This window comes from Schistocerca gregaria, chromosome 2, assembly GCF_023897955.1.
Source record: "Schistocerca gregaria isolate iqSchGreg1 chromosome 2, iqSchGreg1.2, whole genome shotgun sequence".
NCBI classification, from domain to species: domain Eukaryota; kingdom Metazoa; phylum Arthropoda; class Insecta; order Orthoptera; family Acrididae; genus Schistocerca; species Schistocerca gregaria.
Window position 1 is genome coordinate 459,396,939 of NC_064921.1, and position 288,358 is coordinate 459,685,296.

Sequence of the window (288,358 nt, forward strand, 5' to 3'; positions counted from 1 at the left end):
GTACCTAGCAGTAGGTGGTAGCACAATGCAGCTAATATGAAAAACGTGTGTTTTTAGGGGTGTCCAGATATTTTTGATCACATAGTGTACTTATACATTACAGTTGATCACCAGCATCCCTGAACGTTTGATGCCTTACCTGATGGTGAAGTCACCTTCCAGCAGGATATATGTCCATGTCACAAGGCCAGGAATATACTACACTGGTTTGAGTTAGTATGATAGCAATGTATACACAGTTCGTAGCTGTCATGTTCCTTTGGATTTCTACCACAGGTGAATGTCTCCCTTAGTGTAATACAGATTGCATTGGCCTGTGCCTGTAGCATGGTGCATGTTTTGAGCAGTTGTTCACCTGGTTGGTGGCATATTCGTCCACGACCATGGTTCTGGTGTAATGACTAACATGATTCACCTAACCAAGCAACATATTTCCATTGATCCACTGTCCAATCTTGATGATGCCATGCCCATTGCAACCATAATTGATGATGTCCATGGATAAATATGGAAACACACTTATCGTCTACTGCAGAGCTTCATATTCAACAATATGCACTGAACGGTGTGCTCCAAACACTTCCCCCTGCACCAGTACACTACTCTGTCATCAGATCTGCCAAAGATCACTACCTACAGAATGGGACACCTCCAATTTCCACAATCTTTGATAAGGCAGGGATGTTAAGTACCTTGTCACCTACTCACGAATGGTTTCACCATCCTTCAACTACTGTCCCAAGATGTTTACAACAGTATCACATGAGCAATCAATCAAATTCACAATTTCTAAGAGGTTCATTCCCTAGCGCAGGATGACTTTTTAAAGTCAGTGAGTGGATTTTCCCATTTGCAGTCCATATTGCCACTTTTCTCCATTTGCAGCTACTTTGTTTTCCTTGCATCATGTGTCTGCAACACCACCAAACAGCATTCAGTATTGTGGTGGGCATTTATCATAAACTTTTGGCTCATCAGCTTATGTGGTTGCTTTTGAATTATTTTGTCTAGAAAACAAAAGAAATGATTTTAAAACTAATGGCATTTACAGATTTAGTACACCATGCTGGAATACAGGATAAGGGAGAAATGACACAACATGACAAGAAGGAAATCAATTTAACAATGTTTATTTACACTGTAAAAAGTCTTATTATGTCTTTGTTAATCTGGGCTTTGACTTACTTTTTAACTTAATAATTGAGAAGATGTTTCCTCCCACACTTTATTTACTTTTGTTACATAACTCATTCTCTGGTTAACTAACATTTTCCTCACCTTTTCTTTATATCTGGCGCCAGTTAAATGGAAAGGCTCTTCTGCCTTCATTTTAAAATAGTTTCATTTTGGGGTGATTTTTTGTTTGTAAGCACCATAAAGTTTGTTTTGTTGTATACTATACTTTGCAAATATGTTTTACTGAAGCAAAGTGATTGGTACAAATATCTTAGGTATCTTCTGCTGGATTACAAATTAGCACTTTCTTTTTGTTCTTAATGATTTTAACACAATTAACAGCATTTTTGATAGTGTATACCTTACAAGTGTTACTGTTTTCTAGATGCATAACACGATTAGGTGGTGCCTTTCATTAGTCACCAACATTAGAAACTTACTTCTTTCAAAAACAAGCAATAAGCTCTTTAACTTACTTCTCACAACTACCATACAGGAAAAAACAGATATTTCATTGGGTTGGATCCAGATAACATCAGAAACTTCTGTTTTTTCCAATGAAGGACAATAAAACATGCCACAAAAATAATTTTGAAAGTAGTTTGTTCACCATTCACTTATCAATAATATCATTCTGCACACTAAAATTACATTTTATTTTGCTTTCTGATGTACTTATAACTTCAATCTTTTAATGTCATCACCTCGAAAATCAGACCTGCAAGAGGGAGGGAAAAAAAAAGTTAATGATCTGTAACTGGAAAATTAACTGATGTTTGCATTGGTTTGCAGAGATTTGCACATGGGAAAGCAATGGCATATTAATTGAAAGTATTGAATATAAATGTTCACATTCCATCACATGGAGTGCACAATACCTTAATGAATAATGGAAGAATGTCTCTAGATTTTCAGGGTTGCTGATGAGTTCATATCATTTTCTACTACACTCTGATAGCTTTCTTAACTGTTCCTTTCAGACGCTTTGAGCAAAGATCTCAGTTACTCACTGCATGCACTCCAACCAAAGTGTGATTGGTGTTAGATAGTAACTGAGATCAGACCTTAGATAGTAACTGAGATCAGTGCTTAACCCATCTCAAAAGACATCTCAGAAAGCTGTACTAATATGATGGAAGCACAAAATTATCACAACTGCAACTTACAATGTCTACAGATTATTGGCTTTGGCAAGAAAGCCTGAGATGATTCATTAGTATACCGAAATTGACTGGGTTCTTAACATGATGACATTTTAGAAGCATTACCAGGTATCTGGCAAGCCCATAATTGTGTGAATTGATGGTACCTAGTACTGGCCACACAGGCACCTTTCCTAGTGGATTTTTAGCAGTCCATAAAGGCTTGGTGTCATTGATAAAGCTGCTTCTTCAATGCTTATGGTAGATCCGAGTTATTCAACAGAGCCACTGTTTGCCTGCTTATTGTTGGGGTTGGAGCCACCTTGAGCTTACTGTAGGCTGTGTCCTGTAGCAACGAGACAATTATATGATGGTAATCATCAGTGCACATCAGCAAAATTGCATTCTCTTTGTTGCTGGAAGAACTGTAGTGTCAGTATCATCTCTCAGTGATCAGATAGCCTGCTGCAGTCATGTTCGTTTTCAGAAGTTACGACTTACTGATGACCCTGCAGATTTCCTGATAGATCTCCTGTGCTCATTACTTCGGTATGCCTCAGGTGGTTTCCTCCATGCTGCTAATAATGTACGATTTCTATGTGGCCCTTGCAACAGGTGCAAAGTTCAGCTTCTTTTCAAGGGCTGAAACTGTAGTTGAATCCAAAACTGTATCTGTCAAATTTACAATAGCTCTGGTATTATTGATCTCATTGTTTGTTGTTCAAGCTCCTGACAGTTGGTCAAATTTGACGAGCATTTCATTTCTTTGCCCCACTGTCAGTGTAAGAGCTGCAGTCTGCCCACTCCCAGGTGTGTGATGATAGTGCTTTTGCCATATGTCGGTGGTATGCGAATAGGGATGTGCAATCCTGTCCAGATCTTTTAGAACAAAGTGAATGCGCTTCCTTCAGTATGGCCATGCCTGCTTGTAAAATCCAGTCAGTTTTCTTTGATTTCTCTGGGTGTTGTAGTTCCACACAATGTGGTAGGATGTTCTCATCTTAACATAGTTGATGGGAAGCTAATGTGTTGAGCAATTTTGCTTTCCTGGGCCATTATTTCTGAAGTTGTTTGAAGCTGCAGAGCAACTCCTTCCCTTAGAGGTGACACATGCTCTCCTGGCATATATTGTGGGAAAAAAGCTCTCAGGTTTATTTGTCATCTTCTACCGATGTGTCAAGAAATGTGGATGCTGAAGTATTTTTACTGTTCAACACAGATGAAGGATACCAACAAAGTGTTGCATGGAATCCCACATTAGCAGCAATACAACAAGAGTTTGACCAATGCCGTCCAATGCAAGGTGCAGCCAGAATGCCAACACAGAAATGCAAACAGCAAACCTGCAACCCCCCACCATTGCAGCTTGACCCTGTCCCCACCTGCTATCCAGACAGTACCCAGCCAGCCTTTAGGCTGAAGGAAGGGGGCACACTGCTCATAAAAGTACTTTTCACCAACAGAAGTTAATTCTTTCACCGTATGAATATTCCAGTACCTCAATAAATATTTGCACTTCCTATGTAGCTATAACAGGCTAAGAAGACTTAGGACACCTCTTTTATAACCTTAATCTGCATCATATAACTTTTTGTTACTCAAACAAGTGAAGACAAAACCAAATTCTACAGCTGTAGTGCAGTAATTATGCATATATGCATTCTATGAGAGAAGCTGGGTTGATGTATTATTCTGAACAATCAAGGGAAGCACCAAATGTAGTGGAAATTATTTTGATAAAATAAACCAAATGTAATTGTCTTGCATAACTTTTCTAGTATATATTGCACATATAAGATAAAGTTTATAGTGAAAGTAATTATAGATAATGTTTTTACACTTCCATCTGAATGCAAACAAAAGTAATTAATGATATCTCACAACTGTATTTATGAATCAGACCCTCTTCTATTACAATTACCTCTAAAACTACTTCTTAGATCTCTGATACTGCTGATGGGGTAGGGATGGAAACAGGAGGTGTAGCATCCTCAGGGCACTGAGAACTTTTTGAGCATCAGATTTACTATGCAACTTTTGAGTATCACTGGAACAGAACTTGTTTCTCAAGCAATGTCTCAGTCATGGGACTGGAAAATTATCACAGGAATGATTGAGCTGCTTTTAAGCTTTCTCACTTTATTAAAAAAGATCTGCAGTTGCCTTTGCCTTGTTGTTTCCATCTGTTACAATGCATAAATAAAACAGTGGAAAGTCCTAGTTCGAATATCAACAGTATTATGAAAAGGATAGATTGCTATTCACCATAAAGATGGCAAGCTGAGTTGCAGACAGGCACAATGAAAAGACTGTTGTGTCTCGTGTGTGTGTGTGTGTGTGTGTGTGTGTGTGTGTGTGTGTATTTTCTTTTCTGAAGAACGGTTTCACCAACAGCTCGGTGTGTAACAGTCTTTTCATCGTGCCTGTCTGAAACTCAACGAGTCATCTTTATGTTGAGTAGCAGTCTATCCTTTTCAGAGTATTGTGCATAAATAAAAATATTTGGGTGGACTTAAATTCAGGAATTCCAACTGAAATATTGAGTATACAGAAACAAAAATGATCAGTTTGGTAATATTTCATGGAGGTGACGTTTATTGCAACATTTGCACTAGATGCTCCAAAATCTTGCTAAAACAAAACAGGGATAACAATAATAGAATGTACTGAGTATCAAAATGCTGATATGTGTACATACAGGTGCAAATTTGTCTAACAATGCAGCTCAAGCAAACTATCCAAATGAGTACCTTAAGATGAATTTTTATTTAAGGTATGTTTCTATTCTAAGAAGGAAACAAACAGCAGTAAGACAGGACACAACAGTACTGTCCATGGTAAAGATCTTAGATGAATCCTTGTCCAGTATTTAATAATTCAGAAGCTACAATTGTGAATATTTCACTATACATATGCAATTCTCACAGATATATTTGAAGGGTAAAAGCATAGCACACTCAATACCTGTTTAGTCTCAACTCAGTTTGCAATTCACATTAAGTTACAAAAGTAGTTTGATTTACATACTTAAAGCCAATTCTTAAAAGCTGTATTTAAGGAACCATAGTTCAACTAATGATACAGATACAAATACATAATTCAATGGCTGTTGTAGAAGGATGTTGGAAATTAGTTGGACTGGTAAGAAATGAGAGTGTTGTTCATGGAATTAGTCAAGAGGAGAATATGTGGAAAACACTAACTAAAAGAAGGGCCGGATGGTAGGACATGTATTAAGACATCAGGGAATAGCTGTCATGGTAGGGAGCAAGGGAAGACAGAAACTGAAATATGTACAACAAATAATTGTGGACATGTGTGTAAGTAGTCCTCTCAGATGGAGATATTGGGTACAGGAGTGGAAATTGTGGCAGGTGGAATGAAACTACACAAAGGGCTGATGGTCCAAACAAGTCAACATGCTGGATGATGCTTCATCTTGTAGTTATTTCACATGGCTGCTCTGAGAGTGCACTACAGTAGTTGTTTCCTCAAGAGCTTTCACGCACTCTGAACAAATAAAAATTCTATCTTTATCATGAGAAGAGATACAAATGATATTAAGACTGTCACTAGCTGTGATATTTTTGTGATAGCAATTATCTTGTCTCCACTGTTGTTCATATTATTTATGGATCATATGTTGAAAACAAAGACTGGCGGGATGAGATTAAGGTATGTGAACACAAAATAAGCAGTCTTGCATATGCGGATGACTTAGTTGTGATGGCACATTTGATTGAAAGTTTGCAAAGTAATATTTCAGAGCTAGATCAGAAATGTAAGGACTATGGTATGAAGATTAGCATCTCCAAAACGAAATAATGTCAGTGGGACAGAAATGTAAACGGATTGAGTGCCAAATAGGAGGAAGAAAGTTAGAACAGGTGGACAGTTTCAAGTACTTAGGATGCATATTCTCACAGGATGGCAACATAGTGAAAGAACTGGAAGCGAGGTGTAGCAAAGCTAATGCAGTGAACGCTCAGCTAAGATCTACTCTCTTCTGCAAGAAGGAAGTCAGTATCAAGACTAAGTTATCTGTGCACCATTCAATCTTTCGACCAACTTTGTTGTATGGGAGCGAAAGCTGGGTGGATTCAGGTTACCTTATCAACAAGGTTGAGGTTACGGATATGAAAGTAGCTAGGATGATTGCAGGTACTAGTAGATGGGAACAATGGCAGGAGGGTGTCCACAGTGAGGAAATCAAAGAAAAACTGGGAATGAACTCTATAGATGTAGCAGTCAGGGCGAACAGGCTTAGATGGTGGGGTCACGTTACAAGCATGGGAGAAGCATGGTTACCCAAGAGACTCATGGGTTCAGCAGTAGAAGGTAGGAGGAGTCGGGGCAGACCAAGGAGAAGGTACCTGGATTCGGTTAAGAATGATTTGGAAGTAACAGGTTTAACATCAGAAGAGGCACCAATGTTAGCACTGAATAGGGGATCATGGAGGAATTTTATAAGGGGGCTATGCTCCAGACTGAACACTGAAAGGCATAATCAGTCTTAAATGATGATCATGATCATGATCAGTCATCTTTAATTCTCCTATGCTGCAAGTCACTAATAAACCAATCTGGAAGAGAACTCTGATAACGAATGTTAAAGCTCCATTACATTTCCTTATTCAAGCAGAAAGTATTGCAATTTGTTATGAATCTGTATAAATATGAGCAAATTTGTCATATGTGAGGAGCATTTTTTCCAAAACAGAAAAGTTAACGTCATAAAAAAGTGAGGCTAATGTTGCAAAATAACATTAACTAAAACTCAACATCATCTCTATATTGTGAGTAGCAATCTATGCCTTTCATTATACTGTCATTAGTCTGTCCTGGATTTTCCATTGTTTCATCCAGTGAGACTGAATATCTGGCTTAGATACTGGCGACTGCCTAAATGGATGGCAATTTTGGTGGTGATATCCCTTCCTACCTTATTCTTTGTAAATTGCTCTCAAAATTTCACACAGTGCACCAAAAAGATCAGTAAACAAATATTGTTGCAGTTCGTATATGAAGTAACATTTTATTAACAATGACTGCCTCTGAAATGGCCCCAACATAATTTTATTTCATCCTTTCTTCCCAATATGAGTAAAATTGTAAATTCCATTACTCTCAGTCTTTGGGGAGGGGGATATTGCAACAAAACTGATGTAGGATGCCACAGTAGCTAAACAAATGTTCATAATATGATTATCTTGGAACCTAAGACAAGCAAATTAACGGTTTAAAATATTTGGACCTACCTGAGACTTAGTATCTGCCGAACTTCTGTAGGAGTCAATCTCCAGGTCAGGGGACCTGAGTTACTCCCCCAATAATCCAAGATTTCTGAAACTCGCTCAAGATTTAACACTGTGGCTATTTGGGTAAGACGTGCAAACCTGTCTCGGATAGACCAAGATGTAGTACTTGTAAGGTAGCTAACAAGGGTGCGAACTTCTTTGTCAAACACCAGACCTCCCAACTAAAAAAGAACAAAGAGAGTAAAAGTTAACAGCTTTCTTACAGTGACAATTTTTCTCTTCATTTTTCTATGGTAAAACAACAATTAGTAGATTCTCCACAGTTGCAATGTTTATAGATTTTGAGACTATGATAATAAGGAGACAGAGCTGTTTTAGCAAAAAAAAATTGAGTACTAGGTGAAACGTCAGAAAAATGAACTCTTGACCTCATTGATAGCATCTGTTATCCGTAACAGCAAACACACAATACCTTAAAACTCTTACCAGTATTTATCCTGAGAGATGAGAGTGCTATGAAGGCTTTTACAATGCTTCATTCTGTTATTTTAAATTCAGTCATGTTATCAATTCATGATTTATATGAGTGAAACAACAGAATAATATTTATTCTTTTAAAAATTCATGTAACGCATGTCTCAGTAGAAATATTGATAAGAGTTTTAATACACCTTGTGATTAAGGTTCATTTTAACAGATGCTACCACGAAGTAAACAGTTCATTTTTCCTATGTCTCACATAAAAATTAATTTAATTAATTTAGGGGTAAAGGAGACCCCTCACCAAATAGCAAAAGCATTCATTTGTAAAAAGCTTTAGGAATAAATTCTTTCTTGAGCTAGACCATGCAACCATGTAGGCAAAGCACGTCTAGCCGTTACTATGTAGGGGCACAGGTGTGTGTGTGTGTGTGTGTGTGTGTGTGTGTGTGTGTGTGTGTGTTGAACATACCTACAATATAGTATGGCAAAAGTTTTCAGTGTCTACTACAATCATTCTGCTGTGTAAGCCAAAATACAGTCTTAGAAACCTTTGGTGGGTCTTCTGTGTCTACAGGCAAATAGTAAACTACTCTTATGGTATCTATGCAGCAGGGGAAGATGTGTTCTTTTGGGAATTGGGGATGGCTGTCTGGCAGGTATACTGCTGCCACTACTACTTTCTACTCGTCGTTGGAATGGTCTTTTTGTGCAGCCTGATGAAAGGCTGTAAGAGCAAGTGACAGAGGAAAGATTGGGGACACTATATAAGTAATGTCATCAATAGATTTGCATCCATCACAATTGCTAGACCATGAAAAAACAGCCACCATGCCAAGCAAGCCATATGAATTGCTGTGAATGATCTGATAAGTACTGCTTGCTAAAGTAACAGTGTTTCTAGTTGCATTCAGCAATGTTAAACTTACTATTAGGTACATCACAGACAATCACTTTTAGTAGTGCATAAGAATTCTGTAAAGAATAATAACCCTGAATCTCAAATTCCACAAATGCCCTAGTGCCTCCCTTCTCCCTTGTGGACTCATATGATGGAGCTTAAGAAATGAATTGTACTAGAAGCAACCTAACAGGTGTCAAGAAATGAATTCAATAAAATTAGACAGAAAAAGTTAGTGCTATAGTGCACAATAGATGCCAATGTGATAGCATCAGATCATTTTGCTTACAATGTGATGTCACAGGAGACTTTGCACTACAAAAATACTTTAACTAATCCTGACATGGATTGTCTCCATTCCTGACAGGTAACATCACAGGAAATATAATTTTCACCCACTCAAACACTAGCCTATAATGAATTATCTAAAACTGTCTACTTAATTACTGACAGATTAATTCATTTATAGATTAGTGTGGTGATGAATACTTGTAGAGCAGCTGTTATTATGACTGGATAGCAGAGCAAGAATACTGAACAACTGAAATGAATCAATAAGGAAAAGTTGCTTCTGTCAGAAACTAGTACAGTTAAAGTGAAAAGTTACGTTACAAGTGTACTCCTGTCCAAAAAGCAGCGGAGTGTGCGCTGATATGAAACTTCCTGGCAGATTAAAACTGTGTGCCCGACCGAGACTCGAACTCGGGACCTTTGCCTTTCGCGGGCAAGTGCTCTACCAACTGAGCTACCGAAGCACGACTCACGTCCGGTACTCACAGCTCGGTCGGGCACACAGTTTTAATCTGCCAGGAAGTTTCATATCAGCGCACACTCCGCTGCAGAGTGAAAATCTCATTCTGGAAACATCCCCCAGGCTGTGGCTAAGCCATGTCTCCGCAGTATCCTTTCTTTCAGGAGTGCTAGTTCTGCAAGGTTCGCAGAAGAGCTTCTGTAAAGTTTGGAAGGTAGGAGACGGATACTGGCAGAAGTAAAGCTGTGAGTACCAGACGTGAGTCGTGCTTCGGTAGCTCAGTTGGTAGAGCACTTGCCCGCGAAAGGCAAAGGTCCCGAGTTCGAGTCTCGGTCGGGCACACAGTTTTAATCTGCCAGGAAGTTTCATATCAGCGCACACTCCGCTGCAGAGTGAAAATCTCATTCTGGAAACATCCCCCAGGCTGTGGCTAAGCCATGTCTCCGCAGTATCCTTTCTTTCAGGAGTGCTAGTTCTGCAAGGTTCGCAGAAGAGCTTCTGTAAAGTTTGGAAGGTAGGAGACGGATACTGGCAGAAGTAAAGCTGTGAGTACCGGACGTGAGTCGTGCTTCGGTAGCTCAGTTGGTAGAGCACTTGCCCGCGAAAGGCAAAGGTCCCGAGTTGGAGTCTCGGTCGGGCACACAGTTTTAATCTGCCAGGAAGTTTCATATCAGCGCACACTCCGCTGCAGAGTGAAAATCTCATTCTGGAAACATCCCCCAGGCTGTGGCTAAGCCATGTCTCCGCAGTATCCTTTCTTTCAGGAGTGCTAGTTCTGCAAGGTTCGCAGAAGAGCTTCTGTAAAGTTTGGAAGGTAGGAGACGGATACTGGCAGAAGTAAAGCTGTGAGTACCGGACGTGAGTCGTGCTTCGGTAGCTCAGTTGGTAGAGCACTTGCCCGCGAAAGGCAAAGGTCCCGAGTTCGAGTCTCGGTCGGGCACACAGTTTTAATCTGCCAGGAAGTTTCATATCAGCGCACACTCCACTGCAGAGTGAAAATCTCATTCTGGAAACATCCCCCAGGCTGTGGCTAAGCCATGTCTCCGCAGTATCCTTTCTTTCAGGAGTGCTTGTTCTGCAAGGTTCGCAGAAGAGCTTCTGTAAAGATTGGAAGGTAGGAGACGGATACTGGCAGAAGTAAAGCTGTGAGTACTGGACGTGAGTCGTGCTTTGGTAGTTCAGTTGGTAGAGCACTTGCCCGCGAAAGGCAAAGGTCCCGAGTTCGAGTCTCGGTCGGGCACACAGTTTTAGTCTGCCAGTAAGTTTCATATCAGCGCACACTCCGCTGCAGAGTGAAAATCTCGTTCTGACTATAGTACGATATTTTCGACATATCCACCATGCGTAGCAATAATATGGCGTACTCTCTGAATGAAATTACCCGAAACCTTTGACAACGTGTTTGGCGGAATGGCTTCACATGCAGATGAGATGTACTGCTTCAGCTGTTCAATTGTTTCTGGATTCTGGCGGTACACCTGGTCTTTCAAGTGTCCCCACAGAAAGAAGTCACAGGGGTTCATGTCTGGCAAATAGGGAGGCCAATCCACGCCGCCTCCTGTATGTTTCGGATAGCCCAAAGCAATCACACGATCATCGACATATTCATTCAGGAAATTAAAGACGTCTGCTGTGCGATGTGGCCGGGCACCATCTTGCATAAACCACGAGGTGTTCGCAGTGTCGTCTAAGGCAGTTTGTACCGCCACAAATTCACGAAGAATGTCCAGATAGCGTGATGCAGTGTTTCGGATCTGAAAAATGGGCCAATGATTCCTTTGGAAGAAATGGCGGCCCAGACCAGTACTTTTTGAGGATGCAGGGACGATGGGACTGCAACATGGGGCTTTTCGGTTTCCCATATGCGCCAGTTCTGTTTACTGACGAAGCCGTCCAGGTAAAAATAAGCTTCGTCAGTAAACCAAATACTACCCACATGCATATCGCCATCATCAATCCTGTGCACTATATCATTAGTGAATGTCTCTCGTGCAGCAATGGTAGCGGCGCTGAGGGGTTGCCGCGTTTGAATTTTGTATGGATAGAGGTGTAAACTCTGGCGCATGAGACGATACGTGGATGTTGGCGTCATTTGGACCGCAGCTGCAACACGGCGAACGGAAACCCGAGGCCACTGTTGGATCACCTGCTGCACCAGCTGCACGTTGCCCTCTGTGGTTGCCGTACGCGGTCGCCCTACCTTTCCAGCACGTTCATCCGTCACGTTCCCAGTCTGTTGAAATTTTTCAAACAGATCCTTTATTGTATCGCTTTTTGGTCCTTTGGTTACATTAAACCTCCGTTGAAAACTTCGTCTTCTTGCAACAACACTGTGTTCTAGGCGGTAGAATTCTAACACTAGAAAAATCCTCTGTTCTAAGCAATAAACCATGTTGTCCACAGCACACTTGTACGTTGTGAACAGCACACGCTTACAGCAGAAAGACGACGTACAGAATGGCGCACCCACAGACTGCGTTGTCTTCTATATCTTTCACATCACTTGCAGCGCCATCTGTTGTTGAAAATTGGAACCACTGTAATTTTGAAAGTTTGTCCGCCTGAAAATGTACTGTTGTCCCAAGCATATTGCAACAAACAGTGTATTTCTATCGCTGCTCGTTTAGTTTTTATTGCCGTTTCAAATATACCGGTCATTTTTGAAACACCCTGTAAGTGGTAGTCAAGGAAGAAATTGTGGGAAATTACTGCAGGCAATCGGCTCATTCTACAAAGTTTTATGAAACCTGGTGCACCAATGAAGGAAGCTGTTAAATATGTGAAAAAATTAACTGGGAACTTCTTACTGAATGATTCATTAATCTGTTTTGTTGCCTCAAATGACATTCAAGAACCTCTGGCTGAATTTCAGAGGAACATTACGGATTCTCTGTAATACACACTGAAACTAACACACAAAATGAATGTAACTTAAATCCAGGACCTCTTAGACAAAATGACACCCAAAGCCTGAACGGAAAAATCAACTCTGTAAATCACTTTGTGGTAGCAAAAAATCAATACTGATACATATGTGTGGAGGAAGAGACGTCTGTGAATTTTAAAATTGAATGACTGGAAAGAAATGAATATACAGCTCATGGTGTACCCTTCAACAGATGAGGAGAGACTAACATTTACCCATAGGAATGCCTCTTTCATAAATACAATGAAAACAGAAAAACCACTGACAGTAATAAAGCATACAGAAACAGACCAACAGGTAAAAAAGACTGTCCTGAAGTGAAATAACAGGTAAAAAATGTATAAGTGTTTATCATGAAATGAAAGTACCAAACAAGAACATAGAGACAAATATGTACCCAGTATGTGTCCTGAAACAAGCAAAAAGGAAGAAACAGTAGCAGACCTCCACTGAGCTGACTTAAAACCAAGAAATACAGGAACAAGGCAGTCATTACTGGACAGAGGGGTAAAAATTGACTGTAATAGAATGGAAATTGGAGACATCTCAACAGAGGAAAGGCGGAATCCTAACAGCTGGTGAACTAATGCACCAAAATTCCAACACAAAGAATCCTTCCCCTGGAAATAATGATTTTTTTCCAATGAAGGAATTAGTGCTAAATGTGGGGTAAGTGGTCAAGCAAGAAATAGTACATTATTCTGTTTACCTAATTTTAAGTAGCTCCGTAAGAATGTTCAATCACTGCTCAATAAAATTAATGACATAGAAGTAATGTTAAATGATCTGAGTGATATTTCTGTCTTATATTTTACCGAAAAATGGCTTAATCAAGATACATTAGAGATGACACACCTCCTTAGCTAAAACTTTCAACCTTCTTGTAGGAAAATGTAGTCACAGGGTTAGCTGTGTGCATGTTAGACAAAATACTAAATTCAGCATTATAGCCAAATATAATAATTTGTACAATGAAAAAAATACATAACTTTTGACAGGTGAATTACCAAGGTAAAATACAATTATTATTTGCAGATGGAGAAAGAAAATGTTTTGTTACCACATGGAGGAACTTCTGGAAGAAATTAATTCTCACAAGGAAAATAGAAACATATGTTGGAATTTCAATACTGATTTCTCAAAAGCCAATAAATTTAAGAGATGAAATCATAAATTTACTGCAGTCATTTATTGTAAGCCCATCTGTAACTAATCATATTGGAAAACAGCAACTTCCGCATCTATCACTGAGCAGAGTGTGATAACTAAATGAAGATATGCCAATAACGCACAAACGGCACACAGATATTATTGATCACTGTGCTTAAATTCTTACAACGAATACTGCAGAAGACTCAAATTTCCATAGAATAAGATGCACTTAAGGAATTTTAATTCTGAAAATGTGGAATATTTCTGTTTTCTCCTAAAGGTGGAAAACTGGAATGATAAAAAGGATACATTTATGGCACATTCAACCATTTTTTTTTCAAACAGTTTCCACAAAACAACTATACTTAACTCTGTTCAAAAAATAAACAAACAGTACCCCAGCAAAGAACGGGAAGTTATTTGCATTTATTGATGTGCCCATTCACAAAACGCTATCTGGTTATGGAAATCAGTACCATGATGTTTTTGATGGAGTGACACATGGTATGGATGAGACTTATGACAATGCAGTATTATGACAATACGGACATAATGGAATCGCAGTGTAATTGCCAGGTGCTTATCTCTGGGTTGTGGTGTACTGTTGCCTGTGTAGCTATTTCCATTAGCTTCTCCAGTAACATGTTTGCTTCATTTCTTTTTGCCGGGCTGTACACTGCCATCAGACATAAAGGTGTTCATAACTGTGTAAAATAACAAATCACAACGAGCTTCCTCTGGAAAACGCTCAGCATACAAGGCAACAGCAGCCTCAACATCTATCCTACATTCTCCGTAAATCAGGATCAAGTAATATTGTGTGAAATAATTGCAGAAATCTATGTAGGATGTATGATGAATGTATCCATTAGGACAGTGCAGCAACATTTGGTGTTAATGGCCTATGGTGGCATATGACCAATGTGAGAGCCTTTGCTAACAGCACATCACCTTCAGTGCTTCTCCTGGGCTCATGACCGTATCGGCTGGACCCTAGAGGACTGGAAAGCCATGACCTACTAGGATGAGTCCTGATCTCAATTGGTAAGAGTAGATGGTAATGTTTGAATGTGGTACAGACCTTACAAAGCCAAGGACCCAAGTTGACAACAAGGCACTGTGCAAACTGGTGGCAGCTCCATAATGGTGAGGGCAGTGTTTGCACAAAATGGAATGGATCCTCTGGTCAAACCGAACTGATCATTGACTGAAAATGGTTGTGTTTGGCTACTTGGAGACCATATACAGCCATTCATGGATTTCATGTTTCTAAACAATGATGGGATTTTTATGGCTGACAATGCACCATGTCATTGTGTCACAATTGTTTGTGATTGGTTTGAAGAACATTCTGGACAATTTTAGCAAGTGATTTGGCAACCAACATCGCCCGCCTTGAATCCCGTGGAACATTTATGGGACATAATCGAGAGGTCAGTCTGTGCACAAAATCCTGCTCCGGCAAGATTTTCGCAATTATGGACAGCCAAAGAGACATCATGGATCAATATTTCTACAGGGGATTTTCAATGACTTGTTGTTGAGTCCAGGCAATGTCAAGTTCCTGTACTACACCAGGGAAATGGAGGTCCAACACAATATTAGAAAAATCCCCTGACTTTTGTCACCTTGGTGATCTGTGAAAATTACATTAAGTGCAATGCATGATGCAATTGCAAATTATGATTTTTAAACTCATTTGGGTAAATATTTCTCAAGTGCTTGTATTTGGCTGAAATCAGTGTAACCAGTTTTCCTGCAATCAATCTTGTCTACTTGTCCAATATTAAAATCACTTGTAAAAGGTTGAAAATTTTTAGGGAAAGAAATATCAAAAACAGTGTTGCCACAGGTTCTCAAAATCAGGGAATTTCAAACACGTCAGGGAAATTGGGGAAATACCACGGAAAATTGAAAAAAAATTGAAAAAACTTCATTTTTGTCTTAGTAGATGAAACGGTTTGTTTACTGAGGTGTGATGCATTGTCACTGGCTGGGTGCATTTGAGAACATGGGCTGCTTCCATACTCCATGATTCCTACTGCTTCCCCCTTTCCTACCCCTCCCCTCAGCTTGCAGTCAGTGGTGTCACAACTTCTTGTGACTAGTCTGGCAGCTGCTGGTGACAGGCAAGGAGGCATGCGGAGTGGTTTGTCTGGATCTGATTCTCAGAAACTGTAGATGCAGCAGCTGAAAATTTAGTTGTGAGTGTGAGTGTCTCTTCTACATGCCTGTCTGCAGCTCAGCAACCATCTTTATGGTGAGTTGCTACCTATCCTCATTATTATTGATTCTCAGAGTATTTGAACATATTATCTATTGCATGGACTGATCACTATGGCTTCATTTCATCAACATACTGTCTGTGGCTCTTGAGTAGCTGGCCACATGAGTATTTCCACAATGGGCCAAAACTGGGGGCCATTTCTGGAAGTATCTATAATGGATTGGGCCTGCTGATCTGAAGCCATTTGGTTCCCACTAATGTGCACACCTTGCTTGTTGGATCTAGTCTCACCCATCTGCTCGCAGGTCGGGTCTGCTTATGTGTGGCATAATGCAACGGATTTTCATGGTTTATCCATGGACCCAGGGCTGCAGTGCTCTTCAGCAGGCCAGAGACCATGGAAAATGGATTTCAGGAATTGAGACTGTCTCACCACAAGCATGTTGTACAATGTGTTGTTTTATAGACAATTTATCTGTTCTAGTACATTCTGACACTTCAAACGTAGTTTATGTGTTAGAAAGCATGGATTATAAGAAAAAGAAAATTGTCAATCACTGACAGTTTGTATGCTATGTATTCACATATTTCTCGAAAGAAAAATCACACATACCTTTAAAATAATAGGTATAACACAGTGGGTAATAACCGGCAATAATGAACATAGTAGAATCAATATTTTTTGGCAGTCCCCTACAGTGTTGGTTTACACACTTCTTCCCCACTTTATACACTTCTTTCAAGAGGTGTACTTTTTTCTGAGCTTATTTCTGAAATTGGCAAAGGAGATTTAAATCGGTCTTGCGACTCCAAGGAAATGCGTATTTCTGCCACCAAATGTGTTTCATTTTACTGAAATAAAATAATATCAGTGGTCTTAATGAACACACATACCATTTGGCTTACTTTCTCCATCTAACAACAGTTTATTACAAAAGATGTTGATGTTAGTACTTATGATTTTTGCTCACACCAGAAAACGCCATCTGCTTGCAAGATTTTTCCTTGGATATTTCCTTGTTTGTGCTATTGTCTCTTGTACCATAGCTGCAAAGACAGATTGTCAAAATTCGTCTTAACTTACCTTTGATATCTCAGAATTTGTCAGGGAAAGATGCTAAAACTTGTCTGGAAATAAGGGAAATATCAGGGGATTTCACTTTGGGAAACTTGTGGCATCTCTGGCAATGCAACTCGTAAAAATTGAGATATATGATTTTGCTTTTTCTGTCTTAACATTTAGGGTGTGGTCAACATAATATTACAGTGACTGCAGGAAACAAGGATATGCAGCGGACTTAATATTATGTCACGTCAGTTATGATGATCTTGCACAGTGTTGAACATACATTTATGACTCCTGTATATGTCGGTGAGGCTTGCAGACTTTATAGTTTCTATTGTGACCACTGAATGGCTGTGACAGCATCACTTGAAAAATTTGTCATTTTGAAACCTTTTTTAATGTCTTTTGCTCGATTTCAGAGCTCTCTATGTTTTGTGTGTTTCATGTTGATTTTGTGTTCACAAAGTGCAGTGAATAGAAGAAATGTTTCGAACAATTAATTTACAAAGTCCTTGCAGATTCTATAGATGATAAAATCATAGTATTTGATGATTATTCAGATTACAAGTCATCTAGAAATAATAGTAATTCTAGATTTTTTTGAAGATGGTTGCTGTATAAGTTTCTTGAATTATTTTCAGAGATCTACATCTACATTTATACTCCACAAGCCACCCAACGGTGTGTGGCGGAGGGCACTTTACGTGCCACTGTCATTACCTCCTTTTCCTGTTCCAGTTGAATATGGTTCGCAGGAAGAATAACTGCCAAAAAGCCTCCATGCGCGCTTGAATCTCTCTAATTTTACATTTGTGATCTCCTCAGGAGGTACAAGTAAGGGGGGGGGGGGCAATATATTCGATACCTCACCCAGAAACACACCCTCTCGAAACCGGGACAGCAAGCTACACCGTGATGCACAGCACCTCTCTTGCAGAGTCTGCCACTTGAGTTTAAACATCTCTGTAATGCTATCATGCTTACCAAATAACCCTGTGATGAAACGCGCTGCTCTTCTTTGGATCTTCTCCATCTCCTCTGTCAACCAGACCTGGTACGAATCCCACACTGATGGGCAATACTCAAGTATAGGTCGAACGAGTGTTTTGTAAGCCACCTCCTTTGTTGATGGACTACATTTTCTAAGGACTCTCCCAATGAATCTCAACCTGGCGCCCGACGTACCAACAATTAATTTTATATGATCATTCCACTTCAAATCATTCCATATGCAAACTCCCAGACATTTTACAGAAGTAATTGCTACCAGTGTTTGTTCTGCTATCATATAATCATACAATAAAAGACTCTTCTTTCTATGTATTCGCAATACATTACATTTGTCTATGTTAAGGGTAAGTTGCTACTCCCTGCACCAAGTGCCTATCTGCTGCAGATCTTCGTGCATTCCGCCACAATTTTCTAATGCTGCAACTTCTCTGTATACTACAACATCATCCGTGAAAAGCTGCATGGAACTTCCAGCACTATCTACTAGGTCATTTATATATACTGTGAAAAGCAATGGTCCCATACCACTCCCCTGTGGCACGCCAGAGGTTACTTTAATGTCTGTAGACATCTCTCCATTGAGAAGAACATGCTGTGTTCTGTTTGCTAAAAACTCTTCAATCCAGCCACACAGCTGGTCTGATATTCTGTAGGCTCTTACTTTGTTTATCAGGTGACAGTGCAGAACTGTATCGAACGCCTTCCGGAAGTCAAGGAAAATGGCATTTACCTGGGAGCCCTGTATCTAATATTTTCTGGGTGTCATGAACAAATAAAGCGAGTTGGGTCTCACACAATCGCCGTTTCCTACAGAGTAGATTCTGGGTTTCCAGTAATGACATGATACGAGTGCAAAAAAACATGTTCTAAAATTCTACAACAGATCGATGTCAGAGATACAGGTCTATAGTTTTGCACATCTGCTCGATGACCCTTCTTGAAAACTGGAACTACCTGTGGTCTTTCCCAATCATTTGGAACCATCCGTTCCTCTAGAGACTTGCAGTACACGGATGTTAGAAGAGGGCAAGCTCTTTCGCGTACTCTATGTAGAATTGAATTGCTATCCTGTCAGGTCCAGTGGACTTTCCTCTGTTGAGTGATTTCAGTTGCTTTTCTATGCCTTGCACACTTATTTCGATATCAGCCATTTTTTCGTTCGTGCGAGGATTTAGGGAAGAAACTGCAGTGTGGTCTTCCTCTATGAAACAGCTTTGGAAAAAGGTGTTTAGTATTTCAGCTTTATACGTATCATCCTATGTTTCAATGCCATTACCATCCCATAGTGTCTGGATATGCTGTTTCGATCCACTTACTGATTTAACGTAAGGCCAGAACTTCCTAGGATTTTCTGTCAACTCGGTACATAGAATTTGATTTTCGAATTAACTGAACACTTCATGCATAGCCCTCCTTACGCTAACTTTGACATCATTTAGCTTCTGTTTGTCTGAGAGGTTTTGGCTGCGTTTAAATTTGCAGTGAAGCTCTCTTTGCTTTCGCACTAGTTTCCTAACCTTATTGTTGAACCAGGGTGGGTTTTTCCCATCCCTCACAGTTTTACTTGGCATGTACCGGTCTAAAACGCATTTCAGGATTGCCTTGAACTTTCTCCATAAACACTCAACATTGTCAGTGTCAGAACAGAAATTTTCGTTTTTATCTGTTAGGTAGTCTGAAATTTGCCTCCTATTACTCTTGCTAAACAGATAAACCCTCTTCCCTTTTTTTATGTTCCTATTTACTTCCATAGTCAGGGATGCTGCAACAGCCTTATAATCACTGATTCCCTGTTCTGCACTTACAGAATGGAAAAGTTCAAGTCTGTTTGTTATCCATAGGTCCAAGACGTTATCTCCACGAGTCGGTTCTCTGTTTAATTGCTCGAGGTAATTTTCGGATAGTGCACTCAGTATAATGTCACTCGATGGTCTGTCCCTACCACCCGTCCTAAACATCTGAGTGTCCCAGGCTATATCTGGTAAATTGAAATCTCCACCTAAGACTATAACATGCTGAGGAAATTTATGTGAAATGTATTCCAGATTTTTCTCAGTTGTTCTGCCACTAATGCTGCACAGTCGGGAGGTCGGTAAAAGGAGCCAATTATTAACCTAGCTTGGGTGTTGAGTATAACCTCCACCCATAATAATTCACAGGAACTATCCACTTCTATTTCACTACAGGATAAACTACTACTAACAGCAACAAACACGCCACCACTGTTTGCACGCAATCTATCCTTTCTAAACACCATCTGTGCCTTTGTAAAAATTTCGGCAGAATTATCTCTAGCTTCAGCCAACTTTCTGTACCTATAACGATTTCAGCTTGAAGTTTCGGTACTTTACCAATGCAGCTTCAACAGTTGACAATTACAATACCGATTGCAGCTTGGTCCCCGCATGTCTGACTTTGCCCCGCACCCTTTGAGGCTGTTGCCCTTTCTGTACTTGCGCGAGACCATCTAACATAAAAAAGCCACCCAGTCCACGCCACACAACCCCTGCTACCTGTGTAGCTGCCTGCTGTGTGTAGTGGACTCCTGACCTATCCAGCGGAACCCAAAACCCCACCACCCTATGGTGCAAGTCGAGGAATCTGCAGCCCACATGGCCGCAGAATCGTCTCAGCCTCTGATTCAGACCCTCCACTCGGCTCTGTACAAAAGGTCCGTGCAGTCAGTCCTGTTGACGATGCTGCAGATGGTGAGTTCTGCTTTCATCCCACTAGCGAGACTGGCAGTCTTCACCAAATCAGATAGCCAGAGAGGATTTCCTCCGATCCATAGCGATACACATCATTGGTGCCAACATGAGCGACCACCTGCATTCGGGAGCACCCTATACCCTTCATGGCATCTTGAAGGACCCTTTCCACATCTGGAATGACTCCCCCCGGTACGCACAGGAGTGCACATTGGTTTTCTTCCCCTCCCTTGCAACCATATCCCTAAGGGGCCCCATTACGCACCTGATGTTGGTGCTCCCTACCACCAGTAAGCTCACTCTCTGCGACCGTCCAGATCTTGCAGGCTGAGGGGCAACCTCTGGAACAGGACAAGCAGCTATGTCCGGCCGAAGATCAGTATCAGCCGGAGAGCCTGAAACTGGTTCATCAGAAAAACTGGAGAGGCCTTCCGTTCAGCCCTCTGGAATGTCTTTTTCCCCCTGCCACACCTCGAGACGACCTCCCACTCTGCCATGGGTGAGGAGTCAGCCTCAATGTGGGGAGTATCTCGGGCTGCCACAGCTGTAGTCCGACTGGGGGATGCATGGGACGAGCTGGCTGTCCCCGACAAATCCCCGTCCGGACCCCCCCACCGTGTTGCCCATTGGCAACATCCTCAAGCTGTGTAACCGAAGCCAACATTGTCTGAAGCTGGGAGCAAAAGGATGTCAACTCAGCCTGCATCCGAACACCGCAGTCGCAGATCACGTTGTTATGAATGACTCGTGCAGGTACATCAGGAAATGAATTTATGCATGTGAATCCTGTGAATGTAAAGTTGAACTGTGTGTCTCTCCATGTTTCACGGTGTATCACACTGTATTCCACTATGAACGCTAAATTTTGTATTATCTTGTTATTCATGTGTTTCTTTGCGATGTAAAAAGCTGTAAAAGAAATTTAAACCGAATGATCACATGTTTGCTTACGTATTTGAATACAAGAATTCCTTTACAATTTTTTTCTGCAATAAACACTATTTAATCACAGTTTCGTTTGTGTATTCAGATTTAATACCAGCAATACATAGATAAGTGTACTGAAAGCAGAAAGTTCAATAAACCTAAAACATTTTGAAAGTCAAACTACATATTTGTACATACAAGTTCTTTCAGAAGAACCAGGCTGAAACATCGAAGAGATTCCTTTCTTTGGTGAACATGGTGGCCCCCCTCCCCTCCCCCTGTCCTTTATACATTGCACCATTGTTTTTTTTATGTATTTCCAGTTTATTTGTTCATCTCTCATATACTTCTGCCAACCCCCAAAAGACTAGTTAATATAGTTTGTTGCATGTCTCAATCCACGTACATTATCACAGCTTCCATGAAAGTAAAATTTAATAGAGAATAGTTTGTAAGTCCAATATACATACCCTGTTGAATGTTGATTTCAGCACAACTTTTTCTAGGTGAGAAGTCACTTCAGTTGTTAGAATGCTTACGAGAACATCATAATTATTTTGGGTAAGACTGGATTTAAAAGACTTTAAGAAGCCATCTAAATTCATTATTAAATTTTGGATGAAAGGCTCATTAGCATCATAGGTAGAAAATTCTTCCTGAAATTTCAGATACAATGAATGTGAATAATTTCAGAATGGAACAAATGCTTGGTCATAAATATCTTCATACAGCTGAACAGATATATTAAGTTAAATTACTAAAAATATGATCTATCCAATTATTTCCACAGTAAAAAATTATAACTTTATCTGTTGGAGGGACAGAAAAGAAATCTTACAAATGTAATGACACTATTATCAGTTTTAATCAAGCGAATAAAATATTTCAGCAAACGTTGCATTACTCAGTAATCTTTCAAATTTTGCATGGAGGCGGAGGGGGGGGGATAGGGAGGGAGGGGGGGGGGAGGAAAAGGAGAGAGAGAGAGAGGGAGAGAGAGAGAGAGAGAGAGAGAGAGAGAGAGAGAGAGAGAGAGAGAGAGATCAAAATTAAACAGTATGCATTAAAAGCCCTCCAAGAATGTACACTTATGCAAAATGAAATCTGAGCATTGAGATGTATGACTGTCAGTACATAGCCATATATCTATGGACAGACTGTCTGAGACTACAGCTCTCCTACACACAGCTCTAAGTATTTACAACATCGTCCTGCTATCGTGCAGAAAGACACTCATACAGATACAGAACCCCATCTTCACCTCTTCGGTCCCAATGGTAGGAAAATATGTTTATCCATCGAATATTTCTATTACGTGTAATTGATGACACAGAGTACTGAAACTTGTTGCAGTAGGTAATGATACTGTGTGGAGGGTTAGCAAAGTATTGGTGCATGTATCTTTGCTGTTATCTGTGTTCTGTATGCAGGGAAAAATTACCAGTCCCAAGTGTGTTACATGACATACAGGAAGTGAAAAGGTTCAGAGTTAGTACTCTATGTAACTTCTGCATATTGCCACAACTGGTCAAGGGGTATTGTTGGTAATGCAGATCAGGTGAGATGCAATATACCATGGCACACATGTTCACTACAGGAGATGAGTCATGAAATAATTCTGGTTAGGGAATTCCTGAACATTTGGCGCTCCTCAGGTAACTCGAGGGGTGTGTGTCAGCATTGCTATATTGGAAGACTACATCTACTTGACACTGTATGACAGACAGCAGAATGCCACACCACGATGGCTGTATATGCTGCTTGATACAGTCTGGTAACTGCTGCTATCTTAGTTAGCATTAAGGACCATCACTGATGGCACATTAAGGACCATCACTGATGGCATGACGCACTCTGCAATGATCACTATGCACAACTTTACACAATTCATTCATCTAGTTGAGCTGTTTGCTACACAAGTGGTGGGAGGCTGCTTTGCTAGCACCAATCATGCTTGTTCCACAAATTTTCAGCATTCGCTAGCTGACATATTGAAAGCAACATTAGTCCTAATCTGGGCTGCAGCAGCAGATGATTGTATCATGAAATGGAGCAATCATAAAAATTTATATCACTGTCATTGAAAAATAAGGGTGCCAAGAATGTGGAGATTCCTAAGACCATGAGGATTAACACTGAAACATTGTTGACACATTGCACCCAACTCATTGAAAAACTCCTAAACAGATTTCTTCAGCTTTCTACATCCCCCGTTACTGAAATTCACTTAACTGCAAGAACTGCACTTATCTACATCATCTGGCATCTTTAAAATATTTAATAATCTGGTATCATACATAACTTTTCCATTGAGTCAAATACTGTTGCCTTTACTGTCCTCTGCCTGTGCAAATGTGTTTGTGTAACATCTATAAAAATATTCATTTTCCCTTTTCTCCCAATAATCTACTTTCCACCAATAAATGCACTGCTATAGGTGGATCAATTCTGCTATGAACAACATCACATCTGCACTTAATTTCTTGAAATATCTTTACTGACATAGAGAGCAAGAGCCTAACAAGTATTCTCATAGAATATATTTCTTCCATTTTCAATTTCAATTTTTTTCACTATGTTTCATGTACCACCCAGATTGGAAAAAAGGGGGGAGGATGGGGGGGGGGGGGGGAGGTGCAGAGGCTAGTAGGTCTTTGAGGGTTAATGGCTATCACCACCGAATGAGTCCATTACATTTAAGCCAGGAACTCAATATTTGTCATTTAAGAACTTTTGAACAGATCTTGTTGTGAAGGGTAAAATACCAATGAGGCGTCTGATGGGTTGAAGATTCAATGTCTGGTGGAATACAAACTGCTCCAATACATTAAATATACACTACAGCAGCAACTAGTTTTCAAAAAGGGAATGGGCAAATGTCTATTCACTAGCCCACATTAGACATATTGTTTTGTGCTATCCTAAATATTTTAAGACTAGGTATGTACAGTCTTAGACATAAAAACTGACCGCCGGCCGGCCTCCACAGAGACTAAGTCCGAGTCGTTCACTTAAGGTGGCCAATAAAACTGACCGCTCCTAACAACTCTAAGTCCGGGCATCTGCACAATCTGGCAACACTGGAAGATGGGGAAGTGTTGTCTACTTCCGAGTTGATATGTATGGAGTGAGCCCGTGGTCTTGCGGTAACCATCGTGCATTCTAAACTTACAGTCGCCTGGTCACGTCCAACAGTTTTCTTTTCTTTTATCACATTTCAGTCTAAAGTTATGAGTCTGATTGAACATCCAAGACAATTCGCTTATTTAACATTCTACCCACCCGCAATAACAAGTATTCCAGAAACAATTCCGCAGGACAGATCATGGCTGTGTCGCAATCATAACAGCTTATGCTCGAGCGTTTCCTCGTGCTGCAACGGCTACCGGCCACCGGCCAGTCGTCACTCGCCGCCTGAAATCCGGTGCCGCCTATGTGAAGGCGGCGCCACGCTGTCAGTGTATGTATCAATGCCATTTTTGTATTTGAAGTTTTAGTTATTATCTTGCAGTTAAGCATTGGATTTTGCATACTTGAAAATCATGAACTACAGTTAAGCATTGTAAAATTGAGTCGCAAGTGGAAAAAGGTGTAACATCTGCAACAATACATTTACTTTGGTATAACAGAGGCGTGAATGTACAGGAGGCAGATGGAAAGATTTGAACTGTGTGTGGAGTGAGTGCTTTTGGGGAAAATATACCAGAAAAAGGTATTCTTGTTTCAACAAACATCATTCTGGGACAAATGATTTTCCACATTAAGAAAGTCTCAACTACTGATGTATGTGACAGATTATCATTTTATCATCATGTGACATTTGCATTCAGCAGGCAAAGTTCAGAAATCTGGTGTAGGAGCACTGCATGCTCTAATTCGAAACAAAAAAAATCAACGGAGTGACTACTATTGAACGTCATCAGGTCGCTCATTGAGCATTCCTATGCAGTACTGTTACTGGTGACATGTTATGATGCCTTTATCGTTAACTTCCTAAGAAGAAATGAAAGGCTGAGCCCCACCAAAAGCGTAGACTAGAGTAAAGTGTAGTGTGAACATAATATTTTACATTTGATACCTCCAGATGCGTGTTTTGGACTACGAATTCTGCCCCAAGGGGTGTGTGCAACACAGCTGGAATTTGTTCTCAACAACTGAGACACTTTTCGTTCGCAGTGTAAGAAAGTCGAGCAACAAAACTACATTACCTGTGCTACTGCATGATAACTCACTCTGTTGATTTGAGAAACAAAACTATCCAGGAGATTGATAGGAAAGTAGTCTCTCAGGCACTTGTATTAATAGGGAAGTCCTCTCTTAAGCACTTGTCCCTCTCGTCATATATTCGTAAAATACTACCTTTCCCACTCTTGATCGATCAACCATCAAGGCAATGCATTTCTAGACGAAAACACTCTTAAAACTACTATGGTTAAATGACATTGTTAAAACAAGTAGGTTTCTACGGGCGTATAATTTTTAAACAACTGCTGCATTGTCAGATTGTTGTAGATATGGTGAAAGAAAATTCAGCTGCTGATTAATTTCTCTTTGAGGATTACTGTTGCGTTTAGTAAACTAATGGAAAATGCAAATAAAATATTCACTTTACTAATACGAATTAAATTCAGTTTACTACAGAAACATCATGATGGCAGTCTATCTTAATAAAGCATTAAGTTCAAAAATGGTTCAAAGGTCTCTGAGGTCATCAGTCCCCTAGAACTTAGAACTAGTTAAATCTAACCAACCTAAAGACATCGCACACATCCATGCCTGAGGCAGGATTCGAACCTGCATCCGTAGTGGTCGTGCGGTTCCAGACTGTAGCGAAGCATGAAGTGTCTGTAAGACAATTGATCCCATTTCAACACGAATTATTAGGCTATTACCGACTTTCAACTTCGAAAATATCTGTATTTACTTCATTTCCTGTATCATTTGCAAGTATTCCGAAAATGTGGCATTTCATAGATAAAATTATGTATTTTACAACAGCAAAAAATATGTCGGCAGAAAACAAAATTGGCCATTATGAAATTGGCAGTACCGTAAGGTTTTCGCTCTGACAGTAAGGGTTACTGAAAGTACCAAGACGAATTTTGCTCGAGCGCTGTCTTATGATTCCCTTATTGAGTTTGTATCTGCCTGTTTGTGGCCAAGATTGGTACGCCTTTCGCTACTTTTTGTTGCATTTTGCTCTTGAAAATGCAATGGTTTCCGTAATGCAAGGTTTCATTGTTAGTTAGTCGTGGTTCTTGAAGAGCAATGATGAGAATTTTTTGTCGGTCGATTTATTATGTTAGATTATTTAGTTTTCGTTATTTGGATCAATGTATCGATATTTTGTTATAAGGAAAAGGTCTTATGTGTGTGAAATCTTATGGGACTTAACTGCTAAGGTCATCTGTCCCTAAGCTTACACACTACTTAACCTAAATTATCCTAAGGACAAACACACACACACACCCATGCCCGAGGGAGGACTTGAACCTCCACCGGGACCAGCCGAACAGTCCATGACTGCTGCAACCTTGACTGCGCAGCGTGTAGTTTTCAAATGCATGTTTTCTGCTTGTAGGGAAAATTTACAAGAGATCTTCAATATTCTCTGCCGTGCTAACCTGGCCTCCCCAGAATCCGAAATTCCAACTACCGCCTGTCGACAGTTTGCACAGCTCATGCTTGCTTGTGTTTCATTGGTTTGGCGTGGGTGATTCCAGGACTGGACAGGACCAGAGGGTGTTGAAACCTGTGGAAGCAAATATTTTCAGCCGAGCTCATTGAGCTAACAGACGGTGACCAGAGTAGCGGTGGTTTTCACTCAGATGTGCGTGGATTTTGAGTTCAACGGATTGAGTAGTCGTTGAGGATTGTGTTAGTATTTGGTTCACCCCAAGTGTTTGATTTCCTCGGTACCACCCATATGGGGGAGGGTTTCCCCTATCGTCCCCATGGGATTATTATTATTATTATTATTATTATTATTATTGTCATTATGTCAACAGCAAATCCGATATGTTGCATCTTCCCACCACTGAAATAGATGTGCATTGTTCGACTCAGTATTTCCATCACATAAATATGGGTTATAATTACGTTACATTGCTGCTGGTAGACATATTTCTCATTTTTTCTTGGGCAGTTGCTACCTGTTACTCCATCATAGGAATTTATGTGCGCAGCATTGTTGCAATACAGACGTTCAAATTATCCGATTTCTGTAATTTCATTTCGATACCAGATTGTTCTAATCGGATTAAGCCAGTCAGGCTTAAAGTGGATATCCGAATACGACTCTCATCATTTGATAGACTGGGTAAACCACATTCTTAATCTGACGGTAGAATCTAGATCACTTATTTATGACAGGGCCTGAATTCTTAAACACTGTGAAAAATAATAATACAATGTGCTTATTACTAATATTTTATTTAAATATGAATATATGAACGAACGAGATAACAGCTTATTTACAGGAGCAGAGCCCCATCCACTATAGCAGAGCAGTGCGATATTGGTTTCAGGGCCAAGAGAGGATAAAGCTGTTGCTGTTTGTTCCACGATCACCGAACATCAACCAGATAGAGGATATGTGGGCAGAGGTAACAAGGTCATTGCCATGTGAACCTACAAATGCAAGCGACCTTTGGACGTATATAGAAAACGTATGGTGGGAAGTAAACCATCACGCTACACTGTCGACGACGCCTTCGAGAAATCTTACGTAATAATTGTGGGTGGGTTGGTTACTAAAAGTATACTCGTCCACAAAACCCATGTGGATAATTATCTGATAGTTGGTCAAGCTTTGGTTTGTCGCAGCTCTTTAGATACAAGACTATTTACTTTCAGTCTCCTTACAATTCTTGCAATGCAAGGTAATTGAAAAATCTCATCCACTCGACGCCAACTGAGGAATTGATTGGTGCATGTGTGGTTCGACACACAGTAGTTGTCACCCTCACTGGAATCAATGACTGTGTGTGTGTGTGTGTGTGTGTGTGTGTGTGTGTGTGTGTTTTCGTGTTCACACACAATCTGAATCAATACTATTAACATTAAAGAGACGACCAACAATAAATATTGCATAAAATATGACTCTAAAGTATTTTAATGCGATGGGAAGTTACAAACTGAATTTTTACCCAACCCACGACCTGCATATTACGTTACATTACGTAAGATGTATTAACTCCATAGTATCATTAGCAGAGACAGTGCGCTCTTGTTGTCGAGGATCACGACAAGTGCAGCGATTAGCAGTGCCCAATGCCGCCGCGATTTGTTTATGTTGGCTGAGCGTGGACACTGCAGCAGACACTTCACCATAAACAGAAAGAAATCACCTTGGCTCTGACTGCAGTGAGCGGATATCACTGCCTGCGTGTTCTTATAGAACCAACGTGAGACTCTACTCACAGGTGCCATAGAGCAATTGCAACGGGTATCATGTCATTAGTCATCAGAATATTAACCAGTGATGAAATGTCCACTCTATTTGAATCCCAAGAAAATAAGAACCTTCTCACAAAGGAATGTGAGGTGATATCAAAATTTATCCAACATACAAAAATTAACTGCAGGGCTTTCATGTATGCAGTAGTAGCACACATGGAAATATTATGTCTTGGAAGTGTATATTTCATTTCCTCTTCTCATATTAATGCCCTTGTTTCAGTATGAAGTGACAAAAAAAAACATGAAAAACTAAAGTTCCTGAGAAGCATATCAGTCATTTCCTCTTCTCATATCATAACTTTTATTTTAGTATGAAGTAAAAAAACAAACAGTTTAAGTTTGTGAAGCATAATATGACACAAGATTCTTATCGTAGGCGCTATCGGAAACGCAAAAAGCAGGGAGCTGTCCATTCTTTTGTCCAACAGTCTGTCTCCTTTCATGCATTTCTCCTGCTGGGAGATTCTTATTTAAGGACTTGTGGGAATCACGTTCTTCAGCAGAACAAGCCTTATGTTATTGTGCTAATTACGGTATGGAAAAAAATGCAACAAAGACGATTTCCCCTAAAGCAGTGGGGATATTTGCAAATGTCTGTATTCAGCAATGACTGCCAGCTGCCATAACACTTCACAGAATCCATGTGGCAGGCAATACAACTGTGCGAGCACTTCAGACTTCATTCAGTAATACGTCAGGAGATGGATGGAAACGTCAAATTAAGGTCGCTTTTCAAGTCATATTCAATCCAGAATGACATGTTATTAAGGTAGTTAAGCGTTCTAGCAATTACACTTTTATAATTCTCCTATGAGTATTCCGATAGCCAAAAGAACCCATTAGTGTGAAACTATCAGGAACTGCATTAATATCAAACTGCAAGAACTTGAGACAATACGTGGACTCTTCTCTTCGCTGGGTGACCTATTACTGTTATTTACGATTCTCTCCATCCTAGGTGTAATGCAAATGGAACTCCAGAGGCGCTTTCCGCTATTCTTGACAAACATCAGCAACTTGTAATCACTGCGAATTACAACTGTGTGATGATATGGCTCAGGTTGTCAGTAGTTATGGTGGTGTTATGCTGTCAAACTGCTTACAGTAACGTTAATGGTGGCACACATAATTTAGCGCTGACTACCTACTGAAGTAAACATAGTGTTGTGGCGTCGTCGCTTCTCTTTATTTGGCCTCAGCTTGAGTAATCCGATTTAACGAACATAGTACTCCATTCACGGGCTGCTAATGATACAGTATGACTAAAGAGATCATCGTGTGGGTATTACATTAATTCTGCAATGAAATGCTTAACAAATATTACCCTCAGCTATGCAGCTGGAATGACTCATTACATAGGTACTTTGGTTAAGGGATCAGTTCGCTGCAATCCTGCTTCTACTGTTCGTAAATACTTGTATACTTCGTAAATGGTTCAAATGGCTCTGAGCACTATGGGACTTAATTTCTGAGGTCATCAGTCCACTAGAACTTAGAACTAATTAAACCTAACTAAACTAATGACATTAGACACATCCATGCCTGAGACAGGATTCGAACCTGCGACTGTAGTGGTCGCGCGGTTCTAGACTGTAGCGCCTAGAACAGCTCGGCCACCCCGGCCGGCATACTTATTACTCACCATTCGTTATTTGACTAAATATGAACTACAATCTGATTCGCACATATATGACATGGGTTTGCGCCGGCACAAAGCAATGACTAAGGGTTGGATGCCGTTGAAGTCCCGTTACACTGATGACAAGACAAATGTTCCTGCTTACTAGACAGACACGCTGATCACTGCACTATTATTTTTTTAAAAAAGTTTGAGAAGACTTTCAGCACCAGGTAGGTGGAGGCAAAGAGGGCAGGGGTCGAAGACCCGAGGCCAGGCCTCAATGCCTCCCCCATACTTGTCACTGAGTAGCTGCATTATTCCCATGTACTCCGTGTTTGCACCTATATATAACTTTAAATTGTGGAAAAAAATTGAAGTAGTAATTAAGGTAAAATAAATTACAGATTTCTGCCTCCAATGGCATGCGTTCCTCATAGAACATAACTTATAACAGTGAAAAGGGTGACGGAAAAATACATAACAAACATTCATTCAGAAATATATTCACAATTTAAGTTACTATGCTCTTAACCACAATCCGAGTTGGAGTCTCTCTTCAGTTACAGCTAACCAGTGCGCACTTATTGCACTATCGTAAGAACCGAGATGCAGTATTTTGGATTTAAAAATGTGTAAATTCATTGTAAGAACTTATGAGACCAAACTGCTTAGGTCATCGCCCCCTAAGCTTACACACTACTTAATCTAACTTACGCTATGGACAACACACACACCCATGCCGGAGGGAGGACTCGATCCTCCGACGGTGGGCACTGTTGGGACACAGCAGCCAACCTCTCTGCAACACCTGTCTACACACGCTCCTCGTCAGACGCGAATTCCCATCTTTGCCACATACCACATGCGCGGCTCTTTCGGGAATGTCCGAAAGGAAAGACACTACGAATCCGGGTTCGAACCTGGTCAGGCACAAATTTTCATCTGACAGCATTGTACTGGATATACATCCCTGTAAAAAGACCAGTTATAATTTATTGGCCTATAATATGAACAAAGTCGAACAGAAGGTGGCTGCTAGGGAGTCCGGCAAAGTGCAGAGACAGGCCTGCTTTCACAAACAGATGGAATTAGCAGGATATCCACTCTTGCAATGGATAGTATGCTAGACATGCCCGTCTTACACCTGTGGCTTAAAATGGAGGCAGCGGCAGTGACATAAAGGCTAAAAATTGGAAATATCTGGATATAGTTAGAATATACAGAATCCCAAATCAGTAAGGCGATGGCTGGGGAAATGCCGACTAACTACACAACTTCTAGCTGTTTCAATAAACTTTGCCATGTAACAGTTGGAAGCAGGGAGCAGTGGAAAAACGAACCACAACACCATGTAGGAGACATAATATAGTGGTTTACTGACAGGTCGAAAACAGATGAAAGTACCAGGTCTGGTGTACTGCCTAGAATGTCTTTAAGAAAGATGGCCACAGTAATTTTTTTTTTTTTTTTTTTTTTTCCTGTCGGCATGGGCACGGAGGAAAATTAGAGTAGACCCTACAAAAATTGTAGCATCTCCTTTTATTCAGACAGCCAAGCATCTCAGAAATCTGTATCAGCCCCTGCAGCTAGATCGAAGGTCATTGCAGAATGCCATGAAGCATTTTCTTTTGGACATGTCCGAAAGAACAGACACCACACATATATATCCATATACAGGGTGTTTCAGGAGGAATAGTACATATTTTAGCAGGTGGTAGTACGGACGAAAAAAATTCCATAGCTGTTAGTACGTAACGCTAACAAACTCAAAGTAAAGGCAAATGAGGACATTCAAAGTTGATTCTCAAAAATTCACCAACCAACTTCAATGCACATTTGACTTCTCTTGATAACACCATGTGTAGCCTTACTGAGGTAGTCTTTGCGTTCTTTTATGAGGGCTGCACTATTCATAAACCCACTGGTTCTAATGATGTCATTAAACCAATGTAGTCTTAAGAGTATTTTCATCTAGAAATGAATTGCCTTCACGGTTGATCGATCAAGAGCGGGAAAGGTAAAATTTTACGAATACATGACGAGAGGGACAAGTGCTTGAGAGAGGACTTCCCTATCAATACAAGTGCCTGAGAGACGACTTTCCTATCAATCTCCTGGATAGTTTTGTTTCTCAAATCAACAGAGTGAGTTATCATTCAGTAGCACTGGTGATGAAGTTTTGTTGCTCGACTTTCTTACACTGTGACCGAAAGGTGTCTCAGTTGTTGACAACAAATTACAGCTGCATGGCACACACCCCTTGGGGCAGAATTTGTAGCCCAAAACACACTTTTGGAGCTACAAGATGTAAAATATTATGTTCACACTACACTTTACTCTAGTCTACATCTTTTGGTGGGGCTCAGTCTTTCATTTCTTCTTAGGAAGTTAATGATAAAGGCATCATAACACGTCACCAGTAACAGTACTGCATAGGAATGCTCAATGAGCGATCTGATGATGTTCAGTAATAGTCACTTCGTTGATTTTTGTTGTTTCGAATTAGAGCATGCAGTACTCCTACACCAGACTTCTGAATTTGCCTGCTGAATGCAAATGTCGCATGATGGTAAAATGATAATCTGTCACATATATCAGCAGTCGAGACTTTCTTAATGTGGAAAATCATTCATGCCAGAATGATGTTTGTTGAAACAAGAATATCTTTTTCTGGTATATTTTTCCCAAAAGCACTTACTCCACACACAGTTCAAATGTTTCTATCTGCCTCCTGTACATTCACCCCTCTGTTATACCAAAGTAAATGTTGTGTTGCAGATGTTACACCTTTTTCCACTTGCGACTCAATTTTACAATTCTTAACTGTAGTTCACGATTTTCAAGTATACAAAATCCAATGCTTAACTGCAAGATGATAACTAGAACTTCAAATTCGAAAATGGCATTGATACATACACTGTCAGTGTGGCGCCGCCTTCATATAGGCGGCACCTGATTTCAGGCGGTGAGTGGTGTCTGGCCCGTGGCCGCTGCAGCACGAGGAAACGCTCGAGCGTAAGCTGTTATGATCGCGACGCAGCCATGATCTGTCCTGCAGAATTGTTTCTGGAATATTTGTTATTGCGGGTGGGTAGAATGTTAAGCGAATTGTCTTCGATGTTCAACCAGACTCATAACTTTAGATCGAAATGTGGTGAAAAAAAAAAGAAAAGAAAACGGTTGGATGCGACCATGCGACTGTAAATTTAGAATGCACGAGGGTTACCGCAAGGTCACAGGCTCACTCCATACATATCAACTCGGAAGTAGACAACACTTCTTCCTAACACTTCCCCATCTTACAGTGTTGCCAGATGGTGCAGATGGCCTTAGAGTTGTCAGGGGCGGTCAGTTTTATTGGCCACCTTCAGTGAACGACTCGGACTTAGTCTCTGTGGCGCCAGCCGGTGGTCAGTTTTTATGTCTAAGACTGTACATTGGATAGATACTAAGGGTCTTCTGCAGAAAACAAAATGTTTCCACAGAAGTCTGAAATTTTATGAGTATGATGCAGCATACCAACAGTGGGGTTTCCTCCCAACAGTATCTTCTTCTTCTTTCGCCTTTATTCCAAATCTACACAGAGTCGGCGTGTAGACCAACTGCAACTGAGATGGGTTGTGGGTACTGGCCCAGTATTCACCTAGTCAGATATGGGAAACTGCGTAAAATACTCATCCAGGCTGGCTGGCACACTGGCCCTTCACTGTTAATCCATCACACAGGTTCAGTCCTGGGTGGGGCACTTTTCTGCCTGAAAGTGGTGTGCTAACATGCATGGTTGTCCAAGAAGTGTCTTATTAAGACTCTCAGGGGCCTTCAACTAATCCTCAGAGGAAGCACTGCATGATGTAAATGGAGTTTTCCCGATAGACCTCATGGTAAGACAAAGAGCGGCGATGTTCTTGCTTAAGATGGGGAGACCAGACCAGGTTCGAGAGAGCAATAGAGTACCCATACAAATGAGACATCAGCTAAAAACTTGGCATTTGGATACCTGCCAAAGTGAATGGGACTACAGCTATAAAGGTTAGAGACTGTGGACCTTGTTACCTGACCTCACTGAAAGACTAATCTAAAACATATCGATCCCAGCAGTGGTAAGGTACAATTCCTCACTACACCAGTGTGTCTGCAACAGACATCCAGATGAACATGTGGGGAAGAAGGTTCTCCAGAACCATAGTCATCTTCTGCAGACAGCTCACAAACACAACACACACTACACATTGACCCAAACAACACAGAACAATCTATAAACACACTGATAAGATATACACGGCAATGGTCAGAACTTAACTTACAAACAAACAATGTATCAAATTCTACCTATGCAGAATACTGAAGTACAAGACAGTACAGAAGGCTAGCCAAAATGCAGCGACAACAAGGAGTACACAGAGTAGAGATCAATGTAAAGTATTCAACGTAATGTTTAACACAATTCAGACAAATGCCAATGTAAATAGTTAATAATCTGCACCAGGTATTAAAAGACAGAACATAGCAATTAAAAATTGTGAATGGCGGTCAGTGTCTTTAAGTCAAATTCCAAAACTCTAACCACCACTTGCAACTCTGAAGGGACTCTCTCTCTCTCTCTCTCTCTCTCTCTCTCTCTCTCTCTCTCTCTCTCTCTCTCCTCCCCCTTTTTTTGTTTTTCTTTACCATACATTCTAACTTTTCCTTTTTCCAAATCATTAACCCCATTTAAGTACATTTATATTTTAATCTTATCTATTTAACTGTGAAAGTTTTCCAAACATGCTGCAGAATTAACAGAAAAGAACAAGACAAAACAGATAATAAAATGGCCCACCTCCACACGGCGGGGCACAGGCAACGATGTGGGTGGAGATGGGGGCTAGGGTGATGCATCACGTCACCTCAGGTCCTGCACCCTGTCGCAGCAGCCAAGAGGCCAAATACAGACCCATCATAAGAAATTAGATATTCAGGAAGGTCTTCCTGTCAAGAGGATCTAGTTCTTAAATGTCTTCAGTCATATACACCTAAAGGTGGTGTCTTATGTGCTGTGTGATGTAATGTTGTTTGTGATAGATTAAACTGACTTGGTGTTCCGCATATGTCCGTACGAGAACTTATGATACATTCTTGCCATGTTTCTTCTGGAACATCCTTTTTTAAATAGACTTCAGTAGCAGGAAACTTTACTGAACCACACTTTGACACCAAGTTTGTCAACTCCACCAGCTGATAATTTATTTTCACTGAAATGGTAAATCTTGATTCCACACAACAGCTTACATACTTTGCTGGGGAGCAGGTACTTTACTTCAAAGGACGGCAGCACTGTGTGATAAATAATAGCACAATTTTTTCTATGTGAATAAAACTTCTTCAAAAAGCACATTTATTATGGATCAACAATGGGCAGTCATTTATCATCTTTACACTCTACAATTTTTATTAGAAAATAGGAAGTTTGAATGCAATAAGTGTAGTATTTGAAGTCCAGTTACATTTTTTATACATAATTACTAAATGTCTTCTTCCAAAGCTGTTTCACAGAGGAAGACTGCACTGTGCTTCCTTCTCTAGATTGTCGCACAGTTGACAAAATGGTAGATATCGAAGTAGACGACAGAGGGATAGAGAAACAATTAAAATCGCTCAAAAGAGGAAAGGCCGCTGGTCCTGATGGGATACCAGTTCGATTTTACACAGAGTACGCGAAGGAACTTGCCCCCCTTCTTGCAGCGGTGTACCGTAGGTCTCTAGAAGAGCGAAGCGTTCCAAAGGATTGGAAAAGGGCACAGGTCATCCCCGTTCTCAAGAAGGGACGTCGAACAGATGTGCAGAACTATAGACCTATATCTCTAACGTCGATCAGTTGTAGAATTTTGGAACACGTATTATGTTCGAGTATAATGTCTTTTCTGGAGACTAGAAATCTACTCTGTAGGAATCAGCATGGGTTTCGAAAAAGACGATCGTGTGAAACCCAGCTCGCGCTATTCGTCCACGAGACTCAGAGGGCCTTAGACACGGGTTCACAGGTAGATGCCGTGTTTCTTGACTTCCGCAAGGCGTTTGACACAGTTCCCCACAGTCGTTTAATGAACAAAGTAAGAGCATACGGACTATCAGATCAATTGTGTGATTGGATTGAGGAGTTCCTAGATAACAGAACGCAGCACGTCATTCTCAATGGAGAGAAGTCTTCCGAAGTAAGAGTGATTTCAGGTGTGCCGCAGGGGAGTGTCATAGGACCGTTGCTATTCACAATATACATAAATGACCTGGTGGATGACATCGGAAGTTCACTGAGGCTTTTTGCAGATGATGCTGTGGTGTATCGAAAGGTTGCAACAATGGAAAATTGTACTGAAATGCAGGAGGATCTGCAGCGAATTGACGCATGGTGCACGGAATGGCAATTGAATCTCAATGTAGCGAAGTGTAATGTGATGCGAATACATAGAAAGATAGGTCCCTTATCATTTAGCTACAAAATAGCAGGTCAGCAACTGGAAGCAGTTAATTCCATAAATTATCTGGGAGTACGCATTAGGAGTGATTTAAAATGGAATGATCATATGAAGTTGATCGTCGGTAAAGCAGATGCCAGACTGAGATTCATTGGAAGAATCCTAAGGAAATGCAATCCGACAACAAAGGAAGTAGGTTACAGTACGCTTGTTCGCCCAATGCTTGAATACTGCTCAGCAGTGTGGGATCCGCACCAGGTAGGGTTGATAGAAGAGATAGAGAAGATCCAACGGAGAGCAGCGCGCTTCATTACAGGATCATTTAGTAATTGCGAAAGCGTTACGGAGATGATAGATAAACTCCAGTGGAAGACTCTGCAGGAGAGACGCTCAGTAGCTCGGTACGGGCTTTTGTTAAAGTTTCGAGAACATACCTTCACCGAAGAGTCAAGCAGTATATTGCTCCCTCCTACGTATATCTCGCGAAGAGACCATGAGGATAAAATCAGAGAGATTAGAGCCCACACAGAAGCATACCGACAATCCTTCTTTCCACGTACAATACGAGACTGGAATAGAAGGGAGAACCGATAGAGGTACTCAGGGTACCCTCCGCCACACACCGTCAGGTGGCTTGCGGAGTACGGATGTAGATGTAGATGTAGATGTAATTTAATTTGAATTCTTTTCAGATTTATCTACATAAATAACAGCACGGGCTTCTGTTGCTGGCGTTCCTTATGGTGAATCACATACCATCTAATGATTGGTACAAACATAGCTAGGAGAACTTGCATCTGATTCTGTCTAAAGAGTTGACGAATTCCAAGTGACCAGATACTGGAGCATCATGGAAAAACTTTAGTAGGACAGCTGGCTGGAGATGGGCTTGGATGATGAGCAACCACTTCTGCCTCAGCGAATCATAGTTACACATAAAACGTCCTGTTTACTAGTTTGAATTTCCCTTTCACTGGTTCTCCATTTCTCAAGACTTCTGTAATTTTCATCAATGCTGTATTTTCCTTCATTTAGCAGCAAGGTCATTTAATGCCGTGATGTTTCCTTGAAAGACATTTGGCACCTTTGTGTTTGCATCTATTTTTGTATACCTTTGTGATGTCATACTTCTGAAGCCTCAATGTCTGTCTTGCCTGTTGATCCAATGGATCCTTCAGGCTACTCATGCAACTTAGAGAATGGTGGTCCATTACAACGATGAATCATTCACCAAATAAATATGGTTGGAACATGCTGATGGTTGAAAAAAATACAAGACACTAATTCTCGTATGTAGAATAGTTTTTTTTATTATACTTGACGAGTAGTCTAGAAACATAAGCTACCACGTTTTCAGCAACTTCCTGAATTTGTACTAGAATTGCACCTACCCATGTCTACAAGTATCATGTGAACTTTTGCCTCAGCATTCTTGTCACACTGTGTTAGGACTGGAGAAGATATGAGAGTCTCCTTAAGGAAAAGACAGAGCTGTATTGCACAATTTCCCAGGAAATTTTAGTATCTCCATGCAATAGCTCTTGCAAGGAATTTGCTTTGGTACAGAAGTCCTTTATGGACTGCCAGTACTATGAGCACATTCTGAGAAAACTACTCACATTGCAGAAGTTACATGGAGTCAGAAAAACCTGTGACTGCTTTTATTTATCTGGATTGGGATGGACTCCATCGTCATTCAGATTTTTACTTTTTGGGCAGTGAAGACATGCATTTTCAGATTCAGTTGGAGGCCTACAGTGTGGACACAATTCAACATGGTTATCAAGCAGTTCAGATATCCTTAAAAGACACATCATCAACTGAAAATGTCAAAGCAAGCTGCCCATCACATGTCACTGGAGTGTTAGTCCACATAACATAACCCTGAAATCAAAAAGACTGTCGGCCTCGGACAGGCTGTCACCCTTGTCATTCTCGATTTTCCATTAGCCTGTTCGCATGTCAAGAACTGAGAAACAATTTTCTTCTAACAAGTAGTGTAGCAAGTCATCAATGTAAAGCAATGGGTAGAAATATTTTGCGTGATTTTGTTCATTTGTAGACAGTCGATAGAGAGACCATAGGCTATCCTCCTCCTTCACACGGATCACAGGAGAGGAACAAGGTCTCTGAGGGTTAAATGATGTCATCATACAGCATATTTTCTGCTTTCTCCCAGATTATCCATCATTCAGCCAGTGACATCCTATACAAGTGCTGGCTAATTGATGGGTGATCTCCACCGTTGGTATGGTTTTTACCATGGCCCGCTTAGTCTATTGTTTTCCTTTCCAGATTTGAAAACATCCAAAAATTGCTGCAAAACAGCTAACACTTGCTGGCATTATCCCTCAGTCATGCCAGATCCCACTGGCAGCTTCCTCCCCTCCTTTTTCTGTAGTGGTAACGGAGCATGAATCTTCACCGATGTCAATAAGCTGTCCTTTCTGGACAGGTTCAGTTGTCCTTACACACATAACTTAGGAATGAATTGTTACTGCTTGTGACAATTAGTGAATCAAAGTTGCCCCGACCACCTACAATCTTATGATCCTTGCTGGCAGTTTCCTTCTCTGAGCCTGAGTAGCTTTTTACACTAACAAATGCTTTACAGTTCAATTGAGCATCTCGACTAAATACTTGAACTTGTCTTGTTGATGATGGTGAGAAAACATCTACAATGACAAACAATCACCGAGGGCAAATTGTGTTATGTGCACTCATTGGAATTCATCAATCTGGAGTCTATAAGTGCTTGTGACGCCTGCAGAAGTATCATCTGAGAATAACATTATGATTACTTTCTGGTAAAGTTAGAAAATTTCGAATCCAAAACATCAATAAGTCACCTTTGAGTCAGGAATTCATAGTATTTTCCACAGATGTTCATTTGCACCTGATGAAAAGGCTAAAAGAATTTGACCAATTTGCCATATATGAGGCAAGTCCGAAAAGTAAGTACCATTTCATTCTACCGCCACTGCAGCACTAGTGTCACACTTCTGCACATCCTCACTCATCTCTCTGGTTCATTGTCTTTCAACTGACACCATTACAGCTGGACTGCATTATGTTTACATTTGTCATTGATTGTTCAAAATGTTAAAGACAATCTCTGAGCTTGCCAACTGTGAAGGGCATTCTGTAATGATGTTTTTGAATGCAAAGAATGTTAAACCAGCTGAAATTCATCATCAATTTGCAGAGATTTCTGGTTAAAATGTAAAGACTTATGGCACTGTGAGAAAGTGTGCGAGACAATTCAACGATGGACAGACCAATGTTCAAGATGAAGCTGGAGTGTGCGACCTTCTGTTGTCGATGACTTGGTTGAGAAAGTAAATGAGAAAACTTGTGAAAACAGACAGTTCACAATATGAAAACTTTTGGGTTAGTTTCCCGCAAATTTCAAAATTTGTTTTGCATGAGATTGTCACAAATCACTCTAATTTCTACAAATTGTTTTCCCACTGGATTCTGAAAATGCTTGCAGAAGTACACAAAATTAAGTGACTTGTCAGTACTTTGACATTTCTTTCCTGATACAAAGATGAGGGAGATGAAGCCTTAAACAGAATTGTGACTAATTATGAAAATGGCTTTGTCATGGAACTCCAGATTAAAAGAAACACTCGATGGAGAGGAGGTACTCATGATCTCCCAAAAAGCAAAAATTCGAAACAACATTCTCAGCACAAAAAATCATGTGCATTGTGTTCTGGGACAGAAAGGGCATTCTGTTTATCGAGTTCCTTCCCATATGTGAAACCATCAATGCAGTACAATACTGCGAAACACTGAAAAAACTTTGGAGCGCAATTCAAAACTAAATCCACGGAATGCTCAGCCAAGGCACTGTGTTGCTTCACGGCAACACACATCCCCATTATGCTGATGTCACTCGAAACCTTATTCAACAGAGTTCGATCTCCTGCCATACAGCCCCAATCTCGCACATTGTGACTACAACTTATCCTTGAACTTGACATGTGATTTTAGTGGACAGTAATTTTGACAATGACAATGGCACAAAAAATGGTGTTCAGCAGTGGCTGTTTTCAGTGGTGGCATCTTTTTAAGAAGAGGGCTTAGAAACATTGGTTTCCTGGTATGACAAATATATTAACAATGGTGGCATCTTTAGAGAAAAATAGATTAAGAAGTGCTCTTCTTTGTAACAATTTGGTAACATTTTGGTTTGAAAAATGTTTTAATAAGTTTTTTGCTAAAAAGGTAATTACTTTCTGGACATGCCTCATACAATAGGTAGGATGACATGATGTGTGTGGTAAATGTGTACTTTTATGTGGACAGCACAGTCCTGGAGTGGTTTGAAAACCACTAAGAGAAGCTTGATAGCAGGGACAGGAATGTTTTGATCCTACGCAACATTGTAAAGCCAAGAATAACACAAGCCAACAAAAACTGATACTTCTGGTAAAGGATGCCACAACAACCAAGAACTTCATTGAGTAGTGGCAATGCATTGAGAAAATGCAACAGAAAACAGACGGATGAGCTACTCCTGAATGTGGTACTATGGCAGTTGTTAAGATCACCACAACCTCACCTCTCTCATACACTAGGTAGTAAGAGAAGAGATACAGCATTTTATGACATCCAGAACTGTCAGAATGAGTAAGCAAGAAAGAGTAGCTGTGAATATTGACCACATACATCAGGGGGCAATAGCGAATTCTGAAGAAAAGGGGTACCAGTCTTTAGCACCAGTCACTGCCACCAATCAAACATGCCATTGAGAACTGACTTGGCCAACTCAAACTTGTGCCACATCCACCAAATAACAAGCCAGCATCTGACCAAAGCAGGTAGAGCCAACTGTTCTGCCAAGTATAACACCCCACAGAAGAACAGACTTCTGAAGACAGAGAACAAAAAACCTGTATGTTTCCACAGTGGATTCCATAAACACATTGTACAATGCTGCAAAGGTAGAAGACAAGTTTTAGATACTACTATGCTGCCAAACATCAATCATCACAATAGTTTCATTTACACCAGTCAACAATAGGTGATTACAATCGACCTGTGGGATGAAGCCTATTGTCGTACCCTAAATGATGTCACTCCACAACACACCGGAGCCATTTGCTGTTGCCATACAGAGGTACCAGCTACTCAGTTAGCAGCCCAATTCAAGGAAACTTATGAGACAACAATCTATGGAGGTGAGGTTGCCACAGATAAAAATCCTTCAAGGGCAACAGTCACCAATATGTCATGAAATCCCACATTGATGGTCAACCTGCCGGGGTACTAGTCAAGTCAGAGGCTTTATTTTCCATAGTGTCAAATGCTTAGCATCACCAGCTAAGGAAGACTATGTTTCATGATCTGAAACCAATAATACTGAAAGTCGCAAATGGGAAATATGTACAGCTGACAGGAAGAGATATTGCAAGAATAACTGACAGAACATAGGCCTTGGGAACATGGGTATTACATTTCAAGTCAGCATTTATGAACTGTATTTTGTGTAGAAGAATATTGCACTTTAAGAGAAGTGGCAAAGAAAGCAAATAATGTGATACTACTTCTTCAATATGGACATTGCCAAAAATTTACACACACAAAAATTCACTGAAAAGGAAAGATTTTCCTAATAAACACAGATATTAATGAAGACGAACGTAATGAAAGAAAGAAGGGAACAAATTGAATAGAAACTCAAATGACTCACTACCTCCAATGGCCAAAACTGATTTCTTCATGGCTGAAAAATGTGAAGCATTCTGAAAGAAATGTGTTCTGTTATCTAACTTCAGTGAGGAATTGTTTCAACAAGTTTCGCACTTAGTAAAATATCCAACAATGGAAACTCCAGGTAGGAATATCAACAGTGTACGAAAACATATAGCTTTCGGCCCGACCACAACCTTTGTCAGTAAAACACACACACACACACACACACACACACACACACACACACACACACAAAAGCAAGCATACCTCATGCCCACATGACCACCAACTCCAGCATCTTGGGCTGGAATGTAACATCATGTGGGATGCAAGCAGCAATCTAGAAAGGGAAGGGGAAAGGGGAAGGGTTAGTAGTGTACGAGTAAGGAGAGAGACAAACACTGTCTGTTGAAGTGTGCAGGGACTAGGGGTCTAGATTGCCAACAGGCGCAACTTCAGGAGGTTGTGAGGCACGGACATGGGGAAGGGGGGGGGGGGGCGAATGGGGGCAGAAGGGGGGACGATGACAGTGTGGGAGATGAGATGATAGGAGGGAGGGAGGGGGGACAGTATATCACTGTAGATTGAGGCTGTCATAAGTATGGAAGCACAGAATGTGTTGCAAGAATAACTACTCCAATCTGTGCAGTTCAGAAAAGCTGGTGGTGGAGGGGATGACCCAGATGGCTTGGGTAGGGAAGCAGACATTGAAATCAAGTGTGTTATGTTCAGCTACGTGCTGTGCCACAGGCTGGTCTACTTTGCTCTTGGTCGTAGTTTGGTGGTGGCTGTTCATGCTGGTGGACAACTGTTTGGTAGTCGTACCAATATTAAAAACTGTGCAATGATTGCAGCAGAGCTGGTAAATAACATGTCTGCTTCACCCTGATTGGGTAGGATAAATCTGTAATAGGATTGGAATAGGAAGTGCTGGATGGGTGGATTGGGCAGGTTTTGTACCTGGGTCTTCCACAGTAATATAAATAATCATCAGTGTACACTTACAGATAATTGAAGGCAATATACCTCACCTGGCCAAAACGTTTTAAGACTTGATTAACAAAAAATAGAGAAGAGTTAAGAGGATGGTTTTAATGCTTCATATTTCTAAATAATCTACCCCCTACTTGAGGACAATACACTGAATGTTCATACAATTGTGTTGTCAGAAAAGTCCTTTATTGGGGGGTTGCCTCATTGTCTTGAATGTCTGTTATGTCATTAAAACTTTGACTCTTTATGTCAGTTTTTGCACTTTGTCATTTTGTGGTACATTCATATTGATAACATTATGTCTCATTACCTATACTGATTTTTTCCCAGAAATAAGTGTCTGCATTTCTCATTAATCAAGTCATGGCAGTTGTTCAGGTGCAGCTTTTTTTTTTTTCCTTCATTGGGGGGTCACTATGTGAGGGACTAACTTTTCTCTTCTTCAAAACATACTGACGAATGTCCTGAAACTTGATTTGGACATGTTGCTCCATTGTGATTTATGACACAACAAAATCGACACACTGCAGTCATACATCCACTTCTTAACACTGATTGCTCACAACTGATTAGTCAAATGCATATTTTCTATCACATCATTACTGCACTGATTCTTGTACACTAGGAATAAAATCAGTTTTGAACCTTTATAGACAAATGGCGTACATAATACACTATGCTGCTAAAAAGCAGACTAACATGGATAAAAATAAATACTACTTTATTGTTGTTTTCTAATGTAAAGCAAACTTATTTTCATACTGCAAAGTGCACGAGATTGTTGAGTATTGTCTTCCAGAGTTATTGAATGTGATAATAAAGCTAATAACCATTCTAAAAGGAAGAAAGTCACACAAAAATTACATGACGGATTTAAATAAATACAAAATAGTGGTATTTTAGTAACAATGTACGAAAAGACAGATTGCTACTGACCATAAAGAAGACAGTTCAAGTTCAGACAGCACAATTAAAAGACACTCACATAAAGCTTTCAACCACAGCCTTTGTCAGTAAAGGGCACACACACACAAGCAAGCACACTTCATGAGCACACTTCATGCACACACAACCGCCAACTCCAGCATCTTGAACTGGAATGCAACATCACGTGGGACGCATGCAGCAAGCTGGAAGGGAAAAGGGAAGGGATAGTAGTGTGCAGGTGGGGAGAGAGACGAACGCTGTCTGATGGAGTGTGCAAGAAGAAGACTACCAACAGATGCAGCATGGGGGGGGGGGGGGGGGCGAAGAGAGGAGCACGGACAGACAAGCAGATGCATTGGCACAGGGCTCAGGATAAACGGCATTGGAGATATGATGATAGGACAGAGGGGGTGGAAACTTTTGGGACAGTATATTACCGTAGGTTGAGGCCGGGACAATCATGGGAGCAGAGAATGTGTTGTAAGGATAACTACTCTCATCTGTACAGTTCAAAAAAGCTGATGGTGGAGGGAAGGATCCAGATGGCTTGAGTAGTGAAACAGCCATTGAAATCAAACGTGTCATGATCAGATACATGCTGTGCCACAGGGTGGTCTACTTTGCTCTTGGCCACAGTTTGGCAGTGGCTGTTCATCCTGGTTGACAGCTGTGTGGGAGTCATACCAATATAAAAAACTGTGCAATGATTGCAGCAGAGCTGGTAAATGACATGGCTGCTTTCACAGGTGGCTCGGCCCCTGATGGCATACGATAAACCTATGATAGGACTGGAATAGGAAGGGCTGGGTGGGTGGACTGGGCAGGTTTTGCACCTGGGTCTTCCATAGTAATATCACCTGTGTGGCAAGGGGTCAATATTGGGAGTGGCATAGCGATGGACTAGGATGTTGTGGAGGTTGGGTGGCTGACAGAACATGACTTTAGAAGGGGGTGGGAAGTAGCTCAGGAAGGATGTCCCTCATTTCAGGCCACGATGATAGGTAATCAAAGCCCTGGTGAAGGATGTGGTTCAGTTGTTCCAGACTGGGATGGTATTGGGTGATGAAGGGTACACTCCTTTGTGGTGGGTTATTAGGGGCGGTGTGAGGGAAATGTCATGATGATCTGTTTGCAGACCAGGTCTTGGGGATAGTGCCTGTTTGTTAAGGAAATGGCACGAACATCCATATACTGTGCAGGAGAGTTGTTGTCACTGCAGATACATCGTGCCTGGGTGGCCAGGCTATATTGGAGGGATATTTTAGTGTGAAAGGGATGAAAGCTGTCAAAATGGGGAGGGATTTTTTTAGTCTGAAAGGGACGAAAGCTGTCAAAATGCAGGTGCTGCTAGTAGTTGGTGGGTTTAATATAGACAGAAGTGTGGATGAATCCATCAGAGAGGAGGAAGTAACATGTAGGAAGGTGGCATGCTGGCTTGAGGAGGACCATGTACATCGAATCGAAGTTGTTGATGTTGTGAAGGAATGAAGATAGGGTGTCTTGGCCCTGAGTTCAGATAATGAAGATATCTTCAATGAACCTTAACCAGAAAAGAGATTTGGTGTTTTGGGAGGTTAGCAAAGTCTCCTCTAGGTGGCTGATAAAAAGGTTGGCATAGGAGGGTGCCACGTGTGTGCCACAAAGGGGGTGTCAACAGTGATAAAGTAGGAATCCGGGAGGCAAAAAGAGGTGGGGATGCTGGAGAGTAGACTATATAGAAACCTGAAGCATTACAATCATCATCTTAACTCTTCTCAATTTTTTGTTAGTGAAGTTTTAAAATGTTTTGGATTGATGGGGTATATTGCCTGCAATTATCTGTGTGTACACTGATGATTATTCATGAATATATCAACACTGGGTCCAATCAACACATTAAAGGTTCTTGGCTTGAATTTTTCTAATTACTGAGTAATTTTATCTTTGAATATCCAGTAGATAGAGACATAAACAATAAGGATCATTGCTTGTGTAAAGTTCTACATTTCTGCTCTTCTAAATTTTAGATAAATATATGTCCCTTCCCATCCAGGAATTTAGTACTGTACTGATTGGAATATTTACTGTTACCACGTAATCATTTTACTATTGCTCTCTTATTAGCATCTTTATATCAAATTTACCACAAAATAGTGAAAAGAAGTTGTCACTGGCTGTTATTACATCTTTCTATCTTCATCAGATATGTTATTATTTGGGACAAATGAAGGGTGAATCTGAGTAATTCTTTGAGCTATCAGTCAAACCTATCTGTGACAAAATTACAGATCCTTCACAAAACAGTTATCCAATTATTTACAGAAATTTTCTTCACAGCTGATTGAGAAAATTAAGAATATATTTACTGGTGGTGGCTTCTATATTATCAGAATTAGTTTTGTGCTTCCACCTCCAACCCACTGACGCAGTATGAAACTAGAAGCTTAATGGAATATTCATTAAAGCCTCTGGCGGACATTCAAGAACATTGCCTTAACTAGTCCCAATAAATATGCAACAGTTTTTCTTTGCTATTCAAGTACTGCTTTGATATGCATAACACATCTGGAAATGGACATTCCTGCAAGCAGCACTATAACATGATTCCAAAATCTTACCTTTCACAGGCAATGAACACAACTGAATGAAAACTTGCCATGGAGAACATGTTGGTTGTAGCCCACGCAGATACTTCAGAATGGAACCCGCATTCTGGAGCAGAGGACATGTTATGTATTTCTATATCAGATTAAAGCTACCTACAGTTTCACTCTAAATTGGGTACACAATTGTCTGTTGGCAGCATTTGTTTCATATCACACACCACTTATAGAAGTGCATTCATTCTTAATATGCTTTTGGTTTTCTAGCCAAGTTAATGATTCTCTTTTGAACAGAACACTTCACCGAGTGACCTATGCATCTTATTTAGATATTCTGGTCAAATACATTGCCTATCAGAAAAATTCAAGCACCTACAAGTGAAGGAGGAAACGAAATGAATCTTCAAGACTTGAGACGGTATGTGATGTTTCGATGATTACACAATTGAGTTAAATGTACAAAGACATCTTACCACCTCTGACCTTGATGTATTCTCTAAATTGGTTGGGAAGGGTGTCATAAAGCCATTGTATCCTGCTCAGGGGAAAGCAGTCCCACAACTGTTTAACTAGGCTCCCGATATCCTCGATTCTGGTGCAGCGACAGAGATGACTCATAAGCTGCTTCTACACATGTTCTGCCAAGCACAGATCTGGGGATCTCACTGCCAATTGGTGTACCTCAATATCATGCAGCATGTCTTGTTGAAACATGGCACCATGATACTGTTGCATGAGATGTAACACATGAGGATGCAGAGTGTGTGTGATGTACCATTTTCCAATCAAGAATTCCTTGTGACATTACCAGCCATAACCCGACGCTATAACCTCAGCTCCCCACATCATCATGCCAAGAGTAACAGTATTGTGCCTCTCCAAAACAATGATGGAATACTTGGGCCTCTTCTCAAGCTGACCCCCCCCCCCCCCCCTACTTGACCATGATGGTAATCCATTATAGGGCAGAAGTGCAGTTCATAGCTGAACACTAAGCAATGCCATACATCAGGAGCCCACACTTCCTCATCGCAGCACCACTCCAAATGCAGCTGTTCATGTTGTGGTATGGGCAGCTCACTGCTAGCCTCTGAATAATGGTATGGATGACACAGAGTGCTGCAGGTAGTCCATTATTTGTTCTTGGATAGCAGGCACAGATATGAAGGGGTAACTGATGCACAATGCAGTGATCCTCCCTTGTGGTGGTCAGATGTGGTTGACCAGAATCTTGACAATTAATGTGCCTGCCCTCACATTGCCGTGCAGTCCAACACTGAACCACTTCCACGCCTGAATGCCACACAAATCTGGCTATTGCATAACTCGACGAGCCAGCCTAATGGAGACCACGGTGAGGCCCCTTGCCAACTCTGTCAGGTATTGAGAAAGGTGTCGCATAGAAGTATGCGGCATCTCTATGTCACTTACAGTGCTCACTCAACATCCGTTGCTTTTCAAACCCCTTATACACCATACCAATCCTGACAAAAACAGTACACACAAGCAATATAATGCATTCTGCTGGCCATTCCACTTATGACAGAGAATTGCAACAATGGTATGTATGTGTGTAAAGTCACACCAGCATCCAACTATGTGTTCTGGGTGCTTTACTTTTATTTCAGGCAGCGTGTATGCTCACTGCCTGGACTCCAACCAGACTTTGTGGCACTACTGGTGTCACACCTTCATTTATAGCCAAGACCAACTTCCAGTAAGCTTGCTGACCACGTCAATATTCCAAGAAACACTCAAATTGTCAGACATGAAGCTGAATGGAAAGATCTTAAACAACTGAGTAGTGAATCCTATTCCTCCCTTGGCCCTCCACTGTTTATAAGGTTTTCAACATCTGTGTTTCAACATTATGGTGTCTCTTTAAAAGCAGTCATTCATTGACGACAGTTTTACAGTCTGAACACAGGGATTGTATTACATGTATTATTTTAGGTACGTGTGCAGCTGTAACTTAGAAATGCAAAATATAATGTAAACTTCTGCATTTCCCTTAAAAAAGAGAAAAAGTTTCCTTTTGTAAACCTTGACATGTCTCCTGTAAATCAAAACAAATTATTTGAATATAGACCTAATGAGATGAATAAATCACATATCTAGCATTCATTTCACATAATTAAGGAAACAGAAAATATACATCTGGATGGTCTAGTGGAGATATGTGACCTAACCATCTCAATTAGTGGTGATTACAGATTGTATGTCAAATAGGACAAAGAAGAGTCAAGTTCTGCAATAAAAACGCATATGAGTGAAATGAGAGAGGGGGAATTTTGTCGAGTCATACACACATAAAACAACACTTAAAACACTTATAATATGAATCTATTCACATACCTCAGACAGCTGGTGACTGACGGAGAGAAATGAATCAATCCAAGGATTTATGCGAGGTTTTATAGCACTCGCCTTTAGTTGTTGCATTCCATATTCTATTACTGATCTCAGACTTCCATTGACTGAAGACAGTCCAGAAAGACAGCTGTCAAGTTTCGCAAATTCATTTTCAGTCATATTTAACATTCCCGGTATCTCTTCAGTCAAACTCTGACGCAAGGTATCGATGTACTCTGTACTGACATCTGCATTATTCAGGTAAGCCTACATAAAGACAACATGTTGTCAGTAATGAAATTCACGAACAAGATGAAAATGAGAGCCTTCTGATTATAACATTATAACAACATGAGGCTTGCCTTTTAAGTTTTTGCTAAACAATGAAAGAAAAAAAAGATACAAATCATTTTACTGTTATTGAAAATATTTTCCAGTAAAATTTATATGCTTATGTATGTGTCTGAACTAATACTGAAAACATTTTTCCACTTGGATGCTGGTATCTCAAGAATTAGGTTCTGAAAGGGTGCTACAGTTTCTTGAGGTCACAAAAATCACACAAATATTTTGTTTCAAATAAGGCAACAAAAAAATTTGTTAGCAATGAGATATGAGTTTGCTGTTTTCTTCTGTCATATAATCAATCATTTGATGTACAGTGTAGCTAACATTGTTATTACGAAGAATTATGTGACATTTTTGATTGGTTTTCCAGATGACATCACTAACTTACGGGTAACTAAATCTTCAGTCTTCTACACCAGGGTCAGCCACAACATGCAAAACTTTATATGCGTACAACGTGTGCAGTCACAGTATGCAAAACTTCAGTGCAGTCTGGAAGTCAAACTGTCTCAGCAAGACTTGGTATGTCTTGGCTTTCCTTGATCCTTCTCGGAACTATACAGTACAGTGTGCCATTCCATTTTCCATTTAGCAGTGCAATGCTACACTATTTCTTCTGCCATTTGGTGTTGGATTTCCCCCTTAGCATGGCTTTCACCAGTTCAGCAGAATGATAGTGCCAGTGCTGCTTATCCTATGCTATTTGCTCATGGTATAAAGAAGTTCAATGGTCCAGTGGCTGTTTGCACAAAAAGAGGCAGTCTAGCTACCTTTTGTTATAAGCCTTTAGAAATGAATGAGAATCGTGGTTACTTTTCAAAGAAAGAATAAAAAATCTCAACGTTTATTCTGCAGCCAAATAAATGATGTGTACTGCAAATGTACGATAATGGAATTAGAACATTATGCACAAAGAATTCAAAGATTAAGTTGCTGATGAACAAGCAGAAATTTACAATGAACAACAGATGACTTGTATGAGATTCAGTGTTTGTACATCAAGTAGCACTGTTTGCCAAATTTTCAGGCGAGGAGCACATAATGAAACTGGTGGGACAAACAGGAAATTTTCTGAGGTCTCATGCAGTATTACACTGTGTGTTTCAACAGTTTTTGGCAGAACTGAAATAAGAGTGTGGAGACATTATACAGGATGGTCAGAAAGGGTGTTGCCGGGCAGGTTGCTCTGAGAAATAACTGTTACAAAAAAAAAAAAAAAAAAAAAATTTCATACATTGTGCAGTTTCCAAGTTATTTACCATTGAAGTTACACAATAAGGTCACTGCACACACGAATTCAAGCACACGCATGTGCTAAGCTGTGGGAATGCACAGACATCTGTGGGTCTATGAGTTACCATTTGTTCAAATGCTCACTACCAGTTAAATGTGCCTTTTTCGGAAGTGTTAACTTTCAGCTAGCTGAGAAAAAGCTAGGTTTGTTCGCCAGAGTAAACCTGACAAAGAACACTATCCCTGGCTTGAATTTGTCTGCATGACAGCCTAAATGGGTAACTTCAATGCTAAATAACTCGGAAATGGTGCAAAACATCAAAGTTCTTCTTAACGATTATTTCTCAGCACAACCTCCCTTGCAATACCCTTACAAGCATTTCAGACTGTTTCTGACTACCCTGTATATTCCTGTGAAGTATGATAGTTAAGCTGAGGGTCATGCCTGGAACGATTTATCATTTTAGAATTTCTGAAAGATAACAGAAAGCAGATATGAAAATTATAAGATCCAGAATGGATGCAGACCTCATGTTTTTAGTGGACTTGAGTGGACAAGACTGCAGTAAGACACTTAAAAAGGAAATCGCATTGTCAAAGGGATAACGTCTGACAGCGAACACTGCCCATTTCTGTGGTGTTAAAGAAAACATGAATTTCATACAATTCATTGTGGCACTGAAAGAATTACATGATCAATTTTCTAAATGTTTTGAGGAGACTGTTAATTTCACACCTGTTTTTGAGACTGTTTGCCATTTCAGATGAAAGCATGCATGTTCTTGGGCATGTGGAATTGAATATAATTCCCATTTAAAAGACAATCTCTTATGTTAAAACTGTCCAGGAGTCTACAAAGTTTTCATTGGGAAGAGTTTCCATGTCTTCCTAATGAGGCTGCATATGTGAGATCGATGTTTTGATCAATATACAGCATGTGTGCAAAGGCTTTTTTCAATTATGAAAATAATAAGACACAATTATGTGTCAGCCTGAGAGATGAAACAGTCTGCAGCTGTTCATATGCTGACACTTTGTACCCAGACATAAATTTTATTATGTCTTCAGCAAGCCAAAAAACAGTTAAATAATAGTGAACCAACTGCTATGACCCTGAATCTGAGTTTTGGTCAAACTGTGCAGAACCCACCGCATGCACATCTCTCTGACAACTGCTTGTCAATGCAGGATCGAATCTGACACTCTCTTTCAACAATTCTAGGGATGCCTCTGTCTCACAGTAAGTCAAGTCCTGATCCTCTTCAATCATGTTGTGCACAGTATTGATGTTTTATGGAGCAACAACCAAGCTCCACAAAATGCATGATTGAAAAGAGCAACTGCAATGAAACTATGCAAACTAATATAATGAAGCGCCAAAGAAACAGGCAGATGCATGTGTATTCAAATACAGAGACTATCAGACCAATTGTGTGATTGGATTGAGGAGTTCCTAGATAACAGAACGCAGCATGTCATTCTCAATGGAGAAAAATCTTCCGAAGTAAGAGTGATTTCAGGTGTGCCGCAGGGGAGTGTCATAGGACCGTTGCTATTCACAATATACGTAAATGACCTGGTGGATGACATCGGAAGTTCACTGAGGCTTTTTGCAGATGATGCTGTGGTGTATCGAGAGGTTGCAACAATGGAAAATTGTACTGAAATGCACGAGGATCTGCAGCGAATTGACGCATGGTGCATGGAATGGCAACTGAATCTCAATGTAGACAAGTGTAATGTGCTGTGAATACATAGAAAGATAGATCCCTTATCATTTAGCTACAAAATAGCAGGTCAGCAACTGGAAGCAGTTAATTCCATAAATTATCTGGGAGTACGCATTAGGAGTGATTTAAAATGGAATGATCATATAAAGTTGATCATCAGTAAAGCAGATGCCAGACTGAGATTCATTGAAGAATCCTAAGGAAATGCAATCTGAAAACAAAGAAAGTAGGTTACAGTATGCTTGTTCGCCCACTGTTTGAATACTGCTCAGCAGTGTGGGATCCGCACCAGATAGGGTTGATAGAAGAGGAAGAGATAGAGAAGATCCAACGGAGAGCAGCGCGCTTCGTTACAAGATCATTTAGTAATCACGGAAGCGTTACGGAGATGATAGATAAACTCCAGTGGAAGACTCAGCAGGAGAGACGCTCACTAGCTCGGTACGGGCTTTTGTTGAAGTTTCGAGAACATACCTTCACCGAAGAGTCAAGCAGTATATTGCTCCCTCCTACGTATATCTCGTGAAGAGACCATGAGGATAAAACCAGAGAGATTAGAGCCCACACAGAAGCATACCGACAATCCTTCTTTCCACGAACAATACGAGACTGGAATAGAAGGGAGAACTGATAGAGGTACTCAGGGAACCCTCCGCCACACACTGTCAGGTGGCTTGCGGAGTATGGATGTAGATGTAGATGTAGACACATAAATAGGCAGAGCACGGTGCTGCGGTTGGCAATGCCTATATAAGACAACAAGTGTCTGGCGCAGTTGTTAGATCAGTTACTGCTGCTATAATGGCAGGTTATCAAGGTTCAAGTGAGTTTGAACGTGGTGTTAAAGTAAGCATATGGGCAATGGGACACCGCATCTCTGAGGTAGTGATGAAGTACAGATTTTCCCATATGACCATTCCACGAGTGTACCTTGAATATCAGGAATCTGGTAAAACATCAAATCTATGACATATTTGTGGCTGGAAAAACATCCTGCAAGAATAGGACCAATGATGACTGAAGAGAATTGTTCAATGCGACGGAAGTGAAACCCTTCTGTAAATTTTTTAAGATTTCAATGCTGGTCCATCAACAAGAGTCAGCATGCAAACCATTCAATGAAACGTCATCAATATGGACTTTCAAAGCCAAAGGCCCACTCGTGTACCCTTGATGACTGCACGACACAAAGCTTTACACCTCACCTGAACTCATCAACACCGACATTGGACTGTTGATGACTGGAAACATGATGCCTGGTCAGACAAGTCATGTTTCGAATTGTATCGAGTGGATGGGCATGTACAAATATGTAGGCAACCTCATGAATGCATGGACCCTGAATGTCAGCAGGGGACTGTTAAAGCTGGGGGAGGCTCTGTAATGGTGTGGGACATGTGCAGGTGGAGTGATATGGGACCCCTGATATGTCTAGATATGGTGACAGGTGACATGTAAGTAACCATCCTGTCTGATCACCTGCATCCATTCATGCCCATTGTGCATTCCAATGGACTTGGGCAATTATAGCAGGACAATGCGACACTCACACGTCCAGAATTGTTACAGGCATGACTCATAGTGTCAATTCCCTCCAGCACTACTTCAGACATTTGTTGAGTCCACACCATGCCGTGCTGTGGCACTTCTGCATGCTTGTGGGGGCCCTACACGATATCACACAGGTGTACCTGTTTCTTTGGCTCTTCAGTGTAGTAAACAGACTATTCTGAAAGTGATTGATTAGTAAAAATTGAATGAAGTGATTTGAGGCACTACTGTCAAGTAATGTACTTACAGAAATCACAAAAAAAAGTTCAAGTGAAATTTCCAATTTTCACAATGCTCTCTGCTGCCATTGTCTTAATAATAAAAACTTGATAAATTTTGGAACATCAGTAATGTCACATCTCAATAGTGCCATTTCATGGATACTCATAAAAAATTTAAAGGGTAACCCTCATACTAAGCATAAGTCTGAACTTCAGTAATTGTAGTAAATGTCCAAAAAAATTCCAACATAGATTTAAATTTGAACCATTAGTATGTGATCTGTTCATCTATCAACACACAGAAGTGTACAGACTGAATGATGCACTACAGTTAAAACCTAGAAAAATTAATTAATTATATTACCTATGGCTTTTATTTGGTAAATTACGTAGTAAAAAAGATAAAATTATGCAGGAAACCTAAGATGTACATTAGAATAAGAGAAAAAGACACATACACAGATGAGTAAATGGTAGAGGGATCAGGTAATAAAGACTGGACACTGACGTAAGGGAAAGAATGTAGATGATAAAAAATATGAAGAAGAAACATGGTTATTTATAACTGAAGACTTAATAACATAAAGAAGAGTCCAGGACGCCTTTGTTCAACAGCGGATATCAAGTCGCTGATGATGATAACAGGCTAGTAACTATTCATAACGTCTCTGGGGGACACCACCTTGTCAAAGTACGTACTGTGGGGGTGGAGAAGCTTGTGTGTTCACATGAAGCTGAAAGCTATAGTAGTGTAGCTACTGGCAGGGTCTTCCATTCTGGACAGGTCTCCAGGGTATCCCACAATGCCCCATCCCTCCATAGTTTTTCCCCAATTCCCAAGATGCCCAACCCAAGGTGTGATGCAGTTCGTGCTGAAGGGTGCTTGGTACATGGGAATATATGTCATTGATGGGGCATCAGGGATACCGAGTGATCTTGAGTAATTAGCCTTGAACTATATGGGGTTCTATGAAGTTGACCGAATTAATCCCCAATTCTCGTGAGACCAGAATGGAGGAAAAAGAGAACAAAACAAAAACTGAGGGACTTGATGAGACCTCAAATCCCTAAACATTGCGGTTGGATCTGCAGGAAGCAGTTTCCACAACTGACTCAGCTGAAAGATTAGTCCATGAAGTGGAAACAGTTACTGAGAATTTGGACCAGATGAAGATCAAATCCTTATCTGGAGCTCAGAGAAGGAAACTTTTCTAAGAACAAAAAGAAATGGACAATGTAGAATGGCTTCTTAAAAATAAATGGAGGGAACTAAACAGTCTTCTTCCCCAGATCTCCAAAAAAAGTGGAAAGAGTAATCAGATCCCTTCTACTTCCTAAGTCAGGGAAAGAGATAACAAGAGAGGAGTTTAGTACTTTCATTCCAGGGTAAACAGATCCAGAAAAAGTCAAAGCAGGGAATAGAAAAACAGGCTTATAATACTGCAGCCTTGGTTTTCGATGGCAGTTATCTAACAGGGAGCAGTTATCTAAAAGGCACATCTACTGATCAACATCACCTTGCAGCAGATGGAGCTTGTCCAGATGGCTCTCTTTGAGAAGATTGGTTGGGGGGGGGGGAGGGGGGAGGAGGGGAGGGGAGGTGGAGTGAGGAGGGGGTGGAACTGACACACACACACACACACACACACACACACACACACACACACACACACACACAGAGAGAGAGAGAGAGAGAGAGAGAGAGAGGACCCAAATTTAGGAGAATGTATCTGGAGGAAGGTGTGGTCTGATCTTTGTCTGTGAGAGGATGGGAGCAGTGGAGTAGTTTAAGGAGATGGTGCCTAAGGTATCGCTGTGGCATGAGGCACAGCTGCTAGTCAAAACAGTGGCTGAGCTTCTCAAGACTGACAAGGTATCAATTTGGATAGCAAAACTTCTTAAGGGTATACCTCCAAAGATTCTGTTCAAGAAAATAATGGCACAGAACCCGAAGGTCTCAACAGAGGGTTGGAGACCAATCAACCAAAAAGTTGTTCCAGGCAGCTAAACCCTTGTGAAGGAAATCGGCAAAAAATCCCTGACAGCAATGTGAGAACAGGACGTGAAACTGTATTTGGGATTCTCGCAGGCTGCACTTGGGACAATCAAAGCCATTAGAAGTGACCATGGTGGCAAGATAAACCTGCAACACGGTAAAGGGGCAACTGCTGACCTCAGTTGTCTTCTGGGAAGACAGGAGGTGGAGGACACACTGATCCAGGAATCCTATATCGACATAAAGGGGCCATATCAGATCTCAGAGGAACTGGAGTTAAATTTATTTATGCTAGAAATCTAGAGAACTCCAGAACATACAATTATGTTAAGAATGGAATTTCATTCATGATGATGGAAAACTTTTGTTTCAGGTACCTAGTGATTATCAGAGTGAAACAACCTGAAGGAGGAGATATTGCACTGACATCAGCTTACCATCCTTATGAGGACAGTATGCCTTCTTCCCAGGAAGTGAGGAGACAGAATGAACAACTGATGGTTGGTTGTCATGACAATGTCAACAACCTGGTATGGGGAAGCAGTGACATCAACAGCAGGGGTGAGCACATATTCGAATTTCTATGAGAAAATGATCTGTAAATTTGAATAGGGATATGAAACCTATCTTCAAGAATAGAAGTAGTAGTAGTAGTTGTTGTTGTTGTTGTCTTTGTCTTCAGTCCTGAAACTGGTTTGATGCAGCTCTCCCTGCTACTCTATCCTGTGCAAGCTTCATCATCTCCCAGTACTTACAGCAACCTACATCCTTCTGAATCTGCTTAGTGTATTCATCTCTTGGTCTCCCTCTATGATTTTTACCCTCCACACTGCCCTCCAATGCTAAATTTGTGATCCCTTGATGCCTCAGAACGTGTGCTACCAACCAGTCCCTTCTTCTAGGCAAGTTGTGCCACAAACTTCTCTTCTCCCTAATACTATTCAATACTTCCTCATTAGTTATGTGATCTACCCATCTAATCTTCAGCATTCTTCTGTAGCACCACATTTCAAAAGCTTCTATTCTCTTCTTGTCTAAACTATTTATTGTCAATGTTTCACTTCCATACATGGCTACAATCCATACAAATACTTTCAGAAGTGACTTCCTTACTCTTAAATCTATACTCGATGTTAACAAATTTCTCTCCTTCAGAAACGCTTTCCTTGCCATTGCCAGTCTACATTTTACTCCTCTCTGCTTTGACCATCATAAGTTATTTTGCTGCCCAAATAGCAAAGCTCCTTTACTACTTTAAGTGTCTCATTTCCTAATCTAATTCCCTCAGCATCACCCAACTTAATTTGACTACATTCCATTATCCTCGTTTTGCTTTTGTTGATGTTCATCTTATATCTTCCTTTCAAAACACTGTCCATTCCGTTCAACTGCTCTTCCAAGTCCTTTGCTGTCTCTGACAGAACTACAATGTCATCGGCAAACCTCAAATTTTTTATTTCTTCTCCATGCATTTTAATACCTACTCCGAATTTTTCTTTTGTTTCTTTTACTGCTTGCTCAATATACAGATTGAATAACATTGGGGAGAGGCTACAACCCTGTCTCATTCCCTTCCCAACCACTGCTTCCCTTTCACGCCCCTCGTCTCTTATAATTGCCATCTGGTTTCTGTACAAATTGTAAATAGCTCCCTGCATTTTACCCCTACCACCTTCAGAATTTGAGAGAGTATTCCAGTCAACATTGTCAAAAGCTTTCTCTAAGTCTACAAATGCTAGAAACGTAGGTTTGCCTTTCCTTAATCTTTCTTCTAAGATAAGGTGTAAGGTCAGTATTGCCTCACGTGTTCCAACATTTCTACGGAATCCAAACTGATCTTCCCCGAGGTCAACTTCTACCAGTTTTTCCATTCGTCTGTAATGAATTCGTGTTAGTATTTTGCGGCTGTGACTTATTAAACTGATAGTTCGGTAATTTTCACATCTGTCAACACCTGCTTTCTTTGAGATTGGAATTATTATATTCTTCTTTAAGTCTGAGGGTATTTTGCCTGTCTCATACATCTTGCTCACCAGGTGGTAGAATTTTGTCATGACTGGCTCTCCTAAGGCCATCAGTAGTCTAATGAAATGTTGTCTACTCCCAGTGCCTTGTTTTGACTCAGGTCTTTCAGTGCTCTGTCAAACTCTTCACGTAGTATCATATCTCCCATTTCATCTTCATCTACATCCTCTTCCATTTCCATAATATTGTCCTCAAGTACATCGCCCTAGTATAGACCCTCTATATGGAACAGAAGGGAAGAAGTGATTGACATAGCTTTTGCGTCCATTCTAGTAAATAGTTATGTCAAACAATAGCATGTGCCAATAGAGCCACCCTTATCTGATCACTTGCACAAGGTTGAGGCTGAAATAGGTGTTAAACAGACCGTGGCCTATACGAATCACTGGAAAACAGGATCTGCAGCAGATTGGCACTTGGTGCAGGGAGTGGCAACTGACCCTTAACATAGACAAAGGTAATGTATTGCAAATACACAGAAAGAAGGATCCTTTATTGTATGATTATATTATAGCAGAACAAACACTGGTAGCAGTTACTTCTGTAAAATATCTGGGAGTATGCATACAGAACAACTTGAAGTGGAATGATCATATAAAATTAATTGTTGGTGAGGGGGGTGCCAGGTTGAGATTCATTGGGAGAGTCCTTAGAAAATGTAGTCCATCAACAAAGGAGGTGGCTTACAAAACACTCGTTCGACCTATACTTGAGTATTGCTCATCAGTGTGGGATCCGTACCAGGTGGGGTTGACAGAGGAGATAGAGAAGATCCAAAGAAGAGCGGCGCGTTTCGCCACAGGGTTATTTGGTAAGCGTGACAGCGTTATTGAGATGTTTAGCAAACTCAAGTGGCAGACTCTGCAAGAGAGGTGCTGAGCATCGCGGTGTAGTTTGCTGTCCAGGTTTTGAGAGGGAGCGTGACTGGATGAGGTATCGAATATATTGCTTTCCTCTACTTATACCTCCCGAGGAGATCACGAATGTAAAATCAGAGAGATTCGAGCGCATACGGAGGCTTTCCGGCAGTCATTCTTCCCGCGAACCATACGCGACTGGAACAGGAAAGGGAGGTAATGGCAGTGGCACGTAAAGTGCCCTCCGCCACACACCGTTGGGTGGCTTGCAGAGATAAATGTAGATGTAAAACAAAGTGTGATCCTAGAACACTCTGACAGTGGACAATAGTGTGCACTCTTTCCCACAGTGTTAAATCAGGATGTTTTACAAGTGCTTCACCAAGGACATTGGGGAATTGTTCACATTAAACAGTTAGCATGTCAGCACTGTACTTGGCAGGGCATGGACACCCACATTGAACAGATGATGTCAGTGCTGCACATGCACAGATAACCCATCGGACATTTTCAGGTTGGCCTAATACTCAATCCCCATGGCACCAAGTGCACATTGACCTTGCAGGACCATTTTGGAATACTCTTTGGCTAATAGTGGTAGACTCTTTTAAAAAGTTCCCATTTGTGGTGCATATAAACTATACTATGTCATGTAGCATCATTCAAGTGTTGTATCTTTTTTTTTTTTTTGCATTGAAGGATTGCCTGAAGTCATTGTAACAGACAATGGACCTCAGTTCACATCACATGACTTTGAACAGTTTTCTGGACGAAATGGTATTTGTCATCTAACCACTGCTCTGTTTCACCTTCAGCCCAATGGAGAAGCAGAATGCTTTGTACGCACTTTTAAACAACAGATGGCCAAGCTTCACACCTCCCACACATGGGAACAGGTACTGCAACTTTTCTCGCCTCCAATCGCTCCCACCCACACGACGGACTGTCACTGGTGGAACTTCTGCATGGCTCCTGCCATCAGATGCTGCTTCACTTGCTCCACCCACCACAGCATACGGCACTGCCGATAGTCCACAAGTATCGATTTGCACTGTGTGATCTTGTACTTCATAAAGTTTTTGTCCAATGTCAGTGCTGGAAGCAAGAAGATCCAGAAACACATTGGAACATATATGTATCTAATTACAGGTCCCGATGGTTTGCAGTGCCATCACCAGAACCAAATTCACATTTGTTGTTTGTCCCATGATTCTGCTGCTTTTCTTCCCCCAGATTCACAGCCTCATGGGACCATGCAGCCTTGGCAGCCACCCGCTCCTATTGTCATGGCATCCCAGGACAAGCCAATGGACATCACACCTTTGCCTCTGCCGTCGCAGCTCACTGACCCAATGGACCTGGACCCGCCATCACCGTCATTGCCCCAGGGGACACCCTAAGGAATGGATATGTATCCTAAACAGTGTTCTCAGGAGGACGATCCTCTGCTCTTGCAAGCCAGATGGTGGGGTACACCTGGGAAGATGCCGTCCCCCACACCTACAGCCCCTGGTTCATCTCTATGTCCAGCTTCCTGCCTCCCCCTCCCCTGCGCCCCTCATTGTTGTTCACATCTCCAGTGCACGACAACGGTGCGCCAGCACACCAGTTGGCACTAGGAAACATTGTGTAGCAGGTGCTGAACTAAGTGTGCCTATGCCAAGAGAAGACCAAGCCATGTCCCCAGGCTATGCGCCAATAACGTACCCTGGGCAGCATGCACATAGGCCACCAGCTCTGACCAAGCTGTCTCAAACTCTGTATGTCACATTGTGACTCAGTTCGCATTGCAGCTCAATATGTGACACTGTGCTCTAGTGATAGTCGCCCACACCTTAGCTGGCTGTGAGGAAATGTTAGTCATTGCATATCGTTGTGATACGGACACGGACAAGATTCAAGAATTAGCACCTGTTATTTGATTGCTGTGAACCACAGAACTTCAGACTGGACATCACTGGCCAGGACAGGCGCGACGACTCCATTTACTGGACCGGAACCTGCCCTAACCATCACAAAGATGACCGAAAAATCAAAACTACATAGCTGGATCATGAGACAACTCAATTGGTTCCTGTAATAAATTGTATTTTAACCAGGTGTGCATTTTTTGTTGTAGTAAGAGGAAACCGGCCACCCACCTATCATACTATCCTCTCCTCATCCAGCCAGGAACCACAAAACTTTACAAGAGGGCACAGCCCCAACAGGAATAGAGGTAGAATGAACCATGACACTGTTCAGGAGACAAAGTTTGCTTTACTGACAATGCAAAAACAGGTGAAGGTGCTGGGGCTGGGGTATATGGTCATAACTTAGACTAGAGACAGCAGTCTCCCTAGAGAAGATGACCGTTCTATTCCAGATGAAAATTTCCGCTATCAGAGTGTGTGTGGAGGAGAATTTGTGTCAGTGCTACAAGGATTGTAGTGTCTATATTTATTCAGACAGCCAAGTAGCTTGCAAACCTCTATCAGCCCCTGACATGAGATCAAAGATCACTGCAGAATGCTATGAGTCCCTTGGGAGACTAGGGGAAAGCAAAAGTATAAACACGCTGTGGGTCCTCAATCACTCAGGAATTAGCCAAAATGAAAAAGCTGACACACTGCCCAGGACAGGTGTGATGACTCCATTTTCTGGTCTGGAACCTGTCCTAACCATCACAAAGATGACCACAAAATCAAAACTACATAGCTGGATTATGAGACAACATGTATAATATTGGACTGTGGTCCAACATCATAGCGTGTAGGCTTTCACGGCCGGCGTCTTCAGTAATTAAAACTTCCGGGCTAAGAGGCTGTGGTCCAATAGTAGAAATACTTCTCCCTGACGTTTCATTGCCAGCTGTGGGCAACATCAACTGAGGTGAGTCTACGGCTGGCTGCTACGAGAACGGATCCATCAAACACGTCGAGGACTGGCGGTAACATGCAGTCAACTATTAAATCTCCATCTATTTATTAGCAATACAATGCAGGTTTGCGATTGGAATAAGGTGGATGGGCTAACATTTAGATCCATGGAACATAGTGCAGAAGTGTCTTCTAATAGACAGAAGAAGAAGTTTGATAATCTACAGATGAGTAGACAGGAAACACCGGTTATAGACAATTCTCGAACGGTTATAAATTTGTCCGGAAAAGAATTATCCAGGGAAGAAACTTCCGTTCTCTCGAAAGGAGGAAATTTTGCAATTACTCCACTGAAGATTCCAACGGAGGATATTGTAGCTAATACAGAGGCGGGGATTCGGCTGTTACCATCACACACTGCTGATGAAGTTAGGATGGAAACAGCCAGGATACTGCGTAAAGCTAAGCCACCAAGAAGTAATCTGTCTCAAGGAGAAAAGAAAGCATTACGGGAGATCAATGCAGACAACAGTATTATTGTACTTTCTGCTGACAAGGGAAATGCTACTGTGGTGATGAAAAGTGAAGACTACCACAAGAAGATCATTGACCTTTCGGATCTTACCACTTATAAAAAGTTGAAAAAGGATCCTACAACGAAAGTGTTGACAGTTACCAATCAATTAATAAAAAAGTCTTCTATTCCTTCAGAGGATAAAAAAGATCTTTGCAAAACGGAAGCTTACCCTCCTAGATTATATGGGCTACCTAAGGTGCATAAACCTAATATCCCACTGAGACCGATAGTAAGTGCTATTGGATCCCCTATTCAAGAGCTGGCTAGACATCTTGCCACCTTGCTACAACCGTTTATTGGAAAAACTGATCGTCATATTAAAAACTCTATGCACTTCATTGAAAAATTGAAGGAGATTACCGTCAGCCCCAGTGATATTCTTGTCAGCTTTGATGTGGTGTCTCTGTTCACCATGGTTCCTGTCAACGAAGCTCTTGCTTGCATATATTTCCTACTGATATAGTAGCTTTGTTTAGACATTGCCTTTCCACGACTTAATTTCAGTACAATAATGAGTTCCATGAACAAATTAATGGAGTGGCAATGGGTAGCCCTCTAAGTTCAGCCGTTGCTAATATTTTTATGGAATTTTTTGAACAGCAAGCACTGCAGTCAGCCATAAAAAGGCCTTTGAAGTGGTATCGGTATGTGGACGACACTTTTGTCATATGGAATCACGGTGAAGAAGAACTGAACCGCTTTTTGAAGCGTTTGAATAGCATCAATTCAAAAATACAATTCACTATGGAGACAGAAAGTAATCGACAGATTAATTTTTTGGACGTCTCAGTAATTAAACGAGCAGATGGGACTCTGGGTCACAAAGTCTACAGAAAAGATACGCATACTGATCGTTATCTTCATAACGATTCAAACCATCATCCCAGGCAGAAGAGAGGTATTATCAAGACATTGGTGGACAGGACTAATAAAATCTGTGAGCCAGCTTATTTGCAAGAGGAACTACACCACTTGCGAACCGCTTTCCAGAAAAATGGGTACGCTGGCAAGGAGATAGATAGAGCACTCCATCCCAGAAGAAAAATGTCCGAAAATGTGCAACAACAACAACCATCGATGGGGAAAGTTTTTCTTCCAATCATCCACAATATTACGGACCGTATCGGGAAAATGCTGGCCAAGTTCAGAATTGCATCAATCTTCAGACCCACCAAGAAGATTAGTGAATGCTTAAGATCGGCGAAAGATGCACGACACCCTTTAGCTACTCCTGGTGTGTATAAGATTCCGTGTAGTTGTGGGAAGGTTTACATTGGAACCACAAAAAGAAGTATCAATACTTGCCTAACTGAACATAAAAGGAACTGTCGACTGGGACACACGGACAAATCGGCTGTAGCGGAACATGTTTTTGAAACGGGTGACCATGCAATAAAATTTAGTGAGACAAGCGTGCTAGCTAAGACATCACATTATTATGCACGTATGTATAAAGAGGCTGTAGAGATTTTTAAACACCACAATAATTTTAACAGGAAAGAAGAAGCCTTGAAATTAGATAAGATATGGCAATCGACTTTGTACCAAAGATGTGACAATCGATTGCCTTCGATCGAGAGTAATGACGCCAGCCAGAGATAGTTTTACTGTTGACAGCACGTGACGAGTGATGGCGCCCTCTACACGCTCTATATAAACAGGACCTCCACGGCCTAGCAGTCAGTCGTAGACTCACCTCAGATGATGTTCCCCGCAGCTGGCTACAAAACGTCAGGGAGAAGTATTTCTACTATTGGACCATGGCCTCTTAGCTCGGAAGTTTTAATTACTATGGTCCAATATGTCAAGCTAATGGTGCCAAAGCCGTGTTTCAAGAGAAGTTCTGTAAGCCTGACTTTGACCAGGAAACAGATTAAACTCATGGTAAGCCTCATGACTGGCCTTGAGGACTTTAAGGAACATGTACACATGATAGGTATAGAGGAAGAAGCTCCTAAGTGTAGACTATGTAGTGAGGAGGATGAAACTCCACCACATCCTCTCTTCCAATGTAAAGCTCGTGAGGAATATTAGGGTCAGAAGGGCCTGAAGAAATTATGTCTAATACAGAACTAGTAAAGGGCATGCTACTGCTTATTACGGATACTGGTTGGGTTTACTATAATCACAGGGAACAAAACTGCAAAATAAACTGTTTTGGTGTGGGCAACAGTGGGCTAAGAGCAATGTTGCTATTGTCTCCACACATTAGTGAAATCAAACCATTCATAAGTCTACAGCATGTTGGATGCACAGTAATCCACGTACCATGGATAAATGCATGGAAATAAATATTTCAGCTCTCTCTCTTTCATTTCATTTCATTTTTCTCTTTAATTTCCATCTGAAAAATCTGCCAATAAGATGTGTAGCACAAAATGTGATAAGTATATTGTCTTAAAAATGAAAGTCAAAAGATGAATGCACTTATGATCCAGTGATTAATATTGGGAGTACAAATTCTGGTATTTACTATTTCTGTATTTTGGTTTAGTCAGAGTAATTTTTCACCTAGATGCAACGTGATTTCTTAATTTATATCTCTTTTAGTTATAAATAATTCCCTAGTTTGATTCTCCTGATAAATGCATTGGAGCAACATTTCATGTCATTATAGAACTTGTGCACATATTCTTCCTTTTCCCCGCTTTGCACTTTTATCCTGATACTGGGACTTTAAAAACTCTTTGAAAGCTAAAGAACCAAAATTATTCTTTAAGTCAAGTGTCTGTTAGCCTGTAAAACACCATTATCTAGCATGCAGAGATGAGTATTTTGAGGACTTACTCTCCAATTTGTATTTTGATTGGGACAGTGATTTTCCATTCAAGTCTAGCCCAGTGGCTTCCAGGCTACAAGAGCTTATATCTGCAGCCAGAAGCAAATGGACTGGTTTTGTTAGTGGCTTCCAGGCTACTAGAGCTTATATCTGCAGCCAGAAGCAAATGTACTGGTTTTGTTTAACTTGTGGACAGTGGTATGCCAGAGAGATTCTCAATGAGTGCAGAATGTTTGCAGACTTCATTAACAAGGAAATAATAATAATATGAAAATTCCTGCCAGAATACACCAGTTACTAGAGAAGCACTATTTGTGGGAGGAAAAGGATGGTAAATGAGAATAGCAAAACAGTTAAGTCATTAAGAGTGATTGATAAAATTATTTTTCAGCACAGAAAGTTTACAAGAATTCACCAATGCTTCTCTAGTGTGTGTGTGTGTCTGTGTGTGTGTGTCACTTTGATCAGTTATGCAGAATTCTTATATGCATGTGCTGTGGCCTAGTGCATGATTAGTCAGTGGAGACCTTTTATCAGTTTATGGGGCCATTAGCTACCTAGAGGTTATATTTATTGGAGAGATAGTCTGGGCAAGGTTTAAGTAGTGTTAATAAATTGTATTTCTTTCTGTGGAAACTAGAAATGTTTTGATCTGGCATGATTCTCGGATTACTCTGCTGTAAACCGATATTCTCATTTAGTCTTTTTGAATATTTCTGTTTTAAGTGGTACCAGTACATTAATTGGTAAAGGTGAACATTTCTCAGTCCAATGGTCTGAAAGTGGAATCTTTTTGGGTGCACTCACTTAAGATTACTGGAGAGCCTTTATCGTTGGTATTGGACTATTTTAACTCTGTCCCATCAGCCCAAAGCTAGGAAGGTCACAGTTATTAATACAGTAGCAGTGCAGAGAACTGATCTGAACCCACTGATAAGAGTTTATTTGCTAATCAGTGGTGTAATACATACCATACTTTGTCTCATGTGCTATACTCTGCTAGGACTGCCTGTATCTTGGCCGCAGGTATGTGTGGAAAGAAGGAAGAAAGGAAGGAAGATGAGGATTCAAGGATCCACCAACAACGAGGGCATTAGAGATGGAGCACAACCTCAAATTGAGGAAGGAAAACTATTGTGCCATTTCACAGGATTCTTTCCAGCATTCAGCTTGAGTGGCTACAGGAAATCATGAAGAAGCTAATATCTGGATGGCCAGGTGGGAATTTGAGCTGCCATCCTCCCCAATACAAGGCCAGTGTCTTACCATTGTGTCACTTCACTTGTTGGAAGTGCTGAGACTTAGTAAACTCATGACATCACAGATGAATGAAACTGAAGTTATTATTTTTCTTGATATTTAGAGGATGAATACAATTTTGCAAATTAAGCACAAATTTTACTTAAACAAACTAATCTTGTTTAATAAGCCAAGTAGACTTCAAAGGGAGAAAAAAAATTGCAAAGGATAGTCACTGCTAGTAAGCATAATACTTGTACTGCTTTTGTGAAATTTTCCAAACATCTGCACCTTGCAGTTGTTCATTGCTACTATATGAAGTGTTTCACTTTATGTGTGAGATTATGTAGGGATTAATTTTTTTCTCACATCCGTTTTAGATATGAACTACACAGTCTCTTCAATGTGTTAAAACTCGAATACCACTAAAGGCACAAATTTCAAGCAATTTTAAAATGTAAGCAAGACATATCATGGAATTAGCAAATGAGGTAAAAAAAAAAGTAATTTGTATTTTTTTCATATTGCTTTCCATTTAGATGACATTGGTGAGAAGTTGGTCTGATAAAGACTAACAAGAAGACAAATGAATTGAAAATATCTTCAAATTAGGTGTTGGTGGGACAGTTGAACACATACATATATGTAATTATACTCAGGGATTATGCATCTTAACTATCATGACGACTCAGCTGTCATGTCTGAGTGAATAACAAGGGGCTTTGACTTCAAAATGAAGAGGACTACAGATTTTTTATAAAATATATAGCAGGGAAAACTTTACCAGGAACAGAACTCTTGCTTGTTCTGAGTCAGAAGCTTGAAGTCGGCCATGCTGTATGCTTGTGTGCAAAACATTATAGGCCTGTGTAAGATCTAGGTAACCTGAAGGGTAGCCTTGACGTAGCTGCTGTCTTAGTACAGAACAGTAGTCCATTTCCAGCAGTCCACATGCATTATTTATAACTGCACATACACCATCTATGCTCGAACTGGAGCTGGCTCGCCTTGAAAAATAAAGTGAACAACTTTTCAGTGTATTTTAAGGCAATTGGAAAGAGCTATTACAACTAGTGCTGAATATTAAAATTTTCTGATGACAAGAATTATTTATCATCATGTGTCGCATGATCCATAAGGCAGTAATTAATAAAACATATAAATCAGTTTGGTAACAGCATGTAGCTATTTTTAATATATGATCTTAATAGTGTATTTTATGAACAATGATAACTGCTGAAAGTGAAGGCCGTACTGCATAACCACACCTGAGCAAAAATTAAGTCACCCAATGGAGACAATTATGCAACTGCCACATAAAGCCACATCCACCTATGATAATGGCCTCAATTTGGTGTGGAAGAAAGTACAAAAGTTTCATTTACAAATATATTTCATATGGCACCATACATTGCACCATTGGGCATTCCCCTTTCTGTTCCACTGGTAAATAGACTGAAGGAAGACGTCTGTCTATATGCCTCTGTACAATCCCCGATTTCTCTTATTTTGGCTATATGGTCCTTACGGGTCATTTGCAAATGTCGGTTCTCTAAACTTTATCAACAGTGTTTCACAAAAAGAATGTTGTCTTTCCTGCAAGAATTCCCATTTGAGTTCATGGAACGTTTCTGTCATACTTGTATGTTGACTGAACATACCAGTAACAAACTTAGCAGCATGCCTCTGAATTGCTTCGATGTCTTCCTTTAATTCAACCCGGTGGGGATCTCAAACATTCAACCAATATTTAAGTGTTCTACATGTAATTTCCTTCTCAGGTGAGCTACACTTTCCTAGAATTCTCCCAATAAACCAAATCTGGCCGCTCATAGATGAGCTCCACTTTCCTAAAATTCTCTCAATAAACCTAAGTTGACCATTCACATTCCCTATCACTGTCCTTATTGCCTTAATAGGCCTAGATATTTAATTGAAGTATGCATATCAAGCAGCACACCGCTAATACTGTTTTCAAACATTACACCATTGTTTCTGCAACTCATCTGCATTAACTTACATTTTGCTACATTTAGAGCAGGTGTCATTCATCACACCACATATATGCTCTAGACAGTGGAAGTAGTTGTATGTTTCGAGCATCAATCTTATTATAGATGCAAAAGTTTCTTTTAACTTTTGCCTGTTGACATTACTGAGGTCTTTCTTTTCTTTTCTTTTTTTTAAAAAGGTCCACGAAGGTCTCCGATTCCTCAGCATTCTCTGACTTTTGTAATTAAAACTCACTGGGTGGCCTTTCCGTCCTTAATCTACTTACTTCGTACAGACATCTTCAGAGAGCAATTTACTATCGGCTTAAGCTTTACCCATAATTCCTCTACATTCATCACATTGGAAATAAGTGAGCTCCATTCATTGTCATCCTTCTGACATGCCATATGTATTTTAGGCTAACCATTGATGTGAAGATGCTGCACAGCTGCCAAATTATGCTGATGTTGATTGCTACACTTTACCCACAGTGCCAAATAGTCCCACATCTGGAATTAAGATAGAGTGATTTAGTAGGCCAGTAAAGGTGAAATAGAGTGCCTGAGTATTTGTCAAACTAGTAATGTATGCTTGCTGCCCGGTGAATCCACCTATCGTCATTTTGGTAGACAGGAACATTCACAGCACACTCATTTGGTCACTGAGAATACTGAAATAAATATTCTGGTTCATGTTCATGGCAACCTGGGTCAGTGGGTCCAAGTCAGGTACATAAAAGACCCCCAAAATATTGCAGAATCACCTAAAACCTTTAACTACATCCTCCACACACTGCAGATTGTATGCTTCATTGGGTCAATAAGCAAAAGGCCTAATTGTCAGACAAAACTAATGCCCCCCAATCAGTTACTATCCAGATTCTGTGGTGTTCAACCCGCTGAAGACACACAGCTTTGTGCACGTCTGTGAGGCACTCAACTCCAAATGTCTGATATATGCAGTTTCCTTCACAATTTTCACTAAAAAACTGGCTGAGATGCACCTGCAGCCACAGAGCCCACAAATTCCTCTTGGGTTTGAAACCAGTTGTCACTGACAATTTTTCAATCTTTTCTCTGGCCCATTTGGGTTAGAATCTTTTTACAAACTCTGTTCTAATGACATGTTATATGGCTTTGAGAGCAGCAACCCATTCCTTGTGAAGCAGTCTGTGTTGATATATTGATGAACCAGGTGATTTAACTCATGGTGTGGTCATGGGCATCACTATGATCTATTAAGGAGGTGACATTTTTGTCCAGTGTGCTTACACATAAGGGTACAATAAATTTTGTACCATCGCAGCTCTTTCCTCTCCAATCATGTACATTTCATTAAAAATAACATTCTAGAACAATGTTAATTTTCATAATAGGTACTAGTTGTATGCAGTCACACATTACTAATGTCTTTTTTAAGCCTTCTATTTATTTATTTTTTTTATTTTATTGTGTCACTGGCATAATAACCCTGAATATTTTGTAATACTGAAATAACAATGAAACATGGAAAACAACACTGATAACAACAGCAACAGTTCTTATTATTTTTACTTATGACAAAATAAATGACAGTTGGAACAGAAGAAAAAGACTAAATCCTCTTAGCATGAAGAGTTTTTCCACTTTGCCAGTAGAACACCAACAATCAAGTGTGCCTGGAGCACCATTATCTGAATAGTATTTTATACTATTTCTTCCATTTTAATGAACTACACGACCATAACACAAGTAGATGACGATGATGTTTGGTTTGTGGGGCACTCAATTGCGCAGTTACCAGCGCTCATACAAACTCCCCATCTTTGCTCAGCCCAATCTCACCATAGTACAAGTAGATCTATGGTATTCTTGCACTAAACAGAAATAATTTGCCAGTGAAGAAGTCTGTAACTTGGGCTTGAAACCTGCAGTTGTTTTAGTATTCACCTTTAGCCCCCATAGAGGCCTAAAGAAAATGTACATTGCCAGACAACAGTGTGCTCAGGAACAGTCATATGTTAACTGAATGAATGCTGATGTTCCTTTCAACAAAGTTGACATTGTTGACCACAATTTTGTAAGTGAGTATGTGTATTTTAATACGAGTGCCTGAACTCCCAGCTTGTTGAGTGAGGACCTACATAAGCTTTGTGAAACAACACCTCATGCAATCCAGATGTCTTACTTTCAGGAAAAATACTCTTTCTGTCTGAGGTGAACTGTCCTAAAATATTACCCTGTACATATCAAGGAATGAAGGAATGTGCATCATTTGATCTGACTATGGAAAATGTTTTAATCATAACGATAGCTGCATTCAGTGTCTACAGGAGGCCATGAATAGAGCTTCATGCCTTTCCTCTAGTTACTTTCATGAATGAAAGTGAGTGGTTTACATTTGTTGTTCATCTGATGTAGCTTGTGTTTAGGATTCTGATATTATTTTTAACCAAATTTAGGAACTCATCAAAATAAGGCACAAAAAACAGGACAAATGAGTAAAAATGAGGATATGATAAAATTACCACAAACCTATGCTTAATAAGAGTTTATTTTTACTTAATCTGCCATACTACTGATGAGAAGTTGACAGAAGCATTGCATGTACAATTTAGATGTAGATATAAACACAAATTTCACACATTTTGCATTGAAGATGATGATACAGACTCATTGGTACTTGGTATACTTTTTAGTGGTGTGTTTCTCCTCTAGAAGTTCACTTTCATTAAATGTCAAACTGTAGAAGCTAATAGAAGAGAGGCTAATAAATTTTGTCAGAGCTTTTAGTGTTTCTAACCTGGGTCTGCTTTTTTCAATATGTCCATAAAACTTTAACTACTGAAAACACTCTTCTGATAGTGTGTTCATGAGGTGCTGACATGTACTTAATCACAGAGCACAGAAGTTTGTAGAGTTACTCTCTGATTTGCATTCTATGGTTAATGCTAGCACCACCTAATAGCCTTTTATTTTCCTCTTTGATAGTTTAATTGCCACACTCAGTTTGGTATTCGGTCTATTTGAATAGACAACGGCACTGTCAAATATGCCTACACGAGATGAGATTTGTATTGTATTCACATTCAGTCTGTGTGTTCAGTTTCATGAGCTTTGTACTAAAGTTTGATTTTCTAATTGAAATTTCTATATATTGGTATACTTAGAAGCATACTTATATATATTTTCTATCATTAATTTTCCTGTATACTTCATTCCACAGCTTCAGTCTGAAGATGACATTTTGAAAAGCATAATTCTTAAGAAAGAAGTGTGCGATCATGACCTTCCTTTATTACAAAGTTCTGCCAAATGTGAATTGTCGCCTTCCTCTGCCATGGAAGTATTTCTTCATAGAGTAATGGTAATTGAGGATGTTTGCTAACCACAGATATTCTAGAACTGGAAACTTTATCGTGAAGAATTTGAGGGTGGTGTTCATTGTTGTTCATGTTTGCTTGCTGCAGATGTCCTTGTTTCATTGCTTTTTAGGATATGCTGAATTCTTTAACAACTCCCATAAGTTAACTTCTGAAAATAAAGAGACTCAATACTAATATGATAATATTTGCTCCAACAAACTCACCATCATACTGCCATTAACAACTTACTGCTTTGGGATGATACCACCCCTTATATAGAAAAATAGCAATTCATTATGAGTACATTACAGGTATTAGTACTTTTGTAAAATTATAAAGGAAAATTACATATTCACAAAACTTAAGAGTAACACTATGTTTTACAATAACGAGGAAAATGTTTGACACAGTTTGTTTTGTTAAATAAGTACACAAAACTTTGTAAGATATGAACTGTAAAAAGTCACTTCTGCGCTATGTAAATTTGTTTTAAATTACTTCATTATTTTCAAAACTAACATTGACATATGTTCCTAGTTGAAAGTTTTATGTTTTTTTGTACTTTATATTATACATTGCCAAACAAATTTTTTTCACATTAACTTTCTGAACAATAATTTCATATGGACAATACCTGTCTTACACAACTGAGTTGGTAGTCTTTTAAGTTTGACAGTTTTGCTGTAACCACATCTAAAACCACAAAAAGGTAAAACCAAACAATGGAAACTCCAGCTTGGAATATTAACAATATTAGGAAAACGCTACTTGCTGTAAAGATGACCCATTGAATTGCAGGCACAACCAAAAGACTACAACTCAATATATCATTTTTATGATGAGTAGCAATCTATCCTTTTCCTAATATTGTTAAACTCATAGATACTTTATTTGTTATGGAGATTAATAATTTTGTAAATGATATTGTGTGTTTAGCATCAATACACATAATATCATTAAATGGTCAAAATAGTATTAAATAATGAGTAACAAATAATGTCACAAGCAGAATACGGAGACAGCGAGACAGGCAAAGAGAGAAAAGAGAGAGAGAGAGAGAGAGAGAGAGAGAGAGAGAGAGAGAGAGAGAGAGAGAGAGAGCACTGCCTGGAACAACAAATTAATTAATTAAAATGAAACAAAACTTCACAGATTGAGAGGGCACGTGATGCTAGTTCACTGATTTACGAAAACAAGTATAACTTACGAAGAACTTGGCAGTATAAGGCCACTTATCCATATGATGTTGCAGCCCTACTTGCCTGGATTCATTAACTGATTGGACTGGGAAGGATGCCATACAGCCATTATATCCTCTCCTCATGCATGCTGTCTCACAACTATCGTAACTGGACCCCAGTTGAGAGGCAACACATTATAACAGTACAGCCTCACCCAGGAGTCATATGAAATGTCCAATACCACCTTTTTTTTATATGCATCTGGATAGTTATCGGACAATTCAGTGCTTCCTAATGCACTGTATGTGTGCCTTTATATGAAACATTCTGTCTTATTTGATAAAAAAATTGATATTCATTGTGAAGGCATTTGGAATGTTGTAGAAGGATGTGCATTGTCATAATGACTGGTGGATTGTTGTCATTGATACAACTATGTACATATTCTAAATTAAGTAACTAATCAAGAAATTGAAGTCCTTAGCAATAAATAATTAGACACTGCAGAGATGTTAGTAACAGAAGACCTCACTATCTTGAGAAACAGCTTAAAAGCAATATATTTTCATTTGTTATTTATCTCCCCCCCCCCCCCCCCCCCTCCAGCGACCCATGAACCATGGACCTTGCCGTTGGTGGGGAGGCTTGTGTGCCTCAACGATACCGATAGCCGTACAGTAGGTGCAACCACAACAGAGGAGTATCTGTTGAGAGGCCAGGCAAACGTGTGGTTCCTGAAGAGGGGCAGCAACCTTTTCAGTACTTGCAGGGGCAACAGTCTGGATGATTGACTGATCTGACTTTGTAACACTAACCAAAACAGCCTTGTTGTGCTGGTACTGCAAACAGCTGAAGGCAAGGGGAAACTACAGCCGTGATTTTTCCCGAGGGCATGCGGCTTTACCGTATGGTTAAATGATGATGGTGTCCTCTTGGGTAAAATATTCCGGAGGCAAAATAGTCCCCCATTTGGATCTTCAAATGGGGACTACTCCGGAGGATGTTGTTATCAGGAGAAAGACAACTGGCATTCTATAGATCAGAGCGTGTAATGTCAGATCCCTTAATCGGGCAAGTAGGCTAGAAAATTTAAAAAGGGAAATGGATAGGTTAAAGTTAGATATAGTGGGAATTAGTGAAGTTCGGTGGCAGGAGGAACAAGACTTCTGGTCAGGTGAATATAGGGTTATAAATACAAAATCAAATAGGGGTAATGCAGGAGTAGGTTTAATAATGAATAAAAAAAATAGGAATGCGGTTAAGCTACCACAAGCAGCATAGTGAACCCATTATTGTGGCCAAGATAGATACGAAGCCCACACCTACCACAGTAGTACAAGTTTATATGCCAACTAGCTCTGCAGATGATGAAGAAATTGATGAAATGTATGATGAGATAAAAGAAATTATTCAGATAGTGAAGGGAGACGAAAATTTAATAGTAGGTGACTGGAATTCGATAGTAGGAAAAGGAAGAGAAGGAAACATAGTAGGTGAATATGGAATGGGGGGTAAGGAATGAAAGAGGAAGCTGCCTGGTAGAATTTTGCACGGAGCATAACTTAATCATATCTAACACTTGGTTCAAGAATCATAAAAGATGGTTGTATAAATGGAAGAAGACTGGAAACACTGACAGGTTTCAGATAGATTATATAATGGTAAGACCAAGATTTAGGAACCAGGTTTTAAATTGTAAGACATTTCCAGATGCAGATGTGGACTCTGACCACAATCTATTGGTTATGAACTGTAGATTAAAACTGAAGAAACTGCAAAAAGGTGGGAATTTAAGGAGATGGGACCTGGATAAACTGAAAGAACCAGAGGTTATAGATAGTTTCAGGGAGACCATAAGAGAACAATTCACGGGAATGGGGGAAAGAAATACAGTAGAAGAAGAATGGGTAGCTTTGAGGGATGAAATAGTGAAGGCAGCAGAGGATCAAGTAGGTAAAAAGGCGAGGGCTAGTAGAAATCCTTGGGTAACAGAAGAGATACTGAATTTAATTTATGAAAGGAGAAAATACAAAAATGCAGTAAATGAAGCAGGCAAAAAGGAATACAAACGTCTCAAAAATGAGATCGACAGGAAGTGCAAAATGGCTAAGCAGGGATGGCTAGAGGACAAAAGTAAGGATGTAGAGGCTTATCTCACTAGGGGTAAGATAGATACTGCCTACAGGAAAATTAAAGAGACCTATGGAGAAAAGAGAGCCACTTGTATGAATATCAAGAGCTCAGATGTAAAACCAGTTCTAAGCAAGGAAGGGAAAGCAGAAAGGTGGAAGGAGTACACAGAGGGCCTATACAAGGGTGATGTGCTTAAGGAAGATGTTATGGGAATGGAAGAGGATGTACATAAAAATGAAATGGGAGATAAGATACTGCTTGAAGAGTTTGACAGAGCACTGAAAGACCTTAGTCGAAACAAGGACCAGGGAGTAGACAACGTTCCATTACAACTACTGATAGCCTTGGGAGAGCCAGCTCTGACAAAACTCTACCATCTGGTGAGCAAGATGTATGAGACAGGCAAAATACCCTCAGACTTCAAAAAATATATAATAATTCCAATCCCAAAGAAAGCAGACAGATGTGAAAATTACCAAACTATCAGTTTACTAAGACACGACTGCAAAATACTAACACAAATTCTTAACAGACAAATGAAAAAACTGGTAGAAGCTGACCTCGGGGAAGATCAGCTTGGATTCCATAGAAATGTTGGAACAAGTGAGGCAATACTGACCCTACGACTTATCTTAGAAAATAGATTAAGGAAAGGCAAACCTACATTTCGAGCATTTGTACATTTAGAGAAATCTTTTGACAATGTTGACTGGAATACTCTCTCTCAAATTCTGAAGGTGGCAGGGGTAAGATACAGGGAGCAAAGGCCATTTACAATCTGGCCATAAACCAGATGGCAGTTATAAGAGTCGGGGGGCATGAAAGGGAAGCAGTGGTTGGCAAAGGAATGAGACAGGGTTGTAGCCTCTCCCCGATGTTATTCAATCTGTATACTGAGCAAGCAGTAAAGGAAACAAAAGAAAAATTCGGAGTAGGAATTAAATTACATGGAGACGAATTAAAAACTTCTCCATGGATTTTAATTGAAGTTTGCCGATGACATTGTAATTCTTTCAGAGGCAGAAAAGGACTTGGAAGAGCAGCTGAATGGAATGGACAGTGTCTTGAAAGGAGGATATAAGATGAACATCAACAAAAGCAAAATGAGGATCATGGAATGTAGTCGAATTAAATTGGGTGATGCTGAGGGTATTAGATTAGGAAATGAGACACTTAAAGTAGTAAATGAGTTTTGCTACTTGGGGAGCAAAATAACTAATGATGGTCGAAGTAGAGAGGATATAAAATGCAGACTGGCAGTGGCAAGGAAAGCATTTCTGAAGAAGAGAAATTTGTTAACATTGAGTATAGATTCAAGTGTCAGAAAGTCATTTCTGAAAGTATTTGTATGGAGTGTAGCCATGTATGGAGGTGAAATGTAGACGATAAATAGTTTAGACAAAAAGAGAATAGAAGCTTTTGAAATGTGGTGCTACAGAAGTATGCTGAATATTAAATGGGTAGATCACATAACTAATTAGGAGGTACTGAATAGAATTGGGGAGAAGATAAATTTGTGGCACAACTAGACTAGAAGTAGGGATCGGTTGGTAGGACATGTTCTGAATCATCAAGGGATCACCGATTCAGTATTGGAGGGCAGCGCGAAGGGTAAGAATCGTAGAGGGAGACCAAGAGATGAATATGGTAAAGAGATTCAGAGGGATATAGGCTGCAGTAGGTACCGGGAGATGAAGGGGCTCGCACAGGATAAAGTAGCATGGAGAGCTGCATCAAACCAGTTTCTAGACTGAAGACCACAACAACAAACAATATTTAATTTTATGTTTTCCTCTGTAATTAATATTATTTGTAATTACATTTCTAATTAACTGCCCAATTGTTTACATCTCACAGTTTTGCAATTTCCAGAATTTGAGGCCGTATTTATGCACTTTATGTATTTAATCGGATGAAGCACGTGCTCTGTACTACCATTATATATTAGCAACCAAATCCAAACTGTAATTAATTATGTAAGTAAAATAATATGAGAGACATTATTGTAATTAAAGTTCAGTATGATTTTCCTATGGAAAACTATAAATATTACTATAAAAGATTGTCATTGAATATTGTATTTTATACCTTATTTCGCTGTAACATCAGTTTCTTTAAGTTTTGTAAATTTTAATTGTAACATCAAAATTGTACAAAATTAATAATGCTTTTTTTGGAAGCTATTGATAAAATTCTATATAAAGCACTGCAGTAATGCTGCGACAAGTCAGTGTTTGATGTTACTTTTGGAAGTCAAAAGGATCTGTGAAGTCTGTCCATGTTTTGTTTACACGATGAGTGTGCAGTTCGGATGTCAATCAATGTGAATAAATTTTGTGAAGCATGAAAATTTCACATTCATTCATCAATGGACCAGGCAGAAGAAACTTAAGTTGAGTAACATTCAACATGAATTGTTACATTTGGTGGAGTTGTGCTGGGATCGATGTTTGAAATTTGGAAATATGTTTGACAAGGGATTGTTTCAGATGAATGTAAGATGAATACCAAGCATAAATTGCCTTGAAAAATTTTGTGTTATGGATGCACAGAATGAATGGATGTTGCCGCATGGAAAGAGTTGATGTGGATAAAAAGGACCAAATTCTCGGACAGCACTGTCAACCATCAGATGAGTAACAGTCTATTTTCTTAATTAGTATTTTTGTGAAAGTGACAACATTTGTGTGGGAAGTTTTAAATTTTATAATTTACTATGGCCGATAAAGACTACGTAAAAATGAGTGAGGAAAAAGGAGTTAGTAGTGAATCTGTAGAAAACACTTTGGACCTAAGAGCAAGTATCAGTGAACTATCGTCCAATAGTAATCAAAGTATAGATCAAAGCTTTGGTGGAGAGGGTTCCAGTGAAAATGTCACCACGAGTACTCCAACCACACAGGGAAGAGTAGGCGGGGATGATTTGTTAATGTTATTAATGCAGCACATGAAAGAAGTGAAGGAACAGATGGGACAGATTAGGCAGGATACTAGCAAAACTAGGGAAATCCAGGATGGTTTGGAAGTGCTAAAAATGCATGTAGAAGTAAAAAATTCTAAACTTAAAGTAGAGATTGTTCAGACTAGGAGAATCTTAAAAGAAGAAGTAGAAACTTAGTCATTTCCAATCAAATAAGTAATGTAGAACTGAAGTGTAATGAGAAAATAGATTTGTGTAAAAGTAATGTCATAGATTTAAGTAGGAAAGTTGTAGAACTACAAGAGGGTGTAGCTCAAAGAAATTTTGTTAGCAATATTAATTGTGTATGGGGTGGCATACCCTTAAAATGCTTTCCAGGAGATGGTAAATTGCATCCTGTTGATTTTTTACAGTACTGTCAAGATAATTTTAGTAATGACATGACAGACAATGTTAAAATTTAATTTGTTCTGAGATTTTTAAATGGAGAAGCAATCTCGAGGGCCAATTAGAATGTTAATTGTACCATGTCATATGATGAATCTGAAAGAAAGTCCTTAAATAAGTTTGGGCCAGAATCTGAGCAAGCTAGGATTAAGAGTGAGTTTTTGAATAGTTGAATGTATAGGGAAAGTGATTGTAGCTTGAAGTGTTTTTGTGAAAACCAACTGAGGAAATTAATACACTTAGACAAACCTTTTGATGAACTAATAGATGCCTTAAAAAGGAGATTACCGAAAAGAGTACAGTGGGAGTTGATTTATGAACCAGATGACTCCGTAGATCAGTTCTCGAGGTATGTAGATAATTTGGATAGAGCCTTTGAGAGAAATGAGAAGTTAAGTAACGGTAGATTTTGCTATCAACTATCTAGGGGGTGGAATCAGAGCAGGAATCAAGGTAGGAGTGACAATGAAAATCAGAATAATAATAGTGGTTACAATAGAAGTGATAATAGATGGATCAACCATAGAAACGGGAATGGAAATAGAGGATATGACAACAGGGAGAGACCTTGGGAGAATAATAACAGACTGTTGGATAATCACCAATCAAGACCAGGCAATTTAAACTGATGGATGCCTCACTGGGAGCCTGTCAGTTTGGAGGCAAGAAATAAGTACTGAAATCAGGCTAAACACCATCAGCCTAGACACATAGAAAATAATTACAGAAAACAGAGTAATCGAAGACACTGGAGTGGAAATGACAGAACTAATGTAAGAAGAGCACATCAGATTAGCAAATTACAGTTAGGTAGTAAATTCTGGAAAAGTATGAATGAAAGTGTGGAAGATAGAAGTATTAGCATCTGTAAGAATGTTGAAGAAGTTCCGTTAGAAGAGGAAACTATTTCAAGTCTATATAATCAGTGTGGTGAAGAAGTTTGTGAAGAAAATGTTGGTTCTGATGGTAATCTTGATGAGTTTGGATTAAGTAAATTAATGGACGAAGAATCTATCACTGTTAAGCACTTAAGTGATACTTATACTGGTGTACTCGCCAACAATTCTGATGATCGTTGTATAGATGCCCAGTATTGGAGATGATATCATGTGTGACGATGGCGATAGTTAAAGTGACATCAGTAATGATGAATGGGAGAAAGAATTAGATGGCATGGTGTATATGGAGTTTAAAGATTTAATTAATGGTGAAGAAGATGATGTTAGTAGTATTTGTGAAGAATATGAGAACCAGATTGTACCAATGGAAACTGGGAAGGTATCATCAGATAAGGAACATGTGGACATACATTATGATTTAGATGTGATTTTAATAACTTTATGGGATACTTACAAGGGTTATAGTGACAGCAACAGAGTAAAAAGGGTCATCAAAATTTTTTGTGAAGAATTGTATTCCAACTGGGAAAGTAGAACCAATCAGCAGGCTTACAATGAGATAAGTTCCAGGAAAAGTAGACAGTGTGTAAAAGAGGGACATGACATCAAGGAAATCATCTGATGTAGCTCTCAATAAAATTCACACATGTAAGAGAAATTGTGCAGGCAAGAATGGTGTAAATGAAAAAAAATTGACATTAACAAGGAAGACAATGAAGAAGAATGTAGTGAAGAGAAGTATGCTGAATTAGTGGCCACCAAAGTAAAAGAAGCTGGAAGTCTAGATGAAGAACAGACAGATAAATTATGTAGTTTGTTGTGGGAATACAGAGATGTGTTTAGTGAGAAACCTGAAAAAGTGAAAAACTATGAATGTAGACTTAATCTAAAACCTCATGAACCATTTTTTATCAAACCATATGGAGTAAGCGTCAAACACCAAGAAAAAATAAGATGATGTAAAAGCCCTCAGGAGGACACATCTTTGTGTCAGCGCATGGCAAGCACCAGGTCTTCGAGCTATGTAGCATTCTATTTTCCTTCTTTTCGTTTTCGGATGCTACATCTTTTACTCATCTATAAACCTGTAATGAAGTTATCTCTTACTGAAAATACTATCCATTTTCTGTAGTATAAGTTTTCTGTATGTAATGTGACTATTGAGTGACGTTATTTGAAGAATAATTTGAAAATGTAAACTGTGAACTAAATTTGACTTTCCTACAATAGTCACTGACCAGTTATTGTAGTTATACTTTGTAGAGCATGTATCTGATTTGTGGGTGCTTCTTTGAGAATTACAGGCATGGTCATGATTTTATGAATTTGCGAATGAGATGAACAAATGGACAATGGTAAAGATGTACATGTGTTACTAAATGGACAAGTTGCACTGTGACAAAAGACATTTTGTGAAAAGTTTATTATTACAAGATGGTGTGATGATGAGCAGTCTGTGAGTTTGTTTATATGATAACAAGTTAAATGAGATCTGGGGTGTTAAATATACAGTATAGTGGAATATACTGAAATATTAATACAAAAGGAAGGATACATATATAATTCATTTTTGGTTCACTGATTTTAATATGTATGTAGCTAAATCTTTACAGTTTATAGATGCTTAATTTTGTGTGACTTTGTAAATATGCCAATAGTATAGGGTAATATGTGAATGCTTTTGATATATTCATACCTGATGTGACCTTAATTGTAACCTACATGAAGACATTGAGTAATATCCCTGTTCCTACCTAGAGAACTGTATCCGAGATTCTTACCTGACCTGGAAGTGAAAATTAAAAAATTGTGAAACTAATAGTTGACTGTGCTACTGCGGCAAAGAGACTGCCATAAAAAGAGGGGTTGCAGACACAAGATGGACAGTGCAAAAGGACATGATTGTGAGCTGCCAATTCCTTAAGATGTGCAATGTGAACCAGTGACTGGAATGATGGCTAAGAAAAGAAAACGTTTTTGATTTTTTGGATTGATTATATGTATTTAGCAGGCATTCATACAATTAATACTTGTAAGAAAGGCTTGGGGGGGGGGGGGGGGGCGGTGCAGCCTCCTCCAGGACTCATATGAAATGTGCAATACCATCTTTATTTTTATATGCATCCGGATAGTTAACGAACAATTCAGCGTGTCCTAAGGCCTTGTATGTGTGACTTTATATGTATCATTCTTTCATATTTGATAAAAAAACTTGATATTCACTGCGAAGGCATGTGGAATGTTCTAGAAGGATGTGTGTTGTTGTAATTATCGGTGGATTGTTGTCATTGATAAAATTATGTACATAGGCTAAATTAAGTAACTGATCAAGACATTGAAGTAATAAGTCCTTAGAAATAAATAACTAGAGACTGTAGAGATGTTATCATGAAAAATCAATGCTTTTAATTAACAAAATGGTAATCTAAAACTCCAGTAACAGAAGACCACCTCACTATCTTAACAGCTTAAAAGCTATTACCAAGCAATTTCTTCTTCTTCTTCTTCGCGAATGAATCACTTAGGACCACATGTAATCAACGTTTGTAGGCCTTCCTTTTCACCCAGTATTTCTCCATAAGCAAGGAATGGGCTCTAGGTTTTTTTTGCGTAGACCATGTATGTCGGTTAGTTTTTGTCTCTTCTTCCTCAAAACGCCATGTGTTTGTGATTTTTCTGATTTCATTTCTGTCATGTAGATTTGGAGACCATAATTCTTTCAGATCTTTTTCCATCTGTTTGTACCAGTTCAGTCTTGTAGTTTTGTTCTTTAAAAACGGATGGATTTTGTGCGTTAATCTGTTTTGAGTCCATTCTTTCTAAATGCCCCATGAATTAGATTCTTCTCATGCACATTGTGTTTGTTATTTTGGAGATATTTTTATATATTTCGGCATTGGGTTTTGGAGAATGCACACCATTTTTAGTTCTTGGTCATAGGATTTTCCTCATTCTTATATGTTCTTTCACTTCTAATTCCCCTTTTCGTGTTCTGTGTTGAAGGTTAGGGTCTCAGATGCGTAGAGAGTTTCGGGTTTAATTACTGTTGTGTAGTGTCATATTTTGCAGTTCCACGACAGACTCTTTTTGTTGTAAACATTTTTTGCTAACTGAAATTCCGTCTCCATTTTCTAGACTCTTGATCTGACAGATTTCTTTTCATTACAATTTTCTGCAATCCATTTATCTAAATATTTAAATTCTTTTACTCGAAAGATGTAGTTATTACCAATTTTGAGATCAGAAGGTGCATCTTTGATGTCAGTCATAAATTTTGTTTTTTCAAATGAAATTTGTAATCCTATTGTTTGCTGCCTGCTCTTGTAATAATTCTAGTTGTTTCTGTGCATCGGTAATCTCTTGGGCGATCAGTCCCATGTCATCAGCAAATGCTAAACAGTCTAATTCTATGCCCTTACGTTTTGGTACCAGTCTGTGTGCTGGTGCACCTGCTTTTCTCCATTCTTGAACAACTTTTTCAAGAGCACAATTGAAGAGCACTGGGGACAGTCCATTCCCTTGTGGTACTCCTGTGTCTATTTCAAATTCTGTGTTCAATTCTCCGATAAATTTTACTTTGGATTTGGTCTCTGTGAGTGTTTCTTTTATGATGTTTGTTGTCTTTTGATCTAGTCCAAATTCTGCTAACACTTCAAAAAGGGATTCTCTGTATATACTGTCACATGCTTTTTCAAAGTCGACAAACGTGATGACATAACTTTTGTTTGAAGTACTATACAAATATTTCATCGAGTTTTTCAAGTTAAGGATTGGTTCTACGCATGCTTGACCTTTTCTGAATCCACCTTGGTATTCGCCTAGTTTTGAATCCAGCTGAGGTTCTGCTCGGTTTATTACAGCTTTAGACAGACTTTTGTATGTTACTGACAATAAAGAGATTCCATTATAGTTGTTGGGGTCAGTTTTAGTTCCTTTTTGTACAGAGGATGTATGATTGGTGTCTTCCAATCATTGGGGATTTTTTCAGTTTTCCAGATTACATGTATAATTTCTTTGAGTTTTGCGCATTTTTCCATAATTCTGTGATGATTTGGTCATCTCCTGATGCTTTGTTATTTTTAAGTGACTGAATTATCTCTTTAATCTCCTGTAAACTTGGTGGCTTTGGGTCTGGGTTTTGTTGTGTATGACGGAACTCAAATTTTTCTGCAGGCGTTCCACAACTCAGTGATTTAGAAAAGTATTTTGCAAGAATTTCACAGTTTTCAGTGTTGGTATGGGCAATTTCCCCATGTTCATTTTTGAATTGGAGTCATGGAGGAGAGTACTTTGTTAATTTTTGTTTGAATACCCTGTAGAAATTTTGGGAATTGTTTTTCCTGAAATCATTTTCTATGTCTTGTAATTTTTTGTCTTCATGTTGTTTATGCACTGCTCGTTTTGCTTTTGTGACTGTTTTCCTGATATCTTTGAGATCTTCCAGGGTCTTCTGATTTTTGTTGCACAAGCAATTTTGCCATGCCTGTTATCTGAGATTTATCAGTTGGCCATACTCATCTGTCCACCACGGGTGTTTACGTGTTCTTGTTCGCGGTGCTACAGTTTCAGCTGCTTTTAGAAGTCCTGCTTGCAGTTGTTCCTAATTTTGTGGTTTTAAATTTTGTGTTTCTTTTGTAAATTGTTCATTACCATTTATCTTTTCAACATCACTCTTACGGTGTGGAGATTTCTTAGTGAATTTTCTTTTTACTAGAATGACATCTAGGGAGAATTTTGTTGGGTAACGGTCGGAATCTACGTCTAGTCAATTAAGGATTTTAAGTTTCATGATTTCTACTGTATTTACGCGGGAGATCATTACATGATCCAACCAATATTCACCTAGTAATGGATTAGGTGAGATCCAAGTTTTGGTTTTCGAGCCTCTTTTCTTGAAAAATGCTGATTTGAAAAATAGGTCGTGATTTTTGCAAATTTCAATGAGTCGCATGCCATTCCAGTGTATGCCCTGACCATTTACCTACCCAATATCGATATTTCTTTTCTTTACCAATTTGTGCATTGAAAAATACTATAAGGATTTTGACATGGTTATATGGGATTTTTTGGAGAATATTATGAAACTGGTTCCAGAATTCTTCTACTTTGTTTTTGTTAGTGATGTTAGTTAGTGCATGTTCGTTGATTAGGGTGTATATCTTATTAGCTGATTTTATTGTCATTGTGGGGAGCCGAACTGAATAAGATTTGAAAGTCGTGACTGAATCATGTATTGGTGTACTACAAACCCAGTTCCAAATTGTGGACAATTTGCCATGGCTCATTTTACAGGTTTTGCTTTGTATATAATGTATCCTTCTGAATCAAAATAATTTTCATCTGTATATCGTGATTCCTGAAATGCAGTAATTTTGATTTTACGTTCTCTGGATTTGTCCAGGATGTTTTATAGTTTTCCCCTTTTTAAGAGAGAATTTACTTTTAATGTCATTAGCCAAATTCTTGATTTTGGTTTGATTTTGTTATTATCGGGTTTTGAGGTACTCCAATTTACCTCCATGCACACTTCTGTGGTCTCCCCAGAATCCGAATAGACCACTTGCGGTTTTTCAACCGTGGGATTTGACCCACTGGGGTAATTTGTCTTTTAAGGTGTTGTATCCATGTTTATTTACTTGGACTGGGTTTGTGACTGAAATTGAGATTTCAGTCTGGTTAAGCTCAGAGTTAAACTTCTGAGTTTTATAGATCAGCCACCACTAACATGTGGAACAGACGCTGTAGGGTTACCGCCACTAACCTGTGGAGCCATCGTGCCCTTTGTCCAAATAACCTTGGACGATAGCTTTTATAGTATCCCAAAAAGCAAGATTGCCTCTTCCGCCGTACCGATGATCTTCATCTGTGTCTTCACTGCCGTTGAGGTCTTCACTGTATCCCCGGCAAGGGGCCCTCACGAGGTACTATCACCCGGGCCAAGTGAACCAAGGTTTTTTTTACGAGGTATTACTTGGCCTTTATCGCTTTACCAAGTGATATATTTTCATTTGCTATTTATTTGTTTGTCTTCCTCTGTAATTAATATTCTTTGTAATTACATTTCTAATTAAGTCTCCAATTGTTTACATCTCACAGTTTTCCAATTTCCAGAATGTGAGCCTTATTTATGCATTTTATGTATGTAATCAGATAAAGCACAAGCTCTGTATTGTAATTGTAGTTCAGAATGATATTCCTACGGAAAACTAAAGATATTACTGAACAAGACTGTCACTGAATATTGTATTTTATACCTTATTCGGCTGTAACATCAGTTTCTTTATGTTTTGTAAATTTTAATTGTAACATCAAAATAGTACAAAATTAATAATGCTTTATTTTGGAAGCTATTGTTATAATTCTATATAAGCTGATAAGTCAGTTTTTGAAGTTACTTTTGGAAGTCAAAGAGACCAGTGAAGTCTGTCCGTTTACATGAGAGTGCAATTTGGATGTCAATTAATGTAAATAAATTTTGTGAAGCAATAAAATTTCGCATTCATTCATCAATGGATCAGGCAAAAGAAACTTAAGTTAAGTAACATTCAACATGAATCGTTACAAGAGTTCCCCAGTCACTACAAGTCATAACCTGAAGTCATACTTTATGGCTCACCACAACATAATATCAGTAGCCACATTGCTGTGCCTCTCCAAATATTGGAAGAATGGAACATCTCACCAGGTCACCATCATAGTTGCCAACGACAGTCTTCTGAGGTACTGCAGAACTGCAATTCACCGTTAAACACAATGCAATGCTATTCATCAGCAGCCCATGCTTCCCAATCATGGTATCACTGCAAATGAATTGTCTGTGTTGTGTTAAAAGCAGCCTATGCATGGAATGCTGATTCCCTAGTCCAGCTGCTGCTGGTTTCCAACTAATTATAGGGGATTACACAGAATATTTCAGGGAGTCCACTACTTGTTTTCAGAACAAAAGTGCAAATGTGGATGGTTTATGATAAGCTTAGGGCATAATATTGTGATCTTCCCTTGTGGTATTCAGACGACATCAACTGGAACCTTGACAATGAGTATACCTGATCCCGTGTACCAAGCAGTCAACATTAAGCTGTTGTCAAATCGAATGTCCCACAAATCTGGGTATTACACGATTCGACTAGGTAGCCAAATGGTGACCCACAATGAAGTTCCTTTCAAACTCTCTCAAGTGCTAATAATGCCATCTAACATGGGTATACACCTCTCCGTGTACTTTATAGTAGAAAATCCAGGATGGAATGTGGCAACATTATGAAAAGTGAAGTTGCTACTCACCATATATCAGAGATGATGAGACACAGATAGGCACAACAACAGTCTTTTTGTTGTGCCTATCTGCGACTCAGCATCTCCGCTATATGGTGAGTAGTAACTTTCCTTTTCATAATATTGTACTTCACAGAAATCATTCAATGTTTCATACTGTTACTGTCCCGTATGTACCCTACCAGGCCTGATAACAATACAAAGCACAAACAGCACTAACACACTCTGGTGACCACTCTAGTCATTTACATACCCGCCAACAACATGTAGGTGTTCAAAATTACATTGTCATCCAACCATATCTTCTTGGTGCTCCACTTTTCCTGTCAGGCAGCTTATATCAGGACACTGAATGGGTAAGGCAGTATGTAAAGAGAGGTGATAATCTCACAATGATGGGTGTTAGAATGTGTTTGCAGAGGGAGGAATAGAAGACGTGGTTACAAGAGAATATAGGATTGGTAGTACAAATGATAGAGAAGAAAGGCTAGTCAAGTTCTACAATAAATTTCAGCTTATAATAGTGCATATCTCACGCAGATGTTATATCTCAAAAATGAGATTCATAGGAAGTGCAAAATGGGAAAGCAGGGATGGCTAGAGGGCAAATGTAAGGATGTAGAGGTGTATATCACTCGGGGTAAGATAGATACTGCCTACAGGAAAATTAAAGAGACCTTTGGAGGAAAGAGAACCACTTGTATGAATATCAAGAGCTCAGATGGAAAACCAGTTCCAAGCAAAGAAGGGAAGGCAGAAAGGTGGAAGGACTACACAGAGGGCCTATAAAAGGGTGATGTACTTAAGGAAGATATTATGGAAATGGAAGAGGACGTGGATGAAGATGAAATGGGAGATAAGATACTGCGTGAAGAGTTTGACAGAGCACTGAAAGACCTTAGTCGAAACAAGGTCCAGGGAGTAGACAACATTCCTTTAAAACTACTGATAGCCTTTGGAGAGGCAACCCTGACAAAACTATCTGGTGAGCAAGATGTATGAGACAGGCGAAATACCCTCAGACTTCAAGAAGACTATAATAATTCCTATCCCAAAGAAAGCAACTGTTACCCAGGTGCGAAAATTACCGAACTATCAGTTTAAGAAGTCACAGCTGCAAAATACTAACGCGAATTCTTTACAGACAAATGGAAAAACTGGTAGAAGCTGACCTGGGAGAAGATCAGTTTGGATTCCGTAGAAATGTTGGAACACGTGAGGCAATACTGGCCCTATGACTCATCTTAGAAGCTAGATTAAGGAAAGGGAAACCTATGTTTCTAGCATTTGTAGACTTAGAAAAGCTTTTGACAATGTTGACTGGAATACTCTCTTTCAAATTCTGAAGGTGACATGGGTGAAATACAGGGAGCGAAAGGCTATTTACAATTTGTACAGAAATCAGATGGCTGTTATAAGAGTCAAGGGGCACGAAAGGGAAGCAGTGGTTGAGAAGGGAGTGAGACATGGTTGTAGCCTACCCCAATGTTATTCAATTTGTATACTGAGCAAGCAGTAAAGGAAACAAAAGAAAAATTTGGAGTAGGAATTAAAATCCATGCAGAAATAAAAAACTTTGAGGTTTGCTGATGACATTGTAATTCTGTTAAAGACAGCAAAGGACCTGGAAGAGCAGGTGGACGGAATGGACAATGTCTTGAAAGGAGGATATAAGATGAACATCAACAAATGCACAATGAGGATAATGGAATGTAGTCAAAATAAATCAGGTGATGCTGAGGGAATTAGATTAGGAAAGGACACACAGCGCAATGGAGCAACATGTAAATATCAAGTTCTGCAACAAATTGGGAAGACTGCAATGGAGGCACATGGAATGTTGGTGCAGGTGTATGGGAGGGAAGTCGTGAGCAGAAAATGTGTTTACAAATGGTTTAAATACTTCCTTGAAGGGGAGGAAACAACCGAGGATGAGCCACGTTCAGGTCAGCCATCAAAAAGCAGAACCCCAGAAAAAAATCAAGAAAGTGCGACAAATGCTGGCACAAAATCAGTGACGGACTCTCAGATTGATTACAGAGGAATTGGACATTAGCAAGGACATGGTGCACACCACTGTCTGCGATGATTTGGATAAGTGGAAGATCTGCTCCCGATTTGTGCCACATAAGTTCACAGATGAGCAGAAAGCAAAACATATGGAAACTGCTGGTGATTTCATTTCCATGTGTAACCAGGATACATTGCTTCTGGACACCATCATCATGGGAGATGAGATCCAGTGCTACCAGTTCGATCTGGAATCAAAACAGCAATCGATGTCATAGTGTTCACTGTCTTCCTTGTGACCAAAAAAAGCAGTCTGCAAAAATCCAAGATGAAAATACTATTGGTTGCCTTCTTCAAAAACAATGGCATCATCCACAAGGAAATTGTTCCTACAGGGCAAACCATTAATGCTACATTTTACCAGTCCGTTTTGAAATGATTGCTACAACTTATCCAACGTGTTCAGCCAGAACTGCACAGGACTGGAAAATGGATGCTACTCCATGACAGTGCCCCTGCACACTGCATGATACGCATGCACCAGTCCCTGGCGCAGAAGATGGTAGCTGTTCTTGAACATCCTCTGTACTTCTCTGATCTGGCTCCTGCAGACGTCTTCCTGTTTCCCCTTTCCCCTCTCGAAGGCAGCCATGAAAGGTGAATGCTGTGTGGACGTGAATGCCATCAAAGATCGTGTGACAGCCATTCTGAAATCGATTCCACAGGAGGCCTTTGATGATATTTCCAGAAGCTGTATGAACATTGTCAAAAATGTTTTGTAGCGAGCGACCACTATTTTGAAGGGCAATAAAGAATGACTGTTGGTACCTTTTGTTTTGTTTGTTCTCTGATAGCTTTAACACAATGTTTTAGACTTACTACATACATCAAACCCTATGAAGAAGGACATCCTACAGACTATGATGCTATTAAAAATAGGCCACAATCTTAGATCAGGAAAAGAATTTGGCCATGGCCTATCAAAGGAACAACCCACCATTTGGCTGAAGCACTTTAAGCACACCTATATCACCTTTTTTTGAATATAAGTTCAGAGTCTTACTGTGCCACATCACTTGAACAAACCTTGTGCATTTATCTTCAGTTGTTGCTTACAGATCTTACATTAGAGTTTGTTCATTTTTGTCCTATCTTTTGTTTGGAAGTATATTTACTATGAACATTCACCACTGCATTTATATGATTCTTTATATATTAAGTTTATATATTAAGTTTCTTTCTATTTTATATGCTTCTTTATTCATACGAAAATTAAATTTATTGCACAGATATGATTTCTTCAGTTTGAAACTGACTCTCATAAGAAAATATGTCAAATCTGTTTCATACAAGAGTGTTGCAGATTTTCTGTCTCTCAATTCTACAGGTCACGTGTTTTAGTCAGCTTGCTACAAAGTGGTTTCACAGTTTGTAATTTTTCTTGGTGTTCCAAAACACACCTGTAAAAATGCTAAAAGTATTGTGATTATTAAACACTGATTTTTCATTCAGTATGTTAGAGCCTTCAAAAGATCAAAGTTCTTATTGTTGATTTCTATATGTAAATCTGACATGGCAAGACTTCCATCAAGCACATAATCAAGTACGTCATCACGAAATATTATTTTCTCAACTGGGTAAAGATGTCCTGCAGATAACACTCAGCAACTATGAAATTTTTTACACTGCAATGTTCTTAGAATCAGCCATGGGCCTTACAGGTAAGTTGACTTTGTATGTATTAAACTCAAGGAAAACATTAAAAATAAAAAATACGAGCTGGCCGTGACTGTAAGAAGCATCTGAAGATGTACCTATACTATTCAAAATTGACTATGCACAAATAAATAAATAAATAAATAAAAGCATTGTTAAACTGAAGGCAACTTTTATTCATTGTGGAAAAGATTCCATCTTCCTGAAGCCTAGTTTTTCATTATCTGAGACAGTTATGGTCCAAAACTGTGTGGAAGGGTGAAGGATGTTTAATTTTCTCTCTTCAGTTTCTGAGACTGAATGAGTTCAATGCATTGGCATTCCTGGATCAGTATGCTACTAAAGATGAATACAAATGGCTTGATACAAGTTACCATAACAGCATTTACATAAAATACTTTGACCGATGTAGGTATTATCAGTGTCCCCATGCACAAACATCTGAGAACTGGTTGAAAACTATTCTGTTGTTCTCATTGTCACTAACCATATGGGTGATATGATTTTAGGTGCCACAAAAAGTGAAGCAAGATGTCCATGCTGGGGTGCCATAGTACAAAAAGGGCTACCCTCTCTACCAGAAAGCAGTAGATTTGAATGCTAATGAGTGTTCTGTCTGATACTCAAAACTTCCATGTAAATAATTAGTACAGATCATCAGTATGACAACACTAGAAAGGGTTTCTAAATTTAAGCTGAAAATTTCTTGTAGAAGAGACACACTATGTAATATGAAAAAAGCTAAGCCACTATATACTAATGGTACTATTAACAAAACAAAATTACAAGGTGTGTCTGAAAAATTTGGTGAATGGTCCCATGCATTAACGGCACATTGATTAGTGTGAGACTCCTGCACATAAGCATTGAGAGTCCTGTTAACAAGTGCTCCTTATTGTGCAAATCATTTAAATGAAGCAGTGGTGCATACTGAAACCAAGCTAATGTGAGAACTCAAGCCACCGCAAAATGGAGCAACATGTTAATATGAAGTCTCGCTTCAAGTTGGGGAAAATGGCCAAAGAGACTCATGGGACATTAGTGCAAGTGTGCGATATTGAAGCAGGGAGTATAAAGTATGTCTATGAGTGGTTTAGATACTTTAGATTGGAAAGGAACGTGCCAAGGACGAGCCCCTTTCAGGTAGACTACCCAGTCATAAAATTTCAGAAAACATCAAATGAGTGTGACAGATGCTTGCGAATGATCGGTGGCTGTCTTTGAGAATGATAGCGGAAGAGTTGAAGATAACTAAGGACTGTGTAAGTCCTACTGATCGTGAACATTTGAAAAAGTGGAGGATTCCTGCCCAGTTTGTACTGCACACACTGACAGACTATCAGAAGCAAACTCAGATGGAAACATAAGGAGATTTCATCAACATGTCTGATTGGAATCTGCAGTGTTTGGAAATCATTATTACAGCAGATGAAACCTGGCGGTATATTATTCAGAGACCAAGTGACAGTCAATAGCATAGTGTCCATTGTCTTCCCCACATCCCAAGAAAAAAAAGTCGGTTGACAAAATCTAACATTAAGATGATGATGATGACGACGATGATGATCGCCTTTTTCAACAGCAATGAAATTCTGTCCAATGGTTAAACTGTGAGTGATGAATTTTATGAAGAAGTACTGAAATAGCTGCAGCAATGTATCCACCATGATTGGCCAGAACTGTACCGAAGTGGATAGTGGAATTTCCTCAACAACAACACTTGTCCGCACACTGGAATCTGCATGCTCAGCTTTCTCACTCAATACAAATTGACTGTTCAACACCCTCCTTATTCTCTAGATTTGGTACCAGTTTAAATCTCGAAGGCTTGCACTCTGCGGACGTTGTGGATATGCAACAACATATGACTGCGGTGCTTCAACTTTTTCCATAAGAGTGTTTGGTGACATTTTCCAACAGCTTTACACTCAGCATCAGAGGTATGTTGTAGTTAACAGTGATTACTTTGAAGGTCGTAAAAGTATTTTGTTTGTAACCCCTGCTTCCTTTATTTTCTGGGACCATTCACCAAACTCTTCAGACACCATTTGTCTGTAATCACTTTAAGTGTGTTTGGGGTCTATTATATCATCACTTTATAATAACAGCAAACAAAAAGGTAAGGGAGGAAAAAGGTTCATCAGTATATGGTATAGAAAACTGCACTGCTAGCTTAACACCATTTGAAGATGGGTGAATATCTGATCTGATGCCACACATTTTGAACTATGCCTGTTCATAGGTATTTGACCCTTTGCTTGTAACCCTGGTATAAGACAACACACTCAACACAATGACAAGAATTTCCACCCCCCCCCCCCCCCCCTTCCAAACATCTGACAACCTCTGAAAATCTGAACAGCACACTTTTAAATCAGAGCTGCGGGATTTTGGGTGATGATACAAAAGCATGACATATAAAAAATCATGGTGGCATGTCATATCATCATTTTGAGATATTGCTATGTGGCGACATATCCATTGTTTATCCCTCTAAAGTACACTGCAAAAGCCTAAGCACATACTGTGACTCATCTATCTCACGCTAAAATTGATAAATGACAACGTTTTTAATCACAAAGTCAGAAAAATAATTTATATTAGTAAATACAATTTCTTAATTTATTACTTAATGATTTCAGAAGGTATATGTACTGTATTACTAATAAAGAAAAATGAATCCACTGTGAAGTACTAACCTTATGCATTTTCTCACTATGAAGAAAACATCATCCACCATACTGGATGTTATTGAACCGTCCTCTACAATGTCCATAGCAACTGCTTTCTTAACACTTTCCTCCATAAAATATCTTTCTAACAGCAAGTAGTTGCCAAGCAGCTCTTGCATGCGGTGTGAAAGTTCACTTCCTTTCAGCATTGCTTCAAGTTCTCCAACCATTGCAACACGAGACTCTGGTTTTTGGAGGCCAACCTCCAAATCATTCTAGAATATTGACAAGTGAACAAAAGGGAAAAATTAATATGGTGTGCATAGGATAAATACAGTCAGTCTACTCTTCCCTCGAACCCTTCCTCCCTTCCCCTTGGTTCCTTTATCCACTCACCAGTTCCACCTGACAAGTATGCCTCACCCTAGTACATCTGCAGACCCATAAAATGCAGTTGGCCAGGAAATGTACCTGTGCAGATGTATGTGCATTTTGTACTATTTAGCTCTAATACAGGATATTGTCCAAAAGTATAACAATGTTTTCAGTCATGTTTACATGCCAATCAACTGCTCAGTACTTTCTAACTATATGACAAATTGTTACCTTAATTCCTTCCATTATCTATTGCCATACAAATGTAGTGTGATACAAGTCTTGGTTCTCAGATTTAAAACCTTTTCTAATCATGTTTCCAAGCATTTACAAGAATTGTAAGCATGCATTTAAATCACAACACCCCTATTTTCCAAGAATTCTCATACACCATTAAAACTACACATCAAACCATAGTAATAAAAATGGATAGTTCAATATCTTGGGAGACAAAAATGTTATGACAAATACCTGTGCTTCAATATATTACAACTTATCAAACCCCTTTCTTCAATATTGCAAATTATTTATGAGAGATTAAGAATGTACAAAAAACCTACCTATGTCACTATCATATATAAATCAGTGTGTATTCAGAAAGCATAATGTAGCTTTACTGTGTGTGTGTGTGTGTGTGTGTGTGTGTGTGTGTTTTTCTAGCTCAGAAAAAGATTTGTCCAAAAGGTAGAAAAGTTTTTAGTTTGGCTTATACGCCTGCTGATGACTCAGTGCCTCTACTATTCACTGTTTATCTTTACTGCTAAATTATTTGGCTTCTGCCAGACTGTGGCGGCCACACCATTCAAACGCGCGAAGGGCTGAACTGCGGCACAGCCGACACAAGTAAGCGACACCCAGAATTCATGAGTGTAGCTATACCATTACGCCAAATTTTGGCAACGGTGCATCATGCACCGGACCGCACGGGACAAAGCAGGCAGACAGTGCAAGCTGGTCAATGCGACGCGACACACGTCTCCGAATCCTCCCGCCATTGACTATGTGCGATGAGTTAATGCGACTCCCATGAAAATGCATACACACAGTCTTAAATGCAGTTGCCCGTTTTTGCAGTGTGCACCCTTCCGTTTGACAGTGCCTTTCTCCATTTCGTGTATACCACGGCACTTCTGGTTGCGCCAGGAGTTGAACATTTGGTGAAGCGGCTTTTGTTTCACTCGGTCCATGCGGTCACGTCATGGCTCTTCACTGGAGAGTATACCCTCCGGGATTGGTGATCGAGCTGTACTGCTAGTGCAACATGCCTGTATGGACGGGCATTAGTGATGAATTGTATTTGTAACTTAGTGTAAGACTTGTGAAGAATAAATGTGTCACAACCAAAACTGCTCCAGTCATTTCCATCACCAAGCCTCTCCATTGAACATAGTGTGTGGGCACGGTAATAAAGCCAGTTCACTGCACATTAATGACTGTAAGCAGAGATACCACACGTCCACGCTTCAAGACTTTCCATATCAAATTTACATATAGGACTACACCAAGGAAGTACACTACATGCAACTTGCAGAGAGGGGTACCTACCTCCCCCCCCCCCCCCCCCCCCCTCCAGACACCATAATTTATAAATGCAGGCATGCTGGAAAATAATGCCTCTGTATTTTTCATGTGAAAAGTCTTAAAGATTTTAAAATAAAACAAATGTAATAAGCATTCTACATCTGTACTGTTCATGACTATGTACTTGCAGGCCTCTGCCATAAGAGGGCTCCGAATTGCGGCACATAACATGGTGATGTGTAATGTACAGTAACTGTGGCGGTGCACGAGAAACAGCATGCAGTAACTGCATTTTGAATTGAGAAGACATATTCACGCATGTGGCACACTTTCCTTCATCGTGTCAATGCCATACCACTCGAGCACTGCGGCACCTGTAACAATATGATGCCTTGGGTTCACTGTCATCAATCATTCTCCGTACACTGCCAACTTGGCCCCATTCAATTTTCATTCATTTGCAAAACTTAAAGAACACTCTGAGGGCTTCACTTTGATAGTGATGCAGTAATACGAGCAGAGGTGAGATTGTGGCTCTGTCAGCAATGTCAAATATTCTATAGGGGCAGTATCAACAAATTCGTCTCTCATTGGGAAACGTGTTTGTTGCCATGGCGATCATGTTGAGAAATAAATATGTAGACATGAAGAATAAAGCTGTAAGATGTTAATAACATTCTTTTTACTTTGCTTCAAGAGTTTTCACATAAAAAAAATTTGGAGACATTACTTTTTGGCATGCACTTGTAATTTTCAGGCTACAATTTCATACTACTGAAAAAAGAAAGGGAATTTCCAGTCACCAACTACTGAAACAGTACTAGAACTAATAGGCACATACAAACTAGAACTAATAGGCACATACAAATGAAGAAGATACCTAATCTGCAACTCCTGTAATTTTTAAATCTTTTCTTCAAAAAGGTAAAAACACACATACAGAATGGCAAAAAGTGTAATTCATGTAGTAGTTGGAGGAAATACAAGGTGCTGAAAATAGTGAGACGTTAGTCCACTCTTATTTTCAACTCCTCAAAAGTTACAACAGAAGATAAAATTCTATTCCCATTAGCTCCAAAACAGCCAGCTCTCTATTTTAGTAACTGATAAAGGAACACCCCTCTTCTGTATTATTTTTAATTGTTATGCTCTAAAGAAAGTTATAATTTGTTTGAAGTCCACTGTACTTTCTATGCAAAATACATACAGGTTAAAAAATGTTCGGACGTGTACTTTATGCTGCAGATATTTAATCAGCATTATACAAAATAAGTTTTTAAAATTATTTCCAACCACTGGAGTTGAGCATTTTGAACTTTTATTGACCCCCAGACAATGGTAGCTATAGTTCAATAGCTGTAACAGGAATGCTTGTCTTCAGTAGTCATATAATACATGCTATTATAACAGAAAATATTTCAGTTCCACATATCTAACTGACAGAAAATATACTCTTCAGTTTTTTGATGCACAATACAGATAATTTCACTTTACAGTTAAAGGGCGGTGAAAAAACTATGTTAACAAAAATAAAGAAGCCATTCCACATGAAAAATTGTTTTGGTGGCACCCATTAGCAAATCTCTCACAAGAAGCATTTTAGATAAAGCTTCTGGGTCAAGTGTCGTGTAATGTGCAGAGTTGTTCTCAATACTTTGCCTTCTAAATAAATATTTCAATAGTGTTCGGTAAATGGAGAGAGGAAAAAAATCTACTCACCAAGCAGCAGCAGGAGAACACACACAGAAAAGGATTTAACTTTTACAAGCTTTCGGAGCCCGTGGCTTCTTCATCTGGTAGAAGAGTTGAAGGGGAAGGAAGAAAAGGACTGGATTGGTTTAAGGAAACGGGTGCAGTTCTGGAATGTCACCCAGAAGCTCAGGTCAGGGGAGACTTAACAGATGGGATGAGAAGGAAAGATTCAGTCTTTCCTTCTCATCCTGTATGACAAGTTTCCCCTGACCTTGACCTCATGTTCTGGGTGACTTTCCTGAACTGTACCCCTTTCCCTAAATTGATCCAGTCCTTTCCCTTCATCCCCTTTTCTTCCCCTTCAACTCTTCTACCAGATGAAGGAGCCATTGGCTTTGAAAGGTTGTAAGAGTTGAATCCTTTTGTGTGTGTGTGTGTGTGTGTGTGTGTGTGTGTGTGTGTGTGTCCCTGTCACCACTTGGTGAGTAGACTTTTTACCTATTCATTTACATTTTATTATCAATAGCTGATTATTTTAGTTTCAATAGTGTTATATGTTTGCAAATTCTCTCTCAGTAACACATCATGACAAACATAGAAAATTATACAATTTGAAGTGTTTCCAATGGTTTTAATACACTTACAAGAACTCTCCGTTTTATGAAACGAACATAAAGTTCTGCTCTTGAATGCATGATGGTCAGTTCTCCCAATAAGAGATCCAAATCTTTCGGATCTAATTTCTCTGGTGATTTACTGTAAATATTGCTGCTGGTGCCACCAATGCTACTCCTCATGAGGTCATTCACTTGCTGTATTTTCCTTTCTAAATGACGAGATCTGCTGAACTCAGTTATCACATGTTTAGTTTGCCTGTCACATTCACGCTGCAGATATGTCACCACAGTGAGAAGTTTTCCTGGACCTAAAAGAGAATAAAGGAAAATTAAATATACAAGCAAGCAGTATTTTAATTTAAAAAGTAGTTGTAATAGTTGTATGTTGTATGTTGTAGGTTAACTGTGGACCTAAAAACTGCTGCAACCGCAGTGGTCCACAACCCCACAACCGCACTGGACCACAACCCCACGATGACTACCGTAGTCCACTTCATCCCTCTGCCGCCCTACACCGAACCTAGGGTTACTGTGCGGTTCCACCCCCGGTGGACCCCCCCCCAGGGAACGTCTCACACCAGACAAGTGGTAGAGTAATGGTAGTGTACGCATACGTGGAGAACTTGTTTGCGCACCAATTGCCGACATAGTGTAGCTGAGGTGGAATAAGGGGAACCAGCTTGCATTCGCCAAGGCAGATCGAAAACCACCTAAAAACCATTCACAGACTGGCCGGCTCACAGGGCCTAGACACAAGTCTGCCAGGCGGATTCATGCCGGGGACCGGGAGGTCCTTCCCGCTCCGGAAAGCCATGCATTAGAGTTATAATAGTTACTTATAGTTTTCTGTCTGATCTTACGTCAATAGAATTTACCACACCAGATACTCGCCTACCTGTCCTAAGATGGTGGCTCATCAAATGTGTCAGCAGTGCTGAGTGGAAGGATCTGGAAGCTGCAAAGAAGTACAGAGAGACATCCACAGTAGCTCAACAACTGAAAGAGTCACTCTCTAAGAATGCACTTACCCTAATCCACCTAGTGCAGTAAACCATGATGAAAAACATGGTAGGGTCAAACACACACTGCAAAAGTCCCCTGCAGGCAACAAAGACTGGCAGATCTTGTCCAAAGTGTTTGAATAAAACACAGGTGAAAGAAACAGAAATCAAGAGTTTGAAACATGAAGTACTGGGTGGTTATAATTAAACGTTCCCTATTTAACATGTCATAACACAGAAGCTAATTACCATACAAGTACCAAACATAGCAGTGTTGATGTCCAGAGTATGGGGTGCACTATTTCCATGTGACACAACACCACAGTCCATTTCCCACTATGGTCACTAGGTGCCATGATCAGTCATTGTGAGTCATAGTCTCACACACTTGACTAGTCGCAGTGCACTTGTTGATGTGTCAACACGAGCTTGGACAAAAGGAGCAAGGCATTATTGGTGAAGCTCTATTATCAAAAATACAGTAATGCTGCATCTGCACTTCAAGAATATCGCCAGCTGAAAGGATTACGGAAGGGTCCTCTTTCTCCAGCTGCTGTATGAAGCATGAAGAAGTAGTCTGAATCAACTGGAGAACTGGTCATTGCTCTGGGAAGAGGCCAACAACTGGTTGCACCACAGGTTGTGAATGTATTTGCTGTTGCTACGGCAGACAATGCTGTTTGCAATTCTCAATGTCCTGTGTCGTGACAGTTGAACATCCCGTGGTCCACTGTACAGAAAGCGCTTCATACCATTCTCAAATGGTATCCATACAATATCCATATCATACAGCAGCTTGCACCACAGGACGCACAGTGACGTGTTGACTTTGCTCTCCACTTTCTCGCAAGGATTAAAGCTGACAAGAGCAGGCCCTGGGCCATCTTATGGACAGATGAACTCATTTTTCTCTGACTGGTGAGATGAACACACAGAATTGCCAAGTGTGAGGATCTTCACCTCCAGTCACTGTGCATGAAGTTTCTCTGTGTGATGAATGTGTCACTGTATGGTGTGGCATTATGGCTACATTCATCATTGGCTCATTCTTTTTTGAGCAGGTTGGCACTCAAGGAACAAAGATGTGCAGCGTGACAGGCCAGTGTCACTGTGATATGCTTCGTCAGCATGTCATACCTGCCCTTTAGGCGAGACACACATTGAACTCAACATTTTCATGCAAGATGGGGCCCCACCGCACACTGCTCGTGAAGTTCACCTGCTTCTTCGAAGCACATTTGGAGATTATCAAATTATCGGGTGATCATTTCCAAGTACTTGGCCAGCACAATCACCTGATTTCACTCTCTGTGATTTCTGGTTGTGGGACTACCTGAAAGACAGGGTTTACCAGGGGAACATTCACACCTATGCTGATCTGAAGCACAGCATATCAAGAGAGGTAGCCAGCATACCTACCGACATGCTTCGTTCTGCCATGCACAATGCAATCCTGCACTTTCAGACTTTCTGGACGTTGATGGGTGCCATATTTGGCCCCTTTTGTAGCAGTACTGGCATGTAATGGTATGATGTACCATAGCAGCACATTAAAAGTGTTTTGACTGAACTGATTCTGCATTATTTCTCTTCCTCATAGCCTTGACACGCTACCAAGTTCAGTACTTGTACGGTAATTAGTTTCCATATTATAATGTGCTGAAAATGGAAAGTTTAATTATAACCACCAGATATTAAGTATGGGGCTTGTACATGTGCGAACTCTTCAAGTACAAGAAGAGAGAGAACGCTTATCCGACCTGTATCTGACAAAAGTAATAAACAAGAAACAATAGCAAATAAAGTAAGTAACAAGTAATCACATTATTATAACAGCTGAGAGACTGCTAGAGGGAGCATGAGCAGTGATTACGCAGAACAAGAACTTAGCAGGTATGAGACAAAAGTGGAAGGATCCTTATGGACAGAAGCATGGCTGATTGCATTAAAATATATTCAAAGCAGAATCTATTAATTTTACGCCAGTGAATAATACTAATGAAGATGGGGGGGGGGGGGGGGGGGGTTGCCAAGAGCTTCAAGTGAGTGGAAACATTTCAGAATACTTTAGGCAGATTGAAAATCAGCTCCAAAGCAGACTAGAGGGGATCTGGAAGAGGAGGAATAGTCAGCAGATATGGAGATGGTGTAGAGATGATACCAGGCAGTCATGTGGTCATCCAACACTGATGTAAAGCATTGCAATGAAGTATTGTGAATGTGCCAGCCAGTTATATGGGGTCAGCACAGGAAGCTGAGTCAACATGAAGGTGCGACAGAACGAAGAACTATCATGTTCCAATGTGCCCATAATGAAACTGTGAATGAAGTTGCACAGTTAGCTGGTGGATAAACACAGACTGTACCATGCATAGCCATGTAACACAATGTAAGATTAGTGAGTGTAGTAAGATCCTAACCAAAAGGAGCTGGAGACAAGTGTGACCTCTTGTTAATGACAGTCTGTTTCAAACCTGACTGGAGTTGCTGCTATCAGTGGATGCAGGTCCCCTAGAGCAGATGGTTTTATATGTAGGTAGTTTTTGTCATAATTGGCAAACAGAATGCAAAAGGTTGTGATGAATAACTCAGACAATGTTGGAAAGGTAGACTGGGGTAAAATCACAAAGGGAGTCTGACAGGGTTCAATTTTGAGTTGACTTCTATTCCTTATCCATGTGAATGACCTCTCACTTAACATTTAACAAGCAAAATTGGTACTTTTTGCACACAATACTAGTGTTATAATAAACCCATGAGAGAGAAGGCAGCAAAAGAGATAGTAAATGATATTTTCCAAAGAATTATTAGGTATTAAAAATGGACTCTACCTAAATCCTGAGAAAACACAATACAAACTGTTCTGTACATCAAACAGAATCATACCAACAACTGATGTATCACATTAGCAGGATCTAGTAAGTAGAGTAGATTCTTGGGTATACATGCTGATGAAAACATGAACTGGACGAAGTATATCAATGAGCTTCGCAAGCAATCGAGTTCAGCCACTTTTGCTCTTTGCCAATTGCTAATCTTGGAAACAAATATATCAGTCTCCTGACATATTTTGCACATTTCCACACAATAATGTCATACGGAATAATTTTTTGGGGGTAACTCATCACTTACAAAGAAAGTATTGATAGCACAAAGCAAGAAGCAAGAATAATATGCAGTGTTCACCCATGGACATCATGTAGGCAGCTCGTCAAGGAGCTAGGTGTTTTAACTGTGCTTTCACAATACGTATGAATTTCATCATAAATACTCTATCACCATTTGAAAAGAACAGTGATGTACTTACCTAAAACACTAATGGTAAAATGAACTTTATTAGCCACTGTTGAAGCTGTCTGTTGCTCAGAGAGGAGCTCAGTATGCAGAAATAAAAATTTATGATCATTTGTCTGATAACATAAAATATCTGACACATAGGAAAGCAAGTTTTAAAACTCAAGTGGACACGTCTGTGTTAAAGTGCATCAATCACAAATAAAATTGTTTACTACCATTCCACTGTTTGCAGGCACTGCCTATTCTTTCATTATTGCTTAAGATGACACAGTAGTAAGCTGTGCTATCAGAGATCTAAGTGAGCAGCAGTAAAATAAAATAAACAGCAAGTTAGGTGAGAAAAATTTATGATCCGTGCAAGAAAATGACCCCAATTCCAAGCTATCAACACAGTCCCACACTGAGACAGTTGTTGTTGTTGTGGTCTTCAGTCCTGAGACTGGTTTGATGCAGCTCTCCATGCTACTCTTTCCTGTGCAAGCTGCTTCATCTCCCAGTACCTACTGCAGCCTACATCCTCCTGAAACTGCTTAGTGTATTCATCTCTTGGTCTCCCTCTACGATTTTTACTGTCCACACTGCCCTCCAATACTAAATTGGTGTTCCCTTGATGCCTCAGAACGTGTCCTACCAACCGATCCCTTCTTCTAGTCAAGTTGTGCCACAAGCTCCTCTCCTCCCCTCATAGTTACGTGATCTACCCATCTAATCTTCAGCATTCTTCTGTAGCACCACATTTCAAAAGCTTCTATTCTCTTCTTGTCTAAACTAGTTGTCATCCACGTTTCACTTCCATACATGGCTACACTCCATACAAATACTTTCAGAAACGACTTCCTGACATTTAAATCTATACTCGATGTTAACAAATTTCTCTTATTCAGAAACGCATACCTTGCCATTGCCAGTCTACATTTTATATCCTCTCTACTTCGACCATCATCAGTTATTTTGCTCCCCAAATAGCAAAACTCCTTTACTACTTTACGTGTCTCATTTCCTAATCTAATTCCCTCAGCAGCACCCAACTTAATTCGACTACATTCCATTATCATCGTTTTGCCTTTGTTGATGTTCATCTTATACTCCTCTTTCAACACACTGTCCATTCCATTCAACTGCTCTTCCAAGTCCTTTGCTGTCTCTGACAGAATTACAATGTCATCAGCGAACCTTAATTAAAATCCATGGAGAAGTTTTTATTTCTTCTCCATGTATTTTCATTCCTACCCCTAATTTTTCTTTTGTTTCCTTTACTGCTTGTTCAATATACAGATTGAATAACATCGGGGAGAGGCTACAACCCTGTCTCACTCCCGTCCCAACCACTCCTTCCCTTTCAAGTCCCTCGACTCTTATAACTGCCATCTGGTTTCTGTACAAATTGAAAATAGCCTTTCGCTCCCTGTATTTTACCCCTGCCACCTTCAGAATTTGAAAGAAAGTATTCCAATCAACATTGTCAAAAGCTTTCTCTAAGTCTACAAATGCAAGAAGCGTAGGTTTGCCTTTTCCATTCGTCTGTAAATAATACGCGTTAGTATTTTGCAGCTGTGACTTATTAAACTGATAGTTCGGTAATTTTCACATTTGTCAACACCTGCTTAGTTTAGGATCAGAATTATTATACTCTTCTTGAAGTCTGAGGGTATTTCGCCTCAGTCAGGACTGGTATAGTTTTGTCAGGACTGGCTCTCCCAAGGCTGCCACTAGTTCTAATGGAATGTTGCTACTCACGGGGCCTTGTTTCGACTCAGGTCTTTCAGTGCTCTGTCAAACTCTTCACGCAGTATCATATCTCCCATTTCATCTTCATTTACATCCTCTTCCATTTCCATACTAGTGTTCACAAGTACATTGCCCTTGTATAGACCCTCTATATACTCCTTCCACCTTTCTGATTTTCCTTCTTTGCTTAGAACTGGGTTTCCATCTGAGCTCTTGGTATTCATACAATTGGTTCTCTATTCTCCAAAGGTCTCTTTTATTTTCCTGTAGGCAGTATCTAACTCACCCCTAGTGAGATAAGCCTCTACATCCTTACATTTGTCCTCTAGCCATCCTTGCTTAGCCATTTTGCACTTCCTGTCGATATCATTTTTGAGATGTTTGTATTCCTTTTTGCCTGCTTCATTTACTGCATTTTTATATTTTCTCCTTTCATCAATTAAATTAAATATTGCTTCTGTCACCCAAGGGTTTCTACTAACCCTCGTCTTTTTACCTACTTGATCCTCTGCTGCCTTCACTATTTCATCCCTCAAAGCTACCCATTCTTCTTCTACTGTATTTCGTTCCCCCATTCCTGTGAATTGTTCTCTTATGGTCTCCCTGAAACTCCCTACAACCTCTGGTTCTTTCAGTTTATCCAGGTCCCATCTCCTTAAATTCCCACCTTTTTGCAGTTTCTTCAGTTTTAATCTACAGTTCATAACCAATAGATTGTGGTCAGAGTCCACATCTACACCTGGAAATGTCTTACAATTTAAAACCTGGTTCCTAAATATCTGTCTTACCATTATATAATCTATCTGATACCTTTTATTATCTCCAGGGTTCTTCCATGTATACAACCTTCTTTTATGATTCTTGAACCAAGTGTTAGCTATGGTTAAGTTATGCTCAGCACAAAATTCTACCAGGAGGCTTCCTCTTTCATTTCTTAGCCCCAAACCATATTCACCTACTATGTTTCCTTCTCTCCCCTTTCCTACTCTCGAATTCCAGTCACCTATGACTATTAAATTTTCGTCTCCCTTCACTACCTGAATAATTTCTTTTATCTCATCATACATTTCATCAATTTCTTCATCATCTGCAGAGCTAGTTGGCATATAAACTTGTACTACTGTAGTTGGCGTGGGCTTCATGTCTATCTTGGCCACAATAATGCGTTCACTAAGCTGTTCGTAGTAGCTTACCCACACTCCTATTTTTTTATTCATTATTAGACCTACTCCTGCATTACCCCTATTTCATTTTGTATTTATAACACTGTATTCACCTGACCAGAAGTCTTGTTCCTCCTGCCTCCGAACTTCACTAATTCCCACTATATCTAACTTTAACATATCCATTTCCCTTTTTAAATTTTCTAACCTAACTGCCCGATTAAGGGATCTGACATTCCACGCTCCTATCCGTAGAATGCCAGTTTTCTTTCTCCTGATAACGACGTCCTCCGGAGTAGTCCCCATCTGAAGATCCAAATGGGGGACTATTTTATCTCTGGAATATTTTACCCAAGAGGATGCCATCATCATTTAATCATACAGTAAAGCTGCATGCCCTCGGGAAATATTACGGCTGTAGTTTCCCCTTGCTTTCAGCAGTTCGCAGTACCAGAATGGCAAGGCCATTCTGGTTAGTGTTACAATGCCAGATCAGTCAATCATGCAGACTGTTGCCCCTGCAACTACTGAAAAGGCTGCTGCCCCTCTTCAGGAACCACGCGTTTGTCTGGCCTCTCAACAGATACCACTCCGTTGTGGTTGCACCTATGGTACGGCTATCTGTATCGCTGAAGCACGCAAGCCTATGCAGTTGGCAGAGATACATGTTTACCAAGGTAACATAAAGACAGCTACTCTTTACATGTGTACAAAGTGCACTGTGTGCCTGCTGATGTTATGAAAAATGGCACGTCTGTTATATGGTTAAATCTAATTTAAAACCATTTCTTCTGGACAACTGCTTCTATTCCAGTGAATAATGTGTTCATTAATGTTAGCACTAATCATGTATATGATGTGAAAATTACCGAACTATCAATTTAATAAGTCACAGCTGCAAAATACTAACACGAATTCTTTACAGACGAATGGAAAAACTGGTAGATGCGGACCTCGGGGAGGATCAGTTTGGATTCTGTAGAAATGTTGGAACACGTGAGACAATACTGACCTTACGACTTATCTTAGAAGAAAGATTAAGAAAAGACAAACTTATGTATCTAGCATTTGTAGACTTAGAGAAAGCTTTTGACAATGTTGACTGGAATACTCTCTTTCAAATTCTGAAGGTGGCAGGGGTAAAATATAGGGAGCGAAAGGCTATTTGCAATTTGTACAGAAACCAGATGGCAGTCATAAGAGTCGAGGGGCATGAAAGGGAAGCAGTGGTTGGGAAAGGAGTGAGACAGGGTTGTAGCCTCTCCCCGATGTTATTCAATCTGTATATTGAGCAAGCAGTAAAGGAAACAAAAGAAAAATTCGGAGTAGGTATTAAAATTCATGGGGAAGAAGTAAAAATTTTGAGGTTCGCCGATGACATTGTAATTCTGTAAGAGACGGCAAAGAACTTGGAAGAGCAGTTGAACGGAATGGACAGTGTCTTGAAAGGAGGATATAAGATGAACATAAACAAAAGCAAAACGAGGATAATGGAATGTAGTCAAATTAAGTCGAGTGATGCTGAGGGAATTAGATTAGGTAATGAGACACTTAAAGTAGTAAAGGAGTTTTGCTATTTAGGAAGTAAAATAACTGATGATGGTCGAAGTAGAGAGGATATAAAATGTAGACTGGCAATGGCAAGGAAAGCGTTTCTGAAGAAGAGAAATTTGTTAACATCGAATATAGATTTATGTATCAGGATGTCGTTTCTGAAAGTATTTGTTTGGAGTGTAGGCATGTATGGAAGTGAAACATGAATGATAACTAGTTTGGACAAGAAGAGAATAGAAGCTTTCGAAATGTGGTGCTACAGAAGAATGCTGAAGGTAAGGTGGATAGATCACGTAACTAATGAGGAGGTATTGAATAGGATTGGGGAGAAGAGAAGTTTGTGGCACAACTTGACTAGAAGAAGGGATCAGTTGGTAGGACATGTTTTGAGGCATCAAGGGATCACAAATTTAGCATTGGAGGGCAGCGTGGAGGGTAAAAATCGTAGAGGGAGACCAAGAGATGAATACACTAAGCAGATTCAGAAGGATGTAGGTTGCAGTAGGTACTGGGAGATGAAGAAGCTTGCACAGGATAGAGTAGCATGGAGAGCTGCATCAAACCTGTCTCAGGACTGAAGACAACAACAACAACAACAACAACAACAACAACAACAACAACAATCATGTATATATATTCTGTAAGTTGACTTGTTCCGTATCACCTTGACAAAAGAATTGTTCAAACAATCTATGGAAAATGTAACTAACATAAAGACGAAGATATATTAAATTAAGAGTGCAACAATTTACAATGTCTGTAGAAACGTCATGGAAGTGATCATTACTTTTTTTATATGACCAGAGAAAAATATTAATAATAATAAAAAACTTACATGAATGTACGAGATGTTTACACAGTTTGTAGATGATAAAGAAAAGAATATATACGTGGATCTAGGAGGGAAGTGGAATATATTTAGGAAGATATTCCTGGAAATATCAAGTAGATTCTAATATTCACCTGAAGTGATTAAGAAATACTAATGAGAACTAAGCTAGGATTTGAACTTCATTCTTTTCATACATGAACCTTACGTCTCGGTCATTATGTCAATGTAGTCAGGGGAGGACAGGAAACACTTCTGCAAGTGATTCTTGCTCTCTTGAACCATGTATTTGATTTCTGATTTAGCAATGGAAAGTGTTCAGGTTTGCAGGGAGCCAACTGCAGCGCTATCTATCTGCACCTGATTTCAATGCATTTGTGAAATTCAAACATATCTCACTGACTATAAATGTCCAGTTAAATGTCGCTGAGACTCCAGCTGGACAATTATATTTCTTAATCAATGAAAGGTCCATTCAACTTGTTAATATATTCTTTATTTAAGTCCATAATAAGTTATGGCTTTGACACAGTATTTGAAGGCTGAAACTGATTGTGGATTTAAATAAATAATATATAAACAACTGGAGTGGCCTTTCACTAACTGAGTATATGGTTGCAGAATAGCAGCACTCTCTAAACATGGAGAAACTAATAATTCTCTTTGGCCTACTGCTATCTTCATCAGATATATCTATGAACAGAAGTTGTCACTGGAAGGTACATAGATGGCTATAAGGTATTTGTGTGAGAGTCAGAGAGCAAGAAGAGGTACTGAGCCTAGAGGACACCGTTACAGATTGCACAAAGATATAGGTCATCGTTAAGTAAGCAACTGTGTCCTGATAAAGAAAGGGACAGGTGTAAGAAAGATACTGAGACTGGTACAGCACTAAAGTTTCCCATCAGATAGAGTGCATTTGGAGTTCTTGATCAGTTCTGTGAGAGTCTTTCTGATAAGTAGTTGATGAAATGACGATACACGATATAGACCAAAATTCTGTATAGTCTGTGATTAGAGAAACTGTTGTAGATTGATAACAGTCCCTTTGTAGTTAGGGTACTGTTGAGGTGGCAAATACGGACTGCTTGATGGTGATCCATTTGGAGTAGCCAAATTCAAGTTGCAATGCTGCTCCACTTGATACCCAGCCTATTAGCCTTTGAAATGGAAGGTAGGTTAAAATTTGAAGCCTATGAACATTGAGCACTAGCTCAATTGAATAAGCATGAGGAAGGAAGTGGCTATGTCCTTTTTTAAAAATCACACCAACATTTGCTGCAATTAATGTCCTCTCAACAATAAATTGATAGTAGATATAACACTGTCTTACAGAAACAAAGAGGAAGATCTGGTTGTGTACTTATCAAAGGAACCTTACCAGTACTGGTATGAAGTGCTTCAGAAAAATAATATTGCAAATGTGGTATTCATATAGATTTCTATTACCTACACTGGCACCTTTACATTAATCATTATGAGAGTATTCTCTGATGTAAACATTGGATGCTCCTTTTCAATTAATTTTTTCCATCAAACTGGCAATTCTTGACTGAAATAGCATAACTGGCTCATGCAATTAGTAGTAACATTAAGAAACTTCCTGGTAGATTAAAACTGTGTGCCGGACTGAGACTCGAACTTGGGACCTTTGCCTTTCGTATCAGTTGTGCTTGGATAGCTCAGCTGCTAGAGCACTTGCCCGCAAAGGGCAAAGTTCCCGAGTTTGAGTCTCAGTCCGGCACACAGTTTTAATCTGCCAGGAAGTTTCATATCAGCGCACACTCTCCTGCAGATTGAAAATCTCATTCCAGTAGTAACATTCAATTCAAGATTTATAAAAATCTGGGCCACTTTTTCACGTAGTCACATTTTCTGACAACCTAAGTATTGCATTCAGTCTGGGATGTAAGATCTCACACGGAAACAGATGAATTCAGTCTAGGTTTAAATAACTGGGTGAGTTTTAGGCAAGAACAAGAACAGAATTTTTTTTGTATTTCATCATTGGCTATCTCTCTGATACTTGGCTGCATTTACTTTCAATTTCCCAGTATTTTTGCAGTTCTAGTCATCTCTACCCAAACTCTTTGTCTTTACAAACGTCTGCTTGTGTGTGTGTGTGTGTGTGCGGATGGACACGTGTGTGTGTGTGTGTGTGTGTGTGTGTGTGTGTGTGTGTTACCCTCTCCCTTAAAACCCACATCCTTTCATCTTTCCCTCTCCTTCCCTCTTCCTGACGAAGCAACCGCTGGGTGCGAAAGCTCGAATTTTGTGTGTATGTTTGTGTTTGTTTGTGTGTCTATCGACCTGCCAGCGCTTTTGTTTGGTAAGTCACATCATCTTTGTTTTTAGATATATTTTTCTCATGTGGAATGTTTCCCTCTATTATATTCATATCATAAATGCATTAGGTTAGACCAAAACAACACTAAAACTTAATAACTTATGTAATACTGCCACTATTGCATTTTCATGAAGACATTTTAAATTTACAATCACCGTCTCCAATGAAACTGTCCCATTACACAGGTGTTCGACAGATTTGGGATATTGAGTAATTTGTCATACAGCATTCTGTGTATAAAAAGAAGGTGAGCTGTACAAGCTGTTCTCCCACCATCATGTAACTCAAACTCGTTTTCACACGTCTTGTAACTTGTTACCTATTAACCAATTTTTATTCCATATGGAACGATTGTGCACAGTGACCAAAGGGATGGCAGAACACAACAATGAGTTGCAATACCATTAGTTTTTTATTATTCTTGTATATCCAAATTTTCGCAATAAAAAGCCATCTTTAATGCATTTGAATGAGTTACAATCCAACAAACTCACAGTAGTACATGCCATCATAAGACTTTAGAGGTATATAGGCAGAAGGGAACAACCTATCATAACATTTTATTCGGGAGAAACATCATTGGAAGGACAAACTGCCTGCATTCTCTTCAGATGCAATTGTGACTGGGCACCAGTGGCACACAGAGTCAAATGGAAGTTTAAAAAAAAACTGAAAAATAATTGTTTTGATTTCATGAAAATCTGAAGGAACACACAATCCACCTAAGCAGAGTCTCAAATGCCCTAATAAAAGTAACACAGATAAACTGTGTCTGATGTTGAAGATTCAACTTACTAATGACTATTTTGTCTTTATATCCATTTAATTCCTAAGTGGACAACTCACTAAGAAGTTGACTGGATGTTAAAGAAGTTTTTCCTTGTGGTCCAGAAAGTTAAGCCACCAGTTCCATTCTCTGAAATGCAAAACAATCCACTGCTACATCTAATGATTGGTACTCATACACGCATAGAGCTTAGAGTAATAGAGATCTAGTAGCACTACGCAAACCGAAGATTGAGAGTCTTAGTTCACGAGTACTGTTCAAGATATTTTGAGGTACTTGTTATTTAGCATCAGCCTGAGGCTACTCGTAGCTTATACAACACTGTGGTATGGACATGTGAGCGTCGGCCTAGTTTCCTATGAGATACAAAAGAAAAAAAAAAAAAAAAAAAAAGTGTGAATTATAAAAGATTTAAACGTATTCCCTGAAGACTTAAAATACAAAGACATTTCACATACTTGTTTTGAGGTCAAGTAATCACAACAAGAATGCTTCAGAGTATTTAGTTCCCCAAAACATAAGTCACAGTTCTTCACATTAAAATTTCAGCTGTCTGGAATGAGTTCACTTTTACTTACAATGTCCATTTGTCTGTCTGTCTGTCTCTCCATTTGTTAAGACCCTTTTTTCTCACGAATGGTTAGAGGCATCATTTTGAAATTTATGTCAAATACTAAAGTCTACAGTTCCTTGGTGATGTAAAAGCTTTAAGCTTCTATGTCAGTTGAATCAAAAGATATGGTCATTTATGTCTCTATTCTGACACTCTCAAACTCATTCATCACAACCAATAGAGCACCCCCAGTTGACACAGATCATGAAATTTTGCAAGAAACAAGATTTCACAGTACAAATAATGGAAAAAATCCAAAAATTTGTTAATTTGTAATTATATTACATACGAACAATTTTTTGCCATCTGTTTAAGCCCCTTTTCCCCTGCAATGGATAAACATATCAAAATGAATTTATGCCAAATACCAAGCTCTATGATCCCTTGGCAGTCTGAAAAATTAAGCTTCTAAGTCAATGCAATCACAAGATATACTATTTATGTCACATATTTTGATATCAACTCATGAAAACCTATAGATTATCTAGCTATATACATATCTGAGTTTATATGGAATCCTCAGAGTGCACTTGTCTGGTCTTTTATTTAGTATATTTTTTTCTCATTTGTAGCTATTTAAACTTTCATAATAACTCATGTTAAAAGGTGGAATACAATATGTTTACATTTTTATGGTTACTCACCGTAATATGTTTCCACTAACGGTTGGTGAATTTCAATAACACGTGCTATGCCTTCAAATAAAAGTGTCAAAGTGTCCGCATATATAACATTAGCTCTCTTGTCAGATACTGCCGTTTCAAGTGCTGCTCTTAAATTCTTCTGTGCTGTCTCCTGCAACTGAAGAATAAAAGAACTTTCAGTAATGAAACCACCCAAGAGCACATATGAATAATCATTCTTAAAAACTCTACACAATGTTGCATAACATATCACATTCATTCTAGATATAAGGACATTACATCTTCAAATATCCCCCCCCCACACACACACACACACATACACACCCTCTCTCTTTCTCACTGGAAATAAGCCAGGTTGTCACTCTCATTTCCAGCACATTCAGTTTCAACACAAGGCCAACACTACTCACAAGAAGACAAATTCTCCTTTCTCATACAACTTCATGTTTTCCTAATAGACGGAACGGTAAAGAGCATTAGAATTTTTGTACGAACAGGCAGTGCCTGTGGAGCTATAACCTTTTTTAAGGAACCATCATCACACCTACACAACAAAAGAATACTCTCAAGCAACTCCATCACATCAATCAAAAAACAAGGTTAAAAATGGGAACTTAAAATACAATAAAAGCACTTTCAAACATTTTCCTTAATTTTATATATGAGACATCACACCAGAATATATTCAAGAAAGAACATACATGACCTACCTTTGAACACAAGTAAAGTGAAAATTTCCCTAATCCCTCTTCATGCATTCCCAGTAATGGAAATATCTTGAAAAATCTTTCAACAGATGCTAAATCTTCTGATCTTACCGATTCATCAAATTTTTGGGTTACAATTACTCTCAATTTAGAGGCTGCTTCTTGCAGTAATTTGAAAGAATTTGTAACATTAGTGCAATCTGTTGAAATGGAAGTCACAACATTAGGTGTCAAAATTTTGGCAGAATGATAAGCTAAATTAAAACAAAATTGTCAAAAATTCACAGGAACTGGGGACTCAACCTTCAGCAACATCATCAGCTGTTTGCTGCACCAAAGTTTCATCCATGGAAAGAAATCTGTGTATATGAGCTGCAGCCTTTTCATAGTCTTCATTGTGAAGAGCTGCTTGCACACCATTGCTACATAATTGCAGGTCCAACAAATCATGCACCCTTTGCTGGCACTCTGATGCCCTGCTCTAAAAGTAAAAAAGCAATAAAAACAGAAAAATTCAATAGAAGACCGAATATCCTAAACCTGTAAAACATGCTTATTTGTGGAACTACAATCTCAAAAATGGACTCAACTACTTTTGAAATTTTTAATGTGTTCTAGTTACTGCTTAGCTAGGAGACGTGAGCAATATATCAAACTGAGAAATACAGTAGAGAAAAAACTGATTTAGAGGAAACTGTATGTTTAAGTCATAACCTCTATGGAAAATTCAAGGTGGAATAATGACAGTATTGTGAAAAGGATAGATTGCTTCTCACCATATAGCAGAGATGCTGAGACACAGATAGGCAAAGATGTCAAACAAATAAGCTTTCAGCCAGAAAAGCCTTCATCGGAATTAGACAAAAAACACACACACACACGAATGCAACTCACACACAAGACCACAGTCTCTGGCTGCCGAGGCCAGACTGCAAGCAGCTTCGCATGATGGAAGAAGCAGTCTGGGTGGTGGGGGTAAGGGCTAAGGAGAAAGCTGGGGCAGGGAGGGGGAGAGATATAAGGGTAGGGGTGGGGGACAGTAAAGTGCTGCTTGTGGGAGCATTGTTCTACACCCACCTACCCCCTTCTGTTCCCACTTCAGCACTACATAGATCTTTATTCTACCAATGCACCCACAGTCTTTTTACTTCCTTCCTTTTCGATCCCCCACCCACCCACCAGACTGCAACCTAGCTGCTCTACCCTCTACCCACCTTGTCCCTGCATGTTCCTGCATCTTGGTCTACTACAGGGATATGAGCCATGAGGCAAGGAGTTGGGAGCAAGTGTTGTATAGGGACAGACGAGAATATTGTGTAGGCTTGGTGGGTGGTGGAATACCACTGCAGGAATTCCTCATTTCAGGACATGATGAGGGGTAGGTGAAACCCATGCAGGGAACATAATTCAGTTGCTCCAGTTCCAGGTGGTAAAGAGCCACATCTGATGCAGAAAGAAATGAACCTTTCACAGTATGTTTTCAGACCTCTGTTGAGGTGAAATGAGTAGGAGAATGTAAACATCATTTCTGAATAGTAGAAGCTTACTTACTATACAGTCTTACACGCACATTACAAACTGCAGGATAGGGTTCGGGATTGTAAAGTGCTGCTTGTGGGAGCATTTAGTACACCCAGCTACTCCCTTCCCTGTTTCCACTTCAGCACTACACAAATATCTATTTCATAAACAGACCTACAGTCTCTTTACTCCCCCCCCCCCCCCCCCCCCCAATCTCTACCCACCTCGTCCCTGCACGCTCCTGCAGCTAGGTCTAATACAGGGTTATGAGACATGACACACAGGGTTGGGAGAAAGTGTTGTGTAGGTATGAGGATATAACAACTTGATCCACCACCACTACTACCCCAAAATCATTCCTTACAAGCCTTCAAAGAATTCCTCACATATAGCATTGCTTCACAACAATTCCTCAGGTCCTTATAGCATGACCCTAACCTGTCCTCTGCAGAACTCCATGCTCTACATCTCCCAAAAGCTGATGACTCCATCATTATTCCCCCAGGAGACAAAGGATCTACCACTGTGGTACTTGACCAACAGGAATGTGTTAGTGAAGGTCTATGCTGTCTGAGACCTCTACATGCAGCATCTGCCATCAAGATCCCATCCCTGTGATTCAAACTGACCTGCAGTCTGTCCTAAAACCTCAAGCCCCTCACAAGGACTTACACCTCAATTCATAGAACTTCTTATCCCACCTAAACCAGACTCCCACACCTTTTATCTTCTTCCTAAGATCCAAAAACCCAATCATCCCCACCGTCCAAGAGTTCCTGGCTTAAAGATACCAACCAGTTCCTAGATCATCTGAAATCTGTGCCCATTCCACTCCCACCACATACTTTGCTAGTCACCGCTGATACCATTCCCTCTGTACCAACACCCCCCACGTGCATGCTTTGTCTGCTGCTGAACAGTTCCTCAGTCAACCCCCACATGGTTCCAAACCTATGACATCCTTTTTGCTCACATACTAACAAATCAGGGTACAGCCATGGGAACCAGGATGGCTCCTTCCTATGCCAAGCTTCTCGTGAGGCACTTGGAGAGGGGCTTTCCTGGGACCATAAGCCTTCAGCCCCCTGGTTTGGATTAGATACATTAATGACATCTTTGCTGTATGGACTCATGGTGAGGCTGACCTGTTAAAATTCCTGGAATCTCTAAATAACTTCTCCCAATTAAATTTCACATGGTCCTATTGTGAATCCCATGCAACTGTTCTTGATGTTTGGTCACATTCTCACCACAGGCCAGCTACTTACTTCCGTCCACATTAAATCTACTAACAAACATTTTGACAGTTGCCATCCTTTCCATGTCAAGTGCCCCCCCCCCCCCTCCCCCAAACAGCCTTGGCATTTGATGCAAATATATTTGTTCTGATACAGACTCTATACAGCAATACACCACCATTCTCACCTCAGCCTTCACTGAACATAATTATCCCAACAGCCTAGTTCAAAAGCAGATTTCCCAAGCCATCACATCCAATCCTGGCGCTGCTGATCCCTTCAAAAAAACAACTTCAGAGCACAGCACTTGACACCCTGTATTACCCTGGTCTTGACTGTATTAATCAGCTACTTCAACAACACCATGACTTCCTAAAATCATGCCCTGAAGTGAGATCCATTCTGTCCGAGATTTTGCCCACCACACCTAGAACAGCTTTTTGTCGTTCTCCCAATCTCCGCAATATCCTTGTCAGACCCTATCCTCCTCCTGTTCCCATCTCCCTACCCTATGGCTCCTAGTCCTGTGGCCACCCTGCTGCAAGACTTGCCCTATGCACCCTCCTACCACCACCTATTCCAGCACTGTAACTGGCAAAACATATACTATCAAAGGGAAAGCCACATTTGAAATGACACATCTTATATCAGCTGTTATGTAAACACTGCTCGGCCTTTTACATCAGAATGGGTACCACCAAGTTATCAGTTATGGTGAACGGTCATACACAGAGGGTGAGTACTGGCAACACACAATGTCCTGCTGCAGAGCATGCTCTACAACATGACAGTAATTACCTCAGTGCCTGTTGCATCACACATGCCATCTGGCTTCTTTCCCCAGACAGCAGTTTCTCTGAACTTTGCAGGTGGGAACTGCTGTTTCACATGCCCTCAGTTCTTGACACCCACCTGGCCTTAATTTATTATGTCTCAGTGTCTCTTCATAATAACTAATCTTTTCTTCACTACTTTTTCTGCCCTGTATATTACCCCCCCCCCCCCCCCCCCCCCCCCGCTAATCCAACCAACCTTTACGACATACAGTGTATTGCTAGTAATCTCACACTAGATCGCGTGTTATGCATATTACTCTATCTTCCACTTTAAACTCTTAGTCTTTCCTTCTCATCCCATCCAGTAAATCTCTCTGATCCTTTTCCTTCACACTGTATTGACAAAAATTACCTTGCAACATAATGGTTATTTTTCTTCTGCTTCATTTCCAAACACTTTTCCTTTTCTAGTGAGGGCACATCAGGGGCAGCAAGCACAAAGGTACGCTGCTTATTTTAATTGTGTGTGTGTGTGTGTGTGTGTGTGTGTGGTTTTTTTTTTTTTGGGGGGGGGGGGGGGGGGGGGAGCACATGCATGTATGACTGTTTCCCTATCGCAGACCATCTGGATGTGAAAACATGTATATTAACATCTTTGCCTACCTTCCTTCTGGTTGCTAGTGAAGCCAGAGGCAATATTGAAGGAGAAACTTTACTGCTAATAGAACATCTGCCATCAGGCTAGCTTGTCGCAAGTGGTTGGAAGACTATTTGCAGCAGACATCTAAGGAGAACTACCTTCTTGAACGTTTGGTGGTCTGAATATTTTGTTTGCAGGTGCCACATCTGAGCACTTTAATTTGTCTGTCTATCAGATTCCTCTCTGTTTTCAAGATCAGAGAGCCAAATACATAGTTTCATGCAAATAAATGTCCAAATGAGCAATATGCATCAGCTGCTGTGGAATTGCAGAACATTAACACCAACATCTAAATCCACATTAAATTCACACTTAAGTGCTTGGAAGTGGGTTCAAACAGCCACTTGCAGGTTATTTTTCAAGTATTGGACTATAGCGTAGCTTATGAGAAAAATGAACATCTAAATCTTTCTGTTCAAGTTCTGATTTCTTTTATTTTATTATATTGGTCATTTCTTCCTATGGAGATGGGAGTAAAAATTATTTAGCATTTGGAGGAGAAAGTTGAGAGAAGGTTGGTGATTGAAATTTCATGAAAAGTTATCACTACACCAAAAATGCCATTGTTTAATACTAGCACTCCAATTTGTATATCTTATCCATGACACTATCTCTTACATTTTGTGGTATTACAAAATGAGCAACCTTCTTTCAGTTTTACAATATCCCCCATCAATCCTGTCTATTAAAGATGCCATACCACACAGTAGTACCCCAGATGAGTTAAGACAGGTATAGTGGAGGAAGGTTCTTTAGTAGCATTGTTGCATCTTCTAATTGCTCTGACTTTAAAATGCAGTCTTTGATTGATCTTTCCCATAACATTCTCTCTGTGATGGTTCCAATTTAAATTTTTCCATCACTGTAATCTGTGGGTATTCAGTTGAATTAATAACCTTCAAATTTATGTGATTGTACAGCAGAAATTTAACAGATATTTTTTTGTACTCATGTGGAGCACCTCATACTTTTTATTGTTAAAAGTGAATTTCCACTCTTTGCACCAAACAGATATCATGTCTAAATCATTTTGCAGATCATTCTTATCTTCTGATGACTTAACTGGATGGTAAATGACAGCATCATCTGCAAACAATCTAATAGGGCTGCTCAGATTGTCTCCTAAGTCATTTATATAGACCAGGAATGGTAGGGGGACTGTAACGCTTCACAGGGGAATGCCAGACACCACTTCTATTTTACTTGACGACTTCTGCTCAATTATTATGAATTGTGACCTTTCTGACAGAAAACCAAGATTCTAGCAACACTCTTATCTAATACTTCAAACAAATCAAACAATGGAAAATTCAGGATGGAATAATGACAATATTATGGAAAGGATAGACTGCCGCTCACCATGTGCAGGAGACATTGAGTCACAAAAAGGCACAACAAAAAGACTGCTATTTATTTAAGCTTTTGCCAACAGACCTCCTTCTAAGGTAGAAGACACACACACATTCATGGAAGCACAACTCTTGCACACATGACCACTGTCTCTGGCCACTGAGAATATGAGCCACAGGGCCTGATGGGAGTAGCATCTGTGATGGTGGGGGTAAGGAAGTGGCTGGGGCATGGAGGGACGGCAGAGCAGGGTAGGGGTGTGTGGATGGAGGGTAGTGCTGCTTGTGGGAGCATGCAGGGACATTGCAGGGACAGGGTAAAGTTGTCAGGTGCTGTCAGGAGGTTTGGGGTGGGGAGAGGAGGGGTGCAGGAAGGAGATAAGTAGAGGAGGGGAAAAAGACTAGTGGGTGTGTTGGTGGAATAGAAGGATGCATAGTAGTGGAAGCAAGGGAGGAGATAGGTGGGTGAAAGAAAGGGAGTAGCAAATAGGAAGCAGACCTTAATTCGTAGACCACTTGACTGCTTTCACAAGTAGCCTGCCTCTGATGATATAGGTGATGACTGTGAACAATCTGGAATAGGTGGTAGTGGGAGGATATATGGGACAGGTCTTGCACCTAGATCCACTGCAGTGATGTGAGCCATGAGGCAAAATGTTGCTTTCTATGTGGGCTTGAGAACCAACAAGCTGTCTGTCCGCATGAATGGCCAACAACAAACTGTGACCAAACAGCTGCTGAATATGTTTCCCAACACAACATGCTTCACTTCAATGACTGCTTCACTGCCTGCACTGCCTGGATCCTTCCTACCACCATCAGCTTTTCTGAAATACAAAGGTGGAAACCCTCCCTTCTTCAATACATTCTACGTTTCCATAAAATCCCTCACTTCGACCTTTGCCAGTGTCTGTCCTTCACCTACCCTCTTCCTGGCTCCCACTCCTACATAGCCTTCTATTCCATAAACACACCCACTAGTCTTTTTGCCTCCTCTACTTACTTTCTTTCCTACTATTCCCCCCTCCCCCAAACCTCCCAAAAGCACCAAGCAGCCTTACCATGTCCCCACCACAACTCCACGATGCTGCATGCTCCCACAAGCAGCACTACCCCCCCCCCCCCCCCCCCAGGCTCCCGACTCCAGCCTCCTCCTTACCACCAGCACCTACTGATTGATTCTCCCATCACGACCAGTTGCTCGCCCAGAGACAGTTGTCGTGTGTGTGAGTTGTGCCTGTATGAATCTATGTGTGTATTTTCTATTGTAGAAGAAGGCCTTTCAGCTGAAAGCTCAAATGTATAGCAGTTTACTTGTTGTGACTATCTGCAACTCAATTTCAAACATATCGTTTGTGTAGCTTTACACAGAAAACTATGAACTGTCTATATACTGGTAAAGATCTGTCTAAAATAAACAATATTAGGAGAAGGACAGATTTTTACTCACCATAAAGATGGCCCACTGAATTGCAGACAGTCACAACAAAAAGGCTGTTATACATTATAATTTTTGGCCCAAGGCTTCTTCAGCAAAGAAAATACATACACACACATTCATGCAAACAAGCACACCTCACGCACATATGATCACTACCAACAGCAGCTCTAACTGCTCAGAGCTGCTGGTGTTAGTGGTCACACCTGTGCAAGGTATACTTGCTTGTGTGAATGTGTATGTGTGTGTGTGTGTGTGTGTGCGTGTGTGTGTGTGTGTAAGAAAGCTTTGGCCGAAAGTTATAATGTGTAACAGTCATTTTGTTGTGCCTGTCTGCAACTCAGTGGGTCATCTTTATGGTGAGTAGCAACCTATCATTTTCCTAATACTGTTGATATTCCAATCTGGAGTTTCCATTGCCTGATTTTGTCTAATATGAGTATTAGAGTTAAGTAGGATTAACATCCCAGAAACAAAACACTGTGATTCACTATGTGATCAGAAGTATCCAGACAACTCCAAAAACATATGTTTATCATATTAGGTGCATTGTGCTGCCACCTACCGCCAGGTACTCCATATCAGTGGCCTCAGTAGTGATTAGACATCATGAGGGAGCAAAATGAGGCGCTCCGCGGAACTCACAGACTTCGAACATGGTCAGGTGATTGGGTGTCACTTGTGTCATAAGTCTGTATGCAAGATTTTCACACTCCTAAACATCCCTAGGTCCACTATTTCTGATGTGATAGTGAAGTGGAAACATGAAAGGAACACATACACTATAAAAGCATACAGACCAACCTTGTCTGTTGATTGAAAGAGACCACCAACAGCTGAAGACATTCGTAATGTGTAATAGGCAGACATCCTATCAAGACCATCACACAGGAATTCCAAATTGCATCAGGATCCACTTCAAGTACTATCACATTTAGGCAGGAGGTGAGAAAACTTGGATTTCATGGTCAAGTGGCTGCTCATGCCAGTAAATGCCAAAGGACACCCTTGCTTGGTGTAAGGAGAGTAAACAATGGATGATTGAATAGTGGAAAAACTATTGTGTGGAGTGACGAATCACGGTACACAATGTGGCAATCCAATGGCAGGATGTGGGTATGACAAATGCCCAGTGAAAGTCATCTGCCAACAGTAAAATTCAGAGGTGGTGTTATGGCGCCGTCATGTTTTTCCATGGAGGAGGCTTGCACCCCTTGCTGATTTGCATGGCACTATCACAGCATATGCCTACATCGATGTTTTAAGCACCTTCTTGCTTCCCAATGTTGAAGAGCTATTTGGGGATGACGATTGCATCTTTCAACATGATGGAGCAACTGTTCATAATGCACGACCTGTGGCGGAGTGGTTACACAACAGTAAAATCCCTGTAATGACCTGGCCTGCACAACGTCCTGGCCTGAATCCTGTAGAACTACGTCTCTGGATATTTTTGATCACATAGTGTATATTACATAATAAGGTATCCTTTTACTTAATTTTTTGCTATTTGATGATTTTCAGTTTCCTGTTTGTATCCAGTAATAATTTGATATACCATCCGAACATAAAACTTAAATCTGAACACTAGATATGGGAGCAAAATCTACATGGAAATTATGGGCATGTCTAGTATTGTTGCTGTGAATTGCACAATTCATTCTAAATACTCTTTTGTTATCCCCCGACATGGAAATGTAGGAATCTCTAGGTCCCTGAAGAAATTTCTGCAGGTTGTTCAGTTATCAACTTTACACAATATCCGTTCTGCATGTTGCTGAGGAATAAATACCTTTAAACATAGTTGCTTTGGCCTGTAAGATTATGCCTTACAACAGTATCATGTTAAAGTATGCTAGCAAGTCTGTCTATGTATAAAGCATATGGCTCTGAACTTTTTGACTGATTTATCCACTTGCTGGTGCCATCTCAAGTTTATTAGCTGCCCTGGTGCCTAGAAACTTCCATCCAGGTGCCTAGGAACTGCACAAATTGAGCCTCATCCAGTGCATGTGAACTAATTCTACTTCGGGTAATTTTAAATAATTTTTGTTTGTTTAGAAGGCTATGTAAGGTTAAAGATTATACTGTCTGTTGTTGGTCAGTTGTATGTCTGTTTCATTATTCTCTTAGCTGTACCTCGCAAGGGCGTGATTGGGTCCTTTTATCAGTCCACATGTGACATCAGCCAACATGACAGGTTTTGCAGACTTCTCAAATGTTTAGGGTAAATCATTTATCTCAGGCTAGAACAGGAGAGGGTCAAGCTTCATATTTCATGTTTTCTCTCTCCAAATTTAATCTTATTCTTATTGCATCATTTGTTAATGTGACATCTGTTTTCTACTGTTAAGATACGACTCTATTCATGTAAAGGGAATACACATCACATCATACTATTCTAGTTTACATGGTACAATTTATAATATGCACAATTAAAGGCATTGGCAAGACTGCAAAAAATGTCAACACGGTAATTTCTGTGGTTTAGTTCTATAAGTTGTGTTTGGCAAGGTCATACCTAGCAAATACTGAATCATAGCTCTGACCAGTGGGAATTTACCAGCAACTAGAATACAAACACAGCATCTCTCCATTCAAATGAAACAACCAAGAACAGCAATTTGATTGACATATTGTCAAATTCTCTATTTTACACCTAGTTTTCATGTAACATGTCTAAAATCACAGTAAACACTTACCCTTGCTAAGTCCAACTGGCGGACTTTGGCACTCACATTCTCTGCAAGTGTTGAAGTAAAGCTTATCATCTCCACTAACTGCTTAGCATCAGAATGAACTATCTGAAGGTTTGGTAGAGCTTTTGAAATTCCTCTCAGTTTTGCTTCAAGATGGCATTGTCTGGCTAAAAGTGTTCCCAACTGATCATTAATTTTTTCCTGAAATATTAGATTGTCAAAGTGAATTAGTATCTACAACAACAAAGTGATGCTGGAATACATTCTATAGCAGCCAGTTAATTGGAAGACAATAGGAAACAAATTTCCTTGAGACGGCAGTAGTCTCTTTATTTTTTATTACAAAGAATAATGCATTCACAAAAAAAGAATGATGCATTCACAAAAAAGGTCACAGACCCCAGTTTGAAATAGGTGAGTCCATATGATAATGCCCTAAATTCATACTATGGTGGTTTTAAATGTTTCCCAATAACAAATACACTATGTGCCTGGCCAATGGGTGAAATTCAATCACAATACTTCACGGCAACCTTTTCAAACAAAAATGCTAGAAACATAGAACAGAATACATGAAACTTTTAGACAAATAATACTAGATACATCAGTGATTAGGTATATTATTAAATTTGATACTTTTTTCACTTTACAACTTGTACTATTATGCAGCTACATAAGAAACACAAAATGGGGAAGACCAGAATTGGAATTCCACAACAAAAATTGATGAAAATATGGAAAAAGAGATTTACAGAATGTGTCCCATGTCCAGATGAAAAGAGCTAGAAATTGGCAGAAGCAGAAATACAGAGTTTTCCCTCAAGCTATTGTACACTGAATTGCCCTATTTCACTCTTTGATGTAATGCAATGAAATGACTGCTTGTACAGAGCTGAAAGCCCTGTATATAATTTTTTTAAATCATGATACTCATGCAAGGTGTATGAAGCTGAGTAATGGATTCTTAGAATCCTTACAAATGATTTTCAAATTTAAAAGTATGTCACACATAATAGTAATAATAATAATTCTGTTGGCTCAATGATCTGCCATGTCCTTCATTTGAATGTCACTTTGGTGACTTTTGTGACCCTAACCTACCCCAGTAATCCTACTGGGAAAAGGGGACCTACAGTTTAAGATGGAATCCAAACCACATGTCATTCCTGGTGAATTTTCACATCATTGGGAGGAGGAGTGTAGGTTAAAGGTAGAATGAAATATGGGTTGGTGTTGGAATATGAGCTTACATTTTGATATTTTGTGATTCTTTAAGCAATTTCAAATTATAAACTATTTTCTTCAAGATTTGTTAGGAATTCCACAGCTTAATGTAGATTTACAAAGATGCTGCTGCTCTTACAGAGAAGAATACACTGCAACAAAATTTTTGGAAAATTATAAATTATTTAAAGAGGTGACAATGTAGTTACCATCAGCTAAAATAATAATAGAATTACATTGGTCTGGCCAGTACTGAATAATTCCATTGTGTAATAGTTGCTTTAAAGGCTCTTGAAAATAGCCATTCAACATGTAGTTCTTGAACTTAATCTAGTTCCTCAGTCATTGAATTTGGTAATGGTTTTAGACAGATAAGTAACGCTAGGTTATCTGGCAGTGCTGCATTTGCTTACAACCTCAAAAGATACTTGATAAGACACAGTCATTAACAATGAGCAATAGGACTGCTGCAGTGGTTAGTTATGGGTAATCTAATAATGGGCAGCAAGCTCTTCAATTGCCACACTGATAATGAGATGGATTCCAGTTACTTATTGCTGACATGGAAATTTCACATATTTGTGAGTTTTATGTTTCCAGACTCAGTCTATCAATCTGCAAATGCTATAATGGCAAACCAAAAGCTTTGAGCTGGTCTGTAAGGTATGGCTGGAAACGTCAATTGGTAAGAACATGTTGCAACGTCGTAGGTTTATACCTCATACTGGAGTGTGGGATACACAGCTTTTAATATACTACTTGATACATAGCTTTCAATGTATACATGGTATTGAGTATTACAATTTCTTATGACCAAATTTCACATTTATTATTAGTTATTTAATGTTGTATTGAAGAATTTTAGATTATATACCAACCGATGCAAAGTACATGTGTCATCACAAAAATAACAAACTTTAATAATTTGTAACAATGTATTTTCAAGTTTATAATTAGTTATAACAGAATTGTCAGATCTAAGGGAATATTAAATTGATTTTGCATTACAAAAACCAAACAACAGAAAATCCAGGATGGAATTTAACAATCCCAGAGAAGGAAAGTTACTACTAACCATATAGCAGAGATGCTGAGTCACGATAGGCACAACAGAAAGATTCATACAATTAAAGCTTTCAGCCATTAAGGCCTCTGTCAGCAGTACACACACACACACACACACACACACACACACACACACACACACACAAACAACTTGCATGCACCTCTCTGAGACTACATAATGTATCAATATTGTACTCCTTCCTTCTGGAACTTTCAGTGCCAAGAGCACCTTTTCTATAAGTGAGTACTGTCTCTGCCGTATAATGCTGCAACCACACAGCACGCACCAATCTGTACAGCACGGACTGTTTGTATGTGTGCAGCATGTCCCAGTGCACGTGCATCAATAAATGAAAACAAGAACCGCTGTCCAAACAGAGCCGCACACAAATGAACCATTTCCTTTGACATACCAACACAGTTCTGAACCTGTTCACTGTAGCGAGGAGTGGCGCAGTTTGACGTCTAAACTGTCCCCTCCCTCCCATTGTTGTTTCACATCGCTGCCCCATATGAGCAAGGGTGGGCTGGCAGTGGCACAATCCATCGCTCTTTAGTCCAGAGACTGTACAACTAATACCGGGGAAATGTTAAAACCAAATACTAAGGGGATAAAAGATGAAATAGACAAAAGATACAGGGAAAACAATTGGGATCAAAATTACGAAAAAGAAGATGTTTAATGAGGGACAATTGTATACAATCCACATATAAATAAAATCAACTCGACAAATATGTAGTACATAAACAATGGTGGCACTAAGAGCATGATTAAAAATGGTGTCCAAAGTAAGAAAAGCCACAAGGGATGACAACACTTAAAACACACTGCACTGATGTATCACATATGATAAGCCCCAAAACACGATGAAGAGTAAAACTGGATTAAAACTGGAAGGACCTGCCAAGGGAGTGGAGGCCTGAGAGGAGAGGAAGAGGAGGAGGAGGAGGAGGAGGAGGAGGAGGAGGAGGAGGGGTGGGGGGTTGGTGGAGGAGTAGGAGGCAGGAAGGGGCAGGAAGGGGTATAGCTGGTAGCACACCAAGGGACAGGAGATGGGGACGGTGGGAAAGGGAGCAATCCAGGAGCGCAAAGATTGGGAAAGGAGAAGTGAGCAGGACAAGGGGGTGAGGGGAGGGGAGGGGAGGGGGGAGTAGGATGGCGGAAACAGCAGAGGAAGACAGGAGATGGGAGTGGTGGGAAAGGGAGCAATTCAGAAAGGAGTGCAAAGATTGGGACAGGAGAAGAGAGCAGGACAAGGGGGTAAGGGGAGGGGAGAGTAGGATGGAGGAAACAGCAGGAGGGGGTGTGAGAGAGGGACCCCTACAAAGGAGGGGAGAGGAAGAAGTCAGTCAGAGATGGAAGAAATGATAAATAACTGGGTGAAGCTCATCATCTGTCATGGGGAGATGCTGAAAGTCTTTCTAGGACAGGAGATGGAGGGTGTGGAGATGCAGAGAGTGTGGGACACATTGGTGGAAGTGTGGCAGTGGGCAGGGAGGGGAGAGGAAAGGAGGCACCAGGGCTTGAGGAAGGTTGAGTCAGCAGTATGTGTAGGGGATGTGGATGAGTTCAAAGAAAAGGTGGAGTTGTGGAAAGGTATAAGGTCATAGAGGATCCTCATGGAGAATGGGAGACAGATACGAAAACTGAGGTGCAGTGCATGGCATTCAAGGATTTGGAAGGCTTTATAGAATTTAGGAGGGGTGGAGATCCAGGCAACACTGGCCTAGCAAAGGATGGGACAGATCAAGAATTTTTAGGTATGGAAGATGGTGGAAGGGTGCAAACCCCATGTTCGACCGGACAGGAGTTTCAGCAGTCGGAGAATATTGTGGCTTTGCATTCGATGGTAAGCGGGTAAGGGTATTGGGAGGGGTGTTCCAGTGAGGTAACAGTCGAGGGTGAGGACAAGGTATTTCAGTGTTGGAGTAAATTGGATAAGATAGTCATAGATGGTGAGGTAGAAATCATGGAGCCGGAAGGGGACTGTGGTACATCCTATGATGATTGCCTGGAGTTTTGAAGGATTGATCTTAAGGAGCCACTACTTGCACCAAGTGGTAAACTGGTCTAGGTGGGTTTGTAGGGAGTGATGGGACTGTTGAAGGGCAGGATAGAGGGCAAGGAAGGCAGTGTCATCAGCATATTGAAGGAGGTGGACGGGTGGGTTTGGTTTGGGCATATCAGTGGTACACAGGAAATAAAGGAGAGGGGAAAGGATGGAGTCCTATGGCACACCTGCAGTAGGGTAGAAGGTACAGGAGTTGGTGTTATGGATGGTGACATAGGAAGGACAGTGGGAGAGGAAGGGTGCAATGAGATGGACAAAGTTGATAGGAAGGGTGTAGGTATGGAGCTTGAAAAGCATTCTGGAGGTCAAGGAAAACAAAAATAGCAAAGTGATGGGAGTTAAGTTGGACAGGGAGAGGAGATGTCCCAGTCACGAGTGCAGAGGAAGGAATGGTAGAGCCTGCAGGATTCATGGAGAAGGAGTACGGCCTTCACAGGGAGGGTAGGATGGTGGGGATGGATAGGTTTGGTGGTAACATGGACGTCCACAGCATCGGAGATGGTCTTCTGGAGGAAAGATGAGGCATGATCAATGTCACCAGGATGGTGAAACATGAATGGGTGGCTTCCAACCTGGCTGGCAACGGAGACTTGGTAGGCATTCCAGTCAGCAAGGCAGTAGTGATGTATGACCTTGGGAGGGGCAACGGGGCAGGGAGCCAGAAGAGGAGATGGTGAGAAGGACTGGGAGCTGATCACTGCCAATGGGATCTAGCACTTCCACAGTGATATGCCCAAGGAAGTTGGGGTAAGGGAACATGACATCGGGGGAGGAGTAACTTACAGGATGGGTATGCTGGGAGAGGAGGACAAGATCAACTCAGAGGGTGAAAAGGAATTGACACAACTACCACATGTCGGTTGATTGATTGATTGATTCAGAGGAGGGTACCAATCAGCGAGGTCATAGGGCCCATCAGATTGGGAAAGGAAGTTGGCCGTGCCATTTCAAAGGGACCATCCCAGCATTTGCCAGAAGCGATTTAGTGAAATCACGGAAAACATAGATCGGGATAGCTAGACGCAGCTTTGAACCGTCATCCTCTCGAATGCGAGTCCAGTGTGCCAACTACAGCACCACCTCACTTGGTGCCACCAGAAAGTGGCAGAGTTATGGATGTTGTGGTTTGCGGAAATCACAGGCAAAGAAGGTGCAGTCAGTATGGGAGGAAAGGTCATAGGGGTTGGGAGCAGCAGGGTGGACATAAGATGGTGGCACAGGAGACAGTGAGGGCAGGGAAAAAGACGCTGAGGACAAGATGTTCAGTAGTGACATTAAGCAGGTGTTGTGGCTACACTGGGATATGCTTAAGGTGGCTAATAGCGACCCCAACTCGCATTAAGGGTTGGGCATTATTGGTACAGTGGAGGACATAGGAAGAGGTGCAGACAATGGGGTGAGGTAGGGGGAAAGTTTCATTAAGTATGGAGGAGTCCACCTGGTGCTGGGACAGGATATGCATGAACAGAGGCTCGTTACTGGGGAAGTAGTGAATGTTTTGATATAGGAGGTGATACTGTCATTGCACCAGGAGAGAGAGGGAAGAAGGGGAAGGAGGGAGGAGGAGAGAAGCTTAGATGAAGGTGTCAGGGTGGATAAAGACAAAGTGGGCTTGATTGTGGGAGTGGATGGCGTAAGTGTTCAGGTGAAAGACAGAGCGAGGGGGTTGATCAATGGGACAAACAGGGTCAGCGAGCTTAGTTTTGGTGGGGGTGGGGAGGTTTGCTTTACGTTTATAGGAAGGGGTTGGGTAGGCTTCATTATAGGTATTACATAAAGGGTGGTAGGTGAGGCTTGGACACTGCTCGAGGAAATGACAGGCTTTGCAATGGGTGTAGGTGGGAGGATTTTTACCAGCAGAAGTGAGGTGATTGGTGTAATACAGGCAATTTTGGCACCAAGGAGGGAGGGAGGATAGGAAAGGTCAATAAGAATGGCAGCAGCTCTAGATAATGGCTCCCTGGGTAAGTAGGTGGCCAATGGAGGAGGCAGATTCTGTGAACACACCCATGAGGCAGGTGGGTATGGAATCATTATAAACGTGGCAGGCAGAATGGATTTCGAGGTAAACACACCCATGAGGCAGGTGGGTCTGGAATCATTATAAACGTGGCAGGCAGAATGGATTTCGAGGTCGAGGTGGGCGTTCAGTTCCATCAACACCTCTGCTTCCATGACCATGGGGCTTCAGTTCATGATTACGGCAGTGAAGGTTGGAGGACAGTGAGCAGGGGAGAGGAGTGCTGGTGAGGGGAGGAGGTGGTAAGGAAGAGTGTGAGGGTGGCATGGGGGCCAAAGGGGAGGTGATCTTTTTGAGGAGGTTGACATGGAGAAAGGGACTGGGGGATTTTATGAGGATGGAGTCCTTGTGGAGAATGAGTTGAGAAATGGGGGCACTGGGGAAGTATTTACGAATTTCTAAGGTGGGGGCATGGGTTTCAAAGAACTTGGGGTCAGGACAGGAGAGCAGGAAGGTGTGCATGGCAGGGGGTTGGGATGTGGGAATATGGTTGGTATCCACAGTGGAGTCAGAAAGAATGGGGACAGGTGGTAGATTTTTGGTGGAGGGTCAAAAATAGCCCATTTAGGGATTTTTTTGCTGAGGGAGACCTGAGAAGAAGGGTGAGTGATGGCATGGAGCAGGAGGTGATGGGAGGCACGCCCTTCTTGGGGTGTGGAGGTGCCTACATGAAATGGTTGTGGTGGCCACTGCGGTCCAGCAGGCTACAACCCGGGCAGGTGAAGAAGGTGGTGGAGCTGTAGGGTAACTGGGGACGGGGCAGAAACTCTTGAGGACAGGTGGGAGTGGGAGCAGAATGGTAGATGTGTGGATATAATGTGGGGGAGGAGATGGAAGGGGAGGAGCCTGTAATGAAGGGGGGGGGGGGCTGGACGTAAGGAGGTGGGGCAGAGGAGGAATTTAATGAAGTGATGGTGGGGGCAGCGAAGGGGAGGTGTATATAATGGTGGTAATTGGGCTGTCCATGATGAAAGGGAGGTGAGCTTACCAGCAACAGGTGTTACTGAGGTAGGAAGCAAAACGATGAGTGCGGAGATGAAACAGCAGACAAAGTCAGAGAAACAACAGGAGGATGGTGATGAAGATGATGGGCAGTGACAGCAAGGAAGGACAGCGACTCAACAATGATGGCGGCAGGCGGCTCAGGCAGGCAGATGACAGCTGACCCAGAAGAGGAAGACAGCGATGTGCAGTGGCGGCGGGCACTGGCAGTGGGTGGCAGCAGCAGCAGCAACAGGGACAGGGACAGACAGCAGCGATGGTGACAGCCGTAGCGGCAGTGACAGTGATGGGCAGCAAGATGGCATAGGGTAAGGCCACTGAGAGCTCTTCCAATCGACGAATATGTTTAGAGGATAGCTCATACTACAAAGTCTTATGTGTGGAAGGAGGGATTCCGAATGTCTGGATGTCCACGTCAACTGCACCGAACCTTTTTCCTTGCTTTTGTGCACCACAGCCTGTTGGATGCACTTAATGAAAACAATGAATTAGCACTAGCGGTCATGCGCCATCTTCGAATATGCCATAGTGTCGGTGTTGAGCTTCCTTTTGGAGAGGGCACATGCTGCGGATAAGTAATGTGCAGAATTTGATAGAAAGTGGATTTAATAGTTAAAAGTGTTATGCCTATGATTGTCAATTACCTGTTTACTTAATGTGGAAATGCAATGAAGTAATGGTTGCTTAGTGTGAATGTGAAACAAAAATAATGTTAAAGATTGGATAAGTGTAGGCATTGTTAGGGAAGTGCGTTACATGCTAAAGGAACAATAAATCAAAGTACTTTGACTTGTGATGTTATTATTTCAAAGTGTCATTTTTATTCTTTGATTAAGTAACTAAAGTAATATTTGAAAATCATAAGAGAGACAAATTCATATTATGTTATTTTCACAGTGAAGAGTATTCTCTCAGCAAAGCCACCAAAATAGAGTCTAATAGCTGCAAAATATAGCCTATCAAAACTAGAGAGACAGGGACAGACCTATTACACTTGTCTTTGCAACATGACATATTTTATCATCACAAAACCACAGATATATTAGTAAAATAAATACATACATAAATAAATCCCATTACATACCTCTAAAGGTTTTCCAGGAATATATAGTTTGTTCATAAAATGAATTGGTTTCAAGAGTGAATTTGATACACTTGTCGCCTACAAAATGCATTCTAACTCTGATAGAAGACCAAGATGAGAGCAAAAAGCAGTTTTTCTTTCTGGATATAAACTATTTCCCACAATTCTATATTGAAGGATCACCCCTGGTGCTTTACCCTTATACTTAATGAGAACCACTTGGATGTTTCACATAATCCTGAAATTTGTACACCATATGTCTTATTGTCAGCTAAAACAGATGGCCAATGAACAGATAAATTAATCTGCCCTTTTGACTGAATATTTAAAAAACACTGTAAATTAAAATGTGGCACATGGCGCTTTTCATGCCACAACCACCACACACCATAGCAAGAAGCCATGCATAGATGAGTGAAAAGGAGCACTGGGCAGGGCTCCTTACAGTGGACTCTGCTATGCTAAAGAGACTTTACACTTAAAATACTCCCTTCAAGGAAACCAATTTGCTACTCAAAACTCACAGACAGAATTTTATCAACACAGTAGTTAAAAAGGAAAAAAAATGAATACAGGCAGATAGGCATAAAAATCTCTTTGGTGGAGCTGTCCTAGAATACTATGCCTCCAAGTAGTAATGTACATCTGATCTACACTGAAGAGCCAAAGAAACTGGTGTAACTGCCTAATATCGTGTAGGGCCCCTGTGGGTACGCACAAGTGCCGCAACACGATGTGGCATGGACTCGACTAATGTCTCAAGTAGTGCTAGAGGGAACTGACACCGTGAATTCTGCAGGGCTGTCCACAAGTCTGTTGGAGTATACTTGCACAGAATGTTGCAAGGATCCCCGATATGCTCATGTCTGGGTATTTTAGTGGCACAGTATGTTGCAAGGCATCCCCGATATGCTCATGTCTGGGGATTTTAGTGGCAGTGGAAGAGTTTAAACTCAGAAGGAGTCACTTTTTAGTAGTTCTGGATGTGTGGGGTGTCGCACTGTTCTGCTGGAATGCGCAATGGACCTGAATGGATGCAGGTCATCAGACAGGATACTTACAAACATGTCACCTGTCAGAATCATATCTAGACATATCACTCCAACTGTACATGCCCTACACCATTACAGAGCCTCCACCAGCTTGAACAGTCCCCTGCTGACATTCAGGGTCCATGATTCATGAGGTTGTCTCCACATCTGTACACGTCCATCCACTTAATACAATTTGAAATGAGACTCATCTGACCAGGCAATGTGTTTTCCAGTCCAACATGTTTCAACAATTCAATGCTGGTGTTGGTGGGCCCAGGCGATTCATAAAGCTTTGTGTTGTGCAGTCATCAAGGGTACACGAGTGGGCCTTCAGCTCCTAATGCACATATAATTGATGTTTTGTTAAATGGCTTGCATGCTGACACTTGCAGTGAAATCTGCAGCAATTTGTAGAAGGGTTGCTCTTCTATCACATTAAACAACTCTCTTCAGTCATCGTTGGTCCCGTACTTGCACGATCTTTTTCCGGCTTCAGCCATGTTGGAGATTGGATGTTTTACTGGATTCCTGATTTTCACGGTGCACTCATAAAATGGTTGTACGGAAAAATCACCACTTCTTCACTACTTCGGAGATGCTCTGTCCCATCACTCATGCGTTGACTATAACACCATGTTCAAACTCACTTAAATCTTGATAGACTGCCATTGTAGCAGCAATAATCAATTTAACAACTGCGCCAGACACTTGTTGTCTTATATAGGCATTGCCGAGAGCGATGCTGCAGTCTGCCTGTTTACATGTCTCTGTATTTGAATACACAAGCCTATATCAGTTTCTTCAGTGCATGACTAAAAATATTCCATCAATCGCGGATCAACAACTCCTTAACCCACAATGAGAGTGGCTAAGTGAACGGATCAGGTAACAGTTGGCCAATCATTTCACTCCAAGTCTTTTCTCTACAGCTCATTAATGGGACTGTGTGTTACTACTCGGGCATATTCAGTCCTTTCCTGTGTCAAGGAGACATTTCAAACTTTCCTCCCTCCACAAGCTGAGAAATTATCCTGCCTGTTGTGCTGAATAAAAACATTCTATGAGTATTTAATTTAAAAGTTCATAGCATGCTGTACTACGTGCAGAATCATGAGCCTCAGATAGTGGTAGAGGAGAGCCAGCAGTTACCTGAATCACAGTTGTTGGATCTGAAGTCAGGCTCACCCACAGCTGCCTAGAAAGCAAGGCTTTACAGCTCAGGCATGACAACTTGTACTAAATCTTAAGCTATTAGCAGTAACTAAGCCTCCATCAAACTCATGGCACTAATTTAGATTTGGTGAATGATAAATACTTGACATTGAAGTTACTGAGAATTATATTTTTCTACCATAGATACAAAGGGCAAGTAATTATATTTTTCTATATATGCATCAGGCATAAAATAGTGAGCATCATTATACCAAAGTTTTTTTGGGCTGATTTTGTTTTATCATTTATAAACTTTTATATAGCACTGCAGAAACCAACAATACAAAACTTACAACTTGCAGATAATTACAAAAATCATCTAAAAAGTTTTAACACATATGAGAATATGGCGATAAGAGATTTACAAAACAATTTTTGAAGTACTATACATGCTGCTGCATGATACCATAAAACAGAACCACATACCAAAAAGTACAGTTGATAAAAATATGAAATCAACTGAACAAGCCACAAACATCTAAATTCCCATGAACTATTTACCTGCTATAAAGGAAATAGCTGCAGCATTATTTTGCTATTTTGCTGTTACACTTTTGGAAACAACAAGATGCAGCTAACTTCATAAGGACTGTAAAATCTCAAATGGAGTGCCTTCATCTTCTCCAATAATTATTCTTGTCACAGGTGTACTTACTGTTGACAATGTGTTTTAATATATGACACACAGATGTAAAGAACAATTACCACAAAAATTTCAAATTTATATTCTTATCTGGATAGGTTTATTGCACAAAGAAGTCTTAAATATGAACAATAGAATGTCCATTTCTGCTAATGAGCAAAGTATATAGAGGAAAGGTGGTTTCCATTGCTAAAACCAACATTTAGGCAAATCCATATTTTATGTCACATAAAAAAGAGCCACCCCCGTCCAGCAGCACTACCGACATTTATTATTGAGAGCAAATACGATATACCTATAAGAAACTATACTGTCCTTAAAAGACAGCTCAAGAATACACAGTTAACTGACAAGGTTTCACTAACAGCAGACAGCATTAATAACGAAGCACTTACAGAAACAACTGTTTTGAATTCTATATGAAAAACATATACAAAGAGGGGCGTACTAACTTTTTTCCCAGCATTAAGGAGAAGGAGAAGCAGGACTATCAACATGACAACACCAAAAGCTTGTAACCACGACAGCTATACATTAACAAAATGAAACAGACAGAAGCTACAACAGTAAACCAGGAATCACCAACAAGACACGCTAAAACAACCAAGAACACCAAACAGACAAAGTAGGTCATGTAATGAGAATATGAGGTATTGACATAGGTTACTAAACTAGAAGAAGCATAAACCTAAATTTAGGCGTCAGGTATCTACCAACGAAGCTCTTAGAATTGTGAAAGATATTAAGACTAGCAGGGCTCTTGAGGTAATACACAATGAACACATCAGAATGTGGAAGTACAATACCACCCATTTGACTCTAGTGGAACTTTTTAATTGAATACATCACTCACCAATGACAAAATTAAATGGAAACAATCAGAGCTAATAACAGCAGGCACCTCACTCTTCTGGAACACTATGACACATAAACACTAATAGCAAAAATCAAACTTTTTTCACACACACTGATTAAATTTAAATCAAATAAGTCTCTCACACATACAGGCATAAAACACTAGCTCCTCGCCACCACCTATCTCCAAACTTTAACTCTTAAATACACTATTCACTTTCTTCTCTCTATTCAGCCTTCACATCGTACTCTGTCATTTTCTGATCTCTGGGGAAAGATCATAGTGGAGGGGAGGGGGGGGGGTTAGGGGTAGTGTCTGGTGGGAGCATCCGAATAGTCCGTGTGGTGATGTGATGGAGGATACTGACCAGATCTGTTTGTGAATAAGATTTGTGGGGTAGCTGCAGCAGAGGAAAGCCTAGGAAACAATGTTGGTGTAGATGTTGAGAGATACCGCCATTTGCTGTGGATGCCTGAACTGTAGGGAAGGGAGTGTTTGATATGGAAGGAGTTGCAGCTCTCAATGATTATGTATCACTGCCTATTGGAAGGGTTTATATGGACTGGGGTTTGAATGTTGGCTTCAGAGAGGTGGAAATCAATGCCATGCCTTGGAAAAGGACCACGTGAATCCGAGTTGGAAAAAGGATTTAAGTTGTCACACCCAGAAGCTGAGGAGTTGTTCTTCCCCACGAATCCGTTACAAATATTATCCGGTAAATCTCCTTTGCTTCCTGTTTGGATTTTGCTGTTGAATGTGAAGGTTTTACAACTGTACCATGGTATGTTGTGCAATAACTATCTCAGTCCATGTTGCTGTGGTAACTTTATGTGCCAGCGCTTTTTCACTGTGGTCAAAGTGGATGTTGTGAAGAAAGTTAGTGTTTTGCCTTTTAAGTCACTTTCAGTTTACTACATGGTCCTCGCTCCGTCACTTTTAAGTTTGACTCCATGGAGCAAGGATCTCACCACAATTAACTAATGAGGGAGGAGATACATGCAGTGCTAGGTTCATGGGCAATTTCGCAACAATAAACATCAGTTAGCAGAACCTTAAATGGCAGTGTAGTGTGCATGATATGATAATGTTTAAATAACGCAAAACAATTTTGTACGTACAGCTGAATTATAGCACACATTATTTTCAGGAAGAATAGGCATATCTGAAGTCAAAACAAAAGGAGCTGTCTTTTGCTGTCCTCAGTTGATTTTTTCGTGAAGTTATGTACATCAAGCACTTCATCAGCGTCACATACTTCCTTTAATTCACTTGCGTCAAGCTCTATTATGTCCCTGCATGTCACAACAGCTAAATTGAAATTTGGACCACTGTGCAACTCCATCACGATTGACTATCCACCAAGAGATTTTGCAGTCTGCAGCAGTGACTGATTTCAGAGGTGTTTCATTGATTTGAGGGTTCCTGCTGTCCCACACAAGCTTCCTGAATACAGAAACATTCTAGCATATATTCTTCTCTCTTAATTATTGGAAAAAATTGTACAGCTGATTTGTGTTCTGTTACTGTTGTCTGGTCACATCACAGTTTGTGTATGTTCATATGGCTTAAATAGTCACTTCTCTTAATGTGGTTGTACCATTTGTGTGGGGCGGAGGCTTCACAAATTGCCCACTAACGTCTGTTTTGACTCAACATCCATCCTCCACCCTATCAGCAAGCATCTCATCTTCAGGTTTCTTCAAAGAGTTTGTACTATCCATGTGATCAAGGCAATCAAGTCAGACATTCCCCATAACATGCAATATTTCCCTGCAGTGTCACACAGTGGTCAGAAAAGAATGTTCAGAGCTTATTGTTACAGAGGGCTGATGGCACACATCAGATCTGAGACAATGGGTTCATCAGTTCCTTACCCAGCAAAAACCAGTGGAGTTCCCTGTGCTGCTGCCATTTACTATGGCATATATCATTTATCATATGACTTGGATGTGGTGAGCACCCCTACCAAGAGTTACAGAACAGTCTTGTCACTAATGTTAAGTTAACAAAGCCAATTAGGACTTCTTTAGAATTCACTGTGAGGTGCCGTAACATCCGGTAATCGACTTCTTTTTTTAGCTACCTCTCCTAACAAATTCATAGTAGTAGTGGCATTTTGGGTCCTGGTTGATGATGCCAATGATTTGAGCAAATGGCTCCACTATGGGCAATGTCTCCTTGGTGGATCAGGAGAGTCTTGATGCTTATTACAGTACTGTAAAATGTATTAACAGTGCACTTCCCATTCCTCCCACAAATAATCCTAGTGGCTACAGATACATACACAATATTTTTGGACTGGGTAGTTGAGTTCAGCAACTTTTTCCAGCCATCACAAGAAAGACTCTAAGCTGTTCAAGAGATGGTCTTTGTTTTAACCTCTACTGAGCCTAGTAGCTACATTGTAAAGCAGGTACTCAATATCCTTCAGAATCCATCAGAAAATGAGTTGTCTCCTAAGATTCAGCACAAACTTCGACACAGATGCATCAATGGTGTAAAGAATCAAGCTGATACTATGACTGTATCCAGTTTTACATGCACTGTCAGTTGCCTGTACAGTGCCAATTTAACATACTAAGCAGTTGACTTGGTGGCTTTATTTTGCAGCACTGCTCTGTCACACATTTGCACTCACACTGTGAAGTAGTCACTGTAGTGTAGGCCACTGAGAACTTCTCACAGAGCAGAGTGTGTTAATGTTCGAGTGTATAACAAAAGGCCGATGGCTGACCATAACCCTGTAAGTATTGCTAAATATGACAAACATCTTTACATAACAGAGATATCCTCTAAAGCTTGACATCTGGAGCAGATGGTTGCATATTCACATGCAAGGGAGAACACAAAAATAAGCAAAATTTTTGTTATTCTGAATTTTAATGAAATTTACATTTATAGTACTTCAGTCTGCTTCAGAGTAGTGTCCATATGCATCAATGCACTTATCACAATGCTTTTGCCACAACTGAAAACAGTCCTGGAACTCATGAGGCGGGTTACTCTTCAAAGACGTTAGCGTGTTTTCTTTGACGTTATACACATCACTTAATCACTTTCCTTTCAGATTTTTTTAAACCATGAACTGTCAGAGCTGTGTGGGATGCGGCATTGTCATGGAGGAGCAACCAGTTCCCATTTCTCCACTTTTCTGTCCTTTTTGTCGCACACTGTCATGTAATCTAAGTAGCACATCGAGATAAAAATGTTGGTTCACTGTTTGTCCTGGAGGAAAGAACTAATGCCACTGATATAAAAAAAGGATCAATACTGTTTTCACAGTGGATCGCACTTGAAGGACTTCCTTGGGTTATTGTGACATAGCTAGTTTTCCACTGGTTCAACACTTGCTTTGACTATGGATTGCACCCTTAGTACCAACTCTCACCCCCCCCCCCGACACAATTATTTTACGAAAATTTTGATCAGTCTACATTTCACTCTTCAAGTTGCAGCAAACATTCACACACTTTTCTCTTCGGTCATCTGTGAGCAAGCAAGGAACAAATTTTGCAGACACCCATCTTGCATGCAAATCTCCGGTTACAATTCTCTGTGCTACATGACACTTTCATTTTTTCAGACATTTGGTCATTGGTCCTTCGACGATCTTCATCAATTGCACACTTGATTGTGGCAATGTTTTCAACGTTTTTCACTGTCGAAGGTCTATCTTGGCATGGCATGTCTTCAGTTGACACACTGACAGATTTGAAATGAGAAAACCACTTGTAGACCTGTGATTTCCCTACAGCATCATCATTAAAGGCTTGTCGAAGCATCCCAATAGCCTCTGCTGCAGTTTTCCCTAAAAGAAAGCAAATTTTCATTCTTGTTCCTTCTTGTCAGCCATGTCATTAATCACCAAAGGGTTGAAATAAGAACGCAAACAACAGAGCACCACAAACAAACAATTTAACTCCAACTGATTCCAGCTAACTGAGTGATGTGGGAGACCCCAAACTAACACCAAAATGGGTATCTAAAAAGCATGTATGCCCAACATTTAGATTCTAGCTTTTTTTGGGCCTCACCTTGTAGCACACTATGTGCAATTAGGTGCAGAAGAGGAGCATGTGGCAGTGTCAGAGAGCAATCACATGATGACAGATAGTTAACCCACTAGGTGCACTGGTGATGTCCTTCCTGTGGAGAGCATCAGAGTCTTTAGAGCGGAGAACATCAGAATTTTTAAAATGAGCCTCCTGGATGCACAAACACAAGAGTCTATCCTGCACTAAGTGTCTCAATTCCTGCAGATGTTACTTGAGCCTATTTCTGTTGCAGTGGAATAAGAGAGTCATATTACAAGCGAGGCTTTTCGCTTTCTTTTGTCTTTCATCGAGCCGGACAATTTGAGCTGGGTCCTCAGCCAAGAGATTTATTGGTTCCATGATGCTAACCACCAAGTCCATGGACAATGCTGGAGGGTTATCATCTCATCCATTATGCAGAACAAATGTAGTGTGGTCAGAGGCTTTTATGAAAATTTTTTGAATGGCTGTCTTTGTGAATGTTTTAGCATGGTCTGGTGTCCTGAGAGGCAACTGACTTAGCAGTAGTAGATCTGCAGGATCACATGCAGGTATATGTGTCTGCTCAAGCTTCAATTGCTCAATTTTCTGTCAAGGATGTATTAGTATTCACAGCTCTTTTGCTTGTCCATCTCCACAGCTGGGCAGTTAGCACACCTGACTGCCACACAGAGGACCCACATTCAATTCCTGGTACTACCAGGGATTTTCCCTTGGAGAGGGGAGTGGGATTGGATACACTCAGCCTTGTGAGGCTTAGCAAGCTACTAGTTGAATGAGAGGTAATGGGTCCTAGAAAGCTGAAAAAGACTGTTATCACACTGTGCTGACCTCTTGTCCCTCCATATAACACTCAAATGATGGCACACAGGGGAATGCAGAAATGATACTGCAACCACTCAGCATTGCACACCCTCTCTGCCTAATCACTGAGTATCTTGTTATCATCATAATTATTCAAATTTTTGTTGTTGTTGTTGTGGTCTTCAGTCCTGAGACTGGTTTCATGAAGCTCTCCATGCCACTCTATCCTGTGCAAGCCTCTTCATCTTCCAGTACCTACTGCAACCTACATCCTTCTGAATCTGCTTAGTGTATTCATCTCTTGGTCTCCCTCTACGATTTTTACCCTCCACGCTGCCCTCCAATACTAAATTGGTGATCCCTTGATGCCTCAGAACATGTCCTACCAACCGATCCCGTCTTCTCATCAAGTTGTGCCACAAACTTCTCTTCTCCCCAACCCTATTCAACACCTCCTCATTAGTTATGTGATCTACCCATCTAATCTTCAGCATTCTTCTGTAGCACCATATTTCGAAAGCTTCTATTCTCTTCTTGTACAAACTATTTATTGTCCATATTTCACTTCCATACATGGCTACACTCCATACAAATACTTTCAGGAATGACTTCCTGACACTTAAATCTATACTCGAAGTTAACAAATTTCTCTTCTTCAGAAACGCTTTCCTTGCCATTGCCAGTCTACATTTTATATCCTCTCTACTTCGAGCATCATCAGTTATTTTGCTCCACAAATAGCAAAACCCCTTTACTACTTTAAGTGTCTCATTTCCTAATCTAATTCCCTCAGCATCACCCAACTTAATTTGACTACATTCCATTATCCTCGGTTTGCTTTTGTTGATGTTCATCTTATACCCTCCTTTCAAAACACTGTCCATTCCGTTCAACTGCTCTTCCAAGTCCTTTGCTGTCTCTGACAGAATTACAATATCATAGGTGAACCTCAAAGTTTTTATTTCTTCTCCATAGATTTTAATACCTACTCTGAATTTTTCTTTTGTTTCCTTTACTGCTTGCTCAATATACAGATTGAATAACATCGGGGAGAGGCTACAAACCTGTCTTACTCCCTTCCCAACCACTGCTTCCCTTTCATGTCCCTCGACTTTTATAACTGCCATCTGGTTTCTGTACAAATTGTATATAGCCTTTCGCTCCCTGTATTTTACCCCTGCCACCTTTAGAATTTGAAAGAGAGTATTCGAGTCAACATTGTCAAAAGCTTTCTCTAAGTCTACAAATGCTAGAAACATAGGTTTGCCTTTCCTTAATCTTTCTTCTAAGGTAAGTCGTAAGGTCAGTATTGCCTCATGTGTTCCAGTATTTCTACGGAATCCAAACTGATCTTCCCCGAGGTCGGCTTCTACTAGTTTTTTCCATTCGTCTATAAAGAATTCGTGTTAGCTATTCAAATTATGATGTAAATATTGTTGACTTAATAGTCTGCTAGACATTTTTCTTCCCTCTGCAAAAAGAAATGTATTTCTCTAGCTTTAATGAAGTATTTCATTAGAGGTTTGTTTCTTACTCACAGCCTGGTTGGTTTAGCCAGGATCTCTGTCCCCTGACAGACATACGAGTCTATTGTCAAACTGCACAGTTGCTGAAGCCTATCCAGAAGTTACACTAATGGAAAACTGATGGTGGTCACAGAACCCAGCATGGAATTATTGGTTTCACCAAACCCAAAGTCAGCTATTACTGACAGAGCCTTGTATAATGTACATGTAGCATAACAAATTCTACAGACATAGTAGGCAGCCTTTAAGAAGATGAACCAAGGATTGTGTAAAACTGTTCTTAAATTCCAATACCTGTTCACACAATAATTTTATAAACATAATACCTTTCATCTTATACTGAAAAACGAAATTGATAAAAATTTTGAGATTAGGGCACATATAGAAAGTACAGACAATTGCCTGTCCAGTGAAGCATCCATGAATGGAATAATATGAAAGACAAATAACATCAATACCAAGTATGCTTTGCTACAATAACTGTGACAGTTTGTGGAAAATAAATGTACCAGAAAGTAACACAAAAAGAATACAATAACACTGGTACCATAAGTTCTCTGCTATAAATTGGTTTGTAGGGTGAACAGTCAGTAAAGTTCCATGAACAAGTCAAGATCAGTTCTGTTATCACCCAAAATCAATCACGAGTCTAAAATTTTTATAGCTAGTGGAACTACAAGTCCAACTGTTAGAAAGGTGAAGAATGTTGAGATGGTATGACATTGTCCTGGAGTAAGTTTACTCTACAGAATCACTCATAATGTGTTACGACAAATTCAATAAACAGTTAAGAAAATTGTTAAATAACCAAATTAACACCAGTGTGCATAATGTGAATTGCTGTAAATGAGTTACACAAATATGTACTGAGTTGCTTAAAGGTCTTAAATTACCTTATCTCTAATAGCTAGGCCCAAGGGAATTGACAGTGCCGAGGAAACTGATTAATGGAATAGGAAGGGGTTATTCATACTATATGAATTTCACATCACATCTCTAGTTCATGTTTGTGTGCCTGTAAGTTTTGCATACATAATATCGGATAAAATCCTCAAAATGGACCTCATTGTTCTTGTTGTTGTACAATACACATAAATGTTGCTGTTGTTGTCATGGCTTGTTGCAGCTCTCTGTCCTAGTCTATCCTGTGGAAGCCTTTTCATCACAGCATCCATTTGAACCTACTTACTGTATTCAAGCCTTAGCCTTTATCTATAATTCCCACCTCCCCCCACAATTCCTCCCATCAGTTAATAACCAACTATTCCTCTTTGCCTCGGAATGTGTATTATTAACTGATCTCTTCTTTTAGTCAAGTTGTGACAAATATTTACTCCCCCCCCCCCCCCCTCTTATTTGATTCAGTATGTCTTCAGCTGCTATTCAGTCTACCCAGCTAATCCTCAGCATTCTTCTATACCGCCACACTTTAAAACTTCTATTCTCTTCTTGTCTGAACTGCTCATCATCCAAATTTCACTTCCATACAAGGCTGCGCTCTAGACAAACACCTTTAGAAAAGCCTCCCTAACACTTAATTTGGTATTAGGTGTTAACAATTTCATTTTTTTCCAGCAATGCTTTTCTGGCTGCAGCCACTCTGCATCTTGGATACTTTCTACTTCGGCCATTATCATTTATTTTGTTGCTCAATTAGCAAAACTCATCTACTACTTTTAGTGTCTCATTTCCTAACCTAATTTCCTCAGTATAACACAATTTAATTTAACTGCATTCCATTACCCTGGTGTTTTACTTTTGATAATGTTTATCTTACAAGTTCAAGTGCTATTCCAAGCCTTTTGCCATCTCTAACAGAATTACAAGTCACCAGAAAACTTAAAGTTTTTTTTTCTTTTTCTTCTCTCTGAAGTTTAATTTCCTTTCAAATTTCCCCTTTGTATAGACTGAACAGCTTCACAGATACATTACAACCATGTCTCACACCTTCTCAGCTACAGCTTCCCTTTCAAGTCTTATGACTCATATTTAACTGCAGTCTGCTTCTGTACAAGCTGTAAACAACATTTCCCTCACTACATTTTATTCGTGCTATCTTCAAAATTTCACAGTGTAGTCCAGTGAACATTCTTAAAAACTTTATCTGAATCTACAAATGCTATAAATGTAGGTTTGCGTTTTTCAACCTATCTTCCTTGCATGTTCCTACATTTTTACAGAACCCACACTGGTCTACCTGATGTTTAGTTTTAGCACTTTTTCCATTTTTCTGTAAATAAATATTTTGCATCCATGAATTATTAAACTGGTAGTTTAGTACTATCCTGACTGATCAGCACCTACCTTCTTTAAAATTAGAATTGTTACATTCTTACCGAACTCTGCAGGTATTTTTCCTGTACGATATGCCTCGCACACTAGATTCAATGTTTATGTCATTGCTGTCTCTACCTCAAACCATGTATACAGCATTCTTTCAAGATTCTTAAACAATGTGTTTAAATGATTAAATTATGCTCCATGTAAAATTATATCAGATGGTGTCCTTTTTCATTCATTTACTCTTTTCCATGTTCTCATATCATATTTCTTCTCTTCCTTTTTGCACTACCAAATTTCAGTCACTCATCTCAATTAAATTTTCATCTCACTTAATTATCTGAATAATTTTCTTTGATACATCATAGATTTATTTAATCTCATTATCATCTGCAGAATTATTTTGCATCTACAGTAAACTTTTACTACTGTGGCGGGTATTGTCTTCGTGTCTATTTTGGCTGTGATGGCATGTTAACCTTGCTGTCACAGAAGCTTACCTGTGTTCTCTTTTCTTAGTCATTATTAGCCTGCTTCTACATCACCCCTATTTCATTTTGTATTGATAACCCTGTACTCACCTCACCAAAGTCCTGTTCTTCCTGCCACCACACTTCATTAATTTCCAGTAGCTCAAACTCCTACCAATTCATTTCCCTTTTTAAATTCTCTAACTTACCTACCCATTAAGGGATCTAATATTCCACACTCCAACCTGTAGAATGCAAGGTATTTTTTCAGATTATGATATCCTTCCAAGTACTTGCCTCTCATAGATCCAAACTGGGGCTATTTATCTCCAGAACATTGTACCCATGACAATGCCATCTTCATTAAGCTGTACAGTAAAGCTGTGTGTCATTGGGAAAAGTAACGGCTATAGTTCCCACCTGTTTGCAGCCAACTACAGTACCACAATAGCTAAGCCATTTTGGTTAATGTTACAAGACCAGATCAGTCACACATCCAGACTGCTGCCCCTGGATGGGTTGAAAGTACTGCTGCCCCTCTTCAGGAACTATAGGTTGGTTTGACCTCTCTATAGATACCCTCTTTTTTGCAACTGCATCAATGATATTGTTATCTGTATTGTTGATGCACACTAGCCACCCTATCTCAGCAAAGCTCACAGTTCACAGGGAACATTTACACAATCAGAATAATCACAGAGGACGTCTCCATATTCTAAAATATGGTTTCATGAATGGATTTCACAGTTTTAATTTTTGTAACGGAAACTGTATTTCAAATACCAAAGTGCAATAAGCATCGGACAAATCTAGGCATCAGGTTATGCCACAGATTAATCCGTTACCACAACTTGACTAACCAATCAGTTTCAATGGCTTCTCCCACTCACAGCTATGTAACGTAACCTAGACCTCAATCAGCCTGTCACTCTAACCTAGCATTGTAACAAAGTGACATACACCAGCTTATTTAACTTAAATACTATCAACACTACAGTGCGAACCACTCCAGAAATCTTGCAGACCCTGGACCCAGTGTTGTGGTTGTTTTCTGTCATTTTATGCCTTTACTTTTATCATTTTTCTATTCAGAAAACTGCATGTTTAACGCTATGTCCACACATTATTTAGGTCACTATTAACGAGGAGGGAGGCTTTAACCCCCCTAAGACCATTATGATATGGGTTTCCCTAAATTACCGCCCCAAATGGTAGGGTGGTTTCTACCATTAGAACTCGGACGACAAACTCTACCATCACCGAGGGAGATGGGCTCACTGGAGGACGACGGTTTAATCCCACATCCGGCCATCCTGATTTAGGTTTTCCGTGATTTCCCTAAATCAATTCGGCAAATGCCGGGATGGCCTACTTCCTTCCTATCCTTCCCTAATCCGATGGGACCGATGACCTCGCTGTTTGGTACCTTCCTCCAAATCAACCAACCAGCCTGTACTATCTCTGTCAAACTATACCTTTAACTAAGTAAATGCCTGTGTGTATGAATTGTGTTATTTTCCGTCGTAAAACTGCAATACTTTGTAAAAAGTTATCCATGAATGTATAAAACAACAGCAACAACGACAATACTAATCTCTATTTTATTGGCGAACTTTGACAACTGAGGGGACGGTAACAGCAATTCCCATCTGCAACAATACAACTGTTGTTACAAACACTTTCAGACTGGTGTATTTCAAACATGAGCACTTACTTCCTCTTTCTGCAGTTCATTGTAAGCAGAGCGTATCTGATCCTCGGTATAGTGTCCCGATTCCTTCGTGGCCAACTGGAGAGACATTGTCTAAATTCAAGTGCTACAAACAGCAATAAGTACTTGCCAAACTAATGATGCACGTCCATTCATTTTTCACACAAAAAATACACACTTCTCAACCATCAACAACTAATCCTCAATAACACGACACTAGCAATGCTTCTGCTGCTGATTGCCAACACATATAAACAAACCAAAGATTTTATCCCAAACATACGAGATGTCATTTTTTTCACGGTCTAACGATCTGTCTGCGCAAATGTCTGCGCACATAACATCTGCGCAGACAGATCGTTGCGTGTGGACAGAAGATTTGCACCAAACTGAGGTGTGTGCAAACCTGGAAGTTGGAGTTGGAGGTTTGAGCGAAACCTCTCAAATCTGTGGGTTCAAACCACATCTGCGCAGACAAGTTGGAGCGTGTGGACAGGAGATCGCCGCAAATCTGACGCTAAACAGCTGTTTGCTCAGTCTAGTGTTTGTATTTGTGCGCATAGGGCATTAAAATGACTGATACTCGTCAGTGTTCTCGAGAGTTTGTAAGTGAATTCATTGAAATACATAGAAACCACCCATGTTTGTGGAAGATTAAAAGTAAAGAATATAGTGACCCCAAACAAAAAGACAGCAGCATACAATACTCTAATTGAAAAATTGCGAGCAGTTGACGCCTCGGCAAACAGAGAAACGGCAATAAAAAAAAAATTCGTTGCGAATTGGCGAAATTATTTGCAGATGGATGTCGAAACTTATAATTATCTCTTAAAGCTTGTAACCCCTCATATTATGAGAAAAAAATACTTGTTTGAGAAGGGCAATTTCTCCTCATAAGCGGCTGGCGTAACATTAAGATTCCTAGCAACAGGAAGGAGCTACAAGGATTTGGAATTTTCAACTGCAATATCGAAACAAGCGTTGAGTAAAATAATACCCAACACATGTGAAGCTATTTACGATGTCCTGAAGGATGAGTTCATGAAGGCAAGTCAAGCAAATTAAGTCTATCAGCGAACTGTTTACCGAAAAGAGTCATCCAAAGTTCAGAAATCTAGAAGATCTGGTGTAAGAGTAGATCAAGTATGCCAGCCAACGTTATGGTATTTTGATCTTCTGAGCTTTCTTAGTGATCAAGAAACGCAAAGACCAAGCAGGAATACAATTGAAGATGAAATTGGATTGTGAATGTGCCAGGAAATGGAACACGAGGCAATGTAAAACAAAACAGGTTCGCCCTGCAACCCTCGCAGTAAATGTACGTGAGAAAACTGCTTTCGCTTTAGCAGCCACTGTCTACACCATTTTGACCGCCTTCTCTGTTTCCTGCGGTTGATCTGAATGTTTTTTGCAACACAAGTTGCGAACACAGACCACAACAGAACTTCCTCCATTTCTATATTTAAAAATGAATGAATTAAGTTTTTGGCGTTTACGGGGAGCGTAGTCGCTTGCCACTCATATTTCTTTTCTGCACCGACAGATAGCGGGCGAGTAGTAGATTGGGGTTTATGTCGTGTGAACACCCCACATTTGCAGCGATCTTTTGCATGTACAGACATCTGCGCCAATGTCTGTGCAGACTGATCGTTGCGTGTGGACCGGCGACACATCGCCTAGATTTTGTTGCCCTCAGCGCCCCAAGCGGCCGGTAGGTTGAACCGTGAGTTCGGCGCGATCGTGAAAGCGAATAGTGATTGTTTATTTTGATTTATACAATGGTTTTTACCATCGGGAGCGTTTGTAGAGCAATAAATTGCAGCAGCAACAGGAAGAAGACACCACAGCTGTCTTTTTTAGGTTTCCTAAGGATCCTGAGAGGTAAATACCATCATCTTACTAATCTGTATCGTCAGGATTCACTTGCAAACTGTATGTGTATAAATGATGACTGTTTCGTTTTGGGAGCAGAAATGGCTAGTTAATAGCAGACGAAAAGACCTTATGAAGAAAGACCCAGTTTACCTGTATAATAATATTAGGTTTTGTTCGCTACATTTCGAACAAAATCAGTTCATGAACGCAGACAATAACAAACTCGTGTGGAATGCAATACCCACACAGTTTGACATTCCAAATAAGCCACCTCAGCTGACGATAAAGAGGAAAGTGCCACAAAGATTCAACAGTCAATCTAAAGCTGTAAAACAGTCCTATGACACAGAAGCAGCCAGTTCAACTCTCCATGTATCAGTGCCATATTCGTGTGAATCATCAACACAGACCTGCTTTGACGATGAAGTGGTTAGATTAAGTGCAGCTGTTCGTCTCTTACAAAAGCGTGTGAAGTGTCAGAATGTGCAGATCGCTAGACTTCGAGCGAAACTATTATGGGACAAGGAAAATGCCCACAGACAGATTGTTTGAAAATTATTCAAATATTTGGTTTTTTGTGAAGTGTAATGTAATCAGCTCATTATAATGTTTTCAGTGTATTTCTCCCACTATTTGGCAGTTGCTTGTCCCACTTATAATAATATAAAGATGAAGGTTGTACTTGTGGCGACAGGTGACAATGACAAACACAGTAGGCCTACAGAACGATAAACGAGCTTTCGATCGCTTTTCCATGTAGAGGTACATGTCTGTGCTTCTTACATGTGAATCTGTGTGTTTATATTCTTTTGATATCAACATGGTAAGTTGCAATCCTGTCCAATGTCACAAGTGTTTCTTCACGAATGTGTTGTAGCTTGCCACTCTATTCATGGTTTTTGTCCATACTTGCACTTATTTTAGAATCACATTTAGAAACATACATGCCTTCTGATACTACACAAACTCTTGGAGGCAAGAAAATAACTCAGATAATTCGGAAATTACGTAGGAAATGGATGCAAACAAACATTATGCTTACGACGCGTCTGACGTTCAGCTTACCTGCCACTTGGAGCGCCAGTGTCGCTCCATCTGTCAAATGGTAACAACTTTTACAGCAGTGAGTGTCGCGACTGTTATATTAGAATGTGGTTTAGTCACAGTCGAATTGTAGTTTAGTGCTGGAGAATGTGGCTTCTCTGATCGACTGTTTCGCAACAATACGGGGGTCATTAGAGCGCCTGCTCACAGCGCTAGATGCGCTGGAACCTTTTACGCATGCACGGAGCGAGCTTTGTCGACCAATCACAGCCCTCGCTGGCACGTATGCGGCCCCAGGCATTATTAAATGTTCGTATTACACGATGCGCGAAAGCGTACACCTAGAGAGCCTGTACAGGCTCTCTACGTACGCCTATGCACCAGCGCCCCTAGCGTGCATACCTGTAACTACATACTGGTTTATGTCCGACCTACCAGCAGATGATATTCGCGAGCAGCAGACGATACGCGCGCGAAAAGAAACTATAAGTGTCTGCTGTCCTGTAAAGTGGTCTGTTCTACCGCACTGAACTCAGGAGCGAGTGTATGATGCACTGGATACATTCAAATTATTTCTGTGAGCTCAAGGTTCGTATTTAATAAGAAATTGTTTTCTTTACCATTATTTATTGAGTAATTGTTTTCTCTTATATAAGTTAGTACTGTTCTGACTTACAGACTCAATATTTTTATATTACGACACTTGGTTGCACTGGTATATGTATATCGAATTTTACATTCATACAGCATATTACACATGGAAGATCCACTTGTGTTTGAAGCTATTGCTCTGGCAATGGCAGTAAATCTTCAGATTAGGGAATAACGGCGACAAAAACGAAAAGCCAGACGTTGTTGGGTTCGACCCTGGCTGAAAAGAAGGGATGAAGGTGGGGAATATATTAACTTTTAATGAAAGAAATGAGGCCCGAAGATCCGCAAGAATTTCGGAACTTCGTTAGGATGGACATGGCCTGTTTCTAGAAGCTGCTGTCTATGATAGAAGATAAAATCAAAAAGTGTGACACAGTCATGAGGGAGGCTATCTCACCTTCTCGAAGGTAAGAATTATATGTTTATACATTTTGTTATCATACCAACCAAGACGTCTCATATAATTTCGTTACATGCCCTGTTACGTTGCAGGCTGGTTGTTACATTATGGTTCCTGGCGACTGGGGAATCTTTTAAGAGTCTGGCTTTTAGCCACAGAATTGCACAGCCCACCATTTCAAAAGTTGTTGTGGATGTATGCACTGCAATTTGCGACACTTTAAAGGTCCAATACTTAAAGGTCGTTGTAGTTGTGATTTTCAGTCCTGAGACTGGTTTGATGCAGCTCTCCATACTACTTTTACTACTTTATCCTGTGCAAGCTTCTTCATCCCCGAGTACCTACTGCAGCCTACATCCTTCTGAATCTGCTTAGTGTATTCATCTCTTGGTCTCCCTCTACGATTTGTACCCTCCACGCTGCCCTCTGGTACCAAATTGGTGATCCCTTGATTCCTCAGAACATGTCCTACCAACCGATCCCTTCTTCTATTCAAGTTTTGCCACAAACTCCTCTTCTCCCCAATTCTATTCAATGCCGCCTCATTAGTTACGTGATCTACCAATCTAATCTTCAGCATTCTTATGTTGCACCACATTTCGGAAGCTTCTATTCTCTTTTTGTCTAAACTATTTATCATCCATACATGGCTACACTACATACAAATACTTTCAGAAACGACTTCCTGACACTTAAATCTATACTTGAGCTTAACAAATTTCTCTTCTTCAGAAACGCTTTCCTTGCCATTGCCAGTCTACATTTTATATCCTCTCTACTTCGAGCATCATCAGTTATTTTGCTCCCCAAATAGCAAAACACCTTTACTACTTTAAGGGTCTCATTTCCTAATCTAATTCCCTCAGCATCAACCGACTTAATTCTACTACATTCCATTATCCTCGTTTTGCTTTTGTTGATGTTCATCTTATACCCTCCTTTCAAGACACTGTCTACTCCGTTCAGCTGCTCTTCCAAGTCCTTTGCTGTGTCTGACAGAATTGCAATGTCATTGGCAAACTTCAAAGTTTTTATTTCTTCTCCATGGATTTTAATACCTACTCCGTACCTTTCTTTTCTTTTCTTTACTGCCTGCTCAATATACAGATTGAATAGCATCGGGGAAAGGCTACAACCCGGTCTCGCTTCCCTCCCAACCACTGCTTCCCTTTCATGTCCCTCGACTCTTATAACTGCTATCTGGTTTCTGTACAAATTGTAAGTAGCCTTTCGCTCCCTGTATTTTACCCCTGCCACCTTCAGAATTTGAAAGAGAGTATTCCAATCAACATTGCCAAAAGCTTTCTCTAAGTCTACAAATGCTAGAAATGTAGGTTTGCCTTTCCTTAATCTTTCTTCTAAGATAGGTCGTAGGGTCAGTATTGCCTCACGTGTTCCAACATTTCTACGGAATCCAAACTGATCTTCCCCGAGGTCAGCTTCTACCAGTTTTTCCGTTCATCTGTAAAGAATTCACGTTAGTATTTTGCAGCTGTGACGTATTAAACTGATAGTTCGGTAATTTTGACATCTGTCAACAACTGTTTTCTTTCGGATTGGAATTACTATATTCTTCTTTAAGTCTGAGGGAATTTCGCCTGTCTCATACATCTTGCTCACCAGATGGTAGAGTTTTGTTAGGCCTGGCTCTCTCAAGGCTGTCAGTAGTTCTAATGGAATATTGTCTACTCCCGGGGCCTTGTTTCGACTTAGATCTTTCAGTGCTCTGTCAAACTCTTCACGCAGTATCGTATCTCCCATTTCATCTTCATCTACCTACTCTTCCATTTCCATTTAAAGGTACATTTGTGTTATTTTTTCGAGTTTGTAATACATATGTATGTATTTATATGTGCCATTCAGACAGTAATTAAATATATAACATTACAGGCACCGTCAATAGAAGAATAGTGGAATAAAATTGCCAAAGAATTTGTTGAACTGTGGCAGTTGCCAAACTACATTGGTAAGCCACAGAATTAAGTTACATAATATCGAGAAAATTTGACAATAATGAAATGTATTTAAAATGCTTTTAATGAAGTACATCAGACTCAGCTTTAAGCAGTTTTTTTATCTCTCACGCTGCAAGTCTGTGTACTGCTATATAAAACCACTTACTTTTATTTTCAGGAGCAATGGATGGGAAAAAACATAGCATTTGCACCACCATGAACTGCTGGATCAGCATACTTCAATTATAAAAAAATTTCACAATGTTGTTTTACTAGCTATTGTGGATGCTAGGTACCGTTTCTCTTTAATTGACATTGGGTGCAATGGAAGAGTGAGTGATGGTGGGGTGTATGCAAACAGCCTAATCAGCAGTGCACTTCACGAAAACTGGTTGAAGGTACCACAGCAAAAATCACTTCCTGGCACAAACATTGAAGTGCCATATGTGATTCTTGCTGATGATGCGTTTCACCTGGAGCAATATATCATGAAACCCTATAGAGACTGCCAGAACCAGAAGTCCAAACAGATTTTTAACTACAGACTGTCAAGAGGGAGGCGAGTAGTGGAAAACACTTTCGGAATTCTGGCCAACTGCTTCATAATTCTTCTCAGTACAATTCGACTACCTGTTGAGAAAGTGGAATTAATTGTTCAGACTTTATGCATACTGGCAGTGGGAAGCTGTTAAGAAGTACGATTTTTAACAGTAATAATGTACAAAAGGCAATCTTTTATTTAAAAATAACTGATCAATGAAATGCAATGCCTTAACTTTAAAATCAGTTACAGATTTCTTTACATATGCAATCGATGATAGATTTCATGACATTCAATTTCACATCAGCTTTAATTGCTGGATTTTTCAATTTCTTCAATTCAGCAGCAACATACTGCCCAAACTTGTTGTCTTCATTCCTGCCACTAATTGAAACTTTAATGTCTCTTAAGACCGACAATGTTGAGGTGCCTAATTCAGCCTCAGTGTCCCTCCTACGCATCTTTCTTGCTTAAGCATAAGGCTGCTCACTTAGAGGTGATGGTGTTGATACAGGAGTACTTCCCCCTGACCATTCCACAGTAAATATGTCTTGGGAGCACTAGAAATAGAAAACTGATACAGTATTGTGCTACATACATGTTACAATATCTAATATTAAAGTGATTGTGTAAACTACAGTGGCCTGTTTAAAGTTTTCTGTGTAAAATATAGTTAATGTAAGTAACATGTATGAAAGTGAAGTACTATTTTGTTGGAGCAAATATATATAATATAATCAAAATGGTACATTCTTTTGGTCCTAAGAGCTTAATGGCTAATGAACTGTCATTGACATACATGAGAATACTCCTTATGCACTTACATTGCTGTTGTCATCTTCACTATATGCTCATTTACTATGGTCACTTCAGTAACTGTGGTCACCACAGTATTCTGAAATAGTTGATATGTTATTCACTTGTTGCAATTACTGTTTACAACTTTAATTTAAATGTAGGTAAATACTTACACATGAGTCATTGACAGTGGTCGTGCTACATGGGTTTGATGAGAGTGATTGTGGTATTTGAAATATTAAAGACCCATGTTAGTCTATAGCAGATTGTGAACCGCGAATAACACTGAAAAATACGAATATAGATGGTAGAATTAAAGCGTGATTTGTTTTCCAAAATATTATTCACTAATATAAGCATATATACTACTTGAGTTGGAATATTCATCTGCAATCTGAAATCAGAATAAGCTGTCTTACACAAAGCAGAATTCCTACAAAGGAAGACAACAAAATGTTCGTACTTACCATAAGGCTTGGCACATTTGTCACTCTTTTCCTCGGTGTCGCTCAGTCCTTTAAAAACTTTAAAGCATTGAACCACCACACAGCAGGCTTGTAAACTTCGCTTGCCCCTGCACCACTATGCTCACTGGCTCTAATTTTTTTTAGCTCTCCACCAAAGTGCGACCGCAGTGACATGAAGCGAGCTTTACAGTCCTCATCTGTTGCGCTGGGCAAACATGCGCGAACTTTACTGCCTATCACTGCCAGTTTCTCTTTCCCGGAATGCTGAAATAAAGCAAGAGATGCAATAAAATCAAATACGAACTTTCGTAAGCTAAGGCACTGACATATCGAGAATCATCGTGTAACAAAATATGCATATTACTCAGAAATAAACGATGGCGACGTACCTTATTATGATATAGCGGGTCTTGCGGGTTTTACATACACTTTTCTTCGCTGTACGCCTGAATGAGGATACTTAAAGCCTGTTTGTTCCATTCCATTTCAAGAATATGAAGCAATAAATAGAACAATAAGCTTTCATAAACAACTAATATAAAAGAAAGTCTAGTGGCAAAAAATTACTATTTCTACTGCATTTATGAAAACCTATTTACTGAAAAAAGTGCGCAAAATCTCCAACACGAAAAACTGTCATTTGCATCTAGACACCCAACCATAAACAAATAACAAGCAGAAAGCACTGTGGTGCCCGCTTCTGCGTATGCGCAAGTTTTGCAGCCTAGTGCGCATGCGCGAATTGACGGCAATTTAGAACCGCTCCCTATTCCGGCGCACGGATAATGTATCTGCTACTTTTCGTAGTTTTGCCCGTTCTACCGCTAATGGCTGTCGCACTAGACCAGTACAGATCGCAGCCAGTGACCTCTATACTAGTATGGAGATCACTGGTCGCAGCGGATCGTCGTGTAATATCAGCTTTAACTAGCTTTGTCAGTGCACTATCTATTTCATAAGTTGATTTTAGACCAGTTTATCACTTCTAACATGGATCGGTGGCTGAAGTCAAGATCATTGAAGAAGGATGGCAGTTTCTCCATCGCCTTCACAGAAAGGGAAGTTTCCAATTGAAATGAATGAGGAGGGAGAACGACCAAATGAAGAACAATCACAAGAAGCTCCACAGACGGATTTATTATGTGAAAACGCTGCAACTACTCCACTGGTTGCAACATCCTGTGGAAGTGGAATAACCAAGAAGCGTAAGTACAACGAAAGCTATTTAGAAATGGGCTTTATGGAGTCAAACGAGGGTAAAGCTCAGTGTGTAATTTGTGCGCGAATCCTTCCGAACTTTAACTGGAACCATTTAGGTTTCCAGTTAAATTACGCCATCATTTTGAAGATACTCGCCCGGATTTCCAGGCTGCAGACATCAATTTTTTCAAAAGGAAGAGTGATGAACTAGCTGCTTCTAAGGATTGCATGAAAACTCATGCAAAAACCATTAATGAAAATTCGTTAAAAGCTTCTCTCTTGGTTAGTCATTGAGTGGCAAAAACAGACGAAAAGGCAGTAAAGCTTGTATTTTCGGTGCCATTATCAAATAGCACTGTCAAGAGACGCATTGTTAACATGTCAAATGACGTGAAAGACGCTCTTGTTTCTCGCACCCAACAAAATTAATTTTCTCTGCAGATAGATGAATCCACGGATGCTGCAGGATTAGCTATTAGCTCTTGTTTCTCGCATCCAACAAAATTAATTTTCCCTGCAGATAGATGAATCCACTAATGTTGTAGGATTAGCGATTTTATTGGCTTCTGTCCGTTATGAATATTCTGGATGTTTTGAGGAGGACCTCTTATTGTGCAGACCACTACGTGCCAACACAACAGGTACTGAAATATTTCGTCTATTGGATGATTTTTTAACGACTAACGAAGTTTGATGGTCTAATTGCATAGATGTGTGCACAGATGGTGCAAAAGCTATGACAGGTCCTACAGTCTGAGCAATAATGAAAATAAAAGAAAACGCCAAGAATTGCAGCAGTAGTCATTGTGCTATCCACAGATACGCTTTATCTACTAAACAAATGCCGGTTTCGTCCAAGAAAGTTGTAGACGAATCCATTCAAATCATTAACTACATAAAATCAAGGCCGTTGAAGTCCAGACTTTTCGCAATACTGTGTGAAAATATAGGAAGCCTTCATCGTTCCGTGCTTCTCCACACAGAAGTAAGGTGTCTCTCACGTGGGAATGCACTCTCTCAGTTGTACAAATTAAAATTGGAAATCTTAGCTTTCCTTTTGCATCATAACACCAAATTACCAGACCTCATTAATGGCGAAAATTGTCAGTGTGTACTTGCCTATTTGTCAGATATTTTCTCCAAAATGACCGAAATTAATATTTCACTCCAAGGGCAAAGTGAAGCAAAGGTCACTGCTATTGACAAAGTTCGAGCATTCAAGAGGAAAATCATTTTTTGGGCAGACAGTGTCAAGGAAGGGGAGGTCGAGTGTTTTCCTTTTCTCAAGGAGTTTTTGAAAAACAAAACATTGGCGCTTGGGAAGAAGTTGTTTCATCAAATCCTGGAACAGCTCCGAAGCTTGATGTTATTATTGGAGCATTATTTCCCAACAGCTGAAGATGAGAAGCTGCAGAAATACGAATGGGTGGTCAACCCATTCACTGTATCCAAAAAGCTGGAACATTCTATCTTCAAATGAATATGAGTTGCTGATAGAAATTGCCACAGACCCTACCTTGAAATCAAGGTTTGACATTGACAGTTATTCACAGTTTTGGATCCATTCGGATAACAAGAAATACTACCCCCTTGTTGAAAAGGCAAAACGTGTGCTTCTTCCGTTTGCCACAACATACATGTTTGAATCTGGAGTCTCGATCTATGCTGCCCACAAAACTAAGTAACGAATTAGTCTAGATGTGGAACCAGACATCCGTCTCCAGTTGTCAACCACTGAAACCAACTTTTCAGAATTGTGTCACCAGAAGCACCTTCAACCATCAGATTATGATTCCATTATTATCCCTACTGAGTCATCTATAGTAAAGAAGAAACCATTTTTCTTCGTAGATGCTCAATGAACATACCTGAACTATAACTCTGTAGGAATTTTGTTTCTGTCTTCATTTACAAAATAATTATTAATTAAATTCTGTTGGCATTGATATTTTTGTTACGAAAATTAAAATGTTCTCTAAAGCTTGTTTCTTTTCTTTATAATATATACTGTCCTCTCAGTTAAAAATATGGCCTGCCTATGCCTATACTTCAATTACAATTACTTGCTATTACTCTGACACTATATTGTGGCAACTGGCTGTGAGTGTAAACAAATGAGGACTTCACGGGACACCTTGTAAAAGGTAAACTTCATCTGCCAGAATTGTTTCCTTTGAGGAAAAAGGTCTTATGTTCTGTGAAATGCTTTGTCTTCTTATATAGAAATAATACAGTCTGTTTGTTCGTTTTCCTAATTTGTTTACAGTCGAGGCTGACTGCAATGATATAGTGTCCAAGTAGTAGTTGAAGTTGTCACCTGTGGCTAAATTGTTGCCACGCTGCCCGCCAGTTGCCAGCTACCAACTGACAGTACACTGTTGCAACGCCGCCTGCTAGCTGCCGGCTACGGACTGACAGCTGCCGTTCAGTAGATACGCAAAGACGTAAAAATGACTAGACTTTCTGAGCTGTTTACATGGGCACGAAAATTGATTGCGAAAATGGAAAACGGCTTTATAAAAGCAGATTTCCAGAATCGATTTTGAAGTGTTTACCTGACCAACCAAAAGCGGAACTGGGACATCAGTTTACGAAATCCGGTTTTGGAAACGCATGTATACTGGGTGAATGTGTTCCTACACATTGCACAACAGATGTCACAATAGTCCTTTAAAGGCAATTCCTTGGCCTCTTTTCTTTTGTGATATGTTTGTATCCCGAATCATGGGTCTGCCTCTTTTCTTCAAAGTCGCGCGGAATGGCCGCGCAGTCTGTGGCGCCATGTCGTCATGGATTGCGCGGCCTCTCCTGCCGGAGGCTAGAGTCCTCCCTCATGCATATGTGTGTGTGTGTGTGTGTGTGTGTGTGTGTGTGTGTGTGTGTGTGTGTGTCTGTGTTTGTTGTCCTTAGTGGGAGTTAAACTTAGGTTAATAGTGTGTGAGACTGGGAACTGATGACCTCAGCAGTTAAGTCCCATAGACTTTACATACATTTGAACATTTTTCTTCGGATTTCATGATAACTCACACACACACACACACAGACGCGACTGTTACGAAATTGACATGCTCCTTACACAATAGTAGCCAAACAGTATAAGTGAACAGACCACAAGCGGCAGTTTGTCAACAGTGAACGGTTTGGATGTGACGTTGATTGCTCTGGTAGGAAGTCGGCTTCAACGTGTGAAATGTCAATTACCAAGTAATTTTAATCAGTGTGTTGAACGAAGGGAGTAAATCCACTAGTAAGTGTCTGGATACAGTGGGAATTCAAATTGGATTGTTCATTTCAAGTTGTCATTCATCTCTAAACCAAAGTCTATTGTTACTTCGGGGGTGAGGGGGGTGTCATTGGAACATAGCACTTGCATTAAGAAGCGTTGCCATGGGTTTCTCTCTGAAATTTAAAGTTACTGTGCTCTTGACTGTCTAGGGGTGCGCCATGTACTTTCGACTGAAGAAGGGGTCCACCAGCGGAAATAGGTTCGGAAGCCCTGACTTAGGCTATCAGAGAGCTCCACTATTCAACAAGTTGTCAAGTCATTCTTATTTATATACATGTATATTTTTAGAATTAGTCAATATAGAACCATCGCCTATAATACCCTGTGCTCATGCTTTCTCATGTGCAAGTACTTCTCCCTACAACACTTGATGGTTGTTACAAGCTCTCAAACTGTACTTTTCCTGTTTGTGCCTTTGTGTTTGTTTGTGTGTATGTCAACGTGTGTTCATGCGGCCTGATTCTTTGGCCTACTTATTTGAAATAAGTTGAAGGTTATAGGAAACCACGGAGAATGAGAAGGACTTCAGCGATAGAAATATATGCGTATGGAAAAATTAAGATAGACCAGTACTCAGATGAGAAGTAAGGAAGGAAAAAATAGGGATGATTGCCAAGATAGAAGGAGAAAAAGAAGATAGCCCCAAAGATAGGAAACCCTTCCCACCCCTCTTCCCCAGGATCCCTACTTCGCTGGTACTTGAGTGAGAAGCCAGAGGAGGTATGATGTTAAATGTCTCCTACAAAATGGACATTCTCACCTTCACATTTGAAGTCCCCAAAGAAAGATCTCAGCAACTCCTATGGAACAGCAAATGGTGAAGAATCAGTTCCACTTGTCTGCAAGGGCTGTCTGAAAGATGTGATGTGTGTGTAGTGTTAGTCATGTTCGTACCTACACTACCTACCCTTTCCAAAAGTGATACAAACCCTCCCATTTATCTGATATCTCACAAAAGGTTAATAAATTATTGTGTAGAAATAGAAAATTGTACACTACTATAACATAATTGTTTAGTCATTCAGTTTACACTCTTTTCCATACACAGATAAAGTACTTTGTTCAGTTTTTGATGTCTAGATATTACTTTGTTTAAATAGTACTATGATATTACCTTTATACTAGTACTATTTTCTATTCGTTTCATTTCATGTTCAGAGATAACTGTTCATTCGTGATTCTCTTAAATTAGTCACTATCTTGTAGTCATATTCAGGCACCTAAATACTAACATGATAGGATAGTTTTAGATGTTATGAATAGATTACAGAATAGTTGAAGATTTGAAAGGAATTCGATGTAAGAAAACTAATGTGGAAGTAACATCGAAAACAACTCATAACTGATGGACGTCACTCCGCCTGTTAAGGCATAATGTTAACATCCCTGGGGAACAGATGTGACTCTGCCTGGATCCTATGCATCTGATATTAACCTTACTTGAGCAAGTGCATACCAGTACCTCTTGTTAAATTTTGTGTGAAAGTCTCCCCACAACAAAACAATCACCACTTTACTAGGTAAGCCAACATTAGGTAAAGTTATTCTGTTTTCTACTTGGTCATGGACAAGTTTAATTCTTCATCCCTAATCCTGTCATTATCATTAGGTTTGGAAAAAGCAACAGTCGCAACGTTTCCAGATATTATACTCTCGGAAATTTCTTGATCTATAATTAGCTCAAAAGGTTCCGCCAGACAACTTACAATTATAATGTCAAAGTTGAGTATTTTTTCCCCTGACATTGCGTCCTTCCTTATTTACACGCGGACCTGCAAAGCATGTACTAACAACACATGCATTAGCCTCTGGCATTTACAATTGAATAATCGACCATGTGCTAACACCTGGAAGTTTCGATTGAATAAACGACATTACTTTCTTAGTTCGATCTGTGCTCTCTTTCAAGATATTCATTTCCTGTCTTACAGCATTACATTTAACATTACATATATTTTCACAAGATTTTAATTTTTCATTAAGATCGGGTTCTTTATTGTTATATTTATCTTCAATAGCTAATTCTAATTTCTGGGTCAACTTCTGAAACTGATCATCCTGCTTACAGCTAAAATCGTAACCATTTTATTCATTTGGACAATTAAAGAATTACATAATTCATTCTTTAAATCTAATCGTAAATGTTCACTTTATCATTTAATACATCAAACTTAGAATTTAAAGCTTCGCCCCGCGCTTCCAGTTTTTCATTTAAAGTTGTATTCATTTCATTTCTCAAAGAGGCAATTTGAGCAGTTGAAGCTAGACTCTGTGCTTCTAACTTTTCACTTTGAGTGGCTGTATCGGCCTTCTGGTCATCTAATCTAGCATTCAGATCCTGTCTCTGGTTATCTGATTTAAGGTTTATTGCTTGAATTAAATTTGCTACCTCAGTCTAGTCTGTCATTTCGTTTGTTACAGTCATTGCCACGGTTGGCTCTGAAGTTTCTCCAACTGCCTGAATATTACACATGTGTCTACTTTTCTTTGACCTTGTAATCATCTAACCTAAAATACAATATTGTTTACAATAACTACATCCACAGTTTATTATCACGCAATCCTTTCAACTGTGCCAAACAGTTATTGTTTTTCGCTCTCCCGTCGTAGAGCTCTAGGCTGCATCGGTGAACAGGTGTAGAATCGGCACCGGTGAACAGCATGGGCGCTGGCAGCATCGAACGGTGGTTGCAGCATCGGCGACGGTGAGCGGATGCGAAGTCAGCAACGGTGAACGGAAGTTGCACACGGCGACGACGGCTGCTAATCGCGTCGGCGTTTTTGGCGGGATACTGAGTCGACGTCGGGGGCTGGTTACTGTGTCGGCGTCGGCTAGGTCGACGTATGTGTGACGACTGCTTACTTCCCCACACCAAATCTTCTTAGTCGAACTATTCTCAGCGTCTTCCTTGTTCGGTGCTTATTAACTTTTTCACCCCTTTTTCTTTGTCTTGTTACTCTCAGTTGGTATGGCAACTCAATATCTCCATATCTCGATTTCTGTCATAAAATTCCTCCTCGAATTTTGCTGTCCTTTCTGGTTTCTTTTGCAGTACTGCTTTTGTTGCTCCTCTTGATGGTGCCTCTTTGAGATCAGGTTTCAGTTCAGAATCTGTTCTACTCTGGTAGAGGTCAGCAAAGAAGCTGTCCTGTTTGATTTATTTGATTCTGTTGCTGCTTCCTATACTGTCCTTGGTAGCAATCTATCTGCTGATGATTCTCTGTTCACTTCTGGTCGTGTTGTTATTCAGTCATCAGTTCTCATCAGATGTTTTTCTACTGAAGTTGGTTGAGGCTGGAATGTTATTAATCATGGTTTACTGGAGCATACCAATAATGCATATTGTGAATTATTGTGATGTTTTTCTTTTTCTTTAAACAATAAATGAAGTCCATGTTACATGTAGTCACTTCATCTGAGGAAGACGATGGTGTCCACTGTAGAAGTGTGGTTACATCATGAAACAGTTCTCACTAAGTAACTATACAGTACAGAAATTTTGTTGTTCCTGTTGGGAATGTTGTGACTGTGTGGAATAACACAGATGGTCACTTTAGTGTGCATAGTAAGTTTACGAAATTAATAACTACCTGGTTTTCTCCTCGATTATTTTATCATTTGCCCATTATATAGTTGCAAACGTTGCAAAATTAATATCCTTGTACAAAAAGATACCAAGATTGTTTCATAGAGTAGTTTACACTTTTTACTTTGCATACAAAGGTTTCATATTATAATTTGAAGTTATAATTTAAAACAAGTAACTATCTGATCAGACGAAATTACAGACTCTGTTAGTTTTAATACATTCTTAGTAATTTGAAAACATACTTAATTCTAAATTTCCAGAAAGCAGTGAAAACCATTATTGGAGTAATGCTGGTGGAACACTCAAAATCTGAATTATTTACTTTATAATACTCTTCACAAAAGACGTAATTCACCAGCTCATCCATAAAGCAACTCATTTTTATTCATAACAAGAAGTGTGATATTATGTTCCTGACACTTTGGAAATATTACAAAGTAAGCATTTCATCAGGATTCCCCATGATCAAAAAATTCTCAACATATCATGTGCGTTAAGGTACAGCGCTAGGAGAACTTGGTTGAAACAAGCTTTATTGCACAAGCAAGCAAATACATCACTGTGTATAAAACACACCATAATTATAGAATATATGTATGTAAAAAACCATCCTCCGAACTTCAATCTTTCCATGCACTTACAAATCAAGCACAAGCCAGGCACTGTTTCGAAACGAAATTCAGCAGTTGTGTAGCTTACAAAACACAAATTCTGTCTCTTTCAAAACAAGTTTTCTCTACCACTTTGTGCAGTACTGAAGGCTAAAAACGAAAGTTTAGGAAAGTAAGAGGTCGAGCAGTACCCCTGAAGGAATTTATAAACTGACATGATTCGCTTACACAACAATGGGTTTGCCAGACGATATATATGAACCAAAGGAAACAGATAATATAATGTACAAAGATGTTTGTAGCTTTATGCTATCTTTGTTTATCTGTATTTGTATTTCTGGTACCTAAAAGATATATATTGATTCCAGGTTTCGGAATATTTTGTCATTAAAGGAAACGAAGTGGTACAGATTGAAGGTCCATGTTCATTAGTATGCATCTTCTCCTCCTCCTCGCTCTCCCCTCCCCCCCCCCCCCCCACTGCCCAAACAATGGAAGGTAGGCGGAAGGCCAGACAGCGTTCAGAGTGCTTGTGATTTATTAATGAAATACTGAAGAAACAAGAAGTCAAAGAGACAAACGAGTGTGGTGCCTGTGCCATGTATGTGGCATGCAAATTACGGAGCTGGCATCACTCCATTGGACAATAACGGTGAACAGAATAAATCAAGTCGTTTTTGGAGCAGAACTACAGGAAAAAGTGCTTCACTGAATGTGAATGCAGCAGAGGAGTTGAATAGTATCGATTATCCTGTGACATTCACATTAAGTAACAGCAAAGAAATAGAGGGTGTTGAGTCTGATGATATATGTTCTAAAAGTGACAACATTTAATAATGTATCAGCATGTATTTTAAGATTTTTTTTTTAAATCAGGCACCATCACGTTTACAAAACTCTTCATGTTTTCAGCAAGTGCTCCAAAAACTTCAGATATTGGTTAACATATGGATCGCTTCAAAATCTAAAATAAATATGCTAGGCTGTTACATGAATGAAGAGCAATGAAGTGTTTGGTCCACTGTAATTCCTTTCCTAATATTTGTCTTTATTTGATACAAATAGTCGTAGCATGCTAATCACAATTTCAGAATTGGAAAATGACATTAGAAGTTATGTAACACTTGCACCTCTTCCACATTCAGCTCATACCACTTTTTCTATCAAATGCTCTTGTCTGTCAAAGACAACTACACCTTTCTCTTCACTTGCTTAAATTTTGAGCATTAATCCTAGTGATACCAATGCATTTTGAATAATGTGTATTACCTCCCTATAAAAATTAAAAAACCAAAATTTGTTAATTTGCTCTCGACTAATATTAGTGGTATAATTTTAATGAGATATTGAGGTGTATGTAGGGTACAGTACTTGAAAATACTAAAAATAATAATATTCATTGTGAAAAGTCACATCTACTGGTATGGCTTAAATTTTTGGGTTACATTTAATTGAAAGTTTTAAAATATGTATAAAATCTGGTAGAAGGCTTCATGAAAACCAACATATATTATTTTGAAAATTAAGATACAAAGTACCTGACTAGAGTATAATACTTTCAAAAGATGAACATAAAGTCCCCGCTCCTCTAGTCTTTGATACTGTGAGGGGAAACACCACAAAGCCACATAAAAATACGAAATTGTCACAGTATCCAAACTAAAATTACTTAACAGTTGAATCTTCTCACAATGGAGCTGGCTTCCTCCAACCAGAGCGCTCAATATCTACCTCTACCTCGATACTCTTCAAACCACCATGAGGTGCATGGCAGAGGGTACGTCCGACTGTAGAAGTTATTAGGATTTCTCCCTGTTACATTCATGTATAGAGCTTGAGAAGAATAATGGTTTTATGCCTCTGTGCATGCAGTAATTATTTTTATCTTAACCTCATGATCCCTATGTGAGCAATACATAGAGAGGTTGTAGTATATCCATAGAGTAATGGTCCTTTCTTGAAACTTGGTTAATAGACTTTCTTGGAATAGTTTAAGTCTGTCTTCAAGAGTCTGCCAGTTCAGTTCGTTCTGTACCTCTGTGACACTCTCGCATGGACTAAACCCCTCTGTTAGTACTACCTGGTAAGGGTCCACACACTTGAACAATATTATAGAATTGGTCACACAGGTGATTTGTAAGTAATTTCTTTTGTAGGCTGAGTCCACTTCCTCAGTTTTCTACCAATAAACCGAAGTCTACCCTTGCCTTTACCCATGACTGGGCCCATGTGATCATTGCACTTCATATCCCTGCAAAGTGTAACACCTAGGTATTTGTAAGAGTTGGGCGATTCCAACAGTGGCTCTAATATCAATAGTCATAGGATACTACTTTTTTCGTTTTGTGAAGTGCAAAATTTTACATTGATGAACATTTAGAGCAAGTTGCCAATCACTTTACCACACTGAAATCTTATCAAGGTCTGACTAAATATTTATGCAGGTTCTCTGAGATAGTACTTTATTATAGATAACTGCATCATCTGCAAAAAGTCTGATTTTACTGTTAGTATTGTCCCAAAGTTCATTAATACGCAACATGGGCAGCACAGGTCTCAACATACTTCCATGAGGCACAACAACAACCATCCAAGATAACATGATGTGACCTCGCTGCCAAAGTCCTCAACCCAGTGAGAAATTTCACTTGATATCCCGTATGTTCATAATTTTGACAATAAGGATAGGTGCACCACTGAGTCAAATGCGTTTGGAAATCAAGAAACACTGGATTTACCTGGTTGTCTTGATCCAAAGTATATCGTGTGAGAAAAGTGCGAATTGCGCTTCGCATGACAGAAGCTTTAGAAATCCATTCAGGATGGCATTGTGGAGGTCAAGTACCTCATTACAATTTAGCTCAGAATATATTCTAAGTTTCTGCAACAAACTGATGTTGATGATATTAAATGGCAGTTTTGTGGTTCACTTCTAAAACCCTTCTTGTAGATGGATGTGACCAGTGACTATTTCTAAGAACTATACAATGTTTTCTGGTCGAGGGATCTCCTATAGATTATAGTCATAAGACAGGCTAACTCAGCTGAAAACTCAGTATAGAATCAGTCAGGGATTGCCCCAGGGCCTGGAGTTTTGTTCAGTTTTAACGATATCAGCTGTTTCTCAACAGCACTGACAGTAATAAATATTGCATTCATAGTTTCATTGGCACAAGGATTAAATTGGAGCAGTTATCCTGAGATTTCATCCGTAAAGGAACATTTGAAAACTGCGTTAAGCATTTCAGCTTTTGCTTTGCTACCCTCAATTTCATTTCCTGTCTCATTCGCTAGGGACTGGACACTAACTTTGGTACCACTAACGGCCTTTACATGCGTCCAGAATTTCTTCCAGTTTTGTGAAATGTCAGTGGACAATATTCAGCTCTGATAGTTATTGAAGGCATCATGCATCACTCTCTTGATAGCTAAATACGTTTTATTCAGTATCTCTCTATCTATAGCCCTACGCTTTTTTACCTATTATGCAGTAATCTCTATCTATTTAGGAATATCTTTACAGTGACTTTATACCATGGGGGATCTCTCCGAATATGAACTGTTCTACTGGGTACATATCTATCCAATGTGTGATCAACTACTCTTTTAAATCTGAGCCAGAGTTCCACTACATGCTCCTGACCTGTGCTGAAAATTTCAAGTTTAGTTGTCCTTTGTACTTTGGTAATCATTGTCGCCACAACCATGTCATGGTCAATGATATCAGTTTCGATGTGGACATCCTCAAAGACGTTAGGTTTATTTGTTGCCTTATCTTCAATATATTTGTATCATGAGTAGTGTTCCTAACTATCTGTTCTAAGTAGTTTTGAGAGAAGGCATTTAATAAAGTTTCACAGTAGGTCTTATCGCGCCCACCACTAAAAAGATTATAATTTTCTCAATTGATTGTTGAATGACTTAAGTCTCCGCCGATGATTACGCTGTGACTGGGGAACTTACGTAGAACTGAACTGAGATTTTCTCTAAAGTTTTCGGTTATATCAGGAGATGAGTCAGGTGAGCGATAGAAGAATCCAATTATCATTTTATGGCCATCCTTGATACTGAAGTACTGCCTAAACAATATCACATGCAGCTTCAATTTCTATCTCTATGTATTTGAGTTCCTTGTCTACAGCAACAAAGGTGCTTTTCATGAGCGCTTCAAACTTTGGCCCTCTGCCGCGAATGCTTCCACAGTTTATCATATCATGCCCAAACTGATCGCCGTTTACAAGCTGCGACAGGAATTGGTGATTTCACATTTAATTCCTTGTCCCTTTCTTTCTTGATGTGCTTGCCTCATGAGTCCTGAGTCTGGTCCTATGTTCTATTTCACCAAATATGATAACCACACTAAAAGACAAAACACACACACACGACAGTGCTAACGAAATACACACATGTTTCATATGCAGCATTAACCAGACTCTACAGGATCTTCTGCACAAGATGTGATTCAGCGTTGCTTATACAGTTACACTATGTGATCAACAGTATCTGAACATCCTCACAAACATACGTTTTTCGTACTAGGTGCATTTTGCTGCCACCTACTGCCAGGTGCTCCATATCTGCGACCTCACTAACCATTAGACATCGTGAGAGAGTAGAATGGGCCACTCCATGGAACTCACGGACTTCGAATGTGGTCAGGAGATTGGTTGTCAATTGTGCAACAGTTAAATAGGGTTGTAATGTGCAATAGGCAGACATCTATCAAGACCATCACACAGGAATTCCAAACTGCATCAGGATCCACTGCAAATACTATGACAGTTAGGCAGGAGTTGGGAAAACTTGGATTGTATGGTCGAGCAGCTTCTCATAAGCCACACATCACGCCAATAAATGCCAAACTTGGTGTAAGGAGCGTAAACATTGGACGATTGAACAGTGGAAAAACGTTGTGTGGAGTGACAATCACAGTACACAATGTGTGGCAGGGTATGCGTATGGTGAATACCCGGTGAACGTCATCTGCCAGCGTGTGTAGTGCGAACAGTAAAATTCGGAGGCGGTGGTGTTATGGTGTGGTCGTGTTTTTCATGGAGGCGTCTTGCACCCCTTGTTGTTTTGCGTGGTACTATCACAGCGCAGGCCTACACTGATGTTTTAAGGACCTTATTGCTTCCCACTGTTGAAGATCAGTTCAGGGATGGCGATTGCATCTTTCTACATGATCGATCACCTGTTCATAATTCACAGCCTGTGGCGGAGTGTTACACGACAATAACGTCCCTGTAATGGACCAGCCTGCAAGGAGTACTGACCTGAATCCTATAGAACATCTTTGGGATGTTTTGGAACGCCAACTTCGTGAGAGGCCTCATCGACCAATATCGATACCTCTCCTCAATGCAACACTCTATGAAGAATGGGCTGCCATTCCACAAGAAACCTTCCAGCACTTGCTTGAATGTATGCCTGAAAGAGTGGAAGCTGTCATCAGTGCTAATGGTGGGAGAACACTATATTGAATTCCAGCACTACCGATTGTCGCCTGGTGCCACAAGTACGACCTTCATCTTTATATTATTATAAGCGGGACAAGCAACTGCCAAATAGTGGGAGAAATATGCTGAAAACATTATAAGGAGCTGATTACATTACATTTTACGAAAAACCAAATATTTGAATAATTTTCAAACAATCTGTCAGTGAACAAGGTGCTAACAAAATAATGTCATCACACGAAAGAAGCAAGGAAAATTAAGTGACTAACAACAGAAGTGAATGAAATACATGCCTAAGAAATCAGCAGCCCAAATGAGCCAACTTCTTCAGTTTCTTACTTGCTTTCTTGTTGTTAGAAACTAAGTATTGATTCCAATATTTGAGCCGGTAAACGAGTCTCACTTTAACAAATATGTTGATCAAAGCAGCTTAGTTTCTTCACAACGTGCAGGAGGAAAACTTGGGATAACAAACAAAAAGTACACATATAATTCACCACAGTTTTCCTTGTGAGAATGTTCATCGAAAGCTGAAGCTATCTGATTTTCACAATCCCTCAAAAATAATCAAACATTTTCACTGCAAGTAACCAAGCTTCCAAATTTGTCTTCATACCTTTTGAAATGGCAATAAAAAGTGTCGAATCTTTGTGGCTTATTTGGAATGTCAAACAGTGGTTACTGCAGTCCACACGAGTTTGTTATTGTCTGCGTTCATGAACTGGTTTTGTTCGTAATGTAGCGAACAAAACCTAATATTATTATACAGGTAAACTGGGTCTTTCTTTATAAGGTCTTCTCGTCTGCTATTAACTAGCCATTTTCTGCTCCTAAAACGAAACATTCATCGTTTATATAGTTTGCAAGTGAATCCTGACGATACAGTTTAGTAACATGATGGTATATACCTGTCAGGATCCTTGAGAAACCTAAAAAAAGACAGCTGTGGTGTCTTCTCTCTTTTGTTGCTGCAATTTATTGCGCTACAAATGCTGCCGATAGTAAAAACCATTGTATAAATCAAAATAAAAAACCACTATTCGGTTTCACGATCGCGCCGAACTTACAGTTTAACCTACGGGCCGCTTTGGGCGCTGCTGGCGCTGTATGCATCAAAATCGAGGCGAAGTGTCGCGACAGTTATGTTAGACTGTGACTAAACTGTGTATGCGTTCTCACTTAGGAACTGCAAAGGCTGCTTGGGAATACGACCTGAAGTAAAAGTACACAGGAAAAAAATAGTGATGAATTTGATTTTCACATTTTTATTCAATAATTTTAATCATTATTTTACACGATATGGTGAAAGGTGCCCGCGGATCCCCTAGAAAAAGCTGGCGGATCCCTAAGGGGTCCGTGGACCACACGTTGGGAAGCCCGGCTATGGGAGATAAATGCCCTGTATCCGCCTATGACGAGGAATGACGGGATATGCAGTTTTAATTCAATATGGACACAACTCCTTTGCAAACTTGTAGCCGAAAGTCACTACCACATTTTTCATTTGTCGCCAAATACACTGTCCCATATGACATGCATGCAATGATTTTCAGCAGTGGGCTGCTGCTGTTGATTTCCTCTGCAGGCTAGAAGAATGTTTTTTCATTGCAAAATATAACAATGAGGCTCATTACCTCAACCATAAACACTGCTCATTGTATGCCAATTTTTTCCAGATTAGGAATTCTATTTTCAACCAATAATGTATCCAGCTACCTTCTTCACACGAAGATAAATCAGAAAGAGAAAAGAAACTCATCAACAAAGCACTTGTGACAAAGACTTGTAGAGAGGCAAAGATGTTGATTATCAAAGACACAAAACAGCTTTCCAGTGGTAGCCTTAAGATGATTTGATGCACTACCTAAGGATGTTCAGTCATTACCAATAGGGCAGTTTAAAAAAATCTGTATAAATTAAAAGAGCAACATTGTACACTACTGAAGAATTCGTCTCTGGTGATAGAGAAGTATCTACATCAGCTGCAACTCAGTGCCATGACTACAGCAAAAACTTTGCTATTTAACTGCACTATGTTCAAGATGCCTACGTATTTTAACTTTCCTTATAATTGTAAAGTATACTGTGATCTAGTTCTTAACTTTAATACAGTTTATAGTATCCTTTTTAGTATCATAGTTTAAAAGTTTAAACTGCAATTCTGTATTCATTTTATTGTTTTTATTATACAAGGTTGTACAAGGGTGAATCAAATATCCATGGGATTTTATTTAAAAAAATGTTATTGAAAAACTAAAGACAGTTATAATTTATGGGAATGAAATTGGTAATTAGGATACAGAAAACTTAATTCCCATATATGACATAGCTTGTGTATATTTACACTTGACACTGTGTCCATACAGAATGAAGTATAACAAAGAACTGACTAAAGTTAAGATGGAGGCTTGACACAGCACTTAGAGTTCAAAGATATTAAATTTCATGGTTGATACGAATTATCGACGCCACACGCCCCCTTCTCTCCCCCTCAGTACGAAGTACAATAGATGTCCAAGGGTGAGGGCGTGTGGGAATCGACGTCGGTGGAAAAAATCATGCGCGTAGGCAGGCGTACCACAGGTACTTCCATCACTAACAAGGTGGGTTGTGCAGGTGGAGCGGTGAGAGGCAGGTGCACTTTGTAGTCAGTCAGCCACCATGGCCAGATGAGATGGCAGCCGTCCAGGACTAAGTGGGCCGGGTGGTTGATGGCATGGTGGAGGCGTGTGTGGCCCTTAAGTGGATCGAGCCATTTGTAAAAATGAAAGCACGTAGAGATGCTCAGTCACACTCGAGTGGGAGTGTGAGGTTGTGTGCAATGTTGATGTGTAAGGGACCGTCCAATGACGGGACCTCAGTATCTGTCAAAAGAATGAGTACTCGGTCATCAAACGCCACTATAAAAACGTCATTCACTTGGTGCGGCAGGACAAACTGATAGTAGTTGTATGCATCTCCATCATTGGAGGTGAGGGTGCAAAACCAGTGTAGGGTGAAACTGGAGGCGAGGTTGGGAAACCAGCAAATGGTGGCAAACAGTCTTCAGCGGAAGAGTTGTGTTGTGCGGTTGATGGGAGCAAGTCTTCATTCTTGATCAAGGATGAATCATGCAGAGTCCAACTGCGGCAGTGTGAGACCATCAAGGTAGATGAAAGCTGGTTTGAGGTGATGCAGAGATACCGTTCGTGTGTGGTTTTAATCATGATATCAAAAGTGGTGTTCCTGCACTGCAGGACCTTGTAGGGGCCAAGATAAGGATGTTGAAGAGACTGCCAACTGTACCATCAAGCAGCATGGCATGTGAGCAGTCGGAGAGTGTAGTGGGAACCTAAGTCTTGGGCGGTGAGTGACTGATTTGGGGCGTGGGGGGGGGGGGGGGGGATGAAAACACATTTGTTGAAAATGCGTTCGCATCCGGCTAATGAAATCTGGTGAGGGGGTAAGATCCGGATTCCCGCCGAAAACAAATTTGGATATAGTCTCCTGTAGGTCAGGTTTATAGGTCGAGCGTAGACCAAGTAGCACCCACGGGAGAGCTTCCGACCAGGGACAATCATGGCATTGAAGAGCTATCTTGAGGGTGCGGTGCCATCTCTCCACCAACCCATTGCTTTGTAGGTGATAGGCGGTAGTGAATATTTTTTTAATACTGCAGATATTGCAGAGGATGGTGAAAATGGAGGATTCGAACTGTTGACCCTGATTGGTGGTGATAGTGGTTGGGCCACCAAAACGAGCGAACCACAAGCCTATGAAAGCTTTGGCTACCATCTTGGCAGAAATGTTAAGGAGAGGGACAGCCTCGAACGAGCAGGACAAACGGTTGATAGTTGATAAGATATACCTATGACCCTCCAAAGGAGGAAGAGGTCCGATCAGATCAATATTTATGTGACGGAATTGTCCTGTGCGATGTCGAAGTTGCCCAGAGGCGGGGAGTTGTGGTGGCTGATCGTGTTGCGATGGCAAGTGATGCAGCTGCGTGACCAGGTTTGACAGTCCCGTTTCATGTTCTTCCAAACAAAATGGTCTGACATGAGATGTGTGGTGGCTCAAAAGCCCAGGTTGGCTAGGTTATGCAGGGCGTCGAAAACCTGTCAGTGCAGTCCGGGTGGGAGCAAAGGGTGTAGGGTGCCGGGGGAAGAACCACACCACACCTCATCAGAAACCCCAGTAAATGTAGCCTTTGTGAAAACAAGTGATGTTTGTGGGTCTCGTAGAAGAGCCAGACAATCTTCGTCAGAAGCTTGGAGGGAGGCCAGATCGGAAAGATCAACGATGCAGGAAACAGCACTGATCAGAAGAAATCCACAGCGACGTTATCTGCACTCCTGATGTAATGGTTGTCTGTTGTGAATTGAGAAACCAGGTCAAAGTGGCAGTAACGTCGAGGGGGGGGGGGGGGGTGTCCTCAGATGGGTTGCAGAACACTTTTGCCAGTGGTCTGTGATCGGTGAAGGTGAAAAACGAATGTCCCTCGATGTCGGGGTGGAAATGTTTGATTGCCTCGTAAACAGCAAGTTCTCTATCAAATGCAGAATATTTTCTCTGAGTCGTAGATAGTTTCTTGGAGAAGAAATGAAGGGGTGAAACTGCGTCACCCTTGCATTGTTGCAACACTGCCCCCACCGCGATGCCGCTGGATTCCATAGCGATGAATACCTCGGTCGAGTGGTCGGGGTGAGCGAGTGTCACAGCATGAGCTACAGAAATCTTCAGAGCCTTGAAGGCCTCTAGCACAGAGCAGTCCAAGAGACAGGCTTGATACTGGAAGGTTGTTTGCCTGAACAGTGCTGGCGGAAGGCAAATGGCAACCATAGTAATTGGTGGTACCGAGGAAACGGCGTAGCTCTTTGTAATTAGCCAGGGGCGGCAGAGATGCAATAGCCTGCACACGAGATTTGGGAGGCTGAATTCCGTCAGCAGAGACGGTGTAACCTAGGAAGGAGACTTACGTCTGGCGCAACTGAAACTTGTCTTTGTTGACCTCAACATAGTTGGAGTTCAAGGTCTGGAGGGCCGTAGACAGATGATTGATGTGTTCCTCCACTGAGCTGCTGCTGAAAACGAGGATATCATCCAGATAAGCAACTGTCGCAAGATAGAGTTAATGAAACGTTGCAACGTTTGTGCCGCGTTCTTTAGGCCGAACGGCATGAAGTGGTATTGGAATAAACAAAGCAGTGTAATAATACCCGTCTTAGGAATGTCTTCTGGCGCCACAGGAATCTGGTGATAAGTGTGTTTACAGTCCATAACACTGGAAATTGTGGCGCCCGATAACATATGAGTGAAGTCATTGATGTTGGGCATTGGGTAATTGTCCATAACAGTACGAGAGTTTAAGTGCCTGTAATCGCCGCACTTTCGAAAAAATCCGTCGTGTTTGGGGATGAGGTGGATTGGTGAAGACCAGTTGCTATCTGAAGGATGCAGAACACCTACCGCCAAAAGTTCATTAATCTGCTGCCGGGTCGTGTGCAACTTGATAGGGTTGAGGCGTCAGACCTTATGTCTAATAGGAAGGCTGGCAGTGGTAATTATCTTGTGTGTCATTCCATCAGTGATGGAAGAAACTGAGAACTGCACATGAGATTGGTTAACGTCCAGGTGCCAAGTCTTCGGACGAGTAGGTCGTGATGAGGCATAGCCATTAGCTTGAGTGGGGAAAGGTAGCATGAAAGTCACACGTCTCTTACAGGAGCATGGCGTGTGCTTGTGTGGAGGGGGTGGGTGCGCGTGGAGTGCCAAGCGAAGGGGAACGGGTGGCGACTGTCCACTGTTAGCTGGACAACCAGCGCGGGCGAGAGCAGTGCTGGCGTCGCACGTGGGGCCACAATGGCCACTGGGTCATGTGGCCAGTGAGTGAGAGAGGGGGAATGTTTATCAACACGTGCAGTAGCTGTCCAAGAGGTGGGCATGGTCGCAACATGTGCATAACTGTCATTAGCAGCACTGTTTGAAACACACGGCACTGGATGAGGCGAGTGTGACGGGGGCTCGGAACATCACACGCAAGTAAAGTTTGTGGACTAACATGGTGAGAGTTCGAGCTAGGCTTGGTCGAGCAATATTGTTTAGGTGGCGGCGCCATGGACTGCAGTTGCAGAGGTGAGGTATGAGCCACAACAAGCTCACTGTAAGTGGATGCGATGTGTTGTTTCAGTTTCTTGTTGTCCTGGTGGAGTTGCGTCGCTGATACATATTTTGACAGTACGTCGGTAACGCAGGTCACAATGTTGCCTGCAAGGGCAGAGCACTCGCGTATGATATCGTATGTTGCAGTGGAAACAGAGCATTGGACATAGGTGCAGGTGCGAGGTATGTGAGTGTTCATAGGATGGTGGAGCACTGAACCCTGTATGACGTTAGGAGATATTTCGTAATGAGACAAAAAATCCATACCGAGGATCGGTTCATCGATGTCGGCAATATAGAATGTCTATGGAAAACGTAGAGACGAAGCTGGGGTCACCATGACCTTTACTGGGACTGAGGTAGGTAACGTCAAGGCGTTGACAGCTTGCAGAAATGTCTTCATCTTTGAAGAACCGGGTAGAGCCATCGAAGTAGGTATGATCGACATGTCAGCACCAGGGCCAACCAGAAAAGCTAGACCTGACACAATGTCAGTCACATAAAGACGACCACTCAGCCAGGTGGATGAGTGAACAGAGTGTAATATAAGAGGACACCTGTTATGTTCCCCGCAGGACTCGGCGTCTCTTAGTTCCTATGGTCAGCGTTCGGGTGTTGGCATGGCAACCTGCACTTCTTGGCATTGTTGCCGAAGACTTTGTGGTACCAGCAGAATGGGTGAGCAGTGTGAGGAGGAGGTGGAGACTGTGACAGTGGGAGCAGCTTGTCCTCATTGATTTGTTCCGGTAAATACACCAGTACATAAGGGGTGTGGGCAATCCTGGAGTGCTCGGACAGTGGAGAGAGTGAGCAGATGCTGCCAGAAGAAGTAGATGAGGTGACGGCAGAGCAAGCCCTGCCTCTGCCGGCTGAAGGTTGGTATGCAGAGTCAGCTGTGCCAACAAATGCTGTGGAATCAACTGGCTGATGTTACCGCAGCAGCGAATACAACTGGTCAGAAATGCGTAGGTGGGAGCCGATGGACTCGAACAAGTGTGGTGACAGATGGATCTGTAGATCGGTGGGTAGTTTGGCAGACCACACAGCCCATAGTGTGGCGTCAGGCATGGTATGCTCATTCACAAGCAATAGAAGGTGGCGCCAGAGTTTTGAGGGGGTGCATTTCCCCAGGTGGACACATGGACGGATGGACGGCACAGAAAGGGGGCCTGGAAACTGGACCATGAGTGATGAGTGCTCAATGGAAAGGACCTGCTTCCAGAACAGGATGAGAGACCGGCGCAGCAGACACAGGTGGTGCTGTGGAAGCGGCATGCGGTTGAGTGATTGGAAACGGGGGAGCCCCGCAAGTGAGGCTGAGCAGGGGGGCGTGTGTGTGGAGTGGGGCAGTTGAGAGCGCCACCCATTTGGAAACTATCTGCTGCGTAACATGTCTGTAGTGCATGTGGTGGGCCACTGAGGTTAAGTGAGGGATCCATGTTATGTGAAACACTGAATTGTGCATGTAAATTAGACACAACTGGAACACCACATGCTCGGAACAGATCTGGTGCAGTTTGTAGTAATTGCATCATTGCACACGGCCCATCAGTAACTGATGTAGCATGCTGATGGGTGGCTAAACATGTGTTTGAATGGAGATCACTTTGTTCTTGAAACACTTAATCTGAAGAGACACAATCCGTAATATTGTTCAGTTCACATTTCACTGTCAGATGGGTATAATCCGGTGACATGAAGCCTGAGTCCATTTTCACTCCAATGGCACAGTTGTCGACCATTGAAAACTAATGAGGTTAGCACATAGCATTGGTTAAGAAAGTGAATCACTGTGTGTAAATGACGAATATCCCATTGGTGAAGAAACAATGAAAGTCGGAGAGCAGTGTTGTGCTTCCACATCTTCGAACAAGGCATTGTTTGGCATGGTCATTGCATAGTGCATATAACCTGTTGCATAAAAACCAGCTCAGATGATGTGAAACACGAACAAACTGTGGGGTCACCACTATGGAAAGGGATCGGTAATCGGGATATAGAAAACTTAGTTCCCATATATGCTGTAGCTCACATATATGTACAATTGACACTGCATCTGTACAGAATGAAGTATAACAAAGCACTGACTAAAGTAAAGTTAAGATGGAGGCTTGACAGAGCACTTAGAGTTCACAGATATTAAATTTCGTGGTCGATACGAACTATTGATGCCATAAATTTAATTTTCCACATAATTTCCCATTTTAGATGTATGTTTTCCTGCAGAAAGAAGGAAGGTTTTTTATCATATCATTCTGGAAAGTAGCTGATTGCATCAGGAACCAGCTGCACACGAATTTCTCTGTGCCTTGTCATCTTTAAATCGTGCCTTCCTACAGGTTGTTTAAGCAGTCCAAACAAATTGAGATTGCAAGGTGACAGGTCCAGGCTGTCAGGAGAATGATGAAGTTGAGCCCAATGTGTTTCCTGTAGTCTCGAAAGCTGCAGTATGGGGGCTGCCATTATTGTGGAGGAGAGTGACCTGTTGAATCGGTTGGTCTCATCTTTTGCATTGATACGCATCCCTCACCTTCCTCAACATCTCAGAGGAGTATGTAGCACTGACTGTGCATTGCTCATGCAAAAACTCAATGAGAAGATTGCCTCAATGGTCAGAAAAAATGGTTGAAAGAAACTTGGCTCACTGACAGTGAAGTCTCAGCTTTCACTGGAGCTTCCTGCCCTTTCCTCCATGACTCCATACTGGCTTGTTTGGTTTTAGGACTGTACTGGTGGACCCATGTTTCTTCACAGGTGATGATCCAACTCAAAAATATATCACTTTTTTTCTCAAACCCTGCTGTAAACCTCTGACAGACCTCCGATTTTTCATCAAAAGGCAAAGGACCGATCTGGAACACATGTCACAGAAATGTAGATCATTTATGAAGATCTCCTGACTTATTCCAACCTCATCTGCAATTTCCCATATCTTCACACATTGTTTGCCTTCTAGAATGCTGAAAGACCATGAATGTTTTCATCTGTAATGCTGGTCTGGGGATGGCAGTCATGCTGCTGATTTTCCACATATTCTTATCATGCCTTGAACTCTTTATGGCAGATACAGAAACATCTCCCTAACAATGTTTGATCACCAAACTGTGCAGCCAATCCTGGAAAACTCTGCTGTTTGAACTCCTTCACAAGCAAGAAATTTTATAATTATGTGTTGTGCAGTGGAGGGGTGCTATTGCTCCAACATTGTGAGCATTACTGACAAAACTCTTGGAAGTATGTAACGGCTGGCTCTCCCCACTCCTAACAGACCCACTCAACAATACTAGAAGAGTGGATCCAGTCCTACCAACTGTTGATGCTTAGGAACAAAAATTATGTTTACAATTGATTCACTCTCATAGTAATCATGACACATTCTGTCCACCCAAGCATTGTGAATGATGCAGAATTAGTAATAAATTGGTAATATGATTCTAGTACACACAGATACTATGACTGTAGATAATAAGTGTTCATTGTGTTTAATAATATGCTCTTATGTCTCTTTTTCTTTATATCACCACATATTCATTGCATTTACTTTGTCTAAGAATTCCATATTCTTGACAGTACTCATCTGTGTCAGAAGCTACTGAACATAAAATGTTCATATGTGGATATTTATTTTGTTATTAAAACTGAGGTAAAACTATGACATTGATTTGGAAAGAATAAGAATATAGACAACAATAAGGAAAGTAAGCATTTTAATACTGAAAAATATACAATAAATGGACATATGATGTAATGTCACTAAGATTAACTCCAACAGATTTCCTGAGACAAAATGAATATATTTTACACTTTGATAGGAGACATTTCTATTCTTACTGCAATTTATAATGACTAAGAATTTATATGAGATAATGTTCAAAATGGTTTGTTTCTAACATATAAATTCTGTCCTGTTTCAATGATGTTGTTAATACATATGGCACAAATGTTTCAGTTTTCATTGACTGTACTACCTAGACACAGTAAGGTTTTAATCTTGACATTCATTTTGACATTCCAATTTCGAAATTGTCTTGGGGTTCCATACCATATCCATATTTGTTCCATGCTGAAAAAAATGTTCTGAATATAAGATTTTCATTTGTCATAAGACATTTAGGTGTCTGAGCAAACTGTCACATGATACCATGTCTAGCAAAATTAAGTAATACTTTGGTTGATTTTCTACTGAAATAATGTCAAACACAAACTTAAATACCTAGAAAATGAAGACATTTGAGAGCTATTTGTATTTTCATGCAAAGATAAAAAGTTTGATATCTTTATAAGGAGTCATAAAAACTGTTAAACGAAGTAAGTAATGTATAGGATTGTAATGGGTGACTTCAATAAAGAAGGAATGATAAATAAGAGAATACAATTTTCCGCAGGAATTATACAGGAGACAGTACTAAAACATTCTGAAAAGTAAAGAAAAGTATATCATACATACATTCTCCAGGAAAAATATGTACAATATGTACAGCAAATGAAGTTGGAACCATAACTATAGGCTATATTTTATTATAAAAAATCTTTGAACATTGTGTAAGTCTTAAAATATTACAATACTCTAAACTCTTAACTGGAATACAAGCAGTGAAAGGAATTTATGTATTTCATGTTCTGTAGATCCATATGAGAATATATCTCTGGATATAGAATGAGTGAAATTTTTACAAATTATTGTTTAGTGCACAAGTACATTGTCCTCATCATATATATAACAGAAACAAATAAACTAACATATAATCTTACTTATGAGTTATCATACGAGACATCTGAACAAATATACCATTATACATTCAGATATACATGCATTTCAGTTTTAAACTACACAGTAGCTAGACAAAGAATGATGATTAGACCATAAAGGCCACAAAAATAGATTTAAGCATACTTAGCATTTTGGCTTAGAAATTCATCTATACTATAATATGATCCATCTAGAAGGAACTGCCTCAGCTTTTCTTTAAACCTGGGTATATTTCCAAGCAGTTCTTTCATTATTGGTGGAAGAGCATTAAAAATACGGGTGCCACTGTATAAAGCTCCCTTCTGCACCATGCTCTTTGTGCTTAAATCATAAAGAATATCAAGTTTTCTTCTGGTGTTATAATTATTGGACAAACTATTGGTTTATTGTTGTAAAACAGTTGCTGTAAAAATTTGAAGGTCCCTAAATAGATTCCAGCTTGAGTGCCTAGGACATACTCCACACATAATTCTTAAGGCTCATTTCTGTTCATGGAACACTTTTCTTGCTATTGGTTTGATTTCCCCAGAATATTACACTGTAGGCCATAAGATGATGGAAATAGCCAAAGTATGCTGTTTTTATTGTGGCCATCTCCCTATTGTCTGATACGATTCTCAAGGAAAATGTTGTTGAACTTAATGCTTTGCACAGCTCTTGGATATGGTAGTGCCACTTAAGTTTGCTGTCTATTTGCAGACACAAGAACTTGGAGGACCCAAATGTTCACCCATTTAGGATAAAAGAACATAATTTGTATTTTTTAGTTTGCTGGAAAGACCATTAGTTTCGAACCATTTTGTCATATCTGCAAAAGCCTTATTTACTATTTCATTTGATGCAGTCCCCTAGGGATTATTAACTACTGTGGTAGTGTCATAAGTGAACATGATGATTTTCCCATGTTCTGTGCTGAGTGGCAGATCATTTCTAAATATTAGAGAAAGAAGTGACTCCAATACTGAGCCTTGAGCTACTCCAGTGGCAATGGAGCCCCAGTCTGAAGACACGTGGCCACCATGCAGTCCTTCCATGATTACTTTTTGCTTTCTATCACACAGATAGAATCCAAGCCGTTTGCCTTCTGTTCCACTCATTCCTAGGGTGTTGGCTCAACCATTCAGTTGTGCATCAGGTTTCTCTAGTTTAAAGAAAAAACTGAGAGTAATGAAATGGGTCGATAATTTGTAGCATCAGTCTATTCTCCCTTTGTATAAATGGGTTGTATAAATCCACATTTTAGCCTGTCAGGGAATATGCCTTCTTCCAGTGACATATTATAAATATGGCTGAGGACTGTACTTATTTCTCTACAACAATATTTCAATAATTTGCTGGAAATGTTATCAACTCCAGTAAAGCTTTTACTTTTTTTAGGACAGAATTACTTTTTCAGTTTCTTTCACTGTCGTTTTCCGAACATGCATCTCACCTATTTTGTTAGTTAAGAGGTTATGCACAAATTCTGTAGCTTTCTTTGCCAAATCCAAGCACCCCATTTGATTTGTGACTGTTAAGAAATGAAAGTTGAAAATATTAGCCACTATTTCAGGATTATCCACTGTATTGCACCATTTCTTAGGCAAAAGATTCAGCAGCAGCACGAAGGACAGCCTGAGAGGCAGTCCTAGCCCCCAACCAGTAAGGTAGTACTTATAGTGCCCAAGAGTGGTGGTACAACCACTCTGTTCCCTAGATAAATAACTCACCAATGGGGAGATCAGTTCTTCATTCAAGGAAAATTGATCTACTCTCATCTTCAGGTGGTCATGGGTGTGATTGGCAGGAATACAGCTTGCAGAATTGAAGTTTCCTACACAGGCAAATGGCTGTAGACTCATAACAGTAGACTCTATCTGACAATGGTTGGTAACACTTCATTATATTCGCTGGGCCATCCATGCATTAGTGATGCAGATGGAGTGGTCAAACTCTGAGAATGAGTGGAAGGAAGTTGAGGGTTCTATAAAAGTCGATGATATGATGCCTTGTATTGGTGACTGAATGTGCTCCCATTTTTTGAGCTTGTCAGTGCTCCTGGCTAGTCTAGTGTTCAGTTTCAGAGCATCAGAGCATCTCTTTATGCTAAGTTTGCAGCATGAAAAGGTATTGTTTCATTGTCACTATACCCCCGCCGGCAAGAAATTGCACTTGACAGTTCGCTTTTTGTCTAGTTAGGTTGGCTATACTGTAATAGAAATGTTGCAACAGCAGCCTCTATACACACAGCAGACGATACAGTTTTCCGCCCCGTCTCGTAAATGCAAGCGATTGAGCAATTACAATGTATATAAAAACTCGTTTTTAGTTGTACTACAATGACAGGAAGTAAACACCCGTATAATAATGCATGTAAAAGCATAACAATGCGCACCCTTTCGATAACGGAGCAAAGAAATACAAAAAACGAGCATCTGACGACTGGTACTTTAAAATCAATAATGTACGTAGTTTACAAAATAAATAATAACCGAGATTGCAATAAATAACCAATATTAGAATTTTTTCACTCGCCAATTTACAGCGATAATGGCGCAATTCCATCCAGCTCGCCATTGTCACTGTTGTCCAATTCATCGCTAAAACCGTCTTCATCATCGTCATCGGCAAGACAAATCATTAATTGTTCATGGCCACTGATAATGCCTTCAATTGTCTGTGCTGCTCGTATAAGCTTCTCGACGTGCTCTACTTTTTTTCTCCATGAGGCTGCATCCACAGTCACAAGAGCTTCACGCAACAGCTTTTCCACCTCTGTTATTGTAAAGGACTTGTTGTTGTTCCTTACATACATTTTTACGTCACTCCATACTAATTCAATAGGGTTGAAATGGCAATGATATGGTGGCAGCCTTATTACAGTATGACCCTGCTCCTTGGCAATTTCGTCTACTACGTATGTAGGTGTCGTAGGCTTATTTTCTTTAACAAGAGAATTTAACAGAACCTTTGTCATACCCATATCCGCTGCAATATTTCGAGCCTGTAACCACTGCACCATAACTTCTTTCCGATCATTTGTAGTTGGGGCTTTGTTCTGTATCACCGAATGATATGGAGCATTGTCCATTACAATTGTTGTAGGGACAGGAAATTGTTTTAAAAGGTTCCTGAACCACTCAACAAATCGTGTGTGATCCATATCTTCATGATAATCACCAGTCTTTTTTTATCTAAAAACTAAAAGTGCGTCAGGGACAAAACCACTGGAGGAGCCTGCATGGACCACAATTAATCTAGCTCCTCTTCCCGTCGGCTGATGGCCGCTACTGCTGGGTGTGTTATCCGTCCAACATTTACTGACAGCTTCCCCGGCATTAACCCACGTTTCATCTAGCCAAATTATGGAATTAATGTCTCTGCCCACAATTTTGTGCAAGAAAATGCTACGAGCGGTAACAATATGTGCCCTCTCTAACAGTACTTTGCGTGCGTCTAGCATTTTGTAACGGAAACCCATATTTTTTAGCACAATTTTTAGTGATGTTTTACCACCCCTGAAGAGTTCACTTTCTTTTGAAGAGATTAATAACTTAGCTACAGTTGGATACTCTTTTCTGCTGTAGTAAGCATAAACATGCCTATGAACTGCATCAGTCTGGAAAGAATATAAATCTGTGATAGGACTACACCGCTTTTTCTTCTTTCCCGGGGTTGATAAAAATGTATTATTTGATCCAGACAGCTCGGAATCATTACGGCTCACGTCAGTATCTTCCAAGTTTTGTAGTAATACTCCCTTACTTACTACCATTCTTGCGCTAAAACCAAGAGTTTTCGATGTACGTTCCACCACTTTGTCGGCAGGAATTGATGGCTGTCCATGAATGCTTATGTAGTTTTTCTCCTGCTCGTAAAACTGACGAGTTCTGCGTAGCAACTCCAGTGCCTGGCTGTTTAGCAGCACCCCTCGATGCAAAGGATTGTCACTAGGTGAACGAAGTCTTTTCGGTGGCATTTTCCAAGTACGTAAACTCACAACGTAACAAAAGTCATAACGATATAGCATACAGTACAACGAAAACACGCGGTAAACAACACACAACTCACGTTGTATACACATTCACTAAACAAAGCCGGCAACGCGGGATCTTTGACGTCACAGCACGTGAGTAACAGCAGTGCTCACTGCGCTGTGATTGGCTGGCGCCCCACGCTGAACGCCTAGCGCCTATCGTTCTTCACTTGTTACTCTGTTACGCTGCCAACTTCACACGCAAACGTCAAGTGCAATGTTTCAGCGGCCCGGGTATAGGTGTAATTACAATGCATAGCCCCATTACAAAAGAGCATTGTGCTGCATTGCTGTATTGAATCAGGTGTTCCTGACATTTCCTTCACATATTCTGAGGCAATAAACTCCCTGCTTGTTTGTACTTCACCTCTTCCAAGTATTGACATTGTTTGCACCACGATGCATACTCAATATGTGCGCTCCACTTAGCTTCATCCCAGTCAGTTTCAACAAAATTTTATCCATTGCTTAATTTCTATCCTGATGTACCACATAAACTTGGTAGATAATTTCGTCAAAATGACTATACCTGTTCTGACAATCATTCCCAAAGAAGACACTGAAGCCCATGTAAAACCAGCTAAGTAGCTGACCCTACAATTTATTAATATGGGCATCACTACTTTCAGTTTTATGCACACTGACAGATATCTGTAAAGGCGATACATCATTGAAAATCTAACCCTTTACGAGTGCAGATGACATTCGGTGGGATGAGTGGTGGAGCGATGAGCTTTAGGGCCCCGTGACACACCGGTAGTTGAGAGACATTTTTTATTCAAAGCCAAATACACATCAAGTTGTAGCAATGTGAGGTACACATGACCCACTCTGGTGACTCTGGTTAGCATCAACTCACAGGCGACTTGCTTCAACCTTGGTGAGGCGTTTGCCACGTATTGTTGATGACTGGCTGAGCAAGGGCTGGAGACCTGACAATAGGCTATGGTTTTTAGGTCAGTGACATTCTCCTGTTTCTGCTATGATTGTGTCCCACTGTGCAATGGCCACACCTGGTGACTCAGTAGCCATGTGCATCCACTGTGGAGGCAGACAGGTGAAGACTACCATGCACGGGACATGATCTGTGTCACCTAGCAGGTTTCTGGTGACAGCAGATGTGGATTGTAGGTTGGTGGCACTGTGGTACCAAGTCTCACAAGGAGCTCAGTGCAGGAGGTGGCTGACCTATCCCAGTCTGAAGCCATGGAAGCAGCTGATAGTGGCCAGTCATCTCATAATGTAGCACGGAAATCGCATCATGGCGGTGCTACTGGACTTTAAATGAACCTGCCTCAAAATGCACACCTCTGAGACACATTTGTTGCAGCCTCTGGTTAAGTAGCGCACAACATGGGTCTTGTCCTGGTGTGGTGCATCGTCCACATACTCTGGCTATCACTACTGTGTGATGTATGTTTCACCAAGTATGGCTAGTCCACCTGACAATACTTTTGCATATGTGTTAACTGACCCACACATTGCAACACTCGGGTTACCAGCCCATGGATGTTACTGCAACACATTTAGGTGGTCTCCTTACAAACTCCCATAAATTTCACTAAAAGTAGGTAGTGACACTATATTGTACCCTTCCATGGGAAAGACCTGGTCCCTTGGGCCTTGTTCAGGACACTGTGGCTATATCACCCTTGAGCTATAAAATGTGTACAAGCTCCCAAGATTATACCAGACTGGCATTTTTAAACTCTGTTGCTAACTATACTACATTACACATTACTATGTGACACTATTTACTACATTAAATTTTATGAGTGCTTCCCCTCTTTCTAATCTCTACAAATTCATTCTCCATTGCTTGCTCAGGGAATCCAGTCCATTGGAACCTGGGCTACTCTTAGGTTGGGTTTCTGAATGGTTAGTTATCTCTGATAAGTAAGAGCTATGAGGAGCAAAATCAGAGTCAGTATGTCTCTAGAAACTGTAACCCTCAAGTTTGTGGTTACATGATGCCTATTATCCTGATACAGCATTAATTGCTCCACCAAGATTCACCCATCCTGTACAGCTATCATGTAACTTATTGAATGAATTAGGCTTGGCTCCCAGGTATCGTTCAAGAAGATAAAGTTTTGTCCAGGAAACATTTCTAAGGGCTTATCCAGGTAATACAGCAGTGGCTGTATTATACTTAAAGAGTAACTCCTGTACTGTAGCTGGTAACTGAAGCACTGGTCCCATAGTACCACAAAGAGTTCCCGTAACTAACAGCCCACTCTTCTTAATTATAAGTGACTTGCTTCCATTAGCTTCCCTTGTTCATAGCTACTTGAAACCACTATTATGTCATCATACACTGAACACACCCCATGAAGATCCACTTGCTGGGAGTACGGCTCTGGTTCTATCACCAACTTTTGACATGGATGACCTACGGCCTTGCCCCTGGACAAATGCATGGCATATCTTCTTCCTCCCATCTGGATCTAGTGAGTAGGACATATGGTAACCACACTGCTTTTGCATTGCTGTACCTCACACTTAGTCATTACCACTTCCTGATCCCCATTTTCCATCACCAGTAAAGCACCATCCTCTTTTACCTGCACAAACTTCCCCACAGTTTCTAGCTTTACTGGGCAGGTGTGCACCAAGTAACACTTAAACAATGTGTGTTTGTCACCCATGGTACCTTCACTGACACATACAGCCATGCACTATTTGCTTTTGCTTCTGCCATTGCCCCATAGTAGTAGAAATGCAGGTTCTGGCTGCTGTGCTCCGCTGTTAATTGTAGCTGTGGTGATAATTCTCTTTACACCTTTCTCTACCCCTTCAGGTATTGCTCAGGTGATAATAAGGCTAGGTTCAATTGCTTATGTAATGTGAGATGTTGTATTTTCATACTGCCACATCTCGTCACATAAAACACTGATTTGAGTAATGAAAGAAGCCAAGATCCATTTATTTGCCAATGTATAATATTTAACTACGTGTTGTAATGATGTATTTTAACAATTTACAAAGAGAAATGAATCCAGTGCCACTGACACACCTAAGAAACATAGACTAATTCAATGCCCATGTAAAAACATTGATATTAAAGACAGACTCTGAAGACATTTGGATATTACAAAAAACAAGTGCGCAACCCATCATCCCTTGCCGGACAATATAACTGTCTTTTTATCTCCTGTCTAATATGGATGCACCATTACATAGGTGTCATTATAAAATTTGTAATTTGTTTAAATCTAATGATAAATACTGTTATTTTGTTGCGTGTGAGACTAGTATGTATGAAAAACACAGAGTGGTTAATAAATGGACATTTCTACGTGATTTATAAACTTTTCAAACCACTCAAGCTCTGTCATTGTTATTGACGTAAGTGTTAACATGTTATATGTACATCCAAGTTCATAATTATAGTGTCAAATACTCTAAATTTGTGTTTGCTTAATCATTTACTTTCTGTGTGCAAAGTTTTTTTTACAGAGCCAACCATGTCCAACATGTCATTGTGTGGACAGAACAGTCACAGCCGATGTTAACATACTACTTATATCCCTCCCCCCCCCTCCCCCTTGTAATATTCATCAAACTCAGTTCTAAACTGGCCCTTAGGTACATTTTCAGTGAGAGTGACGTCCAGGAATTTCTTAGAAAATTTCTCTAATCGCACATCACTCGCGCAAAGCCTAACTGTTCCACAATGGTATGCGGCACTTTCTAAATCGGAAAGGGAGCCATGCAAATATATGTTGCTTCCCCTTCTCAATCTGATGCTTAAATAATAATAATAATAATAATAATAATAATAATAATAATAATAATAATAATAATAATAATAATATTTTCTTACATCATAAGTGCCTGATGAATGGGTTCCTTCAAACTGGTCAACTCTTGAATGCCAGATGCTATATCCCAGTGACTGCGACAGTCCTGTTACTCTTATTTTTACATTTGAAACTTGCATCCACGCTTGAACTGCCTCTAAATACCAGTTTAGTTTGTTAGCTGATGCTCTGCCATAATTAATTACCTCTCTAGTTAACTGCTGAGGCATGCGTGTGTTGTAGAACATGCCGTTTTTGAAACTCACAAAGCATATGGAATGCAAATATAGAGTCACCCTATTCCCTTCTGATAATTCTCTAGGGTTTCAGATGTCCTGTTCAGTTCATTTATGTTGTTTGCATCTGCTGACCCAAATAGTGTTTTGAGTATGCCTCCATTTCCTTTTTCCCCTTCCTGAGTACTCCATTACTACACGCTAATTGTTGTAAAGCTGAAAATACCTCTTCAAACATCTTACCTCCTTCCATAGTTCTCATATGCTGAAATCAAACTTAATGAGCATTTGTGACTAGATGATAACACATATTGCTGCCTGAAAAATGTAACTCCTCTGCCCAAGCTATGACCTGGCAGCACTCCCATTCCGACAAAGGTGAAAGTGTACAGCATGGACAAAACTAGTCTTCTCCTTTACTTGCCTTCTCCTAATGGCAACCTGAGGACAGCTCCCTTCTCCCCAGCAGCCAGCTGTCTCCAATCAGCAGCTCTCATCAATTAATTAAAGGTACACATATGACCCTACCTAAAATCACCTTAACAACCTACATAATACACAAAAAAAGAAAATTATAACAAAGCACAAAACATGTTGATTACCTTCATGGCCTTAACACAAACAGTATACAAGGTATAGGACCTCCTTTCCTGCTGCTCATTCTTCTGCCTGTTACTTTTCCCTTTCTTCCTTGGTTCCACTAACATAATGCCTGGGCTTGCTTCTGGCTAACCCCTGAATGGCTGTAAATGTCTTACTCTTGGCTTTCAATGCCTTGCTGTTCACCTGTTGGATCTTCTTCCAAACCTCCCTCACTGTTCTCACAAGTTCTTGAACTGACACTCCATTCCTGCCCCTTTTCTACTCAATCATATCGACTAGTGATGGCATCTTCTTATCAGAAACGATTTTGAATAGCAATAGCTTAGTGCTGGTGTGTACCTTCAAATTATATACATTTACCACAAAAGATAAATATGTGGGTCAGTCTGTATGGTGGGGGTTAACATAACAAATAAGCATCCTACCAAATGCCTGATGCCATTTGATTAAGGACAAAGTGAACTAGTTCTCAGTTTTGTCTTTTTTCACTTTCAATGCTGGCACAATTCCTTCAGCAGGTCTGACCTGAAGTTCATCCATTGATCCATAATTATTGTCTATGGCACCACAAACTTCAACATCTATCTATTCACTGACACTTAAGGAACTGTAAGTGCTTGTTGGTCAAGCATCAGCAGTCAGCACCATCTCAGTGTAAGAAGAAATGTGGTCTGTTATAGTCAACACAAAATGATTCCCTGCTGGAGATCAGCTGAACAGACCTAACATAGCCATTCCAATAAGACAATATGGCAACATCTGAAATAGTACTTCTTTCCAAATCCAATACGCAGCATGAATATTGATTGATTGACACATTTTCTGATGTACATATCGACATTGCTTTTCCCTCCTATCCACCAGTATTTCTCTGCCACCTTCTGATATCTCACTCTGCACCCTCCATGACCTAACAAAACATGATCACACATTTGTCTTAGCACCTCTTGCCTTAACTTTGCTGGTACAAGCAGTTGTGGTCCTAATCACATCTCCCTACACAATAATCCATCACACATGCTGAACTGCTGCTGCTTACTGTACTGCTTACACTGTCTGTCTGCACTCTGTGCTGCTTAACACTAAGCAAGATCTTAAACTAGTTCTTGTATTACTGCTACCTTCTTGCTTAGTGCATCTACATTTCCGAGTTCCATCCCTGATTTTTTGATTACTTCATACACAAATTCACTGAGTCTGATCTTGTCTGTCTGTCAGATGAGTCCTTCAAACATAGTAAAAATTTCAAAGCAGCATGGTCAGTCTTCACTTTAAACATCTTTTCATACAAGTAACACCAGAAGACTCTCACTCTGTACAAAAGGCTAGGCATCTCTCTCTCTCTCTCTGTCCTAGAATAATTCCTCTCAGCTCTATTAAATTGTCTTGCAAAAGTGATAGTGAGTTCTCCTGCATTGACCTCCAGGCTCAAAATGCAACCGAGAGCATAGTTCAATGCATCACAAAATAAAATAAATTCCTTTTGAAAATGTGGAAACACTAACTTTGCGCTTGACATGAAAACTTCATTTAATGCAGCAAATGCCTTCTGAAAATCCTCAAGCCACACAAATTTGGTACCTTTCCTTAGTAATTGTATAAGAGGTCATGCTCTATCCGCAGACTGCCTCATGAATTTTCTATAACTTACGAGGCCCAGGGAAGACAATAACTCTTTGCTTGTTCCTGGTACTGGAAAATCCCACACTCCCTGTGTCAATCTCAGATCGGTCCTCACATCATACTTATTAATTAAATGACCTAAGTAATTTGCTTCTTCCAACTCTAAAATGAAATTTTGCAGTACTCGGTGTTAAATGTCAGCCTGTAATTTCTTGAGTACATCCCTATGGTCCTGCACATCTCTTAAAAACAAACGTGTCATACAGATACACTGAAGACTGATGGGGCTTCAATTCTTTTAACACTCCATCCAATGAACACTGAATTGTTACTGGTGCACTCTTTAAATGAAACAGCATTCTTCTGTACTGATAATGCCCCCAAGATACTGTAAACACAGTCTTCTCTCTGTCCTGTGGGTCCATCTCTAATTTATTCCACTAATTCTCAAATCCATCACTGTGAAATACCAACACTACCAAAGATTATCAACGGTTTCTGTGATATTTGGAATGGGGAAAGCATTTGGTAGTTCAAATGGCTGTTCAAATGGCAGTAACTCCTCCCTTTGTCCACAGACTCCTTTGGTATAATAACAATTCCTACTCCCCCCCCCCCCCCCCCCCCAAGATCTGCTACTATCTCATATTGTGCTATCAGCCAACTTTTGATTGACAAACTGCTCCAAAATTGGCTGCAGAGACTGTGGCATATTTTACAGCCTCCAGTACACCAGTGCTTCATTCCTTGTAGGAACCTTGTGTTGCATCATGTTCATTACAGGTAATGGTCCTCATAGAAAGAGCAAGTCCTGAAACTCTAATAACAGTTCTTCCATCTGGTAAGTCAGTCTCCACATTCACACAAAGTGACTTCCCAGTGCCACTCGCCACATGATCATGGAAGCCTTAATATCATTTCTTGCAGTTTAACTGGACTGTCTTGTAAAAGAGATGCTCCTCAAGGCAAATCAATGTTGACAACAGCTTCCCCTAGAATGAATATCCTCCCACAAAGTTCCATCACACATTTCTGAAGGTCAATTATGGAATGCTGTTAATGCATAAAGTCTAGCTCAAGGATCATACTGCTGCCCTCATTTACATGAGATACCACTTCCACACACTGCTTAAACTTGGTTTCCTCTAAGTTAAAATTCACCATCACTGACCCCAGTGGCCATGTCTCACTATCCTACACCCCACACAAATCAAAACATGGTGGAGCACATTGCCTCTTACCCACTAAATCTCTAGAGGCCACCAATACATACACCCCTCTGTCCAACAAAAGTGTACACTTCTTACCATCTATTATTCCTGCTATGGCACATTCCACCTCTGTATTCATATCCACTGCATTCAATTGTACTGAGAACACCTTTCAGTAGGTCTGGGGCTCCCTTCTGAGTTTAACGGATGCTTATTAACACCCAGACCACACCTGAAATTATTCCTATAATACTGCTGCTGTTTCATACCCTAGCTATTGTTATTCCCACAGAATGACTGATAGTTCATACAACCCCCATCACTCTGTGACTGACAGCACTTCCTCCGAACATGCACCATATGTCCATGATTAAAATACCTCATATCTGCTCAAACACATTTCTCTGATCTCTTACCCCTCTCGCACCATCAATCTCCTTGAGTTCCACTGTTAGCTTAACTGCCATGTAGAGATTCCTAGGTGCACTACTGTACGCACTCCTGATGTTTCCAGAGCTAAACCTCTTAGGAAAGCAATGACAGCCCATTACTTTGCTTGCTAGCAACGCCTTGTTTGCCTCATCACTGTATGTCAGCTCATATGTATGCACATTACGTTTCCTAATTCTGTCCACAAAATCCTCCATGGCTTCATTAGGCCTTGACAAGAGGTCTTCCACAATTGATAACACAGCCTCTGGAAAAGGGAGAAAAAGGTTCACTTAGCCAGATCCAGCCCCTAGATTCTGCAACTTCAAAAACCCCAACTCGCCTTTCTCTGCTAGTTTATTGTTTACAAGTATATTCTCTGCCCTTAACTGAGCTACCTGATCAATTAATGATTGCATAGCTTCCTCACTGGTGACATCTTGAGTTTCTGATTATGCCATTGCATCACTCTTACTCATATTTACAATTTCAGTAATAATAACTAAAAAATAACAAGGACTGAACACTCTTCAGTTACCAACAGTATCACATTTATTTATTCTATCTAATCACAAACCATCTGAACTCCCTACACTGTCTTGCCATATGGCTAAAATGATGACATGTAAAACAAACAAATGCCACAGATTTGGCACAAAGGACAGAATTCCCAAGTAAATTACACTGTGCACATGACATGGGCTCCAGCCATCCCTAGAATTACCCCTAAACTAAAAGAGTTTCCATGGCTCCTCCAGCCTCAAAAAAGTAACTCTGCAGTTACGCTGCCATCAAGCTCTCAACCACATGATCATCACCAAAACACAAACTATAGCCTCAGTCATCTCACAATGATGGTATCACAACTTTGATTTGGATATTGCATTGCAGGGAGTGATACACCCTCTGCTGCCCACCAGTAGTGACAACAGTTCTCCTCACATCACCTTGTGGAGTAGACAGCACTTGGGGTGAGGGATGGAGTGACAAGCCAATGGGCCCAAAGACTCACTAGTGGTCAACAGGAATGTTTTATACAATTCCATCACAGCAACATGACACCGACACACCACACTCTGGTGATGCTGGCCAGCATAGACTCGAAGGTAGCCGGCTTCTGTCATGGTGAGGAGTCACTTGCATAGGCACCCTGCATTGCTGATGTCAGGCCAAACAATGGCTAGTGGCCTGTCTCAATCCTTGTGACAGTGTTTGACATTTTTTTTAAGCAGTAATTTTGGTTTTCTCTTATTTTTCTACTTGTAATTATTAACTCAGTAATTTGAAGACTAGGGTTACCTATCAAGGTGATAGATTTATCTGTTTACAACATACTTGATAGTATATTTGTAAGAGTAGAAGTGCTTCAAATATACTGTAAACTCTTTAGTTGACATGCTGTATCTTTGTTCATGCCAAGTAGCCATGTCAGTCTCTCTCTGGTACTAGAAATATTCACTTCTTGTACAGTGCACAGGTTAATGTCATGTGCATCTTTACCAAGCCATGATTAAATGTGGTTCTAGTTCAGCATTTCTATATGTATGTTATTTATTGCAGATAGCATAAACACAGTAACAGCACCACCAGTGTCATCACCATTATCATGATCATCATTATCAACAACAACAACAAAGAAATGCCATGTATAAGCAGTGCTAAAACATATTAAACTAAATTTATTATATGAATCATCAAGTCAGCAGCTAAGTTTTTGCAAAAATTGCATGACTTCTAGTGAAATGTTAATTGTTAGAAACAGAATTCTGAACCATCTTGTATAAGTTGATTAATATCAAACTAAGAACGTATTACCTTTGATCATACTTTCATTTTGTTGTAGTTTGTGTCTGAATGAATTGAAGTTGAAATCAGGTACCATTCCTCCTAACTGTTTTGGTAGTATCTCATAAGGCACATATTCATGCAAGGAAGACATGTTTCTACCATGAACATGAATCTGAAAAATTCAGTTATCAAAAACAAGTCTAATGTTTCCCTGTTCACAGTGCATATTAAAAACATGACATTATCTTATATTGGCACTACATTGGAATACAGAAAGTAAGCTGTTTCAAAGTACACCAATACCATTTCAATACGATACTCACTCTTTGTCTCATCTTTTCTTTCAAAAATGGTTTAGAAATTGCAAACACAGTAGCAAAAACTGATGGTGCATTTACAATATGGACAGCCTTCAGCCTTAAAGGAAAGCCATCCTGTAAAATCATATTTTCATAGATGAAATGTGATTACTCAAACATATCTCTTTTGCAGACATACATGACTTACAATTAATATTAGTTGCAAAACAGAATGCTGATTTTTACCTGGAACATTTTAATGAAAAGTGATAAGTTTGATGGTGTTGCAACTAGGAAATGTTGAAGTCCATACCCTGTCATATCCACAATAAATACTGCACCAGAGATTTGAACGTGAGGATCTTCACAACAAAATGAAAGCACTGTTGCTATTGTCTGGAAGCATTCTTCTACTGCAATCTTTCTGTAATCCAGTTTTTCTGAAAGAATCATTTAATTAACCTTAGTAATAAAATAGTAATTCCGTTACACACAATCTGAACAGTTAATACTACAGTCATACTCATAAATTAAGAATGATGTTGATACATGGTGAAACAATGCTCTGGTGGGCAGTTTGTGGGTTAAAATCATCTTGAGATACAACCATGCGGTGCATTTGACCTGCGGTAATCGAGCGGTGGCACGGGCAGCAGTCCACATATGCAGAGGTGTGTTGGTTCATGTCAGCAAGTAAGTGTGCAGACATTTTCAGACGTGCTAATGGTGACTGTGTGTTGAAAATGGCTCAAAGAGCACATATTGATGACGTTATGAGAGGTAGAATACCAGGGCAAATGGAAGCTGGTCAAACACAGCAGATTGTATTATGAGTCCTCCGTGTGCCACAAAGTGTGATCTCAAGATTATGGAAATGATTCCAGCAGACAGGAAATGTGTCCAGGCACTACAGTACAGGACGTCCACAGTGTACAACACAAGAAGAAGACTGATATCTCACCATCAGTGCCCACAGATGACCATGGAGTATTGCAGGTAGCCTTGCTTAGGATCTTACTGCAGCCACTGGAACAGTTGTCTCCAGATCCACAGTCTACAGATGACTGAACAGACATGGTTTATTTGCCTGCAGATTTACAAGGTGCATTCCACTGATCCCTGGTCACAGGAGAGCCTGTAAAGCCTGGTGTCAAGAACACAGTACATGGTTACTGGAACAGTGGTCCCAGGTTATGTTCAAGTATGAGTTCAGGTATAGTCTGAACAGTGATTCTTGCTGAGTTTTCATCTGGCATGAACCAGGAACCAGATACCAGCCCGTTAATGTCCTTGAAAGAGACCTGTATGGGGATCGTGGTTTGATGTTGTGGGGTGGGATTATGATTGGTGTATGTACACCCCTGCATGTCTTTGACAGAGGAACTGTAAGAGGTCAGGTGTATCGGGATGTCATTTTGCACCAGTATGTCTGCCTTTCCAGAGGTGCAGTGGGTCCCACCTTCCTTCTGATGGATGATAATGCATGGTCCCTCCAAGCTGCCATTGTGGAGGAGTACCTTGAAGCAGAAGATATCAGGTGAATGGAGTAGCCTACCTGTTCTCCAGACCTAAACCCCATTGAGCATGTCTGGGATGCTCTCGATCGATGTATCGCTGCATATCTTCAAACCCCTACGAGACTTCAGGAGCTACGACAGGCACTGGTGAAAGAATGGGAGGCTATACCCCAGCAGCTACTCGATGACCTGATCCACAGTATGCCAACCCATTGGACGGCCTGTGTACATGTGCATGGTGATCATATCCCATACTGATGTCGGCGTACATGCACAAGAAACAGTGGCATTTTGCAGCACATGTGTTTCGGAATGGTTTTCTCAACTTATCACCAATACTGTGGACTTACAGCTCTGTGTCTTGTGTGTTCCCTATGTGCCTATGCTATTAGCAGCAGTTTTGTGTAGTGCCACATTGTGTGGCAACACATTCGGCAATTATCCTTAATTTATGAGCATGAGTGTAGTTGTACTAAAGAAAAAATTATAGTGAGACAACCAAGGTGTTATGTTATGTGAAAAATATCTGCCTTTGAACAATGTAAATGTTCATACTCAATCTGAAGATTCAAAATCAATAAAGAATTAAATTTTCAATATCAAAATATTTAGGTGCAAGTATATGGACACTATTCATATGCAGTTCTTAGTCTTTAAGAATGACACTTACCAAATCGCATGATCACTACAATCCTCCCATCATTATCTTTTTGGTCTAGAACTGTCATTATGTCCATGTCATAAACATATCCTTTTTTTGATGGAAGGCAACATTCAAGATGTTTTGGATAAGTCTTCTTCACTTTGTAAAAGTTCTTGAGCTGAAGAAAAAGTGAAAGGGTATTTCAACATAATGTTGCAGTAGGAAAGCTCAGTTAAGCAATCTCATATGTTAATTCACTTCCCTGTTCACAGCTATTCACAAGATCCAAGAAATGGGATTCATAAGAAATATTAGAAATGGCAATAATTTCATGTGATATGTTGAGGTGTAAGTTTCTTTATGGAAGCAGAAAACAACTTTTATGAAAAAGAAACATTTTTGAAGCTAGCATCACTAATTCAGTTAAATGTAGTGATGAGACGAATATTTGACCTGTCAATGAAATGGAATGCTGTTACACACACACACACACACACACACACACACACACACACACACACACACACACACACATATATATATATATATATATATATATATATATATATATATATATATATATATATATAAAACAGAAAGAAACTTCCACATGGGAAAAATATATTAAAAACAAAGATTCCAAGACTTACCAAGCGGGAAAGCGCCGGCAGACAGGCACATGAACAAAACACACAAACACACACACAGAATTACGAGCTTTCGCAACTGGCAGTTGCTTCGTCAGGAAAGAGGGAAGGAGAGGGAAAAATGAAAGGATGTGGGTTTTAAGGGAGAGGGTAAGGAGTCATTCCAATCCCGGGAGCGGAAAGACTTCCCTTAGGGGAAAAAAAGGACAGGTGTACACTCACACACACACACACACATATCCATCCGCACATACACAGACACAAGCAGACATATTTAAAGGCAAAGAGTTAAGGGCAGAGATGTTAGTCGAGGCGGAAGTACAGAGGCAAAGAAATTGTTGAAAGACAGGTGAGGTATGAGCGGCGGCAACTTGAAATTAGCGGAGGTTGAGGCCTGGCGGATATCGAGAAGAGAGGATATACTGAAGGGCGAGTTCCCATCTCCGGAGTTCGGATAGGTTGGTGTTGGCGGGAAGTATCCAGATAACTCGGACGGTGTAACACTGTGCCAAGATGTGCTGGCCGTGCATGAAGGCATGTTTAGCCACAGGGTGATCCTCATTACCAACAAACACTGTCTGCCTGTGTCCATTCATGCGAATGGACAGTTTGTTGCTGGTCATTCCCACATAGAAAGCATCACAGTGCAGGCAGGTCAGTTGGTAAATCACGTGGGTGCTTTCACATGTGGCTCTCCCTTTGATCGTGTACACCCTCCGGGTTACAGGACTGGAGTAGGTGGTGGTGGGAGGGTGCATAGGACAGGTTTTACACCGGGGGCGGTTGCAAGGGTAGGAGCCAGAGGGTAGGGGAGGTGGTTTGGGGATTTCATAGGGATGAACCAAGAGGTTACGAAGGTTAGGTGGACGGCGGAAAGACACTCTTGGTGGAGTGGGGAGGATTTCATGAAGGATGGATCTCATTTCGTGGCAGGATTTTAGGAAGTCGTATCCCTGCTGGAGAGCCACATTCAAGGTCTGATCCAGTCCCGGGAAGTATTCTGTTACAAGTGGGGCACTTTTGGGGTTCTTCTGTGAGAGGTTCTGGGTTTGAGGGGATGAGGAAGTGGCTCTGGTTATCTGCTTCTGTACCAGGTTGGGAGGGTAGTTGCGGGATGCGAAAGCTGTTTTCAGGTTGTTGGTGTAATGGTCGAGGGATTCAGGACTGGAGCAGATTCGTTTGCCACGAAGGCCTAGGCTGTAGGGAAGGGACCGTTTGATATGGAATGGGTGGCAGCTGTCATAATGGAGGTACTGTTGCTTGTTGGTGGGTTTGATGTGGACGGATGTGTGCAGCTGGCCATTGGACAGATGGAGGTCAACATCTAGGAAAGTGGCATGGGATTTGGAGTAGGACCAGGTGAATCTGATGGAACCAAAGGAGTTGAGGTTGGAGAGGAAATTCTGGAGTTGTTCTTCACTGTGAGTCCAGATCATGAAGATGTCATCAATAAATCTGTACCAAACTTTGGGTTGGCAGGCTTGGGTAACCAAGAAGGCTTCCTCTAAGCGACCCATAAATAGGTTGGCATACGAGGGGGCCATCCTGGTACCCATGGCTGTTCCCTTTAATTGTTGGTATGTCTGGCCTTCAAAAGTGAAGAAGTTGTGGGTCAGGATGAAGCTGGCTAAGGTGACGAGGAAAGAGGTTTTAGGTAGGGTGGCAGGTGATCGGCGTGAAAGGAAGTGCTCCATTGCAGCGAGGCCCTGGACGTGCGGGATATTTGTGTATAGGGAAGTGGCATCAATGGTTACCAGGATGGTTTCTGGGGGTAACAGACTGGGTACGGATTCCAGGCGTTCGAGAAAGTGGTTGGTGTCTTTGATGAAGGATGGGAGACTGCATGTAATGGGTTGAAGGTGTTGATCTACGTAGGCAGAGATACGTTCTGTGGGGGCTTGGTAACCAGCTACAATGGGGCGGCCAGGATGTTTGGGTTTGTGAATTTTAGGAAGTAGGTAGAAGGTAGGAGTGCGAGGTGACGGTGGGGTGAGGAGTTTGATGGAGTCAGGTGAAAGGTTTTGTAGGGGGCCTAAGGTTCTGAGGATTCCTTGAAGCTCCGCCTGGACATCAGGAATGGGATTACTTCGGCAAACTTTGTATGTAGAGTTGTCTGAAAGCTGACGCAGTCCCTCAGCCACATACTCCCGATGATCAAGTACCACAGTCGTGGAACCCTTGTCAGCCGGAAGAATGATGATGGATCCGTCAGCTTTCAGATCACGGATAGCCTGGGATTCGGCTGTGGTGATGTTGGGAGTAGGATTAAGGTTTTTCAAGAAAGATTGAGAGGCAAGGCTGGAAGTGAGAAATTCCTGGAAGGTTTGGAGAGGGTGATTTTGAGGAAGAGGAGGTGGGTCCCGCTGTGATGGAGGACGGAACTGTTGCAGGCAGGGTTCAATTTGGATAGCTCCACCAAGAGTGTCTTTCCGCCGTCCACCTAACCTTCGTAACCTCTTGGTTCATCCCTATGAAATCCCCAAACCACCTCCCCTACCCTCTGGCTCCTACCCTTGCAACCGCCCCCGGTGTAAAACCTGTCCTATGCACCCTCCCACCACCACCTACTCCAGTCCTGTAACCCGGAGGGTGTACACGATCAAAGGGAGAGCCACATGTGAAAGCACCCACGTGATTTACCAACTGACCTGCCTGCACTGTGATGCTTTCTATGTGGGAATGACCAGCAACAAACTGTCCATTCGCATGAATGGACACAGGCAGACAGTGTTTGTTGGTAATGAGGATCACCCTGTGGCTAAACATGCCTTCATGCACGGCCAGCACATCTTGGCACAGTGTTACACCGTCCGAGTTATCTGGATACTTCCCACCAACACCAACCTATCCGAACTCCGGAGATGGGAACTCGCCCTTCAGTATATCCTCTCTTCTCGATATCCGCCAGGCCTCAACCTCCGCTAATTTCAAGTTGCCGCCGCTCATACCTCACCTGTCTTTCAACAATTTCTTTGCCTCTGTACTTCCGCCTCGACTAACATCTCTGCCCTTAACTCTTTGCCTTTAAATATGTCTGCTTGTGTCTGTGTATGTGCGGATGGATATGTGTGTGTGTGTGTGAGTGTACACCTGTCCTTTTTTTCCCCTAAGGGAAGTCTTTCCGCTCCCGGGATTGGAATGACTCCTTACCCTCTCCCTTAAAACCCACATCCTTTCATTTTTCCCTCTCCTTCCCTCTTTCCTGACGAAGCAACTGCCAGTTGCGAAAGCTCGTAATTCTGTGTGTGTGTTTGTGTGTTTTGTTCATGTATATATATATATATATAGAGATGAAGGGTTCATTTATGCACAATAATCTGCTGCTTTAAATAAACCAAATTTCTTCACAGCTGAAATACTGAATCTGATTCTATACCTACAGGAGATGGACAAAAATAAGGAAATATCATGAAAAAGGCATCCTTGAACATAACTGAAGATGCTGGCCAAGCCAGCAAGCCAGAAAGTTCCACTGTATTATCTGACCACAGATAGTATTTGTACAATATCCTCAATACACTGCAGGTGTCAGTTGTGATCAGAATGGTGTTCTGTGTAGTAGCGCATGGATTATATCATTGCTGAGCGCATTCGATTGTGTGCACATTGTTAGTGCTCATATGGTGGGTCCTACTATACACAAATGACCAAAGTGTTTGACATATCAAGAGCCACTATATCAAAGATTTGCCCCACATACAGGGAAAGCGGAAGAATAAAATCTGCTAAGTCACATCTTGGATGGAAGTGGTGTTGAGTGATTGTGACAGATGGTCATTGAAGAGGATTATGACAGAGAAAAAAGTTGACGGCAGCTACAAAACTCACTGCAGAACTGAATGTCTCACTCACAAACCCTGTAAGCACCAAAACAACATGGACGGAGTTCTAAAGCAGGGAATTGTAGGGTGATCTGGAATTCCAAAACCATGCATCAGTGATGCAAAAGGCTGTATCAGGAAAATGGAGTGCATTAGCCACAATGCCTGGACTGTGGAGCAATAGAAGATAATCATGTGGTCAGATGAGTCTTGTTTCATACCATTTTCAACTTCTGTCTGAGTTTATGTTTCAACAGTAATACATAGTGGGAGTTCAATGATGATTTGAACAGCCATATCATGGCATTTCATGGACCTTGTAGTTATTCTGCAAAACTGCATTATTATCAAGGATTATGTGATAGTTGTGGCTGATCAGGTAAATCCTATGGTAAAATGCTTGTTCCCCAATGGTGATTATTTGTTATAAAATGACAGGGCCTCTGTTCACACAGCTCATGTCCTCCAGTACTTGTTTTGAGTGCACATGGATGAAATGTTGCATCTCTCCTGACTACCACATTCACCAGGCCTCAATAATGTTGTTATTTTGTGAACTACTTTGGAGGAAAGGGTGCACAATCGCTATCTATTTCCATCTAGATTACCTTTCTTATAGATTAACTGAAGTTTTATGGCATTGCTGGTGTAGCCAGCCCGTGCATAGTGTCATATTTAACCATAAGTATGCAGAAAGCTGTACATAGTAATTCAACCAATGTAGTCTGGGGACATTATTTTGAATGAGAAGAAATCACATATGTGATTCCCCAAGGCTCAGTCTTAGGTCCATATATATGTAAATGATCTTCTGTCTAATATAAAACAGGGAGAATTAATTCTTCTTTCAAATGACACTTGTACTGTAATCAATCCAAGCACACATACACCAACAGTTGAAATGCTTAACAATGTTCAGTTTTAAAAAGACAGAAAATAATCAGTTTTGCACATCTAGGGGTACTACACCAAATATAAGTGTAACACATTCTGAGAAAATAATAACTAGCATGGAAACATCAAAATTTTTGAGTATCCATAGTGATGAGAATTTAAACTGGAAAAAGGACATTTCAGAACTCTTCAAACAACTTATTTCAGCCACATTTGCACTTAAAATCACGGCAAATCTTGGAGAGAGACAAATCAGGAAGGTGACATATTTTACATATTTTCATTCAATAATGCCATATCAAATAACGTTCTAGGGAAACTCATCTTTAGGAAAGTCTATATTAACCAAACACTTGCTGTAAGAATGAGATATGGTCTTTACCCACGATCATCCTGTAGAAATGTGTTTAAGGAGCTGGGCATTCTGACAATTGCTTCACAATGTATTTATTCTCTCATGAATTTTGTTGTTCAAATGGAGCAATGACGTACATAACAGCAAAGCCAGAAGGAAAAATGACATTTATTACTCCACATTAATGCCGCCTTTGGCAAAAAAGGGGCACACAATGCCATGAGTAAAATATCTGATAACTTACTCAGCAACATAAACTGCCTGATAGACACCAAAGTAAAATTTTAAAACAAACTGAAAAAGTTTGTTCTTAACAACTCCTTCCATTCTGTAGAATAATTTATATCACAGTAATGTGTACTTTTATTTGTGTACTTATTTTATTTAGTCTTTTGATCATATGTAGTAAAATGAACATGATGATACTGAGTTTAACTGTAGTCATTACAGAGAACAGTTTTCAAGATTATATATAGTTCTAATTGTTGTGTGTTACAAAAGTTACAGATCTATCCTTTATTGTACTTCAAGTACTCAATTAATGAATAGAAACAGTGATACTACAGATATTCTTTAACGAATCTTTCAAAAGCATTAGCTTTTGGTATACATTTTATATCATTTGGCAACTTATTGAATTTTTCTATTTGATTGACTGGTAGTAAATGCAAGTTACATTTTAATTTAGTGTTATGATAACGTCATTCACATATTTTTGTAATACATGATCATTTCCAATTACATTTTATAAAAATATATATTAGTGAGCCAAGAGTACACATTATGACAGAGGTAGCACTTTCATGTTTTAAATATTGGCTTACATGTCTATCTCAGTTCCCTGTAATAATCCTATTGACCCTTTTTGGATTCCGCAGGTCCTCAAAGCTGCTCGTGAGTTTCCCCAGAATATGAGTTTGCATTTTAGATGAGCATTAAAATATGTGTAACAGGCAATTACTTGAGAGTGTTCATTTATGCATCATTATAGAGCCCTTAAAATGGCAGCCAGTACTCAACTTGGCATTAATGTTTTCAATATGTTTGTCTTGTTTTAGGCCACTTTGAATTTAAATGCCAAACATTTTGTCTCTTCTTTAGTCACAATAGATTGTTGGTTGACCATGCTGTCTGTTTTAATGTTATGAAAAGGTTAGTTGCTAATCACCAATCACCATATAGTGGTGTGTGTGTATGCTATTTTTGACAAAGGCCTTGAAGCTAACTGTCCAACAGTCTTTTTGTTGTGCCTGTCTATGACTCAGCATCTCCCCTGTATAGTGAGTAGCAACTATCCTTTTCATAACATTGTTACATTCCAACCTAGATTTTCCAAGATGATGTTTTGACTGTTATGGAAATTAAATCCTATTGTTTTCATTTTGTTTACTATAAGATGATTTGTTGCTTATCCTTTACTTCATTGATTTGTAACAGAGTTTACTTCATGTTGGATATCATCATTTTTTTGCTGCTTTCTCTAGTACTGTTGTGTGTCGTGACCCATCATGTATATCTAGATCAGTGATATATATCAGCAAGAGAAGAGGTCCCTTTATTGCTTCCTGAGGTACCCTACAGGTGATTCGGTGTTCTTCTAAGGTGATTGGGTTTTCTTCTGACAGGTATTCTGAGACTATTTGTATTTTTTCATTTACATGTCTAAGACACACTTTTTGCTTGTGGTCACTGAGAAATGAACAGATCCATTCATTTACTAATCCCCTAATGCATAGTACTCTAACTTGTTTAGAAGAGTTCTGTGGTTTACCGTGTTGAAAACTTTATAAATCTAAAAATATACCTGAAAGTTGCTGTTTTTCTTCGACAGCTTTTAAAACAGCAGTTATATATTCATGGATTGTTGTCTTAGTTGATTTCTTACATTGGAAAACATGTTGAGAACTAGCTAAAGTTCCATTTTTATTTATAATCGTTATTAACTTATTATACATTACTGTATCCAATACTTTTAAAAAACAGCATGTTAATGTAATGTGTCAGTAATTTGGCACAATACATTTATTACAAGCATTGAATATCAGAAAAACTTAGAATATTTTTAGCTAATCAGGGAAGATGCTCATCTCTAATGAGAAGTTACATATATGAAAGAGGAGGTCAATAACGTTTTGCAGCAGTACCTGGTAAGATTCTACTGTGTATGTTATCAATTCCTGCTGAGTATGTTGTTTTTAGATCTTTAACACCACTGACTATTTCCTCCGTGCCTTCATGATCTGCAAACATTGATTAGTTTACAGCTGATTATCTTGTTTTCTGCCGATTTCCAACAAAACTAGTTTTTGTTAAATTCTCAGTTACTACAGTGAAGCAACTGTTGAATACATTTGCTATTTCAGTTGGTTCTGTAATCTTTTAATTGTAATGTAACAATAGCTTTAATTTTATTTGTAGATTTTTAAAAAAATTCTATACCTATCACTGTGCATTCTTTTTGCCTGTTTTATGACCTTTGACTTTGAGGTTCGCCGATGACATTGTAATTCAGTCAGAGACAGCAAAGAACTTGGAAGAGCAGTTGAATGGAATGGACAGTGCCTTGAAAGGAGGATATGAGATGAACATCAACAAAAGCAAAACGAGGATAATGGAATGTAGTCGAATTAAGTCGGGTGATGCTGGGGGAATTAGATTAGGAAATGAGACACTTAAAGTAGTAAAGGAATTTTGCTATTTGGGGAGCAAAATAACTGATGATGGTCGAAGCAGAGAGGATATAAAATGTAGACTGGCAATGGCAAGGAAAGCATTTCTGAAGAAGAGAAATTTGTTAACATCGAGTATAGACTTAAGCATCAGGAAGTCATTTCTGAAAGTATTTGTATGGAGTGTAGCCATGTATGGAAGTGAAACATGGACGATAAATAGTTTGGACAAGAAGAGAATAGAAGCTTTTGAAATGTGGTGCTACAGAAGAATGCTGAAGATTAGATGGGTAGATCACATAACTAATGAGGAGGTATTGAATAGGACTGGGGAGAAGAGGAGCTTGTGGCACAACTTGACCAGAAGAAGGGATCGGTTGGTAGGACATGTTCTGAGGCATCAAGGAATCACCAATTTAGCATTGGAGGGCAGTGTGGAGGGTAAAAATCGTAGATGGAGCCCAAGAGATGAATACACTAAGCAGATCAGATTTAGAAGGATGTAAGTTGCAGATGAAGAAGCTGGCACAGGATAGAGTAGCATGGAGAGCTGCATGAAACCAGTCTCAGGACTGATGACCACAACAACAACAACAACAACAACAACAACAACAACATGACGTTTTGTAAAATTTTTGTTTATATTTTGTTGTGAAAGTGCATATATGCTGCGAGATTATTTCCCTTGCAGGTTTGGTGTTTTCTTTACCTCTGGCAAGAAGTTCTAATTCCTTTAGTAATCTAGCCATTGCCTCTTGCACTAGTTCTGATATTTACCATTTTTAGAGGGAAGGCAGTATCAAAATGTTGTATCAGTTTTAATAGAAATATGTTACATTTTGTATCCATACTTTGCATTTCATAGAAGATGATGAGTAGGAATTACTAATTTATAAAGAAGACTTTTTAATGTTCAGCATGGAGCAATATTAAAAATTAGTTTGCAGCATGAATGTGAAATGACTGATTCCACATCATAACAATTTATCACAAAAATGATTCACAGAACATGTAACTAACTAATTAACTAGAACTTGCTATTATTTTGCAGGAAGAAAGGTGTAAAATACCCTTGTAAAACATACAGGATTTGTATTTATCTATTCAAGATGACTGGGAGCTGTTTTGAATCCCAGTGGTTTTCTAACACCATGTTAGGCATGTTAATGTGTTGTGTTTTTAGTGTTTCCATATTTTTGTCCACCGTCTCATATGTACCTATGCATACAGGTAAAACAAATGTCTATACAGTTTCACAATCTTACCAGTCTGAAGGCTTCATTCACATTGTGTTTCCTCGCTCTTAAAAAAGCTAAGAGGAATGTGTCATCAGTTCTTGAATAGAGCCCTTTTTCGCCTGAAAATCACCAAACATTTTTTAAAAAATATTTTCATCATGTAGTTGTAACCATTCAAAAGAAGAACTTTGTAATTTAACTAATTAATGGAAAATCTCATATAAAGATGTGAAACAATTACTAACAAAGAGATAGAGGGGCTGGCCAGTACTTACCTCAGCTCAGTACAGCCGATAGAAACACAAAAAACAACCGAAAATTTAAGCTCCTAGCTTTCGGAATAAATGTTCCTTCATCAGGGAGGAGAGAGGGGAAAGAAAGGGAAGAAGGGAAAGTGGATTTAGTTACTCACAACCCAGGTTATGAAGCAACAGGGAAAGGAAAACAGGGAAGGTAGCAAGGATGGAGGCATGGTTGTCAGAGGGAAGCCAAAGATATTCTACTGCAGGTACTGTGCCAGCTTCAAACCAAAGAGGATGCATACAGAAGTAAAGAGGTATATAGTATAAAGATGTAGGATGTAAAGATGCATGAATGGCTAAAGAGGAAAGGGAAAGAGGAGAAGACTGAAAAGTAAATGGGAGTGAGGTTGTTTAACGTAGGTTTAGTCCAGGGGGATGGCGGGATGAAAGGATGTGCTGGAGCGCAAGTTCCCATCTCCGCAGTTCAGAGGGACTGGTGTTGGGTGGGAGAAGCCAAATGGCACATACAGTGTAGCAGGTTCCTAGGTCCCTAGAATTATGCTGGAGGGCATGCTCCGCTACTGGGTATTGGACATCTCCTAGGCGGACAGTTCGTCTGTGTCCGTTCATGCGCTCAGCCAGTTTAGTTGTTGTCATACCGATGTAAAAGGCTGTGCAGTGCAGGCATGTCAGCTGATAAATGACATGTGTAGTCTCACACGTGGCCCTGCCTTGAATTGTGTATGTTTTCCTAGTAGCGGGGCTGGAGTAGGTGGTTGTGGGGGGATGCATGGGGCAGGTTTTGCAGCGGGGTCGGTTACAGGGGTAGGAACCGCTGGGTAAAGAAGGTAGTCTGGGAATATTGCAGGGTTTAACAAGGATGTTACGGAGGTTAGGGGGACAACGAAAGGCAACTCTGGGTGGTGTGGGGAGAATTTTGTCAAGGGATGATCTCATTTCAGGGGTTGACTTGAGAAAGTCATATCCCTGGCGGAGTAATTTATTGATGTATTCGAGGCCAGGATAATATTGGGTGACAAGGGGGATGCTTCTGTGTGGTCTGAGGGTAGGAATATTGTTGTTGGACGGGGAGGAATGTATTGCTCGGGAGATCTGTTTGTGGACAAGGTCTGCAGGATAGTTGCGGGAGAGGAAAGCACTGGTCAGGTTATTGGTGTAATTGTTGAGGGATTCGTCACTGGAGCAGATACGTTTGCCACGAATACCTAGGCTGTAGGGAAGGGAGCGTTTGATGTGGAATGGATGGCAGCTATCAAAGTGAAGGTACTGTTGTTTGTTGGTGGGTTTGATATGGACAGAGGTGTGGATGTGAGCTTCAACAAGATGAAGGTCAACATCCAGGAAGATGGCTTTGGTTTTGGAGAAGGACCAGGTGAAATTCAGATTCGAAAAGGAGTTGAGGTTATGGAGAAAATTAAGGAGTGTTTCTTCACCATGAGTCCAGACCACAAAGATGTCATCTATAAACCTATACCAGGCCAGGGGAAGCAGCTGTTGGGTCTTCAGGAAAGCCTCCTCCATGCGGCCCATGAAGAGGTTGGCATAGGATGGAGCCATCCTGGTTCCCATGGCAGTTCCCCTGATTTGTTTGTAGGTCTGGCCTTCAAAAGTGAAGTAATTATGGGTGAGGATGAAGTTGGTAAGTGTGATAAGGAACGAGGTTTTTGGAAGATCTTCGGGTGGGCGTTGGGAGAGGTAGTGCTCAAGGGCAGAGAGACCATGGGTGTGTGGGATGTTTGTGTAAAGGGATGTAGCATCTATGGTGACAAGAAAGGTTTCAGGTGGGAGAGGAGTGGGAATGGATTTGAGGCGTTCTAGGAAGTGGTTTGTGTCCTTGATGTAGGATGGGAGTCTGCAGGTGATAGGTTGGAGGTGTTGGTCTACCAGAGCTGAGATACGTTCTGTTGGGGCTTTGAAGCCTGCTACAATGGGACGGCCAGGATGGTTCTCTTTGTAATTTCTTGACTGTATTTTAATAAGAAATAATTCCAAAATGTGGATGCTCAAAAAGCACTGTCACAAAAGGTGGACAAGTTGCAAAACTTTTATATCCTTACAATAACTTTTTAGAGTGCAACTTTTTTGTGGAATTATACCAATTAACAGGTGGCCCTTTCATAATAGCTGTTGACTGTTGTAAGGTACATATAGTCACCCAGAAATACCTATGGTTTGGTAGAGAGTCATAAATCTATAAACTGACAAGTGTGATCTTTTTAATGTTACCAGCAAGGATGATTAGATGATGAATGTGGGTGGAGTTCCTGGAATGAATTCACATCGTGAGGTGGAGCATTAGTTAAGGTGTTGAACTCACATTCAGAAGAAGCAGTTTTCTAATCCCTATCTGGCCATCTAATTTTTTGATTTCTTTGTCTCCCATCCTTGTTCTATATGAGCTGGTGTTCAAGCTCAAATGATGATCTAATCAACTGGCTGTCAAACCAGAACCTTCCTTTAAGGAGATACATTGAGACAACTTAAAATGATGGGTAAACAAATGACTGCACAAGAAGTCTTGAGAATGTTTCTGCCATACCCTTTAGGCATTAGCAATGATGCATATTAGAGGTGAAAAACCAGGCAGCAATGATGGGAGTACATTACATCAAATCAAATGCAATGCAATAATAAATGAAATGGAAGAAATGCTACCATCTCCAAAGAAGTCAAGATATTGGGTTAAAGATTGTGAACAAAATGGAGGGCTTTGCTCAATAGTTGACTATGATTAATGAAACTGATAAAGAAAAGTAACGTGAAAGTAACCATGATCTGAGGGCATGATACCTGAAGTGGTCAATGGGCAACTGCCATAACTTCTCCTTTTCAGACTGTGTTATATGATAATTTTGTTACTGGAGACAATTTTGATAATATTAATCACAGCACAAGTATTGAAGTTAGCTACAGATGTCAATTGAAATTAAACTTATTAAGCATGCTTTGAAAACATTCCAATCATTATATGTTTCCTGATGTAAGACTCAATTTGAAAGAAATTCATTCTATTGTTTATGCAACACTTAAATGCAAAATTCTTGTTTTATTTTCATTTGACTAAACTGCATGGCACCATATCAGTATTATGTAGCCTCCAATATACAAGTAAATAAATAAATCCCAAATTATAATACTACACTACTGCCACATTTTTGACAATTAATGCCTGTTGTAATAAATTTGTCAATCTGTGTATGAGAGATTAATAGTAACCACAAAATACAAGTAGTAAGTGTATGACACTTTATTTTCCACAATGACAATCAAATATAGATAGTTGCTACAGAGCACCCCCCCCCCCCCCCCCACACACACACATACCCAGCAGTGCAGAGCATGGGAAGGACGAAGGAGTGTCAAAATTGCAGAGTCATCAATGAGGACGTACGGGATGAGCCACTCTGGTGATGGACATAATGTTTGTTCATAATGGAGTTGGTTGATTATGGTAAGGCATCTGTCTGTGTTGATGAATGCAGGGATAGTGTCTTCATCTGGGTCAGATGGAGTGTGGAACGTGCAATGTAGCGCTATAGGAGTGGTGGGAGGATTCTCCACAGAAAGCAGGTGAGTAAGGAGGACAATCAGCAGCCCATCTCACAGTTAACAGAGAGATCATTGATGGGATACATTGAAATGTCAACAACAAACCTCATTCTCCCCAAGTGGGCAGAAGAGGGTGACAGTTCCTGAGGCATGGCAGTAGTCACAGACAAGGAGATAAGAATTGAGTCGGTTTCCTCATCAAAATGGGTGAACATGAATCACTGCGAGGGAAAGCACATGGTGTCTGTTGGGTGATATAATGGGATAGGAAGTCCACACTGGACAAAGGCTGAGTAGAAGGTGAAGGGAAGGGAATGGAATTGTTCAAGATCCATCCTGGTTTCACATGGTCAAGTGATGCCACATAGTGCTTGCCTTAGAGACAAATGTCAGCAGCATTCACAGAACAGGCAATGACCTTACAGGGAACTGAATATAGGGGCCAAAGGGCAGGCTGAAGAGAATTGTCTTGAAGCATCATGTACTCACAATGTGGCAACTCTTTGCATAGGAACACTCAAGGCATAGAGTGACAACAAGGAGGTGCCAGTCTTATGTGGGCCATGTGTGAGCATAGATGCTAGACAAAGGTAGGCAGCTCAATCAAAGAAGGAGGAGCATCGTCCTCAGCAAACTTGGCTGGAAGAACAAGAGGTTCACTGTACAAGATCTTGGCCAAAGATGCATGTAGATCATCTTTGAAAGCAGTGTGGCCCATGGTGCAGCCTCTGACCAGAAGGCATTCTGGCACATAAGAGCAGTTCTTAAAGTCCTGATCCAACACTCCACCGAGCTATTACTCTGATGATGATGTGCCTTAGTGTGGAATTTGTTAGAGACACACACATTGCACAGTTTAGTGAAAAGTGATTTCTCAAATTGCTACCCTGGTTGGAGGTGATGGAGGAGGGGCACCCGAAGCGTGTGAGCCAGTCACTGACCAAAATTTGTGCTACAGATTCAGCAATAATATCAGATAAAGCAACTGCTTTGACCCACCTGGTGCTGCAATAATTAATGGATAGTATGTACCGACAACCACCTGAATGGGGTAAAGACCTAATGAGATTGAGATGAACACGATGAAATAAGCCCTTAGGATGTCAAACTAGCATGCCAACCAGTTTTGCTATAGTTGCAAAGAGAGGCAGCCCTGAGACCAAGCATGGTAGTCGTCGTTCAAGCACCACCACATGAAATGCTCCATGGCCAACCTAACAGTAGCTGTAATGCCAGGGTGGGCTAGGTTATGTAATGTCAAAAAAAACTTGAAAGCAAAGAGATATTGGAACCAGAGATCTGGGAGTACCCATGAAAACATCATAAAAGATTGGAGATGTTGAGCCAGGTAGATGACAGGACTGTATGATCAGGGACGATGAAGGGTTGTTGACCGAGACCTGCACATCTGCATCCAGAAGCTGTTGTCTCATGAGTACATTCAGGTCAATGACAGAAGAGACAGCACACCGTATTTACTCGAATCTAAGCCGCACTTTTTTTCCAGTTTTTGTAATCCAAAAAACCGCCTGTGGCTTAGAATCGAGTGCAAAGTAGGCGGAAGTTCCGAAAAATGTTGGTAGGAGCCGCCACAACTAACTTCTGCCGTCAAATACACAGGATGGTCAGAATGTGTGAAATGCTTGTAGGGATGTTAAAGGGCAGGTTGTACTGAGACATAAATGTTAAGAAAGAAATTCGATACGTTGCTCCGTTTCCGAGTTATTTAGCATAGAATTTAGCCAATCGGGGCGTCGCGCGCTTGCATTCAAGCAGCCTGCCAGGGGCGGTGTTGCCCAACGAGTGCTTTGTCTCATTAGTTGAAACTTGAATTTACGCGCGCGATGATCTGATTGACTAACTTCAATGCTAAATAACTCGGAAACAGCGCTACGTATCGAATTTCTTTCTTAACATTTATGTCTCAGTACAACCTGCCCTGTAACATCCCTACAGTTATTTCACATATTTTCTGACCACCCTGTATGTAGCACTACACAGGCATGCTTTGCAGGCACAAAGATAAATACTGGCGCCAAAACCACTGCGTCGGTATAAAAAAAAAAAAAAAAAAACATTATCCAACGAAGTAAATAAAAATTCCGTATTGTTCATCTTTGAATGTAGCAGCATTTCAATTTACTACAAAAATCCGACTGGCAAGACTGGGATGTTTGTCAATATGGCCAACTCTACGTTCTGAATTTTTTCCTACCTGTGAGAAGAGATGGTTGCTAATAGGAACTTTTATGAATTGTAAATCACATGCAGAATTCTCTTCACCATAAGAATAATACGAATATAAACTTTTTGCCATGTATTCTTTCGTGTTTGCTGCTATCTCATTTAAATCCTGTCTGCCTAATAAACTACGAAACTAGAGTGAGACAACAGCAAACGCGGAAGAATATAAATATCATGTCTTGTTTATACTGGTATTATTCTTATGCCTAATAGTGATACAGTCAGAAATGAAGCACGGCAACTGACTAGATTTTTAAATCTAAGATGACTCTAATTTCTGTGCAGAACGTAATGTACTAAAGAGGCGTCTGCAAAGATTTTCAAACGGAGAAAAATTTTCGCTAAACTCTCATCTATCATACGCAGTCTATTATTTGGTTTTTGTTGATCATTATCATAGAAAGCAGCAGTGTAAGTAACAACAAATAGCAGTCTCTTGTCATGGTTTTGCTAATGAAACAATTCCTGTCCTTTTTTGTTGTAAGCAGCGGAAGCGCACACAAAAGTAAGCCGTGCCGCGAGCGGCGACAGGCCGTAAACACTCATTATCAGAATGCGACAAACAATGCACAGTACAGTAATCCATTTTCAGCTGAGTGACGTAAACATCTACAACAAAGAGAACGGCACTTATCAGATCAAAGAAAAATAAGCAATCGATTCAAAGCAAACTAAGCACGTGGAAAAGGAAGGGTACCCGTATAAATACGGACAGAGTGCCTGACGCACAGCAATGGCTACCTGGTAAAGCTTAACTGCTGAGTTTATGACTCGAACCAAACTACTGTAGCTGTATCATCATTCATTCGACCTAAATTGTCTCTCATATTACAATGGACCAACTTTGTTTCGATTTGGAGGCGCGGCCTAAAACTTTTCTCTCCCCTTGAATTTCGAGTCTCAAATTTCAGGTGCGGCTGAGATTCAGAAAAATATTTTTTTCTTGATTTCAAGTCTCATTTTTCCGGTGCGGCTTAGATTCGAGTGCACTTAGATTCGAGTAAATACGGTACATATACATCATGTAGTCTGTCAATGACAGGAAGAGACAGCATACCCACACGACATGCAGAGTACCATGATATTACCGGGCCCTTTAATGTAACAGATATCAGTCATATATTGACATACTAGGTCCATATGGCCAAAGCAGCAAGGATATACACCAGGCTAGAGGTTGTCAAGGGCATTAGTCAGCAATCAGTGGTCGGTAAAAACAAGGACTTCTTGTCCCTCAGAGTCCGCTCAGAAGTAATGTGTAGCCTCATAAATGGCCAGATGCTTCCTGTCGAAGGCTGACAGACTGGAATTTTTTTGGAGAAGAAATGCAAAGGGTGAGAGGGATCACTGACTTGTTGCTGTAAGGCAACTCTGATGGGGGTTTCATTCACATCAGTAGTGATGGACAGGTGAGCATCAGTGATGGGATGTGCCAACGTGGTTGCATTTGTAATGGCCGTCTTGAGATCATGGAAAGAGAAATTAATATCTTCAGACCAGTGAACCTTATAAGGCCCAGAAGTGTTTTCTCTAGCCAAAGCATGGGTTTACAGAGGCCTGAAAAGAGATGGCATGGGGAATATGATGTCAAAAAAAGTTCACCACCCTGGGAAACCATCTCAGTTCTTGATAGGTTTCAGGATAGGGAGATTATTGATTAGATCAATGCAATCAGACATTGGGCAGATACCCTCAGATGAGACAGAATGCAGAATTAACAAGAAATGGGATGTAAGAGCATCGAAGTTGTGATTTTTGTGGTCAATTTCCACACCGTGGTCAGAAAGGCCTATAGGACCTGTTGAAGAAGACATTTATGTTTCTCAATGGAGGAAGAAAAGATGAGGATGTCGTTGACGTATGCAAAACAAAACCAGTATAGAGTCAACAAAATGCTGCCAAGTTTGTGCTGCAATTTTTAGATCATATGGCATGAAGCAGCATTTGAACAGTCCAAAGGGGTAGTGATCGCTGTTTTTGGAATGTCATTCTTAAAAGTTGGAATCTGATGGTATCCTTTGCACCAGTCAGTCATGCTGAAGACTTGCATGCTGTGAAGCTGGTTGGCCAAGTCCTAAATGTGGGGAATAGGGTAATTGTCCAAAGAAGTACAAGTGTTCAGTTTCTGGAAGTCCCTGCAGAGGTGGAAAGAACAGTCTTTTTTGGCAAAAAGTGAATAGGGTACAACCGGGTGCTATCAGAGGGGTGTACTGTACCTGCATTTAACAGTTCCTGTGCCACAGCCTTAATATTATTGAACTTGGTAGCATAAAGGTATGTTGCGAACCAGTGGTCTGTCCATGAGATGCAATCTATGGCACATACCATTAGTGATCATCATAAAATTACATGTATTTAGATGAGCTAATTAGCTGCCCAGTACTGGTATGAGGAAAGAAGAATTTGCACAGCTAAACGCTGGCAGGCCTAGGGCTCATGGTGCACCACGGACAGCCTGGCTTGCTGACAGTTTCTGGCCAGCCATACGCAAAGATGAGCAGCGTCACAGGAAATGGGTAAATCTGAACAATGGGAAGTTGGACAGCTGTCACAGCATGCCCTTTGTACAACAGACAATACTCCAGGAAATGGCGGACTGTCAGACAATATTATAGATAGTTAAGCTACAGCTCTCTGAACTTTGATAATAAGTCATAGTTACACATTAAAGTGAATCTGAATACATCTGTGATCTCAGAAAAATAAGGCACAGACAATGATATAACAACATTTCAGTATCTTTAAAACAACAGACTTTAATATCCCACAGTGAATTCAAACCTTTACACAATGAACCTGTGTACTGACAACTTTTAATTGCTTCATGTGATTTCAGCAGTTTCTCAGATGATAGCACTGCACTATAGCTATCATCTCTGAAATCTATATAATTTGTATCTTTTTTATTTCTTGATTTATGGCATCTATTATCTCTTTTTCATTATGTAGATGTTTGTCAAAACATTGTCTTCTCCACATTTACACAGCAAATGAATTCAGCATGAATACCTCGGATTTTGGCATATTTGTGTTTGTATTTTGTTGTTGTTGTGGTCTTCAGTCCTGAGACTGGTTTGATGCAGCTCTCCATGCTACTCTATCTTGTGTGAGCTTCTTCATCTCCCAGTACCTACTGCAACCCACATCCTTCTGAATCTGCTTAGTGTATGCATCTCTTGGTCTCCCTCTACGATTTTTACCCTCCACACTGCCCTCCAATACTAAATTGGTGATCCCTTGATGCCTCAGAACATGTACTACCAACCGATCCCTTCTTCTGGTCAAGTTGTGCCACAAACTTCTCTTCTCCTCAATCCTATTCAATGCTTCCTCATTACTTATGTAATCTACCCATCTAATCTTCAGCATTCTTCTGTAGCACCACCTTTCAAAAGCTTCTATTCTCTTCTTGTCCAAACTATTTATCGTCCATGTTTCACTTCCATACATGGCTACACTACATACAAATACTTTCAGAAGCGACTTCCTGACACTTAAATCTATACTCGATGTTAACAAATTTCTCTTCTTCAGAAACACTTTCCTTGCCATTGCCAGTCTACATTTCATATCCTCTCTACTTCGACCGTCATCAGTTATTTTGCTCTCCAAATAGCAAAACTCCTTAACTACTTTAAGTGTCTCATTTCCTAATCTAATTCCCTCAGCATCACCTGACTTAACTCAACTACATTCCATTATCCTCGTTTTGCTTTTGTTGATGTTCATCTTATATCCTCCTTTCAAGACACTATCCATTCCGTTTGTATTTAATGAACAGTTTACTATTTTGCCAGTAACTTTATTTAAATGCTGATTCCAAGTGTTATTACAAAACTGTGCTAATTTAAAAGTGGCCAGTCACATGTTTTAGAGGACACCACCATTAAAAAGTGCTGAAAGATGTCTAGCAGGCATAAATAATTGCTTAAACAATATTTAACAACAATTTGTTGCCATTTATCATGAGCATACCTGTGCAAGAATTCTAGCTTATTTATTAATGGAAAACCTTTATTTATGATTGTAGGGAATGCTCTGAGTGTGACTAAATGTTTATAACTTTTCCTTTGTTTAAGCGTTGTAGTAATGCATTAGTTCAGTGTGGGAAAGTAATCTAATTAATCAAATCACATCTGTAAAGCTTGAGGATCACATGTTTTTGGTGGGGATGGCCTTCAGGCAATGAGAGTTGGGTAGTGAGATAACACTGTTGGAGTAAAGTGGAGACTGGAACTTTTCAAGTGAAGAGCTCACTGCAGCAATTCTGGACATTATGTCAAGATCTTGAAGAAGGCAGACCTGCCTGAAGTAACTGATTCAGTCATATAGCTGATTGGTTCTTGGTGGTGAATATCTTAGCTTCTGAAGGGACTACATTTTCTGAGAGGTCTGAATGTGTTCCAGAATATGTCTCTAACTTCAACCACTTGATTTACAGAACTGAGAATAGGCAGAGCATGGGTTACTATTCTTGATATCATATATGTTAATTTGTGGATCATCATATTGGACCTTGGACTATTTTGAGCAGATGAATCTTTCATGTATTCTGATCACAAAATGGACTTAGTTTCTGCGAGGCTTTGATAACTACTTAATTGGGGGACATTGCTTCCATTCTTGTATCATTACCTACCTAACTTTACTCCATTTGGTGAGGATATTTTCTGTCTGTATTTTAACTGAATATTGTAGGACCACTTCCATTTATTTCAGATGTCCTTTCTTGAACAAAATTTACCCAACATATTTCTCTTCTGTGTGCATCAATTACAAACCTTAGAATAGGACTATTGTTATTAAATTATTCATTTATCTTTTATTTTCTATTTCTGTGTATTTTAGTAACTAGCAATTGTAGCCAATGCATAGACTATCTGACTGCAGGGTAAGAGTTACAGTTTATAACACGCATCAAAAAAAGTTTTGCATCACCCTGGTTCCCAGAACTCCTGAAGAGAGACATTGACTGTGGATATTGTATCACAGACACAGCCCCTTTGACTGTTCAGAGACACTAGACCCAACCAAAGGTGTAAACAACCATGCATGAGCAGTGCCTATTAGACGGAGGGAGGCTGACAACCGATCAGTTCGTCATTCCACCAGGAAGGAGGTACATGGCTCATGTTGTCTGTAGTTCAACCATTCCTAGACAGTCAATACTGCAGTTTGAATGTGTGTGCATTGTTACTTTGTGCCAGGAAGGGCTCTCAACAAGGGAAGTGTCCAGGCATCTCGGCGTGAACCAAAGCAACTGTTTGGACATAAAGGAGATACAGAGAGACAGGAACTGTTGATGACATGCCTCACTCAGGCTGCCCAAGGGCTATTACTGCAGTGGATGACCACTACCTACGGATTATGGCTTGGAGAAAACCTGACAGCAATGCCACCATGTTGAATAATGCTTTTCGTGCAGCCACAGGATGTCATGTTACAACTCAAAACTGTGCGCAATGGGCTGCATGATGTGCAGCTTCACTACCGATGCCCATGGTGAGATCAATGTTCAAAACCTCAACACCACACAGCAACGGTAATTAGTTAAAAGAGAAAAAACGAATTTAAGTAGGCAGGTGGCAAAAGAAGAGGGGAAGTAAAAATATCCCAGCTTGCTTCGTCACATCGCCCTCTCATTGGATTGACCAGATAGATATTGCAAATAGCTAACTGGGCAATTCATTGAGCACAAATGGGCCCAGAAATTGGGTTTAATGATCTACACGCACAAAATTACATAAGAAATCTTATCAGAACTACAGTACAGGGCTGCTTCTGGATGGGCAGCTCAGGTAGCTGATAGTTGTACTTTGTGGCATATTTATGAGAAAGCAATTTTAGATGAAAATTGGTCCAAAGAGAAGCAGCAGAGAATTTTGAGTGAATTTTGGGGAGGAAGGAGATTTACTCTAGGAAGGGTACTGTGAAAGGTTTCTGTCAGCTTTGGATAAACAAACTGAAATATTTAGACAAAGAGCTAAGTAGTGAATCAATAAGTATGTGCTTAGTAACTAAGTTGCCTCAGAAAGTTAGAGAACTGCTTGTACCTGCCGCTGGGGGTAATATTAAAGATTTCGTGAATTATGTTGATAAACTGGAGAGAGTGAAGCCCTCAGTGGAAGATTGTAGGAGGAATTTGGATGACAACAATCAATCAGGGAGAGAATTTCAGGCAAATAGGATGAACAGGACTAATTACAGTAGAAATTCAAGGAATGGTTCAGTGGAGGATAGCCAGAATGGGTACAAAAATTGTAGGAGAAATTCAAGCAACAGGAATGCATGAGATGATTATAATTCTGTATCAAACCATTTAAACTAGATAATGCTCCAGTTTTGACTCGCACTAGAGCAGGTGGTGATAAAAAACCACTTGTATAAAAATGTACTGTAATCATAAGTAAGAATAATGTAATGATAGTAGTAAGACAAGTGCCCCCCCCCCCCCCCCCCAAACCATGGACCTTGCCGTTGGTGGGGAGGCTTGCGTGCCTCAGTGATACGGATGGCCGTACCATAGGTGCAACAACAACGGAGGGGTATCTATTGAGAGGCCAGACAAATGTGTGGTTCCTGAAGAGGGGCAGCACCCTTTTCAGTAGTTGCAGGGGCAACAGTCTGGATGAATGACTGATCTGGCCTTGTAACACTAACCAAAACGGCCTTGCTGTGCTGGTACTGAAAACGGCTGAAAAAAAGGGGAAACTACAGCTGTAATTTTTACCGAGGCCATGCAGCTTTACTGTATGGTTAAATGATGATTGCGTCCTCTTGGGTAAAATATTCCAGAGGTAAAATAGTCCCCCATTTGGATCTCCGGGTGGGGACTACTCAGGAGGACGTAGTTATCAGGAGAAAGAAAACTGGGGTTCTACGGATCGGAGTGTGGAATGTCAGGTCCCTTAATCAGGCAGGTAGGTTAGAAAATTTAAAAAGAGAAATGGATAGGTTAAAGTCAGATATAGTGGGAATTAGCGAAGGTCAGTCGCAGAAGGAACAAGGCTTTCAGTCAGGTGAATACAAGGTTATAAATACAAAGTCAAATAGAGGTAATACAGGAGTAGGTTTAATAATGAATAAAAAAAATAGGAGTGCAGGTAAACTACTACAAACAGCATAGTGAATGCATTATTGCGGCCAAGATAGACATGAAGCCCCTGCCTACTACAGTAGTACAAGTTTATATGCAACTAACTCCCCAGATGATGGAGAAATTGATGAAATGTATGATGAGATAAAAGTAATTATTCAGGCAATGAAGGGGGATGAAAATTTAATAGTCATGGGTGAATGGAATTTGAGAGTAGGAAAAGGGAGAAAAGGAAACATAGTAGGGGGTAAGAAATGAAAGAGGAAGCTGTCTGGTAGAATTTTGCACAGAGCATAACTTAATCATAGCCAACACTTGGTTCAAGAATCATAAAAGAAGGTTGTATACATGGAAGAAGCCTGGAGATACTAGAAGGTATCAGATAGATTATATAATGGTAAGACAGAGATTTAGGAACCAGGTTTTAAATTGTAAGACATTTCCAGGGGCAGATGTAGACTCTGATCACAATCTATTAGTTATGAACTGTAGATTAAAACTGAAGAAACTGCAAAAAGGTGGGAATTTAGGGAGATGGGGCCTGGATAAACTGACTAAACCAGAGGTTGTGCAGAATTTTATGGAGAACATAAGCGAACAATTGACAGGAATGGGGAAAGAAATACAGCAGAAGAAGAATGGTTAGCTCTGAGGGATGAAGTAGTGAAAGCGGCAGAGGATCAAGTAGGTAAAAAGACAAGGGCTTGTAGAAATCCTTGGGTAACAGAAAAAATATTGAATTTAATTAATGGAAGGAGAAAATATAAAAATGCAGTAAATGAAGCAGGCAAATAGGAATACAAACGTCTCAAAAATGAGATCGACAGGGAGTGTAAAATGGCTAAGCAGGTGTGGCTACAGGACAAATGTAAGGATGTAGAGGCTTATCTCGTTAGGGGTAAGATAGATACTGCCTACAGGAAAATTAAAGAGACTTTTGGAGATAAGAGAACCACTTGTATGAACATGAAGAGCTCAGATGGAAACCCAGTTATAAGTAAAGAAGGGAAAGCATAAATGTAGAAGGAGTATATAGAGGGTATATACAAGGGTGATGTACTTGAAGACAATATTATAGAAATTGAAGAGGATGAAGATGAAATGGGAGATATGATACTGCATGAAGAGTTTGACAGCGCACTGAAAGACCTGAGTTGAAACAAGGCCCCGGTAGTAGACAACATTCCATTGGAACTACTGACGGCCTCGGGAGAGCCAGTCCTGACAAAACACTACCATCTGGCGAGCAAGATCTATGGGACAGGTGAAATTCCCTCAGACTTCAAGAAGAATATAGTAATTCCAATCCCAAAGAAAGCAGGTGTTGACAGATGTGGAAATTGCTGAACTATCAGTTTAATAAGTCACAGGTGCAAAATACTATCACGAATTCTTTACAGACGAATGGAAAAACTGGTAGAAGCCAACTTCAGGGAAGATCAGTTTGGATTCCACAGAAATGTTGGAACATGGGAGGCAATACTGACGCTACGACGTATCTTAGAAGAAAGATTAAAGAAAGGCAAAGCTATGTTTCTAGCATTTGTAGACTTAGAGAAAGCTTCTGACAATGTTGACTGAAATACTCTCTTTCAAATTCTAAAGATGGCAGGGGTAAAATGCAAGGAGAGAAAGGCTATTTACAATTTGTATGGAAACCAGATGGCAGTTATAAGAAATACAACCTTTGAGGTATGCCGATGGCATTGTAATTCTATCAGAGACAGCAATGGACTTGGAAGAGCAGTTGAATGAAATGGACAGTGTCTTGAAAGGAGGATATTAGATGAACATCAACAAAGGCAAAACGAAGATAATGGAATGTAGTCGAATTAAGTCAGTTGATGCTGAGGGAATTAGATTATGAAATGAGACACTTAAAGTAGTAAAGGAGTTTTGCTATTTGGGGAGCAAAATAACTGATGATGGTCAAAGTAGAGAAAATATAAAATGTAGACTGGCAACAGCAAGAAAAGCGTTTCTGAAGAAGAGAAATTTGTTAACATCGAATATAGATTTAAGTGTCAGGAAGTCGTTTCTGAAAGTATTTGTATGGAGTGTAGCCATATATGAAAGTGAAACATGGACGACAAATAGTTTGAACAAGAAGAGAATAGAAGCTTTTGAAATGTGGTGCTACAGAAGAATGCTGAAGATTAGATGTGTAGATCACGTAACTAATGAGGAGGTATTGAATAGAATTGGGGAGACGAGGAGTTTGTGGCCCAACTTGACTAGAAGAAGGGATCGGTTGGTAGTACATGTTCTGAGGCATCAAGGGATCACCAATTTAGTATTGGAGGGCAGCGTGGAGGGCAAAAATCGTAGAGGGAGACCAAGAGATGAATACACTAAGCAGATTCAGAAGGACGTAGGCTGCAGTACGTACTGGAAGATGAAGAAGCTCACACAGGATAGAGTAGCATGGAGAGTTGCATCAAACCAGTCTCAGGACTGAAGACCACAACAACAAGAAGACAAGTGTAATTTCTAACTCTAGTGAGATTGATTGATTGATTGATTGATTTCTTTATTAATCCATGTAACAATTTACATTGTGTGGATTTCATCAGCAAAATCATATACAATACAATATACCTACAAATTATGCACATAAAATTAATATTTACACAAATTTTTATGTATGTTACATTAGTTTTATATCCTTATGTAATTTTCTTATAGTACTGTAAAATTTTGGATTTCATATTTTAATTATTTCCTCATGTATTACAATGCAGGCTACTTTAATTTCACTACATGTTTTAATTCAGATAGTCCGTTACAGCATAATAACTTTTATTTAATACAAATTTTTTTAGTTTTGTTTTGAACTGTCCAATTGTGCCAACATCTTTTATATTTTGGGGTAATTTATTATACAATTTAACAGCATTGTACAACAAGCTCTGCTGCGTTTTAACTTTATTTTTTCTCTCTAGATGCAGATTGTATTGGTTTCTGGTTCCATAGCTGTGTATTAAAGAATTTTTAACATAGCAGTCAATATTTTTCTTTACATACATAATACTTTGAAAAATGTATTCACAGGGGACAGTTAGGATTTCCAGCTTTTGGAAATGTTCAAGGCAGTGAGCCCTACTGCCACTCTTGGTTATTATACGAATTGCTCTTTTCTGTAATTTGAAAACTATTTGAATATTTTTACTGTTGACTCCCCAAAATATTATTCCATAGGTAATAACAGAGTGGATATAAGAAAAATATACAGATCTGACACATGTAGTATCACACACTGCAGTCAGAATTCTGAGAGCATAGCATGCTGTAGCGATTCTGTTACTAAGTATTTTAATATGTTCCTCCCACTTTAACTGATTATCAACATGCATACCAAGAAATTTTGTGTAGTCTACACATTCTATAGTTTCATCGTTTAACTTAAAGTTGTTATAGTGTGGTTTTTTGCAGACATAGAAGTTTACAGCATTTGTTTTTTTTTTTTTTTTAATTTAGTGTTAGTTTATTATTGGATGCCCACTCACGTACACTGTTTAGTGTTTGTTCGGCTTTTTCTTTCAGTGCATCTGGTGATTTGTCATTGATTAGTACATTTGAGTAATCTGCAAACAATATTGTTTGTCCACGCTTAATGCTCTGTGGGAAGTCATTTATGTAAATGAGGAATAGTATTGGGCCAAGGACACTACCCTGTGGGATACCTATATTTACATAATTTGGGTCTGAAGTATACTTTACAATATAGTTTGAGCGACTTGAAATATGTGAGATTTCAGTTATCTGTCTTCTATTTTTTAGATATGACTGGAACCACTTTTTCACAAGTCCCCTTATTCCCAGTTCATCTAACTTATTTAACATTATGTTGTGGTCTACTGTATCAAACGCTTTAGTTAGATCAAGAAATATACCTGTTGTGTAGTTCCCTTTATCTAACTTCTAGAATGTGATTTGTGAGGTGTGCTACTGCTGATTCTGTGCTTTTCCCTGATCGAAATCCAAACTGGTCAACAGACAGTAAGTTGTATTTATTCAAATAATTCATTAGCCTATCTTTCATAATAGTTTCTAATATTTTTGCAAAGCATGAGAGTAGAGAAATTGGCCTATAATTTTCAATTTTTCCTGCATCACCTTTTTTGAAGAGAGGTAGTAATTTAGCATATTTTAAATAGTCTGGAAAGTAGCCCTGCTTGAAAGATTGATTTATAATATCAACTAAAGGTGGAAGTAGGCTCTTGATACAGTCCTTAATTATAAAAATGGGGACTTCATCCAGACCAGCTGAGTTTTTGTTTTTCAGTTTGCTGACTGCTTTGTAGACTTCTTCCTGTGTTGTAGGGAATAACACCATCGAGTGTGATACACCATTATTTGGCTTTTTGACCTGAGGGGCTGTTAAAAAATTTTCCTGTAATTTTTTTCCTATGCTACTAAAATAATCATTTATATAGTTTGCCAAATATATTGGGTCTTTTATTACAGTCCCTTCCTCTTTGATTTTCAGGTTTGACAGATTCACTTTCCTGGTACCAGTTTCCTGCTTTACAATTTTCCATACTGCCTTATTTTTGTTTTTAGCAGAGAGCACCAGTTTGGAGTTATGAGCTCTCTTTGCTGCAAGCAATATTTTCCTATATGTTTTCCTGTATCTTTTATAAAAGAGTGAGGAAGCAGGATTAGTTTGGCTGTGTTTAATGGAGCTCAGGTACTTTAGTGTTTCAGACGATTTTTTGATGCCTTTTGTGACCCACTTGTTTTTTCCTGCTGTTGATAATGGACATAACACTTTGGGAAATGTTTCTTCAAAATTTAATTTAAACAATGTCATGAAATTTTTGAATTTTTCATTCGCATCTACCTCTGAGTATACTGAGTCCCATGTTAGTCCTGCTATCTGTTTGGCAAACTCATATCTATTTTGTTTAGAAAAAATTCGTCTGTAAATATGCCTTTTCTTTGTTTCTTCTGGAGCCACTTTTATAGTAATGATTTGACCTGAGTGATCAGATAATCCTAGCTCTGCTACCACCACCTCACAGTTTTCTTTGCCTAAATCTGTTAATACCTGATCAACAGCTGTCTTTGAGTATTTTGTTATTCTTGTTGCACTGTTAACTATTGGAACTAGATTGAAACTTTGAGCAAGACTTAGTAATGAGTCCCATGTAGCATCAGGATTCAGTTTATCTACATTTAGATCTCCACATATGAGAATGTGGTTCTTTGGAGTGGATATCTTGTCAAGAACATGATTAAGTTTAGAGAGAAAGATGTTGAAGTCTCCACTAGGAGATCTGTATATACATAAGATAATCAAATTCCTACACCTGTATTTGTCTCTGATTTCAACTGCTGCCAGTTCAAAATGTTGATCTTCACTGATTACACATAAGTCGCTTCTGGTCTTATACTGATAATTTTGTTTTACATAAATACAACACCTTCCACACTTCATAGAAGTCCTACAGTATGCACACGCTAAATTATAAGACTGCAAAACTAATTGATTAATTTCAGCCTCACTGCACCAATGCTCAGTGAGACAAACAAATGAGCACTCTGTAGACTCCAGCTCCACTTCTAGCTGTTGGGTCTTGTTTGCTAGGGAACATATATTTTGGTGAACAACTGTTAAGTAATTTTTGCTAACACTATTCGCATTCCCACTTTTTTTCGTTTTAATGTCGTTCTGTGTTGGTTCAACTGCTTATTTATTACGATTACACTTGTGTTTTTTGTTTGCATATGGTATTCTTGGATAGTCACCCCCTGCAGACTGTATTAGTTTCCCTTATTTTTTATAATTTTACATAAGTCCAGGAGCATTCTGCTGAAAGTAATTGCACCTAGTCTGTTTAGGTGCAAGCCATCCCTACCAAGACATTTGTCGTCGAGAAATTTATTTGGGTCAACAAATACAACGCCAAGTTCGTCGCACTGTTCCCTGATGCCAGTGTTTATTTTGTTAATATACGCGTTACTCACCGATCTTCTTTGTAGAATTCCGTTGATAACAATTCTGGAGTTTGTATACAAATCTTTGGCAGACCGAATTACATTACGAATATCATTTATGATTTCTTCTTGTCTGCTGCTTCTAATAGAGTTGGTCCCTACGTGAATTATCACGGCTTTAAAGTTTGTGTTGGAATCGTTGTTGTTTTGGTTGGATTTTTCAGTGTTCCTAATGTTACTGAAATGTTTCACAATCTGATGTGGTCGGATTCCAGAGCGAACATCGACTTTACAGTTCGGAACCACCACATTTTTTAATATCGAGTCGCCAATCACAAAGAAATCACTTTTGACGATCTGTTTTGCTGGATTGCTTTCACATTTATCTTTTTTCTTATACGTCACAGTTTTCCAGTTATATTTACTATTAGATTTACCGCACGATTCGTTTTCCGCCACTGTTTTCACTGGGATTTGCACATACGAACTTACACAGGTTTGTTTACTTCTCAGTAACGGAGTTTGCACGCGTGAGTTTACGGAATTTCCACATGTTTCGCTTTCTGCCACGTTTTTGCCGGAATGTGCACATGGTTTTGTTTTTTGCTCGGCAGCGAAATTTGCGCACATGAGTCCTCCCATTTGTTTGTTTGTTTGATTCTGTAATGGGTTTCCACATACACAGCTTGCCGATTCGCTTTTTAGCTTTGCGTTTTCTTCTTTCAGAGACTGAATCTCTTTCTTGAGAGTTCCGATATCACTTTGAAGCACTTTAATTATTTCTGCTTTTGACTTTATGGTACTTACAAGTTCTGATGTTTCCCACTGTAAACAGTCGGTGCATGTCCACGGAACTTCGTCACTAATGAATTTCAGGTTCACTTTTGCGCACTTCTCATGAAGCCAAAAATTACACTTTACGCATAAGATTCCTTTTATCACACGCTTTCTGCATTGCTTACATGTCGTTACACTTTTCATTCGGCGCCATCTTGATACTCCTGATTAAATGATGGTGTGGGTAGCAATGTTTATCCCATAAAAGGAGAGGAGGAACTTACTATATGTGCATTGAAAAAGAAGTAATACCTACAAGTAGGGGGTACAACATTCTGTGTTGGATTCATTATGTGGCGATAATGCTTATCCCTCTACTCCTATCCTAGCTATAGTTTATAAGTGAATCAGAAACGTTCTATCTTCTACTTTCAAGTGATTTTGTACATCACAATACTTATGTATGAGGATATGTTAAAAACGTTTCTCCAGTGTTGTATATATATATATATATATATATATATATATATAAATAAATAATAGAGGGAAACATTCCACATGGGAAAAATATATCTAAAAACAAAGATGATGTGACTTACCAAACAAAAGCGCTGGCAGGTCGATAGACACACAAACAAACACAAACATACACACAAAATTCGAGCTTTCGCAACCGGCGGTTGCTTCATCAGGAAAGAGGGAAGGAGAGGGAAAGATGAAAGGATGTGGGTTTTAAGGGAGAGGGTAAGGAGTCATTCCAATCCCGGGAGCGGAAAGACTTACCTTAGGCGGAAAAAAGGATAGGTATACACTCGCACACACACACATATCCATCCACACATATACAGACACAAGCAGACATATTTAAAGGCAAAGAGTTTGGGCAGAGATGTCAGTTGAGGCGGAAGTGCAGAGGCAAAGATGATGTTGAAAGACAAGTGAGGTATGAGTGGCGGCAACTTGAAATTAGTGGAGATTGAAGCCTCATGGATAACGAGAAGAGAGGATATATTGAAGGGCAAATTCCCATCTCCAGAGTTTGGATAAGTTGGTGTTAGTGGGAAGTATCCACATAACCCAGACGGTGTAACACTGTGCCAAGATGTGCTGGCCGTGCACCAAGGCATGTTTAGCCACAGGGTGATCCTCATTACCAACAAACACTGTCTGCCTGTGTCCATTCATGAGAATGGACAGTTTGTTGGTGGTCATTCCCACATAGAAAGCGTCACAGTGTGGGCAGGTCAGTTGGTATATCACGTGGGTGCTTTCACACATGGCTCTGGCTTTGATCGTGTACACCTTCTGGGTTACAGGACTGGAGTAGGTGGTGGTGGGAGGGTGCATAGGATAGGTTTTACACCGAGGGTGGTTCCAAGGGTAGGAGCCAAAGGGTAGGGAAGGTGGTTTGGGGATTTCATAGGGATGAACCAAGAGGTTACGGTCAGGTGGACGGTGGAAAGACACCCTTGGTGGAGAAGGGAGGATTTCATGAAGGATGGATCTCATTTCGGGGCATTATTTTAGGAAGTCGTATCCCTGCTGGAGATCCACATTTAGAATCTGATCCAGTCCTGGGAAGTATCCTGTCACAAGTGGGGCACTTTTGGGGTTCTTCTGTGAGAGGTTCTGGGTTTGAGGGGATGAGGAAGTGGCTCTGATTATTTGCTTCTGCACCAGGTTGGGAGGGTAGTTGCAGGATGTGAAAGCTGTTTTCAGGTTGTTTGTGTAATGGTTCATACATATCCATCCGCACATACACGCACTCAAGCAGACATTTGTAAAGGCAAAGAGTTTGGGCAGAGATGTCAGTCAAGGCGGAAGTACAGAGGTAAATAAGTTGTTGAAAGACAGGTGAGGTATGAGTGGCAGAAACTTGAAATTAGTGGAGGTTGAGGCCTGGCGGATATCGAGAAGAAAGGATATACTGAAGGGCAAGTTCCCATCTCCGGAGTTCTGACAGGTTGGTGTTAGTGGGAAGTATCCAGATAACTCGGACGGTGTAACACTGTGCCAAGATGTGCTGGCCGTGCACCAAGGCATGTTTAGCCACAGAGTGATTCTCATTACCAACAAACACTGTCTGCCTGTGTCCATTCATGCGAATGGACAGTTTGTTGCTGGCCATTCCCACATAGAAAGCATCACAGTGTAGGCAGGTCAGTTGCTAAATCACGTGGGTGCTTTCACACATGGCTCTGCCTTTGATCGTGTACACCTTCCGGTTTACAGGACTGGACCAGGTGGTGGTGGGAGGGTGCATGGGACAGGTTTTACATCGGGGGCGGTTACAAGGGTAGGAGCCAGAGGGTTGGGAAGGTGGTTTGGAAATTTCATAGGGATGAACTAAGAGGTTAGGAAGGTTAGGTGGACTGCGGAAAGACACTCTTGGTGGAGTGGAGAGGATTTCATGAAGGATGGATCTCATTTCAGGGCAGGATTTGAGGAAGTCGTATCCCTGCTTGAGAGCCACATTCAGAGTCTGATCCAGTCCCAGAAAGTATCCTGTCACAAGTGGGGCACTTTTGGGCGTCTTCTGTGAGAGGTTCTGGGTTTGAGGGGATGAGGAAGTGGCTCTGGTTATTTGCTTCTGTACCAGGTTGGGAGGGAAGTTGCGGGATGGGAAAGCTGTTTTCAGGTTGTTGGTATAATGGTTCAAGAATTCCGGACTGGAGAAGATTCGTTTGCCACGAAGACCTAGGCTGTAGGAAAGGGACCATTTGATATGGAATGGGTGGCAGCTGTCATAATGGAGGTACTGTTGCTTGTTGGTGGGTTTGATGTGGATGGATGTGTGAAGCTGGCCATTGGACAGATGGAGGTCGACGTCAAGGAAAGTGGCATGGGTTTTGGAGTAGGACCAGGTGAATCTGATGGAACCAAAGGAGTTGAGGTTGGAGAGGAAATTCTGGAGTTCTTCTTCACTGTGAGTCCAGATCATGAAGATGTAATAAATAAATCTGTACCAAACTTTGGGTTGGCAGGCCTGGGTAACCAAGAAGGCTTCCTCTAAGCGACCCATGAATAGGTTCGTGTACGAGGGGGCCATACTGGTACCCATGGCTGTTCCCTTTAATTGTTGATATGTCTGGCCTTCAAAAGTGAAGAAGTTGTGGGTCAGGATGAAGCTGGATAAGGTAATGAGGAAAGAGGTTTTAGGTAGGGTGGCAGGTGATTGGCGTGAAAGGAAGTGCTGCACTGAAGCGAGGCCCTGGACGTGCGGGATATTTATGTATAAGGAAGTGGCATAATGGTAACAAGGATGGTTTCCAGGGGTAACAGATTGGGTAAGGATTCCAGGCATTCGAGGAAGTGGTTGGTGTCTTTGATGAAGGATGGGAGACTGCATGCAATGAGTTGAAGGTGTTGATCTACGTAGGCAGAGATATGTTCTGTGGGGGCTTGGTAACCAGCTACAATGGGGCGCAGGGATGTTTGGGTTTGTGAATTTTAGGAAGTAGATAGAAGGTAGGAGTGCGAGGTGTAGGTGGGGTCAAGAGGTTGATGGAGTCAGGTGAAAAGTTTTGTAGGGGGCCTAAGGTTCTGAGGATTCCTTGAAGCTCCGCCTGGACATCAGGAATGGGGTTACCTTGGCAAACTTTGTATGTGGTGTTGTCTGAAAGCTGACTCAGTCCCTCAGCCACATACTCCCGACGATCAAGTACCACGGTCGTGGAACCCTGGTCCGCCGGAAGAATGACGATGGATCGGTCAGCCTTCATATCACGGATAGCCCGGGCTTCAGCAGTGGTGATGTTGGGAGTAGGATTAAGGTTTTTTAAGAAGGATTGAGAGGCAAGGCTGGAAGTGAGAAATTCCTGGAAGATTTGGAGAGGGTGATTTTGAAGAAGAGGAGGTGGGTCCCGTCGTGACGGAGGACGGAACTGTTCCAGGCAGGGTTCAATTTGGATACTGTCTTGGGGAGTTGGATCATTAGGAGTGGGATCAGGATTATTTTTCTTCGTGGCAAAGTGATATTTCCAGCAGAGACTACGAGTGAAGGACAGTAAATCTTTGACAAGGGCAGTTTGGTTGAATCTGGGAGTGGGACTGAAGGTGAGGCCTTTGTATAGGACAGAGGTTTCGGATTTGGAGAGAGGTTTGGAGGAAAGTTTAACTACTGAATTGGGGTGTTGTGGTTCCAGATTGTGTTGACTAGAATTTTGAGGTGTTTGGGGGGATGACAGTTGCCACCCTTTCCATATCAAATGGTCCCTTCCCTAGAGCCTAGGCCTTTGTGGTAAACGAATCTGCTCCAGTCCTGAATCCCTGAACCATTACACCAACAACCTGAAAACAGCTTTCGCATCCCGCAACTACCATCCCAACCTGGTACAGAAGCAAATAACCAGAGCCACTTCCTCATCCCCTCAAACCCAGAACCTCTCACAGAAGACCCCCAAAAGTGCCCCACTTGCGACAGGATACTTCCTGGGACTGGATCGGACTCTGAATGTGGCTCTCGAGCAGGGATACGACTTCCTCAAATCAAAAAGGACATCACTTATGATGAATATGCCTAATTTTTAATAAATGTATAACATGTGAATATTTTGTGCCATTGTACAGTACACTGTACGTAAATATTTTGTATGGGGATTTTCATGGCCAGTTCATATATGTATAAATTTGAAAAAATATACGTACTGTAGTCCTGATAAGATTTCATATGTAATTTTTTTGTGTATAGATCATTAAACCCAATTTCAGGGTCCATTTGTGCTCCATTAATTGCCCAGTTAGCTATTTGCAATACCTATCTAGTCAATCCAATGAGAGGGTGATGTGACGAAGCAAGCTGGGATATTTTTACTTCCTCTCTTCTTTTGCCACCTGCCTACCTAAATTCGTTTTTTCTCTTTTAACTAATTACCATTAACATAAGTTCGTGTAATCTGCATTTTCATAAAAGAGAAAGGCTGGTCCTCAGTTTTAAAGAATATAATGCCAAATCTAATGATGTGCTTAGTTGTATGTATATAATTGATTTTCTGATTTATTTTGACTATTTCTAGTTAATATCTTTTGTTATGGGGTGAAATCAGTAATTGTTTTGTAACTTAAATTCTATTGTTGCCTTATAAACAAATATAAATTCTGTATTAATTATAAGCATTTGAAGTAACAACTAATAGCATTCTTTAAGTAGTCATTTGGCTCTATTCAAAAACATGTTAGCAAAGCCAGCCCTTAATCCCAAAGTAATTACCAGTTTTGTCAAAAGTATTGTTTTTGTGTATCTATATCTGTTAATTTCATGATTTAAAGAAATAATATGCCTTAACCCTTGTAGTAGAAGAAACTGTTAAAAAGACACAATTTTTTGATATATGCAGTTAATTGAAGCAATTATGTTTTAATTGTAATTCCTGTAAATTAATCATCGAACAATGGCCAAATGTTTGGTTCAGAGACAGCCAGTTGATGGATAAGTTTCAGACAAGAACCCTGTGTTGTATATATAAAGATGGTATCTGTTGTTTCGGACATATCTGAAAGAACTGTTACCATCAGTGATCATGTAGCTCGTTAGAATGAAATTACAATGAAATGAATACTCCTAGGTGCATACAGGCATTGATGTAAGTCAACAGGGACAGTTGAAAATGTGTGCCCCAACCGGGACTCGAACCCAGGATCTCCTGCTTACATGGCAGACATTCCATCCAGCTGAGTAGGGTCACTATGAATATAGTGTGGTATACTAAGTTGGGAATGTGGGTCTAACACGAGGTGTGCTAGAGATAAGTCCCTGTAGTTGCCTATCCTCTGTGTTCTCAGTCGCTCAGCTGGATAGAGTGTCTGCCATGTAAGCAGGAGATCCCGGATTCGACTCCCGGTCGGGGCACACATTTTCAACTGTCCCCATTGACTTATATCAATGCGTGTATGCTATTCATTACATTGTAATTTAAACCTGTGTTGGTTAGAACAACAACAACAACAATGCATCAACTTAACTGTGAAATAAATGTAATGCAAGTATGCCATGTGTTAAAACAAGGACAGTGTGTGCTCAATACATACTGTATTAATTGGCAAGAAATGTGTGTTTAGGTTTTTACTGCTCATAGATGTTCAACAGTAAAGTATTGAACCAGTATGTGGATGTTTGCCTGTAACCTATTAATGAAACTTATATAAAGTTAAACAATAGTGCACTGGCCATATAACTGCGTATTATTTGGGGGTTGTGAACAGTGAAAGTAAAGAACCATGAAACGCAACTATGCACCTGTCGGCTACATCATTTAAAGTAGTCAGTGTTGCACTTCCACCCCATTTTTCAGCCAGTATAGCAATGCAGTATGTTGACACCAAGGGCAATCAATGATGAAATAAAGCAGGTGAACATCACGAACTAGGTTGACAACCCAGTGGCATAACATGCTGCTAAGCACAAAAAATGGCTGCTTCGCAGCTCATGCCATCTAGACCCACCTCTCCAGCACCTGATTTGCTGATCTACTTAGGCGGGAGTTATCCTTGCAACACATCCTTCACTCCCATAATCCTACTGGCCTCAGTTTCCATTAACCCACTGTGACCAATCCGTCTACCCAACAATTTGCCACCCTAAGTTTTTCAACACAGCGGCAAGCCACATTTGGTATTTGTATTGACCAGTTTTGCTCTTAAAATGCACAAGAACACTGTCAGAATATACACTGTTAAAAATAAAAATTAAGATAATATGGAAAACTAATATAGACATATTCTGCTTCCAGTGTGATGGCTTATGTTTAAAGTTCGCTGACAGCATTAAAGATTCCCTTTACAATTGGCTGACAGCTCTAAAGATTAATTTGGCTATACTATGTAACTTAAACTCACCTTTAAAGAATGTTTAAAGTAGAATGCTAAATGGTGACATTGAAATTGACAGCAACAAAGGTGAAGTTGAGAGTACAACAGTACCTCTAAGTTACATGGTACAGGGCCTAGTCTACCCAAAGATAATTTTCAACTACAGAGAATGAAAGTTTCATTAATTGCTTGTTTTATGGACAAGTGTACAGACTTTTAAATTATAATGTTGAGGGCTTGGGTAACAAAATCAATGTATTTGAGGCCTTAGTTACAGATCTAGCTCCACATGCAATCGTGGTTACAGAGCATCAAAAAGCTAACCATAATATTCAATATTATAAGTTACAGGAGTATAATCTTACATCGTTTTTCTGTAGAACAGAACATAAAGAAAGGGGTGTTGCTACTTACGTAAGGAAATGTAATCTAATACGTTCTGTAGAAAACGTATCATGGGTTAATGATTATTATATTGAGAAAGATTTTGAAGCAGTGATAATTAAGTTAATGATCATATCCGTCCCACTTATTGTGGTAGGTATATATCGAGCCCCTTCTGGTAATCTCGAGGTTTTCCTGGAAGCACTGGATAGTGTATTGGGGAAGTTAAGCAAGGGTGGCAATGTTGTTGTTGTTGTTGTTGTCTTCAGTCCTGAGACTGGTTTGATGCAGCTCTCCATGCTACTCTACCCTGTGCAAGCTTCTTCATCTCCCAGTACTTACTGCAACTTACATCCTTCTGAATCTGCTTAGTATATTCATCTCTTGGTCTCCCTCTACAATTTTTACCCACCATGCTGCCCTCCAATGCTAAATTTGTGATCCCTTGATGCCTCAGAACATGTCCTACCAACCAGTCCCTTCTTCTAGTTAAGTTGTTCGACAAACTCCTCTTCTCCCCAATTCTATTCAATACCTCCTCATTAGTTATGTGATCTACCCATCTAATCTTCAGCATTCTTCTGTAGCACCACATTTCAAAAGCTTCTATTCTCTTTTTGTCCAAACTATTTATCGTCCATGTTTCACGTCTATACATGGCTACACTCCATACAAATACTTTCAGAAACGACTTCCTGACACTTAAATCTATACTCGATGTTAACAAATTTCTCTTCTTCAGAAACCCTTTCCTTGCCATTACAAGGTTACATTTTATATCTTCTCTACTTCGACAATCATCAGTTATTTTGTCCCCAAATAGCAAAACTCCTTTACTACTTTAAGTGTCTCATTTCATAATCTAATTCCCTCAGCATCACCCGACTTAATTTGACTACATTCAATTATCCTCGATTTGCGTTTGTTGATGTTCATCTATTATCCTCCTTTCAAGACACTGTCCATTCCGTTCAACTGCTCTTCCAAGTCCTTTGCTGTCTCTGACAGAATTACAATGTCGTCGGCGAACCTCAACATTTTTATTTCTTCTCCATGGATTTTAATACTTACTCTGAATTTTTCTTTTGTTTCCTTTACTGCTTGCTCAATATACAGATTGAATAACATTGGTAACAGGCTGCAACCCTGTCTCACTCCCTTCCCAACCGCTGCTTCCCTTTCATGGCCCTCAACTCTTATAACTGCCATCTGGTTTCTGTACAAATTGTAAATAGCCTTTCTCTCCCTGTATTTTACCCCTGCCATCTTTAGAATTTGAAAGAGAGTATTCCAGTCAACATTGTCAGAAGCTTTCTTTAAGTCTACAAATGCTAGAAACATAGCTTTGCCTTTCCTTAATCTTTCTTCTAAGATAAGTCATAGGGTCAGTATTGCCTCACATGTTCCAACATTTCTGCGGAATCCAAACTGATCTTCCCCAAGGTTGGCTTCTACCAGTTTTTCCATTCATCTGTAAAGAATTCGCGTTAGTATTTTGCATCAGCGACTTATTAAACTGGTAGTTCAGTAATTTTCACATCTTTCAACACCTGCTTTCTTTGGGATTGGAATTATTATATTCTTCTTGAACTGTAAGGGTATTTCACCTGTCTCACACATCTTGCTCACCAGATGGTAGAGTTTTGTCATGACTGGCTGTCCCAAGGCCATCAGTAGTTCCAATGGAATGTTGTCTACTCCCGGGGCCTTGTTTCAACTCAGGTCTTTCAGTGCTCTGTCAGACTCTTCACACAGTATCATATCTCCCATTTCATCTTCATCTACATCCTCTTCAATTTCCATAATATTGTCCTGAAGTACATCGCCCTTGTATAGTCCCTCTATATACTCCTTCCACCTTTCTGCTTTCCCCTCTTTGCTTAGAACTGGGTTTCCATCTGAGCTCTTGATATTCATAGTGGCTCTCTTTTCTCCAAAGATATCTTAAATTTTCCTGTAGGCAGTATCTATCTTACCCCTAGTGAGATAAGCCTCTACATCCTTACATTTGTCCTCTAGCCATCCCTGCTTAGCCATTTTGCACTTCCTGTCGATCTCATTTTTGAGACGTTTGTATTCCTATTTGCCTGCTTCATTTACTGCATTTTTATATTTTCTCCTTCCATTAATTAAATCAATATTTTTTCTGTTACCCAAGGATTTCTACAAGCCCTTGTCTTTTTACCTACTTGATCCTCTGCCGCCTTCACCACTTCATCCCTCAGAGCTACCCATTCTTCTCCTACTGTATTTCTTTCCCCCCATTCCTGTCAATTGTTCCCTTGTGCTGTCCCTGAAACTCTGTACAACCTCTGGTTTAGTCAGTTTATCCAGGTCCCATCTCCTTAAATTCCCATATACAGTAATACAGTATATATTATAATGTTAGGAGACTTTAATATAAACACACTAACCGGCAGCCAGGAATGCAAGGGTTTACAAGCCTTCATACGATCCTATGACATTAAAGATCTACTTGGTCATGTGCCCACTAGAATAACTAAGTCAAGCAGCAGTTCCATAGATCATGTAATGACCAATTATGAAAATGTTGTGTCGGCACAGACTTTAAATGGCCACATATCTGATCATCTAGGACAATTATTAGTGACTGGTTGTCTTAATAAACTTAAACAAAACAAAAAATATGAGAATAGAAGATTATTTTCTGTATACAACATCACCTTGCTAAAGAAAACTTTGGGTCAAGAATCTTGGGAATCAGTTTATAGAGAAAGGGGAGTTGACAGCAAATGGGAAGTATTTGTAAAAATTGTAACTAGACATACTGATATTACTATCCCAGCAAAGAAGGTCAATGTAAATAAAAACAAATCTCTAGTAGCCAAATGTGTAAAACTGGATGAAAAAATGAAAAGACTCAAAGAAGGAATGGAGTATATGTATAAACTACACAGAGAAACCAGTCTTGATTCATATAAAGAGGATTATAAAAAATATAAATATGAGTATCGCAAGGAAGTAAGGAGAAGGAAAGTAGAAAATATTAGTAAACAGATCAGAAATTCTGACTGTGTCTCAAAGTCGTGCTGGGCAGTAGTTAATGATATGAGGAACACTGATTCAAAAACTAAAATTAATAATATATAGTTATATATTAAACAAAGATTCCAAGACTTACCAAGAGGGAAAGCGCCGGTAGATAGGCACAATAAATAAAACACACAAACACACACACAGAATTTCAAGCTTTCGCAACCGGTGGCTGCTTCGTCAGGAAAGAGGGAAGGAAAAGGAAACATGAAAGGATGTGAGTTTTAAGGGAGAGGGTAAGGAGTCATTCCAATCCCGGGAGTGGAAAGACTTACCTTACATAAAAAAGGGGAAAGAAAACAACCACAGAACTACAGACCAGTTGCCTTAACCTCAGTGTTTGGTAAATTAATTGAAAAAATAATGTTAGAAATCTTAATCGAGCACTATAATATGAATAACTTAATAGGAGATTTCCAACAAGGCTTTAGAAGTAGTCAGAGCACCATATCTGCAGCAGTACAGTCTGTACACTGTCTGATGGATAAAATAAATGAGGGTTACGAAACAGGAGGAGTGTTTTTAGATCTTTCCAAAGTGTTTGACAGAGTCCATCATGGTGCTCTTTTAAGTAAACTTGCTTATAATGGTGTCAGTGGGAAACTGTTGCTTTTAATAGAATCTTACCTTAAAGATAGACAACAATGCACAGAAGTTATGTATAATAATGAAGAGGTAATCGAAAAAAGAAGATCAAAGGTAAGACATAAATTTTGGTGTGCCAACAGGCTCTATCTTGGGCCCCTTCTTGTTTATTTGCTACGTGAATGATTTCCCAAAACTATTAGACACCGGTCATCGTATTACTATGTATGCTGATGACACCTCTGGAGTTTGCTGGACATGTAGTAATGATGACCTAAATTCAGTGGTACAGAATTTTGTTGAAAAAGCCCAAACACATTTTGAAAAAGAAAACCGGAGGGTCAAAATTAACAAAACTAATTTAATTCATTTTAAGACAAGTGGCTCAAATACAAATATTGTTGTAAATGAGGACATTCAGGAAAATACCTGTTCAAAATGTAAATTTCTGGGGATATATATAGATCACAGACTTTCGTGGAATCAGCAAATAGATCATGTCTGTGGTAATATAATATCTAGTCTGCATTTATTAAGGAGATTAATTCAATATCTAGATATTGAAGCAATAAAAATAGTGTATTTTGGGTTGGTGTATCCCCATCTATCTTATGGAATTGTATTGTGGGGTGGGTGTAGCCAATACAATATAAAAAGGGTATTTGTATTGCAGAAAAGAGTAATATGAACTATGGCAAAAGTAAGACCCAGAACTTAATGTAAAAACCTGTTTATTAAGTTTAATATTATGACTATCTATGCAGTATATATGTTTCAATCAATATTATTAGTGAAAAAGACAAAAAAGTGACAAACAGGTATATGGGAATCCACAATTACAATACAAGACAAAAATCAGACTTTTATACGGTGAGCTGTTGATTGAATCTAACAACAAATACCCCATTCATTAAGGGAGAAATATTTTATAATTTTCTACCAAACAACCTGAAAATGTTTTCTGGTAGAATTTTTAAAAATGAGTTAAAAAAATGGCTTATATTGAAGTGCCCATACAGTATGGTGCTGACATGATTTGACCTCAGGAATGCTGTGTTAAATATATTTAAATGATCTTTCACTTAATAGCATGTAATCTATTTATATTGTGTATCAATAATCTAAATGTAATTATTATAACATTTCCCATGCATGTTAAATACATGTTTTGAGCTCTAAGATAAATAAATAAATATCAGATCTGTACATATCTGCTTATAGTTAAAAATACAATTATGTCAGTAAAAATTAAAACATATTTCAAAATACATTATAAAAATATATATCAAAAAATGTTTATACATAAATGCATTCAAAATTACCATTTTTTAAATATTTCTTTTAGTATGATATGGCAGGTATTATATTTTGATTGCTTATCTACAGCAGTTCATCAAATAACTGGAAGAACCCATGTACATTAAATTTGTTTTGTTTGTTTGATAAATTTATAGTACATTATTTTAGATATAGGTATGTTTCACTGATGTACAAAAGTCCTATAATACACTGTTTCATAAGATGTTTCCCAAACAGAAAGTGAAAGTGGAGTTTTGAACCAGCAATCCCTTAGATACACACTAGTACACAAGGAGAATGTTCATATGGACAAATATTGTAATTCAGGACCATATAAAATGAAGTGACAAAATTGTCAGTTCATGTACATTGGCCAAATTTGAACAGCATTTGAAACACGTTATAAGCAACATTGATCTGATCCAAGTAGCTACTTCTATTCTTTTTACCCATGTTAGTTATAGGAAGAAACAGCACCCAGCTGCTATAGAACATGTTCAAGAAAGAATTAAAATTGTATCTACATTTTCTGATTTGCAAGTTACTTCCAAGTGTCCTTCCAGTTATTTTTCTTTAACACTGTGACTGAGTTGGTTGTAATTTTTTAGACAGTATTTTTTTTATGTGAAGCTAATTGTTTACAATATTTTGTCAAGTAAGTTTGAACACCATGGCCAAATGAACAATCTGATATTATTTTTGTATCAATAAAGTGTGATTGTAACTGAGCCTACAAAGAAGTTGTCAATGTATGTGTCTTGTACATTTCAACTCCTGTAAGTAAATTTCCTGTGTAAAATAAAATAAAGCAGTATGTCAATTACTCTAGGTCCTTCAATCAGTAGCCATTGTTAGAGTACATATATTAAAACCTAGACCAATAGTGAGTCACCATAAAGTCTGCATACTTTCTTACCGTTTGATAAAATGGGAGATTCATTTCCAAAATGTGAAGGCAGTAGAAATAATAGAGAATATCACTTAATAGGGAATATCACTTAATTCAAAAATATTCCCATCAAGCCCCCTTTCATTATCTGAATCCCCCTATATTACCCTTAACTTTTCTCTAATGATATCATACTGCATATAATAACAGGATGTAAATTATGACTTACATAAGCTATCATGAACTGTACAAAATTCATGCTCTTTTATCCAAGTATCTGAAACTTTTTTAAACTTGGGTGAAAGAGTCAAGTGGGCTGTTTCCATTAACTTGTTGAAGAATTTCAAGCTCATGTGCTACTAATTGTGTTGTGCAAATAAACATTATTTCTCTGCCTAAGTTGATTTAAATTTTAATGGCATAAATTAGAGAATTACAAATGACTGTCAATATCTTAAGTGATCTGAAGTGATATCTACAAGTCTCCTGGGGGTAGGAAGGGGTTAAACCTAGAATATGTGCATTTACTTTCTCCTGTAACCAGAAAATGTAAGCCAGCTGTGATGCATGATCCCATAACAGTATTCTATATTGTAATTATGAATGAAACAATGTGTAATGAGACTAAAGTATCAGATTTTTACTGATATCTTAATGTATGTATTCTTGATAGTTCACTGCTTAAGTAATTTGTCCACCCCAAAAGAGTCTTTTATTGATCACAGGACCAAGTAATTTGACATTATTACCCTCAGACCTTGCTGTCCAGAGACTGAAATGAAGTTATTCTATGTTTGTTTTGTTAGTGGACAGCTGGACAGCCTCCAGTGATCAGTAATTTTTATTATTATTTCTCTGTTGTAATTTTGAACACATTGTGTTTTCACCTGTTGTTGTTAGTGTGATGTCATCAGCCTAGAGTACATTCTCAAACAGCATGTCACTTGATAAATCATTGATATAACCAATGAAGAGAAAAGGTCCAAGAACCAACACATGTCTCATTCCAAGACTTATTTTCAAAAACTGTGATGTCTGATTATTTGCATTTGTTGGTTGTAGCCTGCCCAGATGGACAGGTTTTAAATAACCTCAATGACTCATCTCTTATGCCACAGTGTGTTGATTTTATTATTACAGTCTCGTGTGGCATTGAGTCAAAGTCTTTGCTCAAGTCTATAAGCGTAAAATATGTAGTTTCTCTCTTTTCAGCACCATCAAGTACAATATCTAACAGATTGTGTCATGGGAGTGTGCGTTTGTGTTATCTGTGTGAAAATGTGTGTACTTTTTGCCAAAGTTGAGTTAGAACTTGAGAGCTAGTTGTTAATATAGTGAACTGTTATTAATGTACATGTGCCACAAATCGCTTTGATAAAAATGAGTGATTATCTTTCCTTTACTTTATGCAGATTTCCTATGGCTTTTACTGTTCACATATTTGATATAAAATCACACTGGTTTACATTCAGTATATTGTTATTTTAAAAATAGTTATATATTTGTTTGTATATACAGCTTTTGATAATTTTTGATGCAGTTTTAACAATTCAGGTTGGTCTATAGTTACTAGGAAAGTGTGTGTCTCTTTTCTTAAAGGCTGGAAAGTGTTACTGTGAATTTAAAAGTTTCAGAGAAAACACATCTGTCATAATTCTATTGTATAAGTAATGTAATGATATTTCAATTTTTTTGCTATGCTCTATATGATACAGTTACTATTTCCACAATAGTTCTCTGTTTTAGAATTGCCAAGCTTTCTAACTGCTTTCCTAATATTGTGAGGGAATAGTTTTAGACCATGAGAACATAATTGTATTTATTATTGGAACAGGAGTATCTCAGCATCTGAGCTGTTGTTGCAGCTTGAATGATGACAGTCTGTAAAGTTTATAAAGAATTCATTTAACATCTGTAGGAATGTTATTATCTTTTTATTTTGGTTTATTTCCCTTTGAAGACATTCCACACTTACTTACAACTATTTTTTTATTTCAAAATGTAGCTATAACGTGCTTCAACCTTGGTTATTTTAATTTCAATTTTGTAGACTTTTTTGAGTTTTGTGTGTAATTTGTTAATGTCACCACTTTTAATAGGCCTCTCTTTAGCTATTAGAAGCAGAATTCTTACTTTATATACATGTACATAAGTATCCTAGTTTCCTAGATGGCTTCATGTTGCCATAAGTAATGGTAAACTATAAATGTATGCACCCAGTATGTAAATATATGTGAGTAATATGTAAATCCATGTAATTAATACTTCATTATAGTTAAACATTGATATACCTATAAACAAGTCTTTCCGTAACATACATATAGGCTAAGTGTTAATGAATATACTAGTTATCTCCATTGTCCCCTACTTATGCAAACTTATATATTTTATTCATAAAGTTGTACTATTAAATGTATCTTATTTTTTGATACATTGAACACCAGATAATAAACACTCTAATAATTCTAAATCTAATAATTCAAATAATTTATATATACATTATGTGAAAAATCATATCTCAAAAGTAAAATATATCATACCTTGAACAAGTGCTCTCAAGGCAAATATATTGTCTTCAACCTTTGTTGGATCTTCCAACACCTCATGCTGTGCACGCTGCTTCCAACACTGATCTAATGATTCATGAGAAGTAGACATATCCAGCCAATGTTTCCAGTCCTTTACGTAAGTTCATACACTACTATAAATGACTGATGTTAGTTGTATGTTTAAATCATCTCTGAGGAAGCTTATCATACAACTTGTGATTTTTTACACAATGTAGGTTATCATAAAATGATGACAAATGTTTTGTTATGTTTAATAAAAATTAACAAACAGTCTTGATTGCCTAAACACATTTATTTAAAAATGGTGACTGTTTTCAATCTGGTTTAGTCCATCATCAGACCATACTACAAAGGTGACAACTAGAGACAGTCACAGACCAGGAATCATATGTACAAGATAAGGATGAACAGTTAACAATCATGTCTCGTATGTACGGTTTCTGTCCCATGACACTGTCTTTGCCAGCCACCTTTGGAGTATGGTCTGATGATGATCTAAAACAGATTGAAATCAGTCACCATTTTTAAATAAATGTGTTTATGCCATCAAGACTTCTTTTTAATTTTTATTAAATACTGATTGTAGATTGCTGCTTTTGCAATTATGATTACAAAAATAATGCTTTCTTACAGCCATTATAAAACAAGGGAATTGACACATAATTATACAGTAACAGTAAACTAGTTTTAAGGATGATATTATAAAATAAGAACTTGGCTGCTTCAAAGCATTCTGTAAAAAATCACAAAAAATTCAGGATTTATTTTGTTACACCACTAAATAATATGAAATAAACAGCTGCTACAAACAGAAATGTCAATTTTGACTGGAGCCCAGTAAATAAAGAAAGAAATATTAATGTTAAATCCAACCTATTTGCAGATGAATTCATGTCCCTTTTTAAACCAATTTAAAAAAAAAAAAAAAAAAAAAAAAAAACTGTAGAAATTAATCTCCAGGCCTGCAAAATGAAACCCTGGATTACAAAAGAAATAAAAATTTAATGCAAGACAAAATGAGTGTTATATACACCACAAAGATGTTCTGATGAGCGTGCTGTAAAAGAACATTATAGATCATATTGTATAAAAACCATCTAGAGTACTATCAAAAGGGAGCTGGGGAAAAATAATGATAGTGTTTCCTACATAGAAATAAGACATTGTGGTAGTCTGGTGTGCAGCTGCAAGTGTCCTTAATGAATACTTTCTATTAGCTTCCAAGAAATGAGGTTATGGACCTCCTGAAAGAGTCTGGATTGTGAGAAATACGTCAAATACATATAGCCCCATTCACTGTCAGTAGGGTGAAAAGGATCATCGCTAAAAAGAAAACCAAAAAGTCATCTGGCTTTGATAATATTTACTCTAAGGTACTTAAACATACTCATAATGTCATTTGTGTAATACTTTGCCATATATTTAATGAATCTCTTTAAGAATGAATCATCCCAGACAGAAAAAAGTATGGAGATGTGAAACCACTATTTAAGTAGGAGGATATAACTGATGCTTCTAACTACTACCTGATTTCTCTTTTCCAAAGTTCTTGAGAAACTTGAACGTAAGAGAACTGTTGAGCAACTGAATATCTGCAAGGCCCTTAGACATTGTCAATTTGGATTCCAAGTGGATTTGTCAACTGATGACTCTATATTTTCACTTATGAATAATGTTTTAGATGCACTGAACAATAGATTAGCTCCAGCTGGAACATTTTGTGATTTAACTAAGGTCTTCAACTGTGTGAACCATGAAATACTCCTTTCAAAAGCTGTGTATTATGGATTAAGTAGCACAATGGCAGTGTGCCTTTAATCATACCTAACTGACAGAAACCAGAGGGTATCGCTTAATTGGAAGATGGCACAATAGCCTCACCTGGTTGGGGAACAGTAAGTACAGGAGTGCCACAAGGTTGTGTGCTGATACATCTCTTTTAGTTGAAAAAACATCTGATAGTGACATTGCAACATCTGTCAAATTTGTGTTCAATAATCTCTATAAATGGTTCACTTGGAATGGACAGACTGAATTTTAAAAAACCAGAGTAATTTTTTTTCTTTGGGTCTCAGAAAGTGCAGGAAAACCTAAGTCTAAGCTGTAATGATCAAGAGGTACATCAAGTTCAATATTATGAAAAGGAAAGTAAAGGAAAGTTGCTTCTCATCGTATAGCGATGATGCTGAGTTGCAGAGAGACAGAACAAAAGGACTGTCACAAATAAAGCTTTCAGACACACACACACACACACACACACACACACACACACACACACACACACACACACACACAGGCAACTCACACACACGACTGCAGTCTCAGGCAACTGAGGCCACACTGCGAGCAGCAGCACTAGTGTGTGATGGAAGTGGCAGTAAGGAGGAGGCTGGGGTGGGGAAGGGGAGGAATAGTAGGAGGTGGGGGGGGGGGGGGGATGAATGGAAAAGGAGAGAAGTAAACACACTGGATGTGATGGTGGATTGAGGGCTGTGTAGTGCTGGAATGGGAACAGGGAAGGGGCTGGATGGGTGAGGAAACTGACTAGTGAAGGTTGAGAGCAGGCGGGTTGCTGGAACATAGAGTATATTGTAGGGAAAGTCCCCACTTGTGCAATTCAGAAAAGCTGGTGTTGGTGGAAAGGATTCATATGGCACAGGCTGTTAAGCAGTCATTGAAATGAAGGATTCATGTGTGGCAGTGTGCTCAGCAACAGGGTGGTCCACCTGTTTCATGGCCACAGTTTGTCGGTGGCCATTCATGTGGGCAGACAGCTTGTTGGTTGTCATACCCACATGTAATGCAGCACAGTGGTTGCAGCTTAGCTTGTAGATCATATGACTAGTTTCACAGGTAGCCTTGCCTTTGATGGGATAGGTAATGTTTGTGACTGGACTGGAGCAGGTGGTGGTTGGAGGATATATGGGACAGGTCTTGGATCTCAAGCTATTACAGATGTATGAGCCATGAGGTAAGGGGTTGGGAGCAGGAGTTGTGTAGGGATGGACAACTATGTTGTGTAGGTACAGTGGACAGCAGAATACCACTGTGGGAGGGGTGGTAAAGATAGTGTGCACGACATTTCTCATTTCAGGCCATGGTGAGAGGTAGTTGAAACCCTGGTGGAGAATGTACACTCCTGGAAATGGAAAAAAGAACACATTGACACCGGTGTGTCAGACCCACCATACTTGCTCCGGACACTGCGAGAGGGCTGTACAAGCAATGATCACACGCTCGGCACAGCAGACACACCAGGAACCGCGGTGTTTGCCGTCAGTGTCAGCCAGTTTGCCGTGGCATACGGAGCTCCATCGCAGTCTTTAACACTGGTAGCATGCCGCGACAGCGTGGACGTGAACCGTATGTGCAGTTGATGGACTTTGAGCGAGGGCGTATAGTGGGCATGCGGGAGGCCGGGTGGACGTACCGACGAATTGCTCAACACTTGGGGCGTGAGGTCTCCACAATACATCGATGTTGTCGCCAGTGGTCGGCGGAAGGTGCACGTGCCCCGTCGACCTGGGACCGGACTGCAGCGACGCATGGATGCACACCAAGACCGTAGGATCTTACGCAGTGCCGTAGGGGACCGCACCGCCACTTCCCAGCATATTAGGGACACTGTTGCTCCTGGGGTGTCGGCGAGGACCATTCGCAACCATCTCCATGAAGCTGGGCTACGGTCCCGCACACCGTTAGGCCGTCTTCCGCTCACACCCCAACATCGTGCAGCCCGCCTCCAGTGGTGTCGCGACAGGCGTGAATGGAGGAATGAATGGAGACGTGTCGTCTTCAGCAATGAGAGTCGCTTCTGCCTTGGTACCAATGATGGTCGTATGTGTGTTTGGCGCCATGCAGGTGAGCGCCACAATCAGGACTGCATACGACCGAGGCACACAGGGCCAACACCCGGCATCATGGTGTGGGGAGCGATCTCCTACACTGGCCGTACACCTCTGGTGATCGTCGAGGGGACACAGAATAGTGCGCGGTACATCCAAACCGTCATCGAACCCATCGTTCTACCATTCCTAGACCGGCAAGGGAACTTGCTGTTCCAACAGGACAATGCACGTCCGCATGTATCCCGTGCCACCCAACGTGCTCTAGAAGGTGTAAGTCAACTACCCTGGCCAACAAGATCTCCGGATCTGTCCCCCATTGAGCATGTTTGGGACTGGATGAAGCACCTTGTCAGTTTGCAAAAAAACAATTTATTTATGAAAATATACGGTACAATTACCAACAACCTTTACATATTCACATACACCTTTACCTTTAACCCAAATAAATACAGATTTGTTTACAGATATTTTATTCCTATTACGAGTATATAATGACAAAGAAGATGGAGAAACATAGGCTGATTTACCAAAATCCTTATTAGCCAATTCAGAAATATGGTAAGTGCGAAATGCAATAACGTCTCTGTCAACCAAACTTTCAAGTCCAGCCACAGTTGGTACTCCTGTACCAGCACGAACAATGGCTACGGTAAACCATCCGTTACCATGACCAAAGGAATCGTTTATATCTAAACTAAAATTAAGTCTACAACTGACAAAGAAGATGGAGAAACATAGGCTGATTTACCAAAATCCTTATTAGCCAATTCAGAAATATGGTAAGTGTGAAATGCAATAACGTCTCTGTCAACAAAACTTTGAAGTCCAGCCACAGTTGGTACTCCTGTACCAGCACGAACAATGGCTACGGTAAACCATCCGTTACCATGACCAAAGGAATCGTTTATATCTAAACTAAAATTAAGTCTACGACTGACGAAAACAGCAGGACCATCCAGCAGAGCTTGTGCAGCGACAGACTTAACAGGAATACGATTCTTCTTGTCTCCAGCTGTGGTAGCAAATTCGATGTTCTCGATGGTCTTGTAGACTGTCTGTTTAGAACGGCGGCGATATCTTCTGTACGGCATCTTGGCAGCGTTCAATGCAGTTGCCTGTGCAGCAGCAGCAGCAGCAGCGCGAATAGCCGCTGCGCGGCGCTCGCTCGCTTATATACATGTCTGAACATGCGTGACCTTGATTCGGACTTAGAATATTTCTGCCTGCTGGCGGAGCGTTATCCCGTACGCGGGCACTAGCCACACTAGGTGCCCGCGTACGCTGTGCGCCAGCCTTTGGTCATGGTAACGGATGGTTTACCGTAGCCATTGTTCGTGGTGGTACAGGAGTACCAACTGTGGCTGGACTTGAAAGTTTGGTTGACAGAGACGTTATTGCATTTCGCACTTACCATATTTCTGAATTGGCTAATAAGGATTTTGGTAAATCAGCCTATGTTTCTCCATCTTCTTTGTCATTATATACTCGTAATAGGAGGAAAATATCTGTAAACGAATCTGTATTTATTTGGGTTAAAGGCAAAGGTGTATGTGAATATGTAAAGTTTGTTGGTGATTGTACCGTATATTTTCATAAATAAATTGTTTTTTTGCAAAGAGATCTGTAGCGTAGCTGAAAACCTGACAAGGGTACATCTAGAACCGGGGGGCTCAAGGAGGCAACAGCATGTCACGTCACAAAGGCTGCTGACGCAACCCGCCGATCAACTTACGTAATCTTGGCAGCGCGCCTGGCCGTACAGAAGATATCGCCGCCATTCTAAACAGACAGTCTACAAGACCATCGAGAACATCGAATTTGCTACCACAGCTGGAGACAAGAAGAATCGTATTCCAGTTAAGTCTGTCGCTGCACAAGCTCTGCTGGCTGGTCCTGCTGTTTTCGTCAGTTGTAGACTTGTCACGTCACAAAGGCTGCTGACGCAACCCGCCGATCAACTTACGTAATATTGGCAGCGCGCCTGGCTGGCGCACAGCGTACGCGGGCACCTAGTGTGGCTAGTGCCCGCGTACAGGATAATGCTCCGCCAGCAGGCAGAAATATTCTAAGTCCGAATCAAGGTCACACGTGTTCGGACATGTATATAAGCAAGCGAGCGGCGCGCAGCGGCTATTCGCGCTGCTGCTGCTGCACAGGCAACTGCATTGAACGCTGCCAAGATGCCGTACAGAAGATATCGCCGCCGTTCTAAACAGACAGGAATCGTTTATGTCTAAACTAAAATTAAGTCTACAACTGACGAAAACAGCAGGACCATCCAGCAGAGCTTGTGCAGCGACAGACTTAACTGAAATACGATTCTTCTTGTCTCCAGCTGTGGTAGCAAATTCGATGTTCTCGATGGTCTTGTAGACTAACCCTGGTCCAACTGAGGCGCCAGGTGGAAATGACATGGCAAGCTGTTCCACAGGACTACATCCAGCATCTCTACGATCGTCTCCATGGGAGAATAGCAGCCTGCATTGCTGCGAAAGGTGGATATACACTGTACTAGTGCCGACATTGTGCATGCTCTGTTGCCTGTGTCTATGTGCCTGTGGTTCTGTCAGTGTGATCATGTGATGTATCTGACCCCAGGAATGTGTCAATGAAGTTTCCCCTTCCTGGGACAATGAATTCACTGTGTTCTTATTTCAATTTCCAGGAGTGTAGTTCAGTTGCTCCAGTCCTGGCTGCTACTGAGTTACAAGGGGAATGCTCCTCTGTGGCTGGACTGTGTGGCTTTGGGAGTTGGTGGGAGACTGGGAAGATAAGGCTTGGGAGATTTGTTTTTGTACAAGGTAGGAAGGATAATTATGGTCTGTGAAGGCTTCAGTGAGATGTTCACATTTCAAGAGGGACTGTTCTTCACTGCAGATGTGATGACCACAGGGGGTTAAGCTGAATGGAAGGGACTTCTTGGTGTGGAAAGGGTGGCAGCTGTTGAAGTGAAGGTATTGCTTGTGCAGGGTGCATATGACCCAGGACAACTGGGAGATTCGGGAAAAACCTGGGACTTTTTTTAATCTTGGAGAAAACTGGGAAAAACCTGGGATTTTAGAGTTCCAGGAATATGTCATTGTTTTAGTTTTCAGTTACATTTTTGTAACATTGACTGGTAAGAAACAATACTCCAACAAAGTATATTACTATATCTTGCTACTGCAGAATAATACTGCAGCAATAAAACATGAACAAGAGAGAGGAAAAAAAAGAAAAGAAAAACACGAAAATAAAATTAAGTTGCCAAGGAAATGTGCCGTATACAGCAACAAACTACAGTGCTCACACAAGTGTCAGCCAACAGCAAAATGTGTCAACGGCTTTAGGAAGACTATGTAATGCTTCATAACAGCAAATTACCTCCGATGAGCGTGACGTCACAACTGCTTACATTAGATTCGTTTGACCAGTTGCGAGCAAGCTCATGTGCGTGTGCAGTTGAGTCATGTGTTAGTAGTACCAGTACCTTCTCCCGCTTCTGGCTACAGAAGTGGGGCAGTTAGCTGTATAAGCAATAGCAGGAAGCAGACAGATGCAATACGGAAAAAATTTTAGCAGCATGCCTAAACTGTCAGATTCACGCATGGATGACAGGTCTGGATATAGGGGGCAGGGTGCAAACTGGGGTATCTGCCCTGGGTGGCAATTTATGGGGGGAGCGGGAGGAAGACTTTGTTTCACAAAGCAACTAGTATCCAAACATGTAATAAAGCCGAACTGGAGAATAAATGCGGGATTACTAAAATGGTGATTGTGGCAGGATTAGTCAAGTTAACCAGAGTATAAGTTTTAACCCTGACAGGAATATTTACAGAATTAATGATGACAACATTGTTTGTTAGAGTGAGGAAGGAGAAGAAATGGGGGCATCCCACAAATTATAGAAGAACCTGACAATTCCAAATTTATATAAAAATTTTGTACTAATACTTTTCAATCACATGCTTCAGAAGCTAGAGCATATGAATGAAATGTAAAACTATTTCCTAATATGAAACGTTTTGTTTGTAGTAGGACTAATAAGCATTTGATACTGCTTCTTCATGATTACAATCTGTCTTGTTATAAAAATGACCATTTGTGCCAAAAAAGTGTCGTTTATTTGGTGTGTGTTACAATTGCTGCATTATTAGGCATATCTATGTCATGTTATCTAGCAGACAGTGACAAAATACACGCAATCAGATCAAGAAACCACACCAGTCTTGGGTACTATTTGTATTAATAGCTTTTTCAGTATTAGACAACAACATTGGGTTTTTACATGTAATAAAATGTTTGATGAACTTTAATGAGATAATTGATTCTTTCACAAAAGGAAAGCATGCCATGTAAAGCTGTACTAAGATTAGTGAGAAAAACAATGCAAGGACTTGAGGATTGAAGAAATGTATACTGTCTTACTTGTCTATTGTCTTTACAGGTTTTCTGTGTCCTATATGTAATTTTATGTTTTATGTCACACAAAACATCAAGTTATTAGCTAACAGGCAATAAAGAATGCAAATTTTCTGAAGAGTTCCTGTTCTCCCACTTACAAATAATCCCATCCATTATTTATTGTAACTTCAAAAAAAAAAAAAAAAAAAAAAAAACCACAGGAGCAGGTTGTCAAACCAGCCCACTGGGAGCAGGAGAGGCACCACAGGACATTTTAATTTCCACTGTCCAGAATATAGTTTGATGGCACCCATTACAAAATATTACACATTTGAGTATCACAGAGTGAAACATACTGATGTGCTATAGAAGAATGGTGTGTGAATATATATATTTAAGTACAGTATAACTTCTGCACAATTTCAGTGCAGTAATGTGTTCATTGTAAATAAGTATTATAGTAGTTCTATTACATGTTTATTGCTTTATAAATGAAAAAAATCTTTTTCATATTAAATTCAGTGCATTAGTGTTTGTAAAATGATTCTTTCATATAGTGTTCATTAAAAAAATGATGATCATTCCACTTGGGACCAGTGGAAGGTACATTAGCTTATTTGTTTCAGTTGTAAATATTTGTAATGTATTATTGTTTTTCTGATATGTTCTTCATCCTGGAGGACCTCCTCACTACAGATAAATTGGAAGGAAGGTAAATCTAATCTAATCTAATCTAATCTACCTATTGGACATAAAAGATCTTACTAGTGTAATACCATAATTTAAAAGTAAATTAAAAGAATACCTTCTGGAACCCTCGTTTTACTCTCTTGATGAGTTCTTTGAGATAAACACTTCTATATTGTAAGTTAGATATTGCACATTGACTTGTAATATTTGCTATTACCACTTTCTAACTGAACATGATGACCTATGTCAGAATAACAATGTACTTTACTTCTAGAAACGTTATGACTTAATATGGAATAATTGTAATTTATTATTGTATTGATTTATATCTCTCTTTTACTTTTGGAAGTGCATAAGCTTGTAAATGTTCGCGTATTTTGTTACTTTACATATATTCATTACCATCTATAAGTAGGCTACTGTTCTCTGGCCCGCATCTCGTGGTCGTGTGGTAGCGTTCTCACTTCCCGCGCCCGGGCTCGATTCCCGGCGGGGTCAGGGATTTTCTCTGCCTCGTGATGGCTGAGTGTTGTGTGTTGTCCTTAGGTTAGTTAGGTTTAAGTAGTTCTAAGTTCTAGGGGACTGATGACCATAGATGTTAAGGCCCATAGTGCTCAGAGCCATTTGAGCTACTGTTCTCATGTATAATTATGACTCGTTCCACATCCATACAGTTCTCTTGTATACTGGATCTATGGAACCCGAACGAACAAATAAATATAAATAAAACAGATGTGTTAATTTTGTGGATAAAATGAGAGAAAGATACATAAATGATAAAACATTGGTGAAACATATTTGCCACTGGAAAATTTCAGAATTTTTTCTATTCATGTGTGTGATTGCATTCAGTATAAAATGATGCAGTATTTTTGTCAAAAAGTTTTAAATTCACTTATCAAACTAACTATATATCCTATAAAGACATATGTGTTTTAAAATGCTTTAGTGCCTTGGTAAATCATAAGCTACCAAAATTATAGAAACAAATTTAACTGATTCAACTAGGCAATCTCTAGCCCTGGCTCTAAAGACATCATTTATGAAGAATATTTCTTTGGTTTTAACAATCTGGTTTTGTCAAAAAAAAAAAAAAATGCTGATTATGATGAAATTCATTTTAGTAAAACAGTCGTTTTTGTTCGAATTTTAAAAATGTTCTGGGATTCAGAGACAAATATATGTATACTCATCTATAGATATTATTTGTGGTTTTTTTTGTACAGATACAGAATAAGAGCAGTAGAAATGGAGCAGTAGCTACATTGATTAAAGAGGCTTTATATTTGGAAAGTATGGTCATGGACTTTCTCATTGGTCTAGTACACCAGCTTGACAAGGTAGTTTGTCACATTCATTTCAGCAAATGCCACACTATTTTGCTTCCTCATATCATAAACATGGCGCAAAACCAGTACAAAGAATCATAATGGAGGCTGTATATTTCATACAAAATGGGGAATGTAAAACATGTCTCCTTAAAAAAAAGTGACCTCTCTGATTAGGTCATGTGGTCTCTGAAACAAGTGCTAACACATGCTGAAAATTCAACAGTTACAACTGCAAGAACAAAGACTGGCTGATAAACAGTCAACTGTAGAAAAGGTGTTGGTTCTTAATGATCATGATTATTGTTGTTGTGGTCTTTAGTCCTGGGACTGGTTTGATGCAGATCTCCATGCTACTCTATCCTGTGCAAGCTGCTTCATCTTCCAGTACGTACTGCAGCCTACATTCTTCGGAATTTGCTTGGTGTATTCATCTCTTGGTCTTCCTCTACTATTTTTACCCTCCACACTGCCCTCCAATACTAAATTGGTGATCCCTTGATGCCTCAGAACATGTCCTACCAACCGATCCCTTCTTCTAGACAAGATGGGCCACAAACGTCTCTTCTCCCCAATTCTATTCTATACCTCCTCATTAGTTATGTGATCTACCCATCTAATCTTCGGCATTCTTCTGTAGCACCACATTTCAAAAGTTTCTATTCTCTTCTTGTTCAAACTATTTATCGTCCATGTTTCACTTCCATACATGGCTACACTCCATACAAATACTTTCAGAAACGACTTCCTGACACTTAAATCTATACTCAATGTTAACAAATTTCTCTTCTTCAGAAACGCTTTCCTTGCCATTGCCAGCCTACATTTTATATCCTCTCTACTTCGACCATCAGTTATTTTGCTCCCTAAATAGCAAAACTCCTTTACTACTTTAAGTGTCTCATTTCCTAGTCTAATTCCCTCAACATCAACTGACTTAATTCGACTACATTCCATTATCCTTGTTTTGCTTTTGTTGATGTTCATCTAATATCCTCCTTTCAAGACACTGTCCATTCCGTTCAATTGCTCTTCCAAGTCTGTTGCTGTCTCTGACAGAATTACAATGTCATCGTCGAACCTCAAAGTTTTTATTTCTTCTCCATGGATTTTAATACTTACTCCAAATTTTTCTTTTGTTTCCTTTACTGCTTGCTCAATATACAGATTGAATCTCATCAGGGAGAGGGTAAAACCCTGTTTCTCTCCCTTCCCAACCACTGCTTCTCTTTCATGTCCCTCGACTCTTACAACTGCCATCTGGTTTCTGCACAAATTGTAAACACCATTTTGCTCCCTGTATTTTACCCCTACCACCTTCAGAATTTGAAAGAGAGTATTCCAGTCAATGATGTCAAAAGCTTTCTCTAAGTCTACAAATGCTAGAAATGTAGTTTTGCCTTTTCTTAATCAAGCTTATAAGATAAGCCATAGGGTCAGTATTGCCTCACATGTTCCAACATATCTACAGAATCCAAACTGATCTTCCCCAAGGTCGGCTTCTACCAGTTTTTCCATTTGTCTGTAAAGAACTCGCGTTAGTATTTTGCAGCCATGACTTATTAAACTGACTGTCAACACCTGCTTTCTTTGGGATTGGAATTATCATATTCTTCTTGAAGTCTGAGGGTATTTTGCTCACCGGATGGTAGAGTTTTGTCAGGACTGGCTCTCCCAAGACTGTCAGTAGTTCTAATGGAATGTTGTCTACTCCCAGGGCCTTGTTTCGACTCAGGTCTTTCAGTGGTCTGGCAAACTCTTCACGCAGTATCGTATCTCCCATTTCATCTTCATCTACATCCTCTTCCATTTCCATAATACTGCTCTCAAGCACATTGCCCTTATATAGACCCTCTATATACTCCTTCCACCTTTCTGCCTTCCCTTCTTTGCTTAAAACTGGGTTTCCATCTGAGCTCTTGATATTCATACAAGTGGTTCTCTTTTCTCCAAAGGTCTCTTTAGTTTTTCTGTAGGCAGTATCTATCTTACCCCTAGTGAGATAAGCCTCTACCTTCTTTCATTTGTCCTCTAGCCATCCCTGCTTAGCCATTTTGCACTTCCTGTCGATCTCATTTTTGAGACGTTTGTATTCCTTTTTGCCTGCTTCATTTACTGCAGTTTTATGTTTTCTCCTTTCATCAATGAAATTCAGTATTTCCAATGTTACCCAAGGATTTCTACTAGCCCTCGTCTTTTTACCTACTTGATCCTCTGCTGCCTTCACTATTTCATTATTTTTGGGGGCAATTCATCAAGCCAAGCTAAAGTTTTCCGGGCACAAAAACGTGCAGTAAGAGTTATATGTGGTGTGAACTTAAGAACATCCTGCAGAAGCCTGTTTAGGGAACTAGGGATACTAACTACTGCTTCCCAATATATTTATTCCTTAATGAAATTTGTCATTAAAAATATATCACTTTTTCAAACCAACAGCTCAATTCATGGAATCATAAGAATAATCTTCACAAGGATTTAAAGTCACTTAGTCTTGTACAAAACGGTGTGCATTATTCAGGAAAACACATTTTCAATAACTTGCCAGCAGCCATAAAAAGCTTAACCACCAACGAAATTCAATTTAAGAGAAGCCTAAAGGATTTATTGGTGGCCAACTCCTTCTACTCCATTGATGAATTTCTCAGTAAACAAGTACAATATAACTTCTGCGCAATTTCAGTGCAGTAATGTGTTCATTGAAATCTCTGTGTGTGTGTGTGTGTGTGTGTGTGTGTGTGTGTGTGTGTGTGTGTGTGTGTGTGTGTAAGTACAATCTAACTTCTGCACCATTTCAGAAGTTCATTGTAAATAAGTATTATAGTAGTTGTATTACATGTTTATTACCTTATAAATAAATAAAAAACTTTTTTATTTTAAGTTCAGTGCATTAGTATTTGTAAAATGACTTTCATATAGTGTTCATTAAAAAATAACGATCATTCCACTTGGGACCTGTGGAATGGTACATTAGCTTATTTGTTTTAGTTGTAAATATTTGTCATGTATTGTTGTTTTTCTGACATGTTCCACATCCTGGAGGACCTCCTCACTACGGATCAATTGGAATGAAAGAATCAGTTATAGTTATACATTTATGCCTCAAAGCTACCCATTCTTCTTCTACTGTATATCTTTCCCCCATTCTTGTAAATTGTTCCCTTATGCTCTCCCTGAAACTCTGAACAACCTCTGGTTTAGTCAGCTTATCCAGGCCCCATCTCCTTAAACTCCCACCTTTTTAAGTTTCTTTAGTTTTAATCTACAGTTCATAACCAATAGATTGTGGTCAGAGTCCACATCTTCCCCTGCAAAGTCTTACAATTTAAAACCTGGTGTCTAAATCTCTGTCTTACCATTATATAATCTATCTGAAACCTGTCAGTATCTCGAGGTTTCTTCCATGTATACAACCTTCTTTTATGATTCTTGAACCAAGTTATGCTCTGTGCAAAATTCTACCAGACAGCTTCCTCTTTCATTTCTTACCGCCAATCCATATTCACCTACTACGTTTCCTTCTCTTCCTTGTCTTACTATTGAATTCCAGTTACCCATGACTTAAATTTTCGTCTCCCTTCACTAACTGAATAATTTCTTTTATCCCATCATACATTTCTTTTATTTCTTTATCATCTGCACAGCAAGTTGGCATATAAACTTGTACTACTGTAGTAGGCATGGGCTTCGTGTCTATCTTGGCCGCAATAAGGTGTTCAGTATGCTGTTTGTAGTAGCTTACCTCACACTCGTATTTTTTTATTCATTATTGAACCTACTCCTGCATTACCCCTATTTGATTTTATATTTATAACCCTGTATACACCTGACCACAAGTCTTGTTCCTCCTGCCACCAAGCTTCGCAAATTCCCACTATATCTAACTTTAACCTATCCATTTCTCTTTTTAAATTTTCTAACCTACCTGCTCGATTAAGGGATCTGACCTTCCACGCTCCGATCCGTAGAACGCCAGTTTTCTTTCTTCTGATAACGACGTCCTCCTGAGTAGTCCCCGCCTGGAGATCCAAATGGGGGACTATTTTACCTCTGGAATATTTTACCCAAGAGGACGCCATCATCATTTAACCATACAGTAAAGCTGCATGCCGTCGAGAAAAATTCCGGCCGTAGTTTCCCCTTGCTTTCAGCCGTTTGCTTTACCAGCACAGCAAGGCCGTTTTCGTTAGTGTTACAAGGCCAGATCAGTCAATCATCCAGACTGTTGCCCCTACAACTACTGAAAAGGCTGCTGCCTCTCTTCAAAAACCACATGTTTGTCTGGCCTCTCAACAGATACCCCTCCGTTGTGGTTGCACCTACGGTACGGCTATCTGTATCGCTGAGGCACGCAAGCCTCCCCAACAATAGCAAGGTCTATGGTTCATGGGGGGAATTATCATGATTAGGTTTTGAAATGTTGTCTCTGGGTGCACAAACTAATCATGCAGTTTCATGATCACAGATACCCATGCAACTTTACACCACACATACGGTGCAGATACCCTTCACATTCAACCATATTTTGACAGATCAAACAGATTAACAAAAATCTTCACTTCATAGCAGATCAGTCCAGATTCTAATAAGCATTAGTGTTGACATTTCAAAGAAGCCCTCAGAATAATACTGGATGACAGACAAATGTGCTGAACATCTCCACCACTGGCCTGACCACCACATTTCCAAATCACTGGTCCATTCAACACGCCTATGATACTGAACTTGCTAGAGCTTCAGGGACTTTTATATGAAACATCATGAGTTCTCATTTCCATGCACATGTACATCTACCCTGTAAAAACCCCTGAAGTGCACTACAGAGGGTACTTCTCATTTTACCCCATATCTGGATTCCTTCCCATTCTGTTTTTATAGGAAGCATAGGAAGAATGACTCTCTAAATGCCTCTATCCATGTTGTAATCAGTCTAATCTTGTCTTCACTATTATACAGAAGTGATACCTTAGGGGCTGTATTGTATTTCTAGATTATCATTTGTTACTGGTTCTTCAAACTTCATAAGTAGGTTTTCACTGGTAGTTGGCTGCTAGTTCAGGTTTTTCAGAATCTTGTAATGTTATCGTGTGAGTCAAGGAACTCTGTCACCATTTGTACCACCCTTCTTTGGGTGCATTCATTATCCTCTGTTAGATCTATCTGGTGTGAATATTCAGATCTGGCTTTATAACATCAAATATAGAAGTTTTAATGTTGTGGCCCCTCTGCCACTCCTCTTAGCTTGGTGCCTCAAGCGGTGGCTTGCATCGCTTGGGCCTTAAACCAGCCCTGACCTTACCTTATGTAATGGCACATGACCTATCAGTGGAAAAATTGACTGCTTATGATAATATCACAAGACATTTAGGCTTATTTATGGAATATAACTGGTCTGACAGGACCATCTGTGTTAGTGTTTTTTGATTCCTACAATGTTTAAAGAATGAAACACTTTTTTTTTACAATACCTAATGGTAAGTCTTCTGGGGTTTATCCTATGATGCAGCAAATTGTGTAGATGAGTGTGAAACACATAGTAAATTATTTTCTTAGTTACTTTGATTGATAACCTTTTGAAACAAACAGTTTTGAAGCTCTCAGAGGCAAAACAACAGTATGCCATTCTTTCATGAGCAACAAGAGTTACAGATGTTATACCACTAGAGGAGCTTGGAATAGCTGCTTCCATCTCATCAGCTCAGGCACAACCCGCATTTGCTCTTATTTTGTCAGTCCACAGTGGCCAAGAAAAATATGTCATTTACATAGCATATCTTCACTAGCATCTCCTTCTGGGATGTATTACTGGCTCTGCTAACTGCTGTAATTACTTTGCAGTTCTGAGGCTTCTGTGTTGCTATGAAAGGTTGTATCATGGCAGGAACCACAGGTCAATCATTTTTACGTGGGCTATCAAGCTACACAGTCTGTGTCAACACTACAAATTTGTCTGGATTATCTCTGAGTGATTCAAATTTTATTCTGAAGCCAAGGCCAGACTAAACCATGTGGAAACCTCTCCCTTATTCCCTGGGACCATCAGTTTTCTGACTGGTTTGATGCAGCCCACTATGACTTCCTGTCCTGCATCAGCATCTTATTCTCAGAGCACATCTACAGTTATCATCTTCAATTATTTGTAGGGTATATCTATCTTCTCCAACAGTGTTGGCTCTGTGCAGCTCCCTTTAGTGCAGAGATTCCCAAACCTTTCCCTGTGATGAAACATTCTGGGAATCCTGGTATTTTGATGGAACAGGTTGTTTGTTTAAAAGGTTAATAAAATTTTTAAAAAATGAGAGAAACTTTTTTATTTTATGATAGCTTTGATTTTTAAATCATAATGAAAACAGAGAAATCATAATAAAAATTTTAAAAGGTAATTAATACTATCAAAAATTCAAGATAAAAATAAATAATAAAACAATAAGAAATGCCATGTTATTAATAGTTTTTTGTAGAGCACTAATTCACTTCCTGTGTTCCACATGCCACAGTTTCGAAAACCCTGCTGTAGTGAGTTGTAAGTTACTTCCTGACATAATAACACATGTCCCATCATCATGTTCCTTCTTCCAGTCAATGTTTTCCACATTTGTTCCCTTACTGAGGCCTTGTACATTTCTTATCATGTCAGTCCATTTAACTTTCAGTATCCTTCCACAACAAATCTCCCCTAACCACTTGAAATCATGGGGGACCCTTCAAAAATTAACCACTAAAGTGCTCTCAATTTTTCTCAACATGTAAGTTAATTAAATAAATTTCATTGAACATAAGCAATGTCAATAATTAATCAACATGAGCAGAATCTCACATACAGAACTGAGAAGTATTCTGTGTTAAACGTAACTTCTAATTTCTAGACTCTACATCTACATGTATGTACATACTCAGCAAGCCTTGATGGAGAGTACCTATACAACTACTAGTCATTTCCTTTGCTGTTCCACTCACAAACAGAGTAAGGGAAAAAATGAATATCTATATGCCTCCATATGAGCCCTAATTTCTCATGTATTTGTGGTCCTTATACAAAATATATGTTGGTGGCAATAGAATAATTCTGCTGTCAGCTTCAAATGCTGGTTCTCTAAATTTTGTCAATAATGTTCCTCAAAAAGAATGTCATCTTCCTTCATTCACATTTGAGTTCCTGAAGCATCTCCATAATACTGTTCATACCTACTGGTAATGAATCTAGCATCCCATCTCTGAATTGTTTTGGCGTCTTCCTTCAATCTGACCTAGTGCGGATCCCAAACACTCAAGCAATACAGGTCCTATATGTGATCTCCTTTACAGATGAACCATACTTTCCCAAAATTATCTCAGTAAACTGAGTCAACCATTCACCTTCCCTACCTCAATCATCACATGTTCATTCCATTTCATATTTCTTTGCAGTGATACACTGAGATATGTAAATGATGTGCCTATGCCAATCAGGACATTAGTTATGCTGCAGCTGAATACTACAGATCTGTGGTGACATAGAACCACTGCCACCTCCCCCCCCCCCCCCCCCAATAATATACCACTGCCCTACCACAGCAAGAAAAACTGTATCTTTGCCAGATCAGTTCTCTGCAATATGTGTTCTATGCTACAAGCATTGTATATGCCCTGCAAGAACAAAAGTATTCATAGTAAGTGACAGGAGTGCAAGTGTTTATTTATCATTGTAATTACCACGCCCACTCCCGGCTACCTACAATGATGACTCTGTTATTTTCTTTTCATCTGCACCATGAAATACTGAGTTATACTTGCACCGGCATGCTGTCAATTACCATGGGATGCAAACTTCACGCCATAAAGAATATACCCCATGATGGCGCTTTGATGCCTGGCATCACTGCAGATAATTTATTTGTGCATCTGTTTGGTGTTCTCACTGATTCCCAGATGATATAACCAGTGTAACTGTGGTTCTTGAACAGTCGACAATGTTCCCGTTGTTTCAACAACTGCCAAACCAGGGCATCATTACCTCTCACCAAATGGGCGAATACACTAAATAGCAAATCAAGTATGATGTTATCAATGAGGATGGTGAGATGATGCCTGCCACTCCCTTAATTAATTGTGCTACATCAGCAGTGACCATACACGGTGAACAATGGCTGCCTGCCACCGTCCCCACCTCTCGCCTAACCTAATATACTGTTCAGTGACAGTGTTAATGAACTACACCACACTCATTTTCATTCTAATGACATTCTGTGTGCAATGTACCAAATTAGGGACATCCCCCAGAGTACTGCAATTGTTGACAAACAATTGCCACCATATACGACTGCCTTCCATTGCAGAGAACCGATATTTATGGGTTTTTGTGGATGAATCCATCCTACAAGTGACCTTCCTGTGCCAGACCATGTTTTCTCAAGGCCTACACCTGAACATCATACTGCATGACACCGGGGTGATGTTACACTTGTTACGGCCACACTGTGACCCACGTCATGTCATCAAGACAACTCACACCGACAACAGCCATGCTGTGCTCCAGGCAGTACCTGCCACATGATGTTAGTCAACAAGCAGGCACACTGTATCTACCTGCAACCAAGCAAGGTTTTCACACCTCATAACCACAGCATATCAATATGGTGAGCCTAACTGCAGCTGCAACCCACACTCTGTGGGAACACAAGGAGTACCTACAACAATCGCCACATTGGGTGACCTACACCAATGCACCATCTACCATAATACTGACTAACTAGGGTCCATCCATTACACAGTGTTTCTCGGCATCCCACTACAATGCTGTCCTCCATAACACCGATGCACCAGATGTGAGACCTGCGCCAAGTCCTGTGATAATTTGTCATGACACCTGCATTACTGACACACCTACTGCAACTACTGTGCTGTGTCAACAGCTGCTATCTCTATCAGTCCCATCAGATGGTGTTCATGAACCCACATCGTGTACTTTGCATGATTACAATGATTTCATACTGATCCCAGCCCCTACCACCAGGCAGATTACCACCAGCCACACACCAAGCTACATCTGCTACTGCGACTAGTTGATTCTCTGCAAGAATGGTTCACACTCTGTGAGTGCATGATGCAGCCAGCCAGGATCACAGACAACCATGACAAGTTTTTGGAGCTTTTGAACCACCTCCACACCAACACCGATCTTATCAGCGACCTCCTATTGCATGCACCGACCACTGACAGATATGAGACAGTGAAGACACACACATACAACAGTGCCTGTCTCATACACCTGAACATCAATTCCAGCTAGCCATTGTTGAGACATTGCTGGGCCATGATACCCTGTCAGCATTCTGGTGCAGGTTACACCTCTGAATCAACACAAACCTCTTACCAGATTGTGCTCTCCGGTCACAATGGCTTCTCAAGCTGCCTGAAAACATACAGGTGGCCATGCTGATGCATGAGGACAAACCAGTGGAAACCCGGTTATGCCTAGCTGATCAAATGCTTGCCCTCACGACCATCACACCTTGATAAATGCTTGCATTGGCTCCGGCACCGATGTCAACATTGGTTGTATCTACAGCCAGCCTGGGTCAGCCTGCACACCATTCATGCCCACTGAGCTTTTGAACCACCTCCACACCAACACCAATCTTATCAGCACCAGGGCTACTGACAGTTGCTGAGCTGCTCCAACTTTAGCCAAACTCTTCCACTCCCCACAAGCAGCAGCCTCAAAATAATCCTTGGCAGTTAGGCACCTACAATCAGATACTGTGATGGACTCAGATGCCGTGTTTGTAGCAGAATGTAAATAACGACCTGCTGCATTCACGCCCAGCTATTGGCCCATGCCTAACCATCACAACAACTCACCCAGCCAGGATGCTGTGCCTAATCGGCCGCACCGCCCCTGCTGTTTCCATGCATGCTTTGGTGATGATGCACATCGCTGTCACCCACCCTGCTGCTACCCAAACTAGTACAGAGGCCTGACACAAACCCATCAGGTTGCTCCCCTGGTTCAAGCTGCCTCACTACGAAACATTACAACACTTATCATACCCCATGCCTACATTCTAATGGCGCATGGTTCTTCATCTGTGACAACCATTTAGTTGACACAGGCACCAACGTTAGCACACCGACACCTCAGATGGCACCTGGGAAATGTGCATCAACCAATATACAACTACACATCATGAACGATTCAGTGATTCCTGTGTAGGCACAGCCTCTATCACAGTTCAACTGGACAACCACGCCCCTCACCCATGGACGTTTTTCGTGGATGATGCCACAGAGTCAGTGTCGTGTGCAGATTTTTTGAGGCATTGTAATCTTCTGTGGGACATGGGTAGGTCCTTACTACTACATCATGACAGCCACATGCCAATCAGTGGAGTAAACAGTGACCACCCACTCACGGACAAGACTCTGTTGCCTCCTTCTCCTACCTCTGAAACAGTACTGGACCTCATGCTAAATTGCCAGGCATTGTTAGAGGAGCTTAAAATTGTGACTACCATTTTCACCAACATCTGTCACACCAATGCCAACTCACAAGCATCTAATGAACAACTCCACAACTGCTGATCTTAGCGCACAGCACAACAGCACATCACACTGCAACAGCTGTCGTCGCACCAGCAACAGTGAGAGCCACCTGCCCCAGATGCCGCCAGGCCTCCAGAACCACAGGTCAGTCCAGTGCCTCTTACTTTTGGTGATGATGCTCCCATGAGTGAGCTACCTGGAAACAGTGATATTGCTCTCGCAATTGGGCCAAGTGTAAACAGTGATATTGCATCCACAAGCAGATCATGTGCTTCACATGCCACTCCACATCAGCCCAATAAAAATATTAACGTCATATGCAATGGTGCTGTACATAGAATTAATGCTACCCCCGGTCCACCAGTCTGATGCTGGCCACACTGCTTCACTCCTCACAAAACAAATGCGGCCAAGGCCACGATCAAGGAACTGTTACATGAGGGCACCATCAGACCATCAGACAGTGCATGGATTACACCAATTACTATGAGAATGAAAAAAATTAAAATAAAATGGCCCCTGTGCAGGAATTATAGACATTTGAACATGTGCAGTGTCATTAACAGTTATCCCATGTCCAATATTCGGGACTTCTCCCAGGAACTGGCTGCCACAATCACCTTCAGCATGATCGACTGCAAAAGAGCTTATTCGCAGATCCCAGTGGCCATGGAGGACTGACAGGACGGCAACTATTACACTGTTTAACTGACTACAGAATGCAGCCCAGACTTGGCAATGGCTCATTGATGGCTTGTTTTTTACCATGCCCTTTTTGCTGTTGTTACTTGGACTCATCATAAACAACTCAAGATCATGAGGAACACCTCCAAGCAGTAGTCGACAAACTATCAGAGCATGGTGTTGTGGTCAATGAGGACAAAAGCCAACTCCACCTAAAATGTGTTACACTTCTAGGCCACCTCGTTGATGCTTCAGGCATCAACCGCACCCTGGAATAGATGGACCAAACCTGCAATCTACCACCCCCGATGGACTATCAAGAGTTGCACCATTTTTTAGGAGTAATTAATTTGTTCTGGCAACACCTCCCCCATGCTGCAGAACACTTCTGCCACTCACAGAGTCACTCCATGGCAAGAGAATGGCAGGCAAAAGTAAGTTCACTTGGACTCCTGATATGCAAGCAGCTTTCAAGAACATCAAAACCAAACTCACTCAGACCACCTCACTGGCACTCTAGTTGCTGGATGCACATATGGCTATGATGGTTGACACCAGCGACCGGGTGATTGGGAGTGCTACAACAGGAAGTCCCCCATACAACCCAGCATCTACAGTTTTTCTTGTGGAAACTTACCGACTACCAGAAAATGTGGCCAGCCTTCTACCATGAGCTTTTGGCGACATAAGAGGCAATTCAGTAAAACCGAGATGACATCAAGGGCTGCCCACTTACTATCTACACAGACCAACACCCTCTGGCTGATGCTATTAAAAACCCACTAGCCAATACCTCACCTCGATGATTTTGCTACCTGGATTTGATTTCACAATATATTACAGGTGTCCGCTATGTATGGGGAGCAGAAAAAACAGTGGCTGACTACCTCTCATAACTCACCACCACACTGGCACACCTTGACTTTGACCAATTAGCAGAGGCACAAGCAACTGACACTGACCTTCAAAACCTGCTATCTGGACACACAATGGGCCTCAAGCTCAAGCAGTGCACCATTGCAGGCATAACCAAACTAGTTTAATGTTATGTATCCCATGGTAGGAAATGACCAATCATCCCACAGAACTTCAAGAAGACACTTTTTGACCCCCTCCACAACTTGTCTCGCCCTAGAGTATGCCCGACACTGAAACTTATGGCAGAACATTTTGTTTGGACTAACATTAAACAGGTCTGCACTGCTAGGATGAGAGCCTGCATCCAGTGTCAATGGGGCAAGACAGGATTTAATGCCCAACTGCCCCTTAGGAAATTCCTCATCCTGAAGGGCCATTTCCAACATGTCCACAGAGCGTTGGTGGGGCCACTCCCAGATTCCAACAGGTATGAGTACATCATGTCACCCATACACAGGACAACTTGATAGGTGGAGGTCTCACTTGTGACAGCCAACATCATTGCCCAAGCTTTCGTCACACTGTGGATTGCACATTTCAGCTGCCCAGAGTCCCTGACAACTGACCAGGGCCAGCAGTTCAAGTCGGCCCTGTTCTCAGAGCTCTGCCACCTCTGTTAGTGCCACACAATGGCGACCTACCCTCAATCCAGCAGACTTGTGGAACAGTGACATCACTACCTCAAGACAGCACTCGCATGTCATGATTAGGAGTGGATGGAGGCCCTCCTCTGGGTGCTGCAGTGCATACAAGCTGCCTACAAAGAAGATCTGGATGCCTCACTGGCAGAGGTGCTCTACTGGGAACCGATCACCCTCCCAGCAGAGTTCATATCATAAACCACTGATCCTATGGACATCAACCTGCCAGACCTAGTAAAACATGTCAGGGACCACATACAATGTGTCCCAATCTCACTGCCATCTCACCATGCCAGACTGACCATCTCTATGCTCAAGGATCTCCAGTCGTGTACACACATCATGTTCAGAACTGATGCTGTCAAACCCACCCTCCACCCCATGTACAGGGCCCATACAAGGTTTTGAAACAACGACCAAACACTTATGATATTTTGCAAGATGGAAAAATACAATGGTGTCAGTGAACCACTTAAAACTGACGTGGACTTCGTCGAACATATCTGGTGTTTACCCCCCACTGGCCCCAGCTCTAGGACCCTCAAACCAATTTACAGTCAGCCTAGACCTGTGACACTACTTCCTAGATGACATTTCTGTAACCCCACAGGACTCACTACTAGTGGTTAGGGCCAAATTCGCCAATAGACAGTCAGGCTACAGCATGGTCTTGAAATCATTAGAGCACCCTATGCCCCTTCCACCTATGATTGACACGGGAGGTTGCACTTGACCAATAGATTGACTCCATGCAAATTCCAACACACAAAATGATGTATTTTGTGGTGTAGTTGCCATGTTACTACAAACAGACAATAGTACCTCTGTGTCAAAACTTTGAATTTTCCTCTATCAAGTGATATGTGCAATGTGTTTCTATGTTTTATAGTTCATATGTAATAAACAACTGAAATCTGTTCTTTATTTTTTAATCACCTGGTATGTGGGTTTCAAGCAATCTTCTAATATAAGTTACAGAGTCATTATTGCCTTGCATTCTGCTGCACTTCTTTGGAAACCAAACTGATCTCCCCAATGCCAGTTTTTATTGGTCATTCCATTCTTCAGTACTTGATGTGTGATACCAGTAGTATTTTGCAACCATGACTTACAAAAATTAAGATCTGGAAACACATACATTTCCAGGGCTTGCCTTCTTGGTGTTGAGGTTATTATGTTCTTCCTTAGGTATAAAGTCTTGTCTTTTTTCTAAACATGATGGGGTTTTATTCCACATGGAAAGTCTTGACTTAATCCATAACTGTGCATTATGTTATGGTACTGGAGTAGATTAGTAAGGTTGATAAATTTCTATGAAAGTGCAGACAAGTGTGTTAAAGTGCATCGGTGTTGGCACTTATAATTCTGCAAAGCATTGTAGAAAATCTCAAGTGTACATAGCATGCGCAGTAGCAACTTCTGACACTGAATGTAACAGCAACACCAAATGTAGTGGGAATAGGTAGAAGGCACCGTATTAAGACTTGTCCAAGCTTTCCAACTGATTTATTATTTCCAACTGATTTATTATTACAGTGTCCCCGTTTCTCTCGGTCTGCATCACTGGGTCCCACAATGCTGAGGACACCACTTCGCTGTCTGTGAAATGGCTTGGCGCGGAATGGCTGCCTCAGCGACCCATGCAATGCCCTTTGGTGTGTTGGTCTTGTATGGCCACAGAGTTGTGCTGATGTCAAGATGCACCGGCAGCCAACTCAGCGGTCTCCGGTCCCACTGCATCAGCGCTGCTCGCTGCAACACACTGTGTTCTTCTTTGCCGGCATGGCTAAGATTGCGGCAACAACAAGCACTCGCGATCTGGCATCCAAATCTGATACCCTTGTCTCGGGATGCCTCCAGTGTCTGTTGGAAGCCAACAAGACTGCCTGTAGCCAGTGGTGTGACACACCCTACCATCCAGGAGAGCTGTCATACTTGAATGCTTTGTTAGTGAACCGGCACCTACTTATAAGTGGCTGTGTGCCTCTATTTTGCTAAATGCACCACTCCACATCATGTACTCATAACATTTAGGTTGGCCAGTGGGCTCCTTCTGCCTATGACTTGTGCCATGCAAACTGCTGCATGTACTTTCTCCAGCAGTTCTATGCCCCTGTGGCCTCTATTTTACTTTGCAACTGCTGGTGAGCATAACTCACTGTAAACATGCCCATGCCTGGCTGTAACTTGTGTGCTCAGAAATATTGCAGAAAAACTGACTTTTCCTATGCCAAATGGTAGTGCTGCTACATTATTCCCCCCTTTGGAAAGACCAGGTCCCCGGGTTGACCTTTAACTAACTCCTAACTTGTTTGAGTCAGCACTTATGATATATTTCCTTACTTTTAGAAAACTTCAATGTGGCCTAGTGCTCCTGAAAACACATGACATGAAACAAAACGTAAAAATTCCTTACTGGACGACCACTGCTCAATCAATCTCTTACCTACTCATGTCATGCCCTTGGTATCTAATCCACTGGGACTTAGACTACCCTTGGTCCGCTCTTGGAATTGGCTCTCTGCCTGATCTGAACGAAAACAACACATAACAAAGTTAAGGCTGCGAAGACACTTGGCATAATGATCATTATTTGCTGTTGTCTTTCCCAATACTGAGCAACATGTTGCACAAGCTGTTAGGCAGATAAGCACCCATTTTGCTCTAAAATGAACTGGTTTCTGATCTCAACAGCCCTGGCTCCAGATTTTGATTTAACAAGGCCAGATTCTGCCTTGGCAAAAACTCTAAAGTGGCTTCTGGCCAGTACAGTTGTAGCTGCATAACATTCAATTGCGTGACCCCTGAAATTGATGCTGACAGGTGGAAGATTGGTCCTATTATGTTACACTTAGTTCCATTGATTAAAATTCTGCTCCCCTCAAGCTCTAAACATTTTGCTTCAGAAGATACTCCCTGCTCAAAACAACTTGCTACTGCTGTTCAATTTTTGTAGGTTGAGAAGATCCAATGCATCCCAACCCATTGCAAGCTCAATTTTGGCTCCATGATGTCCCTTGGACAGTCTATTTCTTTCCTCCTGGCTAAAAATAACTGTACTGTGCATGTGTCCGGATTGGTGCTTATCATCCTGGCTAGATGTACCATTACCTTCCCTCTATGGCAGGTTTGTTATTCCGACCTTGTCATCTTGGTGTACCAGTTGCTAGCTGCTGAAATCGGCAATACCTCCTCAGTTTTTACTTCTACAGACTTGCTCAACGCTCCCCTCTTCAGTGACCTGAGGACAGTGATCACCATCACCCTTCCACCCTCTATAAAAAAGACAGCTGTCCCTAGCAGGCTCACAATACTCAAAAACACATACAACATATGAAAATACAATGCCTAATTAATCTACACAAAATCAATGACACATAACAAGAAAACGCAAAAAAACTACAAATACTCTACTACTTTCTGGATCACAAAGCATACAGTACATCCTGCTGTACTCTATCTTCCTGCTTTTCTCTGTGCTTAGCACCTCTCTTCACTCTCTCTTTCTTCCTCTTTCTTTCCTGTGACACGCCTGGAATCACATCCAGGTCCAATGTGTATTATCATTGTTCTAGTTGGCAGCTGAAGCTTAACATTAATGGGGGATGTGGTTTGAACTACTTGGTATGGCCCTTGATACCTCGTGAGGAACTTCTTCGTTTTCCCTCTTGGCATATAGGGGCTGGATAGCATTACCCATTGCTCTACTCTATACTGTGGTAAACTTCCTTTCCACTTCACTGCATCTTCCTGTCTTTCCAAAGTCTTCATATTCATCTTTTGTACCCATTTCCTAACATCCCAATACTTCTCGCGAATTGATGTACAGATGCACTGGTCCTTTCTTTCTGTAGCCTCACCAAATCAAACAATGACAGCATTTTTCACCCGTACACTACCTCATATGGTGACAAACCAGTATTTGTATGGATTTTTGCATTATATCCATGTACAATATGCTTCAAATACTCATCCCACTGATGGTGATGAGTATCCACATAAAAACTCAGCCTTTTCCCGATTGTTCTGTGTACTCGTTATGCCCTTCTGTTGGCCTGTGGATGCATTGTGCTCATCTTTAACTTCTTTATGTTCAACAATTTACACAGTTCCTTCAATAAATCCAACATGAACTACGTCTCTTGGTCAGTAATTATTGTCTCTGGTACACCAAACTTCAAAATCCAGTTGTTTACTAACACTTGTGCGACCATTGCTGCCTGTTGATTTGGCATAGCCACCATCTCCACATACCTCGAAAAATGGTCTATTATTGCCAGAATGAATCTTTTCCACAACGGTGTTCGCCTGAAAGGTTCTAAGACATCAGCCCCCAACATAGAGAATGGCCATGTTGCTTCCAGCAATCGTTATAGATGTACCTGTTTCCAACTCAGATCTGCTCTCTGCGCACATGGTATACAATCCTTTACATACTGATCCACATCTACTTTCCTATCTCTCCACCAATACCTCTCCGCCACTCTCCTTTTTGTTGCTCTACGCCCTCCATGACCAGATAAAACGTGATCATGTGCTTCCTTTAAAACCTCATCCCTCAGCTTCACTGGCACTACTACTCTTGGTCCTAACTGCATTTTCCTGCACAGAATACTGTTGTACATATTACACTGTGGTTGTGTTTGATACAATTGGCAATAATTTTCCGCATCCTGTAATTCTTTCCATACTGCTAGGTCATAACCTATGACTTCTATTTTTGCCACTTTCCTACTTAGTGCATCTGCATTCTCGTGCTTCTTCCCAGGCTTGTACACCATCTCGTAGTTGAATTCACTAAGCCTCACAGTCCACCTAGCGAGTCTAGTGGATGGATCCTTCAACTCCAACAACCACTTCAATGCAGCATGATCTGTCACTACCTGAAATCTTCTCCCAAATAAATAACATTTAAATTATGTGATTCCATAGATTACGCTAAGCATCTCCTTCTCTGTTGCTGAATAATTCCTCTCTGCTGCATTCAACTGCCTAGACGCATAGGCTACAGGATGTTCTTTCTCTTCAACTTTCTGACTAAGAACACACCCTAATGCTTGATTTGATGTATAGCACGCTAGTATTAACTCCTTTTCAAAATCTGGAAACACAAGAACCAGACTTGATGTTAACACTTCTTTCAGGTTGTCAAACACTTACTGACACTCTTCTGTCCACTCAAATTTCACACCCTTCCATAACAATCGTGTCAACGGCTGTGCTAATTCTGCAAAACCCTTCACAAACTTTCGATAGAAATTGCAAATTCTGATGAATGACTGCATTTCCTTAACTGGTTTTTGTTCCCAAAAATCCCTTACAGCCTGTACCAACCTCAGATCTGTTCACTCTCTGTCCTTAATGACAATATTACCCAAACATTTTACTTCTTCTAATGTAAAATGACACTTCTCCTGGCTCAACATCAAACGAGCTGCTCTTAACCTCATAAAGACTTCTCTTAACTGCTGTCTATGTTGCTCCATACTACTTGAAAACACTATAATGTCATTCAAATAGATAAGACACTGCTGTGGTTTCAAACCCCTCAAGACACTGTCTAGCAACCTCTGAAACATTGCTGGAGCATTTTTCAAACCGAATGGCATTCTAATGCACTGGTAATGGCCTCCAGGAGTAGAGAAAGCAGTTTTTGGATGATCCTCTGGAGCCGCCTCTAACTAACAATAACGACTTGTCAAATCCATCGTAGAAAAGTACTGGCACTGTCCTAAGTGATCCAGCATCACCGATATGTTTGGAATGAGGTATGCGTCCATTACTGTCTTATTATTGAGATACCGGTAGTCACAACAGAACCTGTATTTCTTAGTTCCATCCATAGAGTTTTTGGGCACAACAACAATGCTTGCTCCCCAGTGACTATTATTATGCTCTATAATACCATCTGCAAGCTGCTAATCAATGACATCCTCCACAATTGGCTGGAAATACCTCAGTATTCCGTATGGTTTATGGTAAACAGGTGCTTCATTTCCTGTTGGTATCCTGTGTTGAACTAAAGGAGTTGCTGGCAACGGCCCTTGTGGAAAAAAACAAATCCTTAAATTCCCACAATAATTCTTCCATATGCTCTCTTTTTCCTCCTTTCAAATGCTTAATTTTGTCATGCAATGCAGTTCTATCAGCAGTTAGTGGTTGATCGCTTCGCCTACCTCTTGAACACCAGTCTTCATCATCATCTGCCACATCCAAACTTGCTACTAAAACTCCTTTTCTCAAATTCGCATCTACATCATTAAAATTATCCACGTTCATGGGAACTACTCACCAGTCATTCCCCTCCTGTATACTTACAATACTGCATTTCACAAAACAACCTAATGAACCCAAAACATCATTATCCTCCAATGGTTCAGTAAAACATACTGTACCCACAGGTAGATTCGACTCCACACTTACCCAAAGCAACTTCCAGGTCCCACCACACACACACTCATGCAAATTAAGCCTTAATGCTAATGTATGCGGTTCAATTGGTTTGTTCATTACACTGAATGCTCCTTACAACAGCTTTGCATCAACAACAGTTTCCCCTAGCTGAAATAACATTCCACCAAGTTCCACAGTTTGTTGTCCAAGGTCAATTTGGCATGATGTTGATGCAAGAAATCTACTCCTAGGATCATGTCATAGCTCTCACATACCCAAGGTACTACCTCCATACATGCAACAAATCAGACTTTCCCTATGCGAAAGTCAACTGTCACTGACCCTAAAGGTGTGACCTCCTTAGCCCCCACTCCATGCAACCTATAATGTGGTGGGTCTAACTTCCTTCGTCCCATTAAACTCTTAGTAGCTACTGACAGTTGCGCCCCTGTGTCCAACAAATTCTTAAACATTTTAGTTCCTATGGATCCTACCACTGATCATATTTTCTAATATTACTTTGATTAAATTTTAGAATACTCTGAAGCTGTGTTTAGAACTCTGTGTTTAAGTGGAATTGCAAAAGTTCAGAAGTGTAAATGCAGTGCAGTCGATCAGTTGTTGTTAAGACACGTGAAACCATCAAAACTATTCATGATATGGTAATAAAAGATTGCAAAATGAATGCACTTGTGATAGCTAACATTAGCAACATCTCAGGTGAATGATTATTCTTTTCTGTAAGTATTCTTCATGAAAAAATCTATTTGAGAAAGCACAGTGTACTTTAGGTGCCACAATTTTAGTTTTGACCAAAGAGTAATGTACTATCTGGCTACATTTATGCATAGCACATAGGATTTGCGTGTTTGTGTGTGTGTGTGTGTGTGTGTGTGTGTGTAGATGGAATGTTCGAGTCATCATTATATTATTGAACCCAAACAACGAATTAACCCACAAATAAAGCCTTGATAGGATTTACCATAGAAGATGAGTACCTGAGTACCATTTTAATGGTGAAAGGGGTGGGCAGGACGAGGGGTTGGGGTAGGGTCGGGGCAGGTGGTGTGTGTGTGTGTGTGTGTGTGTGTGTGTGTGTGTGTGTGTGTGTGTGTGTGTGTGTGCGCAGAATGAGGTAGTGAGTGCTTTTGGAGACCCAGAATGTAGAATACCATGTCATGATAGATTATTTGGACAAATACAGAAGCTTAAGTGAACAAAAATGTCCCTTATTACTGCAATGTTTGTAATTAGAGTTGATTCAAAGTGGCAAAGACAGGCATACTAGAAAAAAATTTCTCTGGGACAACACTACATCTGATGAAGCAACAATCACAATAATGAATTGCAATAGTTGAGATTGGAGTCAGTTCCACCTAGTTTTCCTGGTGTAGATCCATTCCACAGCTTGAAAATTTGGTACAGTAGAAGGAATTTTTATCAAACATGGAAGTGGCTGCCATCAAATGAGTGTTTTTGGAGTTTGTCAAAAATAGGAATCTTGCTGCTTTAACTAGATAATCACATAAGGACACTATATTAACATTTTTTTTAAATAACCTAACTCTGAATATTTTTTAGTAGGTTTTACAACCAGCCCCCATAGTTGTGGATGTTACAACTGAAATTTTATGTTAGAATTCCAAAAGTATCATACTTTTATAAAAGATAATTTCCATTAAAAGTATAAAAGAGGAAATTAATAGTAGTATTTTAGACTGTTCACCATTTCCAAATTTGGAAACCACAGTCACATGGATGTGTGTGACATTCGCCTGAACATTTGATGCCATCTATTTTGGCGACCTATGGGAATTTAAGGAGATGGGACCTAGATAAATTGACTAAACCAGAGCTTGTACAGAGTTTCAGGGACAGCACAAGGGAACAATTGACAAGAATGGGGGAAAGAAATACAGTAGAAGACGAATGGGTAGCTCTGAGGGATGAAGTAGTGAAGGCAGCAGAGGATCAAGTAGGTAAAAAGACGAGGGCTAGTAGAAATCCTTGGGTAACAGAAGAAATATTGAATTTAATTGATGAAAGGAGAAAACATAAAAATGCAGTAAATGAAGCAGGCAAAAAGGAATACAAATGTCTCAAAAATGAGATCGACAGGAAGTGCAAAATGAGTGAGCAGGAATGGCTAGAGGACAAATGTAAGGATGTAGAGGCTTATCTCATTAGGGGTAAGATAGATACTGCCTACAGGAAAATTAAAGAGACCTTTGCAGAAAAGAGAGCCACTTGTATGAATATCAAGAGCTCAGATGGAAACTCAGTTCTAAGCAAAGAGGGGAAAGCAGAAAGGTGGAAGGAGTATATAGAGGGTCTATACAAGGGTGATGTACTTGAGAACAATATTATGGAAATGAAAGAGGATGTAGATGAAGATGAAATGGGGGATACGATACTGCGTGAAGAGTTTGACAGAACACTGAAAGACCTGAGTCGAAACAAAGCCCCGGGAGTAGACAACATTCCATTAGAACTACTGACGGCCTTGGGAGAACCAGTCCTCACAAAACTCTACCATCTGGTGAGCAAGATGTACAAGACAGGCGAAATACCTTCAGACTTCAAGAAGAATATAATAATTCCAATCCCAAAGAAAGCAGGTGTTGACAGATGTGAAAATTACTGAACTATCAGTTTAATAAATCACAGCTGTAAAATACTAACACGAATTATTTACAGACGAATGGATAAACTGGTAGAAGCCGACCTCGGGTAAGATCAGTTTGGATTCTGTAGAAATGTTGGAACACGTGAGGCAATACTGACCTTACAACTTATCTTAGAAGAAAGATTAAGGATAGGGAAACCTACATTTCTAGCATTTGTAGACTTAGAGATAGCTTTTGACAATGTTGACTGGAATACTCTCTTTCAAATTCTAAAGATGGCAGGGGTAAATACAGGGAGCAAAAGGCTATTTACAGTTTGTACAGAAACCAGATGGCAGTTATAAGAGTCGAGGGACATGAAAGGGAAGCAGTGGTTGGGAAGGAAGTAAGACAGGGTTGTAGCCTCTCCTCTATGTTATTCAATCTGTATATTGAGCAAGCAGTAAAGGAAACAAAAGAAAATTCAGAGTAGGAATTAAAATCCATGGAGAAGAAATAAAAACTTTGAGGTTCGCTGATGACATTGTAATTCTGTCAGAGACAGCAAAGGACTCGGAAGAGCAGTTGAACGGAATGGATAGTGTCTTGAAAGGAGGATATAAGATGAGCATCAACAAAAGCAAAACGGTGATAATGGAATGTAGTCGAATTAAGTTGGGTCATGCTGAGAGAATTAGATTATGAAATGAGACACTTAAAGTAGTAAAGGAGTTTTGCTATTTGGGGACAAAATAACTGATGATTGTCGAAGTAGAGAAGATATAAAATGTAACCTTGTAATGGCAAGGAAAGGGTTTCTGAAGAAGAGAAATTTGTTAACATCGAGTATAGATTTAAGTGTCAGGAAGTCGTTTCTGAAAGTATTTGTATGGAGTGTAGCCATGTATAGACGTGAAACATGGACGATAAATAGTTTGGACAAAAAGAGAATAGAAGCTTTTGAAATGTGGTGCTACAGAAGAATGCTGAAGATTAGATGGGTAGATCACATAACTAATGAGGAGGTATTGAATAGAATTGGGGAGAAGAGGAGTTTGTCGAACAACTTAACTAGAAGAAGGGACTGGTTGGTAGGACATGTTCTGAGGCATCAAGGGATCACAAATTTAGTATTGGAGGGCAGTGTGGAGGGTAAAAATCGTAGAGGGAGACCAAGAGAAGAATACCCTAAGCAGATTCAGAAGGATCTAGGTTGCAGTAGGTACTGGGAGATGAAGGAGCTTGCACAGGATAGAGTAGCATGGAGAGCTGCATCAAACCAGTCTCAGGACTGAAGACCACAACAACAACAACAACAACAACAACATGAAGGACTTACAGAATCCATTCTATGAGTAAATGTCATCTTGCTTTTCAAAGCAGATCCAATAGATAATTAGTTGGGAGGCTGAAAATTGTGTAAAATCGGTTACAGCTGAAGCATGAACACCCTGATTAGAGGCTAACTGTCTTAACTAACTGGAGCAAAAATATAGTATAGCTGAAGTTTATATGAATGTTATTAATTACAAGGGACATATGTATAGGTACTTATTTAAAGACAAGTGCAGCACCATATGAAAATTCATTGAAATTTTAGAAGTCTTTCTTAGTAAATTGGTTACACCAGAGGTTAATTTTGGCTAGTGTGCACTGGAACAGCATTCCTACATCTCATAGATATTTTTTGTCCAACTCACTGGAACAAGTCAGTGCTAGAGATGTTAAATTGCAATGTAACTATAATTCACCATTGCACTGGCACCAGTGAATATTCTTGAAGCTTTAAAAAATCAAAACTTGTGATTTTTATTACCTGGGTGGCCTACGGAATTTGGGGGGGGGGGGGGGGGGGGAGGTTGTTGAAGAGATGCATTTTGGCTCCTATAATTTTAGAATTTATGTACTGGGCTACAATACAAGAAACTGGAGCTTGGCTGTAGAACAATAATTGGTGTGACACACACTGTAAAGTGTTCTCAGAAAATCAGGAAGCCTCACTCCATATTTTCAAGACTGCTCTGCAAGAATCTCATTGCAGTCAAGAATATCTGAGAGGTCAATCATGTCTAGTCATGCTGGTCGTCCACTGGAACTGCATTTAACAGATCATATGATTGCAGCCTAGTGTGTAACATCATTTATTGCAGCCTAATAATATCCAAAATGGTGCCAGTTTCCAGTCAGTTATCAGGTAACTGAATTAGTTTCTAGGAAATCCACAGCTCTTGGGGCAACGAAACTAGTGAAAATGAAGAGAGCACTGCATTAGTCATTACCAGACAAAGCAGACTTGGAAAATTGCAAAACCAGCATTTAGAACTGAAAAGAGATGTGGGAAAATTGCAAGTTGTGGTGTGTCATGAACTGTTCAGCTTTCTGAGCTTATTTTAAGTTTGAAAAATTAACAACATGGTTATAGCTCAGAAACATGCCTTACATTAAGACCTAGTTCCCATTTAATAAAAAGTTACCAAGGATATAAATACCAGTTGTGGAAGCCTGCACTATACAAAAATTTTAAGTGTACTACAGAGTGACTGTAGAGACATTAAAGTACATCCTTAGAGCTATTCAGCATCAGCCTGTACTTATGCAGTCTTATCATGTTGCCCATAGCTTTCTTTGTACATTGTGGTGGTAGCATCTCTTGTACAAGCATACCCACATTGGCTTACCTGCATCCATAAAAATTATAAGATTGTCCGTATCATCAGTAACACAAGCAGAAACAAGTACCCTCCGTGACCTATATTCCCCAAACAGTCCCATTTTAATGGGACCATTCTGGTTGGTCCATGGGCATTCTCAGAAATTTTTTCTGAGAGGGAGCAAGATTCAAAACTCGTCAGTTCTTATGTTACAGATTCAATAAGTGAAAACATGTCATGTCCCAAGGACAAACTTTGACAAGAACTAAACAAAACTTATTGTATCACAAAAGATTGACAGTTATGTGCTTAATATTTTTAAAGTAGACTGCTTTGGCACTGGTACCTAATTTGTAAGAATATTTTAACAATAGGGGGGAGTGCTGTACACTGAGGACAGTGTGATTGGGAACACATAATGTTTTCTGGTCATTGTTTCAGTCTAGTGGCTGATTTTAGAATTGTGTGAAGGAATGCACACTATAGGCTACCACAAACAGTTTTTGGCATTTTCTAGTGTTTGTGCTGTTGTGAGACATGAGGTTGTGTTTTGTGCACTGTTTGTAAATATTATGAGTTCTACACATTTAAGTGCTGTATAATGTATTTAAACTGCTTGGAGAAATTGTTAATTCTTCAGTTACAGAGTTTTGTGTACAATTCTATATATTTTTAAAACCAGTTACATAATGTGTAGATGGTTACCATAAAACATGTGGTATTTTGCAAATGAACAGAGTTTCTTCAATTTGTTAGCAATTTTCTCATCCTGTAAATGAAAACTTGTGTTAGTTGCCAATAGCTTCTATTTCAAAATTTCTAAGTTGTCCTGGTTTTTGATATATTCATTCTTAATCTGATTTCACCTATTGATTATTGGTGTGTAGCAGAGCAACAATGTAACACAGACAATTAAACCACTATTGACAAAATTTTCTCAGTTGCAACACTTTTAAATTTGAATAGAATACTTGTACCTTGGAACAATTTTTCACTTTCACAAAAACATTACTTTTGTGGAATAATTTTTGTAATTTCAAAAAAAAAAAAAAAATACTGCAACACACATAAAGTTAATGATTTCATTTCAAAGTGGAATACAAAAATGTGTATTTTAAAATTCTACTACAGGGTTTGCTAGGGGTTAAAATCTGAAAAGGGTTCCTACGTACAGCACTCACCCTTATTTACAAAATACATCCTTTCATGTTCTTACTATGAATAAGAATACCACCTTTTTGATTCAGGTATAGCATCTGAAATTACATCTTCAGGCTTTCCAATGAGTTATGGAGTAAATCTAGAAAATATTTATAAAAATAATGTTTTCTTGAAACACAGCAGATTAAAAATCTAAAATATGAAAGAAAGAATTATTGATAAAATCCTGCTGGATATCAACCTCGACGAGAGAAACAGGGAATAAAGTTTAAAAAAGTCTTATGCAGCCTTGTTGGCATCTATAGCATTTTGTTTTCTAATGAAACTTCGCATTTGTTCACGTTAATGGATTTATTGCCTTAATTTGGTGATTTCTATTTCTTAGTGTTGACTGTCATTATTGAAGGTGAACAAAATGTGTTTTTGAAATTACTTTGTTTTGGTTCTCATGTAAAGTACAGCCCATGGCCAATAAACAACTTGACAAATGTGGGAAACTTCTCAAACCAATCCTCAAAGTGGTCAATAGAATCAACTTTTAGTGGTCTGGGATTGCAACAAGATAATCTTCATCTCTCCTCTTTATCTTTTTGGCAAACCTGACATTTCCCAGGAATTCATTTTGTCAACCTCTGTTAGAAATGAAACCTTAATATTGTACTCCTGCAATAGACTCTATGTGAGACGAACCTGGACAGCTTCCGTACACTGGGCGCAGCTGCTTTGCATGTCTACAACGCAACTTTGTAAATGTTTCTATGGCAACACCTCTTCATAGCTCTATTGTCAGCTATTGTTTTCACTTACAGCCATTCATGCTTCGCAGGTGAAGGCTGTCAAAAGCATTGCCAGGTGTCAAGGCTAAGCTGACTCAAATGTAGGATCGTCTTAGTAGTATGGTGACCATCAATTGCCAATGACTCAGGAATGAGAAGTGCATATCTTCAGATCAAATGAGCCTTGGAAAACGTTTAGAATTTGGTTGTTTTTGCATGCTTTGATATTTTCATGTGATTGTGTGAGAATAAAGAGTGTTCGAGTATAAGTTTGATTGTTTCTAACCAGAGACTCATCACCTTTGATACAAGATCTGCATCGTTGAAGTGAGTTACGTGAATACGCTTCAGTTTGTGCATCACTTGTTAGTGGTTTCCCACCAGCTCAAACAACCTTCCCAACAGTGCAGGATGTCACTATTGCAGAATTTACTTCCGAATCTGAAGTGCAACGATTTTCCCCAGATGCTACCAATACAATGAGAATGTTCATTTTTTCCAGTGTTTACCCTGCCAGAACAGACGATTCTAACCTCCTTTGTCATGCCACACTGGGTGCTGCACACACTTGCACCTGCATTGACTCCTGATACTGGATTCCAAGTCTGCCAGGAGGTCACTTCTGCATGAGATTATGGTTTCTTCTCTCTGCTTTGCTGTTTATTGTGCCCATTTCTGAACCAGTCAATGGGCACTTGAGTCAACTGCATGTGGATATCCCCGATTTACTCAACCTGCTGCACTGCGCAGACCTGGAGCTTGAGCAATGTACCAGCCATGGTTCCACTCCGCCACTCCAGACTCAATCGCGATTTCGCACCTTCCTTCTGGAATCCATTGTTGATGCTTCTGCATTGCATTTCATTTGTGGTCATGTGCTGCCCCCTCCTACACAGACCTCATATAACAGGTCACCAGCAACACACCTTGACACCACTTCTTTCATTTCACCCATCTTGCTTCATGATTCTTCTGCGCTGGCCATGCTGTGTTCATCATGTGACATACAGGCTCCTTCTTCACACAACCTATGAGTGCTGGGAATTGTATCATGCCAACATAAGTGCTGGACTTTCATTAGAACATCACACTTGTCACCACTGCACAATGAATGCATGAGGCTGCTACCTCTCTGGACCCTTGTTTGGTCTGCACCCTATCAACCCAGCCACAAGTTCTGCATCCACATCATTTTCCAAAGGTGCTGATAATACATATGGACAAGCTCATGATGTGGTTTACCTTGTTGGACACGTTGCTGGACATACATGGTATCATAGATGAGGGCACTCATTTTGCTAGTTTGGTGAACCACTTGCATTACCATCTCAATCTTATTAGTGACTTGTTGCTAAACCCACCTGAGCATAACAAATACACTTCTGCTCATGCACTCTTTATCAAGCTTCTTTCACATATGACAATAAATGCAATCCACAGCATCATTTATGATGAGAGATTATGTGAAAGAACCCCTTTCCAGCTGGGTTAACACCTCTGTACTCAGGTCACAAAAGATGTCATGCCAGACTTAGGACTCTAGGCATTGTGGTTAGTTAAACTGCCACAGGAATGACAATTACAATTACAATTGCTTCCTCATATCTCATCATCATATGAGGATAAACCATGTTTGGCTGACCAGATGTTCGCTGTTATTCGACACAACTGCCTATTTCCATTGTTAGTGCAGCATCTGCTGCTGAGGTTGGTACGCCAGCTGCTATACTTCCTCCATCAGCTGGTAGAGGTCAGGTGCAGGCTCACCTTGAGCAACGTAATGAACTGCAGGCACCTAACAGTCAGCAAAAGGGAACCACCGGCTGCTTCTCACTGAACTTCACTGACAACAGCCAAGCCAACATAGCACCCACTCTGCTCCCCTCTCCTGCCACCATGGAAGGCATAGTGATCGCAATAGACCCAAGTGCAGCCCCCCAGCCAGCAGATCCAGTCTGTTGGTTCCATGCAAACTTTTGCAGATGCTGCCCACAACAACCAGCCATCCTGCGTGTTCCCAAATGCTTCATACATGCTTCAGTAGGCACCATGACTTGCAAGGATAGTGAACATCACCTAAAGACGTTGCATTTTTTTTTTTGTTTTGATCCTCTTCTCCATGAGATAGTCTATATGCCTTTGATTTATGCTCATGTCAACACTTCCTTGTCGACAGTGGAGCTGACATCAGTGTTGTACCACTCTCATACATTGTAGCAGATGTGATACCTACCAAATGTTTCCTTTGAGCAGCAGATAAATCAATGCTTCATGCTGACTTCATGGTCTGTTACCTATTAAACTCATCCCTGGTGAACTGCTCACATGATCTTTCCATATGTCTGACGTCGAAGACACTTCTACAGTTGAATCAACTTGGAATCGATTCCCTGATTCATTTTGACCTGTCACGTGACCTCCTGTTGTCTGCTTTATTGCACCATGCTTTGGCTACACATATTGCATGTTTAGTCTCTCTCTCTCAACTTCCCTTTCCCCTTAGCCCTCTGATGATACTGGCACAGCTCTCGTTGAATGCTCTTCTCTGGCATATTGCCTCACTGCTTCTATCACTCAGCTCCATTCTGAAAGCTCTGTGGTCGAAGACCTTTGCATTCACAATGCAGAAGTGAACCACACCATCTCAACAGCTAAGCAGGCCCTTGCTGATGTGCAATGCCTCACACAGTTACTAACTATGCCACTATACCTCAATACCAATGATGCAGCTCTTACGACTCTGGCGTGCCTGCCTTCGCCTGCAGCAATGGCATGTCATGTTAGTGACTCTTGTGTGCTACTGATTCCTGCTCGAGATGTTCCCCTTGTCATGTTTGTCAGTTCAAATGAATGCAAGTATGAACAGGATGACACATAAAATTGTGATGACTAGGGCCCAGATTTTCATTAAAATCAAGTCATATTTTTTTCTGAACTATAGGGTGAATTTTAGAGCAATTTTTACACAAATATAGGCATTTTAGTGTCGAAAAATGTATTTAGATTGTGCATATAAGTCATATTTCAACAAATTTTAGTAATACGTCATATTGTGGCTAACTTTTAATATAATAGGTCATATTTCTGTCAACTTCTGCCAGAAATGCATATACCGTTTTCCTCGTATCTTACAGGACACACAAATAAGAAAATGAATATGTTGCTCACCAGACAATAGTTAACATGCTACTATGAAAGATAAACAGATAAATTAGTACACAGCTTTATTTCTCAGGACTGTAGCAGAAAATCAGTGAACCACAACAGTCGTTTCGCAAATGTAAAACATTGTTGCGCAGAGCTGACAATACGCTCTCAGAGCCAACAAAGGGAGCTTCTGCCATAATAATCATTGCAGTCACACAGGTGCTTCCAGTAACCAGTTTGAATACAGCCTTTGCCTTGTTCAACATACCTAAAGCAAAGTGCTCTGACAGTGTGAAGTTGCGAGGATATGTTCGAGAATTTGGAGAGAAGTTCTTTAATACTGGTTGGAAAATATTATTTTGTAAATTGTGTGAAGTTAAAGTTAGTGCAGAAAAGCACTTTAATGTGCAGCAACATTATAATACCGCTAAACACAGCAGCTGTGTGAAACGAAGTGCTGAAAATAACAGCAGGCGAATGCTGTTATTTGAACAGATAGGTCAATCATCAACCATGCAATCATTCTGCAAGGATTTGTGTGAGATGATGGTGTACTGCAACATCCCATTGGAAAAGCTGAAGAATCCACACTTCAGACGGTTCTCAGAGAAGTATACAACACATCCAGTTCCAGATGAATCTACACTGAGAAAGAACTATTTATCCGTATGCTACAATGATGTGCTCAACAAAATACGAATTACTATTGCCGAGCAAAAGATCTGGCTGTCAATAGATGAAACTACGGATATTACTGGGTGATATATTGCAAATGTTGTTGTTGGTGTTCTAAAAGTTGATGGCCCTGGAGATATTTTCCTACTAACATGTGAAGCTCTCAATAGAGTAAACAATTCGACGATTGCTATTTTGTTTCACAAATCTCTGAAGCTACTGTGGCCAGATGGTGTGAAAACAGACAATGTTTCGCTGCTTGTAACAGATGGTGCTTCATATATGGCTAAAGTTGCCAAAGGACTTCATATTCTCCACCCCAGTTTGGTGTACGCCACTTGCCTTGCACATGCATAGCACAGAGTTGCCGAAGAGGTACAATCAAATTACCTTGATGTGGATAAATTAATTTCCTGTGGCAAGAAAATCTATGTGAATGTTCCACCACGGGTGCAGAAATTCAAGGAAGAAGTGCCTTTGACGACCCTCCCACCTAAACCTGTTCTTACATGATGGGTTTCTTGGCTTAATGCTGCTGAGTATTACTGCACCAACTACATCCAAATAAAGACAATCTTCTGTTAGCTTGATAGTGATTAATAAAGTGCTATCAAAATTGTGAAAGAAATTTTTACAGATACATTGCCTTGAAACTTGGCATACATCAATGCCAATTTTTCAGTGATATCAAAAGCCGTCAAATGACTGGAAGCTGTTGGCACTCAGCTATGTGAGGCCCTGAGTATTGTACAACATGTGCAGAGTGAGTTAGGTTGAGCTCGTGGTCATGTGGCTGACAAAGTGAAAACCAAATTGCAAAGTGTTCTCCAATGGAATCCTGGATATTCTACACAGTGCAAAATTAGTGACAGTCTTTCAGGGAATGCTGCTACATTTGGAGATACTGAAACAAAGCTGAACTCCAGTGACCTGGCTGCCTTCAAATATGCTCCAGTGATGTCTTGTGAAGTGGAGAGGAGCTTTTACAGGTACAAAACTATCCTCAGCGACAACCGTAGATCTTTGACAATGGAAAACCTAAAAATGCAACTTGTGATCCAGTGAAACTTTGCAGATACTGCGAATTGACATACGGTATTAAATAATGTGAAACACTTTGAATACTATGTAGAAAAAAAACATTGTTTTACTCTTTCCATAGATACTTTGCATTTAGAAAATAAAACATTCAGACATTAAAAAAATAAGTGCAAATTAGCAACAGACCCTACAGAAAGCAAGAACTATACTCACAATATTTTGAGAAGTGAATTTTGTATTATTTTATGGTGAATAAAAAATTAAATAAACAATCAAGACTGCTTTAAATAAACTTCTATTAAGTCATATTTTATTTTTTAAGGTCATATTTATATTAGTTTTAGGTCATAAATGCTTGCATATTTCACTGTTTTTAGGTAATTAAAATCCGGGCCCTAGTGATGACTGATGGCCCCACCATTGTATCGTAAAGCACACGCCACCTCCCTCCACACAAACTATGCCCAACTAAGACTGCAGTGGATGAGCTTCTGCTTGCAGGCATTGTTCAGACATTGGACAGTAATTGGTCTTCACCCATCCATTTAGTCCCCTAGGGCAGCACAGTGCACCTCTGTGGTGACTATCATTGTCTCAATGCATGTACCAAAATAGATGATTATCTTGCCCCTCATATTCAAGACTTCGCACAGCTACTTATCAGAGTAACGCACTTTCAACGTTTGGACTGCCAAAAGGCATATTTACAAACACCAAAGGAACAGAGTGATGTACTAAAAACAGCCTTGATCACCTCCTATGGCCTTTACGAATTTTTTTGTGTGCCTTATGGTCTCAGAAATGGTGCTCAAATTTGGCAATGTCTCACAGACTCACTTCCCTTTAACTTCTCTTATTGCTATGCATACCTAAGTGACATTCTCATTTTCTCCTCCTCTGATGAAGAACATGAGCTACACCTGGCCATGGTACAGGACTTGCTGCATTTAATGGAGTCAAGATTAATAATGATAAATCAAAACTTTGATGCACTCCCATGATCTTTCTTGTGTACATCATCTCTTGTGAGGGCATACACCCTCCACAAGATCAGGTCGACAGCATTCACAATCTACCCCTCTGAGTGAATTTTTGCAAATTGTGCAGGTTTTTAGGGACCACAAATTTTTACAGGTGCAACCTGTTGATGGCAGCAACTATCCAAACCCTCTTAATGACACATTAGTTGGCAAATAAACTTCCAGTAATAACTGGGTACAGTGGTCTGACGATATGATGAAAGCTTTCAAGGATCTCAAAACAGCTTTAGAGCATGACATAACGTTTCCCCAGCCCTTGCCAGATGCACATCTCTATTATGGTGGATGCAGGTGATTTTGGAATAGGTGTGTTTCTTCAGTAGCGTATTGGTGACACATCTCAGCCACTTCTTTTTTTTTTTTTTTTCCAAAAACTATCTACGGCTCAATGTAAGTGGTCGGCTTTCAACAGGAAACTTCTTGCAATGTACGAGGCTGTCAAACATTTCCACTCATACATTGAAGGAAGGAACATAACAATTTTCATAGATCATTGACCCCTCACAGATGCTCTTCACAGTTATACTATTAACTTTTCCCCATGCAGGCTTCAACAGATGGAACTCATCTGTCAGTACATAAAGGATGTCCAGTATATCCATGGCTCAGAAAATGTAGCAGCTGATTGTCAGTCACGTGTCAATGCCATTTTCTCCTATTAATTTTGATGAACTGGCTTGCTTACAGGACAATGATACCAAACATCAGGTGCTACATCAGATTTCTTCCACTTCTCTGTGGGGCTTCTTGAAACCTACTGCCTTGGTCAGTCCATTATGGTGTGATAAATCCATAGGTGTCACTCAACCTATTGTCCTGGCTCTACAACCCCAGGTTTTTGCCACTTTGCATGATCTTTTACATCCTGGCACTAAGGCTACTTTGCGGCTCATCTCAGAACAGTTTGTGTGGCTAGGTGTGAAAAGGGACTGCTGTGTGCTGGCTCCCACCTGTGTGCCATGTCAGTGCGGCAAAATAGGCAGACAGAACGCAACCCCTTTAGGCAAATTTGACATCCCAAGAGGCAGTTTCTGACACATGCACCTAGATCTCACCTGGTTGTTACCCATGTCTGATGATTTCAGATCGACCTTGTCCATCATTACCCTGTTACATTGTGGGCGTTGGTGATCCCCCTTGTAAACATTATGGCAGATTGTGTAGCATCAACAATTGTATCTTCCTGGATAGCTAGATTTGGGTGCCCAACATCCATAAACACTAATAAGGGAAGGCAGTTTGAATCACCTGTTATTTGACAAACTCTGCATGCTCTGTGGTGTGGATAAATTTCGCACTACAGCAAACCATTCTCAGAGCAGTGGACTCAAACATTGGCACAGGTCTCTGAAAGTGGCCCTCATGTGTAATAATGGTTAGTGGTTTGATGCCCTTCCCTGGGTCATGTAGGATTGCACACAGCTTATAAGGCAGACCTCCAAGCATCATTTGCTGAGATCCTATATGGTGAGACATTAGCCTTTGAAGCTGAGTTTGTCAATGATTCTGCAACTGTCAATCTATCTGACCTCCACGGTTTCATTGGGCATGTTTAGTCACACATAGCTGCTATCCATATGCCTTCTCTATAACTGCATACCTGCCCCCTTGTTTTCTTGCATTTAGACCTGGACCCATGCAAGTCTATCATGTAACAGGATGATACAGCAATCCAGCACTACTGCTGCATAGAGTATTGGCATGCACGGCTAATACTATTGACATCCTCATCAACGACCAGCATCAGACAGTTTCACGTCATTGTGTTAAACCAGCTTGGATGATCAAGGAACATATCCCACCACAACCTCTCAAGTGAAGTTCTCCATCATTGTGCACTGGCCTCGAACCTGCACATACCAAACCTCTCCTGTGCATCAACCAGATCTTGTGTGTGTTGAGCCTATGCCCATCAGTCTGTCAGTGACTGCATGTGACAATTCTCCCCCCATTTCCCCCAGTGGCCCCTATAGCTTCCATTGGCAAGACTAATTTCCTACTAACACTTCCGGGTCCCATGCGACGAGCTTTCCTTACAGCTCCAATATAGATCAGTCTTTGTCCTTCGTGTGAGGGACACTTCACATGAGGCCACACCAACTTCATATGTAACCATCACGTACACATGAGGTGAATGCAACTGGAACAACAGTGGCTCTCAGCACTAACGGGGTGCTCAAGATAGGCATCCCTCTCTTCACTGTTCCTCTGACACTGCCACCTTCCATGCCAGTTCAGTTCACACATGCAGGTCAACCAGTCTCTCCTCCTTACTGGATCGTGGGTTGTCATGCTATCTTGCATAATCAACCAACACATGTCGATTGACCTACAACACCCCTGTATTTGGCAATGCCCATTTCCTTTCCCCAGTTCTCCATATTCCAGAGTACGGATGGCCATTGCTTGTCTATGAGACAGGAATAAGGAGTGCTCTAGCTTTGGATCCAGTGACCTTTGGGAAACGTTTAGTCTTTGGTTGTTTTTGCTTGTGTTATTTTCTTGTGACTGCATACAAAAAAAGAGTGTTTGATTTTAAATATTGGTTATTTCTATCTGGAGACTTGTCAGTGTTGACAGAAAATCCACTGTAGTAAAGAATAAATGTATAGAAACTTCATGCATAATGTAGCATTTTTTTCATACACTTCAGTCTTTATGATGTCATATGTCCTGAACTATGTGTGGTACCATTACATAATTTTGTGGGTGCATTTACTGGCTCATGTGGATACTGTCTGTGAAATGTATTGCAAATGGGGTTAGTACCACAGAAGTAATAAATTTAGACGTCAGACATTACGTGGCAGTTTTTCACATATCTCATTGTTTGTGATGGCATATCTCCTCAACTATCATAGGTAGGTTGTTGTTATCTCCACAGTGACTGTTGTCTGATAGTAAGGGTATGTGTGCCAAGTTTGGTTGAAATCACTCCAGTGGTTTAGGATGCAAACAAATTTGTGTGCACACATGCGCACGCGAGTGCGCCCACACACACACACACACACACACACACACACACACACACACACACACACACACACTTACTTCACACTTTTTTGTAATATATATGGATTATGCAGCATGCCAAATGGAATACAGAATCTACATATTTATGACTCTGTGGTGCACTGATTTATACCTATAGACTTTGAGAGCTTCTGAATCCCAGATGGCACATTTTTTCCACCTTAAAAAATACATTGATTTTCCCTTCTCTTTTAGTGAAGAAAAAGGCATGGAATTTTCATTTTTCATTTCATGTGTTTGGAATTAAGTATAGAAGAGCAAATCTACAAAATAACATGGCTGTTTTCTTACAACTGTTCTACACTACTGTGCCATCTAAATCTGAATACAGGATCAGCAAGCCAACATTAGGACTATCATACATCTGAATGTTCCCAGACATGTCCTCTTCTCATATCCTGAAATTTGCATGCAGAATGAATTTTAAAACTTGTTAAAATATCCAGGATTATGATTTGTCTTAGTTCAGAGATAAAATATGCAACAAATTTTCAGTGCAGCACTTGACTTTTCAAAACCAAATGATGTATAAGCGACTGTTAAAGTCTTCTGTGCAACGTTATTTGCCCTGCCTACATTGATATGGTGGGTATGGGTTTGCAAACTTTGTGCTACAGCTGGAACCACAAATAAATATAACATTTTAACATAAAAGTTTCTACACTAGAATTTATCAAAACCTTGTTGCTATTGTGTGTAATTTGTGCCACAGTAGGTGATCATTAAGAAGTCAGAACCAGGCCTGTATTGTCAGTGCTGATCAAGATGGTGGAAATTCCTTCCCCCACACCATTCCTCTCCCAGCAACAATCCACATGCAGTTTTTCCTGATCTCCCTGCACCCCCAGAGATGTTGCACACATATGTACCCAATTATTGTTTGGTAATGGTTCTATGAGTAAGTTGGTCTTTAATATAGTATTAAATTAATGAAAAGTATGAGTAAAAGTGTATGCAACTTTACCATACAACTGTAAGAAGGTATCATTGCTTTAGATGTGGCAGGAATGACTTCAAATGTAGGTGTTGTTTTTTGTTATTGTTGTGATGGTGATGGTCTTCAGTCTGAAGACTTTCAATGTAGCTCTATCCTGTGCAAATCTTTTCTTTTCTGAATGACTACTGCAACCTACTTTATTCTGAATCTGTCTACTATATTCACCATTTCATCTCCCTCTATGGCTTTTAGCCCCCGCATTTTCCTACAATACTAAATTCATAATCCCTTTACATCTCGGAATGTGTCATATCAACTGATCCCTCCTTTTAGTCAAGTTGCGCCACAAGTTACTTTTCTCCCCAATTCTAATCTGCACCTCCTCATTGGTTATGCAATCTACCTGTCTAGTCTTCAATATTCCCCTGTAGCACCACATTTCAAAAGCTTCTGTTCTGTTCTTGTCTAAATTGTTTATCGTCCATGCCTCAATTCCATACATTGTTACACACCAGGAAAAACATTCACAAAATACTTGCTAACACTCAAATCTATGTTTGATGTTAACAAATTTCTCTCCTTCGGAATTGTTTTTCTTGTGTTTCCATTCTACATTTTATATCCTCTCTGGTTCAGCCATAATCAGTTATTGTACTGCCCAAGCAGCAATACTCACCTACTAGTTTTAGTGTCTCATTTCCTGTTTACCTAACCTAATTTCCTCAACATCAGCTGATTTAATTTGACTGGGTTCCCTCACCCTTCTGTTTCTTTTGTTGGTGTTCATATTATATCCTCCTTGCAAGACACTGTCCTCTCCATTCAACTGCTCTTCCAAGACCTTTGCTCTCTGACAGTTTTGCAATGTCATCAACAAACCTTAAATTTTTTATTTTTTCTCTCTGAACTTTAATTCCTCCTCCAAATTTTTCTTCAGTTTCCTTCCCTTCCCGCTCAAAGTACAGATTGAATAACATTGGGGGTAGAATACTACCTTGCCTTACTCCCTTCTCAACCACTGCTACCCATTTCAAGCTCCACAACTCATATAGTTTGTGCACAAGTTTTAACTAGCCCATCACTCCTCGTATTTTACCCCTGCTACCTTCAGAATTTCACAGAGTGTATTCCAGTCAACATTGTCAGAAGATTTCTCTAAGTCTACTAATGTTATAAAGGTAGATTTGCCTTTCCTTAAGCTAGCTTCTAAGATACAGTTAGTTGGAGAATCAGTGTTGACTCACATGTTCCTACATTTCTCTTGAATCCAAAATGGTCTTCCCTAAGGTACGCTTCTACCATTTTCTCCATTTTTCTGTAAAGAATTCATTATAGTATTTTGCAACTGTGACTTATCAAACTGAAGGTTAAGTAATTGGAATTATTACATTCTTCTCGAAGTTTGAGGGCATTTTACCTCTCTCATGTATCTTTCACACCAGATGGAATAGTTTTGTCCTGGCTGTCTCTCCCGAGAATATCAGTAGTTCTGATGGAATGTCATCTACTCAAGGGATCTTGTTTTGACTTAGGTGTTTCAGATCTCTGCCAAATTCTTCTCACAGTATAATATCTCCCATCCCATCTTCATCAACATCCATTCCCTTTCTATAATATTGTGACCAAGTTCATTTCTCTTGTATAGCCCTTCTATATACTCTTTTCGCCTAACAGATTTCCCTTCATTACTTATTACTGGTTTTCCATCTGAGCTCTTGATATTCATACAACCACTTCTCTTTCCTGCAAAGGCCTTTTCAGTTTTTTTATCCATGCAATCCATCTTTCCCCTAATCATATGTGATTCTACATCCTTATACTTGTCCTCTAGCTATTCGTGCTTTGCCATTTTGCACTCCCTGACAGTGTCATTTTTAGATGTTTGTATCCCCTTTCGCCTGCATCAGTTGCTACATTTATATAATTTCTCCTTTCATCAGTTAAATTCAATTATCCTGTTACATCCATAGATTTTTTCTAGGCCTTGTCTATTTACCTATTTGATCCTCTGCTGCCTTCACTGTTTCATCTCTCAAAGCTTTTTTTCTGGTATGTCTTGTACTGTATTCTTTTCCCCTGTTGCAATCAATTGTTGCCTAATGCTCCCTCTGAAACTTTCAACAATGTCTGGTTGTTTCAACTTATCCAGGTGTCACCTTCTTCATTTCCTTTTTATTTATTTATTTATTTTTTACACTTTTTCAGTTTTAAGAACAGTTCATAATCAATAAAGTGTGGTCAGAGTCCATATCTGTCACTGGAAATGCCTTAGAGTTTAAAATATGGTTCTGAAAGCTCTGTCTTACCATTATATAATCAGTCTGAAAGCTTTTATATAATCAGCCCCATCACAATTAAATTTTCATCTCCCTTAACTATCTGAATAATTTCTTTCATCTCATCGCAGATTTTTTAAAA

At 40.1% G+C, this 288,358-nt stretch overlaps 2 protein-coding genes across 5 annotated transcripts in view; both read right to left on the reverse strand.

Moving 5' to 3' along the window:
• Window positions 1-1,114: 1,114 nt before the first annotated feature.
• On the reverse strand, window positions 1,115-145,788 carry LOC126325794 (conserved oligomeric Golgi complex subunit 4). Its single transcript, XM_049995280.1, has 12 exons — window positions 145,455-145,788; window positions 122,418-122,615; window positions 112,997-113,174; window positions 112,697-112,893; window positions 111,987-112,143; window positions 98,051-98,331; window positions 93,846-94,093; window positions 68,015-68,237; window positions 49,820-50,083; window positions 22,196-22,381; window positions 7,577-7,797; window positions 1,115-1,894 (listed from the first exon to the last, which is right to left on the reverse strand). Exons 1-12 carry the CDS (start codon window positions 145,539-145,541, stop codon window positions 1,852-1,854), a joined length of 2,283 nt encoding a protein of 760 aa, XP_049851237.1. The 5' UTR covers window positions 145,542-145,788; the 3' UTR covers window positions 1,115-1,851.
• A 31,374-nt stretch (window positions 145,789-177,162) lies between these two features.
• The window catches only part of LOC126325807 (clavesin-2-like), a 142,863-nt gene continuing 31,667 nt past the window's right edge, over window positions 177,163-288,358 (reverse strand). Inside the window, exons 2-8 of one of the 4 annotated variants that reach the window (XM_049995296.1) lie at window positions 239,441-239,601; window positions 204,041-204,132; window positions 194,417-194,567; window positions 192,476-192,669; window positions 192,254-192,364; window positions 191,958-192,102; window positions 177,163-177,535 (exon numbers count right to left, since the gene is read on the reverse strand). In XM_049995296.1, the coding sequence (XP_049851253.1) occupies window positions 177,471-177,535; window positions 191,958-192,102; window positions 192,254-192,364; window positions 192,476-192,669; window positions 194,417-194,567; window positions 204,041-204,132; window positions 239,441-239,558 (876 nt within the window). In that variant the 5' untranslated portion in view covers window positions 239,559-239,601 and the 3' untranslated portion in view covers window positions 177,163-177,470. Of the gene's footprint in view, window positions 177,536-191,957; window positions 192,103-192,253; window positions 192,365-192,475; window positions 192,670-194,416; window positions 194,568-204,040; window positions 204,133-223,135; window positions 223,875-223,912; window positions 223,955-224,481; window positions 224,745-239,440; window positions 239,602-288,358 lie in introns of those variants that run through there. The other 3 variants (XM_049995305.1, XM_049995313.1, XM_049995290.1) reach the window with 3 other exon arrangements.

Excerpts from the sequence above, each read along its gene's own strand:
- LOC126325794 (XM_049995280.1), bottom strand. The coding sequence starts at position 145,541 with ATGTCTCTCCAGTTGGCCACGAAGGAATCGGGACACTATACCGAGGAT. Across the intron at positions 113,175-122,417 it reads GCCAGTTGGACTTAGCAAGG|AGCAGGGCATCAGAGTGCCA; the intron begins GTAAGTGTTTAC and ends TTTTACTTTTAG. Across the intron at positions 112,144-112,696 it reads CACTTTACTTGTGTTCAAAG|TTGCAGGAGACAGCACAGAA; the intron begins GTAGGTCATGTA and ends TTTATTCTTCAG.